General features: G+C 43.5%; 14 protein-coding genes, 1 long non-coding RNA gene and 1 other non-coding gene across 37 annotated transcripts; 12 read left to right on the top strand and 4 right to left on the bottom strand.

Moving 5' to 3' along the window:
* Positions 1-7,561: 7,561 nt before the first annotated feature.
* Positions 7,562-54,064, top strand: sulf2a (sulfatase 2a). Of its 9 annotated transcripts, XM_088309134.1 has the most exons (24): positions 7,562-7,722; positions 8,425-8,482; positions 26,356-26,406; positions 36,119-36,189; positions 43,520-43,794; positions 44,461-44,700; positions 44,782-44,933; positions 45,635-45,804; positions 47,563-47,713; positions 47,983-48,158; positions 48,253-48,381; positions 48,713-48,769; positions 48,899-49,028; positions 49,209-49,416; positions 49,725-49,983; positions 50,077-50,173; positions 50,249-50,343; positions 50,482-50,541; positions 50,613-50,776; positions 51,122-51,264; positions 51,349-51,457; positions 51,559-51,592; positions 51,961-52,014; positions 52,874-54,064. In XM_088309134.1, exons 5-24 carry the CDS (start codon positions 43,596-43,598, stop codon positions 52,902-52,904), a joined length of 2,658 nt encoding a protein of 885 aa, XP_088165260.1. In that variant the 5' UTR covers positions 7,562-7,722; positions 8,425-8,482; positions 26,356-26,406; positions 36,119-36,189; positions 43,520-43,595; the 3' UTR covers positions 52,905-54,064. The 9 variants fall into 9 exon arrangements, with proteins under 9 accessions (XP_088165260.1, XP_088165259.1, XP_088165258.1 ...); XM_088309133.1 differs by lacking the exon at positions 36,119-36,189; XM_088309132.1 differs by lacking the exons at positions 7,562-7,722; positions 8,425-8,482 and adding an exon at positions 17,988-18,150.
* A 922-nt stretch (positions 54,065-54,986) lies between these two features.
* arhgap46a (Rho GTPase activating protein 46a) lies at positions 54,987-84,607 on the top strand. 3 transcript variants are annotated; one of them, XM_088309709.1, is made up of 10 exons: positions 54,987-55,204; positions 66,515-66,991; positions 74,140-75,559; positions 77,633-78,293; positions 78,500-78,592; positions 81,390-81,463; positions 81,908-82,107; positions 82,570-82,661; positions 82,750-82,919; positions 83,296-84,607. In XM_088309709.1, exons 1-10 carry the CDS (start codon positions 55,188-55,190, stop codon positions 83,488-83,490), a joined length of 3,399 nt encoding a protein of 1,132 aa, XP_088165835.1. In that variant the 5' UTR covers positions 54,987-55,187; the 3' UTR covers positions 83,491-84,607. The 3 variants fall into 3 exon arrangements, with proteins under 3 accessions (XP_088165835.1, XP_088165836.1, XP_088165837.1); XM_088309710.1 differs by having other exon boundaries at positions 54,988-55,204; positions 77,633-78,269; XM_088309711.1 differs by lacking the exons at positions 54,987-55,204; positions 66,515-66,991 and adding an exon at positions 73,114-73,288.
* A 1,039-nt stretch (positions 84,608-85,646) lies between these two features.
* On the top strand, positions 85,647-96,596 carry LOC148326789 (PHD finger protein 20-like). 3 transcript variants are annotated; one of them, XM_088309428.1, is made up of 18 exons: positions 85,647-85,801; positions 87,285-87,391; positions 88,127-88,298; positions 88,592-88,676; positions 88,798-88,874; positions 88,954-89,503; positions 89,616-89,666; positions 89,748-90,017; positions 90,323-90,514; positions 90,743-90,838; positions 92,051-92,209; positions 92,563-92,741; positions 92,817-92,916; positions 93,288-93,483; positions 93,625-94,063; positions 94,183-94,363; positions 95,442-95,605; positions 95,677-96,596. In XM_088309428.1, exons 2-17 carry the CDS (start codon positions 87,309-87,311, stop codon positions 95,582-95,584), a joined length of 2,973 nt encoding a protein of 990 aa, XP_088165554.1. In that variant the 5' UTR covers positions 85,647-85,801; positions 87,285-87,308; the 3' UTR covers positions 95,585-95,605; positions 95,677-96,596. The 3 variants fall into 3 exon arrangements, with proteins under 3 accessions (XP_088165554.1, XP_088165553.1, XP_088165555.1); XM_088309427.1 differs by having other exon boundaries at positions 95,442-96,596; XM_088309429.1 differs by lacking the exon at positions 92,051-92,209 and having other exon boundaries at positions 95,442-96,596.
* Positions 96,597-97,465: 869 nt separating this feature from the next.
* ndrg3a (ndrg family member 3a) lies at positions 97,466-122,556 on the top strand. 3 transcript variants are annotated; one of them, XM_088308823.1, is made up of 17 exons: positions 97,466-97,614; positions 109,350-109,431; positions 110,990-111,022; positions 116,497-116,602; positions 116,688-116,808; positions 117,190-117,252; positions 117,340-117,400; positions 118,265-118,351; positions 118,631-118,687; positions 119,074-119,177; positions 119,252-119,317; positions 119,397-119,448; positions 119,537-119,584; positions 119,850-119,885; positions 119,969-120,020; positions 121,080-121,118; positions 121,950-122,556. In XM_088308823.1, the coding sequence occupies exons 2-17, from the start codon at positions 109,375-109,377 to the stop codon at positions 122,120-122,122; spliced, it is 1,155 nt and encodes a 384-aa protein (XP_088164949.1). In that variant the 5' UTR covers positions 97,466-97,614; positions 109,350-109,374; the 3' UTR covers positions 122,123-122,556. The 3 variants fall into 3 exon arrangements, with proteins under 3 accessions (XP_088164949.1, XP_088164950.1, XP_088164951.1); XM_088308824.1 differs by lacking the exon at positions 121,080-121,118; XM_088308825.1 differs by lacking the exons at positions 97,466-97,614; positions 109,350-109,431; positions 110,990-111,022 and adding an exon at positions 113,033-113,342.
* trnae-cuc (transfer RNA glutamic acid (anticodon CUC)) lies at positions 101,900-101,971 on the top strand. Its single transcript has one exon. It is a non-coding gene; the product is annotated as a tRNA-Glu (tRNA).
* Positions 122,557-123,976: 1,420 nt separating the features above from the next.
* sla2a (Src like adaptor 2a) lies at positions 123,977-126,626 on the top strand. The gene is made up of 8 exons (XM_088309553.1): positions 123,977-124,169; positions 124,359-124,452; positions 124,520-124,619; positions 124,701-124,787; positions 125,441-125,544; positions 125,632-125,784; positions 125,895-126,027; positions 126,134-126,626. Exons 2-8 carry the CDS (start codon positions 124,380-124,382, stop codon positions 126,255-126,257), a joined length of 774 nt encoding a protein of 257 aa, XP_088165679.1. The 5' UTR covers positions 123,977-124,169; positions 124,359-124,379; the 3' UTR covers positions 126,258-126,626.
* Positions 126,627-126,958: 332 nt separating this feature from the next.
* Positions 126,959-135,305, top strand: trpc4apa (transient receptor potential cation channel, subfamily C, member 4 associated protein a). Its single transcript, XM_088309869.1, has 18 exons — positions 126,959-127,104; positions 128,046-128,174; positions 128,497-128,613; positions 128,727-128,784; positions 128,875-128,930; positions 129,032-129,160; positions 129,344-129,545; positions 129,621-129,806; positions 129,893-130,035; positions 130,135-130,266; positions 130,359-130,417; positions 130,497-130,682; positions 130,777-130,867; positions 131,013-131,153; positions 131,226-131,337; positions 131,910-132,022; positions 132,113-132,319; positions 134,219-135,305. The coding sequence occupies exons 1-18, from the start codon at positions 126,979-126,981 to the stop codon at positions 134,354-134,356; spliced, it is 2,325 nt and encodes a 774-aa protein (XP_088165995.1). The 5' UTR covers positions 126,959-126,978; the 3' UTR covers positions 134,357-135,305.
* Positions 135,306-136,229: 924 nt separating this feature from the next.
* On the bottom strand, positions 136,230-153,101 carry myh7ba (myosin, heavy chain 7B, cardiac muscle, beta a). The gene is made up of 44 exons (XM_088308049.1): positions 153,047-153,101; positions 152,736-152,889; positions 151,683-151,786; positions 151,463-151,606; positions 151,221-151,377; positions 150,816-150,843; positions 150,525-150,621; positions 150,010-150,033; positions 149,834-149,926; positions 149,666-149,729; positions 148,781-148,879; positions 148,597-148,700; positions 148,402-148,540; positions 148,209-148,327; positions 147,604-147,753; positions 147,368-147,538; positions 147,117-147,296; positions 146,910-147,042; positions 146,570-146,640; positions 145,848-145,935; positions 145,638-145,755; positions 145,437-145,560; positions 145,214-145,350; positions 143,136-143,391; positions 142,802-143,044; positions 142,477-142,653; positions 142,264-142,409; positions 142,110-142,200; positions 141,641-142,030; positions 141,444-141,570; positions 140,767-140,885; positions 140,504-140,700; positions 140,242-140,425; positions 140,002-140,167; positions 139,796-139,920; positions 139,092-139,207; positions 138,526-138,718; positions 137,671-137,874; positions 137,408-137,533; positions 137,153-137,323; positions 136,931-137,035; positions 136,758-136,853; positions 136,429-136,563; positions 136,230-136,345 (listed from the first exon to the last, which is right to left on the bottom strand). The coding sequence occupies exons 2-44, from the start codon at positions 152,830-152,832 to the stop codon at positions 136,334-136,336; spliced, it is 5,820 nt and encodes a 1,939-aa protein (XP_088164175.1). The 5' UTR covers positions 152,833-152,889; positions 153,047-153,101; the 3' UTR covers positions 136,230-136,333.
* Positions 153,102-153,709: 608 nt separating this feature from the next.
* LOC148326783 (uncharacterized) lies at positions 153,710-160,019 on the bottom strand. 2 transcript variants are annotated; one of them, XR_015845864.1, is made up of 4 exons: positions 159,854-160,019; positions 159,014-159,341; positions 155,080-155,265; positions 153,710-154,324 (listed from the first exon to the last, which is right to left on the bottom strand). It is a non-coding gene; the product is annotated as an uncharacterized LOC148326783 (long non-coding RNA). The 2 variants fall into 2 exon arrangements; XR_015845863.1 differs by having other exon boundaries at positions 159,082-159,341.
* Positions 160,020-170,566: 10,547 nt separating this feature from the next.
* Positions 170,567-175,640, bottom strand: snai1a (snail family zinc finger 1a). 3 transcript variants are annotated; one of them, XM_088308727.1, is made up of 4 exons: positions 175,310-175,640; positions 174,525-174,594; positions 171,749-172,249; positions 170,567-171,200 (listed from the first exon to the last, which is right to left on the bottom strand). In XM_088308727.1, exons 2-4 carry the CDS (start codon positions 174,544-174,546, stop codon positions 171,016-171,018), a joined length of 708 nt encoding a protein of 235 aa, XP_088164853.1. In that variant the 5' UTR covers positions 174,547-174,594; positions 175,310-175,640; the 3' UTR covers positions 170,567-171,015. The 3 variants fall into 3 exon arrangements, with proteins under 3 accessions (XP_088164853.1, XP_088164851.1, XP_088164850.1); XM_088308725.1 differs by lacking the exon at positions 174,525-174,594; XM_088308724.1 differs by lacking the exons at positions 174,525-174,594; positions 175,310-175,640 and adding an exon at positions 172,734-173,090.
* On the top strand, positions 174,795-176,903 carry LOC148326781 (uncharacterized). The gene is made up of 4 exons (XM_088308728.1): positions 174,795-174,961; positions 175,504-175,645; positions 176,070-176,154; positions 176,284-176,903. The coding sequence occupies exons 2-4, from the start codon at positions 175,525-175,527 to the stop codon at positions 176,537-176,539; spliced, it is 462 nt and encodes a 153-aa protein (XP_088164854.1). The 5' UTR covers positions 174,795-174,961; positions 175,504-175,524; the 3' UTR covers positions 176,540-176,903.
* Positions 176,904-177,009: 106 nt separating this feature from the next.
* LOC148326780 (glutathione hydrolase 7-like) lies at positions 177,010-181,103 on the top strand. Of its 4 annotated transcripts, XM_088308723.1 has the most exons (16): positions 177,010-177,156; positions 177,361-177,554; positions 177,620-177,771; positions 177,863-177,980; positions 178,047-178,132; positions 178,681-178,754; positions 178,826-178,849; positions 178,940-179,007; positions 179,084-179,171; positions 179,270-179,403; positions 179,511-179,599; positions 180,106-180,210; positions 180,322-180,439; positions 180,519-180,653; positions 180,745-180,811; positions 180,903-181,103. In XM_088308723.1, exons 1-16 carry the CDS (start codon positions 177,057-177,059, stop codon positions 181,058-181,060), a joined length of 1,710 nt encoding a protein of 569 aa, XP_088164849.1. In that variant the 5' UTR covers positions 177,010-177,056; the 3' UTR covers positions 181,061-181,103. The 4 variants fall into 4 exon arrangements, with proteins under 4 accessions (XP_088164849.1, XP_088164848.1, XP_088164847.1 ...); XM_088308722.1 differs by having other exon boundaries at positions 178,065-178,132; positions 178,826-179,007; XM_088308721.1 differs by having other exon boundaries at positions 178,826-179,007; positions 180,745-180,805.
* Positions 181,104-181,939: 836 nt separating this feature from the next.
* Positions 181,940-187,398, top strand: cyld2 (cylindromatosis (turban tumor syndrome) 2). Its single transcript, XM_088308719.1, is given in 15 exon segments — positions 181,940-182,146; positions 182,224-182,686; positions 182,947-183,073; positions 183,339-183,583; positions 183,649-183,817; positions 184,365-184,497; positions 184,625-184,729; positions 184,974-185,053; positions 185,192-185,258; positions 185,337-185,469; positions 185,565-185,673; positions 185,768-185,886; positions 186,306-186,510; positions 186,755-186,916; positions 186,919-187,398. Coding segments are annotated over 14 exon segments (2,112 nt in total). The 5' UTR covers positions 181,940-182,146; positions 182,224-182,263; the 3' UTR covers positions 186,954-187,398.
* A 983-nt stretch (positions 187,399-188,381) lies between these two features.
* On the top strand, positions 188,382-197,760 carry top1a (DNA topoisomerase Ia). The gene is made up of 21 exons (XM_088309566.1): positions 188,382-188,545; positions 189,054-189,078; positions 190,401-190,485; positions 190,592-190,688; positions 190,922-190,974; positions 191,121-191,213; positions 191,302-191,371; positions 192,502-192,593; positions 192,666-192,781; positions 192,852-192,973; positions 193,072-193,194; positions 193,364-193,551; positions 193,760-193,904; positions 194,384-194,527; positions 194,589-194,774; positions 194,847-194,915; positions 195,287-195,401; positions 195,525-195,652; positions 195,935-196,029; positions 196,103-196,252; positions 196,416-197,760. Exons 1-21 carry the CDS (start codon positions 188,513-188,515, stop codon positions 196,516-196,518), a joined length of 2,232 nt encoding a protein of 743 aa, XP_088165692.1. The 5' UTR covers positions 188,382-188,512; the 3' UTR covers positions 196,519-197,760.
* A 502-nt stretch (positions 197,761-198,262) lies between these two features.
* zhx3a (zinc fingers and homeoboxes 3a) lies at positions 198,263-219,540 on the bottom strand. 2 transcript variants are annotated; one of them, XM_088309487.1, is made up of 3 exons: positions 219,068-219,540; positions 200,561-203,364; positions 198,263-199,810 (listed from the first exon to the last, which is right to left on the bottom strand). In XM_088309487.1, the coding sequence occupies exons 2-3, from the start codon at positions 203,203-203,205 to the stop codon at positions 199,777-199,779; spliced, it is 2,679 nt and encodes an 892-aa protein (XP_088165613.1). In that variant the 5' UTR covers positions 203,206-203,364; positions 219,068-219,540; the 3' UTR covers positions 198,263-199,776. The 2 variants fall into 2 exon arrangements, with proteins under 2 accessions (XP_088165613.1, XP_088165612.1); XM_088309486.1 differs by lacking the exon at positions 219,068-219,540 and adding an exon at positions 215,426-215,784.
* sack1d (scaffolding CK1 anchoring protein D) lies at positions 219,034-224,223 on the top strand. The gene is made up of 4 exons (XM_088309488.1): positions 219,034-219,628; positions 221,403-221,570; positions 221,697-221,821; positions 222,497-224,223. The coding sequence occupies exons 1-4, from the start codon at positions 219,140-219,142 to the stop codon at positions 223,305-223,307; spliced, it is 1,593 nt and encodes a 530-aa protein (XP_088165614.1). The 5' UTR covers positions 219,034-219,139; the 3' UTR covers positions 223,308-224,223.
* The last annotated feature ends 1,269 nt before the right edge of the window (positions 224,224-225,492 follow it).

Raw genomic sequence — 225,492 nt, 5'->3', positions numbered from 1 at the left:
GCTTGCTCACCTGTGCACACACACACACACACACACACACACTCATCATTATTCTGACCTCTGCATCTTTCCCCGTGCTCACCTGTTTGTTCAGAGGACGTCTACACCCCGATCAATTTAAACAGAGCGCCAATGTTTCCACGCTACCTGTTTGAACAGCTGAGTGAGGTGTCAACTCTCACGCGTCGCACAATAGCACAGAGCGGCTTTTTTTTTTTTTTTTTTTAAGTGAGACACACAGTCACATGCGTAGGCCTCGTTCTGCTCTGTTCCTTCATTTGGACTTGGATGTGTTAAATGCTGAGCCACTCCAAAACATTTTCCTCCTTCTTTAAAATAGCTCCCTGATGGACTACAATGAGAATTGTGGTTTTGTGTCGCGCATGCTTGTGGTCTGCATCGCTTGCTATATACGGTGCAAGGACTTGGTTCCAACATCTAATTATGTGTGCGCATTGATGGAAAAGGGATTGCGCACATATACTCGTGTCCAGCAGGAATCTGTAATTGTGTAAATGTGCTCGGTGGATTTTGGAGTTTGGGAAGCAGCGAGCTATTGAAGGAATGCTCTGGTGCCAGTGAGACTGGGGAGCACGGCGGCAGATGAGCTGCGGTGGAGCTAAATGAGGAGCTGCACCGAGCAGCACGACTCTCTCATGTGTAGGCAGCTGCACTCCACCATCAGCTGCATGTGGAGTGAATATGCTCGTGTGCAAATTAGAAACCACAGGCAAGTTGTATGGACAATAGCGTTGGTATTATCGGAATTGTTTAAATGAAAACTATCTCGTTTTTCCATTTATTTGTTTTGGAGGACAACAGAGCTTCAAAATGCACCAAGTTGACAGCATTGAAGAAATTGTAATTCAAATCCTGTTCCTCGAGGGCCGCTGTCCGCCCTGTTTTCCATCTCTCCTGTCCTGCGACACACCTGATTCAAATGATCAGGATCATTATCTAGCTTCAGCAGACGTTGCGGATTAACTCCTTATTTGAATCCGGGTGCGTTGCAGCGGGGAGACGTGGAAGAAAGGCAGGACAGCGGTCGTGGAGGAACAGGATTGAAGACTCTTTCCTGCATGCTGAGCGACAACATGACAACATGGTACGCCCATGCTAATGTTTGTGTTTATTTTTTTGTCATTGACATTTCTGACAAAGATGAATGCGGCAATGATGAACGAGCAACTTATGGTGTTTTATGTCACCCATTATGGCTAGGATGGGCCCACTAGGAATTGTGACTGACCAGGTACCAGATAGTACCTCATTTTGCCATTGTAAAATAAATAGTACCGGTATGTGGTTATTTTGGGATTGCTTGAAGATATTTTTGGAGTGATTTGAAATGGCATTTTTGGCTTATGAAGTATCTGGTTAAGAAGCACTAGTAAAAAATTGTGGCCCCCGACAACATTCAGATCAGGGGTGCCAAAGTCATTTTAGCTCAGGGGCCACACGTAGGAAAATGTATTATCAAATGGGCCGGACCAGTAAAATTATGATCTATAATTAAAAGCAATTGGTGTCAATATGTAACTATGCAGCTTGCATGTTGTCCGGGTCAACTGCAAATATATTGCAAGATATAAAATAAATCTATGAAAAAATTAATTAATTAATTAATTAAAAAAAATATATTAATTGTTTTCAAATTTTGATTAATTTTCAAATGTTCCTGCGGGCCAGATTAAACCCGTTTGTGGGCCTGACATGGCCCGCGTGCCATATGTTTGAGACCCCTGGTTTAGATTGTCCTTCCCTGGTGTCGCTGTCAAATTTGCTGTTGGTTTAGTAAATATGTTCAACTCTAAAAAAAAAAAAAAAGTGTTACGTGCAAGTTCTATGTCAGTCCACCATTGTTCTAAAATCCGAAATCACCGCCTCGCATAAATGGCTCCTTAAAAAAATTGGAGCCAGTTTGATCAAATAGGCAGTCAGAGAGACAATTATGGATCAAATTGAACACAGTGGGCTCGTTGGCGTCTTTCTGTCGCTGGCCGGCCAAGTTTGGGGGTCCGTGCGGAGGGGTTTTGAGGCTGCGGTGCAGCCTGAGGCCTAGCTGGACTGATTTACAGGCGGCGTGGGGACATGTGCTCGGGATACTCCCAAAGCAGCCTGGTGGGGGCCAATGCAGCCGCTCCGCTGCTGCATTGCACATCTGGAGTCTAGACTCAGTGGCTCTGCCTAGCGCCTCACTCCCCTCCCTTCTTTTTGCTCTCCACATCACATCACATCCCTCAGCCTCAGCTGCCGCGCCTTCATCCACTGTTTGCGTAGCTGCCCGTCTCTCTATTTCGCTCCCTCCATCCCACTTGCTTCGCCTCTCTTCACTTTCTCTCACTCTTCTCCCTAATTGTTGCCCAGCGCATGTGATGATGGACAAAAAAAAAAATAAAAATCCAGAAATGCATGTGGAAGGAATCACAGGGGGGGGGGGGGGGGGGAATTGTTATTGCTCCCTCCGAAAGCTGGAAAGTGGCAGCGAGACCCTCCAGTGATCTTTGGAGCAATCGAGGATCATACATCTGAGACAAAGTGCAGTCATTGAAGCATATTGCCTCGGACATATCTAAACAGAAGAGCGATAAACGTGATCGCTCACACACTTACTAGTGGCTCCTTATGGTTCGTGTCCAAAAAAAGAAAAAAAAAAAAGAAACATCTTTTTCAGTTCAATTTAGACAAGACTCAGATTGTCTTAGCATGCTTGTGCATTTTTTTTTTTTTGCTAGGTCTTGGTGCCCAAATCAAATTTCAAGTGACCGTTCGGATATCAATCTGAGTCAATCTGCTTGTCTACACGTTCAAAAGACGAAGGAATAAAAACTACACAACTTGGGAAAAAATGTTATGTATTTTTTTTTTTTTTTGCATATTATTGATAGTTTCTAATTATGGAAATATTAAGTTCAAATGACCAAATGCATGGCATGCCACTGCTTGAACCATGTAGTGTACAGAAAATGCATGCATGGACTTTTCCTGGCATGTACGTTACATAAGAGATGCATTGTCTTCAAAAATGAAGGACACACTCAGCTTCATAAGATAAGTACCTCGACTTGCAAGATATTTTAATGGATATTTATATTTCAAATCAACCAGCAAAGTCTTCTTGCTCACAACACAATTGATCACATTTGCACACAGGGGGAATGTCACAGAAGGAGCAAACTGACGGGAGTGTCGGGAATTTACTGCAGGCTTACAGAGGCCTCCCTTTTTTTTTTTCTCTCCATGTAGTCTGATTTCCTCTCCAAGTAACAAACATGCTTCTTTTTTTTCCTTTTTTTTTTAACGACAACGTTCACCCTATCTTATTCACACCGTGCCCTCCGCTGCAGGATAAATGGTGGCGTTCAGCTCGGAGGTGTTTAACAGGTCATAAAAGGCAGCTACGTGATACTCTTCAACAAGGCTGGAACCTGTGTGGCGGCTCGCCTGACTGTCGCCTGCCGGCCTCCCCCTTTTTCCTCCCCTCAAATGGAACAAATTATCCAGCTGCTTGGTGAAAACAAGGTAATATTCATTTTAGAACGAAAGCGAGCGGGCAAGAAAGGAAAACATCTGGATCGCAGCGCTTGGTGTTTGCCCTCTCTGGAAGCCATTAGAAAAGAAATCGAGTTCCTCGTTTCAATTCTGTCCGCTCACGTTTGCGTTTAACACCAGTTGAACTTTTGCACATCGTCGCGCCACCTGTATCAACTGTGCATGCCGTTCTGCTCTTTTGTTGTGATCGAGGTAGAGGCAGCGCAGATCGTCAGAGGGGGAAAAAAAAGAGCACCCTGAATGCAAAAGATGGGTGTGCAATGAAAAAAAAAATTAAAAAAAAGAGTTCCCAACACGTTAACATTGGCCAACTTCTCTCATTGGAAATGTTTCCGCCGATGCGAAACGTGACAAAACACAGAAAAGCTGACTCAGCAAAAACATTTTTTCCCCCCGTTTTCCAGAAAGAATAGTGTGGTTCAACGTGCGTATAGCCGACAACGGGTTTTTGTTGTGCCTTTCGTGAGGGCAGCATTGTCATTGTGACACGTACGTCAACACGTCCCACTTGGGATGACCCAACTTGACCCAAATGTACTGGACTCATCCGGCACCGTGTATATTTCCTTTTTCGTTGGCAGAGCTAAAACACAGACAAAGTCTACCTGCAAGAGCAAACCCTTTTTATCAGCTCATCGGCCCACCTTTGACCCCATCAATGGTTTGTATATGCATTTAAATGTCATTAAATTAATTATTTTTTAACTAATTAATCACAAAGAAATTCCATGATTAATGGCAATAAATCTCAATTTTTCAACAATTCTTCTTTTTGAAGCCTGTAACAGATATTTACTTGAATAATATCTTAAAATGAATGCAAAAATATTAAAATATATTTGATTCTTGAAAATGGAGTTATCTTTACAGGCATTTTTCAAAACTGCTCACATGCACCTCACTCCAGCAGTGTTGGTTTGCAAGGTCCAGTGGTAACTTCAGCAAAGTGTTATTTTTTTTCCCAATTTTTTATTTATTTATTTTTTTTATAAAATCATGTGCTGACAATGTACAACTAATATGCTACAATATTCGCAAAGTATGCAAATTACTTTTGAAGAAAATCAAACGGATTTCACTCAAGTTAATTCATCTCTAGAGTTAATTCTGGCAGCCCCAAATTAAAGACATTTTCTTCTTTACATACGAAGAATGACAATACGACGCGACAGGCCTACATTGAGTTCCCGATTGGGGAACAGCCACGGGAATTGGCAGCCATTCGTCTCATCAATTTCCGAATCATCTGGCGTTCACTTGCATGCGTCACACTTGCACCGAAACGCTCGCTTTAACGTCGTACAACAGCGAGTTCAACGTTACGCGCATAACGCTTTTCCACCCTCGGTGACGTCTTGAAATAGAAAATTCAAGGCTGTCTAGACAGAGTAATTATAATATTCACCTCAAAAATGACATTAAACCGGAACAATCGGCGTCTGACTGAAATAAGTAAGGTGTGTTGTGACGTGTGTGTCCTTTTATAATAAACCAATTGGAAAATTACAATTTAATTTTTTTTAATTTTATTTTTTTGCCAGGTTTGTATGTCACGCAAGGAAATCATGTTTTAACATGTTATCAGCAATCTCAGATTTCAGGTATGAAGAAATGCGACCCGGCTGCTGAAGTAGATGCTCGTGGATATGATTTGAATGCGGATAAAGAGGTGAAGAAAAACAGCGACGCAGCTGTGCTGTGTGGAAATGATCGTTTATGACCTTTAGTTTGATCAGTTAAGTGTTCCCTTTTTTCCAAGTTTTGTTTTCAAAATATGTTCAATGTTGAACATGATAGCGGTGGCATTGGTGGTGTGCAGCTGCACTGGGATCAATTCCCAGTCAATGCACAGGTCACCATCGTCCTGGGATTGTGAACGCTCAGGTGTTGTCGTGACCCTGATCTGAGTAAGCTGCACTGAAAATGGAAGAACAAAAAATAAAAAAATAAAAAAATTAAGGATTACAAAATATCCATCCGGTTATGGAAAAATCTGCCACATTTTATCTGGATTATTATCTGCCGACATCCCTGTGACGATCAGGTGCTCCAGACTCCCTTCCTCGAATGTGATTAAAATAGCCCGAAATAAAGGTCATTGTTAAACGTGCTTCATTGTGTCACGTGCAGGTGTGTGATCGTGAATGTGCATCATTGTCAAACCTGTCAGGCATGGACTTCGTAAAACACTTTTTAGTGTGTATCTGCGGCTGTAAACTCCTTCCAGTGTGTTCACTTGTATTGTAACAAAGTGACTTGAGAGCTTTTTTTATGGCCATGTTATGACGCCCTGAATGGTCCAACCATCTGCAGGTGGTCCTTAAAACTTTGACTTGAGCTTGTCGTGTCATATCCTTGATCTGTGGCAATTTTGCATGACAGAAAAAGTTTCCTGCTAGAGCCTGGAAATATTCAAGTTAGTTGATTTTTTAACTCATTTTACTTGCATCTATCTCTTTTTTGAATTGATTTTTTTAAGGTCAAAGGCCAGCTGTTGCATATTCCAGTTGACTTAAGGCAAGAAGTAGGGTACACAACATACAATTTATTTACCTCTAAGAAAATGAAGCCTCGCAAGGATATCTCCGTTCAGCAGCAGTGAAAATAGCTGCTCCGGTAAATAACATTTTCAAATAATATTTGAACAGATTATAAGATTCTCTGGTTGGACGTTCAGCACTGTTGTTTCATCTGCGAAGGCTGTGCAATACTTTGGGGAAACGATCAATATAAGCCTCGATGTTATTGTTTTGTCTCCTAAAATAGAAATGGTGTGGTCCGATAAATCCGACTCTCTAAAAAAAGAAAGCTCATGATGATGTTGATGCGACATCAGGAGGTTCTCAGTCTAGGCCAAGGAAATCGACTTGAGGAGAATGTGAGAGTTGGGGAAAAAAAACGCTTTTCCTAGTGCTAGACAGTCAGTCTAAAAGAGTTCTTAGAGTTTCCATTTTTATGTACAGTGTGTCCTTTGTTTGACCTCTGCAGCGCGGGGAAATAATGAAAACTAAACATGGCGCTTTGAAGTGGGCTCATGGAGATGGGATCTACAAGTTATTGCAATACTCCTCTCTCTATTGCTCTCCCATAACTCTGGGATGAATTTATGTAATCCGAGCGCATTCTTCCCACAGCATACCCACCCCAAAGAATCAATAGATGTTTGAACGAACAAGTCATCTTAGATGGGTTTCCTCTTTTAAGGTTAGCGCGACGCGGACATATAAAACACTTATATTATTGTGCCAAGTTATATTGAGTGTGAAACGCTCACTTTTTGAAGAAAACCTATATGATACGATTAATATTTTTAATACAGCCTAAAACGGTGATAACAACACGTCCTTAAAATGTCTTATATTTTTCCTCAAATGGGATTCAATTTGACCTGAGGCCAGCCACTTTGTAGTAAAGTATAAGGTGTACTAAGGGCGCCCCCTTGTGTCAGAAGAAAGAAACACTTGAAGAAATATTAATTGAAAGTAGACTCAATATATTTAGACAATATATACACTCACATTTGCATTTAAAGGGAATATATAAACATGATTGCAAATAGCCCAATACAATAATATTAATAATAAAATAAATATTAACAATATTAATATGCTAATAATACATGTGAATTTTTAAAATTCCCATTCATTCGATACTCAGCATGTTCAAAAAGTCAGTGATGCGTTTACGTGATGTGACGCGTTCATGTTGTAAAGAATTGAATAACCCCTCCCTTTTGAATAAACGCTACTCAACGCCACGTGATTAAAACCTTTTTTTTCTTTTAAACACGCGTTCTAGCCTCAGGGCTTTTTGACCGTCAATGTATCACAAATTAATGTCTAATCTAAACGAAAAATATGTACTGTATTAGTGTTGCAGTCGTTTTTGCAAGTCATGTGACAACTGTCCCGCGCGGTTTTGTAAATGAACAGCAGATGGCGCTGCGAGTCAACAATCCCCCAAAGCCGTTACAGACGCGCAGATATGACGTCGCAAGAGGTCCGTTATCTAAAATGTACTGTTGGAGCTAACAAAACAACAACAACAAACTTCCTAACTTAAGTCGTCGCCAGGATTCAAAGTAAAATTTCAAAATCTTTCAGATCGACTAGTATAAGGATCCTAGTGACACAACACTGGCGAAACTACACTCACAGGCATCAAACTTAGGTACAGCTACACGTCAAAATATATACGTGCTAGACACTATTCTATACTAACTCTGCTTTTACACAAAAAACACTCAATGTTTGATTAAGAAGTGTATGATTTGCAACGTTTTGATACGGAGTTTGGTACTATTATATGCGGAGCTTTGCGGTCGTGTTTCAAAAGTCTCGTTTCCTATATTGGCTACACAAGAGAGGCAAATTATAACGTCAGAATCACTCAGTATGATGCAATGTATTCGCCGTTGCAACCAACCACACTAATACAGAATTATCTTACATGTAGGGAATTAATTACGGACACATCCAAAAGAAGCAGCACAAGTGCTTAGATTGTCTGCCTCATAGTTGATGATGTTGAGGTTCGAATCTCCGCTACATCATTCCTGTGTGCTTGTTCCTCCCATGCTTATATGTGTTTTTCTTCAGTTTACTCAGATTACAGAAACATGCATTTTAGATTGATTAAAGACGACGTTATCTGACAGGTGTGATTGCGAACAGAAATAATTGGATGATTATGTGCTCTGTAAAACAACGTATAAAAACAACATTCTGTACATTCTGAATCCAAAAAGATTTCTGCTGCAGGTGGTATGTCTAGGTGTAATGTAGCGCAACATGTGGCTGCCACTGAAGGTCGTTCACTCATTGAGTTGCTCTTCTACCCATCCACCCCCCACCCTCCATCCCTTTGCTCCAGGCAACGACTTGACAAGAGGCCTCACTTCAGAGGGACTGAACTGGCATGCATAATCAAGGTAAGAAAGATGACTGTCCCCATAGTATGTCTCAAATATTCCCATCCATGTACATTTACAAAAAAAAAAAAAATGAGACTAATGCAACCTTCTGTTAATTCTAATTGGCACTTAGTTATTTCTTTTTCACCATGTTACCACAATGTCACACTTTCTTCCCGGTGGCAAAAGTCGTCGCTTTCTCAGATGGCTCCTCAAGTTGATAAATCCTTACATTTCATTTGGCCAAGGCTGAGTGATTGAGAAAACTGATGATTTTATCCTTGATTTCCATCGCGTGTGAAGTGCTAGTCAAAAAGATGTTACATGAGATTAATTTCTTCGAAGGGAAGAATGAATACTGTAATTTACATTTCAATAGCTAAATTGATTCAGAAATAGACGCGGTGGAAATTCAAATACAGTTAACGTGATCATTGATGAGTGGCTAATAGACTTCTGTGTTGCACGGTTTAATGGCACAGAGATGCTATTTTGACTGAGAAATGGAATGAATTCAGAATCAGTATCAGAAATCCCTTTATTGTCATTGTATTATTCAAAGACAGTCCAAGCAAACATGTTTTACATACTGTATCTGTGCAAAAATTCCTTCCACAAACTCATTGATGGAGGTTTGGTTTCAGTCAGTCTGTTCATTAGTGGCTACTCCACCACCAGGCAATTTATTTATTTATTTTGAAAGAAATTGACAATAAATCGAAACCTTTTGGTTTCACACATGCTTTGTCATCGTTTCACTTCAGGTAAGTGGCAGCCAGTCACTTTTCTTCCACCCGAGAGATATCCTGGCGCCTGTTGATTACACACACTATATTAAATCAAAATCTGAATGGTCTATAAGTGCTCTATTATATCATAACCAGTCTTTTCATTATCTAAAAATAGTCGGGAAAAAACTGACCGTGTTGTATGCTTAATTTGTGCAATTCTAGACAATATCATGCAGTAAATGAGATATAAATTAATATATAAGTGAGGTGCACTCTAGTTGCAGCTGATTTACTTCTATGCTCGTGGGTTTCTCTACTTCTCACAATTTGCAGACAAATTACTGTTTAAAATGAAGTACACACTGAAAGTAAAGGCTGTGCATTTTTAAGTATAAATAAAATCTGACAGCCTTAATGGGCTTACTATTCCTGAGGGAAATTACTTTCAGGTAATTCCCAACTGTGTCAGTAATGTGATGATTTCTATTTTTGTAGACAATACGAACAAAAGCTTGATGGAATCTACAATTCCCTCCAAAAGAATAAGAATAGTGAGCTCAGGTAATGCATTTCTGTTGTAGACGAAGAACATTTTCGCTTTGTCATCAAAAGAGGAATATCAGATAATTCAACACAATTACAACAACCAAAGCTTCAAAATAACCAACATTTTTAATATATATATTTATTTTTTAAATTTAAATTCTTTATTTTTATTTTTTTTTACGCTAACCTCAAAGGTGCAAGTAGAAAATTTCGGGACGTACACTGTAAATCAACCCTCTAAAGTCAATATTTACATTTCCACTAATTTCCATTATGTAATTGATAAGCGGGCTGAAATTGCGCAGCAGAAATTGCTAGCGTTGAAAAAATATTTTGGAAAAAAAAATGCTAGATTTTGTGTGCGTGTGTGTTTGTGTGTCGATGAAAATTTTACCTGCTGTCACATGTAGCAGTTACTGCTTTTAGTTTCAGCTATTAATAACTAGACTTGAAAAACCTCTTTTTTTAAATCCAAAATATTTAGCACGTTAAATGCATGCTCAAATGGGTTTAAGTCTGGAGATTGACTGAAAAATTCCTTCTTTCCCCATTTGTTATTTTGGCAGCGTGTTTTGGCGTCACTAACTTGCTGCATGAACAAAGATTGCGATACTTTCTTTGCCGCTCCTTGAAGATTCCGATTTCACTTGCACTTGTTTACAGTTTTTCTTTCCAGCTCTCAAAAATGTTTCTGTCATCAACCGTTGTTTTCTTCGGTCTAACCTTTTGACGTCGGTGACTCGCATTCCAAATGCTTATACGCCATTTCTTTGTGCAATGGCTTTGATTGATTTTCCGGCTTGTGTCAAGTTGCCAATTTTCATCCTTCGAACCACAGATCTCTCCTCTTACAATCGTGTACTGACGTCAAAACCAAATGTCTTCAGTTTACAAACGTAAAAGGATTTGGCCTCGCTGTTCTGACGCCTTTGGATTGGAGGGTAAATATTTATTTGTACAGCCTCTTCATACGTGTCAGAAAGTGAACTCTTAAATGGATTCCCGAGCGATGTACTGTACTTGAGAAGTACTCAGTGCATGTTTGAGGTGATGTTGCCTTTCTTCTGCTTGTCTGTCCCCCCCCCCTCCCACGCTGACTACCCTCCAGTGTCTCATATCCATCCATCTGTGCTCTTCTCCCTGACTTTGTCGTTCCTCCGAAGGGTTTCCAGCCGCTTTGTGTACTGTTTTGATGCCTTTTTTTTACTTCTAATGAGCCAATTGTTCCAGTGTTTCGCTCCCCTAAGGGAGAGCAACAGTAACAGTTGAAAACATAGTCACCGCACCGGAAAGAGATTGTGGCGGAAAAAACAAAATGCAGCCAAAAAAATGGCTCCGAGCGCGCACAAAGTGAAAAATGTGTTGATGACAGTTTATGACAGCGCATTCTTTTCCCGTCAATTAGACGGTGGTTATTCCGTAGCAATTTGCAACTCCCTGCAGTGGAAAAATGGACGCCATCTCCCGGGGCCTTGCTCTGTGATTGTGTAAGTGACGGATCCATTCCGTTTCTCGGTGTGGGTCCAAGCTGAAGAAGCAGAAATATTATTATCCGAGCCATAGCACTCCATCATCGGTTGTGCTCTTTCACAGACAGCGCTGAGGTGCGTGCGCATGCTGAAAGACAGCGTGTGAGGCCGCCGAGTATTGATACAGCCGGTGTTGGTGTTCCTGATTAATTGACGTGACATTTTGCTGGTCTTGCTAAATGTCACATCCCATGCTGCGTGCTCGCTTTGCCGACGTCTGCCCGTTGCAGGGCCTTCCTCCCTTTTTTGTCTCCTCCGCCGTCCACCTCGTCTTTATCCAAAGGTCAAACAATATGTGATTTATGAGCAAGAATAGATTCGCCAGCGTGATCTCTTTTGATATCCGTCCCTTTGACAGTTCGTCCGGCGTGCCGCGGGTTGGCAGTGTGGACGCTTCGGGTTCGTCCTCATCCTCACGGCATCGGTTCAAAAGGAGCTTAAGGTTGTGTCCTTCAGTTTAGTTCATGGTAAAAAGTGTGATGATGAGAGTTGAGGTTGGGGGGGGGCGGGGGGGGGGGGGGGGGGGGCTCTAGCTTCATGCTTGTCCCCGAAGACCCAATTTAGATTTGTCTCTATATCTCGGTGAGGGGCGAAAAAAAAAAAAGAAGGTATGGAGAATTATCTTTCATTCTGGAGTGAATGAGTTTGCTCTATCTTAATGAGGTTTGCCGTGTCAGAGGGAATAGTTCATAGCCTGCATGCTAAACAGGCAGAAATCGGACCAGAGTATTAGCCGCGATCCTACAAGAATTCATTCTTTCACTCCCGTTGTAATTCCAACTCTGCTACGCAATTACCGTCGTACACAACTTTATCTTGTCACTTCCAAATGAGAATAAAAGAGCGAGCGCACGAGCGGCCATCTTGTATTTTTTCCATCCTTTTGGGAAAACTAATTCCAGACTCTAATTAACTGGAGAAAACATGCCACCCCGTCTTGACGGGAGACATTGAACGCCGTTATGCAAATGAACCCGAGGATTGTCGGATGCCATTTGACAGAATCTCATTCTGGATGGTGCCAGACCCGATAGAGAGATTACCCGGCCGTATCTGAGCGCGGGCAAACAGGAAGCGATGAGCCTGGTAATTTATTGTGTTGCTATTTCTCTTGTTTGACTCCAGACAGCTCATTAAGGAGCGACTTGTCACATGGCTGGACAGCAAGACAGACTTTAATAAGCCGTCCTGCGCTCTGTCAGCATCAGCTCTTTTTTTTTTCTGCCCTTACGCTGTGACGTCTTTAAAATGCATCGCCAACTGAGGTTTTACACAATTCATCATCTTGCTCCCTCTCCCGGGAAGGAGTTATTTCATCCTCCCACTTGTCGTTAGTCTGCTTACAGGGCTGCTTCAGGGCAGCTATTCAGACATGGCCAGTGGGTAGAAATAAGGAGAGGCACTTTATAAAAGGCTGCGAGTTTTTTTTTTGGGAGTAGGCTTTAAGTGTCACTCTGCTGAGGCTGCTAAAACATCTGCATATGCTCACCGATTCCTCAACGGCTCATTAAATATCTTCATGTTTTGCTTTTGTCTTCCAAGGTATTTTACATCCAGGGGTACAAAAATAAACACAGTGCTTCCCTGCAGCTGTGATGTTTGTTCAATGGTGATGACATTTTTTTTTTTTTTGGGGAGGGGTGGGAGCTTAAATCCCGTCAAGCTTCTTGTCCTTGTTGCACGCCACCGAGCGTTGGCTTGCCGATGAGCGTAGCGACACTAAAAAGAAGAAAGGTCCACTCTGGTACAAACAAGCCATTAATTATTGAGAACAGCAAACACGGCTGCTTGCTAATTTACATATTTCTTTAAAGTCTTTTCTATTTACAATTCAGGCCCTTCAGTCTCGAAACTGACTTTCACGATTTGCAACGTTGCGTTCAAGCGCACTTGTAACGGCGATGGAATGTTTACGGCTTTGCAGGCGTACTTAGTGTACGTGTGAAAGCAGTACCACGAATGGACACGGTCCTTTTCTCCTGCTGTGCACACTTTATAATTCACATGGCGTATACCCACAGTGCATATACCCACCAAATAAATGCGTTACCAGTTATAATGCATTATAATCTATAATCTACGTACAATCGACAACTGTTATAATTTATCACAGTCAACAGTCGTCGACTGCACGTAGATTTGCACTGTTCACGAATAGGCTGCATCACTGTTATATCGAAGGCAATTCTTGATAAGCGACCATGTTATATCTGATCTAACTTGATGATCATTTAAAATTCCATGAATATCAGATTCAGCGCTTCCGTGGGGACTGAGGCCAAATAAGCGGAGCCCATTTTATTGAATTTTCGCCCTTCGTCCTGGAATGACCTTAAGATGAGTCGATTCCAACTCACCTCGTTGGTCTCTGTCGCGCAGCACTTTTCTTTAACACACGTTGCCTTTGTTGAGCTTGCTCACTGTGTTGTGTTATGCCAGACGGCTGTTGTTGTTGAGCTTGCAGTTTGTATGTTGGGTCAGTATTTGTCGTCTGATGCAAAAATGACCAGACTGAATAGGTGTACCTAATGAAGTGTCTGGTAAGTGCATGATGAACACAAAATATACAGAAACTAATTTCTAATTTAATTACTGGGGAAAATGTGGTCATGGAGTGATCAGTCCATGTGATAGCAGGCAAAAGAAATAATTGAGTCAGAAATCCTGAAAGAGAACGAGGAGCATGCTACGGCGTCCACGGTAGAACTTGGATGCACAAGCCAAACCAATTCTGACGAGCGTTCTTGTTGTACTGTGAAATTGTTGGTCCCAGCGGTTTTGCGCCTCTGCGTTGCCGCCCGCGCGGCGCTTTAAACTGATTACAAATGTATTTGTGCTGAAAACACTGGGGTGCCTTGTTAGACAAGCCCACAAGCGCTTCTTATTAATGTGTTTGGCAGACATTACACTGAGTGCTGTACATTACGAATGCAAATAGCACGCCGTCAAAAGCGGCTTTCAGTTAATTGTCTCGAGATATTCTGGCTCTTGGCCCCTAGCGCCTTGCGTTCCTTGAGATCACAGATCTCTTGAGGGGGCAAAGGCGGTTTGATTGAGAGTGGGTTGGGGGGAGCGCTCTTTGATCTGTGGATCCCACGGTCTGCGAGCGCTACTTCAATGTCTGCCAACCTGCTGTGGACTTGAACACTGTAAATCGGGAGGTGCGTGTGCCCCTCTGCACATTTTAATGGAAGTGAGTGATCGCCACACCGCTGATCGCTTGAAAGGGACCATTGTGTGGCCCCAACACTGACTGTCTCTTATGTAATAGGTCTGTTTGTCCAAATTATGTTAACGCTATAAATTCACCCGCCTGAAAAACTCAAATATTTTTTGTTTTTTTTGTTTTTTTGTGTCATCATTCAGTGCAATTTGTAACGCCTATTATTTATGGGCGGGGACTGTTTGTTTCATATCTCAGTCCGACTACATTATTGAAGGCAGGAAGCAATTGTCATATTATTTCTTGGATCGCTTTGTCAAGAACTTTTATCATGTATTGTCTGAAAACAGTGAACAATCATAACCTAAATCCAGTGGTGGCGGGTCAAGGCCTTCATAATCAAGAAATCATGATCATATTCTTCGCTATGATGTCATATATCCTAGTATTGTATTTTTAGGTGAGAGGTTTTTTATCCAATCAGAATTCTGCTAGCTCGTGTTGCCAGGCAGATTTCACAATACCGGTAGCACGCACTATATATATATATATATATAAATTCTTGCTTTTTTAAAACCACAATGGCCAAAGGAGGGAAAAGTGTGGATTTAATTGCAGAGAAAACTTGCAAGGCCATTTTCTAGACCTTTCAAGAGAAGCTAGGTCGTCCAACACTCACTCGCGGAAATATATAAGCGATCGTCACATTTTATTGGACGAGAAAGTGGAAAAGTGAAAACATTAGTGGGATAAAATCAAGTTCCATAGGGTCTGTGGCTGTGTTTTTGCCATTCCTCACACAATGTATTGGATCAAGTACAATTGGGAAAAGATGTTTGCAGGTGCTTAAGGTGATTTAAGTAGATTAAAACCTAAAGGTTGCGCCCGCAAAAAAAACAAACACATTTGTCGCTCACTATACAGTCCAGCAACTCCTGCTAACGCAATCGTTCTCAAATGCTGGTTGCTAAGATGCACCGTTATTTATGGTGGGATGTGTGTTTTATGTTTACAATATACCTGCTGTGTCCGTTTACCTTGGGGAGCTGTTGACTAGAAAACTGGGCTGCGGGGAAAGTAATGGGAGGCAATGAGATGTGCAACACAGACACACAAAATACACAAAAACCTAAAACAAATGAAAAAGAGCAATACAAGTCTGAACGTGGTAAAAAGTCACATCTTAATAAAGGCAGGGCGGTCACAAACAAATCTCTTAAAAATCGATTATTCCACCGATTACACGATTAACTGTCTTGTTTTGGATGAACGCTTTGGTCCATTATATTTCAATATTAGTTGTAATAGTTGTAATTGGAGTTATCAAACACACGTACACAAGGAATAGGTGCGTAGTGGTGGAGAGAACACTTGTGGCCGTGAAACGACACCCCAACAGAATAATTGGAGCAGGAAGCGAGACTGTGATGTGTACAAAACAGTACAATGAGGGGTCGCATCTGCACCCCTCCTCATGCAGCCAGCTGACAGAATATTTTATCAGCCTGCCACCGGAACAAGGAACAAAATCATTTGTAGCCACACACTCCCAGGCAAAGACTCAATCGCAGCAGGATGCAATTTTTTCAGTAATGCTTACGTAATATGGATGCACCTGCCTCTATATTTTCAGCAAATGGTTTTGTATAAGTTCTCTCTTGGTTTTTGTCCCGAGAAAGCTGAAAATCGAGGCGGCTGGTGGCGTTCTTGCCAAGCATGGCAGAAGAAACTATTTCTGTGTATTACCAGAGCTGGGCACTTGACCCTTTTTTGCCGGTCAGTCCCCCGCCCTACGGCTGCGAAATCTGTACCGTTTCGGCTTCGACCCTCCGGCTTTATTCCTAAAAATTGTTGAACCAAGCAGTTTTACTTAATTACTTAATTATACTTAATTCCTTTGTATATAATATTTTTCACCCTTTTAGAATTGACTCAGCTGGGCACTCTATCGCCCTCTAGTGACGAGCCGCCACTGCTCCCCAAGTTCTCCAATTGTCTCTCTAAAAAAAAAAAACCAACACAACACACTTTTGGTTGCTTTCCTTTCTTGTCGCTTCATTACTCTCTCGCTCTGCACCTGAGCTTTTTGTTCACGTCTTGCGGCTAGCTTTGGAATACATCATGTGATCTATGCTCAACCCCAATTAGAAGTCAGCTGAACAGCATGCAAGAGTGAACAAGAGAGTTGCGGCATGAATAATCCATGCGGCCGAGTATTGTCAATGGGCTGCTGTGTTGCTATGTCGGCACCACTCAGGAAAAACATGGCTGTCTCTTCGGCATTTTAGGGAAAGTTACAGCACTCCTTTATGTAAGCAGTCTCAGTGCCTCAAACATCATCTGATATGCAATACAGTTTACGTTTGGGTGGGCAGAATTTATTTATTTATTTATTTTTTAGTTTCGAGGTGCATGGTTTTAATCTCACCCACCGACGTCAAATTCAGTTTGGCCAAGCTGAAGGATGAATGATTCATTTTCGGCCTTGTAATTGAAAACACCCAGAGTGGGTGGACTATTAATCTTTCCCTGCCCCTGCTTCAAAATTCCCATGGAGAAATCCCTCAAAATTCAGATAATAGATTAGAGTGATGTTGCTTGGCCGGGGTGAGAAAGGAGAGGCGAGGAGTTCTCCATCACCAATCGCTCTTGCTGTGACTGCATCTAAATAACCTGCAGAAAGGGATAAACAGTTGCATCCATCATGGGATGGCCAGAGAGGACAGTGATTGATGTCTCTGCCCTCTGCTTTGCCTCTCCCTCCGTGGTCGGGGTTAAGGAGGTGAGGAGAAATACCTGGCATAAAAAAAAAAATAAATAAAAAAGGAGGAAAAGCTCCAAGCTCACCACATGTGGTACACTGCTCGTCCTTCTGTGTGGATTTGAAGTGGCCTCTCTTGTGGTCACTTCCACTTCAGAGGATTATCCGTCTTGTTAGACGCTGTTTTGTTTTGTCAAGAAGAAATTGCTTTTGCGGATTTGGTGCGTGAAGTCAACCGTGGATGGAGTTTGCATGCTTGCGGCTCGACGGAGGTTAACTCGATGTTTCGCTTCTATTTGCGTGCCGATGTGCGCAATCCCGAGTGCCGCCTGGAACGACTTTGTAGCTCGCTGGCCTCAGAGGTGCCAGTCTTGATGGATATTTTGTGTGTGCCAGGCTGTGTGAGCTTGCCCCCCCCCCCCCCCCCACATGAAGATTGATCCCTCATTCCCTCCCATTTCTTTCTCTCACTCCCCTATGTGCCTCTGCCTTTATCAGAGTGTGAATAGGTGAAGCTCTCTGGCTCCCGGCAGATGGCCACGGCTGCAGATGAGAAAGTGTTACCCAAAAAAGTAAGCGGCACACCACATAAAAAGGAAAAACTTCGAACAACTGGCAGAGCCGGTCAGGTGAAGGATGAAGACGTCAGGAGGATTAACAGTCACAACATGCTCTTTGATGAGGGAAGGAGGGAGAAATACTGGAGGGGGAGAGAAAAAAAAAATATTCTGTCAAAATTGAATTGTAAATAGAGAGAAACTCTCTCCTCCCTCCCTCCCTCCCTCTTGTATTTATCTGGTGTGAGACCACGCCTCTGTCCTTTCACTTGTCAGTGCGTCTATAACTGTGAGCTATCTGCACCGGGGGCTGCGCGGGGGGTGGGAAGCGATCCTCACTCAGGCGACGGGATCCGAACGCAGCGGACACAACTAGATGCTACCGACTTGCCGGCGCAGGTGTGTCTTTATTCTATTTGTGTGCATGTGCGATATAATTCCCCCCCCTCCAAAAAACAAGGTGGAGCATGTGTATGAGCCTGTAGGTGGTCGCTTGTTCCTCTGCAGGACTTGTCTCGTGTGTAGAATGCACGGCGCTGGAGCTTTGCCCTAGTTTACACATGAATACTCTCATCTGTTGTGTTCGGCAATGAGATTCGCCCGGGTAGCGGCGCTCGTTGGGCTAAAACAAGATTGGACTCCCGTCTATTATGCGGCTGGCTTGATCCGAGCCGTTTTGCGGCTTAAAATTCAAAGGCAGAAGTTGGGACTTGCCACTCTTTATGCTGCATTTGTCTCTTTTGTTTTTTCAAAAGTGTTTTCGCAACTCCTTTGGAGACTTAATTCGTCAAATGTGATGTTGAGCATCTGTTGGATGAAATGAAAATCACTTCAGCGTTCTCTCAGCGCTTAGGTGTGGACTCTTTGTCTCAGCGGGAGCTCTTTTTAATATACGGTCGTCGATTCATTGTGTCCGCCTCAGTTTACTCAGCCAAATATAATCCGTACAGTTGCTGAGTGAGTGGTTGTCTAAATTTAGAGACAACTTCAAAGCTGAAAAACTATGGGTTTCCCCTGTAGGACACTTTTGGGTTGTTTACCTCCTCGCCACCATTTTTTTTCTTTTTTTTTTAAAACCACTCACCATCCATCCATTGAAGTGTCGCCATTATCATCAGTCGCTGCCTTTCCCCTAGAACTCATATTCATGGCCAGCGATGTTTTGTCAATATTTTTCTGGGTCAAGAGCTCGTGTCACCACTTACCTCTAAGCTGTGGTGGTTATGATATCGGAGGGGGCTGCAAGAAGTGACCTCCAGGGTGAAATATTCATGGAGGAGCCGGCTCAATGGTCCATGCTGTTCGCTGCGATATGGGTGGATGGATGAACAAATGTGAGGATGGAGGGATGGAAAGGAAATCAGGAAGCTCAGGGAGATACATGTTCTTAAAGCATTCATTATTTATCACAACGCACTCTTCCATGGAAGCTCTAACCCCCACATCAACTGGCCTCTTTTTCTCACCGAGATGCCTGTGGACCCAAGTAGGAGAATGCTCCCGCTCAGTCCACCTGTCTCTTCGTCCCCACGGCAACGCACGCTCGGGCGCAAACGCCCATGCACACCCACAGATGTGCGTGGCCTTTTTTTTTTTTTTCTTTCTGCATTAATGGGAAGTGAGCACAAAATCACGGCCACTTGTGTGCGTCCATGTTCGTCCGGTATTTTTCACCCGCATTCATCTCTTTCGGAGGCAAACTAAAAGCGTTGACAATCTGCGAAGCGGCGACCTTGAGACCTGTTGATGCTGTTTGCGGCCGCCGTGCTGTGAATACTTAAGTGACCGCGTGGGATTTGTAAGGCGCTTTGACGTGCTGTTTTGTAGAGTGGCTGGGAAATGTGCAGAAGAGGTGGCGATGTAGCCAAGTTCCTCACATGAATATGGATTGTATGCTAATGCGGCGGCTGTTGACTCGAGCTGTTGATGAAGCAATGGACGTCGTCCTCATGGCACACCATCGATAAAGGCATTGTGGATGGATGCGTCCACATCTTTGAGTGCGGGGGTGACAGGTGGTGGATATCGGTGACAGCTGCCAAGGTGACACCAGACAATGGTCTCTGTGGGGATCACAAGAAACTAGAGATACATTGACTTCTGCCCAGCTTACTGGCACCATGACCCAAAGGGGTATCTTCTATTGACCTTCTCTCTTAGCCGTATATATATATATATATATATATATATATATATATATATATATATATATTATTTCATTTAAAATGTATTTATGTATATTAAGGAACAACAATTTGTCTCTTAAGTGTGTGTTCTGAATGGACCAGTATTCTAATACAATTATAAATTATTAATAAGTCATAGATTGATGGATTGATTTTTATTGTGATAATTTAAAGATATCTTAATAATTTGGTAATGTATGTAATTTAATATTAAAGGCTTCATTTTGACAGACTTTTCACCGCAACGTACACAACAAACAACAAAAAAAAATGCTAATAACTCGAACTGCTCGATGATGAAAAAAAATATTAAGCATGATTATTTTGGAAATAATTGAAATCACGGATATTCAAATGGTTCTTTTTGGGGCTACAAAACAAAAGGAAAATGCATAAATGCAAAGACAGATCATATTTAATTTATCTTAAAATAAAAAATGTGCAAATTGTATAAAGTATGTTTTCCTTGTATAAAGAAACATGCATGAAATTGCCATAGAACTGTTCTTATCTTTAAAAAAAAATCAATTGAATGCTCAAATTTTGAACTGAAATATACTCGCCATAGTATTATGCATTGTAAAATGAGTACTATTTTAACAGTTTTATAAAAATAATATATTTTTTTACAGTTATGCCATTTTGTAATCGTTTTGTGTAGTAATCGTAACCGTAATTGAATTTCGATTAATTGCACATCCCAACGAATAACTACTACTCCCTTCTGTATTTCATTTCACCAGATTTTACTACTGGGGTGGAAATCCCATTTTCTGCATTCTTCCTTTCACCTTTGCAGTGAGTAGCGTCCGCTTTTTCCGATGTGATCTGCAGTTCACCGACCATGCGCTGAAGCTGCATCGGGAGATCAGTGTGTAAATCTCAGCGCTGCAGCTCTAATGATAGCTTGGCGGAGGGGCTCTTTTGACGATGCCTCGCACATTCTCCCACCTCAACAAGCGCAAATACTGCACTGTGGGTGCGCGTGTGTGTGTGTGTGTGTGCTTTAATGCCAACGTAGGTGGGCCATGTGTTGGAAGAATCAAGATTCCCCTCATTTCCCTGTATGTGGCTGAGCTGCAGAGGCGCAGGTGCCTCGCAGGCTGCTGCAGTGAGACCCCTGCTAGCCTCCGAGAAGAGCTCCACTGCTCTTTCGTTCTCGTGAGACTCACCATCATTAAATAGCAAAGATGATACTAAACTCTTGGAATATTGCTACATTTTATACCGAGGCCGTGCTCCAATCAAATTTTAGCTCCCCGGGTCATCTGTGACCTTTTGCTGCAGTTTTGTCGCAGTTGTGAATAACTTACGAGAGTATTAACTTGCTAAAGGCAGCGAGTGGGAGGTTGGGAGTCCTCCATCTCCAGCGATCCTGTCGGATAAGACAAATCTCATTTCCATAATCGTAATTACTACCATAATTATTTTTATCTGCTCCATCCACAGTTTGAGTGTCATATATAGATTCAAAGTGGTTTTGCCAAGTATTTTAATCTTCTTGTCTCATCTAGCATCTAATGAGTGTGTGTCCTCCGGTGTGTGCAACGGGATGCTCAGGTGCGCGTGCTCATGTGCTTAGCGTTAATGCGGCAGACATCGGCCTACTCCACTCCTCCACGCAGGGATTTTGTCAAACGCTCATTGAGACCACTCAGACAATGACAGGCTGAGAAGCATGCACAATGTACTGAAGATGTGGTGGGATGTTTGAAAAGCGGATGGAAATTTTCTCAAATTCGCTTTGGTGAAAACATAACCCAGTGAGCTCCAAAAGTAAGCGGCAGATTCGATTGCCCAAGGCTGCAAGAAAAACACGCCATCTGGATGAAAGTGTTGTGAAACCTCGCATCTCTCAGTAACAACCAAGATTTATTTATCACTGAATTCATTCATCGGTTAAGGACTGAAATTAATTACCCCTAACATCGACAATGCTTGCTGATGTTCTTTAACACGAGTAATATAATATAGTATTACTATATACTCAGGATGAACGATTTGTTGTTTTTCGACCGAAATCGCGATCTCAGACAACGCGATCTCGAGATTGTCAAAGCCGCGTTGTATTTTTTTTTTTAAAGGACACTTTTTCCCCATGCTCAGTAAGAAGGTCACACTAACCAGCGCCGTCCCTATTTAAAAAAAAAAAGCCAGTTTATTGTCACTTTATTTGTACTCTATGTGCTGTGGAACAATGATTTTATTGAGATATAACCTGACTTTAGTACATGTAAAACATTTTGGGCTTTGAAAAAAAACAAACATTTTCATATACTCAATTACACATAAAAACAAAATTATCCCTGACAGCAAGTAGTTTTCAAAAACTTGAGAAAGAACCCCCCCCCTCACAAAACCCCCTTAGTGTCCTTGCATATTACAGTAATAGCTTTTATTGTTTTTAATGGCATAACGGCATTTTCTGTCATGTTTGTAAATGTCAACGTACATTGTGAAGAAAATTGCAAATGAAATCGAAATCGCAATATCTGTCAGAAAAATCGCCATACATTTTTTTCCTAAAATCGTTCAGCCCTACTATATACATAATTTCCACGAATATCCACACGCTGTTTTGAAATCACTGTTTTTTTTTTTGTTTTTTTAGATATTCCTCCGTAACAGATAAATAATCCCACTAACTACAATCACGTTTCATCCCTTGTTTTCTTCTCTTTTTTGCATGCCTTTTTGCGTTATCCTCTTGTTGTTGTTTTTTGACAACATGCCTGCTAAGTAGGGGGGCCCCATTAGGAAGATTGCCTCATCCCGACGTGTCACTGCAATCACGTCTACTTCCAGTTGTGTCATTGGCATGGGCCAATGTCAGCTGTCTCTCGGGGCTCTGTGCAATTGCCGGCGGGGTTGACTCCCCCCTGTTGTGGTGTCTCTGCCTCTGTGTACAGACTGCTAATGAATGGCGCTCGCGCAAAGCCATCACTGGCGGCCACTTGCTAATTTAACCAAAGGAGCTCGGCTGCCCACTCGTCGGCAGAGACACTAGCCATTAACATGACAATTAGCTACACTATTACTGTATGTCACAGTGGAAGTTTGGGACGACTTGCTCACAGGCACATTTTCAGAAATAGGAAGATAATGTCACTTAAAACACGTTTGTTTAATTTTATACTTGATGGCTAGGCAATTGACACGCCAGAGAATATTCGTTTTGAACAATTAAAAAAACAGCCTAAGATTTAGCGCTGAGGACCCATTACGTCCCGTCACCCAATTTGTCGATGAAAGTCGTAAAATAATTCAAACAGTCCTTCTTAAAGAGATCAGATCCCAAGACGCATTGCATTGCGATACTCCTCGTCTTATTACGAGTGTGCCTGACCGTGTTCTTGTGTTTTGCCTTTCCCTCATTTTTCAAACTCCAGCTGCCTCCATTTCCATTTCTGCGTCCGTCACCCTGCCCCATGTTGAGCCCGGTCACAACTCCAGCGCGCACAATCTCTCCCCTCCTTCGTGCCTCGAGGTGCAGCAGCCATTGTGTTGCCGTAATAAGGTTTATGGAATTACAGATCTCTGAAATTGGATTTTCTCACTCCGCCAAAGCGGCGTGACTACAGGTTTAAAACCTTGTGCATCAGGGCTACAAGTGACCTGCAACTGAACTGCTTTTCTCTGCGACTCAATCCTCAAGGTAGGCGTGGGTGTATATTTGTTGAAAGAATACATGTCAATTAAACCTTGTTTATTCTATTCCCAAGTAATCTCAACTCGTCAACAAAACAAAAACTTGCTTTCTTTTCCCGCGCAACTTTGACTGCGTATTTCATGTCATTCTTACCCAGTGCATAGTTTGATCTACTCACGCCGAAGGAGTTCAAATCGCTTTAATCCCTCAAATCTGGCTGCAGGTGACGAGATTCATTCCGAGTGTTGTTTGGGAAGTCTTCCCTGCTTATCTTTAATGAACAGTGAGAGTCCTTTGCTATCTCCAGTACCATCGACTACATCCTCACAAAATGCTGAGTGCATTCTTCAAAAGGTACTGAGCATTAAGTAGATTGGAAGAGTCGCAAGGAAGTGAGGTAAGGAATGGGGCAGGAGGTGAGACTGGCAGCCTAGCTAGAGTACGTAACAACAATAAAACTCATTCAGTGCCATTGACGGATATCGACGTCAAAATGTCCGTTCAATTTACCCGGCCGGGCTGGTCGTGAATGAGTTAAGGTGTTGGCCGGGACTTGGCATTCATTAGGAGTATTCTATAGTGGCGGCTTAGTGAGCTCTTAATTGGAAAAGAGAGAGCGTTCGGGATGGGGGATCAATAGGGGCAGTCCGGGGGTTCCAGCCCACTGGAATCAATCAGCCTCCTACCAGATGAGGAGAAGGCAGACAATCAAAGGGAAGGCGATCAGGGCGGCTGCGCATTTATCCTCACAGCCGAAATTCATCTGGATCAACCTGCACAGATGTGAACATCCAGTCCAGCCCGTCCCATACACGGGGGGCGGAGGGGGTGGGGCCGAATCAGGAGCTTTTCTCTCTTATAGAATACATTTGATTGCGCGACAATCCCCATGCAATAATAGTGTAACACTGTTAAAAGATTTTAGTCCTTGTGCTTGGTCGAAATTTTTTTTTCTCCCCTCTTTTCATTGTTGCATAACAACAAAGATGATTGTTCCTAATAAAATATAAATGGTTAACACACAGGGGTTTTACATTTAGGAAATATGAAATGAACCCCTTGCGTATTTTTACACTGTTGCTAAAAATAGTCACTATCTCCTCATTTTCTTCTCCCGGGTAATAGCCATCTCTCTTCCCTCTGACTTTTTGATGTATCATGCTCTTATTCACATCAAGGGCAAGGCCAGGTGTCGCATTTTCTCTCAGTTGTCATGCTTGTCACACGACGGTGTTGCCTGCAGCCCGTTTCAATCCATTCCTCAACCCCTCCCTTCTTATTTATATTCAATCTGTCATTCCTTTATTGTCACGAGACAAATGAAAAGTATATCTCCGTCGCAGACTGCCGCATTAGCTGGCGCGCACAAGGTAATGCGTCACGTCGGGCCAAATAATCCTGTCAAAATAAATGATGTCTGCTGTGTGTCCTCGTTCTCGTGTCCCCGATCCAGAAATAAGACCCGCGGAACAAAGCCTGCCTTGACAGAGGCCGGTGGTCTTAGTGGGTTTTACTGCTCCAGATGGACAAACGGACAGATTGACAGGTGCAGGTGTCCAGTCACCTCTCTCTTTGATGCCCATGAGTGGTTTGGCTAAACCATCTCGGAAAGAGAGCAGCTGGGATCAGAGACGTGCTTTGGCAGCAGCATATCTGTGAGCTTAGCCGCTTCTCGGGCGTATTCTTAGCCGTGCGACACATACCGCATGTCTTTGTGCATGAGTGTACATTGCGCAGAACGTTGTACAGGAAGAACACTCGAAATGGAGCAAATTCAAGTCAGGTGGCCTCGTATCTCCCCATATGCTTTTTCCAGGGTCGATACCAATACCGATTATTAGTAGTCATGGAGACCGAAAACCGGTGATTAGCACGCAACTCCCAGGCTCAGGTGCTTATCTTATAGTTCTATGAAAACAAACATCTCTTTAAAGTGTACTACGGCAAATAGTTTTCTATTTGTTGTGAGTTGTAGGAGACTGACTTTTATTAAAATTTTGGCAAAGTCTCTTGTAGTGCGTGTGACTTAAGGTGAAAAAGCAAACAGGCAGCTTACTGCTGGTTGGCTGCTACCGACTGCACAAGGAAACAATCAGATGGTGGTGTGGGCGGTCCAATCTGCTTCTGCAGGCAGGGCCACCAGCACAACAGAGAGAGAGAGAAGCGTGCTGCAGCAAACCAGCTTTTTATTTATCGGCCTTGAACATTATTAAAAAAGGCTGATGCCGATTATCGGCAAAATGCCAAATACCAGTGCCGATAATCGGCCCGGCCGATAATCACAGAGTCGTCCCACATGTTAGACACCAATCAGAACAGAGATCAGACCACTCCTGTCAACAAGTCTTCACTTGGAGCTTGCAAGTTCACAACCTGAGTCGGATCGAGATGTGGAAACAGTGACAGGCAGTGGCGGCGGAAAGAATTAAATGAAAACAGCCAAAAGTGGAGAAACGGTGCCCAAAAAGTACAAATTTGAGAAGCGGATGGACTGCTGTTTAGTGAGTTCTTCCAGATGTGTGGAGACTGTCAGTTGATACACCTTTAGAGTATCGTTTACAGTGTTTCATGAAACGCTTCACAGAGTTTAGTTTTTTTTTCCTGGCTTTTTTGAAGTAATATCTCAACTCACCTTTGGGCCTCAAGTGGGAGGTGATCCAGAAGGAGTCTCACACATTAAAACACATTTTGTTGACTGACTGACCATTTTAGATTTTTCACATGTGAAATACGTACTCATCCAGCCTGGACTTTATGTTTGCTTCACAGTGAGTGGCTTCTCAAGCTGAGGACGTCTGGCTCCACGTGTTCTACAAACAGGTAAGGTTATTTATACACCGATTAGAACAGAGTGTGATTAAAAAAAAAAAAGTGCAATTTTTCCATGCATTTCTTCTCAAGTTACAATTGTGCGATGATTTAACACTTTGGTTGTGATCAGTGTGAAGTAGTAATCACAGTGGTGGGCCTTCAAGGCCTTCTCTGCTGGCCTGACATAATCAAGAAATCACGATCGTATTCTTCACATTGATGTCATATTATATCCTAGTGTTGTATTTATATGTTGGAGTTTTGATCCAATCAGAATTGAGCTTGCGCATGTTGCCAGGCAGATTTCACAATACCAGTCGCACGCACTATTCGTCGGAGGCCTTCAGATACAATCGTGCGGGCGTCTGTTATGTGTGAGCGTTCGGGCTCCTCCAGTTTATAGGCAGTTGCGATAGCCAATCAGATCACGGGTTGATGACAGTAAGGCCTTTTCGCTGGCCTTGTGATGAACGCGACTTGTGATTGGATACTCACTAATGAGGGGGCAGCGCTATGCGGAATCAACACACCCGAAAGTCGTAACTGGCAACCGTTCGAAAATCTGAAATATATTCTTGATTTTTTTTTTAAACCACAATGGCTGAAGGAGGGAATTTAATTGCAGATACACTTGCGTGGCCACTGAGGAGTCGGAACCGGTCTTTGGGCTTTAGAGAGCTCCTTTGTTCACAAAAAACATGTACATTTATTAAGTCAGTGGCGTGAAAGTGAGTCTCCGTTCCTGCACAAATTTATTGATGACTTTGCTGTGCTATTGAACAAGCCACTAAACCTCTGCATTGCCTGCCTTCGATTCGGGTTAGATAACAATGACGATTTATTAGGGCGAGGCGCCAAATCATTTCTGCCGTTTTCTGCGTGCCTCCATGCAACTTATGTCTCTTTGTTGGTTTTGGGTGTTACACCAACTGTTTTTTACCTTTTCCATACTGGCGTTTATTTTGCATGACGCCGGTTTGTACAAGGCGGCGTTTGCATCACTGAAGCTTAATTGCAGTTAGCTGATCTGTACAAAGCGCAATCTGTCCGTTGTTTATTATGCGTCGAGCATAAGCAATCGTTCTAATAAGATTGTGATGCTCGGTTTAGATTTACACTGTCAGAGAGGTACAATATTTTTTTTTATTGCAGAGATATGACTTGTGAATGTGCAGGTGTACCAAATGAATTGTTTGCCGAATGTCTAAGGATGTTACACCTTCAAAGAGGAACACATTGAAGCTCAGATTATTGTTCCCGCTTTGGTCGATTTGTCATACCTTGGAAGAGACCAAGAATGCAGCAGACTTTTGTTAACCTCAACAATTTTTTTTGGCTTTTCTGTGAATTTGTCACATCCAGAGACAGCCCAGGCATCTTTGAGTCCTCGATTCGTCACCTCAATTTCTCTGTCTGACAGTGATTAGCACAAAGAAGAGAGGGTGCTTATTGTTGGATCCTTTGGATGAATCTGTGATGGTATAGCCCTGTAGTGGTCCCGGCACATTTCCTCGCTCTGGTTGTCAAGGCTGTATGCTAATTAGGGAGAGATGAGGATAGAGTGGAATGAAAAGATCTAGTGGAAAGAGAGCAATAAAAAAATAAAAATAGGAGCATTAATGAGCAAACCAAGAAGGGTCAGGATTATTAAACCAAGAGCTGGGAAAATAGCCTTCACTTCTCAAGGTTGTAAACCTCCTTCCATCTCCAAACAGACGAGGTTAGCTGCCCTGTTTAATGCTTCAAATTGGTATTTGAACTCTTTTTTTTTTTTTCAATGACACATCAATTTAGGACATCTCACTGACTGCAGCCATTCATCTCAAATCAAAGCACAGGAGTCATGTACAGTAGCGGAATTGCAATAATTTAAATAAGCGTCATGGTCAGCTATTTATTTAACACGAAATATAAAATACAGGCAGAAGCTGCAGTTTTTTTTTTTTCCTTCTGAATCTGTAAAATATAACACGCCCGGATTCTTTGCTTATCACCCGAGGGGGACAAACTTTGATTCTTCTTTTTTTGTCTCAGTCACACTATCAACAGAGTCGACAGGTGAATGATACGCCTTTGGTAAGTTATTCTGTTTGAGCTCTTCAATATCTCAGTGTGAGGACACAGCTCGCATTTTTTTTTTCCTTCTTCCTTTCCTCCTCCTCTCTGTGGCAGAGGCCTGCAGCAGTGCAATAAGAAAGCCAAAAGGATTCCAATCTGGAAAAAAAAACTTTCAAAGGCGCAGTTCATCCGGCATATGTAGACCTCATCAAGTCACTTTTCTATCACATCGACTTCAGCTCGTTTTTTTTTTTTGCCTCATTCCTCGCCGTCGGTTGCGCGTGTGCGATGTGACATACGTTCACATCATGTGAGGGACGAGAGGTAATTTTCTCTTTTCGATGAAACCGGCCTTTTTTTTTTTTTTTTTAAGGCCGTTTCTCACCTCCTCCCCCCCCGGTGTATACGCCTCACGTTTTCCGAGCACGTTGCGATCCCTTTCCTGACCCTCATTTTCTACATCAGCAAGACTAGAAGTGCCAGCTTGCTTCCATGCTCCACTGATTAGAAGTCAAATATTAAAGTGCTGTGTTGTGAGCTCAGCCTAATTGATTCCTTCCGCATGGTGCACACATAATGGCCTGACAGCAGGCGATACCAGGCTTTGTCAACATTGGGCATGCCGCCCAGGACTGCACCCCAGTGAAGACCCCCGGTGAGAGTGCCAACCTGTGGCCCCCACATGCAGAGAGGCTGCTTGGCAGACTCCTGAGGGCCAACACAGACTGAGGCGGCTCATTGTCGGTGCCATCAGTCGCCTCGTTACTGGCAAAGAAGCGCTTGGCAAGACGGGCTGTGAGCATTTTGTGCGTCGTGCAAAATGGATCACTTTTTAACAACTCAAATGTTACTTTCAGGCGGTGGCGGGCGGTCAAGGCCTTTTCTGCTGGCCTAACATAATCAAGAAATTATGATCTTCACATTGATGTCATTATATCCTAATTATTGAATTTTTAGGTTCGAGTTTTTATCCAATTAGAATTCAGATAGCTCGTGTTGCCAGGCAGATTTCATAATACCAGGAGTACGCACTATTCGTCGGAGGCCTTCAGATACAATTGTGCGGGCGTCTGTTTTGTGTGAGCGTTCGGGCTCCTACAGTTTATAGGCAGTTGCGATAGCCAATCAGATCACGGGTTGATGACAGTCAGGCCTTTTCGCTGGCCTTGTGATGAACGCGACTTGTGATTGGATAGCAGCGCTATGTGGAATCAACACACACGAAAGTCGTTACTAGCGACCGTTTGAAAATGTAATATATATTCTTGCTTTTTTTAAATCACAATGTCCAAAGGAGGGAAAAGTGTGGATTTAATTGCAGATACACTTGCAAGGCCATTTTCAAGACGGACCTTTCAAGAGAAGTTAGGTCTTCCAACACTCGCTCAGTCGCGCATAAGTGTCTTTCTGTTTTATCTCTCCAGCCGTGGTGTCATAAATGATGGGGCGATTTACTCAAGTAGGACAAAGTAGGACTTCACTGAAGGCCTACGTATGAAATGCACGGCCCACCACTGCTTTCAGGTAGCAGTTTTCGGATATTCTCACAACTCCCCGCTCTGCGTTCATTTTCTTAGAACACCATTAAGATAATTGCCTTAATAGCTTTTAATGGCGCACGTTTAACAAGAAACTAAACAAACAACGCGGATGATCGCTGCCCACTATTGTTGAAAAGCGCTGGCAAGGTATCCCCTTCCCCTCTCTTGTCTGCTTAACCCATGAATTTATTGGCCATTTTATGTGCATCCTGAATGGACTTGGATCCGTATTTATTTTTAATGTCTCCGATGGAGGCGAGTGCAACCAATGACCCCGCGTTATAAAGTGTTCATTGAGGACACACATTCGTCCACGGTCCTCTTCTCATGAATCTGATTGACCTTCTCGCTCACCGGTGACCTACAATAAACGCTGAAAGGTGCCTATTAATCTCCAGGTGATTGGAACGCTTGCTAAATCTCCTCTTCATTTTCCATAGGAGATCTAAGGTGCAGGGGGTTGATGTTGTAGAACTTGTCGACAGGTGTGCTAATCGCACTATTATGGAAACAGAGCCACGCTGACATTAATTACGACACAGGGGTGACAAACTCGATCAAGCCTCTGCTGTTTCCCGTTTAATGGGAAAAGATTGTGAGCGAGTGAACACGAATTTTAATGTGGTTGAGAGAGAGAAAGAGAGAGCGAGCTGGTTGCTTCAGGGTGAGCAGTGGTGAGTGTGTGCGCGTGTCTGTGTTGGATATTTGGACAAAATCTCAACATGTACCTTTTTCCATCCATGAAAATCCCCCCGAAATTCATTCTTGAACCGTTTCATTTCGGTGTAACCAATCAGCCGCACAGCTGTGAAACTCGCGCCGGCTTTGGCTCTAAAGGCCACAGAAAAGTAATCACAATGTCCTCTCCCCTGAGAACCGAAGAGGGCTTTCATTTCTACCTCCGTCCTGCTACTTCCCTGCCATAGATCCCGCGGGGAGGGGGTTGGCGGGGATGGGGTGGGTGTGCACAGTCTGACTGTGGGGTCATGATTGCAAGCACAGGAGGGGCGACAGTTGGCTTCCTCTGTGACAGCAGCCTAATGGACGGCTAATGGGAGTCCCAAAGACCTCTTCTGTTGTCCTGTTCCGAGCCTGTGCTGGGAAGCAGTTGGAACAGAGGGACAAAAAGGTGAGAGCAGAATCACAGGCTAATCAGCCTTGCTTCTTTCTGTCTTTCCTCCCGGGTCGTTTGATCTTTGCTGACTTGTGTAGCGCTCTAGCAGGGACACTCTTGGCAAGTATAATTATTATGTAGTGCTTTTTGGTCCATTATTTTTCCACACTGAAATGATCTTATTTCGAATGGCTTTTTAAGTTGTTTGTTTTCTGGTTTGGTTGGTATGTCTAAACCTGGACTGGGTATCGATTCCAATTTCCAAAATCGATTCAATTTTGATTCACAAGGGCCTGATTCGATTCAATTTTTGATTCACGATTCATAGATTTTACACAGTACCAATTTTACTTTCTTATGGAAGGCATTCTCAGAAGAACCAATGCTGCAGTTAGTACAAACTTATTGCTGTTACTAGGTGCACAATTAAAAATACAATACAATAAATTTTGATACGCTACAAGATTTTGCGTGAAGCGTAAAGTCATGTAAATTTATGGTTTTATGCATCGATATGTATGAAAAGGAAATTTAGCCCTAACTCTTCAGGCGCTGTTCTGAATAACATTTTAACATTACTGTCATACATTTATAAAGAAGCTAACAGCTGTTAAGAATATCGTGAGCCATAACAATGGAGAGTGTATTCACATTTATCTGGATGCGAATCAAGGCACACAAATAAGAGGCAAAGCACTGTACCCAATGTTATAAAAATCTGCTAATTCATTTGGGTTTAGTTTAGGTTTGCTAATTTGGGTTTTGGGTCTACTTGAGGATTGTTGTTTTGTTTAAATTAAATGAATATTTATTCATACATCTTTTAATTCAGGGTCCTCCAGTACGCATGCGAGAGTCGACAATCCATTGCAAACAACCAATAAGGAGCATCGGCAGTAAAGGGAGAAGGAATGATCGCCACCTGATCAATCTGAGTGCTCATTAAAAGGCTGCCAAGCTCTCTGCAACCCGATAGAACATCAATACTGTAACACCAAAGTCCTACGGGGATGTTTGGCAAGCAGCTGGCAGTCTCGCTGTCATTTCTAGGTGGGCGGCATGCCAGGTATCCCCTTCGTGGGCCACTTAGGCCGCCCCATGGTCCCCAAGCACGGATCAAGACAGACAGATGGGCCGTCTGGGCAGCTGTCCCATGGTGGACCAGAGCGAGATGGATCCTGACCTGTGGAGACGTACGCCATGCGCTCTCCCAGCAGTAGGCATGCTTTGCGATTTGACAGTAGTGGCACACAGATGCTGAACTTTTATCGAAGGCAGGGGTGGGCAAACTTTTTGATTGGCGGGCCACAATGGGTTCTAAAATTTGAGCAGATGGTATTTACACAATAAAACATTGACAAGGTTTATTTTTTTTCAGGTTCAGCGGGCCAGATAAAAATGTTTAACGGGCCGCATGTGGCCCCGGGGCCGTAGTTTGCCCGCACCTAATTTAAGGCCTTTTTGTTTTATTTCAAGGCTCGTCAACCTAAAAAGGTGTCTGGGCTTTGTAAAAATAACAGCAAAATCAAATCTCCGCGTTTCGATACAGCTCCCAAAATGCCTGCTGGGAAAGCCACACTGAATGAATCATTCTCCGCTGTGATTTTTGAGTCAAGCCCACAGAGGAAATATGCCGAAGCAGCCAATCAGCCTTCCCTCCGTGCTCCAATCTTAACCTCCTGTGTGGTTCCGACAGGGGAGGGAGAGATCAGTGTGTGCGTGTCTAAAACCCCATTAATCCCTTGACAAAAGGTCCCACAGAAAGCTAGCTAGCGAGGCAGGGGGTTCGAACAGCGAATGGGTGGAGAGCAAAAGTAAAGGAGTGCCCCCCCCCCGACCCCCAACTCCCAAAGGTATGCTTAACACATGAGATGACGCTCATTGCACCCTGTGACCGTCATCACCCCGTAAAATGGTCAAACACAATCTATGGCCTTGAAGTCGTCCAAGCTATTGTTTTCATCCAATTAATTCTTCCGGAGTCTCCAGCGATCACTTCTGCGGCTGTTGAACTGTAACTTGCAGGCATCGTGGTGATTTCCACTGTGAATAATTCAGCAGGATGGCAAGCATTGAATGAAAGCTGGGCGTAATTATGGCGACGCCAAAACCATTATGACAAGTCCCCGTTGCTGATTCTAATTAGATTGCGGTCATGATAAATAAAGCACATGTGAGGACGACGCCAAATCATCTAATATGTTCCCAGTTTTTAAACGAGGTGGTCTGATTTGGGCAAGAGAAAATGAATATCAAAGATTTATCACGTTGAAATCAACAAATCATAACATGTCAAATTTGTGGTTCAGCGGCGCAAAGTCAGGCTCACGTCCGTTCATGCTTCCGAGATTGCGCTCAATTGGTAGTTTCAGTGGAACAATTTGCGCCGACTTGATTTGTCAGTAATCCATTTGACCGAGATGTGATTCACTGTCGGGGGGCTTTGCCCGTTGTTAGTAAGTGCCAATACGGAACAGCCATCACTCAGCGGGCTGTCCTGTCCACCAGCTTGCTCACTTGTTTCAGCTGTCAACCCCCCCCCCCCCCTCGTCTCAAAGGAGCAGGCCACCGGGCCGCTCTGTCAGAGGTACCACAAACGACTCCTTATCGAAACCACAATAGGACAGGAAAGGCAGAGACGCGAGCAGACTGCAAAGCAGGCGAATATCCTATCAACGTGAGGGGAGGGAGAGAAAAAAAATGCTCTGATGTGAAAACAGTTACGTATTTACAAAACGCCATTGACTGGCTCTCTTTTTCTTCCCTTCTGAATCCGCGGGGGGTGGCGGTTGAGGCGAGGGGGTTAACCCCAAGTCAGGGACAATTGGGGGTCTGTTTGTGTTTTCTCTTACACCTCTGTGTTCTCTTTGGGCTCTCTTGGAGCATACCACCGAGTTGCACGGGTGGTGGGGGGGGGCTGTGATGTCACGACCTTGATGAGGAGCCTTCTTTTGGGACCACCACGCTAGCGCCGCATGCCACTTGGTTGCTGCTGACGACCACATGACCAATAACAGCGCAGACAAGTGTCAACGTCCGAAACGTGTCGCCAGATGCAAAGCATAAATTCGCTGAGCAAAAACAAAAGCATCCAGTAGTTCTATAGCAAATGGCTCCCATCCAAGAACAAATTGACTTTTTGTTAGATGAACGCACGTGTTCAGTGTGGAGGAGACACAAAAGGCAGTCAGCGGGTGTTTGATGGCCCTCCGCTGGGCCGAACAATCGACACTGTTCATATCCTGCACATTCGCAAGCAATTAGTCGGACTCTTGTCCTCGCCTTTTGTCGGAGTAAGATTTGACGTCCAGGGAGGGAAATCTGCCACAGCCGTAACATTACGGGGCTTTGTACTCGACACCACATCCGTTCCTCGAAGGCGGCTATCTTGCATGTTTCCCTCCTTCACCATACCACACTTTCACTTGTTGGCAATGCTAACCGCTAAGCCGCTAGCTAGCGGTAGCCGCTAGCGACGGAGACTCGTGTCGTGTCATTCGATGATGGCGTAATTAACTAGCGGTTTGCTAGTGTCTTAAATAAGCGACGGGATGGCGTTGTGTTGATTTTGATGGCAACTGGGTAATGTTAGCAAGCCGAAAGGTCAAAAAACGGAAGTCAAGGTAGCCGTTACGCCACCAGGAGGGCCAACTTCAAAGTAAAAGTCTACTAAGGCTATTGCATTGGCATCAATGACTCAATTATTTGTTGAATTTTATTTAGGAGTTAGCCATTGCGGAGGCGGCGCGTTTGTTGAGTTTGTTTGCAGCTTCCTTGACATGTCTTTCTGAAATGACGGCGTCGGGACAAGAGACAGAAATTTGAGGACTCGTTTCACTTCAAGTTGCCAAAACGCTCCCAAACATGCGACTGACCTGATCCATGTGGGCTTTCAACTTCTTCTGCCGCTATTGTTGTGATTGCCGACTAATCATCTGGCCTTAAAGTGATCACGCACAATTGTGCCCGGCCCAAAACGATCCGTACGGACCACGGATCAAATTTGATCCGTGGCACCACGAGTCCATCATGGATGGATCTAACGGAGAGAAACAATCGAAAATAATAAAAATAAACCAGAAGAAGAAGTTCTTTTTTCTTTCATCTCTGCGGCCCGGTGGTCGGGGAGCATTGTCTCACAATGTCACCATCCAGTCCCACCTTTCTCTGTCTTGATGTCTCTCTCACCTTCATCCGTGCCTTTTTTATTTGCCAGTAAACCCCCCCCCCCCCCCCCCCCCCCTGCATCCCATCTCACAGAGTCCAAACCATTTAAAAGATAATGGACCTTGTAGATCACAGCGTTGCGGAAATGGCACACAGGCATGATTAGGAGTTTTTTTCCATGTCTTGGGTGAAGTGCAACATCGGAAATTGTCGGGAATCCGTCCGAAATACAGCAAGACTCATCAGAAAAAAATGCAATTGATGTGTGTTAACAACGAGGCAATGACTTTTTAGGAGTTGGTCGAAAGAAACTACAATCTTGTTGATTGCAAACGATTCTTTCAAGGAATAGGAAAATACTTTTGTATTAAAAATAAGTGTAATTGCATCTTGTGGAATTTTCAACTATTTAGAATGTTGAATTTGGAATTTTTGTCCGGAGAATCACAACGGTCGGCTTAAACTACTGTTCACTTTCATCTCTGTCGGTCCGATTGTCCTGATTGCATCTTTTCTGCTCGCTGCGTATCTCAGTCCTTGCAACATTACGCAACCTTGATTTTGTCCTATGAGACGTTACGGGCCCGAGATAACCTGCGAAAAGGAAGAACTCATCGAGGCACTTCAAATTTCACCTTCCTTACTTTTGAAGGCACCGTGAAAGGTTCGAGGTCACGCCCGTTTGAAATGTGAGTCGAGCACCTTTTGCGTTCTCTACCTTTTCGACGTATAAGGCCTCGCGACTCGTCTTGTGGAATTGAATCGACTGTAAGAAAGTGGAGCTTCAACTCACTCTTATAAGCAGACGAGGATGTTGTGAATTTTCTCTTTCTATTTTTAGAAATCAATATCACGCTGGATGTGCAGTATCTACCGCAGCAGTCGGAGAGGCACTCAACGCCTACCTGCGAGGTCAGATTATTTCTTCTTCTGGGAAGTAGGAAGAAAACAAACTTGTCGATGCCGTTCGGAGAAGAGTGAGTCGAGTACTAAAAATGCACAATTTTCTGATCTGGAAATTTCTACCAGCTTGGGAAAAAAGCGGCGGCAAATTTTTTTGCTGTCCTGCAGGGTCAAGCTCACGATATTAAAAAAAACATTTTTTTTTTCTTTTCCTTCCAAACTTCTTCATTTGCTTTCATTACATGTTTCGGGTCATTTGAGAGAATTTTCCTCAAAGATCACGAAGTTATGTCGAACCCACAACGAATCTTGTTCGCATCATTAAACACCGGTGAGTGTGTTCCGTTTGACCCATGATGTGGTATGCTTTGGATCATGACATGCTCCTTTGCTTCACCGTACTTTTCTCTTTTCAACATTCGGATCCTGAGCGTCTTGGTGGCAGAGTTCAACACTGATACACCATAATATGCTTGATGACGGGAAGCGTTTTTATTTATTTATTTTTTTTCTATTCATGACAATTAAAGGCTGCAAGACCCGCAAGCAAGGAAATGCCCGACAAAACATCTCCAGTTTGGAAACTCAGAATGTGATGATGCACGGAGGCTCCATTTTTTTTTTTTTTAATTCGGCCTTCCTTATTACCTTCACACCCATTAGGGCTATATTTGAATAGAATTAATTTCATGAACTCTAAAATGTTCCCACTCAGTGTAATTTGAGCGCCCACACATGACTCTATCTTGCAATCTCCAAAACCTTCGGCACGCTAGTTTCCACTATTCTCGGAGAGTTTTTTTTTTTTCCTCTCGAGTGCTGCCCTTCATTCAATTCTGAACATTATTAAGGTTTCTGAGTATTTTGCAATAAGCACGACCTTGCAGTTCGCTCGAACCTCTTTTATTCACGCCGGTTCTTATGAATGTGCACACACTGTTTGATATTAATGTTAATTTTCGCTTTGCTGTTACGCAGCATATCCAACATACTGCTTTGAATTTGGAAGCTCCATCTCTCGGATCACATGCCAGCGTTGTTTCATAGATTTATTTATGTCTTCTTCCAGAACAAAATTCACCTGATTGATTGATAAAAGTTAGAGATGACTTTTTAACATTCCATTAAACTCTGTCAAGCACAGCATTTTACAGCTTCACTCTTTACTGTTGAGTCATCAGACTCACTGCAGGATTAACGATGTGTTAAGAACCTCATTTGCTCTCGTTCCTAAATGACTGCCCAAACAGCACGGTCCACACGCAGGAATGTTGAGGATTACGAAAAATATACCCGGTGAAACGAAAAAAAAAAGAAAAAGATCCCTGCTTTCACATAAATGCAGTACGACGTGAAACAACTCTGAACGAAATAGTTGACATACTGCACACGTCTGATTTCCACAATATTTGAATTTGAAATGCCGTATTTTCATGTCTGGATTTTCTAATGGAGACGTGACAAGCAGGTTCTGACATCTGAAAAAGTACGGCGCTTATCAGAACCTGAGGGAAATCTAAATTAAATCTTCCCGCAGAAGGGAGGGTTCAGCCTTTGCATTTATTTCTTGTCATTCTCAAACATTACAGTTACACATTAGGGAGTAAACGCACATCTAAAAAAAAAAACAAATCAGGCAAGCGCTGTTGAAGAGTTTTTGAATCAAATATCAATTAGAGCCTCTTAGATGAACCCTTTTTCTTTTTTAAATGTTTTTACATTAATAGGTTGTTGGTATATTATTACATAAAATTGATATTTTATTCTCAATATTGGCACAGTACATCAAATGTTCTAAACATTTAATTGATTAGAAGGTTTTCAAAGCTTTTTCACCAGACATGACACCATAATACTATTACAAAATTCCTGTTGCGTCGTAAACTGCCAAAAATGCAACAGAGATTTTATTCCTAACAAGTACTGTATACAGCGATATTTTTGAAAACCAATGAAACATTATGCACACTTTCAACATTCACTGAAATGCAATGTTGAAAGGAAACTTTGTAAAAGATTCAACGCGATGCTATTGTATTAAAAAGTTAAACACAGCTGAACTGCACTTAGGCAGCGATTCCCACACGTACCACTAGAGGGAGCTTTCATTTTAAATGTTGCAAACAAGATTGTGGTGTCACCTTTTTTTTTTTTTTTTTTTAAACAATGAAACTTCGCTCCACTTTCTTGTTTCATCTACCGCCAAGCAAATATTCACTGAACTTGAACTTCAGCTACGGTAGGATTCTTTCTTCTTCTTCTTCTTATTATTATTATTATTATATGATTATTAATAATAATAATAACAATAATAATAATAATAACAACTTAAAGTAGGTAGTGGAGCTAAACATGAGGACAAAGGATGGAAGCACTGTTTAATATTATATCCTGAAAAAAACATTAGATACTGTTTTGACAAGTACAAATCCCTTATTCCCAGTCCTCAGCGAGACATCGGCACTGGCTCACACGCACACACGCACGCACACACACACCAACTGACAGAAGTTTGCTTCACGTATGCCGTTGCTGAATTTCCATCTGAATGCCAACTTTTGTTGGTAAATTGAAGGGTCCTTGGGGATTTCTCGCATTCTGTTCGCAGCGAGGCATGCCAATGGGAACAAAGTCACACTTAAGCAAAGCCCTGCCAGCCTCAATTATGACCAAAGGAATTGGCTGCATAGCGTCGCGGCGCACAACCTTGTTCGTTAAACTTTACTTCCAATGTTGCTTATTCATTACAAGCAGCGGCATAGAAAAAAATTATAGAATGTTCCTAATGCAGACGAGAGTGCTTGGTTTTATTTTATGAATGCGTCAGCCTTGAATGTTAATGTTGGCGCAAACATGCGTCTTTGTTCCTTTCCTGACTATACGCCTTGAGCTTCATTGCTTTCCTCACGCCTTCTCCGCCTTTTTCTCTGCACCTCTTTTGCTCTCGAAATTCGTGTGCGGGAACATTTTGGAACCTGGCCTTCTCATCCTTGTCTCACGTACAATATCACCGATTAGATTGAAAAGCATACGTGTGCTCCGACTTATTTTCCTTCAGCACGTAGTAAACATCTATTTTTCTCCCATGGTTTTCTCATATTCTAAGTTTCAATCTATCCCAGGAGGTTGCAGGATGGATGAATCAGACTTTATGCCTCTCAACACCCCGCGTGTTTTATTTATAGGGGAACAGTACATTAACGCCTCGGCAAAGTCTTTGGAAGATTTATCAAGCACTCTCTGCCTCGCTTGAGTTGTGAAATTTAAGAGTGCAGATGTGCGTGTTATTGGGCAGCGTGACATCCGGAGATGGTGTGTGTGTACCCACCCTTGGCACAGTCTCACCATCATGTCCGTGCTGTGACACGGTCGGCACTGTTGTCACCACATTCATAATTCAGCTTTATCAATAAAAGATGCGCGGCGTTAAGTTTTTATCCGGCGATGCAGCGCTCCTGTCTTGCTGAGCCTCTTACAAGCGCAAGACCGAAGAGCACAACTTTCTTTGCCTGTGCCAACTTACAGGCATCACTTTGCATTAGCATTCCCTGACGTGATCTTTGTTCCCCACGCATGCTTTTAGTCGCTTATTCCCCATGATATCATATTCTGCTCCTTCTACCTTATTTCCCCCACAAGCACTAAGTCGTTAAGGGGTCTTACCGGGAGTTACTTATGTTATCTTCTGTCTGAATTGAAATTAAAAAAAAAGAAAAATTCCTTTGGACCGAATACGTCGCGTTTCAAAATAAAATGGCGGAAGCAGGGAAGTCAGCGCCAACAAGCATGAAGACATGTGTATTTATTGTTTTGATCAGGTCATTTTCAATAAAATGTGCATCGGCTTCAATTGGTAATGTAAATATAAATATTTTTACAAATGCACCGAGTTACAGTAAGAAGTTTAATTGCAGCATTGGTTCATCTGAGAATGCCTTCCAAAGGGCTTTACAAAAATAAAATTGGCACTGCGTTAAAATCCTTGATTGAAGTGAATCGTCAATCGAAAATCTAATTGAATCGGGCCCTTGCGTATCGAATCGAATCGATACGCTGTTAACCGAGTGCAAAGAGCTGCCATAGTACGCTATAAAAAAATGTGTTATTCATTTGAAAAATCCTAGTAATTTTTTTTTCCTCAGAACATTTTACAAGAAGAGTTTTTGAGTACATTTAATCAATAATCAATAAAAGCTAATATCATTTTTTTTTTTACGGTGTACCAGAAGAGAGTCGCTGAAATAGCGTGGCTTGGGTTGTTGACACTCAAGGCTTTGACGCTTTTTCTGTTTGGACATTTTCAATTTCATGCAGACAGATAATAAAGGGAGATAAAAGAGAGTGTGAGAAAGCAAACTGAATAGAAAGTAATATATGTGTCAGTTGGAGCTGATAAAAGCCTGAAAATCCAATTAGTCTTTTGGTATCAGGTGGTGAGAGTGGCTCTCTTGGGAGAAATGTCAGGAAATATCCACCGCCGCCGCATGTCAATAAGCCAATCATTTACATACTCTGCCGTGCAATGTGGAGTTTCATGTTTTCATGGTACTATATTAGGCACCCTTTTTTTTGGGGGGGGGGTAGGCTTTGTCCACAACATCTCTGAAAACTAGCCAAGGGAAGCAGTGTACATTCCACACCACAAATGATGAAAAGTGGACCCAATGGCAGTGGATCTTTTTAATTTGAGCACACTGAGTCCATTCTTTGTTGGCCATAGATGCCCTTGAATCCATTTTGGTCGCAGGGTATTCACTGCTGGTTGCAGTCAGAGCCCGTGAGGGGAGTCTCTTTCTCTTGCCAAGTCTTTTTTGCCGCGTGTTTTCATAGCTGCTGTTTCTTCCCATGCCAGAAAGTCGAAGGAATAAAGGCACGGGGAACGTATAACAAAGTAGTCATGCGGTCTTCTTTCTACTGATCGCTGGTCATTATGGTCGATTCAAATGAACCCAAGGTGGTTCAAGTAAATAGCATCCATCCATTTATTTTTCCATCCCGCATGTGGTCCTGAGGTCGCGAGTGAATTGGAGCCGATCCCGTCGGGCGTTCGGGCAAGAATAATACGTGTTTGTGGAATTGCCCGGAAAAAAAACAAAAAAAACATGTAAGCGCAGGGAGGTCACCCTGCTGCCTCGTAGTAATACAATACTGTATTATTCATTCGATGATAGCTGTTACCCAACCGTAAGAGCTTTTGAACCCGAGGCTCGCAGCAGGAAATTGCAACATGTTGTCGGAGCGCTGCTAGTTCTGGTTAACGTCACGATACCTTCCAGGAAGATAAACCCTGCAAAAACGTCTCTCAGTGTGGGCGTTTTTTTCTTTTGTTTTAGGCTGAAAGCAGCAAGGCTCCTAACTGTAAAATGTGTGCCTCACATTTATTCCTGAATCAAGGAACGCTGTTTGTGCTGCTGCGTGCATCTGTGGGTTGTTTAAAAAGTGTTTCGTCTCTAAGTGGGACATGGAAGCAAAAAAAAAAAGAATAATTTTATCAAATTATTTGTGTAAAACGGGCAGCACGGTGGGCGATTCGTTAGCACGATGGCCTCACAGTGCAGAGGTCGCGGGTTCGATTCCGGCACCGGCTTACCTGTGTGGAGTTTGCATGTTCTCCCCGTGCCTGCGTGGGTTTCCTCCGGGTACTTTGTTTTCCTCCCACTTTCCAAAAACATGCATGGCAGGTTGATCGGACGCGGTATGAGTGTGAGTGCGAATGGTTGTTCGTCTATGTGTGCCCTGCGATTGGCTGGCAACCAGTTCAGGGTGCCCCCCACCTACTGGACATGTTCTTATATTGCAGGATAAATTATGGCTTAAAACGGCAATGCGGAGTAAGACACACCTCATAATTATAATGAGGACTTGGTTCATCTTGCCAAGGCTTTGTTAATTGGATACATTTGAACTTTGTGATTGGAGGAGACCGTTTCTTTTCCATTAAAGGCCTGAATGAATGAGTTGGATGTAGAAGAACACAAATCCTGTCGTCAGCCTGGCTTTATTCCCATTTTCATTGCCGCACATGTCCCAATACTTTTGTCCGTATGATGCATCACGCATGTCAGGTGAGGTGAACGGCACGGCACGCCTTTCTCCCACCCATTGCAACCTCCACTCTATTCCAGTCGTCTTGCTGTAAAGGAAGCGCATGAGTCCCGCTGGACTCAAGTGTTGTTATTGTCTTCATCTGCCGACAAGAATTGTTCTGGCCACATCCTCCTTGTGGTTACACACACACACACACACGCCCAACGCAACGCCGCGCACACACCTTCCTCTTTCTGACAGCCGAGCGTCTCAGTGGACATGCTTCAGCTGCCTGCAAACTGTTTATGATTCTGGTCACTGGGGTGTCTGTCTGCTTTGATTTTGTCATTAGATAAACACATTATTGCGGCACTTTAGTTCTGCTCGGCAGCTCGATGGACGCGATTGGGTGTCGCATTTTATAATTTGCTTCATTTAGTCTGTGGGGTTTATTCATGCAATAATAGCAATCGCGTTATTTGAGGTCGATGTTTCCGGTGGAGTGTTTAAAAATAACTCACTGCGGAGTGATGCTTTTAATGGACACGTTTCGGCTAAAACGCTGAGGTGAGTAATTGCTGCACATCGTCATCACGTACGTTGTTAGCCTCTGGTGCACCTTTTATTCATCTGATGCTGTGTCGAGTTTAAATAAGGAGCATGTTTTTTTTTTGTACATTTATTTGTATTCTTTTGTTTTGTTTTAGTCATTGCATCTTAATTGCCTTCCCTAGATAAACAAATTTGTATTTTTCCAAATGCTAATATACTGTTGAAATTATTTCTTGGATTTCATCTAACGGTAATGCCGAAGTCCTGTTTGATCACATCGCTACTACGACAAAAACATGCCCTGTAACTAAAAGTTCTCACGCAGAAGTCAAAGTGGGACGAGTCGTTGAAGATTGATTCTTAAATTGATTTAATAAAACATTGGATTATTTTCCGATCCTTCCTTCTCATAATCGTGCCGCCAATTGACCTCTGTCCCCATTCCGATGCTGTCGTCCTTTTGCGTCCGTCGTTCACCTCTGTCGCTCCCTCCCACCTCCTCACCCTCTCTCCGGGCGCTGCGGGCCGAGCTGGCCCCCAGCCCGGGCCCATTAGCGGCCTCCTCGCCGCCATGTGTTCATCACCAGAGATCATTACACCGAGCCAATGACACCACTCTAATGCATCATTAATGATTGATTAATGAGCTGAGCTCAGCTCAAACGAGTGCAGCCTGTAATGGCTGCGCAACGCTCGCATCTGCTCCTCTATGTCTCGCGCGTCACGCGTATCCTTCTCAATCTGCGTTCTTTTCTCACAGGGAGCCGAGCACAGAGTGGCCGTGTGAAACGAGGGGCTGAGGCGGAAGCGAGCAGCGAGCGGCGTGGGGTAGCGCCATGGCCGAGCGGAGGCTTTCCACCCGTCTTCCGCTTTTTCTGCTCCTCCTCGTCCTCGGAGGAGTTCTTCCGATGGCACGGGGCTCCGGTTATCTGTCCGGATACCGCATGAGGTCTCGCCTCCAGCGCGACCGGCAAATCCGCAACATTCGGCCCAATATCATTCTCATCCTCACAGATGACCAGGATATAGAACTGGGTAAGACTATTCTTTGATTTCAGCGTCATCCATCTGTCCATGTCCATCTCCCGTGCACTTAATTATTCCGTCCAGATCGAGAAAGTTGGCCTCATTGCGGCCTCTTGGCGCTATGACAACTGGCTTCGTCAAAGTCATGTGCTCCCCTTGCCTCCCTCTCCATCGCTGGCATGAAATACAGGCCGCCTATGCCTACCATTGTTGAGGTGCCAAACGCTAGCCATCTCCCGAGCCACTTAAGTTCTTTAGTTGGGATTGGACTGGAGTGGCCGCATAATAGCCTTGGTGACATCCTTTGTCCTCGGCTGATGGCTAGTGAGAAGACTCTCATTGAAAAGCAGGAATTTATGGTCAAGCATCTGTTTCCCCAAACAATTACCATCAGCTTGAAAAGCCTCGACTACACACACCAGTCCAAATGAGTCACACTTAACCAAAATGATTTATTCCTTCATTCCCGCACACGCTTTTCATCTTTCCCGCCATTTGTCGTGATGACTTTAGCGCTCTCGTACTCTCTGTTTATATTTTTCACTTGGTCCTCTTTTACTCGCTTTTTAGTTCCTCAACTGTTATCTTGTGTTTCTTTCATCCCTTCCATTTGCCTCTGAATCCCCCCACCCCTACTCCCGCCCACCTTTGACCCTCTCCACTGTTTTCTCCCAGGCTCAATGCAGGCCATGAACAAAACTCGGCACATCATGGAGAAGGGCGGAACACATTTCTCCAACGCCTTCTCGACCACGCCCATGTGCTGCCCGTCCCGCTCCTCCCTCTTGACTGGGAAGTACGTCCACAATCACCACACCTACACCAACAACGAGAACTGCTCCTCACCCTCATGGCAGGCCCACCACGAACCGCACACCTTCGCCGTGCACCTCAACAACTCCGGCTACAGGACCGGTAAACGCTGCAATGCCCAAACCGATTCCAATAAATCGATGACTATTAATTTAATGTGTTCTTTCTGCTTTTCTTGATTAGCTTTTTTTGGGAAGTATCTCAACGAATATAACGGCTCTTATGTGCCCCCTGGCTGGAGGGAGTGGGTAGCGCTGGTGAAGAACTCGCGCTTCTACAACTACACTCTCTGCCGGAATGGAGTTCGAGAGAAACACAGCAGTGACTATTCGAAAGTATGAATACCATTCCGATTCCACCACACCTGTTTCTTTTATTTTTCTAAAAATAATTTCATCTTCACGTTTTTACACTGCCCAGACATGGTGAGATCACTTTTCAAATCAAATCTTAAGCGTCCTGCAGAAAGTCCACAAGGTTAATGAGTAAGTGTAGAAATTAAATGAATTCAATGAAATTAACCCTGGAGGGACGGTGGCGGACTGGTTAGCACGTCCGCCTCACAGTTCTGAGGTGCGGCGTTCGAGTCCAGCTCGGCATTTTCTGCGTGCATGTTCTCAGCGTGCCTGCGTGGCTTTTCTCCGGGTGCTCTGGTTTCCTCCCACAATCCAAAAATATCCATGAACACTTGATTGGACTCCCTGAATTGCCCTTGGGTGTGTTTGTGAGCGCGGGTGGGTTTTTTTTTTTTTGTAATTGAGTGCCCTCTGATTGGTTGGTGACCTTTCCAAGATTCCCGCGACCCTAAACAAAGTATGAATGGGCGTCAATTCAGGTTTATCATGATCATGTCATGCAAGTGCAGCATGGGGTCTTTGACAACTTTGTTAATAATTTGCTGACTCCCAATTTTTTTAATTATTTATTTTTTATTTTGCCAAGATGGCGGCGCGTATAGGCGCAGCGGCTAACGGCTCTCCCTCCCAGTGCTCTTCTGATTTCTGATTCTGATGATCAATGTGTGTTTTCACGGCAGGATTACCTGACGGACGTCATCACCAACGACAGCATCAATTACTTCCGACTGTCCAAGCGGATGTATCCTAACCGTCCTGTCATGATGGTCCTGAGCCATGTGGCCCCTCACGGCCCAGAGGACTCGGCCCCGCAGTACAGTTCTGCCTTTCCCAATGCGTCGCAGCACATGTGAGTACATCTCCCACATCAATTACACTCCTGAGTAACTTGAATTGCATATCACGCTTTTTTTTTTTTTTTTTTTTGCTCCGTGGACTTGCGGCTCTACGGACAAATAATGTACAAGCAACTACTTGTGCAACTATACCGTATCATCTAATAAATCTTCACTGACAAGCACAGGAATCCATTTTTATATTATGACAGGCACAGCCATAAAATTGCTCTTAACTCATCTTCATATTCAAGCTTCATTTCATTTCGCCAACAACTCAATAATCACATATGGATGTTATCTCCCCTCCACGTTGTCGGCGGCCGAGCCTCTTGCGAGCGCAGCCGGTACACGGCTCCAGTTCACGTTGGCTCACATGTTGTTCGCACTCATGGTGCCGGCTGTAATGAGCACTGCTGATTTGTTCCATTTTGTCAGCAACCATCCGAGAGAGACATGAATGTCGTCATATCTAATGATGACAGACGCGCACGGCGCCTTTTTGTCTTTTCAACGCTCCCGTGCTCCTGACTTGTCGACTCGTGCTACTGGCTAATCGAAGGTCTGCTATCGGCCTCGGGAGACAAATCCAGGACCAGTAATTAGACCGCACTTGGTACCCCCTCCCTCCGTCGCCCCATTCTCTTGATTAATCGAATCCCCGCAGCATCATTAACCTGTGCCATGCAGGCTTTACGCACGGAATATGTGTAAATTTGGCCCCGGTGCCTTCATGCAAACTTTTAATTGCTCTTTCTCCATACATTTGCATCCCTTGGGTCATTTTTCAGCGTGCCTCTTTTTCTCTCTGCGTCTCCCACCTGTTCTCGACGAACACATTCGGAGAGGGAGCGCCAATGATTTCCTGTTGTCCTTTGTTGATAAACCTTCGCACCTTTGCACCACCTTCCATTTACTACTGTGGATTTAAAGCGCAAGACATTAGCGTTTATTTAGTTTAATCATTGCCGTTTAAGAGTTTGAATTTATTTGTTTCTTCAACCGCCTTGATTTAGGATTGTTTGTTTCCAAATAATGAAGCGTCCGTGTGGTTTCTTAGAGGATATTGATCAAACTGTGCTCACAGTGTGCAAGGCCATTGATTGTGCCTGCTTTGCATTTTACATGTTTGGCAGAGCTTCCAGTTTAGCATTGCATTAACATCTTTCCCGCTACTTTCGAAAGAAAAAGGTCAGCAGAAATCCACAAAGGTCATGACGATGCGAATGCGGTCACAAATTTGCCATTCTGAGTGGAGTGGAACATGCTGTCCAACACTAACCATGCGCATTTCTCTCCATGGAAAATATTGGAATTTCTATCAATCTGAAACGGGCAACGACTTCACGTAACTTTGCTCACTGTCAAAAATCATGTTCAGAGATTCAAAGAAGCGGAGAGGGTGAGGTAGCGTCACATCATGCAACCAACTGTGATGATTTTGATACAAAGGTTCGGCGAGAGATACCCAATGTGGCCGGACATTGTAAGTTACTGTTGCCATGGTAACGTGGACATTCATCGATGACTGGATATATTTTTTTTTTTGCTGTATATTCACCCAATTTGCCACCACCCCTGCTTTAGATGCTCACCGGCTTGTTGCCTCATAAAATACTTGAAGAAAAAAAAAAAAATCAAAATTGTATAATTGAAGGAGAATTGAATTTAGAAAATTCAACTGTTCAAACATTTTCCTCTCACTTGCTATTTCCTGTCTCCAAAAATAAAATTTGTTTCCAGTGAAGCCTTCTTGTCTCTTTGCCTTCCAGAACTCCAAGCTACAATTACGCACCCAACCCGGACAAACACTGGATCCTCCGCTACACGGGGCCAATGAGACCCGTCCACATGCAGTTCACGAACATGCTGCAACGCAGGAGGATGCAGACCCTGCTGTCTGTGGATGACAGCATGGAGAAGGTAGGAGGGCAAGCGAGCGAGCAAGCACATACTGTAGCCGTTCCATGCCTCGGCAAAGAAACACACACGTCATCGCACACACTCACAGACACCGAAGGAAACCACGCATATCCCGGAGCCGCAAGTCCTCAGAGATCTGTGCTTGTTCTAACTGCGACTTTTTAATATATTCACTGACACACTTGTTATGTCTTTCAATTTCACTTTTTACACATTTCAAACTTGAACTGCGATGCTTTTTCCTCTGGTGGGTTTATCAACTGGCTTAGATGTACAACATGTTGGTGGAGACGGGAGAACTGGACAACACCTACATCATCTACACGTCAGATCACGGCTATCATATCGGCCAATTTGGGCTTGTGAAGGGCAAATCGATGCCTTACGAGTTTGATATCCGCGTTCCCTTCTTTGTACGAGGGCCCAATGTGGAGCAAGGTGCCATGTGAGCGACACTTTTGATTTGATTGAACGGCGTTTGATGTCGAGGTCTTTGTTGCGCCAAATCAAGTGAATGTTTTGCTTTTGTTGCTACGCAGTAAGCCCCATATGGTCTTGAATATTGACCTGGCGCCAACTATGCTGGACATTGCCGGTGTCGAGATCCCCGCGGAAATGGATGGAAAGTCTATCCTGAAGCTGCTCGACACTGACACGCCAGTGAACAGGTGAGAGCTTCTTTTTAATCTTTGCATTTAAAACACAATTTTAAGAATGGTACTTAACCATACTTTTATTTTATTTTATTTTATTTTATTTTATTTTATTTTATTTTATTCATTTTAAGAACATTCGACACAAAAAACTAAAACGACAGTCATCAGACTCAACTAATCTCCCAATACTTTGCCTTTTACTTCGCGGGAAAAAAATTAGAACTTAAATTTGAAAAGATCTGTTTTATAGTCTGCAGTCATTTATAAATTAACTTCAAGATCCTGTCCTAGTATAAAGGACAGTACAACATGTCTCACTCTATTTATTCTCCCTCTTTAACAGGTTCAATTTAAACAGAAAAGGCAAAACGTGGCGAGATTCCTTCCTTGTAGAGAGAGGGTATGTCTTACGGCGACTTGTGTCTTTTCCAACATTCTTTCATCGGAGGCATTGTCCTCTCCTGACAACAGACTCGTCATCCTTGGCTTCCTTTCAGTCTTTCCTATCTTTCGTTCCCCGTTCTTGCAGAAAGCCTCTCCACAAGAGGGCCGATGGCAAGGAAGTGGCTCAGGAGGAGAACTTCCTGCCCAAATACCAGCGAGTGAGGGAGCTGTGCCAGAAGGCAGAGTACCAGACTTCCTGTCAACAGCCGGGACAGGTATCCGCCGCACAGGATAAGAGTCATTGCGCTGATAGGATCGGAGGATGAAAGACTTCAAAAGCAATAGAACCCTTTAGTCTATTTGTTTGGATTTGAATATCATCTTAAACGTGAGTGATCGCCCACGTTATTTGCTCGTCCAGCACCAACGTTACGTTCCCCGCTGTTTGTATTCAGAAGTGGCAGTGTGTGGAGGACCCTTCTGGCAAGCTGAGGCTGTATAAGTGCAAGGGCATGGCGAGTCTCTCGGCCCCACGAACGCAGGCTCTGATGGCCAGCGGCGGTCCCCAGCTGTCGCTTTCGTCTACTGCGGACGGCTGCAACTGCGGCGACGCGGGCTTTAAAACGGCCGTCCTGAAGCGAAAGAAACTGCTCACTAAGAAAAGTAGGCTTGTCCATTTTTTTTTTTAAATGACAAGGTTTTGTAGAGTCATGAAAAAAGAAGGATGTGTCTATGCTGCCCTCTAGTGGTCTGAATGAGATATGTCGTTTGCCTAACAGCATAGCTGCCAATTCTCTGCCACGAGTTGCCCGAAGGTACAATTGAGACAATATCGTCATTATTTCATGATTTTATTTAAAATGTCTCCTGTCATACTTCAGCCTAAGAGTAACATAGCTGATTCATAGAAAATCTCCGTTTTTATTTTTCTCATTATCATCAAAGCTTTGTCCTCATCTTGTCCTTTGCAGAGATAAAATCCAGCAAGTCCGCTTCTAGGAAGCGTTGGGCCCGCTCGGTGTCCTTTGAGCTGGATGGCGATATGTACGCTGTGGACCTTGAAGAGTCCTACCATCCGGCGGCGCTCCAGAACAAGACTTGGACTTTGGACAGAAGCAGAGGAGTGGCGCACGAGGAGATTGACAACGAATTCAGTGGCATGGGAGTCACCGACACGCCCACCACGGACAACGGCGTGACTCCGTCTGCTGCTCTCAAGGTCACATACAGGTTTGTTTGCGCGTCTGCCGTCGTTGGTGCTTAATGTTAGAAAGTACGACATCATTCACATGAAGTGACGCCTTTCATGTTTGCTCTCGTCAGATGCTCGATTCTAATGAACGACACCGTAAAATGCGACGGTGGCCTCTATAAGTCCCTGCAAGCGTGGAAAGACCATAAAATGCACATTGAGCATGAGGTATGGCGCTCATATTTAATTGCATTCTTAAGACTTTTTACCTTATTTTAATTTTGTGTTGTGTGTGTGTGTTAGATTGAAACCTTGCAGACCAAAATAAAGAACCTGCGTGAGGTCAAAGGACATCTGAAACAAGTGCGACCAGAGGAATGTCAGTGTAACACCCCCAGGTGAGTTTTTTTTTTTTTTTTGTTTTTCCTAAAATGCTTCGTTTTCCTGAAAAGCCTCAACTTGATCCGCTTTTTCTTGATGTACTCCACTGTTTAATGTGAGTTTAGTGACATTTTTTTTTAACATTTTCCTTACAGCTATCTCCTCAAGAATAAAGAGAACTTTATGCTGGGCACTGGGCGGGTGCATTCAATCAGGTATAAATTGTTAGGTTTGACGACAGCATAATGAGCAGTGAGTATCGGCGTTTTTTTTCTCCTCTCATCAGGATGCCAAAGCAGAAGACGCAGTGGCTGCAGAAGGAGCAGAAGCGCAGGAAGAAACTCCGGAAATTCCTGAAAAGGCTCCAGAACAATGACACCTGCAGCATGCCGGGCCTCACTTGCTTCACTCATGACAATCATCATTGGCAGACTGCCCCCTTCTGGACAAGTAAGAAATTACACCCCCACTTTCTCCTGTTTCCATTTGTGCCCTAAAACATCAACATTTACTGCCGCACTTTTTATGGCCATTGTGTCAAAGAACCACATTAAAGTGAAAAGTTTCATTTCGGTAAAAATAAGGCTCTGCCGCCATCCCTACTCCCTAATCCCCAGACATTCCCTGCACTCGAAAACAAATGAATGCGTGGACTTGTCACTTCGGATCGGTGTTGTTTGGAAAGTCGGTCTATGTTTAGCGACTGCACATCCCAGGACAGCTATGACGAAAACAATAGTTTGGAACACTGTTGTGATTTCCGTTTTCCACCTCTCTACGCCCTCCCTGCCTCAGTGGGGCCATTCTGTGCATGCACCAGTGCCAACAACAATACCTACTGGTGCCTCAGGACCATCAATGACACACACAACTTCCTGTTCTGCGAGTTTGCCACCGGTTTCCTGGAGTATTTCGACCTCAACACCGACCCATACCAGGTATTAATTACTCCTCCGGTCGCACACGATGAAAATTTCCATATTTGTGTTACTGTGTGAGTTGTGCTTGGATTATCCGTGCAGTTGATGAATGCTGTCAGCACCCTGGACCGCAACGCTTTGAATTCGATGCATCAACAGCTCATGGAATTACGGGCTTGCAAGGGACACAAGCAGTGCAACCCTGAAAAGGGTGAGCGAACGAGGCCCTCAAGGCAAACGTGATGGATTGTTGCGTCTCCGCTCATGTCAGTGTGAGACTAATGTTACTTCCATTTCGGTTTTTTTTGTCAGGAGGCAAAGAGCGAAACTACTTTAGTGAATACAGGTATTTTTTTCCCTACTTTGCTTTCTTCTGATTACTTTTACAAACGCCGCAGATGGAATTCAGGTTACAATTGGAGCACGGCGAGGTTTCGTCTTCCCTAGTGTGTCTTTAGTTGTGTTCCTGCTCAAATTACTTCGCTGAAGTTCCAACTGACAAGATTCTTGAACAAAAGCCTTTTTAAATCCTGCACAAGCAGAAAATACAAGACTTACACTCTTTTCTTCTTTGAATGAAGTCTAATTTTGAATTTCTGCTGTTTGTGTGTGTGTCTGTGTGTGTTTGTGTGCATGCGTGTGTGTGCGTGTTTATACCTGTGTGTTTGTCGACATGCATTTGCTCTGCTCGTCACCGTGCTGTGCATGCTTCAGGCCAGTTTATCGTCGAAAGAGGCCAAAAGTGAAGAAACCGTCCTCCAAATCGCTGTGAGTTTGTCCGAAGCCATCTGTCCTCTTGTAACACGCCAAGCTCTTGCGGCAAGCCGTCTTGAGTGTTGATTCGATTTCCTGCGAGTGTCCTGAATAGTCCGTTTACGAATATGTTCTTTGTCCACACTACGACGACGATTCTGCACGCACACACGAGTTGAGCGAGTGTCTTACTAGTGACGTATGACATTTTTGAGCACTAGAACTGCACTAGTTGAAACTGCGCTACTAGCATTACTAGTGACGTTCTCAATTAAACTAGTTAACATCAAGGACACAAACAAAGAAGACTGCAGTCGTTCAGAGGATTAAAACATTTTTTCCCGTGAGTATTGTTGTTTGTCTACATGTGCTGATGCACCGTTTGTGTTCAAATATCAGTCGCTTACAGGATGATAACGCCTTGTGCGCAGAAATGGAAGGCACTCGTGGAAAAAAACATTCAACTAGTGCGCCATGGTTGTTCTATGAATGACCTGAATTGTTTTAGTAGTGAGGACGGAGCTTGTACTAGTATGCAGAAAACTTAGTACACTAGCATGACATCAATCAAATGCTCAAATTGCTCTGCATAAACCTCATCCCGCCGTTCACATTTTTCGTTCGGTCTTTTGACCGACAACAAGCTGTCTTGACGACATCTTTACCTGCGTCGCAAACATCCAAACCGCCGTTTTTTTTTTTCCCATTCCGTCAGACATTTGCAATGCAGATGTCATGTCGCGTACTTATCACGTGTCGGGATTGTCATTTTGTTCATTTCCTCACCTTCCTGGCAGGAACCGAGCACCACTGGAGCCCTGCCGTCTCGTAAATATCTCAAAGCACAGATTAATTTGCCGCGTTCTCTTGACAGGGGGCAGATTTGGGACGGATGGGTGGGCTAATCACCCGTTCGCCATTTCCAACCACAAGAGGCAGCCCTGCCACGCTCTGATGACATCCTTCGTTTGGGCTTTTTGATTTATTGCGGAGCAAGGAGGCGTGAAGAAACTGAGAGGATGCTCATAAACTCTGTAATTATCAGTTGTTCTTCATCACACATTTCATTCTGGCGTCAAGCGCCGTCCGCCTGAACGGGATGGCGTGATTCAAATGGAAAGAGTATGCGTATGCACAAGCCACGCCGTTTCACTGCTTTTAGATAAGTATTAGCTTTAATCAGCTTTTCGTCCGCGCGACACTGGACTGGAGTGGACCGAGCCGTCGACTCTGCTGCTACTCATTCAAGTTACGACTCATGTTTAGAAGCAAAATCACCTACCGGATTTGTTGTCACATCCCATTTCAATGCTTCTGCACGCCGTCGTGTCAATTTTTTAGTCCACGGAATACAAACTAACCTTTGGCCGTTATCTTTTGTATCATAGTTGAACTTACTTTACTATTAACGAATGTCCTCCATGACCTCCCCTTCCGCAACAGAGCAATGTGTGAGGAGGTCAATCAAACCCTCTCTCAGCACGTTAACTCTTTGAAAACGGTCCAAACAAGCCCATCCGTTGTCCCGCCGTCCTTCCAGTCCAAAAGATTTGATCACTGGCAGAATGTATATTATGAATGCCATTTATTTTCTCTCCTTTGTAATGTCAATACCACCCAGTAGATGTCTCCATCTAGCTTGCTTATAAATGGTGCTACAGGATAACCATACAGAAGTAAACTTGCTGTACAGTACAAGTTTGTAATTGAATGTATGTTGTGCAATTGATATAAATGTTTACAATATTTTTATAATACCGAAGAGGCGGACCTCATTGTGTGAGTTGAAACAAATGGACTACTATCAAGGCGAATGTAGATCGTCCTTTGCATCTTTACGTGAGAAAAGCACTTAAAAAGGATTCACTGTGAAGACATTAACCTAGAACGTTTATTATGTGCCAGAGGAACAACACAACAATGTGATGTACATGTTTGTGTGAATTAAGCAATCTGCTTTTTTTTCTTTTCTTTTTTTTTTTAATTTTCTTCAATATTGTTTTCTTAGCGGGGCATAGACCTGAGTGCTGACAGTAATTGTGAATAAAGTGTTGTTTGACCAAAACATGACGTCACTGCTATGTGTCCAGCAGGGGTCACTGTCCGTCCACGTGGTAACTTGACTGACCGAGGCGAAAAATTATACCATCGTTTATTTGATATTTTTTTTCTTTTTTTAGTCCTGAATAACACAACATTAAGTGGGGTATATATCGCATTATAATTGTGATCAAAATGACAATGCTAAATCGTTCTTGTTCGTCTGTTGCCTTGCACCCAGATATCGATTCGTCTGGGCAGCAGAAGGTAATCACTCTTCATTAAAAAAAAGACTGGCAGTAGCAGATGTTGGCCAATGAACAGTAAAAATCAAATTTCATTTGCTACTTTTTTACTCGAGTACATTCCAATACTGCTGTGTGATTCTCGCAAATGCTGTCGGTTCGATTCCCGGACCATGCTTCAAAACTGAAAAAAGATAAATGGTTTAGGACATGAACGAAATGCCCACCAAACGATTCGCCACAGAAACGCCTGAAGGATATTTCAGAGCCTCCACGTTTTTTTTTTTTTACTTTTACTGTTACAATTGGGTGTCATCATCAGTACTTTTGTCTTTCTTCCACTTAAGTACACACTGTGATTACTTTTACCTCATCGCTGTACAGGTATCCAAATGTATCTGCTTTCAAATATAACAAATTAAGAAAATTTAAGTCGAGCCATGAAAATTCTACTCAAGTCGAGGAACAACGCATTTAGTATTTTTTTTAGTACTCTATTACTTTACTCCCCGATACTGCAAATGAACTTGATATCTAATTGTAGCCAATTTAGTCGACAGTTTAAGTCATGTTCCTCCAAGAATTCGAAATCAAATTCCTGTTAACTGTGTGACTAGTATAACGGTGTTTGTTTTCCAGACATGTACCGTTGTAGTAGTTCACCGCAGGCTGGTAGTCCAGACGGCGTAATCAAGTCCAAAGTCCGCCCCCGCCCCCCGCCACTGACTCACGTGCGGGGGCGGAGACTCGTTTTTTTTCTGATTCTCCAGTTGGAGGTCGGACGGTCCCTTCCTACTTCCCACCACGACCGCTCAGCGTACTTCGTGGAATGACGTTCACCGGGACTCGTGCACAAACCGCATTTTAACCTGCGTTTGCGACACTTTTTACAATGTGAAGAAAATGGCCGGGACTACTAGGTAAGTTATGTGCATTTAAAAAAAAAAAAAATACTATAACAAAATGACTGCAAGTGAACCGGAGTAACTTTTCTTTGGTGCCTCGCGAGCAATTTGCCGCCCACAGCAAACCACAATGGATCCCAGCAAGTTGCGATGCTTCGCGATAATGTTCACTGTGTGTCGCTCGAATGACTTAAACCCCAAACTCGGTGATGTTGCTCATTTTTTTTGTTTATGACCACTTTAATTGTGACGTCGCTTGTGCTTTGAACGTATAGCACCGCATGCAGTGTTCTTTCTATTATTAGCGTTGGACACCAGAGACAAGCTTGTTTTTACCGCAGAACATTTCGAGACTTTTAGTGAGCCACTACGCCGTTTGGCCAAGTCACGCTTTGGTGTGGTTTTAAGAACCAAATCGGAAAGCAAATGTTTCCAAGGCATTTGCCACTTCCAAATGGTGCGTTGCAAGTGGGATTGGTTGGAGCTCCTGGTTTGAAGTTCTCCACATGGCACTTTCCTCTGCATCTACCATGGCTGCCTTCAAACTCAGGTTTTTTTTTTCTTCTCACGTTCTTGCGCTTTAATCCACACATTTTACTCAAACGATAATGCAATGTACACATTTGATAAGATGCTTTACTTGCATGCAATTTTTTTTTTGCCTTTTATATGTTATTTCTTTGCAATGTCCATCCATTTTGTGTCCTCAAAGAACATTCAAATCTATGGCAGGTTAGAGCGTTCTTTATGCCTGCCGAATTCAACATGGCCCACAAACAGCACTTAAAAAAAAAAAAACTACTACGAGAAACATTTAACAGACAGGTCTGACGTCACACTTTTGCCATAGGTAATATATAAACACAATATGTAATGGCTTGATAAAGTTTAACTCACTACCAACCGGGTAAAAAAAATAATAAAAAATGGAACTTTCACGTCTTCAGCCGTCAATGGCAGTAAATGTGTTTAAAAATAAGAAGTGCCCTGTGATACCAAGAGGTAAAAGTTCAGACCGCCGTGATTTAGTCTCGAGTGAACCTCACATACATGTTTTGGGTATGCGCAGGAAAACATGCAACTAACCCCCCACGGCCACACGACGGGCGAATCTGAAATTCAAGCCCATCAAGTCAGAACCGATGTGGCCACCATTAGTCCTCACTCACGTGTGCCGTCTTTTCCTCAATGTTTTGCTGCACGTATGACAAATGTGAATATGGCATTAATGTGGTCAGGCGTCATTTGTTTAGCCTCAAGCAATCTGGCACGTCAAAGCAAACCAACCGGTCTCCCAATTTGGTTCCCCGTCCCGTCACTGAGGTTGTTTCTGCTTGCACCTTGACTTCTTTATCGCTTCAACATTCTTCACGTCAAGTAAGAGGGCAATTTGCTACCATCTTAGTTTTTCTTACGACCTCGTGGCCTTGAGGGTGTGAGGAACGTCCTCTAAAATAGAACGTCGTCTCGCTCCTCATATGCTGAGCGAACAGAACAAAGTATTCCCCCTGCTCGATGAATCCCGCACATACACTAGCAGGATGTCCATCCTTGACAGGAAGTGATTCTCAAACTTGCATGACAATTTGCCTTTTTCTTTTCTACTTTGGCTCGCGCTGATCCCATCAATGTAGATTAGCAGGCCAACGCGTTTCATATGTCCGCAGGCTGCCATATTGGCGCTGTAATGAGGTTAAGGTGATTTGTCTGAACACGTTTATCTGTTCGTGTACCACTTCCTACTCGGTTCTGAACCTTTTCCATAGGCAGGATTAAGGCCTCGTACAACCGTATGCTCGTCATGTGCGAAGGCTAATGCTGAGAATGTTGCTCAACACTGACTTGGTTGGGACTCGAAACTGTGAGAGGAGTTGTTTTTTTTTAACATTTTGTGTCCCCAGAAAGCTGAATGTCCCTTTTTCTTTTGGCGCTTGTCAAATTTGATGCTAGCAACTACCACAAGGCTTAAAGGGGAGGTCAAGTCAGAATTTTTTGGGGGGAATAACACGAGAGACAGTCAAAAAGTAATGAGTCTTCAATTTACCGGACTTATTGTTCATATTTGTTTCTGTTAAATCTGCAATATGTAGTTAAAATACTCTCTCAAATGTAAATTATTAAAAAAAAAATTGAAAGTGTCCAATTCCTGTCAAACGTTTTGTAAAAGGATGTCCTCGTTGGATGTCCAAATGACCAATTTTTCCCCTGTTGTTTGTGGTAAGAAATGCTTATTTATTTAACAAATCAAAATATTGATATTTTATAATGTATATGAAATCAAATAATTTATAAATATGGAAATTTTATACAATAAAAATGGACTAATAACAAAACATGAATAAAAAAAAAAAAGAGCCAGTTTGTGATGTCACATGAAAAAAAACAAGTACGCCGTGATAGTCATTACCTGAGCCCTTAGGCACTGTGACGTCATTTTTCAATTAACAGCAAGTGGCAAAAACAGGAAGTGACAAATGCGGATAAACAATAAGTGATGGAAAACCTCGAGAATTTTGCCTTGACTGCCTTGCGTCGGGTCGGTTTATCTAGGCCATTAAAGAAACAGAAATCAGAGGACAGTGATGTCACGGCCTGCGTTCTAGAACCCGCTTCCATCGTGACCGCTCGGCCTAGAAAAAGTGTCAAGAAAAGCGACCACCTGGGGTGAAATGGAGCTTCTCGAGTAGAAAAGGAAACGTAGCGAGCGTTAACGTCCGCACGGGGCTCTCCTGCACTTTCCGATCATGGCTCGTCCCAAGTCTTCACCTTTCACTTCCTCTCGAGGACAATCACTACGTTTCTTTCCCGTGTGGATCTGTGGTCACCCGCTGACCCCCTACTCACCCCGTAACTCTACTCTGGGATTAGACGTGGCCTCGTTTGTCATGTCAGCAGGGCGGGGGGGGGGGTCGCCTCGCTCCAAATGAAGTTCCAGACTGCTACTGGTGCAAGACGTTTCGGTTTCACGTCGTGTACTCGGAGAATCGATGTTTGGTTTGCTTGAGTTTGTCAGCCGTCTTCGAAATGTGCTCGGGTCAGTTGATGAGATCTTTGTTGAAGTTGCTTGATAAGTACGGTTGCATCCCCAACGGGTTGAATTCTCGATCTTGTCTTGTTTGTTTGGACAAGCGACCCCATTGTTCTTGCTCTGACAGCTGCTGAACGGAACAGAAAGGCCTCCGTGTGTGTTGTGAACACACAGTTCCGAGGCGCTTCTTTCCACTCCGCAGCCTCCGCTGCATATGGTCGCTCGTTTCCAGTCTTTTCGGACTTCAAACAAGCACACGTGTTGCTTGAGTTGGGAAAACGGGACGATTTTAGGAATGAGACTTGATTTGTGTTTTGGTGAGAAATAGTTATAGATCGATATACTTTTATTTTATTTTTTTTAGGGCCGATGCAGATTATTCGTAGTCATGGAGACCGATGTTTGCAGCCGATATTAGTTTGTTAAAAAAAGGTTAAAATGGTGTCAAAATTCTGAGGAAAAAAAACGTCAAAACTTGACTTAGTTTAAATGCCTTTAAGCACATTTTTATGAACAACTTTAGTGATTTACACAAGTTTTTTTAGATGTTAGAAAATATATTTTTTAAACTCGAACAAAAAGTACACTTCTCCCGTAGTGCGTGTGATTCGAGGTGAAAAAGCAAACAGGCAGCTTACTGCTGATTGGATGCTGAGCCAAAAAAAAAAATGGATGCTGCTTGTGAAATCTGACAGAATGTTCGCCAAAAATTGGAGGTAAACTCGGCGCTGTTATCTTGGACTTCAGTTTTTTTATTTTTTATTTTTACTCGGCTGCTTGTGAATGAGTTAATGAATGTAATTAGTTTTGAATTGCTGATTGCAAAATAGAAAAGGAAGTAAAGTCTTTGTCTTAATGAGCCTTTCTAATTCAGTGCCATTGGTGAAGAGAAACTGTGCCGAGTTTGGAATTTGAGCAGCTGTTAAAGCGCGTCACTCCAAACTTGATGAAATCCCCTCCCCTTCGCGCCTCTGATTGGCTCATCCTTTCCATGTCGAGGCAACGCAGAGTCCGCGCTGAATGAAGTTGGCCTGTTGATCTGACAATAGTCCGCATTGTCCTGCAGCATTGCGGGCTTTCGTGGGCTTTGTCATGCAAACGACCGCGAGCCATCACAGGACATTCTTTCAACGTGGTCACCATTTTCAATCCAAACAAGACCACAGACTCAAATGTTGGTGGCCCAGATAGGAAGAGAAGCTTCATGCTTGGGGGTTGTTTATGCGGGGTCATTTTTAACTAGAAACATAATCTATAAACTGTCATTGGGTGGCAAGTGTTGGGTTTTGGAAAAAAAACAAATAAAAAAAAAACGGGTGATCGGAAAATGTGTGTACCGAAACGAAAATGTAAGCAATTCTGTATTGCAACAATTGTTAAATAACGAACAATTCAACCGCCAGTGCGACAAACAGCAGGCAATTAATGTGGCACTGGCTGGCTTTAAAAAAAAAAAAAAAATGATTGCGATTTTCCTTTTCATAGTCTGATATCGATTCATAAATCCAGATATCCTTACTTTTAATAACGTCTTTTTTCCCGCCATAAATTTACATGTCTTCACGTGAGATCTTGTCACTATGCGAATTTAGCGTCTCAAAACAAAATGGCCGACACAGCGAAGTCAGCGCCAACGAGCATGAAGGCAGATGGATTTATTATTTTGATCAGGTCATGTTTAATAAAAGGTAAATGGTTAATTTAACAGCTTTGGCTTCAATTCTCAACGTAAATATTCATATTTTTTACTAATACACCTACTAATTACTAATTTTCGCATTAGTCAGTAATGTTGTAATAACCACTATTTGCCCTAGAGAAGATCTGTTGGTAAATGTTAACGACTCCGAGCTAGTTGCTTTTCTTTTCGAGCCGGTGAATCATTTGAAAACGGACCGCAAGTTTCCATTTGTAAAGGTCGAGCATATTTCACTTGAACCCAAACCCGACCGTCCAGTTCTTTCCGTTTTAGGCGTGTGGGCTGACTCACACCTGCCAATCGTGCCGGTCTCAGGTAATACCAGATGCTTTGAAAAATGTATTTCAGTTAAGTCACGCGTGAGTGCGGGATTATTTTTGCGTGGCTTTGCATCATCCGTCTGTAAGACAACTGTTGGACTCAAGACTATTCAGGTATTTAACAGTCACACTTGACGCGACTTTCCTGTCTATACATTTACAAAAAAAAAAAAAAGAGTTCCACAATTTTCTTATTAGCGTTGTTTTCTATTTGGTGTTCTGCACTAAAAAGTGGAATTGACACTGGTAACTGCTGAGTGCTGGAAAGATGTCACATTGTTTCCTGACTGTTATTTAATTCCCTGCTAACATTTTCGATGCTCTTTTTAGTACGGCGTTGACATCCAATCATAATATCTTCTATATGTGTACAATGTTTTGGGGGGGATAATATTTAATCAAATCGTATATCTGACATCACAATATGTAATAAATGTATAATAAGCTCATATATATGAATAGAGATTTTAAATGCTTTTTTTTGTCTTTTTTTTTAGTCAGGTAATTTCAAAAGTCAATCCAAACCCATTGCCATTTAGAAAAAAAAACATTTTGGCGACATAATTGATTTCCTTGTGGCAAATGTGCCTTCATGGTTTGAACAATTGATTATTCGTTGCCGCCGTCATAATGTCATTGTGTCATGTCGCTGGCACGTGGCTTGCGTAGCTTGAAAATAGTGGAAAAAGTCAACGTGAAATTTGAGACACGTTGCAGAGAATTATGTCATCTCTCACAAGTTTTTATTACTTTATTATGGACTCTTCGGGCCTGGCGGGGTCACCTTGTAATTATATACAACTCACACGCCGAGCCATTACTCTGCGTGCTGAGCTTGAGTGACCTTTGAACCTGGCGATACAGCAGGAATTGGAGGTGTTCTACAGAAGGGACAAAGAATTTGCATTTGACAGGTGCAGTACTTTTTTTTTTTTTTCTGTTATCTGAACCATGTGCACCCTCCCCTCTCTGTCTTTCGCTGTTCTGGGTGCCTGAATGCCGAGCAGGGTTTGCTCGACCTTTAGTACACGTACAAAAAAGAAGCCGCGCACACGCACCATTCAGCCTTCCCTTAAAAAGGGAATTTTATTTGATTGGCTGCTTCATTGAAAGGAAACAAATGCAACTACTTGTCCTTTTCAACAAAGCTACTGGACCTGTTGCCAGGCGCACAGTTGCCACTTGTATCCGTTAGTTTGTTGTACAATATTTAGATAAGCGAGCTGCCATGCGTTCACATTCATTAGACTTTGTCCGAGGATGGCAAACAACATTTACACCAGGGAAAAGGTCAGCTTACTCTGTAAGAGCACCTTTTGATTCTTCACCGCTTCTCGAACGCCATCGTTCCATTTGGCAACCTGGCGCGGGTAAACACGTTCTATTTGAAGTTATTTATTTCAGGATCTATCGCTAAGCAGAAAGGACGTTCTTGCGTCTCGAAAGAGGAAAATCAGGTTCGGAAATAGATCAGGCGGGTTGGACTTTGGAACCCGTTGATGCGCTTTGGCGAACGGGCAGCTAAGGTTTCTTACATGAATGGCGAGCTCTGTGTGAGAACTCCACCGCGAGAGGCGGTCCGAGAATAGTGTGTTGTTGGAGAGGTTAAGGGTCACCAAACGGAACGGCGAAATAGTAATTGGACTTTTAACTGGTGGGCTGGTTTATGTCTCGGGCCTCACCTCAACACCGGCATGCGACAAGCTCAGTCGTTTGGCTTTTCATATTTCCAGGCAATTTCCAGCATTCTTCCTCTTAATCGGGCGAAAAGGAAACATTGTGGAATTTAAGTAGGAAAGAAGAAATGACAAAAGTATCGTCCAGATACTCCGTAATGTAAGGAGTTCATCCAAAAGACTTTTTTTTTTTTTAATGATCTATAATGTCCTTCTTAATTAGATCTGGGTATTACTTCATATTTCCAAAATGGATTTGATACTCAAGAAAAAAAATTTGAGTTAAAAAAATAATAAAAAACAAGAAAAGAAAAAAAAAGCAAGCTACGAAAATAAAACTAACTTTACTCAACACAGTCAGCACTTTTACTCACTCATCACCGTGACAACTGATGATCGTCTCCAACTGTGAAATCTTCGCTGCTGAGACTCTTGAGAATCTTTTCTTTTCTGCTCATCACTCCGATTCAATTCTGCAACGTGCAATGACGCGAGGCTTGACGTTGGCTCGTTCCAAGCGAATGTATTGTCCTGTCTGTCGTCCGTGTTTGCTTTCGGACAAGTGCCGGTTACATTTTCGTTTTTGGCATTGGTGTAGAACAATGGGGCAGATTCCATGAGCAATATGCTGTTGTTTCCTTTACACTGTCGGGGGGGACATGCTCTCATTTCTAGTTATTTTCGGAGCTGACTATCAGTTCCGGATGATAGATTTATTTCTCCTCTACAAGGACAATTCTGACCTATTAGACTTGGAAAGAGCAAGGTGGTTAAGAATCGACGTCTCCATGCTGGTTTTTATTTTTTTTTCCCCCCCCCCCCCCGTTTGTGCCTGCCGGACCCCAAGGCCGGCTTCTTTGTGCATTTGTCGAGCTATATTTTTAGTGCCGATCAAGTAAGTGAGCGCAGTCTGCACAAGCTTCTCCTTGACCGAGAAAGACAAAAGGCCCTGTGTACTCCACAAGTGCAAACTCCGCAACGGAGGCTGCATTTCTTACATTTTACAAATTGTTTCTCAACTTTTTCAATCATTCCGTTGAGTCGAGCAGATTTTGATATTTTCTTGAGTCGGGTCAAACTTGGTCCATACTTTAAAAAAAAAACAAAATACTTTTTAATATAAATAGTGATTAAGAAGTTGTGTCATTTCGCTGTCAGCAGACAAATGTGTGCGATGAAGTTCCATTTTCGATCAATCGCAAACATTTGAGTCTGAGATGGGCTGCGCTGGTGCGGAGACCGCATTCCAAACCATTTATGAACATTTTCAGGATAAGGCTGCCTGACACGGTACGTTGGATTTCTGCACTCTCGGCTTGCATGCGTTTTTTTTTTTTTTTTTTTTTTTTTTTTTTCCCCCATCCGAAATGATTCATTTTCGTGGTGGCACGAAAGCTTCTCATCAAGAATAAATAAAAGAATGAATGATGAGTTTTGCTCTGCTCAGCCTTTTTTTTTTTTTTTTGGGACATTCGGAACAATTAGATTTTAATTGCATATTTACTCGTCATTGCGCAACGCCAATGAGTTGACTTGTTTGACACAATCCACGCTAATGTCGAGTAGGTTGTTGTTGTTGTTTCGGGATTTTCTGGACCTGAACCGGACTGCCTTCCTGCATTTCTGGTCGTGTCGACAAAGCCGCAGCAGGTTTGACGCTGTGCTCCAAAATGCCGTTTATTTTTCTAGAGGGAACAGTCCTTATGCAACCGCAACACCACGTGTGAGGGAAACGGTCAGCCATGACCTCGATCGTTGACCCTAAAAGTCTGGCTTCCTGTTGGCTGTTTGGGACGGTCGGGGATGTTGAATTCTCGGCCGTTTCCTCACTGTCGTCGCAGCGAGGAATTTTAAGACGCGACAGAAGACGCAGAATGGAGCGCTAGGGGGGAACGATTTATCGTTTTGGGACCGATCTCAGACGACGCGATTTCCAGATCGTTTTTTTTTTTTTTTTTATGAATAATTTTTGCCTTATGCTCACAGGGTCACACTAACCAGCGCTGTATCGATTAAAAAAAAAAGTTAATAATAAATAAATAAATAAATAATAATCATAATAATAAGATAACATTCATAATTATAAAAAAATAATAATCATGAAAAATGCTAAAAAAAAAAAAGGAAGAAAATGTATTGTAATCCTTGCATGTTAGCGCTTCTTTTGGGAAGGCCGGATCAGGATGAAGTTTGTCACGTGTGCGGGGGGGGGGGGGTATTGACTTTTTGGCCTCTGCTTTTCAATGCCTCATTATTCACAAAGCTTCCTGTCCAAGTGTTGCACTTCTTGTCAGGCTTTCGTGCAGTTTACACAAGATCATTTGAAATGATGACGGCTATAAGAAGGCGTCATTCTCCAACCTACAAGTTCATAACTTCTGCGGCCCGGCAACCATTTGGGAAGGGTGGAGTTTAATTTAATTTATTTATTGTTGGGGGAGATGATTGGGTGCTTACCATGTTGTGCAGAGCGAGCTTCATACGTGGTCTGTTTTAGTTTTTTTTTGTTTTTAAACTCATTTTGCTAGCTTGTGTTCAATATTAGCGTAATGCGACCAAGACAATTAGCATCAAGAGTGCCACGTAACAGTAAAATAAAATATTTTTCAGTCTCAAATTATACTTTTTTTTTTTTCTTTCATCTGTGCGGCCCGGTCCAAAGTGGTCTCTGGTCCGCACATTTTTGTTTTCCTAATAAAACGAGTAACAGCTCCAATGGACAGTATTAACATCAAAAATATATTTTCAATTTTTTATAATCTGTCACTTTACACTGCAGTCAGCCTCATTGGCAGATTATTTATTTATTTAAATCCACATTTAGAAGACTCCTTCAGTCAGATAAAAGCATATCCGATAGCTTGCATTTTTATTTAAATTCCTCTTCACGGTACCATATCTGAATTAAAAAAAACTGCCTGGAAAATGTCGATCTTTGTGGACACGGTGTTTTCCCAAATTCCAGGGTTGAAAAGGCGAGCGTTTAAGAAGAACCGCGTGCACAGAAGGTCAGCCTTGCCTTCTTGTTGTGTGGGTTTGCACCAGATGGCCTCCCTGCGGAGCGAACACGGCGTGAGGGACACTCCTACATCCTCTCTTACGTTCGTTGGCAACACAAAAAGACGGATTGTCATTTGTTTACTTGGTTAACGGGTACAGCAAAGTCACTCCCGTGAAAATATAGAAACGGCATTTGCTTCCACACCGAGCCGCTGGCACACACACGATTGGCACCGTGCACGTCTTGTGTCCATTTGCGTGACCGGCGTGCACACAAGCGTGCGCGGAAGAGACAGCAGAGGGGGACGAATTGTCCAATTCTTCGAACGTTCTTGCGTACGTTCTTAGGGAAGAAATTCACAAGACTTGTACTTTCCGTTCCTCATATTGACAATGTGAGGAAGAGAGAAAGAAAAACATGGCCAAGGTTTGAGGTCACTTTCGACTAAAAAAAAAGGGCAAAAATAAGTTCTGTGTAATTACTGCAAAAGCAAAGCTGGGGGAGCTCGGAGAGAAAACGACCACACAGAAATTTGAAATAAATAAAAAAAAAAAAAAGGCACATTTGGGCGATTGGAATAATCGATTGATAAAAGTTTCTTAGTCATTCACACAAGAATCTTAGTGTTTTGATTTTATTTAATTTTTTGGGGGGGAGAACAAAATAGTCTTAATAATACCCTCAGACATTCCGTCCATTAAACACTCGGTCAGGGAGACTCTTTGATGCCATGCAACTAAATCAAAAGAAGCTGTAACAAAACACTGCAAATACTAACTACTCTTTTAAAAAAAAAATCATGTAATAAAAGGTATTATTTTGTGTTGGTCTCTGCAATACTTATTGCGGATCTCTGAGTTGTTTCAAAAAATGTTCAAAATGTAGTTTGATGGTCTGACTTGGCTTTTGTGTGCCCTGCGTACTCTTCTCGAAATTGCGTGGTCTATTTTGCGTATTTTAACTTTTAGTCCTCGCTCCTGTTTCATTTTTGTTGTGTACGTCTATTCCGCTGAGTTGGCTGTTTTTTTTACTCTGTGGTTGTAGCGAGGCGCAGTGCTTTTTGTGTTCGTGGCACTCGGCCGCGCGTGTTTGTCTTTGTGCCCCGTTGACTCGATGCCTGGTGGCTCGCTGGCTGCGTGTCCACCTGTCACCTTATTTGAGATAAACACACGAGCGCCGTCGCTGCGCCGTTGCCGAGCACCTGCCAAACAATTTACGTCATTTGAAGCATCCACACGTGAAGGTTGCGCTTACACTTATTTATTTGTTTTATCTGCCTTCAAGGACTTCAACTGCTTCCGCCATTTTGTTTTGATGCGCAACATGACGTTACGTGTGAAGTCATGTCAATTCATTTGGAAAATATGTTGTTAAAAATGTCCATATATGGTGTTATGAATCAATATTGGGTTATGAAAAGGAAAATCAATGTTGATTTTTTTTTTGTTGTAATTTTATTATTATTATTATTAACCCAACCATAAATTCTAGCCCTTTTGGGGTGACTTTTTTTTTTTTTCCACACTTATCAACTCTTGTAAGCTAACTATTCCCCCAGCTAAATATCATTTTTTTTTCCCATCATGTTTGTTTTCATCCAGCTCTGATTGGGTGGAGATCCTGGAGCCCCGCTCCCGTGAGCGCATGTACGTGAACTTGACCACCGGCGAATGCGGCTGGGATCCTCCTCTCGGCGCTCCCGTTCGCCAGGCAGATGGCAACCAGTGGTGGGAGCTCTTTGACCCCCAAAGTGGCCGCTTCTACTACTACAACTCTACGGGGCGCCGCACGGTCTGGCATCGACCGCAAGGAGCAGATATCGTGCCCCTCTCCCAGCTTCAAGCCATGAAGCGCTGCCGGGAGGCCAAGCGGGCGGGAGCGGCTGTGGAGCGGCCCCAGCACGGCACCACCGGGAGCATCAGCAGCGTGGGGAGCCAGGGCCTTTGCAACTCCCTGCCTGAGCAAGATGGAGACGATCCTGACGCCAGTGAAGTGGCGTCCAACCCAGAGCTGGACCCCGTTGCGGATGTCAGATCACAGGCAGACGGATGCAGCAACGAACACAAAGAAACATCGAGGTAAGCCCGGATAATACTGCAGGAAGCCAAGCGGGAATTGCGGTTTATCGTTCGCGGGTCACGTTACCCCGGGAAATTGTGACGTAATTGCTTTCAAATGTTTCTGAAATGAAAAGTCAAAGCATTATTTTGACTTTATCTCGCCCTTCCATATGTTCCACGCTTTCTTTTCCACCGCCTTTGAACTAAATTCATCTCTTCCAACAAATGGCTTCCAAATGCTGAGCTTGCTCAATTCCGCAGCGTTCGCCCCTCTTTGCTCGCTTCCTTGATGCCGAACGGCCCCAAACGGCAAGTCGTTCAAAGATCCCATCGTATGCTTGACGTCGCGGCCTCGTCTAAACCGCCACTACCCCCCTCCCGCCCCTTTTTAGATTCCGAGCATGCCACTTGTGTTTCGTCTGGCGCACGGCCACCGCAACTATCTTTGTGTCCTTCTGTGTGCTGACCGGCGCTCTGAGCCCCTCTGCTTCGCTGCTATTTTATTTTCCTAAAACAAATCGAGGCTCCGGGCCATCAAAGACTGTAAAGGCTTCTTAAGTGTGAGCGCCCGTGCGGTTACATGAGAGAGAGAGCGAGCGAGCGAGCGGGTTGCCTGTGATTAATAACAAGCCAAGCCGCTACATTCCAGCTGCATACAAACAAGTAACCGTGCGGAATTTTCAAAGGCTGTGCCTTGATGACTTCGTCTCTGTGGCCTTATCATTTGAAATTATCGTAGGAACTAATTGCTTAGTCATGCCTTTCAGAATGAAAGCGCTGCATGGCGGGCCTTGTTTTGTATCTTGCAGCGTGTGTGAAGTGGTGACAGACCGATTATCGGCCGGGTCGATATTTGGCATTTTACCCGATTATCAGCATCGGCCTTTCAAGGCTGATAAATTAAAAGCTGGTTTATTTTGGCTCGCTGCAGCCCACTTCTCTCTCTCTCTCTCTCTCTCTGTGGTGTGCTGGTGGCCCTGCCTGCAGAAGCAGATTGCTCCGCCCACTGCAACATCTGATTGGTTCCTTGTGCAGTGGCTAGCAGCCAATCAGCAGTAAGCTGCTTGTTTGCTTTTCCACCTCAGGTCACACGCACGACAGGAGGCAACAAACTTTGCCAGAATTTGAATAATGTCGGTCTACTACAACTCACAACAAATAGAAAACAATTTGGCGAGGTCAACTCGAAAGAGACGTTTGACATTGAGCTGAGCCTGCGAGCTCCGTGCACTTTTTGTTCGACGAAGAGTGTTTTGCCCACCAATGACGTATTTTGCCGTCTGGTCGCCTCAACACGCTCCGCAGTCAACATATCTTCGGAACCGTGTCAAAATTCGCACAAAATGTCACAGCTCAAAGCAAGAAAATTGAAATCGGATCAATATAATGTTGTCATTGTGGGTCCCGTTTTCTCTGATGTAGCCGTAAAACGCTTATCATTTTTCTTTATTGCCGAGATCTCAGTTGAGATTGAAAAACAAAGCAGTTTGCAGTTGTCTGCGCAGTTTGGACATGCTGCTTGTTCCACGACCAGTTTCCTTTTGTTGTTCCCGATCGTAACATCTGCTCAGAATAGATAAGCCCTTTTCATATGTTTCCAAACGGCACGCCAGTTTGTTCTTCGGAGGAACATTCGGTGTCTCTCCTTCTCTTTTTCTATTTGCCGTCAAGCATGCGAGGGGACGTGATCTGTTACTCATTGGCGACGGTTTATCACGTCTTGGGGGATTTCGGGGGCTACTTTGAGCCTGTGGAGCTCGTCAGTTGAAGCGATGTGGTTTACGCCGGTAAACATGTCCGTCACGTGTGGTTAGCGGCGCAGGAAAGGCGCAAAGTGAGCTCGTCCCCTCATGTCGGATTACAAAGTGTTGGACGTGATCGAGTTGGAAAACATCTGCAAGTGCGTGTGTGGGGGTGCGCGTGTGTGTTTGGGGGGGGCTTCACGCCACAGACCTTGAAGCTTTCGGAGAGCCGCATGAGCTGACTCACGGCATTTGGTTTAAGACGGCCTACGTGGTTCACGTGTGGGTCATGCTACTCTTTTGTCTGACGGGCAAGTCATGAGTGGAGAATGAAGCTTCTCGACCAAGAACAAAGCCGCCCGTTCCAATGTTGGGGTCAGCTGAAAGTTTTCTCGTTAGCCGGAAGACGTGGAATGTTGAAAGATGGAAATAAAATGTACTTGAATTTGAATCAGGAAATCGTTGGGACGTTCAACATGACTCCACGAGAAATATTGGATTTCTTTTACAATTTTTGAAACCGATTCACACTCTTGATTTTTACCAGGCGTATGTGTCAGAGCGAAAAGGTGTAAAAAAAAAACAAACAAAACAAAACTCGCCACTCTCCCTGTGCTTGTGATTGTCCGGCAATGAGTCACAAAGACGAATCAGCAAGTGACTCGTTTGGGAAACAAGATGGACTTTGATAAGTTCTTAATGACTCACATTTTGTCAACATGTACAGTTTACAGAGCGAGCGTGTGTGTGTGTGTGTGTGTGTGGTGCTTTTCATCCGTCGACACTCTAAGGGCATTACCACGGGAGTTTTATACGAAATACTTGTTTTATCTCTCAGCTTCTGGTTTGGCTGCTTTTTCCACATTCTCGTGAGTTAGTCTATAATAAAAAAAATAAGTTTTTCTTTTGTGACAAAGTTCAGTTTAACCTAACGACCCCCCCAAAAAATAATTTTTTTATGGGGTTAAAGAAAGAAAAAAGCGCCAGGAAATGTGGCGTCCTGTCATTTTATTTATTAAAATCCCCTTTTTCTATTTTCGGCTTCCTCTGCCATCGAGACTTTGTGGAACAATTTTTGAATGTAATCCGATCTGCCGTATCGGAAATCCACTTTGAAATAGCTGAGGTGGGTCTGCTGATTTTTTTTATTTTTTTATTTTTTTTTTGCATCCTCCTCGACCCTTCGATACGATCCCATGGCCCAGCTTGCCACTCATCTCGGCTGGCGCAGTCGAAGACGTGCACAGCTGGTAGACATTTTGGCTCAAATGGAGGTGTGTCACTTCAGCTGCTCGGCGACAGGTGCTTCTCTGGAGATTTTTCCGTGCAGGAAAAAGCTGCCTCCAAAATGTTACATGTTATAAAAGCGTTCCTTTTTTTCTTTTTTCTTTTCCACTTTCTTTCATGCACTTCGATATCCTTGATCCCATTGGCCACGACGCCGAGGCGTTCGCGAGTAGAAGAAGCTTGGCCTCTAAAAATTAATTTCCTCCTTCTTTTTAGCCAGTGTTAATAATAACTCCTGTTTTTCGAGACACTATTCCCAGCGTGGATATTTAAAGGTCCCCTTTTATCAGTATTGGGTTTGCAAGATAAAACAGAAATATTCAAAACTATTCAATATGTAAATATGCTTTGTGCTAAATATGTTTCTGTTCTCTTCAATTAGATGTAAAAAAAAGAAATACATCTTTGCTCTGGTTGGTCAGTTCTTTGGCGCTGTTAATATAAAGTGGACAGAACATTTCACCTTTCTGGGGACATGTCCCACGTAACTCAGGTCAAAGTCTCATTTTGACATTTTTTGACAGGTTAGATAAAATAGGATTATGATGGAAGACATCATTGACGTCTTTGGCCGTCAATGGCAGTAAATGAGTAAAGATAAAACGCCGTTGTGCAACATCACCGTCCAAGGCTACGCGTTGACTATCGCCTCCTGTGGCAAGGAGGGGTACTACTTCCCATATGCACAGTCGTCGTTGGCTTTTGCGGCGTGTTCTTCGGTCCTTTTCCGTTGTGACGCGCCGACTTCGATGGTGTGGCGAGGCCTTCAGACACCAGAGCTGCTGAGTCTAATTTACGTTTGCTGACCATTAAGTTGATTTGCTGCCTCTGAAGCCAATCAGATTACCATGCCGGTTTTCCAAAGGGCCTCTAACTTCATTTCATGCTACATTTCTGTGAGATGAAGCGCTCACATGCTCGCGGACGGCTCTGAATGAAGGTCTTTGACTGCGCTGATGCGGCATAGCGACAATTTTATTTATTTTTTGCTTGAGATGATTAAAAAAATGAAACAAAATGTGTGAAATCATTTTTCTTAGCTTGTGTCCTGAATTACCAACAACATTGTTAAGTCTCAACTCATTCGAGCATTTTGGACCATCTTGGAAGGTTCAGCTTCAGTCCTCTCTCCCCCCCCCCACCCCTCACCCTCGGAGTGGTTGTCATTCACAGAGGCGTCTCCGTGACGATGGCACAGCCGTGCATTGTGTGAGACTCCCCACACAGCCACAGAGTCCACTTGAAAGCGCTCTGTGGAATGCCAGCCTTCTCACTCATTCCCTTGCTGCACTCTCCCACGACTAATCCCCACCCCTTCTCATTTACGCATACCCCGAACGTCCTCTTCACTCTCGGGTCTCCCTCACCCGCACATTTGGCTCCAATTACCCGCTGGTTGCTTTTTCTCACAATTTGTTTTTATTTGTTTTTTGTATCGGCTTTTTTTATTTGACACTAAACTTGAATGTGTGTTCTTGATTCATGGTTGTGATTGAATATGCCAAACAGACTTCCTGTTGGGAGTTATTTATTGGCCGCCATGTAACTGATGAACATCAAACTAAACTATGCTGATATCCAGCAATGCATTTGAAAAAAAAACATTTTTCGCTTTATTTTTGCTAATTATGTAATTATGACTGAATAGGGCCCACACAGAACACTTATTTTTGTATGTACATTTTTTTTTAACTCATTTAGTGCCATTGACGGATAAATACGTCAAAGATCTTTTTTTTTTTTTTTTTTTTTTTTTACTTAATTGCTTGGCAATTTCGGAGTCTCCAGTTTTTTACTGCCTCGTTGATCTCATCCCAGAAAGTCGTTAGAATGTTTTCCAGCAGCTACCATTGTCAGTGTATTCTGTATGCACAACAACATCCAGTCGTCTTTTCAAAGCATGTCCATTATAATTTGCTGACCGACAGATTGTTTATGTTGTTTTGTTTGCCGATGCGGCTTGACGTTGGTACGTGTTTCATGCGCCTCAGATAAGTCAGCAAACATTACTATAAGCAGGACTTTTTCAAACAGGTTGTTTTATTACTCATCATAACCATGAATCAATACTTAAAGTCTTTTTCTCCATAAATTTACATTCACGTATCACGCGAGATCTTGTCACTACGCAAAAGTAGCGTAACAAAACAAAATGGCAGAAGCAGTGAAGTCAGCGCCGACACGCGTGAAGGAAGATGTATTTGTTTTCATCAGGTTAAATAAAATGTAACCCCATTGACTTCAATACTTAATGTGGATTTTAATATTTTTTACTTTTGCACCAAGTTACAAGTCAAATTGCTACTCTCATGAAATTCTTGATTGAATCAAAAAATCAATCAAAGTGAATCGAATCGAATCAAGCCCTTGTGAATCGAATTGAATCGATACCCTGCCTCGGCGCCTCCTGTGTTTCTAGCTTTAAAAAGTGGATTTGCTTCTTGTGGTCTCCCGTGTGACGACTGTTGGCCCACCAATAGTAGAACCTTGATGTTTCTTGGATGAGTTACTCTGGCAAACGGATGCAAAGTTGTTAGCTGAATGTTAACTACCCAAGGTGGCAAGAATTCTGCCATGTTTGTCTCACCTCACACAACTCGACATGACCGCAGCGATAAAACATAGCGCGCTTCAAAGAGGACAAACGGTGGCTTGTCAATGTCACGGCTGTCTCCCGTCAACCTCTCTTACGCACTTCGTTACAATACAATGTCGCACCTAGTTGTGACAAACAAACAACGCTGATTTGGAGTGACTCCCGTCAGAGCTTCTTGTTTTCACGCATGTCTGCGTCCTGTTGTGTGGCTTTGGTAGCTGTCTTGGTGAAATGCCAGATGGCGCGGACCCAGCTGTTTATCGGCATCACTTAAATCTGTGCGAGCGTTAGAAGACGAGAGCCAATCGAGCTGCCGAGGTGGTGTGACTCAAGCGGTGGGCCGAGAAAGAGAGAGAGGAGGTTGGTTTTAGCGAGGAGGGCTTAAAGGAAGTTTGCCGTTGGACTTTGGACCTCAAGGGAATTGTTTCAGCATTGTTCCAGAAATGTGGGAAGGAGCGGGGGTGGCGGAAGGGGGGGGGGTTCCCTTCGCCTTCTTCCCTCCTCCCGTTACGTCCTCTTCCTGCTGTTGCGACCCATTTCTCCAAAGTTTCTTAGGGCTCTTAGAAAAAGAGAAACCTTGGACTGAGTTAGCCGTGATTCCCTGACTGTATTTACGTATGGATGAAATCGACAGGAGGTGATCAACTTTGGTCTAATTAATCGGGTCAGTGTTGAGTACAGAGTATTAAGGTACGTGTGTGTTCCACTTATGACCTTTTGGATGCTTCTACTTCGTTTGCTGCGTCGTGTTCTCACAGCTTTTTTTCTCCCCGTTTGAACTGAATTGAGGGCTTGTTTTAAGAGGACAAGTGTGTTGAACGATAAATCGTAATTTTAGCGTGAGCGTATGATGATGAGAGTTGTGTGGCAAGATTGATGGTGGATTGTTTGGAGTTCGCTCAGCCACTCAACCAAAAGGAGAAGAATTAACCTTTGGATCGAAGCAAAGGTCTTTTCGGCTAACCCTTTTTATGTTTCATTTTCAAATGTTAATGAGGTTTTGTTCAACTGCAGTTATTCATGTGAAAATGAGATGAACTTCACAAATGAACCTTTAATTGCTGTCCTATAAAAAAAAAGAGAGAGAAAAAGAAAAATTATTTGTCATGCTTAACCAGGGGTGGGCAAACTTTTGGATTGGTGGGCCACAATGGGTTCTAAAATTTGACAGGGGGGCCGGACCAGGAGCAGATGGATGGAATGTTTTGGTCACCTCACCTTATCGGAGAAAATAAAAATACCTTTAATTTGAAATGAAAATGAACAAAAACTGTTTGACACACCACAGTATTTAGAAAATAAAACATTAACAAGGTTTATTCATTTAATTTTTTTTCAAGTTTGACGGGCCGGAATAAAACATTTAAGGGGCCGCATTTGGCCCCTGAGCCGTAGTTTGCCCACACCTGTCATTAATTGGCTACTCAATAAAAACAAGGCATCGTCCTTCTTTGTATGTGGTGCACTCTGACAATATTGATCACGAGTTCTCACGCGTCTTTGATAGCGTATCATTTACATATGATTCTGTTTTCCCTCAGGGATGCCCCTCAAAGATGGCAGCCTACACCCGGCTCTAAGGCCGCAATGTTGGTGAAGGTCAACAGCATGAGTCGGAACCAGCTAAGCGCGGTTTCACCGCAGCAACTTCTCCAGCAGAGTGCACTCAGCAAAGCCAACACGTTCACACAACACCCATCCAACGTTAAGTCCCAAGCCGGGTGTTTAAGCTCCACCCAAGGATATAAAACCGCACCGCCTGGCAAAACGGCGTCCGACCCGCGCCAGGCCCATCACCTGAGAAAAGCCAGTAATGGCAGCTTTTGTTTAGCGACGCCGGACGGCAGTCAACCGAGTCCACTCCTTCAGAGGTCGCAGACCAGCACACCACGGCCAGTCTCCCCCCAGTATGCTTCCAGTGCCCCGATCTATGATGAGCCAGTCACAGATTGTCCCATTTATGATGAGCCCCCGATAGACATGGAGGTGGAAGGAGCGCACCTTTTCAATGGACAACAGTTGTCTCGCCTGACTCCCTCGCATAGTCTCCAGAAGCCAAGACTTCTCCAACATCCTGGTCCTTCTCTTCCGGGTTCCAGGCACAGGAGGAGTCCTTCTGCCTCTGACTATAGCCCAGCGGGTCTGGAGTGCATCAAACATATGATCAACGTCGACCCCAAGCAGCTCCTATCCGGCTCCCCCGTGCCGACACGCAGCCCCTCTCCGACATCCCGGCAGGACCTCGTCCCGACCCAACCTCAGGCGCAGGCTCACTCTTTGCCCCAAGTTCGAGGCCAGTTGCGGGAGCGAGAAGCAGGTGCCCCGGTCCCGAGTACGCTGGATAAGAAGCAGAGTTGGCGAGTCCTGGAGGCCACGGTACAGCGCGCCATGGAGGCGCGGCACAGTCGGCAGAGCAGCCAAGCTTCGCAGGACTTCACCTCCTCGACGCCCCAGGCGACGGCGAACTATCAAGACTCGGGCTACTCCACGGGGCCCTCGCCGAGTTTGAGAAGGAAGAGCAGGAGGAGGATGGGAGCCGGCGGAGGTGCGGGAGGCAGGCCCGGCTCGGTCGGCAGCAGTGGAGAGCTGTGCGCCCTCAATGAGAGGCTGATGGCCGAGATGAGGGAAGTTGTGAGTCGCTCCAACACCATGAGGGAGGTGAGAGTGGGACTGGAAGAGGAAATCGGCGAGAGGGTGGCGGTATCCCGGACACGCTCCCCCGTAGACTCGCTCCGGTGGTATGGAGGAGGATGTGGGGGTGCGGCAGCCGGCAGGTGCTCGTCCCGAGAGGACATCGCCGGGGCTTCCCGCTCGCTCAGTAAGGCGGGAAATGCTACTTTGAGCCCTCTCGAGATACCGGGAAGACAGAAGAGGACATATGAGAAAGTCGATACTTTGGAGATGAGCATGACTAGCCAGGCCAGCCTGTCTTCCCCCGAGACGCCGGGACCACCCTCCCAGGTAAGCCTCACCGTCTCACAGTGGTGGGCGGTCAAGGCCATCAGGGCCTTCTCTGCTGGCCAGACATAATCAAGAAATCATCATCATATTCTTCACATTCATGTCATATTATATCCTAGTGGTAGTAGTAGTAGTTTCGTGTGGTTTTTCACACCTCCTGTCTCATCCCTGAAAGCCATGCCATTTTTGAGGTGTGTAGTCGAGAGCAAGTTTTAACGCTTGGTTCGACCACCAGGGTGAGATTCCTCTTAGTCAGGCCCCCAGAGTGCTAGCTGCACTCCAGGGAGCCGCTCAAGCCTCCACACGACGGCAACGTGGGAATCTCGGTCGTGGAGGATCCTAGTGGTGAATTTTTAGATTAGAGTTTTTATCCAATCAGAATTCAGCGAGCTCGTGTTGCCAGGCAGATTTCACAATACCAGTAGCACGCACTATTCTTTCCAAGGCCTTCCGATACAATTGTGCACAAATCTTTTAAGTGAACGCAATGAATGAAGTCACTTCTTGAACTGATTGCTTCCTTTTCCAGTTCAGTTGAGCTCAGTCTCATTTAATAAAAAAATAAATAAAAAAAAGTCTACAGTGATCGGTGCGGTGGCCTCAGGAAAGCAAAATGGCGCTGGTCCCAGCATTGCCTGCCTTCCTCCCATCTGTCCTGCTCGCTAGGTGCTTTCGACAAATATGCCAGCTCTGTGCTTGGGCATCTGCCGTCCATGCCAAAGCCGAGATTCAGGACATGGCCTCCCTTCTCCAGGAAGGAGGGACGCTGCGGTCCATATGGTCCGAGCTCGGCAGAGAAATTGTCCATGCGAAATGCTCGTATCGAGCCGTACTGGCCAAAGAGCACCTGGCCCGACTAAATCCGTCCTGGAATGTTCCTCAGACCTGCTGACAAATCACGCACTCACCTCGCCGACTTTTTGGTTTATGGCTCGCTCGTTTCAAGATTGATGAATGCCGTATTCCCCCCCCCCCCCACTCTGTGATTTTGCTGTCAGACGTTTGATTGAACTTGTTCACGGAAAACGTTTCAACTTCAGCCATTTCCTTCAAACCATAAATATTTATTTTGGTTCGATGTGTGTTTTTCCAAAAGTGTAATGTAAAAGTTCGACAGCTTTTGTACCTTTTCCCAGTTCAATTTACTCAGTCGGAATGTAAAATGTCAGAAGTGCTCCATTTGACCGAGACAAAAGTCCAGAAACATTTTTAACAAATTGGGCATGTTGCTGCTCTACATGACATCAGGAGACAAATTTGTAAAAAAAAAAAAAAAAAAAAGTCATCGTATTTCAGTCAATTCCAATTTTGATTCTGGCTTACTTTTCAAGTTGTTCTTGGCTGTTTCCAAAATGTGTCTGGATCACTGCTTTCTCCATTTTGGGAAGTGAGCACTCCGTCTTGTCATGAAACTCACCGCAGGGATCACTGGCAGGTCTTGAGTGGAGTTTAGCTTTTGCAAAACCATGTGCCCGTGAGCGTGAGGCCAGAAAAGGAATTGAATTTCACTTTTCTGTCAGGACACCTGCTCCTGAGCTCATGCACGATTTTTGGAGTAGTACGAATTCTCTAATGCTACGTTCACGTCAAATCCGTTTTGAGCGTTCCGCTTCACTTAATACGTTGCCGTTTCACCGCGGAGGTTTTCCTGGACGCAGCCTCTCATTCGCCCTTACGGGGGAGGGGCTTCACCTGGTTACATTTTTTTCTTTTTTTTTGGGGTCCCTATAGTGCAGTGCTTCTCAATTATTTTCTGTTACGCCCCCCTTGAAAGAAGATAACAATTCACGCCCCCCCTCCACCCACTCTCCGCTGCAATTATAAATAATCACATTTTCGTTGCAAAATAAACCTACATTGTAGAGTTAATTTTCGCTGCGCTCAACAGGCAAGGAGAGCGCCACTGCCACCTACTGGAGTGGATGTGCAATTACACTCTATTGTAGTACGATGGGAAAAAAATCATGTTCCCCAGGGTCACACACGCCCCCATCAGCATTGCACCGCCCTCCCCCGATATTCCCTTCTAACCTTCAGTCCGACTAATCCGGCCCTTCGGTTATTCCCCCGCAGGTGAGCACCCTTGAACTACAAGCTCAGCTGGAGAGCAGAAAGAAAGACCTAGTGGATGGACGCAGCGCTTCACTCGGCCCACACCGACCCGCCAACCATGACAACCGAGAGCGATCCGACGGAGCGAAAGCTGCAGAATCGTCCTACCCGTTGTCCTACGCCACCCTGCGACAGCCACCGCCTTCCGACGTTGGCATGGAGGACTGGGCCAGCAAGCACCTCAACATGCACACACAAGGCCTGTTCCGCCGCCGCGTCTCCATCGCCAACATGCTCTCTTGGAACCGAGGTTCCATCAAAAAGCCCATGCTGGTCACGAGCAACCGTGCTGTCCGGAAGGAGGCGTGCGAGATGTTCAAGCTGGTGCAGGCCTACATGGGCGACAGGCCGTCACGTCTGGATCGCCGTCACTGCGCGCTGCTCATTGTCACCAAGTGCTGGGACATGCAAGGCCTGCGGGACGAGTTGTACGTGCAGCTGGTGCGGCAGACCACCGGAAACGCGAGCCCCCGGAGCTTGGCGGCCGGTTGGGAAATGATGGCGGTCAGCTTGGCCTTCTTTGCGCCATCGCCCAAGTTCCGCTGTTACCTGGAGGGCTACATCCAGAGACACACGGAGCCCACCAGCGACAAGAAATGTGAGTCTCAGACTGAGCAGCAGGGTGGGTCACCGTTTTGATGCCTTCTAAAAAAAAAAATGAAATAAAAAATCAAATAAAATTTTATTGTCTGCTTTGTAGAACGTGAGCCAAAACACAATGCCTTTCATTTCCTTTCTTCTCCCTTTTTTTTTTCTAGCGATTATGATTCAAATGCGGTCAAGTCAGAAATGTGAACTTCATGGTTTTTTTTTTTTATTTTCTTACAGTGACTGATTTTATATTGGAACAGCAGGAGCTGAAATTAAAGAAGAATTCAAAGTCAAGGAAAAAGAGAAAACAAAACACAGATGATGAAGAAGGTAATCTTCATTTTATTTCCTCAAAAATGTTTTTCTGAGAGACATTATCAACATGAGTCCTGTGATCGTCTTTCTGCTACTGCTGTGCATTTCCCACCAAGCCTTCAGTGAAGTCCGACTTGAATAAAAAAAAAAAGAAGCCCAAACGGTTCATTTTGAAATCTGCCTGGCAACACAAGCTAGCCAAATTCTGATTGGATAAAAACTCTCACCTAAAAATACATCATTGGAATAGAATAATTAAACTTAAATAAACTTTTATCCTAAATAATTTCTTGATTTTTGGTTGTTAGGCTCGCAGACCAGGCCTTGACCGCCCACCACTGGTCAACTGTCCTGTAATGAACGCATGCGATCAGAAACCGAACCTAATGCTTCCTCTGCCGAGTGATCACACTGAGTGGGATGGAAAATTGAGCTAAATGCGGTTTGTCGGATGAGGCCATGACCATGTACTGTTACACGCAGACTTGATGAATGACTTTTACAGAACATTAGTTTGCGGGGTGAAAAGAAAACCAGCTAGGTGGATGACGATTTCCGAAGGCTCTGTTCGCGCTCAGTGTCGTACTCTGTGAATCATATCAGTGGTCTTGGCCGCCTCATCAGCACGTGGCCCCATTAGAGGAACCCACACGGCCAGCTGTGATGATGATGTCACCGTTAGGACCGCAGACATCACAGCAGCACCCGCTCACATTCGACTCGAGTGACTCACACACAGTGATTTGTCCTCGCTCGAAAAGTCATGAAGATACTCCAGAACACTTCTTCAGAGGTTCCCTTCACTAACCGCAAATCTCTTCATCTTAACAATGATATAATGAGCTCTATTGATAGAGGAGTTGTGGAAAACATTTTTTTTTTTTTTTTCCGGCCGGGAATTTATTAACAGGGTGCCTTATTGTTTTTCACTTGGTAGTCATACGCAGCCTTGTAAACAACTGGCAGACCAAACCAAAGCCACCTTGTGGCATTTTCTTCAAAGGTTCCCTATTTTGGTTCATTTTAGCTCGAGCCATCCGTCAACAGGTGTTGTGCTTTGCCTGGCACCGTAATTACACGACAAATCGGAATGACTTCACACCGTCTCTCTGTGGACTTTGGTTGCCTGGTTGCAGTTTTCATGCCGTTGATCTTAAATTTAGAACACCAATGCGGGTCCTTGCACGTTTGAGTTTCTGTATGAGTGATTCCCCTCGCCCAAGATGGCCCCAAGTTATCCCTGCAAACGAGTAGACGTAATTACAACCAAACGGATGAGTCAGATTGGCACCGCTGTCGGGAGTGCGGCATGGGAGTCACCTGTTTGCGATAAATCTGCAGAGGGATTTGACTAAAGGAACATGCTGGAACATGTTCGCTACTCTCGAAAACATCGCATCAGTAAGCATTGTTGCTGTTGTTGTGGACTGCAGGACAGCCAAAAGATAGATAGCGTCTCTTTCTGTGGCTACATCATGATGAGGGCTGGACGATTTCATTGCGATTTTTCTGACCGATATTGCAATTTCATTTGCAATTTTTTTCACAATGTATGTTGTGTAAATCTCAAAACTGTCCTCTGTGGTGCAAAATAGAGTAAATATTATTGATGAGATGATAAATATTTAATGTACGTTTGACATCAAACCTCTTTGTCGTGATGACGTCAGTCGTTTTCGTGTTACAGTCTGAGAGCGTCTGCTAAATCGCTAATGCAGCCCTCATCTTATTTTATGTCTCGATATGTCTTGATTGAAATAAAACATTTCTCTTCATAGCTGCTGGCACTCTTCCCTAAAGCAGTTCTAGCCAGGCTTCTGTTAAAAGTTGACTGTATACCTTTGCAATTATTTTGGGTCTTTCCCGACTCTGTATTTCATTTTAGCGATTAGCACGCTTAGCAACTCCTCGGTTAAAACGCTACTTGTTAGCGGGGTAGTTTAGTTTTCACCACGAAGGAGAGTATCCACATCACGCAGCTCGTTGTTGACGCTGTGCACGGACTTGCATATCGTACAAATCAAGTCCGTACTGCTGCGGCACAAGATAGCTTGGCGCCTAGCATTCAAACAGCGGTGAAATAAATGACTTCCGGGACTGCGGGTGACAGCGCAACACTTTTTTTTTTTTTTTTAATCAGTACGCCGTTGGCGCTTCGTGAGCATGGGACACAAGAGCCCTTTAAAAAAAAAAACGCAGCTTTGACGATCTCGAAATCACGTTGTCTGAGATCGCAATTTCGGTCCCAAAACAATAAATAGCTCAGCCCTAATCCTGACCCAAGGAAGTTGATTTTCATTTTTTTGGCAACAAGCATACAGAATTCAGCTCATTTTTCTCCCAAAGACAGATTGTGTGATAGTCCGTATTGCGTCCCATAAAAAACACAAGCGTTGTAAAATCAATCCTAGCCTTGCAGTAGCTGTTGGCCGCTCGTGTTTCCTATTCATCCCACGGGCCTTTACGTACATATACACTGATGAATCACCTGAACTTTGAGTTTGGAGGCGGGTCCTGCTTCTAAAGCTTTTGTTGGACAGCAGTAAATCTTCTCTCCACCTGACAGTTGAGCCAGGCCTCCTCTAATCCCCATATGCTAGAAACACATTGTCAACATGTCTCCAGTTACCACTTAGGTGTTTGTGGGGGAAATTATAAAATGTCTTACTTGTGGGAACAAGTTTGAAAGTTTTTTTTTTTACTAAATGTGTTAGTTAAACTTGGGCTAAGAGCCCAACACCCGAGCTTCTGGTGGTTGTGGTTGTATTTGTTTGTACTTCGGTGCTCAGTTCCTTCTTTTCTTCAACCACAGGCCTGCCTGTCAGCACATACGCCAAATTCTGCCATCGGAAACTTCAAAAGGTGGCCATCACGGGAGGGAAAAAGGTAAAAACGGCAGCACGCTGGCACCTCCCAGGTCTGGTTGACCTTACGTGTCTTCATGTTTCAAATATGTTTTTCCCATTGGAAATAACGATTACTTTGTTTCAGGAAGACATCACCTTCACAAAACTGCTAACTTTTGCAGTACAAACAATGTTTGAAAGAAAATATTTGACTTTTTTTTCTTATTTGAACAGTTCACAGGGACACTCTTGCTTTTTATTAGATTCTTTTTTTATTCAGTGTGTGATACTTAAATGGCCTTGGGCACTCGTATATTTATGTTACGCTTCAGGGCTATAAAAGTTTAGTCATAAAGAGCGAGGTAATTACAGGTGCACAAACAGACCTGGTGCAGTTGTAGACGGAGCCATTTTTTGGCTATAATGATTCCTGACATGGTCGGGTCGTAAATCTGCCATTCTTTTTTTGTTTGTGGCCTGCCAGGGACTACGTAAGCCCACCTTGGAGGAGGTCGACCACAGCAGACGAGCCATCATCACCCCCTCCCTCTTTGGGAGCTCCTTGGAGGAAGTCATGGAGCGGCAGAGTGAGCTTTTCCCAGACAGGAAATTACCCTGGGTGCAAGTTCAACTTTCCCAGTATGTTCTGGCTCTGGGCGGAGCTCAGACGGAGGGGATCTTTCGGTAAGAAGACAAATCAGCCAATGAGGTGCCTCAATTTGAGCAGTGGGAAGAGTTAAGGAAATTTGAAGGGGGTCTTGTTCGGTTTTTATGTACTCCATTGGATATTCACCGCGTATCAACAAATGTATGCGTGATCTTCTTTATACCCTCACATGAACGTAGGCGTGTTTCACTCATGAGAACTGTCCTGTTTCATATAATACGCCATAATGTTTGTTGACATCATTAGTCCAGCTTTCGAGCATGTGAGATTTGCTCGTTTGTTTGTTTGTTCAGGAGTTTATCCAAATCTGTAAACTGTTGCTGGTATTAATACATTACACAATCACTCTGGATGAAATCTTTACTCATTGTTGTGTTTCTTCCAAAGCGCAGTATGAAAAGACGAATCAGTACTGGTGGATGTACGGGTCCCTCTAGTGGCCACTTGATGTAACTGACGCGTTTTGTTTCTTACTCAAGAGTGCCTGGCGACATCGATGAAGTGAACGCATTGAAGCTGCAAGTCGACCAGTGGAGGATCCCTGAGAACCTGTCAGACCCAAATGTTCCTGGTGAGGAAGAATCTGGGTCGTATGAAAGCGTTTTTGTTTGCGTGTATGTTTTGTGGCTTGCGGACTCATGAGTAACGTGTCTCGTCAGCCTCTCTGATGAAGCTGTGGTATCGAGAGCTGGAGGAGCCGCTCATCCCCATGAACTTCTACAAACAGTGCGTCAACAACTGCGACGACCCGGTTGCAGCCATTGCCGTTGTTCAGTCTTTGCCTGAGCTCAGCAGGCTGGTGCTCTTCTACTTCATCCATTTCCTGCAGGTAAACAATAAACGCACAATTTTTGTGTGGACAGCATTCTTGTCATATTTATAACTGTTTCAGACTTCTGGTGTTTCAGTTTTTCCCTGACCACGTTTACAGTGTCAAATTTAGCCAGTTAACCCACTTGTAGCAGCTTTGTAGCACAGCGAAAAATTAGCCTCATCGTCCCTTAAGAGACGTGCCAAACTGCTTGCTCACAGACACATTTTCTGAAGTGGAATGATAAAAGAAAATTGGCTTGTTTCATTTGGCACAAAATCAGGGCGAGGGGGCAGTCACTTCTCAGTTTTCGCTAAAATGTCCCCATTGCGATATTGCGTTTCGGTCACAGGGACGGTGGTTTCATTGCTTCTTCCACCTTTGTACCCCCCAGGTGTTTGCTCAGCCCTCTAACGTTGCTATCACCAAGATGGATGTGAACAACCTGGCCATGGTGATGGCCCCCAACTGCCTGCGGTGCCAATCGGACGACCCGCGGGTTATTTTTGAGAACACGCGTAAAGAGATGTCCTTCCTGAGAATGCTCATAGTTCACCTGGACACCAGTTTTGTCGAAGGAGTGGTGTAGACTCACAGAATCTCTCTGCACAATACACTGGAAACTTGTGGCATGAGATATGACACCTCATTGAGAGCCAAAAACAAAATTACCGGTGGGCTGCTTTGGTCAAATTGATACTAAACTTCACGGCTATAAGTGCACTCCTTTTAATTTGTGTTAGGGCCGAGAAACTCACAACTGAGCCATCTTTTCTATTCTTAAGTGCACGTGATGACAACCTCACTTCTTTTCCTGACAGAAATAGTTGAGTGTACAACAACTTAAGTTCAACAAAGTACAAGACTTACACATAATGTACAACTACTCACAAAAGTTTCAGGCTCTGCTGATGTTGATGTTCCCTCGTATCGTTCAAGAGCGCTTGGATGATCGTCAGCGTGAGACATCTCACCAGGCTTACAGTACGTTGAAAATGCAAAGAAAATCTATGAGATGCTTTTGTTGTTCATCTGATCACTGGTTGATTATACAGGATTTCAAGTACACAGCGCAAACTGTTGTTAGTGAGTTTTGATGATTTTCCCCAAAAGACCTTTGCAAGTGCTTCGATTTTCTTCCCTTCGATGCCCATTTGAGGGCCAACGGGAGATGTGTATTTCCATCATGTCTTTGTGAAGTGGGAGATTACTTATTTAATAATTATAATTGATAAGAAATATTTCCTTTGGACCTCTGTTCTATATTCTTGTGATCTGTGTGTGTTGTGGCTCGGGTCTTACTGAGGAGAAAAAAAACGGGTGTGAACTGTGCTGTATACAGTCTCCCTACAAACCAAACATGTCATCATTGTCTCAAAGCCCTTCATTGAGAATGGACGGTTCCGTTCAACTGTCAAGCATCGTGAGAATGGAGAATAAGCTGAACGAGTCCTCTCTCTGACTTTTCTAATGTGTATATATCGCATGTAAATAGTATTAACAGTTTATTCGAATGATGAAGGATATGCTTGGGAGTTGCTGTAAAGAGCAATAAAGAAAAAGGTTTTGTTTAGTTTTTTTTTTCTTCTGCTGTAACCGCCTGCCTTTTGAACACGACTGACTCAAACCACTCAACGTGTGTAAGTGTACTTCCTTGTTTGACTATAGAACAATTGTCCATAAATAAAAGTGTGTTCAGTTGTGTATTTGTTTGCATCCTTTTTGCTTTTTTGGATTGAGGTGAAATGAGGGATGACGTCCAGTTGTGGATCCCTAACAGTCATGGCAGACACTTGGCTAAAAATCGCATATATAAAGTGACTGGCTACTATTTTTTGATGAATTACTCTTCCCCACAATATGAAACAATTTTGTTGGTTAAGTGCAGTACAATAAATTACCACCATGACGTTGTTAGAATTTATATAAGCAGTGGAAGCAAGTGTTTCATCAAAGAGCTGTCTTATAACTTTTTTTTATTTATGGTTTTCAAAACTAAGGATTCAATATTACAGCTGTGAAATTCTGGAGCACCTTTATTCATAAAATGTTAAGCGTTATTTGGTGCTACTGAATATTCTACGGTAGCGTGCTAAAATGCCCCCGGCGACAATTACCTTTTTGACCACTAGATGGTGCCAAATTTATTTTTCTCTGAACCATAGCGGTCATCGCCGCTTAGCATTGAAATAATTTTACTGGTCGGCAGGAATGCAAAGAACTGATTTTTTTTTTTAAAGATAAATAGATATATTATTTTAACGCAGCAAAATATGCCTTGTTTTTTAATATATATACGAATAATGTAATTGAATATTAAAATGAAAAGGTGGATAGTGATCGTTTAGTTTGGACAGAATATACCAACGTTTTTGCAATAAAAAGTAAATTTGCTGCCAAGCTGACTTCGTCACGATAATAGCACATAACACTATCAACTGTACGTGTGTCTTAGCACCCTCTAATTGTGTTAACGTGGGCATACTTAATGTGTATATCTATTAATATTCACAATAAATTGTGCATTGTTCACATCTTACCCCACTCTCCCCTACCCAGACTGCTAAAATAGTGTAAACAATGAATCGATGTAAATACATGCGTAGTAATCATGAATCAATTGGTTTAATTTAAAATTTCCAAATCATTTAAAACACTACAATGTAAACATTTTATTGTTTAAAAAAGAAAAAAGAAAAAAAAATCGGACGATGACGCGAGGGACCGTTGTACGCGCATGCGCAAATGCGCTCCTCGCAGCCCGCGCCGGTGGTGAATGCAAGTGAGAAATTCAACTGCGTGATCTGTAAGGCAGACAGGCGGAGGCGGCGGTACCTGTTCTTCAAAGAATTTCGCCTCATATTTGACACCCAACCGGACTAAAGGTGACTGGGGAACAGGTAAGAACCCCGAAGCGTGTTCCTTGCCCCACGCGTGGGTAGATAACTGGCGAAATAGACCCTGCTTTCGGTGGAGGCGTCAACATCGTAGCTGGCGTAGTGCCGCATGTCGGCTTTCTGAGTTCAAAACAAATGTGACCAAGTCGTCAACGCAATGTTGCTTAAAGCTGTTAGCGGCGTGATTCGTATCTTTGCTGATGTGTGTTATCGTGTCGCTCCCCGCTTGGAGCCTCGAGGCGGCCGTTTGGTGTCGCAGTTGGGGAAGTTAAAATGCTTTGTGTTCCCACGCCGCCGCGCTTCCACCGAGAAAAGTATGGAGAAGTCAAGGCCTAGCGCGAGGCCCCAGCGCGCTTGCTTGCTTGCGTGACTGACAGCTGCACGGCCAATCCGAATGCTCCTCCACGCCCACGTGAGACGCTTTCAACCAATCGGATTGGCGCTCATCTTGACGTTGGCTAAAGGGGGTTTTCGCGCTGCGCCTACTGGTTATAAAACACTAGTGTGCGATAAAGTCCCAAGTCCTGGCTGAGATGTTCAAAAAAAACATCGCTGCAAACAAGTGTATGAATTTCAAACATTTAATTTTGATTTTATTCGATGCTTGACGTTCTTCCGGATGTCTGCACGGTGGTGCATGCACATTTCAATCAGTTTTATATAAGCGCCCAGTGACATAATAACGGCTCATTTGTAATGGATTGCGACTCTTAATGAGTTTTTTTTAAACTGGTATCGTGTGTCTTTTGATGCTGGCGGCAACCCCCCCTCCCAAACAACTCCTTTCCTGTGTCTGCCTTGGTGCTGTTATGTCCTTGATCTGACCATAAAACGCACCCACTTCCATTGCTATGTTTGTGGTTGATCCCATTTCAAGCGTTAACGTCAATGTTCGATCGACGTCTTGCGCCAGACAGTGTCGATCATGTAGTGAAGCCGTTACCATTGTCTCCTTTTGTGTCTGAACGTGGGATCGGCTGATCACAAACCACGTGGGCCGAGAAGCGTGAACATATCCGGCTTGTAGGTTGCAGTGAAGCGTCGCCCTTTAAGCACGCCCAGTTGCCCCCCCCCCGATAGAATTAAATTTTTTATTCCATAGTATGTGATTTCAATTCGGATGTGAATGATGGAATATCATAATTGCACGATGGGCTGTACTTGCTGCTCTTGGACATGCTTGGATACTACAGTCAATTCTTTCATCAAGGTGAAGGGGATGCTGATCCGGATTTTTAACAGGAATGAATAGCTCATCTCATTACCATTTAAGGGGCCTGGCTCACCTTAGCTTATTTCCCCCTGCATCTTCTTCAAAGAGAGTGTGCTTTGTCACTGTCCCTATATTTCCCACACACACATGAGATGCTCAGTTGGGATGCAGTGGTAGATGCTAATAAATTCTAAATGGTGTCGATTAATGAGTAGTATAGTTTTTGATTAGTGCCTTCATGGGTGGATGTGTGTGTTTGTTGTGTGTGTCCAGGAAGAGAGCCTTGATGTGGGCAGTATGAGTAAGACGCCCCCTAACAGAAGAGGGATAACATTTGAGGTGGGAGCTCAGCTTGAGGCCAGAGATAGCCTCAAAAACTGGTGAGTCATGGCCTCATTCATGCCTTTCCATCCTTGAAACTTGTCACCACGTTCACGATTGCTTAATTTTCTTCTTGGGACAGTGTTTAGTTGCCAATTGTGCACAATATGCTTTGGAAGCTCAAAAGTTGAACACAATCCCTGATCCAGGTTGTTTCATATTTTTACATAAAAAAAAATATGATTCATTTTAGAATGAAACAATAGTTCGACTGTTCATGCAATGTTTCATTTAAAGGGGAAGTCGAGTCAAAATTGTTTGTTGCCAACTTGGTGATTTTGTTGCAATTTTTTTTGTGCTGTAACGCTGGCATCGAGCCAAAAATTTATTTCACAGTTTAATAAATTTAGTATTTTTTTTTTACTGATTTAAACTAATGGTCAGTCCACTTGTGTGGGTGTTTTTTTTTTCTTTTCCACTAATTTAATGTATTGGGGGGGGGGGGGTGGTTTGCTATCTTTGATGATGCATTGCTAATGTTTGAACAAACATGTTTTTGTGGTCTCCTGAAAAGTGATGATTTTGGAGGTAGGCCTGCGATATTTATCTTTTTTTCGTCACACCCTTGTTGTAAAAAAGAATTCCTTACCCCTTGTAGGATGAATGAGGTTATTATGCCTTGTTATTGATTTATTTATTTATTTTTTTGTTTTGCAACCTTTGGACTTGTACTTGACTCTTCAAAAATATCAACGTAAATACATATTTCCCCATTGACTTTTGTTGCTCTTTAGGTATGCTGCCAACATAGAGAAGATTGATTACGACGATGAGAAAGTACTAATTCATTACCGCCAGTGGAGTCATCGTTATGACGAGTGGTTTGAGTGGACAAGTCCGTACCTGAGACCCGTAGAGAGGGTCCAACTGAGGCGTCAAGGCTTGCAGGACGACGCTCCCGTGCCTGTAAGACAGTCACTTTGTGTTTGCTTTTTACATTTTTTTTTTTAATTCCTTTTAATAAACTGGTAAACCGGTTGACTCATAACAGCGGTATTATTTGTCTGTGCCTTAAGCCTTAAATAAAAGGGAGTGACTAAAGTGTCCCTTGAACAAGGATTATTTACACAGACTTTTCGATGCCTTCAAAATTCCGTCGATCGGAATGACCAGCAGCAAGGATCCAAGCGCTCTTCAATTTCAGCACTTCAGTGCTGTGTGTTTGCTAGGACTGAAATGTTTCTCTTGGGTCTCGCCAGGGTTTTCAAGTGAACGACAAGGTCCTGGCAAGCTGGTCTGATTGCCGTTTCTATCCTGCGAAAGTCATCTCGGTGAATAAAGATGGTAGGTAATTTTTTAAAAATGGGTATAACAGAATGAAATGTTTTCACGTCAGTTTTTGAATTACAATTAATAACCAATTCAAACCATCAAAACTCTTTTTATGTCCTTTATCCTCCCTCAGTGTCTTACACTGTGAAGTTCTTTGATGGCGTCATCCAGACGGTGAAAGGAATTCACGTGAAACCTTTTATTAAAGAGGTATGTGTTAAATGACTGTCGCCACTGTTGTCTCAGTTTTGTATCCAATGTCTCGTTGTCTTTACCTGCTCACAAACAGCGAGGTGCAGGAAAGTCTGGGAGTTCAGAGAGAAACATGGTGAGGAGAGTCCCAAACCGCAAAGAGCGGAGACCTCCGGTGAACGGCGAGCCGCGGAACAAGCGGGCTCGACGCAGCACCTCCGACCAGGAGAATGACAGTAACAGTGAAGAAGAGGAGCGGGAAGCGAGGATGGTGAACGGGAAAAGCAAGAGAGCAAACGGCAAAATGGAGGCCTCGCCTGCTCGGAAACAGGCGGAAGAGAAATCAGGGCAGTCGCAGCAGAAGAAGCCCAGTGATGCAGAAGATTGCAGCCAACTTACAAATGGCGCCAAAGACTGTCATGAGGAAAAATGTCATGAAAATGGAGATGTGAAAAAAGAGGAGGAGGAAGTAGAAATGGAGGCGAATGCAACACAGCCATACGGTGACTCAGCGAAGCCATACGCGGAGGTGCCCGATCGTCCGGAGCAGACGAGAAGCCGATCCAATGAAGATTTGGAGCAGAAACCAAACGTCAAATCCGAGAGCTTGCAGACTGACGTGACCCCGCCGCCTCAGTCTATCAAGCGTAAGTCTGTCAAGTAATGAAGAAAAAAGATGGTTTTATTTAAAGTTTTTGAGTGGCTATTTTGGTGAGAACAGGGAAAGTCGCTTCATGTTTTTCTTTCCATTTTTAACAGCTGTGAGGAAGCAAGGATTCCACAACCCGAACCGATTTAGCCGAGAACCACGTAAGTTATCCTCTTGAATTGTCAGTATTTTTCAAGACGCTCTCTTGACCCTTACCTGACTTGTGCCGTCCCACAATGCAGTTTACAGGGTGATCAAAAACCAACCTCCTCCTGTACTTTCCATCAACCTCGACCACAACCCATTCAAATGCAGCGCTGCCGGCTGCACAAAGTCCTTCCGGAAGGCCAAGCTGTTGCATTACCATATGAAATACTACCACGGCGAGGAGCAGCCTCTGGAGGACGAGTGCAGCCCCACGAGGAGCAGTCACGCCAGGTCGGCGGACAAACGGGCCACATGCACCGCTTTGGACGGCCCAAAGAGAAGACGAACCATTTCTGCTTCAATGCGTGAGTTTTACTTCATAAAGTGCATTTCTCATACATTGTTACAACTGTGCTAGTTTAATTTTCATTAAACGTATCACAGGCCTTTTGTAAATAGATGGAGATAGCACCATCATGGTGCAACTATTTTTTTTTACCATGGCTGTGTGTTAATAAGGTAAACTACTAAATATCGTAAAATCCCAAGTGAAATCGAATGACTGCCAAGGAATTGTTTGTAGGCTCAAAGTGGGCTGAAAACAAATGGTCCCAGCGCTTAGTACTACCAGTCTCATACTGGCTCAATGCCTTCCATTATTTTTATGCAGACACAGTCGCCACTGCGGCTGCGCGGGGCGAAGTCAAGTCTGCAGGCAGACGCACTTCGGCTCCCTCCGCAATCGGCACGCACGGCCATCAGCAGAGGGTGCTACTAAGGGAGAAAAGCAAGGAGAACCAGCTTGACAGGAATGGATGCCAGCAGCAGGATAAAGAGTCAGACAAGTGTGGCCTCGACATCGGTCAGTAACAATTCCCAAGCGAAACGAAAATGATTCGCTTTGTGCAAATTCACCTTGTTGCCATTTTTTTGTTGTTCTTATCGTCGTAGCTACGTTGAACTGAGTTGTGAAGCTTCATGTAGTGCATTGCTGCCATGCTGTGACATCAATTACTCGCAAATATTTGCTGTAGCAGGCGAACACCGTCATGATATTCAATTGTCAAATTAAAGCTTGCAACCTCTCTAGGTCCGGTCAAAGATAGACCAAAAGAAAAACCCAAACAGAAGGACTTCCTTCGCATTAAGCTTAAGAAGAGGAAGAAAAAGAAGAAGGCCCAGTCTGGTAAGCGGGGATTCTGTGTATCGAGCCCCATCGCATCGCATCGTGTCGTGTCGCTGCTGCTGCTTTGCATGTGCGCTCGCTGTGCAAGTGTGGAAGTGGCTTGGATGCAAAGTGTGAAGCCCTCCATTTTGTCCTGTCGGCGTGGTTGCTGAGCCTCACCGTGTGTGGGATAAGTGTTACATCTGCTACTGGACCCGCTCGGCCAAGCCAATAACTTTGTATCACGGCCTTAACCGCTTTCATTCCATGACGACTCCTCAATACTCGTGATGACAAAGGCCGATTGTATTGTGGCACCCATGATGACTAAGACAAACGCCAACATTGTTTGCTGGAATTGACAAGTCAGTGAATTACAATGACAGGATAGATTTTTTTAAAACGGAAATAAAATCACAAAATCAGAAAGCAATAGCAAATCCTTTTTGAAGACGCAAAAAAAAAAAAGCGTTTGCGACAGTCCCTTACAGAAGAATCAAAATGTTGTTTCTCGCTCTCTAGTAATAAATAATATACACCCTGAACTGGTTGCCAGCCAATCACGGGGCACAGGAAGACGAACAACCATCCGCGCTCACACTCACACCTAGGCACAATTTAGAGAGTCCAATCAACCTGCCATGCATGTTTTTGAAATGTGGGAGGAAACCGGAGTACCCGGAGAAAGCCCACACAGGCACGGGGAGAACATGCAAACTCCACACAGGAAGGCCAAAGCCGGAATCGAACCCACGACCTCTGCATTGTTAGGCCAAATAACAATATATAAACACAAAATATGTCAAATGAGAAGAAATTGTGCCGTACATAAAAGTTATTCCCGATTGTAAAGTTTGTTTAGATTCGGTACGTGAATTAGAATCATGTCTGTAGTTGAACACAGAATGTATATTTGAATGGCAGCTGAAGTCGAATCTGTTGTATTATGCATAGTGGCCATCTTTCAGCATCATATGATATCCAATTGAAATGTTCTACAGTAAAATGTGAAAAAAAGTTAATAGTTTAACAATCTTCAGCACTGTGATTTGTCATCGTTAGCTGTTCCGAAATATTTTTGACAATGTCGAAACAGCTTGTCCCTAATTGTTCGTTAAATGGATCCCATTTGTTACCAAAATGTTTGTCTCCCCCTAATGGACATTTGTCAAATGAAATTAATGTTCCAACTTGATCTACATCTGCTCCCCCCCTCCTTCCCTGTATTAACAGACTGCACAGATATTGAGGAGAATATTGACTTCTCAGTACTGTGCCCTCCACCCAAATTGAAAATGCCATTCAAATATCCCCCCTCGCACAATTACAAGCGTGAGGCCTACCGCTGCAGGCCTGCCGGACACAGCGACTCGGTGCAGATAAATGTGGATGGTGGGTATCTGACGGCGCGTGTGTACTTGTTTGTCCTGTGTGTGTGTGTGTGTGTGTGTGTGTGTGTGTGTGTGTGTGTGTGAGAGACTTCTCATGGCTTGCTCACCCGTCTTTTTTTGCTTGTTAAAAGCTTCACGCTTAGGTTTGATGTCCACATGTTGCTCACGTAGTGCACAACAAACCTGTTAACGTCATGCTTATATGTATTGTTGCTTGATTAACTGACGGGCAGTCGATTAATCGTCACGTTATAGAACAGAATAATGGGAGCCGAGCCGAGTTGAAATGGGTGACTTTTATAGTCTGTGATCATGGAGCAACGCCAATCGTTTGGTCTGTCCTGGTTTCTGTAGATGATGATAGCTTCAGCGACTGGTCCACTGACAGCTGCGGGTGGAGTGACGAGGACTACGGCGTGGACGTGGATGTGACGAGCCCGCCTTTGAGTCTGGACTGTGGCACAGAGAGCAACGACCAAGAGATCGTACGATGCATCTGTGAGGTGGAAGAGGAGAATGATTTCATGATCCAGGTCATTATTTGGCATTCTATGGTCTGTAGATTTTCAAGGATTTTATTTTATTTTTTAATTTGTTTTGTCTTTCAGTGTGAAGACTGCTTGTGCTGGCAGCATGGAACATGTATGGGCTTGCTGGAAGACAACGTTCCAGATCGATATGCTTGCTATATTTGCAGGGACCCTCCCGGTGAGCAGACATTTTGTTCCATAACGCTTTGTCATTCTTTTAGTCTAGCAGCGGTGGAGGGCCACAACTAGTGAATATTTTCTTATTCGGATATTCTACTGAAATTTTGAATTGAATATTTTTATTGGCATTAAAATAAAATTCTTGATTTCTCTGATGAGGTGTGGTTTATTTTATAGTTGGCCTTCGTACTGCATTGGAGGTGTGTTGCTCTATATTGTTTTTTTCCCCTCCAAATTTAAGTACTGTCGTAAAATAAGGATTTCAGGACATTGCCGATATCCCAATGTAGTTAAAAAAAAACAAAAGAGATGCTCAAGAATGTTTAGCTGTCCAGTTGTGATATAATGCAAACAAATGTTTGTTTCTAGGCCAGAGGCAAAGTCTGCGCTACTGGTATGACCGCGAATGGTTGAGCAACGGCCACATGTACGGCCTGTCCTTCTTGGAAGAAAACTACTCTCACCAAAACGCCAAGAAGATCACCACCACACACCAGCTGCTGGGAGATGTGCACCATGTGGTCGAGATTCTCAATGGCCTGCAGTTGAAAATGAACATTTTACAGTGAGTCAAGGAGCAGGCTGCATGAAGAAAAAAAAAACTAGAAACTGACATGGAGCGTGCTCCTCAAAACTGAGTAGACATCGCCCCCAAATAGTCTTCATGCTTTTCTCATCTTTGCTTTCTCACCCCGTAACTCCGCAGAAACAACACGCATCCTGACCTGAAGCTATGGCGCCAACCTTGGAAGAGAGTTGCGAGGCCGCCAACCTGCTCGGACTCTTATCGGGGCAGCAACGCAGCTCCTTCTCCTGTCACTCCTGATGAGGACATGAGTCGGGGTGAGATTCTAATGTCCAACGCCCTGGAGAAGTTGAGCCGGGCCGCGGCCGCCACCTCGTCCTCGTCCTGCTCCTCGTCCCCGTTCCCCTCGTTCCAGGACTCGTACATCACCAGCGAACACTGCTACCAAAAACCACGGACCTACTACCCTGCCGTGGAGCAGAGGCTGGTGGTGGAGACCCGGCAAGGCTCCGAGCTTGAGGACAGCATGAGAAGCACTGAAGAGCTACTGGAGCGCGAGCAGCGCTTCGGCAGTCTGCTGGAAACGATCAAGCCCAAATCCATCAGCATGAGCAACAAGGTTTGTTCTTTTGCAACTACTCGCTTAAAGAAATCATTGACAACTTTTTCAGCATATTACAGTTTAATTTGTATGACTCAAGTTTGGCATTTTATGGAGATGGCTTTTGATTATTAAAGGCTACGTCCGGAGGCGCTTGGCCTGACGTTGAGACGAAGAGAGAAGTTTGGAGTCATCCCGAAGAGGCTGCAGATAACTGCAAGCCGCAGCAGCAGTGGCAGCTCAACTTGCTGGATCACATCGACGCAGTTCAAGACGAAGTCTCGCACAGGATGGACTTCATTGAGCGAGAGTTGGATGGTAAGACATTTGCTGGCCTTAAGTTACTTCAACTGCGAGAACTTTAGAAAGTTGAATTTCACGTGCAGCGGGTATAAAAAGTCGATGGATGTCTGGTCAAATACAAACAAATAAATTTTAGTCGGACAGCTTGGAGATCATATTAAAGGTGGCAAATGTTTTGAGATTTTTAATGTAAAAAAATCTGGCTTTTTAACAGGGGTATGTAGCCTTTTTTTTTTTTTATCTCCATGAGTGTATGCTTCCCAGTTAAGCAGAAGTGTTGATGTTAGCTGGATGAATAGTTCTTCTGTGTCATCTTTTTGGATTAGAAAATGTCATGATAGCCAGTACGTAGACCGAGATTACATTTTTGTACCAAAATAAAGAAACTATGTGATAATATTGGTGTGTTTTAACCACAAGGAGTCAGCCTTCCCACAAAATATAATATCTTGCACAATATGTGACAAAACTGTCAAGATAGCGCTTAGTTCACAGCTTCAATCAGAAATAAAACCGCTGATGACAAGCAAGTTATGGAGGCATGCAAGATAAACAATTGGTACTACTCCCATATTACGCAGCAATTCGAAAGACTCCCGAATTACATTCTTTGTTCATGCACATATTTGTTTATTTAACATTGTTTGGCAAGGATATGATTGTCTTTTTATATTAAAATCTGCGGTTTGATGAAACAAAGGAGCTAGTTCCCCTTTCCTTCCTTCCTTCCTTTTTTTCCCTTTTTTATTTTAAGACATGTTAACATGATATATGAAGCAGGTGGTGAATAAAAATAGCGGCAGCGTTATTGTAGGAGGAATTAATGTAAACCAAATAAACGTAGTATTCTTGTAATAATATTGCTATTACTGCTCGCACTTTGTGGCCATACACACCCACACACACACACAAAATAATTTCTTACCAGCTCAACCAGTTCCACACAGTAGATTGTTCCGCTATGTGATGGCTTTATGTTTAACCAACATTTGCGTTTACTGTAGCTAACAAAGGGCCACTGTCAAAGCTGTTGACAAGAAAAATGTACTCTGGAGGCTGAAGATTTGTTTTCCCAAACCCTCATTTGTTGCAGTGCTGGAGAGCTGGTTGGACTACACGGGGGAGCTGGAGCCTCCCGAACCGCTGGCCCGCTTGCCTCAGCTCAAACACCGCATGAAGCGCCTGATGACACAGCTGGGAAAGGTGCATCAGCTCGCCCTGTTCAGCTCCACATGAGGGCGCCACAGAACAGCCGAGGTTGGAATCTCAACTGAGTGTGGCAATGCGAGACTGACCTGATGTCTGCAGCTGTTTCTCCTTCCTTTAAGGGTTGGACGTGGTCACTTCAAATGCTACAGCCACTGACACCCTTGTATGGAATGTCAGCATTATGAATCAGGATTAAACACAATAAGTAACCTCGGAAATGCAGGAGCAAGTCCTTTGGACCAGATGACGTAATGGTTCCCCATGCAACTTGATATGATGCCTTTCGTTTGCCTGTCCAGCTAAAGGTGGCTTGTAATTCTCTCAGTGCATAGTGCATTACACACAAGCTTTATATTCAGCTTGCAGTTAAGTTAAGTACACAAATCTGAACATATTTTTGAACATCTGCAAATATATACGTTTGTTCTCCATTCATGCATTTGAACTCTTCCTGTTGGGAGGGGGAAAAAAAGGCTTGATCCCTTGAAGACACCCAGTATGTTATGGCACTTTACTACCCTCTTGACAAACTGACTTCTTTATTTTCATCTACACTGTGAAGTTATTTTTGTCTTCGGTCATATGTATCTGTTTTTTTTTTTTTTTTTGCAGCTCTCAAATGGTGACAAGCGCAATTTGTCTTAAATGGTCGTGCTTCTCTCCGAACAGTGTGCCAGTTCTGTTTGTTCGTTTTTATTTGTGTATCAGTTTCAGTATTCCTCGCTACCACTGTCTCTGCATTATTGTTGCTGTGGCACTTAATGGCTCACTGAAGGCTTGTTCTGGACTGGATCTTGTGCTTTTGCCCATTACATATACTGTTTAGAAAAGATGGAATTGTCTTTTTGTTCCAGTTTTTCACTGTTTGTTTATAGTACTTTGTAAATATATCCATCTAAATGAGTTTTTTTTTTTCTTGACCCAAATATTCTCCAACACGGATGTCCTACGCTACTGTACTGTGTGGCTTAGAGCAGGGAAATGTTGAACAATGCAAACAAATCTGCTGGTACATGAATAAACCATTAACCATCTCAAATGTTGTCCTGTTACCAACACACACACACGCACACAACCGATCACGGTTATCCAGCTGGCGCAACTGTCACCAAATTGCAGTTGCATCATTCAGTTTGATGTAACTTTTTTTTTTGTCATTTTTTTTAGCCGATTTGGCCTCTTACACAATCGGATCAAAATTGAGGGGCAGCAGTTTGTGACTAAAGGCTTGCAGAATTGGAGAACATCAACAAGACTGATTCGTTTACTGACGAAGTGCCGCTGAGCAAGGCAATCGTGCTCACGCACAACCTTTAAACACCGGTAGCTGGGGAGAAAGACAAGCACACTGCAAGAGCCTGTGTGCATACTTGATATAATTTTCATAGCCAATTGGGGCGTTTATATAATCCGATTGGAAATGTACAATGACTTGTTTTAGTTAATCGGTCAATATTTAACAGGCAGAGCAGAAGTTGTCAAAGCAGAACCGGTTGTCGGAATATTCACAAAACTGCCCCTGTTAAAGCCAAAAGTACACATTTTCTGGAAATGTTTACGCTTTTAAAGCTCGGTTTTCCTCTATCAAAATTTTACGACGGCTCGCAGCAAGCGGAACAAATGTACAGAAACCACAGCAACAACGAAAGCGTACTTGTGAAAGTAATAAGCACTTTGCAGCTTCCCGTTCACAAGCACAAGTTCGTAATCTCCTTCCTTATTTTTTATTTTTTCAAATAATGTATTTCTTAGACGTCGTGTATTTTAACAAAGCAGAAATAATCAAAAAAGTTTACAAAAAGAAAAAAATGACCTCTATCTCTTCTTCCTGTCTCCTTCTTCGTAGCGTCTACTCTGATTGGCTGGCCGCCAGTCTTCGACGCAGCGCGTAGCTCCGCCCCCAATCCCGTCGTAATACTAGTTGGAGCAGAGGAAGCGGCAACGCGAGCGGAGTGCGGCGAATCTTCCATTTGACGATAAAATAGCAAAACGCTTTTTATATTCAACCCGCAAACCAACAGCGGATTTGACTCAAACGCTACTCTTGCATCGTCAAGGTAAGTCGAGCATTCGCCTTGGAGCGTTACCCCTTCGCCATGTAGTAGTTACAGATGTGCCAAGAGAGACAATCTTCTCTTCGCCGGATTTATTTTCCCCCCTTCCAACCTGTTCGTGTTGCTGTCATGGACGCGTCGTGACCGCCGTCGCTATGAAGCGTTTACATATTCATTCAAGCAAATGCGTTTCGGGTTAAGGAGAGTACACGAAGCGGTTCGCTGCAGTTGTAATGAAATGAGTTTCCAGTGCTGCTGCTATGTGGCTTGCCTTTTTCCTCACCGTATCGCCACTTTTCAACCTTACTTTTGTCTTCTGTCACCTTTTTCGATAGCTAATGGAAGCGCACGCTTGGCTGTTTCTATTCAAACGGCCACCATGACATCACATCGGAAGTGTGCACTTTCGCTATAAATAGTAACATTTATTTTATTTTATTTTTTTCGCTTCACACATAACACTGCATACACTCGCCTCAAAATGTTCATTGTAATATATTGAATACATATTCCGACATCACTTTTTCTTTTTAAATGTTAGTCATGTGGAGTGCGACAGAAGGGTGTGTTAGCATTTTAATGAAGTGTTCATTTTGGGTGTCATTCAAACTGATGTTACGTTGACCACGTATCTCTGAAAAACTAGGGCCAATAGTTTTCTTTAACACCCATATCTTTGACTGGGGTCACTCTAGATGTTACTTTTATTCCGAATGGCACCTGTTCCCCCAAACACTAATGGTCACATCCATCATTTTAAAGTACAATCAACTTGAAATTTTAGAAGTGGCTTGTCAGCACATTACAGTGGCCAATGTCACTGGTGGCACCTCGAAGGTCACACAGGTGAGAAGCAAAAGGTCAGGTGTTTGTCTGTTGTCTATTTGCTCTTTATTAAAGAGCATTTTCGGGTGGGATTGAACATTGTAAAACGATATTCCACGGCAGGATTTAAAAATGATTGACTTCAAATGATGTCCTGGCTGTATAGTATTTATGTCACTTAAATGTCTCCTAGTAATCTATAATGACATCACACTTTGAGCCGCAGTAAGTGAGAGTCTACCACTGCCAACTACTACAGCCGATTGGAATGAGAAAAGTATTTCGAAAGATTTCTGGTGAATTTTCCTGACAATTTGTAGGACAATTTGTTTCATCCAGTTTCCACCTAAGGCGAACAGCAAAGTTTGATGTGAAGGATACAAAGGTCTACAATTTTAAAATAATGGATTATGTAGTTTATGGATTGTCCGTTTTTGGGACAGTATTAATACTCGATAATGTAAAATGGCACTTTGTCAAAGCAACCTTGATAATATAATAATATCAAGGATGATGTATATCAGCCACCCCAAGTACAAACACTGAAGTATGGTTATTAGAATGCAGTACAGTGGTACTTATGACTAAAGTTTTGAAGTGTTCTCCATTGAAATAAATTGAAACGGCGTCTACCAGAAGGCATATTAAATCAAGGGCTGCTATTGGCCACAGCTCACACCCAGTCACCCGGCATACTGAATGCTTCACTGAAGCCAACCTTCAAGATTGTACTCCTGTCCTTTCATGTGAAATGTAACGTCCCTTTGTGCCTCTTTGATCCGCTGTTCACAGACGCACTTATAACAATGCACATAAAGATCAACGTTTGACTTAATGCAACTATATCCAACAATTTACATGCGTGCTGGCACTCGGCGGACCTGAGAGTATGATAGAGTAATGCACGTTGCTCCTGAGATTTTTATAATTGCTTGTATTAATAACTTAATCATACCACAAACCGATCCCTGTTGATTATAGTTTCAAACTCATCTTACAACAATAGCTCCGAAAATAATTGCTGCTTTTGACAGCGATAACTCCACAGGACGCCTCAGCTGTCTCCTCTGAGATTTTCCATCATGTTTTTATTCGCTGGTAAGGAGGCCAAATGGGGAATTGCAATTTGTTGCAGTTTTAATGTAACAAAAATCTCTTTTGGGGCTGTTCCTAACACAAAGTACTGTTTGTATGCCAAATTTTTACATTGAAGATGTTACGTCTTCATCTCACATGTTTCTGAGTTGAATTCCAGTTTCCATCTCCCATGATTCTTTGAGCAGTCACATGGCCAGGAAAGTTTGACCTGTGCTTTGACAATAAACAACCGGCAGACATGTGTTGCTACTCACAACACCGTCTTTGTTCAGCCTGCAAGAATACGTGGCTAACTATTGACAGAACGGCCCTCCTCCGCTAGTCTTTTGTGTACACAGAAAAAGCGGTTTATTGCCGTATCCAGGGAGGGGTTCTTCTCTTGGTTGATTATTATAGAAAACATATGGTGCAGTTGACATTTTTTTGGGGGGGAGCTCATTCAGTGTAAGATAAGAGCAGATTTTAATAGATTCGGCAACAAAGGTTTGTCAAACATTCACGTTCATATACAGTAGACCGCCGATAGTGGCCGAAGCCCGACTGCGAATATCAAATTTTTGACAATAATTAACAAATAATAACTGATTTTTGTGAAGGAATGAAGTTGCGGGGATTATTGATGGTTTTGTGTATCACATTTTTTTAATTTATAAATTGATTTCTATTTGCCTTAGGGAAGGGAAGCTGTTCAAACACGTACTTTGCGTATAATGACAATAAAAAATTGTCATTGCATAAATGGCTTAGTGAGCCGAATCATTGGTGACAAATTTAGATGCCATGGCAAATGAAAAGGGAGATTATTGTGTCCATGTGAAGTAATCAATTATTAAAATAATAATTATTTGCAGCCCTATTATAATGTAATAATTATTTTATTTTTTGCATTATGCAGTTTCAACAGCCATTTTAATGTTGCGCCCGTGTAAAGGCCTTAGAACGTGCTTTTGCTATTACTGATATTATTTTCACATTTGACAATAAATGGATTGGTGGAAGTACAACAAGTCACGGAATGTAGCAGTTGCAATCAAAGAAATTCGCTTGAGTCATTGGAAATGGATTTTCCCAAAATTGCCTTTTAAATGTCCTTTCTGTGCTGCCTATGCTCATTTTGAAGCACTTATTCCTCTCCTTTTTTTTTTTTAATGCATTAGGCGTTCAAAAGATGAAAGCGAAACCCGGCTCTCGTTCGATCAGAAAATATCTTTCTGTTGGCGTTATTGTCAAGGAAGTGAATGTCGCAAAGGTTAAATGAAAGCGTCGACAAATGCGACTGACGTTTTAGTAGGCATTACAAATTGCACATAATGGATTACTGGGATTAGAGCGTATTATAAAGTGAGAAGTCCTATTTGGGCAGGATTGGCGGGGAAGAATGTCAGGGAAGAATATTCACTGGAGATATGCTGGCAGTAATTAAGCCAATGTGCTGACTGCTCGTCGTTCTTGTGCGCCATCACTTACACCTTCAGTGTGTGTGCGTGCGTGCGTGTGTGAGACCAAACTTGGTTTAATGTCACTTGGAAATGAAAACCGCAGCTCTCGAGTGTGGATGCGCTTATTTGCTGTGTTTTTATTCGTGTCTTGTTGCACACAAGACAATCCTCAATCATATCTGTCCTCCCGGAGACGGCCTGTTTCTTTGTTATTTGAGTAAAAGATCTGCACCTGTAGTTACAGCTGTATTAGGTATGGAATTACATCTTTGCACAGCAGCTCCAAAATCGAAGAACAAAAACAGCTGAGGCCAACACGCCTCTGAATCCCCCTCGCCCCGAACCAAGCAAATCCGACGTCTATCCCTGGCGACCTATCTGAAGGAATATTTTGAGCTTGTGTGCAGCACTTCGTGTTTTCTTTTAGCAGGATGCAACAAAAAGAGGAAAGACATCGGTAGTTGTTGATACATGCTGTTGAATTTAGATTTGAGATGCAAAACCTTTTCGAACTACTGTTATAGTATTTCATGACTGTATTTTTCGGACTGTAAGTCACACTTTTTGTTCTTAGTTTGTCTGGTGCTATGACTGATAATCAGGTGCGACTTTTAGCTAAAATTAAAGCCCGGACTGGCACCTAAAAATCCCCGTTCCCGTAATTGTGTTGACGACAGCGAATGAGTTTGGGCTAGATTTGAGAGGTTTTTCTTTTTAGCTTAGAATACCTGAACTAGAATTCTGCGTTGCATTGTGGGGTTGGTTATTTTGGCCTCTGGTGCTGTAAATAGTCAATATTGATCAACTAGTGTCATACATTAGTTACTAATGACTAGTTTTTCTGTTGGTGGTTGGCAAATACCTTTTGGCGCATTAACACCACCTTCAAAATGCAAATGTGTTTTATGCGAGCTGTCAGCGTGTTGTCTCTGGTGGTCTAGTGGTTAGGATTCGGTGTTCTCACCGCCGCGGCCCGGGTTCGATTCCCGGTCAGGGAAGCGCATGCTTTTCTGCACATGGTGCGCCTACATTACAGGAACACTTTCTAGACTTATTTCAAGTCTTTGTTTATCGTAGTTGCAGACGAATTTCTGGTGTGTTTTGAAGACTTGGCCAATGAAGATGATTCTGATTCTGTTTCTGAGCGTGTGACACAGGAATTCTGCACATTTTTCTTTTTGAGATGCTTCCACTAAAGTTGAAATAATTAGTTATGGTTGTTGTTTCTGTGACTTCCCAAAAGACTGGAATGTCCTGAGCCCTCCGGCTGTATTCCTTGAAGCACTTCAAGCTGCTGGGTTCCTTTTCAGCACCTGTCAAATTGGTTCTAAATATTTTGGTTTTATTAGTTTAGGCTTAGTCTGAAAAAAGGGAAATGAACCATGAATAAATATGAAAGACTTTTTTTTTATCTACTTCAATTAAAATGTTATTTACTAAACACATTGTAGTCCTTTAAATCTTCCCAATGACAAAATCACAAAAGTTGGTGGCGTTAAAATTAGTCAGTAAATCATGTCAGATCGCACCAATAATGCAAACAAATATATGGCCTTATAACTTGCACTTTTTATGTTTCATGCTACAACTTTTTAAGACAGATAAAAATAGAGAAAAAAAATCAATTGAAAAGAAATTCTTTGAAAATTGTGATGTCGGCTGCATATTTTGATTCACAAGAAGAACAGATATGGACTATTTATTAATACGTTACGGTGCATTTTTTTCCCTGATTCCTTAAATCTTGTCAAAATGTTGAACAGAAGCATTATGTGAAGCATTCCATGTTGCAAAGATTGCTGTGATGAGAAGAAAGCGCCTTCATACCATGGTGAAAAAAGGTCATTCGATCTCAGCAGCACCGTGAGCTGACCTGAGCGTAGAAGAGGTGTTGCCAAGGACACCGTCGGCCTCCACACCCGATACCCGAGAGGGGCGCCGTCAAGAGGAGCCTCCCCCGTGTTTCTCAGGGAGATTGACTTGCCGGCATTCAGCCTTTCTGACAAGCACGCTGACCTCATGGATCGCTCCATTAGCTGAGCTTGTGTTCTTATGAGGCGGCAAGCCGCTCTGTGCCGATTGGCGCGCCGGCGTGCAGCGGCGACGTGCTGGGCATTCACAGTCCGAGGTCTTGCCACACGACCTATCATGTCTCGGGACTGTCTTCATGTTTTATGAATGCGGTTTTCTAATGTTTCCATCCAGTGGGCGAGGCTGAGCTGAAGTCACGGCTGCCCTTTGGCCCGTCTCGCCGAAGTAAAAAGAAAAAAAAACTCTCAAAAGCTTTTATCTCACATTCTGCGATAACTTTTGTGAGGCTTAAAAAAAATGTCCCGATAATTTTTCAATGCATCAATCAATCAGAGGATTGTAGCGATATTATAGATCATCTTTGTGTACTTGGTATAAGAGGGCAGGGGCCGGTGCACTCTTAGCAGCCCGTTTCGTAAATTGCCAGCTCAGCCCGACCATTCGGTCTTATTTATCGCCAACGAGCGAGACAGGGTCATTCAGTTGGCCTCACACCTCTTATTGACTTGTCACCGCATATTTATCAGGAAAGGCTCATTGGTGCCCTCTTAATAGTGATGATCTTTATCACATGATCCAAGTGTGCCTTCACTTGTAGTCTACATGGACGGTGGATGTGTTGTTGTAATTGACCGGATTTATTGCCCCGGTCTTGCTGGTCTATGTATCTTGCAGTCGCTTCAAAGCATCTGTGGTGACTTGAATGCATGTGAAATATCCCGATGTATTTTTTTTGCGCATATAAATGAATATACAAGATGCACTATTAGGGATGCACACTCCTATATGGAAAAAAAAAACATTGCAGTCATCCATGCTGCCTTATGAGAAGTGTTAAAAAATTGCTGCTACTCTCAGAGCTCCTTAAGGTCTTGACGATGTTTCAAATTTGAAACATTAATGTTAATCGTCTGAAATGGTATCACGCGTCCTGAATCTAGATGTGCATCAGTGCTGGTCTTTAAGCTCAAAAGCGACCTCTCAAAAGGATGATGTCATTATTCAGAAGGCTTGCGATAGCATTGTAGCGATGTTGATAGTTGGGAGGGATGACCCTCTTGATTGTTCGCATTTTGGCCCTTCAGGAATCATGACAGCACTTTTTTTTTTTAAAGAAAGAATCATTCCTGATAGTTTAAAGAATGGTTGAAGATTGTTTTTGGAACAAAATCTCACCCAACTCGGTGCTCTTGAGCAACCTGTGATTTTAAAATCGATTTGATTCTCGCTGATTTCTACTCGCTACAATTTGAATTGAGCGGGCATTCACTCGCCCGCACCGCTTTTATGTGCTTTCATCGCGCTTTACTGCGAATGGCGATATGCATGATTAATATATTACTGATCAATGATCCATAAAAAAGGTTGTATCATATTTTTTAGCGGCGAGTGTGTGTTTGCTGGGCACGATGTGCAGACACATCGGCGCTGCAGCTGCTGTCTGAATTTATACTTTAGTCTTTAATAAACCGCGCAGGTCCTCGAATACATTCATCATTTTATGGATGTAGAATCACTTTAGAATGTCCCCTATAAAAAGATGCAATTGCCCTTGTTCAAGAGATGTGAATCAATCTTACGCCACAAACTTGTGTGTTGTCTTGTATGTGTGCGCATGTTTGGATTTTGTGCGTTAGTGGAATGTGGATTTTCGCAAATTGCCAGTGTATGCAGTACGTATCGCGTTTGGTTTCAGGCGCAAAACATTCACGCCAGGGGTCCTCAATCCTGTTCCCCGAGTAAAAATCTATGACTATATACCAAGAAGTAACTACAGAAGTGACTTGGCAAGCTGGAGGAGAAAGACATTTTGAGTGAGTTTCGGGGCCACCTCAGCAATGCGCAGATAATTTGTGCCAGCACTGCACAAAGAAGAAAGGACATACCCGTTAGGCTGTATTGTTGGCTGGCAGCAGCAGCAGCATCTTTGGAATTTGTTCTGGCCTACTTTCTGTTGTGGTGTGAAGTTTGCGAGTTCCGAGTTAATACGGAGCCTCCGGTTGAGCACACGCACGCTTGTGTTCCTTTCATTGGGATTTGTCGTACAAGAATTCAGTCCATGGAAAAGGCAGACGGACGTGACACATGCCTTGTTCCCGACATGAATAACTGCTATCATTCGTCATTCACAAACTCACCTACTCGCATTAATTCTATGGAACCTTGCTAACAAATATTTGCTTTGTGCAATAAGCTGAGAGGCCGCCAAAATCTCCTGCCACTTTCAGGCGTCATGTTAGCGGAAGAGTGGCTTGCGTTGGCCACCAGCTGTCAGCCGGCTTGCTTGACGGCGGCATAAGATTTCATTAGAGGTCCCTGTCAGTTTGACGGCGGAGAAAGCAAGGGTGCAAACTTCTGCATCGCTAATAGCCCTGCTGGAAATTTAAAGCTGACGTGCTGGTAATGAAGATAAGAAAATAAAAACAAAAGATAAAGAACTGTTTTATTTAGAAAATGAGAGTATCTATGTGTCACTGAGTTAAAAATAGGAAATGACTAATGACTATTTTTGCATGTTGCTCGCCAGCATCGTCGCAATACAAAGAATGGTTTCTTTTTCAGCATTATGTTGTAACATGAGATTGAAATTATATTTAATTTAATTTTATATTAATTTTATTTAATTATTCAATCTTTTAATTAATTTAATTGATATATCTAATGGAATTATTTGTTATATTGCACCGACGAGGGGAGCTCTCCAATGACGGGAGTGGGAACAAAGCAGCGTGACTAAATGTTGATGCCGTATGTAAACAAGCACTCATGCAAATGACAATTTCTCCGGAAAACCTATCGTGCCCATTTTATTTATGAAACGATCGCTCAATATTGTTTTTATCGTGACAGGCCTATGTTAAACTGAAACCCTCCGACGGGACAGGAAGGTTATTTAATAACAGTCGCTTCCTGACAGCGTGCTCAGAGATTTGTGAATATAGGTCACTCCATTTTCTCTGTGATTAAAACAAATCCAGGCTACCAATGAGTCCAAACCGGGTTCATGCGTGTTCTGCTTTATTTCTATTATTAAAGAAGTCATTCCTCACAATACATTTGCCATAAATAGCCCTCTTCTGTGAATGCCGATGTCAAAAATGATTTATTTCATCCGATCATCATCATGGCGATACGCCAAAAGGAATGACTGCAGGGAGAAACTCCAGAGACGCAGAAGTAGGTAAATACAAGGTCACCACATTGCCATCAACCTTGATAAATCTGCAGACTAAAATGTTAGGCTAAAGCGCAAGCATGACATGCATGAAAATGACAGAAATAATATGTGCGCAACGATGAGGCTATTACATGGCCGGTGATGATCCAATAAAGTCGTCGTTGTATTTTCACTGATCCAGTGCTTTCACCTTGTCTGGAAGTGGTACAACTAACTAAAGTGAATGTTGGCGTCACACGACGTGTTTATGAGCGCGATTTGCCTCTCCAGACAGTGCCGTCGTCAAGGCCGCAGAGGCACGTTCGGCATCATTAGCTTTAAGATCAGCTTTAACGGCGGACAGTTAGGATGGGGCAACCGCAGCAAAACGGTGTCAATTGCCAAAAGGGATTTCCCTCCTGTTGCCCAAATCGACGTTTACTGCAGTTGCAGCGCGATTCGCTGTCATTTGGAGTGGCTGCGCATGACTCACTTGAGCCGCTGTGAGAGCAAAATGTCACCAAAGACGAATGCCCGAAGGAGCAATGCTTTATTCATTCCTAATTCCAACTACAATCTATCAATCTTCTTTCCTTGCTTCACATCTTTCCCTTGGGGATAGCCCGTCTTAGAATAAACATCAGCAACAAGCTTAGTCTCCATGACAACGGCTGCACACGCTCAACAGTCGAGCAGCCTTTCGTTGATTAGTGTCAGGTTTAATAGGTGGAGGGGCTCCATTCCGAAAGGGGCACTCGCCCCCTAATCAAATTGTTTTATTTTTTATTTTTTGCTGCTAAACTGTATAAACGCTTGTTTACTAATTCTGTCCAGTGTCTACATGTCCTGCTCATTATTTTGTAGGAATGTAATGATTAATCGAAAATCGATTTAAAATTGATTTGAACTGCTTAAAATATGCATCGATGTAAAAAAATAAAAGAATCGATATGGACATTTTTATCACAAAAGGCTTTGTAATTATGATAATCAAATCTGTTGTACATTTATTAATCTCCACACTGATAAGTCAAAAATTAGGTTAAGTTTTTTTGTAAAGTTTCAAAAAAGTTACTATTTGTAACAAGGACAAAATGCAGATGTTAAAATCACATATTTTAGTTGTAAAATTAGTCATTCATTTTTTTAAAGAAAAATAAAAAATCACACCGAATCGAATTCGTGAACATCGAATCGCGTCTTGAGTGAATCGTTACATCCCTGTTATTTTTTGCCATGTTTGTTGAAATCTTGTTTGGGGCCTGCGTGGAGCCATCTTCAGGTGAAACGTGGCACTGCATGTGAATTTGGCTTCTGTCTTCTGATTGGACTAGTGGGGAATCCTGACGTCACTTTCGGAATCTTGACAGAGTTTATAAGCGGTTCTGTCTCGTACACGCCTCTGCCGCGAGTCGGAGGTGGAATATTAACGTTTGTGAACATCTTTATCTCGATTTATTAGCATAACATTTGGTTCATTTATGTAGCATAGCTTGCCGTTGTATTGCAATGATTTAGGTGGTAGTTTGTCACTGTTGCTGTCAATCACAGCCTGACCACGCCCACTTTCTCCCCTTCTGTTGTTCATCTGAGCTTTCTATGGCCGCTAATTGCAACATTACTCGGCTGTCCATCTACAATTTTGAACTTCAGTGATACACTTGCACTTTCACAAGCGCAAGGAAGTGTTGGATTGATCAGGTCAATCTGCTCAAGCATTCAGAGTATTTCTTGTTCTTTATTCCTTGTTCACTTGTCTAAATATTATTTACTCCGCAGTTGAGCCGGATTTGTCAGCAAGGATTTTGCCGGTCTTGTTTTCCCTCACAGCCATGCAGTCTTTTTCGGCTGTTTTGTGTAATTATAGGATTGTGTCCCGCTGCTTTCTTAGTTTTTCTTTCAGGGCATTGACACGATCCCTTGCGAGAGCAGGATGACCTCTGACCACATTCATGCGTCATCGGCCTTCTCGTCCGTTCAGGGTGTTGGTGGATGAAACGGAGAGTAAAGCGACAATCTGACTCGCTTATTGCTGGAATGCCACAATTTTTGGGGCGGCTGCAGCAAACCAGTATTTCAAGGTCATTTAATGTCTGGTATCCAAGGTCTTCGCAAACATTTTATCACAACGGCAGGAAGCATCATGAAGTGTTGCGGCTGCCCATTTAGCTTTTAGTTATATTCATTTGCAGTTTATGTGATCACAGTGTTGGGTGAGTGTGTGTGTGTGTGTGTGTGTGTGTGTGCGGGGGTATCCCAGTCTGATTTGTCTTCCTAGAGGAAACACGAGGCACCATTTGTGGCAGGTGAGCCACTCTCCAAGGCATAGCTTTGGTAAATCAAGTATTTCTGTCCTCATCTTCCCGGCACAGGCAAATGATAATTCCCGGGGGGAGGCGTGTAGGTCAATATTTTGGTGTCTGTGTTCTTGTTCGCTAATTATGAACAGGAACAAAAGTCCAACATCCAAGGGTAAAACTAATGAGGGTTTGCAGCTTCTTGTGAAACCTGCCGTGATTTATTTTATTTTGCAAGTGTGTCTGCACAGTGCACACCACCTGTGACAACGAGATGTGTGACCTTTCTCGTGAGATTAATATTAAAAATGCCCTCAATAACTCCTCAAGTCTCTACAAAAAAAAAATTGTCACACTTGGACAGCTCACTGAAAATCAATTCTTCTCTTGTTGTCACCACACCAGAGCGGAGTTTAAAAAAAATCCATATATATCGATTTGAATCGATTTTCCTTTTCATAGCCCGATCGCAATTCATATATCGATACTTTTAATAATGCTCTTTTCCCCATAAATTTACAAGACGTCACGCAAGATCTTGTCACTACACGAAAGTAGCGTATCAAAACAAAATGGTGGATGCAGTGAGATCAGCGGCAACAAGCATGAAGGCAGATGTATTTATTGCTTTGATCAGGTTATGTTAAAAAAAAAAAAACATGATTAACTACATTGGCTTCAATTAATGTCAGTATTAATATTTTTACTAATGCACTTATGGAAATGTATTGCATCACATCATGTCAGTTCCGGGTCAAAAAGGTTTAACAAAAAAAAAAAAAAAAAAACTTGTCCAAACATTTCACTGTTATTATCTACAGAAATAAAGATGGTTGGCAGTTTGCAACAGTTCAAGATGATGATTTCTCTTTTTCTCTCTTTTGGCTGAAGCACTTCACGGTGACCAAAAAAGATAATGGATGAGCTCCAGGATGTAAAGCTGACTGAGATCAAGCCGCTCCTGACCAATAAGGTGCGTTGTTGAAAAAAAGCTGCTGGTAACCCCTGGCTAATCCAGCTAGCATGCCACTCTTCACTGAAATACGCACACACACGCACACGGGGTACGCAGTTTAAGCCACAAATAGTGCTCTCCTTCAAATGCATACACTAATAGACCACAAATTCATACTCTGCAGTACTGTTCATCAAAGTGAATTATTTATGTCCTCAACGGTGCGGAAGAAAAATATCAAAGGCAAAAGTGGGCCAAAAATATGTATTTTTTTTTTTTTTTTTTTTACTTTGAGCAAGAACAAATCATTGGTGTGCTGGGAAAAAGAACAAATTTTCCTCCATCTGATCCATATTTGTCCGCTTCCGAGATGATGAAAAAAGATTTGTCTCGGGACCGCCCACCCCAAACGGCGTGTTAGTCGTGCACTGCAGCCGATTGTCACAATCACCGCAGTTCCAGAAAGCACAGGAGGTTGATATATGAGCTCTTACCTCTTGCATGACTGCGCTGGGGACCGTTTTTTTCCTCCTCTCTCTCTCTCTCTCTCTATCTCTCTCTCGTTCTCTTTGAGAGGCTGCATGTGAATATTCTTTGAAAGGCAGGCTTGGAGGATGAAGAGACTGCCACTGTCCTCTCACGCCACCTAGTGGCTAGCTGATTATAAACACAACTAAAAAGTTGCTCATTTAATGCACAATGCAGTAGAGCAAAAAGGTACCGTGTTCTAAAAATAGATTGAATGTAGAGCACAAACACACTTTAGTGCAGTTAATTAGACCCGAGCAGCATCACAATCTGCCTGTGCAACACACGCTACGCTTCAGTGTGCAGCCCACCGAGTCCCACAGCTCCCTTCTTTGATGTTTGCTGCTTTTCTGATGCGGCCTCTATTGCGTCCATTGAGACGCAGATGATCATTTGCAACATTAAAAAGATAAGTGTTAATGTTTACCTGCATACTGGCCAAAATAGTGCAACAAGGCAGATTAAAATTCATTTTTTTCTTGACAGTATGTTCTATGTTGCCGCACTAGCCGAGTCAGAACACGACGTTTCACAATCTAACTTCCACGTTAACATATATTCTACATTATACCGTCCTTCCTCTTTGAACATTTTCAGATTCAGATTCAAACCATTCCAACTTCAAAGTAGTCAGTTTGTTCCCAATCCCCAAATTTTCAGATTTGTTAAACTAAAAGCCCCTCAGACATTTTTTAGATATTTACCTCCGATTCAAACCGGTCAACCTGCTCCCATGATTCCACGTGAGATTCCACAGTCTTTAACACCGGCGTCAACTTTCCTGCATTCTCATGCAATTGCATTTTCTAGGTGGAAATAAAAGTTTTCAATTTGCCCATGCAACCGTTTACATTGTGTTTATTAATGATTTCAATTTTAATCATTTGAAAAAATGATTACACAAGAACCAAACACATGTGAGTCTAATCAAGATTCTGATCTGAAATCAAAGCATACTATGATTTAATGGGCTGTACATAATATTAAATACTATACACCGTTTTTTATTCTGTGTGAACTTGTGGTTTATAATATTTTTTTTTTCCAGAATGCACGCAACTTTCAGGATTTTGACTGCCAGGTAAGTGTCTTGTCTTATTGTTATTATTATTATTATTATTATTTCAGGGAGCTCATGTTGATGTCCTCAGAACCTTATTATTCATATGCAGGAATTTATTTTCATTGGATGTGGTTTAGATCCAAATTAGTCAAATGCAATAATTAGTGTTTTTGCTTGGCCAAGTGCTTAGCTCCACTCAGTTACCTTCCCAAGTTTTTCCTTTTTCCACGCGTGCACTATACGTTTCTCTATGCTTTGATACTGCGTAATTGAAGAAAGATTTATGCTTTAGGTACGCATCTAGTGAATTTGCACTTCCGTCTATCATTTTAAGCCTGCAACTCAGGAGGGGAAGCTTGTCCTGCTTCTATTCATGTTTTTAGCTCTACAGATCCGTTGTCATTACGGTGTTCAGTGCCTGGAAAGACATAAAGGCAATCTGGCTGAGTGAGGGTGTGGCGCTGCAGTCTTGCGCTATTTCTGCCGTCCCCGCTGGACTGAGGGTGACGTGACTCAGCCTCCTCCGACTGCGGGGCTTTATTTAAGGACGCAAGGCCATTTCATCTAGACTAGAATGCTCGACTGTTCACTTAAATCTTAAAGGCATGCAGTGAATTTAAATTTGATATATTTGCCTGTGTTCTTGGTTTTATTATTTCAGTTTTCTATAATGTTTTTCTCAGTCTAATTTAGTTTGATTTATTTACGGTTTATTAACTTCATTCCCCCTTCTTTTGGCCGTTTTGCCACCACCTATACCGTATAAAAAAGATCACTGGCAGTTTCCAACTGTGACCAGCAGAGGGCACCATTTGCTACTTTGTGCTGTTAAAAGGTATTGAAATTGCTGTGTGCTTCTTGTTTTGATTGCCATGCATGCACATTAAGTAGATGTTTCATAAGTATAACCTTGAACCATTTGGGTAGAAAATAAAACACTTAAAACAAATCAACTTCTCCAAATTTGCAGAGCTCTCAATAAGCCTGAAATTCACATTCATGTGTGCAGAATGCAGGTCTTTGCCGAAAAACTGTCACCGACGTCTGTGTGTCCGGATGTAGCGGAGAAGGTTGTAGGTTGTTGTGATATAAGTTTTGAGTAGAACGCTTTCCACAAAGATCAAAAACTGTTAGAGCTGAAAACGCGAAACCACTCTGTTCTCAATTCTAGTCGGCGTTATGAAAACTGTCGTAATGCCTTTGCCCAAACAAGATACTCGGGTGAGTAGCGCCCTCTATTGGCTAGTTTAATGTCAACTCGAACTAGTGTACAACCTAGTTTGCTGACGCATCGAGTGACCAATGAGAGTCCAATGTTTTTGTCTTTGACCCGCCCACGCGGCTGGCTATTGGCTGCAGAAGGTTGCCAGTTTTGTTCTGCCACGTTTTCAACAAGCGTCCTCCACTCTTGTCAACTGTGCAGAGGACAAAGATGAGTTCAAAATCAGTCAACGGTGTTGAGCAAATCACTCCATGGTGGTTTCAAATGAGAATATCTCATATGTTATCGTCATTGTTTGATACCAAGAATTTTCAGTTTTTTGGGGCGTGGGGTTATTTCCTGGTAACCCTGTAAATCAGCAATGACACTGACAAACAAATGTAAACTTGAGTCGGGACTATTACACTAACATATTTGTTCCCATACATACACGGTGAATATACTCGAAGATGAAGTACACTTGACTACGTCCACACAGTTCATTTAGTTCCGGAGACCCGGTTTTGGTGATGCAAGTGTGAGTACAGATCGAGCAGTCAAAGTCCCTGTCTTCTCCTCTATTTTGGTTTCAACCAGCGTGACTGCTGCGGGATGTCAGCCGCTTTGCTATTTTCCTAGATGGCCTCTACATCCTTTGCACCCCCCATCACCACTCTCGCCCACCCCTATTTTTTTTCCCACCCCCATGGCTCCACCTTCCACCCACCTGACCCACCGCAATCCAATTAGACGCACTGTAGGTTGAATGTGCGGACGAACTGTGACTACTAAGCACAGTGTGCGTCCTCCCACTACACCCCCCCCCCCCCCCGTGTGTCTTTGCCTGTCTTTCTCCCACCCTGGATCGATCCGCATCCTCTGCTTTCATTCAGATCTGCCCATCCCTTCCTCACGTCCTGCGCTGTGTTTCTCCCCTCCCTCGTTGTGTCTTGTTGCCGTTACTGCTGCCACCGAACCTTATCCCGCTTTCCTTCCAGCCCCTCCTCCTCCATTCGGAGCTCTTCAAAGCTGCCTAGCACACACTCATACATAGCATAACACACCACTCTCCAGTGTGGGGGAACAATGTCAGCTATTCTGGATCTGGACCAGATTGCATGCTCTGGGAATGGAGTGGTGAGTGACAAATGCCTCTTGATACACCTGATTGGATGCTTGCATCTGAGCAGCTCGGGTTTTTGCTTGCGACCGGGTTGGGTTAATGTGTGATTTCCCCTTAGACTCAGCAATAGCAGCTGGGAAGGACAAAGCTCTTGGTGGTCCTTGTCACCACCTCAGTGAGACAGCAGAGACTTTGTTTTTTTTTTTTTTTCTAAGGCAGCTGCTAGTTTGGCTTGACCATTTGGCGTGTGTCTGTGTGTGCATGTCCATTCTTGGAATGTGCTCCGCCTGTAAAATGCGAAAGATGAAGTGTCGTGATGCGTATGTTGAATTTAGTACAACTAAAAGATGCGTGCGTACGTGCCTGCCGGCGAGAGTCTAAGAGCCGGGTCGTGTATGTTTGGGTTCATGTCTGAGGCTGCATGCGTGTTTGGTGTCAGGACCACATGTGTGTTTTTAAAATTGTGCTGTTTTTTTTTTTTCCACCCAAAAATGATCTCTGTCACACATCCTGACACACTGTTGCAACAACACACTCAAATCCACTGTAGCAGCTTCTTCCCTCACCTGCAGAGACCTTGAATCTGGACTTGCAAGCTTTGATGACACACGCTTATTGACTGTGCTGCAGGCTGGAAGATTGTGTCACTGACAAAGTATTATTATTATTCGCCGTAATGTCGTTTTTAAATCCAGCGGAGCATAAAAACGCTTGCTATCCACCAGGTGTGTGTGTGTGTGTGTGTGTGTGTGTATACATTTGGCAGTTGCTGACTGGTCAGGCTTTGTGCCCTGTAATGCTGCCCTCACGGGTGATTGATATAATTCCAGGCAGGGTGGGGGTGAACAGGCGAGGGTGGGGATTGATAAGAGGCCGAGGGACAGCATGACATACTGCTCGTATTTTCCTCCACCTCGCCCTTAACCTTCCAGTTGCCTGTAGCAACCTCCCGAATCGCAAAGCCTTTGTCGGGTGAGCTCGGCCATTCAAAACAGCCGCACAAACAAAAAAGCCATTGCCATCTTTTAGTCATTTTTCTCCTGAGCTGCAGTCAAAGAGCCCCACCCCGAGTGTGTTTTGCGCGTCATGATGCTGAACAGTTCATGTTTACGTGTTGGACGGGAAATGAGTCCAGACGCATCTGCCCGATCGATAGTGCTTCCAAAGCTAAACTTGGCCAACAGCGTCTCGTCCTTTGCCCTTCGACAACGCCTTTGCTCTCTTATTCCGCTCAAACGTAACTTTTTGGGGAAGGCGTGCTCTATTAAAATTGATGTCTCCCTTCCGTTTTCGTTAGTCACACCAGACTTGTCTTTGCTGTCAGTGTATCTCATCTTGCGTTCACGCTAGACTTCATCTCCTCTTTTTTTTTTTTCTGCCCTACCCACTTGTTCTCTCATTCTGCTGGTTCAACATGCGTTTTTTTTGGCTCGTATATTGTGGGCAACATGTGTCTTCTTGTGTCCTTGTTGACGTCATTGGCTAAAATGCTTAGCAAGTTTGTAGCGATGTTCCTCTTCGCAAGTTGTTCCGTCTCCATAAACACGATACGGAGTGGTTTGATTTGTTATATTTTATGTGGAAGTGCAACAATTCACCGATTAATCTATTATTGCTTTATTTGATATTTTTTTTCTTTTGCGACCTTGCTTCAATCCTTTCACCAATAATTCTTATCATCATTCTGTAGTCATCCAGGAAAGCCGACTTATTATCTTTGTGCTGAATCCAAATGAAGCTTGATTTACTACTTTGAAAATGATCAACATTTGTGCCTATTTTCTGACATTTTATTGATCAAATCAGTAACTGAATTGAAGTATATATTCGTGCACCGTCAATTTGAAATAATATCTCAACACTTGTTTTGTTTATGTTTCCAATTCATCGAAAACTGCGACAAACCCCGAGGCTCCACCAAAGGAGGAGAATTTCTCTTTTTCTTTTGATTCCATCTCTATCTGAGAGGTTATATTTAGTTCAGGAGCCGTTGATGATCATTTTCCAGCTGCTGGCATGGAGTGACGCTTCCCTCCATGTTGTTTTGTTCCACGTCATTTTAGCGACAGCCGCGCTAAAAATGCAGCGATCTCATTCACTTGAGCGGCGTCATTTTAAATGACTGCAGCCTTGTCCTTGAGGCCCTAGAAACTAACCTCGAGCACCCCTGTCGAGGTTGCGATCCGCGTTCATCATCGCAACGCATTGACGTTTACATTCCGGCGTCTTCAAACCACCAACTGTTTACGTGAACGTTATGTGACTCAAGCCGCTCTTCCTTGTGCTCAATTGAAAAGAAAAAATAATGAATAGAACGAAGCTGGTGTGAGCTCACCGAATTTGAATGCATCCCCTCTGCAAAGTCGCTCCGCAAAGCAGTTTTTTGCTGTGTCATAATGAATAGAAATCCCTTTATTGTCATTGTACTCAAGTGTGCAACGAGATTAGAGTGTGCCTCAGTTGATGCCAATAAGAGCAAGCAAACACTAATAAAAATAATGTGAAAGGGCCGCGATTTCCGGGCCTCACCTTTTTTTTTTTGTTATAAAAAAAAATATATATTTTTCTTGATGAAAACTCTTTGTCCAACGGCTCATTCAGTGTTTTGTTTGTCCAAGGGCACGGGGGGGCCGGAGGGAGGCGGGGTGGGGGGGCGGCTTGCTGGAAAGGAGGAGGTGCATGCTTTGCATCCTTAAAAAGAGACTCTTTAAATATGCAAATGCTTTGCTCGAATGGGACATTTTAAATCATTTATCCTGTGATACTCAGACTAAAATCACTCTTCTGTTAAAGTTTTATAATAATTGAAGGGGAATGTCTCGCAATGAAATCAGCCGACCCCGTAAAAATGTCTTGTCTTGTTAATATTTTCTTGTTGTTAGTTGAGTGCCTCATAAGAACCATGCAACTTGTTTACAGCAACCTCCTGAGTGCAGCAGTCATCAAAAAACTCTTCACTTATCCTCCTTTACACTTTTTTTTTTAGTTGTAGCGACGGGATACCGAGCAAAATACGCTACGTTGGCCTAAGACCTTAATTATGTTGTGTGTCTGGGATTGATTCAAGAAGCAGCGGAATAGGCGCAAAAACATAAATGCAACGTATTTATTTTTATTTAAAAGCAAGTTCAGTTCCTAACTCTGCCCGCCTCCCATTTGTCACTCCAGGAGCATGACATCGAGACTCCTCATGGCGTTCTTCATGTGACGATGAGGGGCGTTCCCAAGGGCAACCGACCCATCATCCTCACCTATCATGACATCGGCCTCAACCGTGAGTCAGCGCAACATTCCGCTTGACGCCCAAGCACGGATGCCGTCCAAACTATTTTCAAGCCTTAATTGCTTTGCGTTTCCAGACAAGTCGTGCTTCAACACCTTGTTCAACTACGAGGACATGCAGGAGATCACGCAGCACTTTGCGGTGGTCCACGTGGATGCACCTGGCCAGCAGGAGGGCGCGCCCCCCTTTCCCAGCGGGTACGACTCCTTTTGCAATAATTAAGCAATATTTACGTAGCTTCGTACAAATTGAGGAGCTGCACCCTTTCCGTTTATTTAAATTCTTAAGTGAGCCGTTCGTTCATTTTCTAATGAAATAGTTTTCTATTAGGTGTGAGTTGCAGTAGACTGACATTTATTAAAATTTCGGCAAAGTCTGTTGTAGTGCGTGTGACTCGAGGTGAAAAAGCAAACAGGCAGCTTCTGCAGGCAGGGCCACCAGCACAGCACAGCACAGCGAGAGAGAGAGAGAGATTCAAAGATCCAGAATAAACTTTTAATTTATGAGCCTTGAAAGTTATCTATCACTAGAACTGACCCAAAGAGGTTGTTGTGCTCAAGTGTGTCATCTCTCCCCAGCTATCGCTATCCAACTATGGATGAGTTGGCTGAAATGCTGCCGTCGGTGATGACTCAGCTTAAGTGAGTAGCTCCCGGATGACGGCTGATTTAGTAATTGTACGCACGCGTTGAGTCAAAGTCTTGCTGTAACTTGCGCTTTCCTCACAGGGTCAACAGCGTGATCGGCATCGGCGTGGGAGCAGGCGCATACGTCCTCACCCGCTTCGCCGTGAGTCTGAGCATCCATCCGCCTGGGCTCTCTGATTTATTTATTTATTTATTTATTCTCTTTTTCGACGCAGGCCTCCCAATTCTCTCGTTATCGCCTGCGTAAATAACGCTCTGCCAGGCCACGCGTCTTGATCTGCGGAATAGCCAGCAGCCTCCCGCCGTTCCCTCGGTTTCATCCTCAACGATCTGTCTAGCTGATAAATCACCCTGGCGGTTTTTTGCTTCTTTTCCCCACCTGAAGCATTAGAGCTCAAATGAGTGTAATTTGTGTTAATAACAACGAAAAGAACCGGAGCAGAGAAAAGCAGACGGAGGAGCTGATTTAGGAGAAGCCGCTGCTTCGGGTTTGAAACAATTCATGTGGGCTTCAGGAACATCGCAGCTGCTCTTGTCTTGTTAAGAATTAATGAGAAAAAAATTGATTCGGACATTCATGTGCTTTAGCCGACTCGGAGCAAAAGCTTTTCCCGCTGAAGAGTCACAGCATGTGTGGCGGCACGACATGTGTATTTTGTTAAGCCACTCCCCACGCAGACACACAAATATTTTACAGATCTTAGATTTCCCCTGGCATCTTCATCATCTTCAGGCAATCTCTGCACAGTTTCAGAGTTCAATGGTGTACAATTGCACTGTGATCATTTTAGCATTGCGACAGTTGCAGTCCAATCAGAAAGTATTAATTCCCTCAGAATGTGCAATTCATTTTTTTTTAATTCACACAGTTGCCGATTTGTGCAAATAATTTCCATATTCTGCGCCGCAACTGTACTCAGGGTGGTGCTCGCTGCACCCAAAAAGACGAGACCTTGTTTGCTCAAATCGCTTTCATGGGCTCTGATCAAAGTTGTTCCCCTCGCAGCTGAACAATCCCACGCTGGTGGAAGGCTTGGTGCTCATCAACATCGACCCATGTGCTGAAGGTTGGATCGACTGGGCGGCTTCAAAAGTCAGTATGACTGCGCTGCCCTTTGCAGCGTTTGAATTATTTACCAGCAATCCTCTGTGCTCGCCTGTCATATTATTGTTGCGTGCTCGTTTCTATTTTTGTCATCTACACTCTCGTGTGTCATATGTTTGAAGACGTAAATGCTTCTTTTCTCCGGAAAGTTTCACTCTAAATGCTTTGACTGTGCAATGTCAACGTTTTTGGATGTTTATTCATTTGAAATGGATGACAGCGTCACTGCAACAGCTCGCCTCTGACGCTTGTTGTTGTGCTCCACAGCTTTCCGGATGGACCAGTAACTTGGTTGATATTGTCATGGCTCATCATTTCAGCAGTGTGAGTTGATGCATCATTAATGACGGCGTTTTTTACGATTCTGAAGTTGGTTGGATAGACTCTGCTGTTTGCTTTTTTTTTTTTTTTAACTCAATTTTCTCAAAGCGAACACTCGGAGTAGTTCTGATTGACTTTGGCTGAGGTCGTTCTACGACTTACTTCTTTTCTTATCTTTTTTTCCTCTGCTGCGCATATGACCTACTTTACTAAATTTCCCAGGACAGTTTCACTTCATCTTGCGGATAGACATTTGCTACTTTGTAATTATTCTCTTTTTGTCCTCTCATTACTTGAACGTCAGCTGGAAAATTCTGTCTGCACACTATTATTCTTTTCTGACGCCATTTTACGCAGCGCTCAGCTTGAAAATGTTCTCTGTTCCCCAGGATGAGCTAACAGAGAACCAGGAGCTGATCCAAACTTACCGGTTACATATCGCCCAAGACATCAACCAGGACAACCTGGCGCTCTTCTGCGGCTCCTACCAATAGTATGCTGCGGCCATTTTTTTTATTTGAGAGCTCTCACGCAACCGACTAACCTTCTCTTATTTACGTTGCACAGTCGCCAGGACCTGGAAATCGAACGGCCCATCGTCGGTTTGAATGAGCACACCGTCAACACGCTAACGTAAGCGTTAACGGCTGCCGTTTGTCGTCATGCGATTGCAGACGCTGAAGATTGCGTCCGTCTTTTTTGTCCTTTCCAGGTGCCCCGCTTTGCTGGTGGTTGGTGACACGTCACCTGCTGTGGACGCTGTGGTAAATGAAACACGGCGTCATCTTTGTTACCAAGAAGTTCGATTTAAATGTTCGGAGTGGAGAAATAATCCCCAATTTGCTGTTTCAGGTGGAATGCAATTCCAGGTTAAATCCAACAAAGTCCACTCTGCTGAAGGTGAACACGTTTAGCATGCTTGTTGTTTTGTGCAGTTTTTACTTTTTCAACAAAATTTGTCGATGTTGCCACATCCAAACTTGAATTATGCTGTATAAGGTACGCTCTGTTAACAACGTACTTTTTTTTGTATTTAAATATCCACCGTGATTATGATTATGAGAGGAACTTTAGTTCATTAATGCTGATGAATTGTTTGTGAGAATGGCGTGGAAGCAGTTGTTGCGGTTGACTGGAACTGACGCCCGTTTGTCAATTCTCTCAGATGGCCGATTGCGGAGGCTTGCCCCAAGTTGTGCAGGTACGAGTTTTGCTCCTTGAGAAACATCCACGCCAGCTTTTCATTTTGGCTCGTAACGTTTTCGTATTGTCGTCTGCTGGCAGCCAGGAAAACTTGCTGAGGCCTTCAAGTACTTTGTTCAGGGAATGGGCTACAGTAAGTACCGCGAGCATCTTTTTCATCTTACGTTAACATCTTACGTCGTCAAGCGATTCAAAGCAAGTCCAGCTCGTCTGACGTATATGCGGTCACAGTGAGTGCACTTCCTGTTGACGCGAGTCTCACGTCTTATGTACCAAAGAGAAGGATTGTTGTCACGTACGTGTTTTGTAAACTGTTGCTCAACAGCCTTTTCACCCGTGGCCAACTTTCTTTTTTTTTCTCTGTCCGCTTGGTTACAAATGGCCAAGTTTTTCAGCCTGCACCCCCAACAGTTGTTGGGTCAAACTGCAAACTCACACTAGGTGAGGCGTCAACTCAAAGAACGCAATTCTCGCTAGGTTTTATCTTGTATGCTTTCATTTTTTTCCCGTCCGAACTGTCTGTTTTGTTGCAGTGTTAAGCAGGCCTCCAAGTGTAAAAATGAAACAACAAAAGCATTAGGAACCATCAATACAGCTATGTTTGCAACTTCAGAGGGGACAATCCTTTTTTTTTTCGACTTGCTCTGCACACATTCCTCCCATTTGATTGTTTTTTTTTTTTTGTTTGTTTTTTTACTTGGTCCAAACACGTGGAGGCATGTTAACGTCAGGTGTGAACTCGCGTTTGGTCCATTCAGTCGGCACAAATGTGAACTTCTCAATCCGATTCTTCTCTCGTGTTCCAAAATGCCCTCGACTGTGAGCGTTGGCACCCTTTTGGTGCTTTGCCTGAAATGCCATCGAGTCCTCCTGTTGCGCAAATGCCGCTGTGGGATTAGTTGAGATTAAAAAGAGTGTTTCCATCCTGAGAAAAGGGTGGAAAATAAATCTTTAACACCTCAGCATGCTTCTGAAAGCTACTTTTCCCTCATTAACACAATGCCACTGTGGGAAATGCTACAAGGTGGAATGTGGGCTGGGAAAAAATGAAATGTGCACTTATTTGGTGATTTTTCTTTTTTTGTGTCCAATACGCTGAGTCACAAACATGCTCAAAGGTGGAGTGAAACAAAAAAAAAATCTTTTCAACCTTTCTTCCTCTTTTCTGTCCTTCTTGAATCATCACCGACAGTTCCCTATGTCCTTCTCAGTCACCTGAGCAACGAATCAGGTACCAGGGTCTTAAAAAGCTGCCCGATTAGAAAGCTTTGAAGCCTCACAACACCCCACGGTGGATGAATGGCATGCAGAATATACGCAGAAATCCTGTACATGACTCCGTTTATTTACTCGTTGAGTCTGTGTTGTTGAGACGGGAGGATTTCTGGCATACTTTGGTGCACATTTATCCCCCTCGTAGAAGACTAGTTTAGATCCTTTAGCATGGATTTCCTTTTTCTTTTGGATTATGAGTTTTCTTTTTCTTGCATGACCTGATGGTGTTATTTGATTGCAAAGGCTTTATTTTGTTGTTGTGATACCTCAATATGTTTTACAGCAAAAACATGCTTTTTTTTTTTTTTTTTTTTTTTAGGGCCGGGTGTAAAAAAAATAAATAAATCGATATATCAATTTGAATCCATTTTCCTTTCGATTCATAAAATCATATCTGGATACTTTTAACAATGTCTTTCCCCCCCCCATGATTTCATGCGTCATGTGAGATTTTTGCCACTACGCAAAAGTAGCGCATGAAAACAAAATGGCGGAAGCAGTGAAGTCCACAGCAACAAGCATGAAAGTCAAAATGGTACTACGTGAAATCCTGGATTGAATCGAAAACTAATCGAGTATCGAATCGATTTTTGGAAATTTGAATCGATACCCAGCCCTGTTTGTTCTAGTTTTTTTCAATTTATTTTCCTCATATTTGCAAAATGTTTGCATGTTTGGCACAGCACTTTTTTTAGTGCTTTGACATCAGACAATGCAAGTGTTCCTGTGTCCTGCTCCTGATTGGCGGGAATTTTCACTTTTTTGTTTGTTTTTTTTCCCCCCTCAGTGCCGTCAGCAGGAATGACTCGCCTGGCTCGCTCACGTACCGCCTCCTCTTCCAGCACCACCTCCATGGACAGCAGTCGCAGCCGCCACAACTTGAACAGCCTGCTGGAGAACAACGCCCCCGCGGCGCTGGACCGCCAGGCCGGACCTCAGACCATGGAAGTGTCCTGCTAAACCCAGCGCTCATATCTGCTCGCTCCCTTTGTAACTTATGTCCCCACTCTCGTGCGCTTTCTCCCCGTCAATTCAATGCCCGCAGGTTCCGTAAGGAACCACGTGATTTAGAAAGAGGATATAATAACTATATAAACAGAAACCTATTAACTATATTGTTATTAAAAAAAAAAACACACATTCCTTAACCTTTACTACATTACATTCAGTTCAGATGTCTTGTATATTCATACGTGATCCACTCACCTTACTTGTATTTATTTTTTTGTTTTTCCCAAAATACGCCCATCAATGTTGTTAATATAGCATAACTTTGCTTTTGCCGTTGCTTTGCTATCACACTTACTGCTTTTTAATCCATTTCTTTAGTTTTAGATCTAAAGATGCTGCCTCCATGAATTGTGAGTCGCTGTTTTTTTTTTTTGGTGTATTTTTAAACTAAAGTCTGGACTGCAAATGGCTGCAATATGAAGCAGCGTGTGCGAAAACACAGAAATTGTTAGTCTAATAGCAAAACTGCCCAAGTTATTTTTGGAAAACATGAAATAGACAACAAATTCAATAAGCAAGAAGAATCGAGTTGCCTTGACTCAACTGACTCTTTGCGGATTCCAGCACCTGGAAGACTGTCACTCTACAAATGCATGAAAAAGAAAAAAAAATTTCAAAAATAAATAATTACAATAAAAAAATTAAAACAATAAAAAAAATATATATGTATGTTTGTTTGTTTGTTTTTAATTGATATTGTGACATGAAGTTAAACATGACTTGGGCAATTTTGTAGTCAGACTCATGAAACGTAGCTGCAGAAGGAAGTTGACTTTATGTTGTTAAAGTGAACGGAAGATGCCAGGTAAAAACATCTCGAAGTAACCTTTAGCGTTAAAGAAAATGTACTACTGTGTCTTTAACCTGTTTACACTGAATTTGTTTCCCATGGTTTTATTTGTGCATTGTGTTGATTTGAATGCAGTCTTTAAACAACCTTTGTCATGTGGCCCAGGGCTTCCTTTCAAATGTCTGCTGACTTTTACTTACTTACTCAATAAAAAGCTAGAAGATGACACGAGTGATTTGCTTCTCGCACTGCGAGTGGAAAAAAAAATAAGGTTGGCTGTGGTGAGTTGTTTTCAAGCCGCAGTTATTTCCGCAGCATGTTCACCTCTTTTGTCGCCGATGACGGCGACTATATTTAGCACCGCGTTTGGCTTTTCTGTGAAACAGATGAGAAACTTGACTCAGGTGTCACGTTGAGACGATCTCAATCCAATGTCTCGTTTTGAGCAGAACCAATTGCATACTGTACGTTGTTCCGACAGTCCCTTCGCAGATCGTTCACCACCTCACAAAACATTCAATCCAAAAATCTTTGTGGCCATAAAACAAATTTAAAGAAAAAGCCATGGGCTTAATAGCGACAATGACACAAAGCACCTTGTGTCACAATGCGGAGGCCTTTCAAACACACCTAGGGGCAATTAGAGTGTTCGATTGACCTACCATGCATGTTTCTGGAATGTGGGAGGAAACCGGAGTACCCGGAGAAAAGCCAAGCAGGCACGCAGAGAACATGCAAACTCCACACAAGAAGGCCGGAGCTGGAATCGAACCCTGAACCAGTTGTCGAAACCATCGCCCTTTCTTGATTTTTTTTTTTTTTTATGTAAAGCCTATTAAAAAAAATAAAAGATCTGGATCCAGATGATTTAATTACCTGCAACCACTTGACAAAATGCAACAGAGTAAATTAAAAAAAATAAATATGTAAAAAATCTGCAGGAAGCTACATGAACCAACAAAACCACCGCCGCCCTCCCACCTATTTGCAGCTGCAAGAAGATCGCAACCTTCCTGCTTGCACAGCAGTCATTCCGATTGACCTTCTGTGGGTCTGAGAGAGAACGCGAGCTTCCATTCGTATGCCAACGTCTGCAGGCAGATGAGCACATTTTTATCAAGAGAGCCCTTTGTTTTGCTTTCAGGATTGGGATTACATCTAAAAAAAAAAAGGGGAGGAATTATTCAACATTTTTCTTTAAGGGTGGTAAGTATGCTTTATCTTTTGAAATGATTTGCAATGAAGTCCGCATGTCGTTTATGTATCATGGCGGAGTTGAGCGATCACAGTTTGTCAATGCATGTTGTTGTGCTTTCGCTTCCTGCATTTTCAAACTTTATGACGATAATATAATGCTGGCTACAATGACAACTCATCTGATTTTTACTCCTTCAGACCGGCAGGTGATCAACCAACATGGAGATCTGCCCCTCCCGGTCCAGTTACAACCTGTCAATTGTAGAAAATCCAGCAGAACCTCTTCCTTCAGGTAGACTCTGTGCCCCCCGATCCGCTAGATTTTCTTTGTGAATGTCACTAATCCAAATTCCGCGCAGACTCCGAGGACACCTTGGTTGTAGCCCTCTATGATTTTGCATCATTTGGTCGCTCCCAGTTGGACATGAGCGTCGGGGAGAGACTTACCATCCTATCAGAGTATGCTCTCACAATTGCTAATTCAAACCGCAGTTTCATATCGAAAAAGGCTCACCATGATGTTTTTTTTTTTTTTTTTAGTGACGGTAATGTTTTGATGGTCAGGTCGACGACCACAAGCAGAGAGATCTACATTCCCACCAACTACACTGCGAAAGTCACGCAGAGGTAAAATATGCAATTGATGTCATCGCTGTTTTCAATTACGCTCCTGATCTATAAATAACGGAATGTTTTGGGTCAAGAAATGCTGATTGAATATAAAAGCCAGGAGGGTTGTGAGGTCTGCAGACTCGGGTCAGTTAGAGAAGTGCAAAGTAAACATGGTGAAGCTGCATTCAGCCGTTGTGCTGCACCCAAATGGAATAAGCGGCCGACAGGAATGAAGTCAGCACCGAGTGAAAATTTTTTTTTTTTACCCCTCACAACTTTAAGGTCATCTGAACTATTTTTTTTTTTCTTTTAAAAATTTTTGTAACCAACTTTTATTTCTTAACTTATTATTTTTTTTAATTTTTTTCTATTGTTTAAATTTCAGCAATTTTTGTAAGCTACTTTTGCTTTCTCTGCTTTGCTTTTGAATGTTGTTAACAGTTGTGGTTTGCGTCTTTGCTCGTGTGAAGCACATTGAGTTGCCTTGTGTATAAAATGTGCGCTATAAAGAAAACTGCCTTGTTTTGGCATCATTAAAACTTGGCAAATTTGTAAAAAAAAAAAAAAAGAAACTACCATTTTAAAAGAAATTTGTACACAGATGTTCAACGGTGTTTGTATTTGAGTTGTTACATTGTTCGTTAAATATCTCCTCTCGCTCTTTCTAGGTGGCTGTTCACAGGTATCAGCAGACACAAAGCAGAAGAGCTCCTCCTGCAACCCCAAAACCACATCGGAGGCTTCTTGATACGAGAGTCGGAGTCAAAACCAGGTTAGAGAGACACCGGGTTTCAAGTCTGAAATGAGTTTCATCGTCCCGGCCCGTTTTGTAACTCACTGCTGCTCTTTATCGCTTCAGATTGTTTTTCTCTGTCTATCCGGTGGCGAGTCAATGTTTTCTACTCGGATTGTGTCAAACACTACCTCATCTCTCGACTCCAAGATGGCCGAGTCTACATAACGCCGACGCGCTCCTTCTCCTCTCTAAAACACCTGGTGGAATACTATTCAGGTTTGTAGGCTGCTTGGGATTTGCACGGATATTAAATGTGGACTTTTTTTTCACCCAAAAAAATTGCTTCAAACCTAGCTGTAATGCAATAATAACCCATGATTTTCTAGATTGTGCCGATGGACTTTGCTGTCGGCTGAATGAGCCTTGCTTCATTCAAGGTTTCGGCGTCCCCAGAGAGGACAGGCTTGCCGTTCCCGCAGCCGACAGGACGCCCACCAACAACTGCAAGGACATCAGCAGGTGTTTAAAAGCCCACTTTTACTTTCGTATCAAGCTCACAAAATGTCACGTGAACAGTCAAATTGTTTTGAAGTACCATAATGCTCGGTTTCCAATTGTGTCTCAGATCCATGATTCTAACGAGAAGGAGGACCATGTCGAGCGGCTCAACGTTGAGCGAGGGCCTGAGGGAGGCCATCAGTTCTTACCTCCAAATGTCGGGGGGCAGCAATCACAGCTGGGACACTTGAGCTAAAAAGTTCAACAAAGACTGACAATCTCGCAAAGACCATCAACTGCACAAAGCGTCGAACATTTAATGTGTTTTATTTTATGACTGTTCAAAATTTATTTTTTACTCTGACTGAATGTAAAACATGTATATGTGATTTTCGAATGTTTATGAGAATAGAATGTTTGATCCTATGATAACCATGAGTAAAAATAACACAGTGTCATGGTCATAAAATTATACCTCTAAAATGTCCTTTACGGAAATATTGAGGGATATTAAAAACAGCATATTTCCCCCAATGAGAATAATTTTGTCTTTAAACAAAGTATAGAACATAAATGTGTCTTGGGTTAAAATAAGTAAATAAATGTCACTTTTTTTCTTATGATTTACTTCTTCAATCACAGTGTCCCATCAATGGCGAGTAAATTTTTAGAACTGACCCAAGGTGGCTACTCATATTGTTCTTAGGGCTAAAGAAAGGTGTCACAAAAAAATAAATTTCAAATGCTGCTAATAGTTTCCAAACACATTTTAAGTCTTTTTTTCCCTGGGTGCATTTTGTAAATATTTGCTAGTGTTGTCTGAAAAGTTGCTCAACAAGCTTGGAAAGTGCTCAAGTGGCGTTGTTGCGGTGTCCCGTCCTTGGCCAGCAGATGGCGCCTAATTGCCCTCCAGGTTGATGATAGCTTCCATCCACTTCCTGCCTGGACGGTTCACTTCAGGAAGAAGAAGTAATGGCGACGCTCAAGGGGTCCGAGACCCACTGCACGGGGCAAAAACAAAGAATTTGCAAAAGTAATATCGTGTTCAAGTTCACGGAGAGTAAAATCACGGGGCAGACTTTTAGTCGCGGGACACAGGTAAGCGACACGATATTGCGTTTGGACAAAAAAGACATCGGAAAGTTGCTCGCCTCAAACCAGGGATTTGCTTTCTGGAGCGCTGCCTGAAAAGCAAGACGCAATCGGGCAGACGTGATTGGCGTCGCACCGCCTCGTTTAGTTCAACATTTTTATTTTATTTTTTTTTTTTGCATTGGGTCGCGATATTTGGCCCGTTTGCCCAACAATTAATTAACACACGCAGCTCTCCTTTCCGTCTTGCTGATTGGGCATAAATGTTGGCGTAATCTTTTGTTGTTAGCACACATTAGCTTAGCATAAGCAACAAGGAGGGTTCGGCTGACGAGTATCAGTTTGGTTCGTGTTGCCGTTGTTTCGGCAATCCTGTTTAGGGGCCGTAAGATGACAACAAAAGCGTTTGCAGTTTCTGTTTCGCGCTGCTGTAAACGAAAGCAGGCAGGCAGCTAACTAGCTTAGCCAGCTGAACGGCTCAGGCGATTACGTAATGTCCACCGACCACTATAAGAATGGTTCCCATAAAAGGGCACGCTGACAACAGCTGTTTTGACAAATTGAACTTGAACAACTTTACAACTACTCGTATTAAACATGCTGAGCTGGATTTGTATCCTTTTATTGCGTTTGTGTGCTGTTCGGTCAAACAACAGTTCAGAAACACCTGTCATGACATGTCTACATTTACACATGGCAAGCACATTACTACCGACCACTTCATTAGGAACCTCTCAACAATTACAAATATTCAATTCAAGAGTCACATGCAAAGTAGTACGCTTGCATATTTCTTGTCGAAATGATGAGCGGGATGGCCCAAAAGTCCCAATTTACAGCATCTCGACATCAACCAGTCGCAAAACCAGTGATAATCTTGACTGCTTACATTGCTTGACTGCATGTGATGTAATCATGCTTGCTTAAATCCGGATTTTGCCGTGCAGCTTCCAGGGGGTCTCCTTCAGGAGAGAGACAAGCGGGCCAAGTGGCAAGGCATTCCTACTTTGCTCCAGAAGCTCTACCAGAGCAGTCATCCCAACAGTGACCTTTCGCATGCCCATGGCCTAATTAAGGTAAGTAACAACACGGCAGTTAACTATTCTGTGGAGAGGACTTTAAAGTGGAGTTGATGGGACTGGTCCATTCGCAATCCAACACGGGATGTAATTACAGTGCCAAGTAATTTATCGTACATGTGTAGAAAAGTTGTTTGCCGTTTGGATTTGTTTTATTGACTGATTAGAATTTATTTACAACCAGCTTTAGCATTTGAAAGTTATGTGGTTTCAGAAGGATTTTATTTTGCTCATAACTAGGACTGACCGATTTTGAAAAACAGTCAAATTGAAATTCCCCTCAACTGATTTGAGGACATACGACTTTATGTTCCCCAAGGTGTTATCGTCCCAGCTGTCCATGGAGGCCATGTCTTTTGTCACTGAGGACAGAAAGTCTGCTCAGGAATCCACCTTCCCCAACACGCACACCTTTGACCTCTTTGGTGGAGTCCATGTACGGTTCACGCGTCTCACCTCAGTGCAACGCATCGTGTGACGATGACGACTTTGCCGTACAACTTATCTGATAACGCAGATTGCTGACTGTCACTTTTTTTGTTCTTGTAGCTGCTTGTAGAGCTCTTGATGAGACCCACATTAACTATGCAGAAGAAAAAGCCCAAAAGTAAGAATGCATATCATAACGTCTACATACCGTGCTTGAGTTTATTAGTCTCCTTTAAAATTTCTCACGTCCATTATTCTGTTGCAACAGTGAATGATGATTTGGTGAAAGACTGCCTTAGTGTTCTCTACAATTGTTGCATCTGTGTAAGTATTCCCATTTGCCATTCACGTCAACGTCCTTGGTTTTGTGTACTGCTTCTGCGGTAACGTGAACTGACTTCCAATCTTGACATTGTTTTTGTCAGACGGAGTGGGTGACAAAGAGTCTGGCTGCGAGGGATGACTTTGTTCTGTTCCTTTTCACGCTGATGACAAACAAGAAGACCTTCCTTCAGACTGCAACGCTAATTGAAGACATACTTGGTGTTAAGAAGGTAAGTTTTTATTTACTGCCTTTGGCTCCAAAAAAAAATATGCCTTTTTTTTCATGCCGTCTAATGGCCTGATTTATGATCCCAAATAGCAGGATCTAAATTGCATGTTGTCAACAACAGACTGCACGCCGCTATCGTTCCATTTCTGCATGCATTCCTACGGCGTACTTTTTTTCTTCCTAGGAGATGATCCATTTAGAAAGCATCCCGAACCTGTCAGGCCTGGTTCAGAGCTTTGACCAGCAACAACTGGCCAACTTCTGCCGCATCCTCTCCGTCACCATCTCAGAACCTGACTTGGGCAACGACGACAAGCACACCCTGCTGGCCAAAAATGCCCAGCAGAAACGAAACTCAAGTCCCTCGCGCGCGGAGGTCAATCAAGGTCAGCTGTCGTCAGAGAGCGCTTACGTTTTGTCCCCGGTGACGACGAATAACGAACGGTCGCTTCCTGCCACAGTCACCTTGCTGAACATCCCCGGCTTTATCGAGCGTCTGTGCAAGCTGGCCACGAGGAAGGTGTCGGAGGCCACGGGCGCCAACTTCCTGCAGGAGCTGGAGGAGTGGTACACGTGGCTGGACAGCGCCCTGGTGCTGGACGCGCTCATGCAGATGGCGACGGAGGAGGCAGAACAAAGCAGCACAGGCAAGACGACGTCTTGACCTTGTTTTACGCTGTCGTCTGCGTGAGCCTTGAACGCACCTCACGCGTTTTGTCTTTTCGTTCTTCAGAGTCATCCGATGAAAGTTCGCTGGCCGCCAGCCCGCTGAGTCATCGTCTGCCCCCATCGATGAAAATCGTCCATGAGATCATGTACAAAGTGGAGGTGCTCTATGTGCTGTGTGTGCTTCTCATGGGGCGACAGAGGAACCAGGTGAGGCCGTCCGTCTTTGTGCAGTGTGGCGTTTACGGCCGACGGGCAAGAACACACGTTAATCCTTTTTTTCTTTTTTTTTTTTTTGTCGCTTTCCAGGTCCACAAGATGCTGGCTGAGTTTCGTCTCATCCCCGGTCTCAACAACCTGTTTGACAAGCTCATCTGGCGGAAATTGACCCTCTCAAACCACGTGGTGCACGGCCAGAATGAGAACTGCGACTGCAGCCCCGTACGGACTTTGAAAAGCACACCCTTTTTTGTTTCGGGAACTCTGAATTATTCTAACAATAAATCATCACGTCATCTTTTCTCATGCTGCAGGAAATATCGTTCAAAATCCAGTTTCTGCGTCTTCTTCAAAGTTTCAGTGACCACCATGAGTAAGTCATCGTTCACTCCAGATCGGTGCGGTTTGACATTTCTCTTGCGGCGTGTCAAAGTGTGACGGTTGTGTCTCAGGAACAAGTACCTCCTGTTGAATAGCCAGGAGCTGAACGAACTCAGTGCCATATCCATGAAGGCCAATATTCCCGAGGTGGAGGCGCTGGTCAACACTGACAGAAGTCTCGTATGTGACGGCAAGAAGGGCCTCCTCACGCGCCTCCTCACCGTTATGAAGAAGGAGCCTCCTGACTCGTCCTTCAGGTCAGCCGCAGGGACAACAAAGATGGTCGTTGTTTTTTTGTTTTGTTTTTTTAATTTCCTTTTCAATTGACATGCTCGTCGTCTTTGGCTATAGATTCTGGCAGGCAAGAGCAGTTGAAAGTTTTTTGAGAGGAGCCACTTCCTATGCAGACCAAATGTTTCTCCTGAAGAGAGGATTGCTGGAGGTAATTGAACTTGTCATGAAGACTTCAAATTCAATTTTTATATATTATGATTTCAGCGACTTTTCATTTCAATTGCTGGCTTTCCAAATCAATTTTTTTTTTTCTTCTGTCAAATGACTGAAACGCTTCTTCCCTCCCGTGCCAGCACATCCTGTTCTGCATCATCGACAGCGGCTGCACCTCCAGAGACGTTTTGCAAAGCTACTTCGATCTGCTCGGCGAGCTCATGAAGTTTAACATCGACGCATTTAAAAGGTTCAATAAATACGTCAACACGCCCGAGAAGGTACGTTTGCGCGTCTTCCTGGCTGGCTGTGTGACTTTGGCTTGACGACGTTGTTTTTTTTGTCGTGTGCAGTTTCAGACTTTCCTGACCCAGATCAACAGTTCTTTGGTGGACTCCAACATGTTGGTGCGCTGCATCGTGCTGTCCTTAGACCGATTTCAGAGTCAAACTGAGGATGTTAAAGGTAAATTAGAAGAGTGAAAAGGGCTCCTCGCTGATCGCTCTACTTAATGTTTTGTTTTGTATTTATGGCGTAAAAAGGGTTTTCATCCAAATATTTCTCATGATTAAAAATTGTTGGAAAGTCGTTTTACATCGCCTACGCGGGAATAAAAATCAGTCGTCAACCGATGACCGCCATTATTTGAACACAACGTGAGTTTTCGGACATATTCGGTCCATACTTAATATTGTCAGATGCTTCTAGATAAAATGACCGAATTTGTTTTGCGCAAATGGTTGCTTTTTGTCAAATGTTACTCATGCTACTTTTCCTTGATGAATAGAATTTTATTTCAGCTCTTGTTCAGGCTCAAATCAATTTCATAAATTAATCAACTCAACTCAACTGACCCCACGTTGCTCTCCGGTATAAAAAACGATCGAGAGAATTTGTAACAATTAATGACTCAGTTGCCGTGCCTGTTCCTGTTATTCATATTAACGTGAACGCTTCTAGTCTCCTGAATTCCTTAATTATTATTTTTTTTATCTTCTCTTGGACGATTGAAGCTATTTTTCCCGTCTCCCCAACAGTGGTGGGGGTGCTGTCCGAGTGCTGTCTGCTGTCCTACATGGCCCGAATGGAGAACAGACTCGCCTTCCTCTTCCGACTCGTGAACATCATCAATGTGCAGACCCTCACACAGGTGCACATTTTCACACATCGGACCCTTTGCCAGTTGATTTTGAGCCGCTCACTTGTGCACGTTTGCCCCCTTTGGGTTGCTCGCTCGCAGGAGAACGTGAGCTGTTTGAACACCAGTTTGGTCATCCTCATGTTGGCCCGCAGAAAAGCCAAATTGCCCTTCTACCTTAACGCCTTGCGTGAGAAGGAGTACGCCGAGAAGTACCCCGGCTGCCTGCTCAACAACTTCCGCAACCTGCTGCGCTTCTGGCAGTGTCACTACCTCAACAAGGACAAAGACAGCACCTGTCTGGAGAATGTGAGTGAAATGTCCTGAGCGATCGCGGACGTTCATGGACCCGAGCGCAACGTGCATCAAAAGAACATAAAAGTTTAGTGCGACTTGCAAAGGTGTAAATGTTTGCTTCATTGAAACCGTAGCGGTCGAGTTAAACTCGGGTTCGCCAACCTTTTTGAAAGTGAGAGCTACTCCTTGGCTAGTCATTTGACGCGACATGCTTCCGAAGCAACACGTTTGCTCAAATTACCTTTAACCTGGTGTCATTAATATTTGTCATCTGTGGGCTGGAGAAGCCCTTTGAGACGCTAGTGTGCCTTATTTTTACTGCATCGTTGATATTTATCTTTGTGAAGACACTCATCAGATCGTTCCTCACAATAATTAGAAAGAGTCTTCACGTTTTTAATTGATCACTTCTAAATAATTCCTAGAAAATGGCAATGTCCTATTACTGTTGCGCTATTTTTAGACAAGCCCCCCGCGGGCTATTCGTGGTCCTTGCGGCCGCCATGTTGGTGATCCTTGAGTTAAACCTTGTAAAATGGGCAGACATTTGAAATTTGTGTTAAAATATCTTCCAAATACGAGCGAGAATTGTTGGATTTGAAGACTCCATCTCCATTTCGACTCTCCGTCCGCTCTTTAAGCTACACGGAGTTGCTATTTTTATTCAAGCGAGTCCAGCGGTCAGTACAGAGACTTAACGGCACGGCCGACCGTGTCGGTGAACGAGCCTGGCATCGTCGCGAGCCAGATGTTGGCCGCAGCAGTTAGCGAAGACCAAAGCCGAGCTAAAAGGGGAGTGAATGTTGAACATTTGCCAGATGGAACGTAACACCAGTTCGCTTGAATGTTGCTGTCAGCTGCTCCGTCGCGGGACAACTGTTTGCTTTACAAGGTGGAGTCAAGGTTGCCTTTCGACGTTTGCCGTCGCCGCCTTCTCGTGGAGGCTTTCACGTTAACCACATTATGTTTTCACCGCTATTTATTTACACAATCCCAAACAAATCATCATTGCTCCTATTTTTTTTTTTCATTTTTTTTTTTTATTGATAGTTTATTGAACCAGTAGGTCTTTTTTTTGTGATTTGTGTGTGCTAGTGATGAAATATTAGATTCATGATATTGCTAAAATTATTATTAACGTAAAGATTATGAGTTCATTAATATTTTGAATGCAAAAAAAAAAAAAATCAGCGACCCCATTTCCATTTTGTGCTTCGAAATTGATGATTTATTATTATTGCAACTGTCATGACATCACTTTCAAAAATAAGATGAGGGTTAAAGGTCGCAATCCGAAACCGCATTTTGTAATTAAATGTTGAAATGTTAAGATTGATGCTTTGAGATGTTCTCATGGTTTCAACAGTTTCATCACCAGCGTGCGCCGCTTAAGTGAAATAGTTTTTATAGCAACACAAAACTGATGCCACAGTGGAACCTCTCAAGACCAAAATTCAACTTTTGAGTTGTGCAAGGCTTTTTTGTGACTCTTATTCCAAAACAAAGACAAAAAATGTGTTTTGAAAAGAACAGGAAGACAAGAATATTTACCAGAATTTAAGTAATGTAAAATATTTTTTTTTCTTTTGACACTTTCATAAAGCACAATTCAGAATGATAGTTGAAGATAAAATGTCCTTATTTCAGTGTTTCTTTTTAATATCAACACCTTTTATGGCAATGTGTGCTTTTATAATGCCAATAGCCTGAACCCGAAAAAGATTTTTTAATTTCCAAAGAAGTTTTTCCACATCTTTATCCGTGGAATGTATTATTTGCCTTTGGAGCTTCCACCGTGTCACAGATGAGACGTGTTAACTTGTCGAGCTACTCCAAGCTTGTTGCCCTCCTCCGCGGCTGCCAAGAAGAAACGGGATGACTTTTTTCTTGAACGCTATTTTGTCTCCGCAGAGCTCGTGTATCCCCTTCAGCTACTGGAAGGAGACGGTGTCGGTGTTACTGGGCTCAGACAGGACTTCTCTGTGCGCCATAGCCAGCTACATCGACGAGCCCTTTATGGATCTGGACCGAGATCTGCTGGAAGATTGACCACGGTGCGCTTGGCTTGGGAGAGGGGGCGGGGCCGCCGGTAACGCGGGCGCCTGTCGTCGCTATGGACTCCGCTGAGCTGAGCCGTCGAGACGCCCGTCCGGCTCACCCGTTGGCGCTGAATCGTGGCCGCCATCTTGTCTCTACAAAGGAAGCCGGCCTCGTGCCACGGCAGTTTATGGACCTTTGGAAATTACGCCTGCGTTGATTGTTTGCTTTAGCCGGAACAAAATAGAGCCTTTTTATATAATCTTTACAAAAAGTGTTGCAAGGAAACGGCTTTTCTCCATGGCTGCGTTGAATCGCCCCCCCCCCTTCCCCGCCCCGCCGCAACCGCTCGGTCCGGAAACGGCGAGTCTTCTCAGCGGACATCTTCATTGCCTCCGTCTCTCGTTGCGTCTCCGCTCATAGTTGACGACTGTTGATTGGTGCTTTCACATTTAGTTTTTCTCTTCATTTAAAATCTTCTATTGTGTAGAAGCTTCCGAAGCTTCTACAAGGGACTCTTTTTTTTCTTTTTTTTTGTCTTGTTTAAACGCATCGGCTTTTTAGCTCTGGATTAAATGTAGATTCCAATGTTGCACAGATCCACTTGTTTTTATTGGTATAACCCCCTTTTTTGTTGATTAAAGATTTTCTTTTTGTAACAAAATGTGTATGCTTGTTGTGAGAAATGCTTTGGGAAGAGAATAAACTATGCAGGCGAGTTCAGATAGCCTTTTCATTTGAGTTTTTGGAGTTTGTTGCGGCCAACCGATGTGGCGCGCGTGGTCCCGTTCTCGCCGAACCGCGAGCTGAAATGACAATCTGTCAGCGTGACGGCTCGTTTGCATGGTGCCACTTGATTATTTGGGCGCAAGAGAGAAGCGAATGTGCAGCTGTTTGGTCTCCAATCAATCACACAAACACAAAAGTACAAATGAATGAGCGATCTTCCTCATTGCGTCCTTCTAAAAAAAAAAAGAACAAATTGTGGACAATTTGCCTCCCAGCATGTCATAGCACAAATTGATGTGAATGTAAAATGGCATTTCTGCAGTTGTTGCCTTAGGATGCAAAACGGCCACAATCTGTTGCTGTTCCCGTTGCAATCACTTGGCATGTCTTGAAAATCAAATGTGATGCTTGTGCCGGTTCGGCAACTCTCTCGAGTTCAAGTTCTGCGCTTTGCGGTGAGCTTGTTTACTTCCTGTTAACCACGACAACAAGTGAAGTTTTCTGGGTATTTGAAATCCTCGATGACTGGTCACAAGATGTCTCTGGTTCCGTCGCTCCTTTGCTTTCAAAGTCAGCCACGAAGTCGCTTTCAGAACACGCGTGTTGGCGGCGGCTCAGTTGAGTTGTAAAATTAGATTCGGGGCTGGCAACTCTTCAGATTGGCTTTCTTTTATTGTCGCTGCTCATGTATGCTGGATAGATATTTAAATGTGTTATGCGATTCATGACTATTACGGTGGAGGCGGAGCTTAAAAAATAAAATTCGGAGTCACGTGAATGTTGCACCTTTTTTGTATTTTACACTTGGGTTGATTTAACGGATGGCAATTTAGATTTGTTTCATCCAGCACAACAATTCAAATTAGTTCTACTCACACTCAGGTATTTTTTTTTTAACTGACAAACAACTGAGGTGTTTGGCTCGAGTCCACATCATGAAACACAATCTCACGCACACTGGTGGTGATTTCTAGCACATGAATGAAGTGGTTGCGGTCTTTAATCGTCAAAATGAACAATCCTGTCTGCTTGATTTCTGTAACGCAACTTTCAATGTTTTGACCTTCATTTTTCTTCCTTATTGTTTGCCCAATAAAATAAGAGAATAAATTCTTCTTGAAGCATTTATTGTGAGGTGCTTATCCATCCACGCTGACATTTTTGAAAGTTTTCACCAAGTCTTTATTTGGTTTCAAGTACACGGTTTATTGGAGCTGTTGCAGCTGCTTGTCCGTGTGACGTCCTCGTGCCGTCTCAGCATCACTCAGGAAGCTGAAACGGAAAACGAGAGACTTCACTGAACACGTGTCCCTAAATACGTCATTCCATGAACTGCATTGAAGTGATTAGCGAACCTTTCCACCTTGGTCGCGTGTGCGGACGCGTAGCTTGTTGACTTGTGTTTCAGCGGTGTCAGCCCTTTCCTCGGCATCGTCTAGCTCGTGCTGCAGCTTCCTGTACTTGGACAAGTTGGTGTTGGCCTGCTCCTCCTGGAAACAGGAAAACACAACATGGAAATTAGAAAACATGTCCAAAATCATCTGTTAGGCGTTACTTTTATTGATTTTGAATTTTTTTTACTTTTTGGATTTGGAGTGGTTTAAAATGTGTTTTTAATTATGCGAATGTAATAAATGCGCTCAATGAATTTAGTGAGCGATCAAAGAGCATGTGATGAACTCACCGCTTCCTCAGCCACTCTCTTGTAACTCTTCACTTTGATCTGCAGTTTGTCAACGAGGTCCTGCAGGCGGACTAGACTTTTCTTGTCTTCCTCACCCTTCCCCCCCCCAAAAAAAACCATAGTGAACGCTCGATACTATGCTTGGAATGCAACCCTCCCCCCGTTTCGTTTACCTGATAGGAGAGCTCTTTGACTCTTCTCTCGTATTTGCGAACGGTCTTCTGCTGATCTTGGATCTTCTTTTGCTCCGAGTCCAGTTCACTTTCAAGTTCTTTCACCTATGAACAAATAGTCGTCCGCTTTGGAGTTCAACCAAAATGTTATGGGAAATATGCCTTGTCCTCAATTTTTGCCGTTCTACTAAACGGAAATTGTCAGCACATTGGAGCGCTCACCCTGGCCTCCAGCTTCTGGAGCTGCTTCTTGCCGCCCTTCAGGGCGATCTGCTCAGCCTCGTCCAGACGCATCTGGAGGTCTTTGATGGTCTGATCCATGTTCTTCTTCATCCTCTCCAGATGGGCGCTGGTGTCTTGCTCCTTCTTCAGCTCCTCTGCCATCATGGCTGCCTGCAAACACGCACACATGCGGGATGACCGTCAAAGGATCCGGACGGCCCGCTTTTCGATCCGCTTGTTCGGCGCACGGCTTACATCGGTGATGGCCTTCTTGGCCTTCTCCTCCGCATTGCGGCACTCCTGAATGGCATCATCCACCTCACCTGACAGCATGGAGAGATCACCCTCCAGCTTCTTCTTTTGGTTAATCAGCCCCGTGTTCTGGAGTCAAAGATTCAAGTTTCAAAAAGGGAAAAATATATACAGTGCTTGAGCAGGGGAGGGGTGGCCATTGGGAATTTCTGGAGATTCCCGAACGGCCGGTGCATTCCAGGCCGCAATTGGCACACAGCTGTTACCTGAGAGTGCAGCAGGTTGACTCTCTCACTGGCTTCAAGCAGCTCATTCTCAGCTAGCTTGCGGGCCCGGTCGTTCTGCTCCAGTAGAACTCTGAGCTCCTCCACCTCGGCGGCCAGCAAGTTGTTGCGCCGCTCGGTCATGGCCACCTGCTCCTTCAGCTCCTCGTTCTTGTGAACGGTGTCGTCCAGCTCTATTTGGACGTCCTGGCAGAAGTCGGCGGAAGTGACAAATGTGTAAGTCATACGAAAGTCTCTTAACGTTCACGTTTTAAGCAAGTTTTGAGCTGCTGTGGCAAGATTAAAGCAAGTCCAGTTGAGGCTAAGGTTATTCGAGTGAACGACAACTGAATGAAAAATTTAAAAAATATTTTCAGAAACAAAATAAAATAAAAATGGATTTAAAAAAAAATATATATATATAAAATTAACTGAAACCACTGTTACATATTTTACATTTATAAAACTAAAGCCGACTATAATATAGTGAAGATATCCTTGGTTTTAATTATTTTGGAATTTCAGCCATTTGAGAATTGAGGTTTTCTTTAGTGCACAATACTTCGTGAACTTTTTTTTTGTATCTTGCACACAAAAATACTATTCATTAAAAGAAAGAAAAACTAAAATACTAAAACTAATAAAAAGATAAATAGAAGCATTTTTTTAAAAATAAAAGCTAATAAAATTAAGACATTTTCTCAAAAAACTAATTCAAAGTTAATGAATTAAAGTCCTAAAATTGATGACTTAAGACTGACTTTAGCGAAGTCACGCAACTCGGGTGCAAGAAAGACACTGACTCCTCTCGGAAGGGCGAACATGAAGCAATGCGCGGCGATGTGCGTCTTTTATCACCTTCAGCTGAATCTGCACGGTTCTCAAGAGTTTTTGAGACTCGGCGGCCTGCCTGTTGGCGTGATTCAGCTGCACCTCCATCTCATTCAGGTCTCCCTCCATCTTTTTCCTCAGACGCACGGCTTCGCTGCGAGCCCGGGCCTCAGCATCCAAGGTGGCCTGCATGGACTCCAGCGCTCTCTGGTGGTTACGGCTGAAAAGAAAATGGCACAGGAGGACGAGCATTTCAGAATGTTTGGCGCCAGGATTACCGAGGTGGAAGAAAACTACGGATGACGTCAACTGAAACGATGACAAAAAAGATTTGTTTTCGGTTTCTTTATAAAAAAAAAAAAAAAAAGAAAATTAAATGAATGCATTGTAACCCACGAGTGAAGAGGATAAATTGCGTTCATGTAAATAGTCATGCAGAGAAGATCTAAAAAGATTCCCGGGAGGCAGAATCGCCAAACCAAACCTTCATCATCGCATAAATGTGAGAACTGAGTAAGAATAAATCCAAACAGCAATGATCATTGGTCTGAGCGCTCACGATGACCACAAGGACAGGCTGGAGCAGAACATACCGGAGGTTGTCAAGTTCTTCATCCTTTTCCGCTAACTTCCGGTCAATGTCAGCTTTGATCTGGTTCAGCTCCAGCTGGATCCTCAAGGTTTTGCTTTCTTCGTGCTCAAGTGCGCCCTGAGACACAAACACACACACACACACAAACGCTTCACTGTAACACACCTCCCGTCATTAGACTTCAGTGACGTCTGTGTACATGAATTTTTCCCAACTTGCATTTTTTTCCTAATCATAAAAAGTGTCGGATTTCAAAGTTTTCTGGAACACAGCTTAAAAAATACTGATTACCAATGGTGGACGGGCAAGGCCTTCAAGGCCTTCTCTGCTGGCCTAACATAAAGAAGAAATCATGATCGTATTCTTTACATTGATGTCATCATATATCCCAGTGTTGAATTTGCAGGTTAGAGTTTTTATCCAATCAGAATTCAGCAAGCTTGTGTTGCCGGGCAGATTTCATAATACCAGGAGCACGCACGAGTCGTCCAAGGCCTTCAGATAAAATCGTGTGGGCGTCTGTTTTGTGTCTCAAGGGGGCTTTTATGGTTGATAGACAGTTGCGATAGCCAATCAGATCACGAGTTGGTTCCAGTGAGCCTTCTCGCCGGCCTTGCGCTGAAGGTGATGAACGCGGCTTGTGATTGGATATAATACAATGTTGAAGTCCTTTTGACACTCCTCACAGTTGACACACAAAATTACCTCAGCTTCTTCCAGCGCAGCTTGAATCTCACTTTTCTCAATATCGAGCCCCTTCTTGATCTTCTCCAGCTCCTGGATGGTCTTGGCTCCCTGGCTGATTTGATCGGACAGGTCAGCGATCTCCTCTGATTGGCAGAGAAGAATCAAACGTGAGTTTCAAGATGTGTACAAAGTCCCCAAGCGTCGCCGTGGCGTGGCCCGCTCACCCTGCAGGTTCTTGTTCTCTCGCTTGATGGTCTCCAGATGATCCAAAGTCTCCTCGTAGGAGTTCTTCAGTTTGAAGAGCTCCGTGCTCAGGCTGCGCGACTCTTTCTGAGCAGCTTCCAGCTCAGTCTGGCACTCCTCATACTTCTGTTTCCAATCAGCTAGCACCTTGACAAGAAACGAGGTGGAAATTTTTCAGACGAAGCGGCGCTGGATTAAATTTCTGCCCGTTCAGTCGGTACTTTGTCAAAATTGCGTTGCTTCTTGTCCAGCGCGGCAGCTGCAGCGTTGGAACGCTCCAAGTCGATCATCAGGTCTTCAATCTCCGTCTGGAGTCGATGCTTGGTCTTCTCCAGAGAGGAGCACTTGGCATTCGAGGCCTCCATCGACTCTTCAGCCTCCTGCAGACGCGTCACCAGCTTCTTCCTGATTGCAAACAAGTCCGTCGAGCGCCGGTTCATTTGTCAAATTTATGTGTCGTCATCTTCGCGGTTGATCACTCACTTGGCTTCCTCCAGTTCTTCCGTCCTCTGGATGGCGTCCGTTTCATACTTGGTCCGCCACTGCGCCACCTCAGTATTGGCCTTGGACAACGCTCGCTGCATCTCAGCTTTGGCCTCCTGGTCCTCGTCGTACTGCTCCCGGAGGAGGTCGCAGTCGTGGCGAGATGACTGGAGGGCGTGCGCCAAGGCGTTCTTGGCCTGGCGAGAGAAGTCATGATGTTTCGGTGGAGCTCTGACGCATCGCGGCGGCGATCGGGAACTGACCTTGGTCTCCTCCTCCAGCTGCTTCTTGAGGTCCTCCACATTTTGACCGAAGGACATCTTGGCACGTTGGAGCTGGGAGACGGTGGAATCGCGTTCTTCCAGCTTCCTGCCCAGCTCGGCTGCGTACGTCCAGGTACAGGTGTTACAAATTTTTCGTCTGACACCAAATCATTTTCTGTCTCAGACTAAAAACTCGGATTTTTTTTTTAAAACCCAGCCCGAATAATTTTCTGTGTCGATGTGAGATGACAGTTTTCCAAACGGCTATTCCAAATCTTCAACATCTTCTGCTGTACACAAACACATTAAACCAGGTGTGGTCAAACTACGGCCCGGGGGTCACACGCGGCCCGTTAAATGTTTTACGCCGGCCCGCCGAACTTGAAAAAAATTAAATGAATAAACCTGGTTCATGTTTTATTTTCTAAATACTCCGTTTTTTTTAAATATATATTGTTGTCATGCGTTTGTTGACTTTCTTTTCAAATTGGCTCACCAATCAAAAAGTTTGACCACCCCTTCATTAAACGGTCACACATTTTTGCTTCATTGTGACATTTCCCCCCGAACTTTCTTTGAGTAACGATTGCACTTCAGTTTTTCAAATGAACGACTGAATCAAATGTTCATTTCCATGACATTGTGATTTACTGGGAAGCGGCAGTAACGTTCCTTACCGCTCTCAGCCTGAGCACGGGCCTTGTGGGAGGTGCTGTCGTTGAGCTGCCGCTGAAGCTCCTCCACTTTGGCTTTCGCCTCGCTCAGTTGATCTTCATAAAGACGACACGTCTTCTCTGCAGCCGCCTGCGGGCCCGAGAAGGTCGTCGGCGTTGCCATGGAAACGGGACCCTCCGCGCGCCGTCTTTCCACCTACCTTGCCTTTGGAGAGTTGCTCCACAGTGGAAGCCAGGTCGTCGGCCTCCATCTTGGCCTCGCTCCTTTCTTTCTCCAGCTTCTGCTTGACTCGCTGCAGGCTGTCGATCTGCTCGCTGAGCTCGGCCACCGTGTCGGCTTGCTTCTTCCTTAAGGTGGCCGACGTGGCCTCGTGGTGCAGCATGGCCTCCTCCAGGTCCCGCCGCAGCTTGAGGAAGTCGGCTTCTCTCTTTTTGTTGATCTCGATCTGGACCGACGTGGCCCCGCCGGCCTCCTCCAGGCGCTCGCTCAGCTCCTCCAGCTCGCGGGCCACGTCGCCTCGCTGCTTCTCCACTTTGGCCCGGCAGGCTCTGTCGGCCTCCAGCTCCTCCTCCAGCTCTTCGGTGCGAGCCTGGAAGCGAATGGCGTTTGCGGTTGGCGCTGTTTACGTCCCCCCAAAAAAAAAAAAAAAGAGATGTGCCGATGCTCACCAGTAACTCCTTGATTTTCTTCTGGAGCTGGATGACCAACACCTGCTCGTCTTCAATTTTTGAGCTCATCTCATTCATTTCAAAGTCTTTCCTGGTGGACGATGACATCATAGTAAGACACGTGAACCGCTGTGAATATTTCAGTCCGACTTACTTTTTGAGCCGCTCTTCCATCTGCTGCTTGTCGTTCTCAAGATCCATCACGGATTCCAAAGAAAGTTTCAGATCTCCTTCCAGTTTTCGTTTGCTCCGTTCCAGATCCAGACGCAGCTTCTTCTCTTGTTCCAGGGAGCCCTCCAGCTAGTTCACACACGGATGACCAAATATAAGACCGTCCTTTTTTAATTTTTTTCTACTTTGGACTTACATCATCGACTTGTTGCTCCAGCTTGGTTTTAGCTTTGGTCAAAGTGTTGACCTTGTCTTCTTCCGCCTGAAGGTCGTCCAGAGTCTGCTGATGGGCCTCTTGGAGAGCCTTTTTCTCCTTGGTCAGCTTGAGGATGGTTTCATCCAAAACTGCCATTTCCTCAACCAGGTTCTTCACCTGCAACAGGAAGCAGAACTTGCTTGTTTTTTTTATTTGAATCTCTGTGTGGACTTTTTTTTTTTTTTTGCCTCGTGACGCTTACGACGACCAGCGACACGGACGAAACAAATGGCCGGATATTTCCTGTGGCTTGTGTTCACTTCACCTTGTTCTCAAGGGCGTGTTTCTCCTTCTCCACTTTGGCCAAGGTCAGCTCCAGGTCGTCTATGTCCTTCTTCAGCTCGGTACACTCGTCCTCCAGCTTTCGCTTCTTGGCCAGCAGATTAGAGTTCGTCTCCTCCTCATCCTCCAGCCTCTCCAGGAGTTCTTTGACTCGGGCTTCCAGCTGGATCTTTGTTTTGATGAGCAGGTCGCAGCGGTCCTCGGCATCTGCAAGATTGTCTTGCTCCTGTTGGCGAAGGAGAAAAGGAGAGACGTGCTCCTTTGACATTGGCGGTCTAAAAGCGGAATGTGTCAATCGCTTGGGAATAAACACGTACCGCCTGCAGCTGTAGCGAGAGGTCATTCTTCTCTTGGATCAGGCTGACCTGCCGCTCCTCCAGCTCTTTGCGCTTGACGTCGGATTTGTCCAAGGCCTCCTTGAGCTGCACCATCTCCACCTTGAGATTGGCCAGCTCCTTCTCGGTGGCCGCGCTCTTCAGCAGGGGCTTAATCTTGAAGAAGAGTTTCATCCATGGCCAGTTCTTCACGATGTTGAAAGCCCGAATGTTCCACTGGATGATCATCAGGGCCTCCCTACCGCCAGAAAAATGCACAAAATGCAAATGGAGGTGAATTCAGAAGCATACGTTGTATGAGGTATACATTTAAAAACAAAAAAACAAACGAGTGGACTCGTCCTGATTGATAATAATGAGTTCATTATAGTTTACAAGATGTAAAGACAGTCTTACTTATTATTTATTTAATTAATTTCATATTTATTTTTATTTAATTGTTTAATCTTTAATTAATTTAATTGAGATATTTCATTCAATTATTCGTTATAGGCACTGAAGAGGCGAGCTCTCCAATGACAATAAAGTGCATTCTAATTCTGATTTATAAAAATGATTAGAGGATATGGAATTAAACTGCTTGTAATAATTTGCATATTTTATTGTGCACTATGGCAACAATTTATGAAAATAATTTTAAAAACTTTTGAATAATTGGTATTTCTATCTCTATGCTCCTTTTGCAATAATTAAAATATTTCCAACGATTGGGTTGAGCTGTTTTTACTTTGTCTTTAGCGGCTTAAAAAAAAAAAAAAAAAGAAAATTTCTGTTGTATGAATTGCCAATTTTTTTCTTTTCTAATCTACTTGTTATAACATTTGCCTCTCTTTTATACATGTTTCAAATAAACACACACACACCCCAAAAAGATATGTGAAATAGTTCAGTTCATAGAGAAATAGTACAAATAGACGGAATCAGAGCTCATTTTTAAAAAATTATTTTAGTTATGTTTAGTTAGAAATCAATCAAATTAAAACTAAATCAACTAAATACACTTCAATAATTCATTTTCACTTTCATTTTCTGACTAACGCAATGAATTTAATCAATGACCAAAATGTATGCAGCTCTACACATCAATCGCTGTTCGACACTCGAATCACGTTGCGCAATTAAAACGGATCCAAAAGTTTGCGAGTTAAACGAAGCTCGTTGCATTGAAACGTGACCGGCGATGTCACGCGTTCGGCTTCCACCGACTCGTCAAAGGAAGCCGGTCCCAACGTGTCATTCGAGAGTTGCGCATTTCTTTATTTAGTGACTTGCCCTTGATGCTTCGTCGCTCGAATCACACGCGGAGGGATGCGATGGCGTGAAACGATACGGCCGACGCCGCTTTTGATGTTTCATGACTGACCCAACTGGGTTAGCGGATTGATTTAGTCTCTGCAGGATGGCTTCTCACAGGCCTAAATATGGAGCCACAACCTGCCGCTCAAGGTCTCGCCGTCAGAGTGTAGAGGGTGAATTTTAGTGGGTGTGCGCACACGCCCCCCCCGGGTGACTGAATGAGGGCGGGGGGGTTGGGGGGGCTGATTGCATTTCTGTCATGACTCCGCGCTGGGTGCCCCCCTCAAAGGTGAGCGTCTGTGTTTTTTTAGCAACCGAAACCTTCCGTCCGGCGGCAGGCTTTAATCCTCCGTCACCCGCCACGCATCCCATCAATGCGCTCGCAGGCGCCGTGGACAAAAGGGGCCAGGGGCCATCGGGCATCCAAGAAGGGAGCCGCCGGTCGTATATTTTTAGGGAGGGCCCCGAGCAGCTGCCACTTGACACATGTCGCCATGTGGCTCTGAGGGCACCGTCAGCATTGTTCGCTTCGCCGAGAGCGAGTGGAGAGAACGGCGGCGCGACTGAGGGAGCGCGTGGAGGTCGTAATTAACAAAAGAGACACACACACATGCGGCTGGTCACCGTAAAAGGGCACGCACACGCCTCACACGCGGGCAACTGCGAGGGAGTGAACAGTGAAGCCATCACGAGATCAAGATGGAGTTGCTCTCGAAGCTGTCAGACAATCTGTGCAAATGCTCCGTCATTCATTTCCACGATACCTCCTTTGATTCATAAGCCTTCGGTGCATCCTCATGAGAGTTCCTCGAGCGACCGCCTGAAGCATCGTGAGAATTTTGGCCAATCGCTCATCCCTCATTTCCTCCAGCTGACCCAGCAGGCCCGCCTTGAAGAAAATCTGCCGACCAGAACGCCGTCAGAACCAAACAAACTTGACAACGAGGCGGCGCCATCCAAGAAGGAGGCGAGGAGGTCGCGATGTACCTTCGTGTGTCCGAATCGATATTGGCTAGGGTCGATTTCCAAAGAGGCCAGCAGCTTCTCGGCACCTTTCCTGCTATCCACAAACTTATCGTCTGGGATGGCTTGCGGGTTCAGGATTCGGTAGCTGGATGAACGCAAAAAAAAAAAAACCATGATGAGATCCACAAAACCAAAGCTGTCGTTGCGTTTGCTCTAACGTACCGTTGCTTGAACTCCGCATAGAGCGTACGGTTGGGAAAGCCCTTCCTGCAGATTCGGATGCCCTCCAGAACGCCGTTGCAGCGAAGCTGGTGCAGCACCAGAAACGGGTCCATGATGCCTGCACAGTATCCAAAAAAAGAAAACAAAAAAAAAAATGTCCAAAGCGCCACATTGGGTGCGTGTGCGCGATGTCGTCGAGTCGCACGTTACCGGGAGTCTTGGTCTCATTCGGGATGATGCAGCGCACAAAGTGAGGCTGCGTGCTGCGCAGGTTGGTCATCAGTTTGTTCAGATTTTCCTGGAGAGAAGAGAAAAGCCGCATTGAAAATTGCATTGGACGAGTATGGGAAATGATCAGACTCAAAATGAAAAAATAAAAGCCAGTGCTTTTTTTATGGGCACAGACTATTTAGTTTTGTTGAACACGTTGAGGCAGTCACTAAAATTAAACAGAAAATTCAATTCACAGCCAAAGTCAAATGAACGAACTTTTTGGCTTCCATAATCGTCAATGGCAGTGAATGAGTTGAGTGTGTAAAATATGTAGGTCTCGGTACAATAATCCAAATGTATAACAATAACTGTTTTTTATGCGGTTACATTAAAAAAAAAAAAAAAAAAGATTCACTACACAAAGTAAAATATTTTAAAAAAAATTTAAACTTACTCTTACACCATGTTAAGAAACTTGGAAGTTGACTACATTAAAAACATTAACAAAAAATCTTTTGTGTCATTTTTTTTTTCATCTCCATGCACTTACAAGGGACTTCCCTCATCAGCGACGAAATGAGGGAGGAGCCAGCACAGACTTAAAGTGATGTTCATGTGATCATTGCCCTAAACATCACTGCAAGTCTTAACGGGCTCCGTCCCAGAGCTCCCCTGCGGCCGACGCCTTCCCCGAATCGCGCGTTTGAAACGCGACTCACCTTGTGCAGCTGAGACACCGTCTGGAACGACGCCGCCTTCTTCCTCTTCTCTTTGGTCCCGGTCCTCACATCTGCAGTCAAGTGAAAATTAATCCACTGATCACTTCAAGCACCTGCGGGTAGTGATGGGCAAAATGAAGCTTCAAATCTGCTTCATGAACCAGTTGTAGTATTTTTGCACCCCTGTAGATGGCACTCTCGGTTCAACGTTGGGCCAAAACCAACAGTGCCATCTAGAGGACTCCAAAATACTGCAGCTGGTTGATGAAGCAAATTTGAAGCTTCATTTTCCTCATCACTACCTGGGGGCAATTTATGGAACGTGCACTGGAGTGTGTACCTGAGTCCGACTTGATGTAGTTCTCGTACAGAGAAGCGAGCAGCTTGTTGGAGGACTTTTGGAAAACACTCACCACCGTCTCGTTCAGTGGGTCTTTGTTTTTGTCCAGCCAGCCAATTATGTTGTAGGGCACCTGCGAAAGGAATCGCATTTGCATCAGCGACGTAACGAGAAGTAGAAAATGATGAGTGAGAAGGCAGCATTTACCACTCCAGCGTAATGCATGAGCTCAAAGTGGGCTTCAAACTTGCGCTTCTTGTCCGGACGTGGCTTTTGGAAATTTGGAGACTTGCCATGGTGATTGTCAAACATCTTGGCTTTAAAGCTGCTGTCGGTGGCTTTTGGGAACATGCACTCCTCTTCGAGGATGGACATGATGCCAAGAGGCTGCGGGACACCAACGGGTCACTCGGAATCAAATCCAAATAATAATGCCAATCTTTTTTTTTTTTTTTTACCTTCTCGATGAGATCGATGCACGCTTGAAGGTCCAGGCCGAAGTCGATGAAGGTCCATTCGATGCCCTCCCGTTTGTACTCCTCCTGCTCCAGGATGAACATGTGGTGGTTGAAAAACTGTTGCAGTTTCTCATTGGTGAAGTTGATGCACAGCTGCTCGAAGCTGTTGAGCTGCAATGAGACGTCATCGGGTTAGAAACGCCAACATGCGCATCGTGCACAACGAGGCAACTTACCTCAAAGATCTCAAAGCCAGCGATGTCCAGCACTCCTATGAAGAACTGGCGAGGCAGTGAGGTGTAGAGAGTCCGGTTGATCCGGCTCACCAGCCATTTGAACATGCGGTCGTACGTCGCTTTGGCCAGAGCGCCAACAGCATAGTTCACCTACAACACACGCACACATTTGGCAAACATCTACACCTTTTATTATTTATTTATTTATTTATATTTATTTTTTTAAATTTATTTTCCCAAAAAAGAGTTGCTGCGGCTTTTTTACAGGTTCACCTTATAGTCCGGAAGATATGGCACAATACAAATTAAAAAAAACATTTTTGCTAACGATATAAAATAAAAACAAATGTGCTTTAAAATACTTGTGAATTAACTGAAACCACATTTTAGATTTTGTTTTAAAGAAAAAAACTAAAAACTAAAACTAATAAAAAGCTAAACAAAACGGACTTTTTTTTTTTTTTCAAATCAATAAAAACTATTAAAATAACCCAAAAACCTAACTGAATTCTTATATGCAAGAGTCAAAAGAAAATAACCCAAACTAAATCCAAAAAGTATTCTTAACCCTGTTTTGAGTCCGTTTAGTGACGCTGTGTCCTTACCTGTTCAACATTCTGTCCCTTGACCACATACTCATTCCCCACTTTCACTCGTGGGTGGAGAAGACCTTTGATGAGGTCAGCTGAACTGACCCCCATCAGATACGAGGCCTTGTCCGCACCTTGAAGAAAAAACAAAACAAATCACAAACTTGTTTTTGTGTTTTTCTTTGGGCTCATTCTCGCGCATTCTTACTTTCAGTGCCATCCGCCTCTGCCTGCTCCTCGCGCTGCTTTTGCTTGAACTTCATATTGCCGAAGTGCATGATGGCGCCCACTATTTTATAGCAGCCGTACTTCTCTTCCGACAGGAAGCCGAGGATGTCCATGGCGCGCTGTGGAGGTGATCGGGTTATTTGATGTCGCCCAACAACAAGATAAAATGTCTTACATCGGTGGCCATCAGCTCCTGTCCGTCATCCAAGTTCTCCACAGTGGTCACCCCCTGAGAGCAGAAGTGATAGTCGTACGGGTTGGACGACACCAGCAGCATGTCTGCAACAAAAGAGTTTACCGTCACTCGTCATGTCATGGCAACGAAACCAGACGTCTAAAGTCAACCATGAAGTTCTCACCTAATAGTTCGGGTTTCTTCTGAGACATAATCTGGTAGTAAATGTGGTAGCTCCTTTCGCCCGGCTGCTGGAAAATCACTCTGGATTTTTCCAGAAGATCTGAGGAGCAAATAGAAAGAGGCGATGAGGTCATAAAACAAATCCGTGCTATTGAGTTACTGCGTAAATGTTTGGGGGGCAGACGGTTGACAGTCCACGACATACTGTCAACTAAAACGAGGATCGTGAATTTGATATTTTTTACTCTTGGACTCAGAAGCAACTCAGTTTTTGCAAGGATTTACTCTTACGGGCCCACCAATCGAAAAGACACAAAATAGATCGCCATCAAACACGTTGCCGAAACCAAAAGGAGGTAGCGTGACTTTCTATTAGTTTATGACAGTATGATAACTTTGAGCAAAAACATTTTTGAGGTATTACAGTATTAAAATCACAGCTGTGAATTTTTTTTATTTTTTTTTTAAATATTTCAGTAAATAAAAATTTTCCCCTGCACTGAAAACATTATTTTAAACCAAAATATATCATACGTGAGTCTAAATAAATAAATTATTTTATTTGAATTCTTCCTAGTAAATCACAGTCTCCCATCGCTGGTGAATTGTTTTTCGAACAGGCCTGTGGGCGACTCATATTCTCCTTGGGGCTAACTAGTACCTGCTGCTGCAACAGTTTATTTATTTATTCTTTTTTTATTTATTTATTTTTTTAGTATAATGTATACAACAGAGCCCAAAAGTCAATATCTCTTACGTCCTCTTCCAACCTTGACTTTTTAAAACAACATTAAACCGTCAAACGATTAATGCCTGGTGCTCTGCAAACAAACGGAGTGAAAATAAAAAACGGCACAATCTGCTGACGGCGAGGAGGCCAACTCACATATATCAATGTCCGCAGAAGCCAGTTTGCCAGTGGGACCAAAGTGGATCCTGATGAACTTTCCCTGTTTTCATGTAAAAGCAAAAGCACAAAAGTATCAAAAAAAAAAAACTTGATTCCAAAAACAGATCCGCAGGCCCAGGATCGGCTTATTTGTAAAATACTCACAAAACGGGATGAGTTGTCATTCCTCAACGTTTTGGCATTCCCAAACGCCTCCATGGCAGGGTTGGCCTCGATGATCTGATCCTCCAGAGTGCCCTGAGAGACAAAAGTCCAGTTGTGGTGAACGAAACATGGTGATGCAGCGTGCACTTTTTTGTTTTTATGCGGCTGTCACTCACCCCCGTCTTGGTGGCGGGGCCTTGCTGCAAGTAGAAAAAGTCGAGAGAAAAAAAAGTGTGTGAGAGGGACATTGTGTCAAGTGCGACTGCATGAGACTGTCACAGCGGGGAACACCAACAGAAGCTGGTTGTTAAAAGCAAAGACCTCCTCGTTTTTATAGGATGAAGAGTGGGAGGGAAATGAGGATCAAACAACATAGAAAAGTCAAAAATCCAAGAAAATATCTGAATCCAAACAAAAATGAGAGGGAAAGAAAAAAAAAAAGGGCAAAATTCAATAAGAGAGCATCGCAAAGGGGCTGCAAAGCACATGAGGGGGATGACGAGATTAATCGCTTTGGACATTCTGGGGAATGGAAATGTATGGGAATACAAAACGGGATTCCTGGCATGGAAAAAAAAAATCAAAAACAAAAAGGAAAAGGAAAATAAAACGCAGCCCAAAAATAAAAACAAAAAGGATTGAAAAAGGGAGGAGAAGAAAAAAAAAAGTACAGTTGCCATGTTTGCCTTACTGCTTTCTTAGCAGAGGTTTCCCCAAGAGCGGCCACAATAGCAAAATACTGAATGACACGTTTCGTGTTGACAGTTTTGCCAGCACCGGATTCTCCGCTACGAGTGTGAAAAATAACAGGTGAATAAAAGTACAAGAGCATGGAAAAAAAAAAAAAAGGAAAAAATCCTTTGAAGAAAAATATCTTTGTGTACATTTAGCGCTTTGAAAAAAAATGCTTGCCAATTTTCTTACAAAGTCACGTGACTTAGTTTGGACAATGAACAATCGAATGAACGACTGAGGAACTTACGTGATAAGCATGGACTGGTTCTCCCGATCTGAAAGAGATAGAAAACTTGCCACGTTAACATTCGGGTATCATCGATAGCACAGGTGTCAAACTCTGGCCCGCGGGCCAAATTTGGCCCGCAGTGTAATTATATTTGGCCCCCAAATGACTAATATACCATTTTACATTTTATATGATAAAAGTAACATTCACAATGATCATAGGAATTTTAAAAACTAAACATTTTATTGCATTAATAAAACCACTTATAATAACAATTTTCAATAAAAAAAAAAATCTGCATTTATATTGTTTTTAAAAATTAAATGCTGGCCCGCGGCTTTGTTCAAGTTTTACTTTTGGGCCAACGCAGTATTTGAGTTTGACATCCCTGATCAATATGCTGTGCGTGAGAGAGACTCTTACTTTGCAGCATAGCATTGTAGGCGCTGTCAGCGATGGAGTAGATGTGCGGGGGCGCCTCCGATCGCCGTTTGCCTTTGTAGGCGGCGACCACAGGTGCCGTGTACACTGGCAGCCATTTGTATGGATTCACCGTGACACAAAAGAGGCCCGAGTAGGTCTAAGTGGGACACCGTGACGTCATATATGATGGACTCAACCCAATCTCGTTGGCAAAAAAAAAAAAAAAGGTCAGCCGAACTCACGTAGATCATCCAGGCCGAGTAGCGTCGGCGCATGTTGTAGAGGACCGAGGCTTCGTTGAGATGAGTCAACATGGCCATGTCTTCGATCATGTCGTACTTGGGGGGGTTCATCTGCTGGATGTCGCTGTCCTTCACGGTCAGGGTCTGCGCACACACCAAGAGGGTGTTTGGGAGATGGATGCAACAAAGATTTTGGCCATTTTGGATGTTTGCACCTTACCTTTCCACTTTTGGTCTGAACAGTGACTTTGTCCCCACTGAGCTCCTTGATCTCGATCTCAATGTACGCCTCTTTGTCATCGGGGATCCATGCTCGCTTCTTACCTGAACAAAAAGGAGACAATGTTGATTAGTTTAATTTAAAAAACAAAACAAAAACAAAAGTGGAACAATTGTTCTAAAAATACAAACCAACAATGTACCATATTAAATATTTCATTTGCTTGTCGGTTATCATCTTTAATGATAAATAAAGTTGTATTGTATTGTATTGGAATTCCTCATATTTCTTCAGTGCTATTTGTTTGTATGGAAATTCTGTTACATCTATCAAAAAGTAATGCGGCTACGCTGTAAAAAAATAAAAATAAAAAAATAAATAAGAAACTTGGGTGAATTGAATATTTCAAGGCAACCAGCTTCGATAACATTTTTTATTTTGCTGTTGTAAAAATTTACTTTCCTGCATTTCACAGTAAAGAAAAAAATCATTTGCAGAACAGTTGTCCCTTTTATTGTAAGTAAAATAAATAAATTAATTAATAAATAAAACTTGCTTGCTTGCTCTTATGTTTGAAAGATTTGAACTGTTTTAGGCCCAAAAACATAAGTTTTTTTTTTCTTTTTTACAATGTACTAAAATATAGTTGGAGGCTAGTTAAAATAAGACAATTAAAGGGAAGAATAATATTAATATCATAGCCTATGTCCATCTTTATGATTCGATATTTGCTACTTCTTAATCTTAGGTGTGGTTTTCTTGAATTTAGACTTTTGTCAGATATACATATTTGCTTCTACGATGTCACAAACACGTCACGTGTTTCTTGTCTCGTATATAAACAAAGTTGCATTTCTAATATTTTATTTCCTTTTGGCCCACTAATGTATTTAAAAAAATAAACAACAACAACATTGAATTGAATTTTGCTTAACAATTGCTCATTATCTTTCCACATGGACTGAATCAGTTGTATTTTTTGTCCCCAAGAACCCAAACAAGTATCACGGAAGCATTTGTCTTCACTTTTCTGTATCGTGCGAGGAGGCCTACCGTCAAAAGCGACAGTTTGCGCCGTCAGTTGCTCCAAATCCGATTTTCGTAAAAAGCTCGCCGCTTCCCCGAACTCTTTCATGTCAAAACGAGACATGATTGCACCTCGATCCCCGACGGACAGGCCAAGTCAACCAGATGACGTCTGCGCTTCCTTAACCGCAAAATACAACAAAAGAAATGATCTTACAATATTATCAGCTCATCTTCTTTTTAGGGGAGAAAACAAAACAAAAAAAAAAAAAGCAAAAGTTGGCGCACAAACCAAAGCGTAAAAGTGGACGCGTCCAAAAAAAAAAACTGCGACCCACCTAGGAAATGCAAAGAGCTGCCCGGTGACTTGCCGAGACGCACACGAGGAAATAACGGCAGGGTGAGAAGTGGCCTGCTTTATAGTGTGTTGTCAAGGTCACGGTCAGTGGACATTTGTCCCTCATTAGTTTATGCCACCTCCTCCAGCGCTCATTGGTGCCGAGCGCCAGTCTCAATTGTCACAAAAGGAAAGCAACGTTTTTGTCATTGCGCTAAACCCAAGCGGGCTATTTTTGGAGCGGACTTATTTCGTGCACTCCAGAACGCCAGAATGCCTCATTTCTTACATTTGGCACAAGTTGCCGTTTTGCTCCTGTGCCACTCTTTAAAAAAAAAAAAAAAGAAAAGAAAAAAATGAAGGCATGCAGCCAAACATTATTGACATCGATATAAAGAATGTAAGAACGGCAATTTGTATTTTCATCAATTTGAGGCAATCAACATTCAAAAAACGCCTTTGGGTCGTTGGTGTTGTGAGAAGTGGACTGGGATGTTTGCTATTGTATCTGAGGATGCAACCCAAGAGGATTATTTCGGGAGCTGCGGGGCATTAAACAAGTTACTATAAATACAAAAAGTTTTTTTATTAATAGACAGAATGATGCTGTGGCGCCTCCGCAACAAAGTGTGCCGCTGCAAAGTTCAAAGTGACCAAAAGGGAATCCATCAATTGACAGGATTGAGATGATTCTTTAGAATTCAAACCACCACATTGAGCGTCGCTTTCCATCTTCTGTTTTATGGGGTCATTTTTGTCCCAAGCGCACTCTGGCTCGGCCTAATCTGACCTTGAAAGCAAGGGGAAAGGTTGGAGCGTGGTATGGGGGGAAGGGGCGGGACACTGGAGCACGGGTTCTCAGAATAGACAAAGCCAGAGTCCAGAATTCCTCATCGACGGGTTACTGTGGCCTACGTTGGGCACTTGCAAAAAAAAAACAAAAAAAAAAACACGTTAAGATCAAGTCAGAAAATTCTTTTTAAAAAGTCACTCTCTTGGCATTCTCATATATTGTCATGGATCGGCGGCCATCTTTGTGGAGGGCGTTATCTGCTGCGGTGGCAGACTATGAGGTGTCGCCGTGATGGCTCCAACGTTGTCGGGCATCAGTGAGATAGAGCTGGCCAGAGCTATTCTGGGAGAAGGGGGCTCTTCAGAGCGGCCGAGGCTGCTTTATGTACTATGTCACCCGCTGCACCGTTTGAAAAGCTGGCATGCTGATAACACACAAGGAGGAGATGAATCCCAAAGTCCCTCGAGCTGCTGGCTTGAAATAAGTCTGTAAACACACACACACGCACACACACACATAGACACGTATATTAGTGCTGCCAACGATACATTTTCTTCAAACTAATTAATCGCAAAAAATTCTGGAATTAATTGCGATTAATCGCAATTTTTCTATTACTCCATTACTATATTTTGTGAAGCTTTTAAAAGGTATTTTCTTGAATAATATATTGTCATTCATGTAAAAATCACCAAATATTAAGCATATTTTAGAGCAAAAACGGTTCTAATAGCTTTCTTTAATCCTTGAATACGATTGAAATGGATTCATCTTTCCAGGAACTTTTCTTTGAAAAAGTTCTCAAAAGTTCTACAGTACATTTAGTTGTAAGCGCCACACTCCAGCATTTTTGGTTTGCAAGGCCCAGTGGTCACTTAAGCAGGGTGTTTTGTTCTGAGATGACGTGCTGAATAAAAATGAAAAATTAATCATTATTAATTAAGAATTAACTTAATGATTTAATTTTGACAGCCATAACATATATATATATATATATATATGTGTGTGTGTGTGTGTGCGTGTGTGTATAAAAATACACGAACACATAGTGGAGTGTTTTCAGCGTCAGTGAAGCACATCTCTCTGCACCGCTCGACTGCAACCTTCGGCAACAGCTGACTTTGTCCGGGTCACAGCTCTCCTTACATCCCCAGTGTTCTTCAAAACCATTTCGACTAATGTGGCCCGGCTCGTCAATGTTCCTGTTTTCATGATTGGACATTTGCGCAGGTTTCAATTACCTTCTCGTATAAAAGAACTCAACCGGAGTCCAGCCGAAGGCCTCTGGTCCAAAATGCCAGGTCCGAGCTGCGCCACGGGCCCGGCTGTCATGTTGGTGATGTGTGAGCGAGGAGCCAACATTTTGGGCATCAAGACTTGCTCTGCGGGTCGCTGACAGTTGTTTTAGATCATCATGCGCCGAATGCCTGCGGGATTAGGCGGCGAGATGGAGAGAGATTGGGAATTATGAGCGCAGTCGTTTTCATCAGCGCTTAATCGGACTTGACGCAGCCCAACCCGATCTCCGCGTTGGACCTCTGCACAGGTGCCGTCGTTAATCAACGGGTGAAATACCAAAATGTAAAATTGAAAGCAACTGCTGTTGCCTTTTCAAAATATCTTGTATACATTTGACGGCTATCAAATTTTGGTGCGGCCTGAAGACCGCTAGGCCACGAGTCGGCTTGTTTGCAACTGCAACGCAAATATTTGTGGAATAAATACTATGATATGATAATCTTAGATTATTCTGAGGAGTTGGACAATTATAAATTAAAAAGTCAAAGATGAATCGATTACCCCCAAATAATAATCTGTTCATTTGATAATCACATTTTTATCAATTAATTTCTTAACACCATTGGACTTAGTCCTCCTTTTTAAAAAAAGTTGTGTCTGATATTTTACCTGCGACTGAATCATAAATAATTGTCACTTTGAAATAATGTCCTCTTTTTCAATAAAGGCAACACAATTAAAATATATTTGTTGATCTGAGTCATCAACAAACAAAGGACAGAAGAACCGATTATTAAGATAAATATTAATCAGCGTCCTATAATTCATTTTTTCGAATTGCCTGGTGAAAATAATTAAAAAGAAGACATGATCGGAAATTTTATCATTTTTTTGAGGGCACAATAATTTTATTAAAATACAATTCATACTTTTTTTGTTTTTATTTTAGTAACTCATACAAAGCAATCTACAAATTTATTGTAGTTTTGTCATTACAAATGACGGACATTTTTTTTTTAATCTGTTTTGAATTGTCAGGTGATCATTTTGACTAAACAACCAAATAGGTCGCCATTTAACCTGCTATTTATTTTATTACATATTATTTATCATAATTTCTTGTACACATTTGCTCTGTCCAATGAAACGCATGTACGATTTTTTTTTTTTAATTCTCCTTACCCCCTCTTAAAGAAAAAAATTAGCACAAAGAAAAGAAACATCACAAAATTTGGAAAACTTTCATGCGACCGATGACTTCATCATCGTCGATCATATTTCACCCTGTTCTTGCTTTAAATAAAGCTTTGCTCGTGATGACAAAGTTCCCAACAATAAAAAAGTCGGCGAGGCAGCGTTTGGATCAAAGCATTCGTCGGCGGCGGATATTTCTGTAAACGCCGTGCGCCCGACCACAATGCATTGCAGCGCCGCTGTGGGCTCAACGGGTCATCACATTGGAGACGGGCTGGCGCGTGGCACAAACACAACCTAAAGCCCCAATTATTCTTCCACGCCGACTGTGGCCCCCCCTGACATCAACTCACATAGCCCCCCCCCTCCCCCCTCCCCCCTCCACATGAGGAGCTAATCAGACTTGTAGCCATTAGCCCGTGGCTCCAGACAATAGCCACGCCCCTCATTGTCGTGGCGAGCGCCACCCTCAGCTCTCAGCTGTCTTTCTATTTCAAGACGAAGCAAGCATACCTCGACCCAGCTGGGTCATCAGAGACAATGGACATGCGGCCTTATCCAAACATAGGCCCGCAGACAATCTGACGCACCCCAGGATCCCGGTGAGAGCCCCGCAGCCTCATTGGCCCAATAAAACTAAGTGAAAGGGTTAACAAGACGACACGCGCGCTATGCGTTATGATTGATGGGTCGACGCTCGCGAGAGCCGCTCGACGCGATTGCCTCAAGTTGAAAATGAAATATTGTTGACGTCAACATGTCAATGCAAATACATCACCGAGACGTTTGCAGCCACATGCATGACTCGCTAAAATCTGCTTGCGGCTTGAATTTGTGCACCTAAAAACAGAGGAAGGCAGATCATTTGAACACTTGACACAGCTCTTGATTTTTTTTTACGGCTGCACATTTTTTGATGGACGATCACATAAAAGAGATTTGAAATGAAAACATAAACGATCCATTGGGCTGAATCTGGCCCCTGGGCCTTAAGTTTGACACCTGTGCCCCCCCAAAAAATGATGGTATCTTGTGAGCGATCGAAACAAAATGACCGTATTTTCCGGACTATAAACATGCGGCTAATACAATGGAACAGCTTTTCTGTGAATTTTTCTTTCACCAGTAGGGGCGCTCTAGAGTTCAGTAAATACGCTCAATAAATTTTACTTATAGCCTGGAGCGGCTTGTATTTCTTTTTTTTCCCTAAACCGAGTTGCTGCGGCTTATATGCCGATGCGCCTTATAATCCGGAAAATGCGCTAAACTCTCACGTGTGCTCCAGCAAAAATGTGCACTCCTGACACTAACTCCCTGTATGTCATTTCCACCAGCACATATTTTCTTCTGACTTTCTGAATGAATCTTTGCCATCAAATAATCTATGCCCCTTTACAAGAAAAAAACATGGCGTTCTGATTGACAATGCGTTTGTGGAATATGAGGAGCAGCAAAATTCACCCATTTTTTGCCAGCTCACTTGGCGGCCATTTTGTCATTTCTGGTGACTGAAAATTACCTCACGGTTGCTCAGGGATCAGGTAACGACCAATCACGATTTGTATGTTTTCCGAAGCGGAGCGATAATTGGCCTGAGCCACTGTGATATCATTTGGCGAAATGCTCGACCCTCAGAGATGGACAAAAAAAAAAAAAAAACGGGTGGATTTTACTGCGGCATGTTTCGACTAGTGGACCCGCATAGGACGAATAAATTCTTGTAAAGAAAATTTTGGGGTTGACTGCCCCTTTAAGATATTTGCAATGCTACATGTTGCTTGGTTTCCTCAGGCGTCAAGGTCTCATACATGTCCTCCAAACACACATATCGCCACCTGCTATGCTTGGCAACTGCTCCGACACAAAGAGGAAGAAATGACATGCAGCAAATGTGTTGGGTCGCTCGAATAGTGTGAACAAATGCGGCAAATGTGGCATTAAAATAAAAATTGTTACCTCAATAACATTTAATGGAGAACAACACTGATTTGCTGGACGTTTTTGTTTAACCGATCAATCCAGAACAATATATAAACCGAGGTGAGAATGCTTCATTGTTGCTATTTTTTTTGGTCATTGGGATTAGATTCATTTATTTGAACCAGAATAAAGTGATTCAGATTCAAAATGCAAGAATTGGTTACCAATTTTTTTACTGCCTACTGATCAGGTTTAAGGCAACAGAGGAATCCATTTAATCAGATATTTATTATTTATTATATTGAGGATGTAAGAGGGACAAAATATTGGCAACCTCACACTTTAAACTACAGCAACATAATTAATATATTTTTATAATTTGCAGCGTTGTCATTTGACCGTGCAGCGCAATTGAAAAAGGTTTAGAGGCTATTCACTGCACAAAATAATAATTTTTTCCATTTTCGACCTCTTGTTCTTTTCTGGGTCACGAGTATATGGCGCACTGGTCGCTAGTCAACCACAGGGTATATCCATACAAACATTCATTCACACTCACGTTCACACCTACGGGCCATTTATAGTCTTCAATTAACTTAACAAGTGTGTTCTTGGAATGTGGGAGGAAGCCGCAAGCATGTGGATCTTTTTTTTTTTTTAAACTCCACCCAGCAAAGTCTGATTAAGATTCAAACCAACAACTTCTGATTGTGAGGCGGGCGTGCTGTGAACATGTCTAGCACTGTCATTTTTTTTCTTCATGGCAAATAAAAAACATTATGGCAGTAAAACTGCACTTGAGTTCGGATTCCTTATTCCCACCTGGCTCTGTCCTGCGGCCCCCGAGACAGCCTGACAACATTTAACAGCAAGCTGAAGCTATGTCTGACCCCGGGATGCTGAGCAGGACGTGGGGCCAAAAGCCTGGCAGGTGAAGCCGGTCCTGGGGGATGCTTTCTTCTCTGAGACGTCCCAGAAGGATCAGCTTGGAATTCAGCAGTGCTGCTTCATGGCAACGGGCCAGATACTCGAACAGCTGCTTTACGAGCGCCTCAACTCTTGCTCCTCACACCTCCCGCCACACCACAGTGTGTCAGCGGCCTGTTGTCATTTGCTGGTTGGCAGGCTGAGATAGTGTGAACAGAAGCAGCTGGATCGCAGATACGTTTTATTGCATGTGGGAAGAGTCAAAACAGAGATTAAACGAATTGGAATATGTCACAGTGACTGTTATGCATCTAAACAATGAACTCATTTCCTCATGAAAGTTAATAAAACAAACTGTACTTGAGAGGGTAAAGTTAACAAATGCTGCCCCCTACTGGCTAAAAGTGTTAAGTACACGTTGATTTCTTACGGTCATGTGGCGACCTCTGACAGAACGTTGAAAGTCTCAACCAGACTGATTTTGTTACTTTGTTCTTTTGTTTCATAAGTAGTGTCGCTGCTTGCTAACAGAAGAGTTAGCGCCAGCTAATTTTACTTTTGCATTAGCTTTACTCGAAGACATGAGATGGGGACAAGGATCGTTTTACCCTTGTGTCTAAAATGTGCACAAGTATGACGAAGTGAAATTCAAAGAAAAATAGTGTATGCTATTGCTCTCCGTTTTTAGGCTATGCTAGCACTTGTGACTGACGTGCCCACCGCTCGTCCACCTACCATCCTGTCTTTGTTATGATCCATCTCAAATGTTTGAGTCAGTCTTACGCTACAAATGCATCCAACCAGGTCCTCACAGGCCTTGCATTCCCACTTGGAAATACTCATGCAGGTACAGAGAAGCTCACCAAATAGCCCAAACATTCTTTATTTGTTTTTTGGGTCACTGTCGCTCTTTAACCAGCAGAGGGCGACATACTCACTTCTTTTTGCAGTCTGCTTTGTGTTCGCAAAACTCCAAAGGAGAACTATCAGGGCACTGTGGTAATACATGACTGGATTAACAGGGGGCGCGTTTGTCTTTCCTTCCACTGACTCATAAATCAGGAAAAAAATGTCCCACACTCATATTTTGTGGTCAGTGTGCATTCTGAAGGTGGAGTCATGGGTGGAGTTGAGCAGCAATGAAATTCTTAAAGGGCCTGCTGCAAATCTGAAAGCAAACCAACTAAGAAGTTGGAACTGTAATATGTCAAGATAAACATACGCTCTGAAAAATACACTGATTAAAAACATCAATATATTAAAACTGTAGTTTAGCAGTGAAACTACAACTAACTTGGTTTATCACTAGGATGCTAGTTGATATAGTTGTTTGGTCTCAAGTGTCATTTCAGCGAGTCAATAATCCTGGACTCTGATTTGATTGAGAGAAACACCAACAACACAGTAAGTGCCTCTGAATGGGAGGAGGTTTAGTCACAGTTACTCAGAATTTAGTTTGACCAGCGGGAGGCCCAGGAAGCGTTGTGAGAGTTACGTAGTTAGACAACTTCAACTTTGGATGTACAATTTTGCACTTACATACAGCATGCACTTTGTCATTTCTTGCTTTGCTGCCCATTGAGGCGTACCCGATCAATAGAAGTATTTTAACTTCATTAATAACTGCAATTGCTGTATTGTTGTCCAATTTTGACATTTACAAACATTTCGTTTGCAGGCTTCTGCTCCTTCGGAGACGAAGCTTTGTATTTTTGCTTTTAGGCTCATGTTTGTCAACGTCCCCAATGACTTTGCCTTCTGCATGTCATTGTTGTGGACTGGACACCACAAACGTTGGCAAACAGCACCTTCTACCGTTGGCTGAAAATACACCAAAGCCTCGCTGCATGCCCCCCACCCCCTGCTCACATGTGGTCCAGAAGTACTTTATGAGTGCACAAACCGCAGCAAAGAACTGCTTTGAAGATTGAAATCCATAAAAAGATGAGTTTTGCATGTACAATGACAATATGCGCCAAGGAGTCCATGCCAGCCTCGAATAAAAGCCCGCCTGGTGATATTCAATATTGCTCATTTGAACAAAGAGCGATTGAAATAGTTGTGTTTCTCAATGACAGGAAGGGGCTATCGCATAGGAAGTGGAAGTAGGAGCGTCCCTCTCACAGTCACAAAAGCCCCCACGGTCGGCCACTTGCCTGCCTGCCTGCCCATCCTGTAGCTGAGAGCCGTGTGAGCCAGGAACACCCCCTCCCCGCAGGCCGATGGCTGCCTGCTAGTATTTTGGTAATCGTCATCCTCCCTGACCTGCTGGCCCGATCCTGGCGCCAGGAGTCTCCACAGCTCCCCTCCGCCTCCTCTTGCCGAACCCCCCCCCCCACCCCCACAAACCCCACGGATAATTCAAACCAGCTGTTGCAAGGTGCCTGCTTCCAGTGATGGAAGGACCCCCCTTTTTGCCAAAGTCAAAGTACCGCAGCAGCAATGTAAACGCGCATCACCGAGAGTTCTCCAGAACTGTAAAAGAAAATAAGTTGGAGTAGCGGTGAAAGAATGAGATTGAGGAATCAAATCAGTGGAGCTGCTGCAGGTGGAACCACTTTCAGTTGCGGGTCATGTTGAGTTGTCTTGAGAAGACAGAAAAAGAGCTTGATGCATGATTTACATTTTTTGGGGGGACTTTTTCCACTCGCGTGTGACGTTCCCTCTCAGCGAACAACCTAATCGTGGATGCTGTCCGTCTGACCTTATATGTGACCTTTGATTGACTGGTGGCCTGTCCTGGGGGGACTCCGCCCTTCGCCGAAAGTCAGCTATGATTGGCACTGGTCCACTTTTGAAAAGGGACGAATGGCCAAGAGCCACAACAAAATGTCTGCTTTCACAAAGATAATAATTAGCCATCTTTCTAATTAAAGACATTCGATTCAGTAGGTTCCTTTAAAAGTGGCATTTGCCTCCAAAGACACGGTATTTATTCAATAAAAAAATAAAACCCTTAAAACTGATGAGTTCAAAATCTGGAGCGACCTACTTACTTGGATTAATTTGACCCAATTTTAGTGTTAAAAAAAAAAGATAAAGGGTTGTTTTGTACAAAACAACTCACTAACTTGGAGCAAATTGACCCAAGTTAGTGGGTTGGACCAATTTTGATTTTGACCTAATAATTTCAAGAGTGAAGGCGATTCAATACGTATCTCGATATATTTGGGAATGTAGCAGTTCGATTCGGTTCAAAACTGATTTTTTGATTTCAAATTTTTTTTTTTGCATTAAGTCTCTTTGCAACATAATTCAGTCGAATTGAACTGTGCGCTATTCCTTTCTAATTTCCGGAGTAAATGAATTAGCGTGCTTCTTAGGATTGCTGCCGGCAATTTAGGAGGCCCGTCTTTCTTTTCTTGGGGTCCCAACGGGTCCGATCGTGGCCAAGCTTCCCGGTTCCTGCCTCGGCAACAATTCTGCACGGATATAATGCGTAAATATGCAAGCGCACATTCGCTGGGATCATCACTGTCGATGTTTGCCCGTTCTGGCTCTCTGACCTGAATGTTTTTGTCATTCCTCGAAGCGTCTCGTCTTAACGAGAAGGAATGTGTGTCACGGTGAAAGAGAGAGGCGTACAGAATTCAGCCCTTCATTGGAATCACATGAAGAGCATGCGCATCCTCAGTGATCAAGTGATACAGACGAGATTTAGGCTAATTGCCGAAGAATGTTCGTATAATGGCGCAGAGAGACAAAAGACAGAGCGATTCTGTTTTGAGCTTCAATTTTAGCCAAAGGACTGAAAAGACTTTCAGCGGATGTGCTCATTTCTCCCACCCAAGCCCCCATTTCAGTATTTTTCCCATTTAGGGAGGGGGGGGGGAGAGTTGTGTGAAAAAAGGTGCCTCTCTGTCTATGTTCTGACCACATCGGGACATTGTGTTGCGATTGCGGGGAACCCCAAACGTTTGATTCGCCATCCACGACCCCCCCCCCCCCAGCACTCCTGAGTAATGGCCCACAAGTGAACTGACTACATATGTGTGTGACAGAGCTTTGGATTGTTTTTCACAAGGCGGTAGTGGTGCGGTCGCCTTCTAGAACAGCAGAGGATGGTTATCAGAGACAGAGGCCCGACCGAGGGGGGCGGGGGCGGGTGAACGGTACAAAGAGCTGTTCTGGTGGAACGCTGGGGAAAAATAGTTCATGCTGCACTGGGATTTCCTGCCTTTGCCCCGACGAGCCCCCCCCCCCCCCCCCCCTCCCCCCTTTCTGTTGTCTGTCAGCTCCTTTCCCCATGCTTAACGGGCTCGGGAGCCTTTTTCAAGCTCAAGGTGGGTGAATCAACTAATTTAATAAAAAAAAAGGGGAGGGGGGTGGGGTGGCGTTGATCTGGCCAGTGAATGCAGTCCGGTTTTTATAAAGCTCCATTTCCTCCTCGAGAGCGTCCACCCACAGGTTGGGGGGGGGGAAGGAACTGACTCAGTAAGTTTTCACACTCTTGGCTCTCACAGTGACGCGCAACATATTTGGATGGTGTTATCTGATCTCACATCGTCCGCAGCTGGAATACACATTGGCTGCCATGATACGGGAGCCTGTGAATGGCGAGGCACAGGACAGCCTCATTCCCGCTGGGTCAGGACAGGTGCCTGCATGGCCATTTGGCTGCACTCAGACATGTCGCGTGGGTGTCAAAGAGGAGGTGGACGGGGTTGGGGCGGGGGGGGCTCCGAATCAGTCCCCAAGTCTTCCAGGGCTTTGATCTTAGGTGCGAGCGATGCATGTGTCACCCATTAGCGGTGTGGCGAGAGAGTGGCTGCTCGCAGGTTCGCCTCGCGGGGAGCAGATTGGGAAGGATGTTGTGAAAGTGGCTGCTAATAAACTCTGAAGTTAGTGGCAAGGCTGGAGGATGATGGGTGGCCTCCCCCCCCGCCCCCCCCCAAAAAAAAAAAACAATGAAAGAGGAAAGTGTTCTCAATAATACTTCATTCTGCTTTGTGGAGGACACGCTGATGCTAAACTGATCACACAGGAAGTGAGGTAGACGATTTCATTGAGAGGCATCGCCGCCAGCAATCACTGTCTTGGGAAAGGGGGGGAAGAAGTGGGGAGGGGGGGTGAATGGAAACCAGATGTCTGAGATCCACCATGAATATGTCAAAGCTCCTGGACTATGTCAAATCCCTTAAGTCCCTTTGGAGTACAGAAATGTTTCTGCAGCGTCATCGGTAACAAACGTGGAGAAAGATTCCTCCCAGTGGACGTCTTGGCGCGATCGACCGCGCATACGGAGAGACGCTTTGGTTGTGCCACCGGAGGATTTTTGGATTTTTTTTTTCCCCCTCTTCCTAAAGTTCCTGGTCTCAACGCATTGTTTCACATTTCAGGGTAACTTCCTATATCCTCCGACTGCATCGGGTGGCAAATCTCTCAGCACTCCTTTGCGGACAGAGTGCTTTCTCTCGCTTGAGAAAATAACAAGCTATGGAGTAATGACTTAACAAGCAACAGGATAATGGCTTCAACATGTGCTCGGTTGGGAGAATTCAGGCCGGTGCCAGCACTTGCTTACTCGCATGCGTCTATTGTTTAGAGGGAGATGTTTGAAAAGTTGGGACACCAATGAACACATGGCTCTGGACTTGAGTTGAGCCTTGAAGGCTTTGTTTAGGAGGGAGGGGGGCCGTCCACGGGTTGGGGAGGGGCTCTGATGGCAGCCGTGTGTCACAATGGCAGCCCGAGGCTTTTCTGTGGGAGAAACGGGTGTTTTCCATCAGAACCAGCTGTTAAATGGGCCTCCCACACAGACGTACACTGACGTGTGATAACCTACATCTGCGCGTGCGTGTGTGTGTGTGTGTGTGTGTGTGTGTCCCAGGAGGTCAGACAACAGTGCGAACATCTCCAGTCATAATCCACACATCCATTATCTGAGCCGCTTCTACTTACGAGGGTCGACGGCGTTCTGGTGCCTATCCCCGCTATCTTCGGGCAGTGGGCGGGGCACACCCTGAACTGGTTGCCAGCCAATCACAGGGCACACAAAGACAAGCACTCACAATCACACCGATGGACAATTTCGAGTGTTCAATCAACTTACCATGCATTTTTTGGGATTGTGGGAGGAAACTGGAGTACCCGGAGAAAAGCCACACAGGCACGGGGAGAACATGCAAACTCCACACAGAATCGGAATCTGAAATGCGTATTGCGCAAGCTTATATAGGTCAAACTGAAAAGGGAAGTCAAGTTAAAGATGTCCTCTACAAAATGTTCTATGTTCCCCCACTCATCTGAACATGGCACTCTGGTTCAAATTTCATTTGTGGAATATGAATTAAGCAGCAGAATTCGCCCAGCTCAGGTAACGCCCAATCATGGCTATTTGAGTTTTTTCATGTGACGTTTGCAAGATGAGCCGTGATTGGACGATACCTGAGCAACTGTGATGTCATTTTCAGTGGCCAGCCAGTGGCAAAATGGTCGGCGTCTCCGATGGATAAAAACTAGAGTAGATTTTTTTTTTCTTAATTCATATTCCACAAACGTAACTTGAATCACAAAAAATGTGTTTACATTAGTGGGGGCCGGATAGAACATAATGAATTTTTGGACTTGACTCCCTCGCAAAAAAAACCAAAATAAAAACATTTTTAGTTTTTTTAGATTCATATTTTAAGATGGTTTAGTTTTTTCAAATCCCCGGTTCAGCTGCTCCACAAATGAGCCTCCACAATTTTAATCCAGTCGCACCATTCTAATGCCTTTCGGCAATTGGTGTTTCTTTTATTCGTCAGGAAATGTAAAATGATTGACACGCGATTAACAACCCTCTTCCTGTGCGCACCGAGCTCTGGCAGGACTCGGCTTGCCGCGCTTCACCCCGGTGGCATCAAATCTCAATTTGACAGAGACAGGAAGTGAGACAATGTGTTTCTCCGCATACTCTCTGATGATGTTTACATGCTGTTATGCGCCGACGTGTCGTGGCAGGTGCGCAGAAGTGAGCGGCACCTCTTTCCCAATCCTCATGTTAAGGCCTGCGGCGACGACGCAACGTCCTCTTGCACCTTGTCTGGGAAAAAAATTCTCAGCTACATTCCAGCGTGACATTGATGATATTTCCTAAAATGCTACAAGGAGTGTGAACGACCATAACGACAATATTTGAGCGTCGATTGAGCCGCGTTTCAGTTCATGACTTGTCGAGCTAATCTTCGGGGTTAAGCTAGGGCTAGCCATTTGATATTCCAGTGTGGTGATGAAGAAATGACTTTGTCAGACTTGTTTTTTTTTTTAATTTTCTTGGCCAACTCCGTTGCTGACATACTGCACAAGAATTGGGGAGTTTTGACAGTTAAGAGCGCTCGGTCAAGACATTCTGACACTTGTCTTGTTTCCTGTCCCGGCGACGTAAAAAGTTGCTTTTTATTTTCTTCTTCTCCTCACTCCCCCCCCCTCTCAAGAGCAATGTGAGGCAATGTCCCGAAGGACACAGGAAAAGCAAAGAGCCCAGACGCCATGCATCCCTCCAGCTCTCCCCTCCTTCCTTTTCCAACGCTCCGCTTCTCGCTGGCAACGACTCCGCAGCAACACATGTCTCTGATCAAGTAGGGCCTGCGTCATCATTTAGTAAACTCCAGGCTCCAGGAAAACCAACAGAGAGCACATTCATAGCCGACGACCCTGTGACTGAGTGTGTGATTCATTACTCTTTAATATGTGCTCCTACCCCCCCCCCTTATCCTTAAAGCCACCCGACCGCTTCTCCGATGCAGCCCTGAGGCAACCTCACGGCCAGATCAAGACCATCATTAAACATATTTATATCATCGCTTTTGGCTCTCTCTTTTTTTTTTTTAAATACTAGAAGCAGACGTTTTGTTTTCCTGCTTGCAGTACTGATGAGCTGAATCAGTTCTCCCTGACATTTAAATTAGTACTCGGAACTTTAAAAAAACATTAATAAGATCGCAATCCATTAGAAGATTTTCCTGGAAGAGGGAAGAATTTTTTTTTTTTTTGCCGACGCCTAATGAAGTCCCTTCAAGCAAGGCGATAATCTTCAATGGAGACGAGCACGATCGGAATATATCGAGGTGCGGGTTGAGCTGAGGATGGCGCCAGCAGCAATTTGACTTTGCAGAACGGTGGCTCTCTTTTCGAACCGATCTGACAGTTTGAGATTTGATTCGCAACTTCTTGATTGGCCGCTGCAAACAATCCGCCAACTGTCTTTGAGTGTAGCACGGCAATCAAGTGAGCGGTGACGCTCAGGTGATGGTCACAAGTGTGAAGAGACACATATCACGGATGTTGCTTTCTGGTCCTCGTGAGCAGACCACTGCGACTTGAGTTTTATTTTATTTGATTTTTTTTCCGAGTAGAGCGCTCTCAAACTCTTGTGTGTCGTTCGTTTCTGAAACGCTGACAGCAACATCCTTTCCTTCCCAGTCGTAACTACTGCCACAACGAAGGGCGCACTTTAATTTGGAACCCCAAAAATTTGGGCCATTTGAGCAGTGGCGAGTGGGACAGCTGATGGGGGGCGGCCGTGTTGCACGAGAAACGGCGCTTGATCTCTGCAGCTCCTCGGCCGGCACTGCTTTTTTTTGGGGAGGGGGGAGTGAGCCAACGTAAACTCCCAACTTCCTGTCGGCCTTGTCTCAGAGGGGGAGAGATGATCCTTCTGCGAAGAGACACACACACACACATAAATAGAAATAGTGCTGTAGCGTCAGGCAGAGAGTGACTGGGAGAGAGAGCGGGCGAGCGAGGAATATACAAACATGACGGGGTTCAGGAATGTTAAACACAAGGTTTATGGCATAAATAGCAGCCACTTTTGGTAAATTACAGTGAGTGTTCTGGCACCGTGGAGCACACAGCAGGAAAACGCTCTCAGATTTCACATTTAGGGCCTCTGCTCTCCTCAAGGAACAAGACGGCGAGCGTGTTGTGTTTTCTTTTCTCTATAAAAAGGCAGAAATAAGCACAGCGAAGGGTTTAGTCCAGCAAAGCAGCACAACATTCGTGGCAAAAAAGTGGGACGAGAAGACACAGAGACATGCCGGGATTTCAAATGGACAAAAGATTGCGTCATCGGTTAGATGCGTGCGAGGTTTTCTTAAAAAAAAATGGCGGAGAAGTGTTTATCATTCACTACACTCGCAAACAAAGACGAGCGTCGGCAGAAGAAGTCAAACAACAAGTAAAGATCCTGACCCCGGGATATGTTGCCAGCTGACATTTTGAAAATAGTCCTGAACTAACTGGCAACAGCTGAGAGTTTAATAGGCTCATCCCGGATGAGACACAAGATCATCACGGTCAAAGGGGAGCGCTCTCATCGACTTTGAATCGAGCGGGCCCGTCGCTGACGTTTGACGAGCGAGGTTATACGATTGTTCTCGTGGTCGGGGGCTGCTCACATATATCCCTGAGTCAGGAGGAAATAAGAAACTGCCGTGGAACAGTTGACCTCATTCTGGGCTGGCTCGGCTGGGCCCGAGCCCACGCGGCCCGACGGCCTGAGTAATCGCACTTACTGACGGAGAGCGAGGGGAGCCATGGGAAGGTGAGAAGACACCGACTCGCCGTCTAGGAGGACGACAGGTTCGACTGTCCCTGATGACAAAAGAGGAGGAAAACACAACACACATGCGAGCAACCATGAAGATCAATTCGCGGATTTTGGTGAGCATTCAATCTGGAAGTGATTAAAAACATACGGCAGTTTCTTCTGAGGTTCCCTTCCAAAGTTCAGAGCAAAGTTACTTGACATATTTGGTACTTCTGCACAATCTACGCAAGTTTTACCCCCAAAAGTGTCTTTGTTTGTTCGGTGTGTCAAATTGAGTCATGTTTTATAAGTAGTTGTTGTTAGAATTTGGAATTCATGAAATACGATGTACATAATCGTAATAAAAAAAAAAACATGTCAAATTTTATCCAAGGTACTCTTGATAAGCGCAGAACAAGTCTTACACAAATCCAAACACCACTGTAAAAACTCAACTTGCACTTTTTGGGCTAAAACAATCAATTAAGATGGAAAAAATGTAAAAAAATATATATATATATATTTTTTTTAAATAAAATAAATATATTGTTTTTTAAATAAAGAAAAAAAATATATATATATATTTTTTTTTTAAATAAAATAAATATATTGTTTTTTAAATAAAGAAAAAAAAAAATATATATATATATATATATTTAAATAAATAAATAAATAAAATAAAATAAAAAAAATATATATATATATATATAAATTAAATTAGAACTTAAACCCAAAACTCACCCAACTTCGTATATTATCGAATTTTGTTGCCTTGGAATTTTTTACCTCACACAACATTTGTTCTACAGCGTGCTGCATTAAAACTTCCGCCTTTCAAAGTTCACGTTGGGTTGCGAGTCGTCAAATGAATTGCTACTTTACCCAATCATGTGGCCGGCGAGCGTACGCTGCTGTGTTTGCACAGCGACAACAGCGAGAAGTAGAAGGCAGGTGGAAACTGACAACAGGTGCATTCATCGACTCCCCCCCCCCACCCGTCCATCATGCAACATGTTCACCTGCACATCTGCAAAATTGCTTTTGCACAATGGTCACTTCACTCCGCACGTTCAATATCAAGATGCTGAAGTGGCGGTTAATGATTGCACAGACCTTGTTGAACCGTAACGTATCAACCGCTTTCATTTCCCACATCACGGCAGGTGGAGCGCACACCTCGCCCTTTTGCAGAAGTGCTCAACCCCCAAAACAGCTTTTAATAAACATAAATTACTTTATTGGATTGAAAATCTGAATGATTTTTTTTTTTAGGCATACACAAAAACACAAGCAGGGTACAAAATTGAAAGAACACATCATCTGCACATTGCACTATAAAACATGGCCATACACGTTCAAGAAACTTTACAATCCATCTTTATACTGTCCACGTACACGCTTCTCATCACATATTAGGCAACCATGGTGTAAACTTTTTTTTTTTTTTTTAATTTGATTTGGTCCCAGCCTTTTTTTTTTTTTTTTTTTGCTTTGAATCTCTTTGGTTACCAATTTGAATACTGCAAACATGAATTAAAGCCACAAATAGTAATGAGGTAAATAAGACAAAGATAAACAAAAAAAAACAACAACAACAACATTTCTCGGCACAAATTCATTTCACGTATGGCTTTGACTGGTATTATTAACACTGTGGTAACATGGAGTGCACGGCTTCTGACGTTCCTATCGCCGGAACTCATCAACGAAGGATTGGGCTGTCGTCGAAATAGAGGCTTAAGATGAGTTCTTTCTCCTTCCTTAAGAAAGATAATGTCCTTTTGCGGCAACGTGCGGCTTCTTTTCCAAAGCAAGGGCAGTGGACGTCACCTGCTATCCGCCGGCGAAGGTCACTTGCCCGAGCACCTGTTAGCACCTCGTCTCTCGACGCCACAGTACCAGGGACAGCTGTGTGTGCGCGATGGCTTTTGTGTGTGTGTGCGCGATGGCTTTTGTGTGTGTGTGTGTGTGTGTGTGTGTTTGGCGGCACACTGAGAGGTTTGTCCCACCCACGCACCCCTACCTCTCAGCAGCTGCGTCTGAGCAGTGACTCCTGAGCTTGTCCGGCACCGGGACGGAGACAGGAAAGAACACCTCTTACCCCCAATGAGTTCAGGACATATTTGGTCTTCGGAATGCACACAATGGCAGCAAAAAAGTGGGGACTGATCTCAAGTAAACATCAGCCCGGGTTCAGATTTGGTCCCAACAGCCTCAAGACTTCGAAATTGTATGGAAAAGATCTGCAGGGCTAAGAGGCTTGTAAAATTCAGATCCACCATGACGACCGATTCCTTCCATTTTTCTTAAAGCTGAAATTTCATTGTCCTTGTCACGGGTCCGCCACCATCCCCATCTCGGAGCTTCGCCCGGGCCCGAGGTTTCACACGGCGGCGGAGCAACACCCTGAGGAGCTGTGTTTCTGCAGCAGTGACATGCGGCTGAAGGTGCGAGAGCAGACGCCGCACTGGTACTTCTTCACCTCGGCGTGGGTCTGCAGATGAGCTCGCAAATTGGAGCGGTCGGCGAACGCTCGGTTGCAGTGGGGGCAGGAGAACGGTCGCTCGCCTGCATCGGGAGGAACAAAAAGACGCAAAGGTGTTCACATTTTGATTGACTCGCAACCGTCTTTGGTCTTTGAAGTCACGAGAGTTTCTTCTGAGTGCCTCGCTTACACAAACACACGTATTGTGCGGATAATGAAGAAATGGTGGTGCGGTTGAAGACTGAGTGAATTAGCATGATTAAATCACGGCCAAATGAGATTAGCATGCTAACAAGTTGCGGCAAGCGCGCCATGATAAGACCCCTCGATAAGACCCTTTTGTTGTCATTGTGTCGTCCTCCCCAAAAAAGCAACGATAAGACAATTAGAAAGGGAGGCATTGTTGTCGACACATTAAACACAATGAGTGATCAATGAGCGCAGAGTCGACAGAATGCGTCGCCATGTGACTGCCTCTGTTGATCCAGCGTGGAAGACATCACATTGATTGTCATGGAGGTCCTGCTCCTTCAGGTCACGCCGCAAACGACACGCTGACTCATGACTTCAAATGTCGACTTTAACCTCGGTGTTCTATCGATGGAACCGTATGTGGAGACGTGGATCTCACCTGTGTGTGTGCGGATGTGGCCGCGCAGCAGCCACGGCCTGGAGAAAGCCTTTCCACATGTGGTACACACGCAGGGAAGGGTGTGTGAGCGGATGTGCATCTTGAGAGCCCCCAGGCTGGTGTATTCTTTCGGGCAGTGTTTGCAGAGGAAAGCAGGCCTGCTTGCGGTCACGGGGGCCTCCCTCTCCTCCTCCTCCGGAGGGCTGACATGGGCCATCACGCCGGTGCATTTCATCCGCTGGCGAGGAGCGTACGTGTGCACGGGTTCTGGGCTGGGGGGGTCTGAAGTACGCCCTTCGTCTTCCTCGCCGCTACTGCTGGCACTGCTGCTGAGGCTGGACGGGGAGCTGAGGTCCAAAGGGCCCGGGATGGTCGAGGGCTCGGTTTGGGAGGTGGGCAGGTAGAGAGCCGGCAGGATGCTGAGGTCCCACACCAGACCTGCTGTCAAGCAGGTGGCGGCGGATGAGAGCTCAGCGAGAGGATATTTGTCCAGTGACGTATCTGAGAAAGAGATGGGGGGCACAGCTCAGACTACAGGAACAAAAATGGGCTGCAAAATAAATTGAGATTCAACAAAACAGATCAAACTCATTGGATGCATGTGTCTGCTTTAACCACTTGATCTTCCCCGGATTTTCTTTTTTTAGGGCGTGAAGTTGCAGTCATTGGAGGGTTTCATTGGCCGTTTCCTCCCACGTATTCACGAGGGCTTGTAACATGAATGGCGCTCTGTCTGCCGCCACGAAGGGGGAAAGTGCATCTAACGGGCCACAACTTTATCGGGGAGTTACAGGATGTGGAGTTAAACCACGTGAAAATGAAAGGAAGAAAAAAAAAAAGACCAACATTTGTAGCCCCCACCGCCGCCATGCACGCACAGTTCCCGCATCTACTTTGGAAGAGGGGGGCTTTCTCACCAACGTGCGCAATTACGTAAGGCGGTTTTCTCAACTCAACCACTAAAATAGAAGGCTTCATCACTCACCATTCTGACATTCCAGTTCACTGTAGTTTGGCTTTTGTTTGGCGAAGTACTTTTTAACCAAGAAAGATCGAGGCATTGTCCTTTTGTGTGTTCAGCAACTGTGCGTAAAAGTATCCAGCGACGGTTAGGACGCACAGTCTGACGCGAACGGGATTAATAAAAAAAATGTCCTCTGCCAAGTGAAAAATAGTGAAACATTTATATATATAAAAAAAACAATGTTTGCCCCAATAGTCCAAAAGTTGGAGTGAAATTTGTCGGACCAGCGTGTTGCAGCTTTCATGTAGAATGACTAAATGCTGGCCTCTGTTCTGAAATACTGACACAGGCGGTAGGGGTGTGCTCGCCCCGAGGGCCCTCCCCTCCACCACCACCAACACCACCAGCACCACCAGTTCTCTCCTCCTCCTCCTCCTCCTCCTGCTGTTCTGAGCAGGAAAGGGGCTTCATGACCTCTTTCCGCAACCCAAACACGGAGCTCACAACGTTAGCAGATGAAGGTGAAGTACCTGAGATGAATGTAAATTATTGCCTGAGACTCAAAAAATATGTTAGATCACCATCTATGTACAGCAATGCCCGGAATCAGCAATTAAAGGCTCAAAATCCTCAGTTTGGGCCTAATTTGTACTTTAAAGTTCCTGGCCATACTTTTGGTACTTGAGCCTTCAGTGACAAAAACTAAATTAAAAATGTATCATACTCACCAGTGATGAACTATCAAATGAATCAACGCATGCTGATAATTGCAGATGTAGGTCAAATTTGTTTATAATAAGTTGGTCTTTGACCAAACGGTTAGTGGAATAAATATTATAATTTATAATTTAGGTTATAAATGAAGGTAAATGCTTCTACCCATAGTTCACAGCATAAACACTGGTTAGACATTCAAGTCAAATGGAAACGCTGAATAAATGAGCAAGAATGCTTAATTCTCACACAGAACAGAAGACTCATTCAAGGGTTTAATTAGAATGAAAATGGTGCAAATCATATGCTGTCACACTCAGTCACCGGATCACATTAGTTGAACCACTTAAGAAGCCTTTAGGACAGGCAAAACAACAAGATATTTGCACAGTTGATAGATATCCAATACAAGAGCTGCATCACAAAATCTGCATTTAAAAATACAGGAATGCTCACTTTAACAATTAATTAATTAAATAAAGACTTGTTTGTAATGTTTTGGTTGGTTACTTTGTTTACCTACATTTGGGGCAGGATAGATGAAAGTCCCACGCAATGCAGTACTATTCATGCTTATTACTCCTCAGGGTCATTCGAAGCGCGCTTCGGGCATTAAAAAGTTTTTGTGAAGTGCATATCACGAGCACAAATGTAGTGGATGCATAGTTTACTTGATGTCAGCCATTTGTCACACTTTATTACTGTAAACAAAGAAACCACTTGACCCTGATGTGAAGCACATGTTGTCAAAATGGGAGCGACGCAAATGGAATTATTTCACGTGGAGCAAAACCGCCACCTGACGGACAAAAGCAGTAGTGATATATGACGTCATCAGACAACGACAGCACTTGGAATTCCCCATAATTATGACATTCAATGAATAGGCAGTAGATGAACGCCACTGAAAAAAAACTTTCAGCGAATTGATTCGCTTGTGCAAGGCTTTTGTCTTCCTGTGTGTATATAATACACACATAATTCACGTACAATAATACACTTTAAAATATTGAATGCAAAGTCAGTGAAAAACTAATAACAAAAACTTGTAATATTAATACAATATCATCACGCTAATAACATAACTGCCTAACTCACCTTTTGCCTTTGAGATGGTCATTTGTGCAACATCTGCATTGGACTGGGGAGAGTCATTTCCTGAAAAAGGCTGACAGGCAAAAAAAATAAATAAATAAATTAAAAAAAGGACTTCAGGCAGTTACGTTATTCACGTGACGATATAGGAGATTATCTTGTCTCCAAAGTGCACTCTTTGATCCATTCTCGGTTCAAGCAGTTAAAGTTCGGGGCGTATCTGTGAACTCTGATTGGTGGTTTCTTGTCATAGGCGGAGTCATGAGCGTATACATTGGTTTCTCATTGGTCGAGCATTTGAAATACAAACGTCAACGACAGTACTGCTGTGCTGTCTTTTAAAACAGTTGAAGTCGTGAACGTTATTTAAAAAACAAAAACAAAACAAACAATCTCCTGTATTTACTGTGTGATAGTAAATTGAGAAACTTTAACCAGAGGTAAGAATCATGTTTGAATTTATCGATATATTGTCAAAGAAGAAGTAAATATATGTACTGCATATTGATATAATGTAGCCTTTTGTTGGACTTGGTATAATATATATTTTTACTGCTTCTCGCAGTTTAATTTATTCGGTTTATGTCTGACAAAATATTTGTTTGTGTATATGTGACGCGTGTGTTGCTACCATGCATCGATGTCAAACTCTTTATTTTTAAATGTAATTTTTCAACAAAATGTTTTTCTCGTAAAGCTGTTAAAACCAGGAGCGTGCACTGTGCAACTGCAATCTTGTTTTTTTATCGCTGTATTAAAAGGTTGTAATGTTTGATTAAAGTACTCACCCTTTGTCGAGCGACAGATGGGCCCTAACAATGCATTTCTCATGGGGTGGCCATCATTATTCAAATCACTTAGCATTCGATCTTTAATTGGCCATCCCAGTCAGATGACCATTTGCTGGACAAACTTTCAAATTGTAAAAGAGGATTAATCCGTATGAACAATTGCGATCATCTACACGTATTTTTATTGTCAGATAAATCAGAGCGAAGCAGCGATGCTCAGAAAACTCGCTCGTCTGTTTTTCGGGGGAGAGGACTCAGAGGAGGGCGCCCCAGCCCCTGAGGAAGTCCGGTCCGAAGAAGTGCTGGAAGAATGGCTTGTGGTTAGTCGTCAAGGTTGGTTTTGCATCCACTGTAAAGTTTCATTGAACACATTGAAGCATGTTTACAATATATGCATGCAAGTATATTATGTGGGGGAAAAAGACCAATGCATCTCACCATTGTTACCCACTCTGGCTTTTTCGGGTTGACTCTGAACCTTTTCACAAGTCGGTAACACTATGGTCATTTGATATAGCTACTTTAGTTTTCAACTAAATGGTGTAATGAGCAAGGGAATACACCAACATCGTGTGTTTAAGCCAAAACAAATACACATCTTGTTTGCAATACTCTTAATGTTAAAAAAAAAAAAAAAAGAAGTGATGCATGCATACATTGAATGCACATTTCCTCAACTTCACTTTCCCTTCCTGATTCTACTCTCCGAACATATTGTTCAGCGACATAAACCCACAATCTTCACTTGTATCGACAGAAGCCAGTTCTGCAGAGATCCCGACTGTGGACGCCCCCACTATACCGGACTCTGCCATGGCTATTACACACCTAGAAACTGCAAGGTAAAACATTATTAAATGTAAACAAGCTGCATGCTGCCTTTGAACATTGAATTGTAGAAATAGTCCATCTTCACATTAAACCTTATTTTGAAACCTCACATTTTATGTGTGCTTTTTTTTATTTTTTAGTATACCCGAGCCAGCGAGTGAGCAGTCGACCGTTCAAAGCAAAGAAACAGCCAGCAACATTCGAGCCATCTCAGCATTACTTTCTCCTCCTAAAGCCCTGCAAGAGGTCACAAAATTAAGCTGCATGCAAAAATCCTGCGCGTCTCACCACCCCAAGTCCCGAAACGCTATTCAGCGACATAATCGTGTTCGGCAAGGATTCCAGCACCATTCCTTCCCACTCCAACAGCCGGCACATCGCACCTTCAGTCACTAAAGTGTTGCCAGGGCAACCAGTAACGCATCTGTAGAGCCGATACCACTTTAAGTTTTTAAATGTCTTTTGTTTTACACACAACAATTCTTCTACAAATTGACAAATCTTGTGCTAATCTTGCTACAATTAATGACACTCTTTTTTTTTTTTTTTTTTAAATCAAACTGGCAGCTAGCTACTGGTATATAAGAAGCATTTAAATATGATTATTTTTTTTTAATTTAATGACTGAATTTTTAACATGCATTGTTTTCATGAATGCAAATGTTGATACAAATTGTGTCTGTAAAATGTGTTGCGCGATTTTTTTACTTGCATGTATTTGTGTCCACACATTAATAAAATACACCCAAAAAAAAGTATATTTCCCATGCGTGTTCTTTAATTATTACCTCGTTGGTTGAAAGGTAATTATACCAGCTGTATTTTTCCACACATTAAGCAGTGGGAGGAGTGTAATTCATATAATGGCGAGACACAACACTTGCAGCTGAAACCAACTTAGCATTTGCTAGACATGACCATGAAAGTCTCCCCTGGTGCAGAACTTAACCGTCAATCAACAATTAATTACAAAAGTTTTGAATTGTCTCAGTTGAACGATGCTTCCAAGCCAGGTGAGTTCTCCTGTGATTCAAATAAAGAGTTGCATTAATCTACTTTGGTTGAGCTACACGCGGTATTATGGATAACCAGTGCAAGTACCATTTTGACTCGATGCAGCTACAATTCCCACAGCAAATATATCTGGTATATTTCAATATTTTTTGTAAATTCTCATGTCCAGCTGCATGTAATTTAAAATGTCTTCCGTTCACCAGATGTCAGCAAAGCCCCCGACAACATCCCCTTGCACCAAGTGGCCTCCGGTCGGCCTCCGAATGATATCAACTTTAACAAAGCAAAGATAAGCCCCAGTCAGAAAACGCTCGTACATTTTTACTTTGCCTCTGTCACCTGTGCCATCGGGGTGACTGTTGCGTTAACGCTGCAGCTTTACCTCAGTCAAAGTCTGGTATGTCATCTTGTATTTAAATTGACTATTTGCAGTGTACTGCATGTCCAGCTGTGGTTTGTCAGCTCTTTGTAGAGGGAGCGCTGCTGACCGACCATGAACGCTGCACAGCACTTGGCCAGGGAGTCCTTGATGATCGCGGCTCCAGCGTGGATGCCGCCATCTCTGCGACTCTGTGTTTGGGTGTGATGCATCCGCATGTGCTAGGTATCGGTGGGTGAGCTTAATTTTTTTTTCTGTACTCACACATGTGAATTTCAGCGCTTGCGTCCAATCGTACATCTTTAACTTGCTCTTCTTTTATACAGAGGAGGAGTGATGCTGGTTCATGACATTCGTAAGAATGAAACAAAAGTGATCCATTTTCAGGGAACGGCACCAAAACTGCTTAGAGAGGAGATGCTGCAAAATGGCTTTGAAGAAAATGTAAGACATGACTGAAAAGTACGGCAGAGTTAAACCTTTTGACTATTTTTGAATGATGAGCTACAGTCCGATGGCTGTATGAAGGCAGGTTTGCTGGTGGGAGTGCCTGGCATGCTCAGAGGATTGTACCAAGCTCACAGAATGTACGGCAGGTAAAAAGCAAAACATTGTATATACCGTATTTTCCGGACTATAAGCCGTTACTTTTTTCCCTAGATTTGGAACCAGGCGGCTAATACAACGATGCGGCTTTGCTGTGGATTTTTTTCTCACCAGTAGGGGCGCTCTATAGTTCAGAAAATATGCTAAATAAATCTAAAATTTTTTTTTCTTTTTATATTTGTTTTATATTTTTAATATTTTATTTTTATTTAAATTTCTCTTGGGTCTGTTCTGTTTTAATTCGCAAAGTTGTTGCCGTGTTAAAAGGCGCTGTTTTTACAATCTGTTGATGTACCTTTATGTGCATTCACAGTACAAAATCCTTCTGTACATGCAGTAAACAACTCATTTTTTCAACAACTGCACCTTATAGGCTGGTGTGACTTTTATATCAGGTTTTTAGTCCCCCCCCCCCAAAAAAAAGAGTTGCTGTGGCATTTATACAGGCGTGCCTTATAGTCCGGAAAATATGGTGAATATATGATTTGATGTCCAGTTTCAACATTTTAACCGTCGTATGTTTTAAACTTTATCACAGTTTACCTTGGAACAATGTGGTCGCCAGAGCTGCTAATGTGGCAAAAAGCGGGTTTATTGTATCCAAGAGTCTCTGTAAGTCGCACTTTTATCAGTTCGTCTTCATCATGAGGATCAAACTTAATTAATCTTGTGGTGTTTTCCAGCTGACGCAATATCACAAGTAAAAGGTAAGCGGCTAATGGCCCGTTTTACGAATTTGTTCTTGCCACATGGCAGAGCTCTGCTTCCGGGTTCAAGTCTGAGGATGCCCAATTTAGCCAAAGTCCTTCAAGGTGACCTGTCAAACTTCTACAGTGGAAATTTATCACGCGAGATGGAGGAAGAGGTGGAGTAGGTCAACTAGCTTTGAATTATCTATAAACATTTCAGGGCTTTATTCATGACATTTTTTTTTGTCCCAGGTGCAAGGCCAAGGAGGAGTTCTAAGTAGCGAGGACGTAAGCAACTACACTGTGGAAGTTGGGCAGTCATTGGAAGGAATTTATAAAAGTACAAACCATGCAGTAATGACTTCCAGATAAGTTTTTTTTTATATTCTATTGACAAACCACACCAAAATATAATTTGTTACGTTTTCTTCTTCTAAGAGTTTAGAATTCTGGTTCCTGCTCCACCGTCTGCGGGTGCCGCTTTGCTATTGACTCTCAAGCTTATAGAGGGCTTCCATCTCCATGAAAACGACACCTCTGAAAATCAAACGGCGCTCCGCTGGACCAGTGAGGTAGTGAACCCGCAGAGCATACTGTATATAATGAAAGGTTTGTCTATTTTGGTGGCGTGGAATTCTGTTCATCGCCGTCTGAAATGGTCTTTGTTCAATTTGCACAGGCTCTGATGGCAGCTGTCAAAATGGCAAGCGGTCTGGATGGCCCTAAATATAACTCGTCTGGGACTGAATTGCTCGCAGACATACTAAGGTAAAATGTACTAAGCCATCATTAAGCACTTTGACAAAACGCTTTGACAGCAATTCAGATTAGCATACGTTGCGACGGTTCTTTTTATATACTGTATTTTTCGGACCACAAGGCGCACCCGTATAAAAGCCACAAAAAATAAAAATAAAAAAAAAGATATACAAGCCGCACCGGGCTATACGCCGCAGTTTTCTATGTTGAAAAAAAAAATGTCGTTTACTGCATGCACAGAACGATTTTATACTGTGAATGCACATAACGGTTCATGAACAAATTGTTAAAACAGTGCCTTTTAACACGCCAACAACTTTGCTAATGAAAACAGAACAAACCCAAGAGAAAAAAAAATCGATTTATTTAAGAGTATTTTCTGAAATATATCTCGCCCCCTACAGGTGAAAGAGCATATCCCAGCTGACTTTGTTTTATCATAATTTTAGGAGTCCATATTCTATCCTAAATTTACAGAAACAACTTTATAATCATAAATTAATGCTCCTCTAAAGCACACTTGGATCTCCACCAGACGACCACACGCTCCAGAAGTCAGAGCTGACGGTCGGACAAGTCGCTGTCATGGGAGCCGATGACCTCATCGTGTCAGTGGCGGGGTGAGCAGCCATTTTGTCATCCGTGATCATGACAGAATGCGTGTTTGGTCTCCGCTTCAGGGAACACTCACTTTCTTCCTCGTCATGTCCCGCCAAACGAATCGCCCGCAGTTCTTTGGGCCGACCATTTGGGAGCAGAATCGTAACTCGCTCGGGCATCATTCTTAACTGCGAGATGCTTGATTTCTCCTGGCCAAACGACACTCGAGGACAACTGAAAACAAAGCAAGTGAGTGTCGTTACGTATGATGAAAAGCCGTCAGGGGATCAATTTTAAAACGCTTTTTTTCTTTTTGTCATTTCAATAGAGAAACCGAATCCAACCTTTTAAAAGGCCGGTGTCAGCTTTGATACCCACAATAGTGGTACCAGCTTGGCATGTATGTGGGACGTATTCAGTACTGGTTGTATCTGGCGGATACAATTTGACTTCCATTACACAGGTAGCATTAAAAATCCAGTTGAATGTTTGGTCATTCAAAAGCTAGTACGTTTTTATAATGCAAAATATTCCTCCCACCTCGTGTGCCTTAGGTGTTGCTACGTTCCCTAGTTTATGAAAATCATATCTTGCTGTTGGCACCTGACGCGCAGTGTAAGGGTGCGAAATGTGATTTTTTTTTTTTATTCCCCCAAAGTTCACCGTTGAGATTCATTTGATACATTCCATTCTTGTCCAATATAATCGACAGCCGCTCATTTTCCCGAAGAGAGCGTGCAGCGTGTGAATGCAACAGGCCACAGAGTGGAAAAGCTGAAAACGTTTGTCAACGGAGTGCTGAGGAACAAAGATGTGATCAAGAAATGGACCGTTTCTCTCGTTCTCAAATCAAGTCTCATGTTCACATGAGCTTCCACTTCCAATAAAAACGCTGAACTGTGAAGAATTTTAATATGCTGTCAATTTTGTGGTCTCTTATTTGTATGTGGCTGTCCTTGGAAATGTGTGGGAAAAAATTAAATAAAATAAAGAAAAAAAAAGGGAATTTTGCCCAAAAAAAGAATTTTGCCATTCACATTTTTTTGCAGAACAGCAAAGCTGCACAAGAAGTATTCAAACCTTCCACAATTGGATGTTCATTCCCACTGACTTTAAGTTCCTGTCTATACAACATTTTTAGGCAATTTTTTTTTGTCTTTTTTTTCCACGAAAAAGGGAACAGGTGATGCCTGCGTGCACGTGTTCAGTGAGGAGCGTCAAGCCTGCTATGTAAAGCTGATGTACAGTTAAGATACTGTCAAACTTGCATGCCAGCTGCATCACACGTTGGGACGCGTCACATGCGTGGAGTCTGGGGACAAACATGTCACTCAAAGCGTGTACATGTGTTGGTTACAGTAAAAGGTTCTGCCTGATGTCTGATGTTTCATGGCCACCTGTTTAATGAATATGATGCATCTTGTTCATTTAAAAAAAAAATGTCATGGCATTTGATATATAGAGATTCTGAACTTCTCGATATTCCGCATTTTTTACAGTATTGATGATTTCTATAATAGCATAGTAATTGAAATCCACTGATTTCTGGCGTAATCATGTTTTCCCTCCTTTCTTTCTATTCGTGCAATATTTTGTAATAAAATGCTGTGTCATGGCTCCCCTAAAACCGACAAAGTCAGGCAAGTGTTCATTGGCCGTTATCTTATCATAGCTGCAGTCACGCACTGTCATTGAAACGTGTCCCAGTGAGTGCACGCACTTTGTGGCGTTAAGGGCGGAGATGAAGTGCAAGTGGCAAGTGGGCGTGACCGGTCGCACTCAGGTCAATATTAGAACAAGACAAAAAGAATATCGCTCACTCACCCACCTCGCGAGGACACAAAGTGTCATAGAACGCCTGGGGGGATTTTCTTATGAAACATAACGACTAATTGTCTCTAACTTGGAGTTGAGTTGCTAGCAAGGGCGGCGTGTGACCCGAAGGCAACCATCGAGGTGAGTGTTTATTTTGACAACACTTTGGCGAAACAAAAGAGCACGTTCACATGTTCTCACGCGTCGCATTTCAACAGATTTACAGCGTAAAACACCTGCTTGCCTTATTCGGATCCGATGGAGCCCATCCCGGTGTTAAAAGAAACGTTTTTCATCGTCACACGTGGGAAGTCGCGGAAAGGCTTCTGCCGAGGATGCATCGGTCGGGTGGAGGCAGAGACACCACGAGGGGAGCTGACGGGGATTCTCTACTCCGCGGGGGGGCCCAAGAAGGGGGGCGTCGTGCGGAGGGAGGACACGTACCCACTGAGCAGGCGCCAAGCTCAGCTCCTGCTCTTCATCCCCTCCGGAAGCAAAAGGCTGGACTTGCTGTGCAACCCGCAGCTGTTCTCGGCCATTTGTGAGCTGACTGTGGATGATGTGGTGGTGGTGAAGCACAAGAAGGGCCATCTACCCGGACTGGTGAAGAACCTGATGGAGGTTGGGAGGAAGGAAAATAAAGATGATCTGCAGACGTTGGCGTTTGAAGTGGAATTTATGGTAAGTCCCTTTTTTTCTTACCACGAGAGAATTTTAACCACGATGGAAGGAGAACCACTTATGTAACCGCAAGAGATGCACTTGTGATGGTAATCCTCAAGTGCGCGGCGCCTCTGGCTAATAATTGCATAAGTGTTGTTATACATCTTGATCACAAGTCTATGTTACCAGTCATATAAATGGCTTGACAAATAAGAGAGCATTTGGACAAACTGTGTGCTTTGACTTTCACAATCAGCTTTTCTCCGTCTGCCCACCAGGAACAAGATCTGACTTTATCGTCTAAAAAGCCCACCCCTTCGCACCTGTTCGGTGCTGCAGACATCATCCAGGTGGTCCCATCTTACTCCATCTCGCAAGGTCTAAGCTGGAACACGGGCCAACATGGTATGCAAGTGGTCAATGCTGTATCATCATAAAACGTAAAAACAAATTTGCTGTAGACGCAAAACTGGTCCGGTTACTTTGGAATGCAGAAAAGTGGAGCCATCACTTCACATCACATGGCATGGCTTTGGCGTGCTTTCAGAGTTGTCTGCATATTTTGAACATGCTGTCTCCCTGTGTTGTGTTAGCTAAAAGCATATCACAAGATTTAAGATACCGCCCAGCGTATGACTTTTTAACCTGTAACCTTCCGAAATTCCTGCAGGTCCTAACAAAAAGGTGACGCGCATCAACTCCATGCCAATTATTAGATCTTATGGACAAATGAGGGAAAGGCATACAGAACAGAGAAACATCGATCCGATCGCAGAGCACGACGCATCAAGTGTACCTTTGGAAGTGGGGTCCTTGGTGGAGGTTCTGTCCACCACAGGGGTCACAGTTTATGGCGTCGTGAGGTGGCTGGGTGTCCCTGGAGGAAAAACATCAAAATGGGCTGGGATCGAGTTGGTGAGTCTCAAGATGATCATGTAACTTGAAAATTTGCAATTGACTATATCGGTCTCGTGCATCAGGACTACGATGTGAACAGTTGTTCCGATGGGACCTACGGAGGCCAGCGGTTGTTTACCTGCAAAAAGGGCAGGGCTTTGTTTGTCCCCATCACCAAATGCAACCCCGATAGCAGGTTTGTCTGCTCCTCCACAGAAAGTGACACAAACAGCCTGGCGGAAATACCTCCAGGTGAGTTTCTTCATGCAATTGAATGTCAACTCATTTAGCAATTAAACAGCGTGCACAAATAATCATTTGTTGTGTTTCTCTCCTACGTAATGACTTAATGAAATGAACTCATTCACTGCCCGTCCACTTAAAAATTGGATTTTTGACTTAAATAGCCGTCAATGGCAGTGAATGATATTTTTATTTTTTGGGGGGGGAATAGAAGATAGCAATATGCTGGTAATCATATATTTAGTAAGTTTTAGCACCTTACTTGCTTGTTCTGTTATCTAAAAAATGAGAGAGAGCCCAATTTAGCCTCTGGCATGATGAGAAAATGGTTCTCTCAACTTGAATAGTTGCAGTCATTACTGTCACTGTAAGTGGTGCACGTTAGCCCCGTGGGAACACTCTTGAAATTATCATCTTTGCCGAATGCCGATGAAATTAGAATGTTTGTCTGCGCAAGATTAAAACTTTTATTGTAATCACCAAATTGGAGGTGTATTGAAAACAAATTATATTTGATGTCACTGAAAAAAAAAATCTCCGTGTGTGTGTGATGAAGTTCCTCCATATGTAGACTCTGAGGAGTATGTGGCGCCCATTGTCGATTCAGAGGCCATGTCTTTGTTAGTGGGAAGAATGAAAGGGATTCAGGGTCACATCAACTCCTGTTATCTGGATGCCACACTTTTCAGGTAAAACCAGTTCACCACCCATCACAACACCTGACTATTAAGTGGTGCTGTGATGTCACGGCACATGTCAAGAAGTGACAACGTGGTTAAGTGCACCTGGATGAAAGTTGTTGTTTTCTTTCTGCAGTTTGTTCAGCTCCTCCGTGACCCTGGATAGGATCTGCCGTTGGCCTGCGGACACTGAGCAGCCTGTTGCTTTCACGCTGAAAAAAATAGTCAATCGTTTACGCAGGTATGGCTTTCCACTCAGCTGGCCTGCGTAGTTTTTTTTTTTTTTTTTAATTTTTCATATTCTCACATTTAGCCTGCAAAACAAAAACACTGATATTTCAAATAAGCAAAAGTAGTGAAGTTTTTTTTCATTTCTTAATGCTTGGGTGGGTCCTCGCTCATTAATATGCCTAACGTGCTTTTCTTCATTGCTCTCAATTATTTTGCCTTTCGTCACTCACTGGCTGCAAATGCGCTTCTCGTAGACAAGGGTTCGTGCCTGCTGCAAGTGTTATGAATTTCCGCAATCAACTTGGATGTGACACCTTTCGAACGGAGGAAAAAGGTCCATATTCTTCAAAGTCCTTTTTCCATATATGCCATTCTTGCTAAAAAAAAAAAAATCGATCTTTGACGTCTTTAGCTGTCAATGGCACTAAATGAGTTAAGCGTCTTATGTTTTTTTTTTTTTTTTTCCCTGCAGACCCTGAGGAATTCATCACACTTCTCTTTCAGAAGGTTCTTGGCATTGAGCCGCTGCTCAAACTCAGGTCTGACTTTGGGCAATCCAGTTTGAAACTTTTAGTCTCAAAAGCCCATTCAAGTTATTAAATACAAATTTCCACCAGGTCGAGAAGTGGAAGTTCTCAAGGGGCCTACACACTCCAGATCTTTCTAGAAAAGGAGCAGATGACACAGATACCCACAGTACAACAACTGCTGGACACTTCCTGCCTGTCGTGTGACGTCAAATTTGAGGAGGTACGGTAAAGTGAAGTCCTTCGGGGAGGACAAACAAAAAATCTGTCACTATTTAACCCTTGGTTCCTAATATTATATTTGACCTATTTCCTTAGATGCCGTCCTGCCTGATAGTTCAGATGCCAAGGTTTGGAAACAAGTATAAAATGTTTTCTCACATCATTCCGTCCATGGAGCTGGACATCGCTGACCTCCTTCACAACTGTAAGGAACAAACCATATTGTACAAATCAGAACAACAAATATTCACGCTAAACATTTGGCATCTTTTTAAAACGACCACTGTGTGTTCCGACAGCTCCGAGGCTATGTTTCATCTGCGAGCAAATGGCTGAGTATGAGTGCCTCCAGTGTTTGCCAGATCACAAACTGCATCCTGGGAGAATTAAACAATACTGCGCAACCTGCAACACGCAGGCAAGGCAATTTTGGAACATTGCAAATAAAGTTACTACGGCAAATATTTTTCTATTAGTTGTGCGTTGTAGTAGACTGACATTGATTACAATTTTGGCAAAGTCTGTTGAAGTGCGAGTGACTCGAGGTGAAAAAGCAAACAGGCAGCTAACTGCTGATTGGCTGCTACCCATTGCACCAGGAAACAATCAGATGGTGCTGTGGGCGGGCCGATCTGCTTCTGCAGGCAGGGTCACGAGCACACCAGAGAGAAAGAGAAACCAGCTTTTAATTTATCGGCCTTGAAAGTTATTAAAAAGGCCGATGCCGATTATCGGCAAAATGACAAATATCGGCCCTGATAATCAGCCCCGCCAATAATCGGTCTGTCACTAATTTACACGACTTCATATTTATTTGACTACTTCTTTGTTTTGAAGGTGCACAGACATTCATCGCGACAGCTGCATTCCCCAAAAGCTCTGTTGGTTCCAGATGGGGTAGCCACAGCTTCCCCTGCACCCCGGCACACAATGCAGCTGTTTGCTGTGCTTTGCATTCACACCAGTCACTATGTGTCCTTTGTCAAATCGGGCTCCGACGCACACTCCTGGCTCTTCTTTGACAGCATGGCAGATAGATGCGGTGAGGATCTCAAAGATTATCTGCCTACTTTTTTTTTTTTTTTAAACCAATGACCTAGCTCGCCGAAAAATGTTCGTGCAAACACTGGCATGTTTTGGTTTTCAAATGAAACGGTCGCTCGTGACTGTTTTTGTTCTGATAAAGCAGGCTCAACAAATGTAGATAAGGATGCACTCTGACTTCTTTTGTCTCCACAATCGCTTCTCAATCTGATATCTAATCTCAACGCCGCTCTTCCTTGCAGGTGACGATCAAAGGGGCTTCAACATCCCAGAGATCCAAGCTTGTCCAGAGCTGGGTGACTTTTTGTCCCTGTCTGAGGAGGAGCAGGCACGGGCAAACCCGTCGTGTGCTCCGGAACTTGTGCGCAGGCTGCTGTGTGACTCCTACATGTTTTTATACCAGCAATGACACTTTCCAGTTCAAATCATCAGGGGCCTTAAATGTATGACAACAAGGACACAATGTTCTAGCAACAGTGCCTTAAAAATAACTTTGCACTTTATCAACCAGATTTTGATTATTGCATCCAAACAGCAGAGTGGATTTTTTTTGGGGGGGGGGACATGTCACAAAATGCATTAATGTTCAGAAGGAAATTCTATTTCCATATTCGGACAATCTAGGAGTAAAATGATTCTATTTAAATTTGAGATTTTATTGCATAATTTTATTTTTGTCCTTTTGTCGTGAATTGTGGCTATTTATGGTAAGGTTTAGAATGCCACTTGTAAATGTTTTTATGCTATTTTTTCTTTCTATTTCATGTGATAAATAAACTATTCCAGCACATGATTTAAAAGGGTAATTGGACCCACCTTGACCTCCTTTCCAATATTTTGTTGCTGGACAAGTGGACTGGAAAAAGAACAAATATGATCAAATTGGGCTTACTGTAAACAATTGCACTGCACGTCATTTTATTGTACAAAGTCTGAAAACATTGCAGTGTCTCTTTACTGAATCCGTTTACATGGCTATTTTATTGCTAATCCGTTAAGAAGTTGGAAGTGAGTTAGGGAAAATTCAAAACGTTTATATTTATTTGTTTATAACCAATTACTATGGTGCCTAATGCAAAGTGTCACTTGACTAGCAGTCTTACGTATTTGACTGTGTTTTTTAACAGTTTGGGTTTCAATTTCAAATCACATGGGGCTCTGGGAGGTTAGAGAATTTATAGTGCAACGCCCTCTTTTGGATGGAAAAGGGTTTGCCAACTCGGCATGACTTCAGCAAACTGAGGAACCATCGTTTCACGTCCTCTGTTATTTTGCTTGCTCACAGGTTTACCAAAACACGCATCAGACAAAAAAAAGTCATTCCCGTTCAACCGAGAGCATGCATGTAAGTTACTTTGATGAGCGCATTTAAATCGGTTGCAGTTGTACAAAATTCCACGTGCGGCAATCCTGGGCCGACACATTTCTGTCACTTACTATCGTGCAACACATGGCCGGTAACCTTTACGTTCTCAGCACATCAAGTCTGAAACTCTCGAGTTGTTATGTGATAGCTCGTGCTGTTGGTTCTCAAGGTTACTGAGGGCAGGTCGGCCAGCCTTGCATTCTCTGGCCCACATTCTGGTCACCTCCAAATTTGAAGTCATAGCACAACAACACGATTCCAAAGGACCAGCGGATATCATTCAAACAAGACATTATCGGACAATGTTTTGCGATAGTGGTGGTGAGCATTTTTAAGAACAATCTGTTCAGCGAGTTGCCGTCATGCATCTAGTCCGTACATCGGACGCCTAAAAAAAAAGCAGGGAGACAGGGAAGATTGAACTACCGCTGCTAGAAAGCAACACGTTTCTCAATAAGGAGGAGCTACACTACTGCCAACCATTTAAATGCAGCGCATGCGCACTCCGGCTGAATTGGCACTTAGGTCTTGGCCAAGCCAGTCCTTTCTTCATTCTGCCTGCTGCTGCTCGCCGGTGTGTGGTTGCCCCTCACGTTTGTCATTTTTAATTTTTTTAACAATCGGCGCTTAGGAAATGAGTGGGGACCATTCCCACAACGAGAACCAGGTAACGGCGAACCCATTTCGTGATGCCAAAATCCGTGTTCAGCGCGTACATGCTTGCTAGCATTCAATTTGTTTGGCTTGACAGGGTAACTTGGCTAACTGTGAACAGTGGCTGCTAATGCGCGTTGGCCGAGTGTCTTCTTTAAGTCTCCTCGTTTTGTTAATAATAATAATAATGTGTTGACAACTTACACTCAGTACTTGGTATTGATGACACAACAGTGTGCTGACGAGTTATCACATAGTCTTATGTGGTTCGACGCATACTTGAATAGAGTGACTAGAGTGTCGTAAGGCTGCATTTAATGTGGCGTTAGCATTTCGCTCTAGCAGTCTAAGGTATTAGCCGCTAAGTCACATCACCAGCCAGTGTACGTAGCACGTTAGCTCACGTAGCTAAGAAGCTAAGATACTGTCGATTTGCCATCCAGCAAGTTCAAAGTTAGTTAGCCGCCGGCTGGTTAGCTTCCACGAAATGTAACCCTTATCTGTCTTCTAATACATTTCAGATCGACTGTGGCTCTCGGGTGAACGGTAAGCGTGTAGCATTTCTAATATACATCACGATTAAAATGTTTTTTTCCCTAATTTACACATACCTTCGATGATAAATTACAACATGGGATTAGTTTTAGAGCAGAGCACAGAAATGGCGTCCAGAGACTAAGTCCTCTCTTTCACTCACAAGCGTCTATTGTTCAAAAGGGAGGTCTTGCTACAGCTGTTAGGAAAATAATATCGCCACTTGGAATGCGTATTTGGACAGAGCTAGAGGTGTTTTATCGATTTCTTGTGTTGGATGTAGCCGTCGGTCCCGTTAAGCGGGCCAATTTTCCACCTGAAAGTGAAGGTTTGGGGGTTGAGGACTTAGTCTCTGCGCCATTTTCTTTTTCAGCGCAGCGGCCTGACTGCTGCAAGCTGAACCCAAGCTCGCCGCCTCGGAGGTGTACAACTAACTGCACATGCCTAGCCTTCTCGCCTCCACGACGGGAACACGATGTGATAAATAAGCGCTAGCAACGGCCTCGTTTACGACACCATCATTAGTGTTTCGATCACTGGTGGCGTGAATTTTTCATTGCACGGGAGAAAGTAACTTTTGACAGCCCAAGGCTTTGGTCAGCATTTAAGTTGATTTAAAGTCGCAACGAAAGGGTTTAAATAGACACTATTTCAGACCGTCTGGTTAGTTCGGTTGAAAGGTCCAAGATACTATAAAAATGAAGAATGACAAGGTGATTTTCTAGATTAGTTTTACAAAATTGGCACTCGTCTGATATGGACTAATATTTTTGGGGGACACACATGGCTTGAGTGTCTCCTGCGATTCAATCAAAATCTTTTTTTTGTATTCTTTTATCAGAAAATAAAAACCTGTTAAGAATGAGGTCTTAACGGCGATCAGGCCCAAGAAGAACATGATTCACCTAATTCAATGTGTACATAAAATAACACACTGTACATAAAAGAATACATGAAAGAACGCGGCACAATTACCACTGGAAAACTGTCAATAGACAACCCTCCACCCTAAATTGAGGAGTGCCGTAAATACTGATTAAATGTACAGAATGCAAGCGCAACAAAAGAATAGCTACATGTCCGAGCAGCGGCAACTGGTATGATGAAATTCTGCAACGTTTAGTTTAAAGCTATACAAAGAAAACGACAACGACCGTTCTGGTTGACTCGAAATGTTTTTTAGTCATCTTCAAAGATTACTGAACTAATTGGTTGTATCTTTTGAATTTTCTAGTTTTTTTTTTCTTTACAGAATACTTGCTGAAATGAAGCTTGAGACCAACTTTTGATTGCAACTGTCCTCACATAACTACCTCCGTTTTTTTTTCTTGTAGACTCCCACAGGCATAAATATAAAGAACACAAACACAAGGACCACAAGAAGGATAAGGAACGGGAGAAACTCAAGCATGGCAACGGGTATAACATTCATTTGCACAAAAATGCACACCTCCATCACTTGCCCAGGAAATGTTCCACTAAGTCTGATCTCTGGTTTTGTGTTTTTCATCTATTGATTCATCAGTGACCACTCATCTGACAAAAAACATCGAGATAAGGATAAGATGAAGCACAAAGATGGAAGCACAGACAAAATTAAGGACAAGCACAAGGCGAAAAAGGTGACTTGCAATGCCGTCTCTGCATTTATATTTAGCCCGAAGGAGCCTCCTGCTTTTGTCACTTTGTATTTTAATCGCACCTAGTCTGTCCTGTAACGTCTCTGAATATGTTTAATAATGTCTGCGTCTTGCCCATTTATTTATTTATTTTTTTAATCTTACACATAAAGTGGTAATGCAATATGGTTTAGAAGGCATTGTCGGCTGATTAACAAGCATGTTTACCTTTCTAGATGAAAGTCCTTGACGGTAAAATCAAAAAGGAGAAAGAGAATGGATTTGCCAGGTATGTATGCTCGGGGTTCTGTTTTAAGGGATACACAGTTTGGGCCATACATATGCTTTGTATGGAAACTTCTGGCCCACCCTGTTTAAAACAAAAAAAAAAAAAAAAAAAGACAAATGGGCTCATGACCGTGTTCGTCTTTTCAGCCCCCCACATGTGAAGTGCGAGCCTGAAGATAACTTTTACCACTCCCCCAAACACGAGAAGTCTCTAAAGAGAGAGCGGGATGATGATGGAGAGTGAGTAACCAATAAACATTTGACATGCCAATATATATAATTTTGGTAGTCTCTTTGGTTACTGATCATATTTATGTTCATGTTTCAGTTGTGATTTTAAGCCCAAAAAAGTAAAGACAGAAAATGACAAGAAGGACAAGAAAAGGAAACAAACTGAGGTATGTTAAGTATATAAGCTTAGGCAAAAATATTTGATTCATGTTTTTTTTTTTTTAATCAGGACTGTGGAGACATTATTTAGATTTTGCCGAATATATAAAGTTTCATTTCCCTCCAGTTATGGAGTTAGTATGACACTCACAGACGCGTCTCCGCTTTGCACAGTTCTCCGGCAGGCGGAGACAGAACCGTGGGTTTGTCTTCATAGCTTGTTTGGAGGGAGTGGCATGCCGAAAGATGCTGTTAAATATGAACGGTTTGCCCGACATAAAGGAGCCTTCTCGTTAAACGGCATCGTGAAAGCGTTGAGAGCGCGATGGTCAGGTTAGCAATTGCGACGCGTACAACCAACAACATAAATTCAAATACAAGTTTACTGAGCAAGTTTGTTCCCCTCTTGTTGCATTTAACAAGGTCATAATTCAAAAGTGTCGTTTGTAGATGAGAGAAGTCATGCACGTTAGCATAGCTGCCATATACACGTTGACATATGTATAGTTCTCAATTAATTCGAAATAATCCGATACACGCTTTTTTTTTTTCTCCCTCTCTGCTTAATTTATTATACCAAAAATCCCGACTCGCGTGCCCAAAAAAGCATGATCGGGACATCCCTACTCCCGTTAAAAGTGAACATTTTATTCACTGTAAGGATTTGTAACAGTGCTGTCGTTTTTTTTAAATAACAATTAACCTGGGAGCAACGTGGAATTTTTTTTTCCCATTTCTCTGGGTCACATCACACCCGCGACTTGCGATTTTATTTATTTTTTGGCTTCTAAATGCATTTATTGAACGATTCTGGCAAATAAGATAAGCCTGCCCATGCCCAGCTTCCGTGTTAACGGCATTATTGTTTTTACTACACAGTCATAAAGCTTATCATTGGGATGTTTCCAGTGACAAGATTACATATTGCACATTTAGTTTCAAATTCCCTGATTTGCTTTTTGAAATATTTGTAACTTAAGTTCTTTTGTTTTAGTGTTGCTGTTTTTCCATCACGTGATCTTTTTAAGTGAGTTTAATTTAGCGTGGCGTGTATGTGAGGCTTTCTGACTAGATGTGAATTGCAGCTTGGGTTGGGCCCGCTCACTTGATTCTTTTTATTTTTCTCTCCCCTTTTTAGGACATCAAGCCTAAAAAGACAAAAGATAAAAAAGGAGAAACTGCCGATGGAAAAAAGAAAGCAAAAAAGGAACCAGAAGAGAAATGGAAATGGTGAGTGAGTTGTTGCATGATTTGGTGCAATTCTTTCATGCGTCAATATATATATTTTGCAACGGACTCCAGGTGGGAAGAGGAGCGATACACAGATGGTGTCAAGTGGAAATTTCTGGAGCACAAAGGACCTGTGTTTGCCCCACCATATGTGCCCCTCCCTAGCAAAGTCAACTTTTACTATGATGGTAAGAAACCTATGTTTACTTAACAAGACCACTTGTACCCGGCTCCTCACGGCATCTTTTTATCTCGAAGGTAAGCCAATGAAGCTCAGCCCAGAGGCAGAAGAGGTGGCCACGTTCTTTGCCAAAATGCTGGATCATGAATACACCACAAAGGACATCTTTCGAAAAAACTTTTTAAAAGATTGGCGGAAAGTAGGTGCAAAATAAGTACAGCTGTCTTTTTATAGTTTCTCCAAACCCTTTATTTTTTTTTTTTTTTTTAATTTACTTGGATATTTTTCCAAATCCAGGAAATGACATCTGAGGAAAAGGCGAAGATTACAGACTTGAAGAAGTGCAATTTCGCTGAGATGTCTGACTACTTCAAGGCTCAGTCTGAAGCTAGAAAGGCCATGTCCAAGGAAGAGAAACTGGTAAACTTCGGTCACTTTTAATAAAGTACACGCATTTATTTCATGATGAAACAACAGCTGCAGAACTGATCTTACCAAGCTTCTTGGTGTACCCAGCGTACAAGTGCGCAAGCAAATTCTTGGTTCGTCAGTACTCGTGACATGAATTCATTTCTTTGTAACTTTGTAGAAACTAAAAGCGGAGAACGAACGCCTCTTGCAGGAGTACGGCTTCTGCATCATGGACAACCATAGGGAACGGATTGCTAACTTCCGCATTGAGCCCCCTGGCCTGTTCCGTGGTCGCGGGGACCATCCCAAGATGGGCATGCTTAAACGTCGGATCGGACCGAAAGACATCATCATCAACTGCAGCAAGTGAGTCATTTATATTTTGTTTATTCATTCTGCGCTACCAAGCCTTTTGTCAGCAGCACGGTTAAGAATGGCCACTTTGGAAACTTACTGTGTGCTTGTCGTTTAGTTTTTTTATAGTTGGTGCATATATAGCGTATATTGAAAGGTATCGGGTGATTCAAAACACAAGTGCACAGTAACACCCTGTATTAATCTAATATGCAAACAGGGACTCCAAGCACCCGCAGCCTCCTCAGGGCACAAAGTGGAAAGAAGTTCGCCATGACAACAAGGTGACATGGCTGGTGTCGTGGACTGAGAACATCCAAGGCGCCATCAAGTACATGATGTTGAATTCCAGCTCAAGGATTAAGGTAGGCTGACACCTGAGTTTGACGGCTGTGCATCGTGGCTCCCTTCTTTTGTACAGTGCGGCGTTTCAGTGTGCCACAGTATCAGAAGTATTATTTTTTTATTTTATTTTTTTTATCATAAGGTGACGCAAGCTGAACAAAGTGTGTGTGTGTGTACGGGCGGGATTGTCTGCTAAGTTACACGATGCCTTCTGATTGTTCCCCATGCTGCAATTCTGTAACTTTAGGAATAAAAGTCAAAGCAGAGCAGAGCGTTCTTACACACCAAACAATTCAATCAAAACGATGCGTCTTCAAAAGCAGCGGTTATAGTGCGGGAACCCGCGAATGAATGTTATGTTATTAGAAAGCTGCGAGTAGACCTCAGCTAAGAGCAAAGAGGTCGTAAGTGAGCCGGAACGTTACTGTAATGTGGTCAAAACGCTTTGACTCAATCGTATCCTATGGAACAACTGTCGTCCCTTTTTGTTTGTGCTCAGGGGGAGAAGGACTGGCAAAAGTATGAAACGGCGCGTAGACTAAAGAAATGCGTGGACCGCATCAGGACGCAATATCGCGAGGACTGGAAGTCCAAGGAGATGAGGATCCGGCAGAGGGCCGTGGCGCTTTACTTCATCGACAAGGTGAGCTGCACGTCGGCCGTGACAAAAGTCTTGAAGGCCAACTGGTTCTCGTGTGCCGCAGCTGGCTCTGAGAGCAGGTAACGAGAAGGAGGAAGGAGAGACCGCCGACACGGTGGGCTGCTGCTCCCTCAGAGTGGAGCACCTCAAACTCTATCCAGAAAACGACGGTCAAGAATATGTGGTGGAGTTTGACTTCCTGGGTAAAGATTCCATCCGATATTACAACAAAGTCCCTGTGGAAAAAAGGGTGAGAAATTTGAAGGAAGAAAAAAAACGGCCTCGCAGCAAACTTTCTTCACGGCTGTTGTTTTTCTTTTAGGTTTTTAAAAACCTTCAGTTGTTCATGGAAAACAAAGAGCCAGATGACGACCTGTTTGATCGCCTGAACGTAAGCGCCGAAATATGTATTTGTACCTTGTCGTTCAACCGCAATCCGTTTCCAGATGCCTAACAACATTTTAGCAAGCAAAAAGTTAACCAGCCAGTACTTGGAACAATGAACGTGGCAAAAGGTGGAGCTGGCAGTGGCTCACAACAGTCAAATACAGAACCTGATTTGCACTGACTACATTTGAACCTTGAACATTTCAACTTCCCCCAAAAAAATCATTTTGATTTCGTGGTCAGTTTGGCTTGGTACAATGGCATCGAATGTGGCTCGGACGGAAACGGAACAACTTTTTGTTGTTTTTAGAAGAAGCACCGGTGTATTTGGAATGTTGTCATCTTATTCACGTTGTTCCAATTTTGTTTTGGCAGACTTCGATTCTCAACAAGCACCTTCAGGAGCTGATGGACGGTCTGACAGCCAAAGTTTTCCGTACATACAACGCATCAATCACCTTGCAACAGCAGCTCAAAGAGCTCACAAATGGTACGCTGCCGTTGGCCACTCTCGGCTGAACAATCCAAAGCAGATCAATGACAAGAACGTTCCTTAAGTTGATCCTTTTCCTAATTGATTAGCGTCTATTTTGTCGCCGTCACTATTTTACAGTGGATGAGAACGTTCCGGCCAAGATTCTGTCCTATAACAGGGCCAACCGAGCTGTGGCCATCCTGTGCAACCACCAGAGGGCTCCACCTAAGACGTTTGAGAAGTCCATGCAAAACCTGCAGACTAAGGTGAGCATGGGACAAGAGGTGCTTTTGTTCCATACAGAGCGGCACCTTGGAACCAGAATGGATCATCATCATCATCACACAACTGTCACGTTGTTTTTAGAAAGATCACATTTGCACTTTTAGTCATGGGTGCTATATTCAACTACCTTTGACGGCACAGTTGCCCCTGCTAACATGGCCACCACATTGACGCGCTTTTCATCCTGCTCTAGTTTATCGCGAGTATGTCTGTGATGGCAACACGTCGGCGTTTACAGAGTTCTCCTCTTTCATTTGTCTCAGATTGAAGCCAAAAGGGACCAGCTATCGGACGCTAAAAGAGAGCTGAAGAGCGCCAAGGCTGACGCTAAAGTACAGAGGGATGAAAAATCCAGAAAGTGAGTGGACTTGAGATGTGCTGCACGTTTGGTTGTTTCGGCCTCGTTTTAACGACGGCCCTTGACCGCGCAGGGCCGTGGAGACGAAGAAGAAGGCCGTCCAGAGGATAGAAGAGCAACTGATGAAGCTGGAAGTGCAGGCCACCGATCGCGAAGAAAACAAGCAAATTGCGCTCGGCACGTCAAAGCTCAACTATCTTGACCCTCGCATCTCTGTGGCGTGGTGAGTGCCTTTTTTTTTTTTGAAAAATCTTTTTAAAGATAAAGATAAAGATAAAGATGTCCTTTATTAGTCCCACAATGGGGAAATTTGAAGTGTTACAGCAGCAAAGATATAGAATTAAGAATTAAGTGTCCAGGCCTCTAAATTTGGTTTCCCTTACAAGGTCTAAGAAGTGGGGCATTCCCGTTGAGAAGATCTACAACAAAACCCAGCGCGAGAAGTTTGCCTGGGCCATCGACATGGCAGACGAAGACTTTGAATTTTAAATTCCAGTTTTGAATTTTAAATTCCAGCTTGTGGTTTTAACTCTACTTTTTAATCGGATACTTGTTTTTACTATAACATTTTTTTTTGATGGACTGACCCGATAAGGTTTTGGCGGGGGAAAAAAAGATGAGAAGAGGCCACATTCGAGCGTGGTAGTTGAAACATCTGATCTGCGATCAGGCATCAAGCTGAACTGAGCATCAAGGCATATTAGTGCCAGTAGTTGGATGGCACCCCCCACCCCTCGCCCCCCTCACCTTTTTTCTCCCTGTGACGATGCCTGAAATTTGAACTCTGTGGTCCTATTGCTTGTGTATTAAGCAAAAAAAAAAAAGAAAAGAAAATGCTTTGTATCATTGTATCATCATGCACCGTTTTGATTTTTAGCCCCCTTCATGTATTATGAATGCATCTATATTTTGATAGTCAAATCAAATGAATTCCTTAATACCACCCACAGGCCTTTTGAGGACAAGGACAAATGTGAGCTTGGTGTGTGTGCGCGTGTGTGTGTGTGTGTGTGTGTGTGTGTGTGTGTGTGTTATGCGTGTATGTATTAGGGGCCCCGACCTAAAATGCTGTCTGTTTAGGGTGATTATTTTAAACTGGACTATTTAAAATGGCGTTTAGCATGCAAATGTGTGGGAAGTGGGCAAGCTTTTGGGGGTTGGAGGAACACTGCAACCATGTTAACTTTTACTTAAGCAAGCAGAATGTGAATATATGTTTTACAGCCTTTCAATCAGGGACTTTTTTTTCTTCTTTTCCTTCAGTGTAAATGTGAATCAATCATTTTGATCGTATCATTTGCGAGCCCCCATCCCCTGAAGCTGCTATTCAGCCCCCCCACCCCCCAAAAAAAAGTCTACATCTGGGTTGATCTTAATTTGTTTCAAGAAAAAGAATTCCCCCCCCTGTTACTTGAGCGCATCGTATTTAAGTCTATAAAAGGAAAAATGTTTCTCATTGGAGAAAAGAGCGTGTGTGAGGGATATCAACTTTGCCAAAAATAATCACCAATCTGTTACGATTTTAGGTAGTTAATTGTGTAAAGAATGAGGTTAAAGCAATGTAACATTTTAATGTGAATTCATTTTATTCCACTCATGATAGGAAAGTTGATGTAAGTAGTTGTAAAGTCAACATCCTATTCCTTTTTTGTCCTAGCATTTGATCATGTTAAGTTGTATGCTCATTGTAGGTTAAGACTATAAATAAAAAAAAAAACCCACACGTCAAAACATGTTTTTTGTGTTTGTGTATATTTTTCACTTGAGAGTTTCTCGTCTGTCCTTGGCTGCTTACAACTGTCGATCTGTGTTGCTCAAAACTCCCCATCAACATCAATTTATTCATAAGGAAAACAAAACGTATTTTTGTTGGTCCCAGTTTCAGGCCTGATTCATCTCAATTCGGATCTGGCATCGCTACCTTTCTCAAGTTTGCACCATACCCGCAACAGTTTTTACTCTATGATGAGGGAGGCATTGTCTACCAAATACATATTTGAGGCCAATCTCAACTCCCATCTTGCCTCGTAAAAAGGAGAAAAAAAAACAGATGGTACCAAGCCAAGTTGCCCTGTTCTTTGCCAGTTTTTAAAATATTGCCAGCGATTCGCCAGCAGGTGTCGCGCTACGCAATTGAGACTCATTTCAAAAGTATCCCACAGCTTTATTTTTGGGCATCAATTTCACTCCCGCTGCAAGGTGGGCTTTGCTACAAATAATACAACACTGCCGATTGGTGAGTATTCAATTTATTCTGTAAAGATTCAGAGAAAGTGTAGAAAGGATGATACAACAGTGCTTTATGATCAAGCTATTTCATAAAAGTTTTTTTTTTGTAAGCGATCATTACACCGTAAGTCCAGATTCCATTTATCTCAAACCAAAATAAATTTGTAACATTCGACACAAGTGCATACACTGCTGGTAGGAGATGAACCTCCAATTTCACTTTGGATGGTATAGCACCGTTCTTAGCTATTAGCAGCTTGACAAGGATGCAGCTTAATAGGATATCCATGTAGTGACTGTATGTTTATATAAACAAGAAAATTCAGAGGAGAATTTCTCCCCATTTGGCTCTCTAGCTAGCTCGAGATCTCACTCTGTCAGTGTCAAAGTATCCAAATTGGTAATTTAGCTTTCAACAACAATTGGCCAGTCACAATAGTTGATACATTATTACAGTTACAGCTCATATTAAAACATCTCCAAAGTGTACAGAAAAGCAGCACACAATTTTTTTTTTCACAGATAGAGACCAACAGCGATCCTTGATGCACTGGCTTGTTTTTTTTTTGTTGTTTTTTTTTTTTCTCTTCGCTTTATTTATTTTTTTTCTCTTTAACTTTACAGAAAGCGCAGTAGCTGGAAAGCGAGCTGATGGACAAACAGGCCATAAACACATGGACAGAGCTGAGTAAGGCAACGTTAGCGTGACAGGCTTGTCTCTGTTCAGCTTGCAGGGCTTTGTAGGTTATTGATCTGGGCAAAAGCTGTCAATACCTTTGCAGTGGGGCAGTGGGAGTTTGAGCATTGCTGTCTTCATTAGTGCATTGTTATAGTCTCTTGCGTGTAGCTGAACCACAAAGTGATCACCAACATTGATACAGGTCTAAATAAAACATGTTTGATTGCATCTGGACTTACAGTGACTAGAAAAGTAAATAGAATTGGGAAAAAAAAACAAAAAGCAAAAAGTAAAAGTCAAGGCAGTGCTGAAGTACTGGTTGCTAAAAAAGTAAAAAATATCACAAAGCCAACAATAACATTTCTTTGACACATCTTTTGTCCATTCAGTCAGTACAACCCCCCCTTTTATAGTGCAGTTTCGATCATATACTGTATATAGATTTCTCGCGCTGACCCCAAAACATTATCTCCCGGCCTCTACCCATCCTAGTTTTGTTCATTCAAGTCAGTTTTCCAGTCAGTGTGCGTCTTCTCGTTCTTTTCTTTGATCCCTCATACTGACCTCATTGTGCACCCTCCCCACACGACCACAAAGAAGCATGAAAGGCTGAAACATCACAGGACTGAAGAAGGTGAGAAGTTCTTTCTTCTGACACGGGAGGAAGTGATGGCAGATGGAGGAGGAAGAGGAAGAGGGACGGGGGTGGGGGGTATTCACAGTTACAGTCAGAGTCTTACGGTCCAGCTACAATCACATTTGCTGTCATTACAAACACTCGTTACGGGAGCCCGGCCTGGGAGCGAACCGGCCTTGCACGCGTGTTCCCAGCGACTTCATCACACCTCCAGCAGCTCCATCCTCAGGCGATCCCTAAACGTGTGCAAAACAAACACAAACAGGTGAGGATCTGATCGCAAGGTTACCGTGTGCTGTATGGAAGGAGCGGCGCCACCTCACCGCACACAATTGTCATGATTTATTCACATGTATTAGCATGCGCTCTCAAATCTATAATTCAATGAGCGAGACTGCTACTTAACCTAAAAATAGCCTTTTTTTAAATTTTTTTTTTTTTAAACGCAGACGACCCTTGATTGGCGGAATGTGGCATGACTGAATGTCTGTCAACATCCACACCTAGAGATGCTCGATTATGAAAAAAAAATATTAATCACAATTATTCTCGTGATAATTAAATCACAATTATTCAAATTACTATTTTTTGGGGGTAAAAAAAAAAATTAAAACGTAAACAAATCAAATTTATTTCATCTAAAAATAATTTTTAAAAAAAAGGCGCAAATGTATAAAATCGAGTTTCCTTGTGTAAAAAAAAAGCAGTGAATTGAAGTTTATTTACTATACTTTTAGAAAAAAAGTTTGAGTGATGAGTGCTATTTTAATATAATAGAATTTTGATAAATTGCACAGCCCGATCCACACGCCTCACAAACAAGCTGCCACGCCTAATCTCTTCACCTGGTGTGTTTAATTGACTTGGAAAAAATAATAATCACAGTTATTTTGACTGATATTGAAATCATCATGAATACGATTATTAGTATTAATCCAACGACCAAAACTCAACTACTAACTCCATGCGGGTCTCGTTGCGATTACCTGCTTTGATTGGCATCGTTGGGTTGTTCAATAAGAGGCTGACTGGCAGCGAGCTGCTGATGGTCTCTCGGCGGCCAGGCGTCCTTCAAGACTCCCGGCTGTGTGGGGGTCTCAGCTTTGATTAGCTCGCTGCTTCCCTCCGTCCCCATCAGCGCGTGCAGCGGCGAGTTGAAATCCTGCCATTGAAGCCGCTGCTCAGTGCTTATTTGTCCTCCGTCCCCTTGGAGGGATTTGTTCACGTTTCGTCGGATAATATGTTTTTGTTGGGCGGCCGGCTGGTCCTTGTGCGATTTGGCTTCAACATCCGCTCGGCCGCTGGCTTCCTCCGCATCTGCAGCTGGTCGCAGATAGCTCTCCAGCCACTTCAGCTGTCCGTTTTTGTGACTGTAGCGGCTGTCACTGAACCAGCGCACCACCTCGGACTTGGGCAGGCCCGTCTGTATGCTTAATTCTTCGTACTGCTGACTGTTGGGCCAGCGAGCGCCGGAGAAAGCCTGGCGAAGGATGCGCAGCTGCTGGGCGTTCTTGTTGGCCCACGGGGGCGAGAAAGACCCCTCGGCTATGTCGGACTTGTGTTCTTGATGCGCACTGTCAGAGGCGCTCTCGCTTTCATTCATCTTCAGCCGCTTGAAGTTGATCTTGATGGGTTCCATTTTCTGCTCCGAGCAACTTCTGTCCCCGGTAAAAAGATCGTCGTCCTTGATGAGTTGCTGCAAGATTGACATGCCTTTTATGCTGAACTCCTTGTTGCGTTTGCCCTCCTCCGTCACGGACGAGCCGCTTTTTGTGATGACGGTGGTGCTGGTGCTGCTTTGAGTCGAGGACGCGCTCGCGTGGTTCAGGTGGGGAGCGCCGTCTCTCGGGGCGGGGTGTTCATTGGTAATACTGCTGTCCTTGCCGTGAACGCCGCGCTGCTCGTCGGCCTGCTCTTGAGGACTGATCCTGGCGCTGTTGTGATTGTTATGGTTTATGTTGCTGGTGTTTTCCACGGCGCCGTGACTGTTTAAACCTTCCAGTCCTGTCAGTAAACTGTTGCGTGTCTTGCCATTGGGGGTCGCAACGTAGTGCAAATCGTTATTGCTAAAATTGGCGGAGCAGGCGGCAAAGCTGTGGATGCCATTGGCGGGGCCGCTGTTGTTGACGTTTTTCCGGGAAACATTCTCACCGCTAATCCCGCTGCTGGAATAGCTGGTGATGCTGCTGCTACTGCTGCAAGTGCTGCTGCTACTGCTGCTGCGACTGCCGCCGCCGCCGCCGCCGCATCCGGCCGCCGCCTCGGCCCCGAGCCCGTCGCCGCTCTTCTCCGGCTCGGCGGCGGCTTGAATATTCTTGGTCAGTATCGGCGTCGTCCTGACGAGAGACGGGACCTTCTGAGCGAGAAGAGGAGTGGAGTACGAGACCCTCGTCACGTGGGGGTTCGTCGACATGCTGGCCTGCTTGGCGATGACGCCGACGGGCCTGGTTCTCACGCTGCCGAAGGGGACGTCCGCCATGGGGAAGTTTGGTCCCTTTGAACCTGAAGGGGCTGTGACGGTGCGGTGAGTAACGACGTGATTGACGTGACGCTGCGGGGCGGGTTGCTTTTGGGGCGCTCCGCCTTGGAACACGGTGTTGAACATCTTCCTCCTGGCCTCTTCGATTTCCTCGGGAGACCAGCTTATGCCCTGCTTGAGTCTTTGGGCAGTAAACCACAGTTTGATCTGCTCTTCGGGGAACTCCGACACCACGGTCAGGTAGCAGAGCTCAGCTTTGGTCGGGTAGGGGAACTTGCCAAAGGATGTCTTCAAAAAGCTGCTGGTGTCCATGGCGGCATCGTAGGTGGGGATGCTGCTGAGAGGGATCATCACCTTGGGAAGGTCTTTACTGGAATCGGAGGGAGCGGGGGAGTACAGGGAGGGAGTGTGCTGGTGAAAGACTTGGTTGGACACTGTTGTCGCAATCACGTGACTAACAGCTGTCCTCGGCATAGCTTGGGCGCCAGAAACACCGAGAGCCCCGTTTTGGAGTTCAGGCACATTTGTCAGCATGCTGGGGTCGCCATCTTTCCCGCTGACTTTCTTCAAGACTTCCACGGTGTGAGATACTACAATCTTTTTATGCTCTCCCTTGGCTCGCATCATCTTTGCAATGGGGGTCTTGCTCAGGGAGATTCCAGATTCTCGGTAGTGGTCTCCGTTGTCCGTGAAGAGGCTTTGCTCCACCGCGGTGACGCCGTCCCGCTTGTTGACACTCAGGGAGGCGGTCATCAAGCCCTCCGTGATCTTCGGATGACTGTTGGCGTTATGCAGGGCCAGAGCCTCGAAGCGAACAACCGAGACGCCGCAGTTCAGGCAGTAGAACGTAGGCTGGGCCCGGAAGTCCAAGTGGCAGTTGTGCATGTGATCCAAAAAGTAGTTCAAATCTCGGGACTCGAAAGAGCACGGCGGACAACCGTACGCGCCTCCTTTCTGCACCTCGCTGCCGCATTCGGACTTGGATGAGTCGTGTGAGATGTGGCCAGACTCTTCTCCGGAGATGCTGAGTATGCCGTCTTCCGGGATTGTCGGGAGGAGTTCTGGCAGCGAGCCCAGTATGATTTCCTCGCGCACATGTTTGGATTTGGATGGTATCATGCAAGGGACGCTGGATTTCCTCTTGCTGGCCATTGTGGAGCTTTGTGGCGATGGCGACGTGAGTGATTGATTGTCCGGTTTGATGAGAGCGGAGGGCGAGCGGAGTTTCGTGTCATGGATCAGCCACAATGTTGCTTCATGCCTTCTGCTGCCGCGGGACCCTCGTCCAACTTTTAAAAGCTCCCAGGGAACCTGTGAGGCGCACAAACAAATGCAAAATGAGATCAAATGACGCCACCGGGCAAACTTGCGGGAATTGTGGAAAAACACGAATAGTAGGTGAGCAACCCTGAGGACCGGCCTCGGCACGGCGCACACAATAGTTTTCACAACAGCCGCGTGAATGTGGGGAAGCGAAAGAGCGCTACGCACAGGAAGAAGTGTAGGTGGAAATACAGTGTGACAATGTAGGTGGTGTTGCTCCACAATCACAGCACTCAAGTCTAAAAGGGATGATTTCTTTTGCTCAAAAATAAAAGCAGCTTATATAAGGTAAAGGATCTGCTATTACAGACACATGTAAAGCGAATATATATTTTTTTTGAGAAGCTATTGATAGCATCAAAGCGCTTATTGACGAGTCAAAATAGCCTTGTGTCAGGCTTGTCTTTAAAAAAAAAAAAAAAAAGGAGTTTTTGAAATGCAAGCGACGATACAAAGTCAACGGCAATTAAACATGAAGGTGTCTGAGAGCAAGACGCACACGCAGACAATGACTCTCACCTGTCACTCTTCTGTTTATTCAGTTCGATTTTTAGAATACTGTCTGGCTGTCACTTTTCATCAAGTCAATAAGAGAGCGCGCAAATCAACGCAGCCGCCGATGACAATGTCTCACGTTTGCCATAGTTGCTGTTTTCCTTGACTGCTGCCTTAGGTTTAACGCCGCTAATTATTAATGGCATGCGTCCATGGAATTATTTTTAGCCGCGCTTGATGATCCAGACAAAGAAAAGAGTAATTAAAGTGTAGGCTCTATAGCCGAGGTGCATGGCGAGTAATGTGATTTGCAGGAAGGGTTTGAATGCGAGCGAGCGGGGATATTTGTTGCCAGATGCCACCTGGCTCCCTCAAGGAAGGAGTTATTATCAGTGAATAAATATTAGCCGCACACTTCCTCGGGGGGTTTCTGCCATTTATTGAGTGCCGTGTTTTTTGCCCATTCCCTTGATTGATAGTGCCGCATGTATCCCACCTTCCCAGCTGTTTTACATTGTCTGCAGGCAAAAATATACAAAAATATGCACGCGGCTGTTTTTTTTATTTTTTTTTACAAGGATGTTGGCACGGAAAAATATATACACGGTATGTCAAACCTGCACACACACGTGGAATAATTCAACTACATTTTTCAGCTTCCAGCATTCAAATGGGTGTAATCCGAAAAGAAAAGCTGAAGAGTTAAATGCGTATTTGGGCATTGGGGAAAAAAAATGTATTACGATTTTTCTGACAGATATTGCGATTTTGATTTCATTCGCAATTTTGTTCTCAATGTACAGTATTCACAATATTCACAACCAGAATTGGTGTGTACAGAATAACCTTTTTTTTTTTGTGCGGGTTGTACATTCATGTGGTTGTGGTAACAAAATGTACAGTATTTTCCGGACTATAAGGGGCGCACCCGTATATAAGCCGCAAAAAAAAAAAAAAAAAAAAAAAAAAACGTATACAAGCCGCTCCAGGCCATAAGCCACAGTTTTCTGAAAAAAAAAAGAGTTGTTCAAGTTAAGAACGATTTTGTACTGTGAATGCACATCAAGGTCCATAAATAGATTGTTAAAACAGTGCCTTTTAACATGGCAACAACTTTGCTAATTAAAACAGAACAGACCCAAGAGGAAAAAAAAAATTGATTTATTTAGCCGATTTTCTGAACGATAGAGCGCCCCTAGTGGTGAAAGAAAAGTCCACAGAAAGGCCTCACCGTTGTATTCGCCGCATGGTTCAAAATCGAGGAAAAAAATCACAGCTTATAGTCCGGAAAATACGGAAAACAAGGCAAGATGTATCAAGTGGAAATATAGAGTATCGTGCAAATGTGTCGTTTTGCTCTATCCAGTGTCCGTACCTTACAAAGGTAAGAAATTAAATCATAAATATTTTTTGGTTACTTTGCGAAATGAAGGGCAAAATCTTTTACACCATCAAAATACAGCTCACAGAGACAGTTTCGGGATTGTGCAGATAAATACATTTCAGAATAATTCTGCTGGATCAAACTAGCGTGTTGTGTATTTGCTAAAAAAGCATACATGGAGCCAACGCACACACATGAGCGAAGACACAATTCACCCGTTTGCAAAACCTCATCCCACCGTCTTCCAACACTTCAAGTCACGCGCCACAAAATTTCTCTCCTTTCTTCACTGTATGATTAGGAGGTGAAAAATATGCCCCTCACCAAGTCATACATATTCTAATTTGTGAGCCAAAAAGTGTGGATACTCTCTCCTGGTTAGTGTCACATCAGCAACACAGCTGGCTTTAATCGCTGTGTAGGAATGGAAAGTAAAAGGCGCAAAAAAAAAAAAGGAGAGAAAAAGTGAAGTCAATTCTTCACCCTCTGCCCCCGGAGTGAACTTGTGACACGCACAGAACCTCCGATCATATTTCTCTTGTCTTCTTTTCTGGGACTGGGAGAATTGTTGACGTGTGGCGCGCCCGGGCGGGAGACTCAATCGTCCGCACTCTATCACTCTAACCTCATCTCGCAAGTCGATCATGCCTGAGAGAAACATCAACCGCACAGAATCAACATTCAGAGGCGACAACAAATTGCTAAAATGCAGTTTCGCTAACACTAACTATCACATTAGATGTTTTTTTTCATCACATGGCACTTGGTCACGGTTGAAAAGGGCCTGCCACACGTTTTCATTTTACAGAAGCCACCCTCGTGGCTGGTCAATAAAAAAAAAATGAACCTGCTCCGGAATTAAGACCCTCAAATGACTGCCCAACAGCACTCGATGAACCCGGATGGTGACGAGCTCCTTGTGACTACTTTTTTTTTTTTTTTTCCCCTTAATTTTTTTATTTTTTTATTTTACGACTGACAGCTGCTGCGTTCGGACGGGAATTAAAAAAAAAAAAAAAAAGAACCAAACAAAACAAACACTAAAAAAAAACACAAAAAAAGTAGGTCACGAGCATCTTATGCAGTAATCCTGGTTCACCGCATCCAGACGCAGGCATGTGCTGTACGTTTCGGTGCCAGACAGGTCATGATGCCCTCTGATGGAACACTCAATTAACCCCTGCTAAGGACACCGAACAAAACCATTTACAAGGGTGTTCGCGCAACAGGAGGACGCAGGCATGCACATTTCAAACATCTGTATGAAAGATGCGATGATGCTTTTGGAGCGTTGACACAAATCGACCTTGACTCCATTTAATGCGGCCGCGCAGATTCTTTTTGTTTAACGGGTGACGGCGTTTTGGCATATCTCGGGATCGCAAACAACAAAGTTCCGGGTTTGAATCTCCATTTCCATTTCTTTTCCATTCTCTCGGGGCCGACTGGCTTTGCCCAGTCCAAAAACGTGTACGATCGGTTACTGACGTCGACGACTCAGAATTGCCTCTCGGTATGAATGTGAACGGTTGTTGGACTCGGCGTCAGTAGACAAAGTGCGATTGACTAGTAATCAGCCTAAGGCTTTATTCCGTTTTTAACAGAAAACAGAACAACACTGTGTGAAAAACAATGGTCTCAAAGTCTACGATTTTTCACACTGAAAACAGTAGTTCCTATAATCGGAGCTGTGTGCGGACAAAAAGTGTGTTTGGTTTGTTGCAATGTCAATTGGAACGCACCGAAGTCGATCACTAAGCAACGCTACTGCACGAGTCAAGCGCTAATTACAGTACGGAAAGTGTTTGCGTGTATTTAAATCAGGCGTGGGCAAACCACGGTCTGGGGGCCACATGCGGCCCGTTAAATGTTTTAATCCGGCCTGCCGAACATGAAAAAAATTAAATGAATAAACCTTGTTAATGTTAAAAAATGTTTTTTTTTCATTCAAAACATGGACCACAAAATAATTCTCATTATCAGATTCATTCATTTTAATGGGGAAAATTTAGCCATTAGCACTCAGCCTCATTTATCAAATTTGAAATAACTCGGGATGTAACGATTCACTCTCAAGCTCCAATTGATCGGATTGGATTTTGGATTTTCAGTTCCCGATTTCAATTTGGATAGATTTTTTTTGCCTTTTTTTTTTTTATTAGGAATAACTCATTTCAAAATTAAAATGTATTTATTTTCACATCTGCATATTGTCCTTGTTGTAAAGAGTAACTTTTTTGTAACTTCAGCAAAAAAAAACTTGAAAATGAACAAATCATTCTGACTGTTTAACTACATGTTTTGTCTTATCAGTGTTTTGTTAGTGCCAGAACAAAACATGAAAATAAATAAATGTACAATAGATTTGACTGTTAGCCAGTAAAAATAATTTTGCAATCATCTTTATTTTTTATTTATCCATGCATATTTAAAGCCGTTTAAAAGATGGATTTGGACAACCCATGAGGACAAAAAGTTGGTGTGAATCTACGTCGTGGATCTTTACAAATTGCCCCTGCATGCTCGAGCATGCTCATTACCGTTTTAAAAAAATTTTTTTTTTTTATTGTGATCCATGTGACCGGAGATCAGTTTGACAACTTTATTGTCTGTATGTGAAAATTAAAAACAGAAGGGCAAAACAATTTTATTTGGTCGTTGTCATTTAATTGGACCCTAAGGCTAAATGTACTAGTTAGAGTTAGCCCCGCCCCCTTGTCCCCCCCACCCCACCCCACTAATCATAACCCCCTGGATCAAGTGGTTTTTTTTTTGTTGTTGTTGTTTTTGATAAATGATTGAAGGGGGGGGAAAAAAATCACAAAATTGGCAAGGCTTCTACCAAATGTTGATCCAAACCCAAAAATGATTCGATATCTGACAACATAACTGAGGCGTAAATTGACAGATGGCATATAGGCACTAAATTGGAATTAAACAATTAGGCCTGCTGCGCAAATCAAATCAAAGCATGTTCGTTTGTCCCTTTTTGGACATTGCCGCGTTCACACGGCAGTTGTGGCTCGCCCTTATTAATGGACTCATATGTGCCGTCATTTGAGCGGCAATTATGTTCAACATAAACGGCCGTGGATGACGAGTCTCAGGTCGCGAGTGACGACGTTCTACCTTTCATGCTATTTCTGAAGCTAGAAAATTCTTGAGTCGACTTCCCTCAAGGGGGGCATTCAACAACAAAAAATGTCGGCTGACGGTTACGAAACAGGTTGTGCTTAGCTGTGATTGGCTGGGGCTATGACAGCATCTGAACCACTGCTATAGCTTGTTTTTAATCTAAATAAATAAAAACATTAAATTTAAATTAATTTAGAAAAAAAATGTTTGACCAAAAAAAAAAATGACTGTGAGGTCATTCCTTGACCTAGCTCTTGGCGTACGACTTTTGACGTGTCTTCCTTTTTCAATTACTGTATATTGAAGGCCTTGGATGATGAGTAGCTGGGACATCTGTGCCGCCGCCATGAAACTAAACTACGCCAGGGCCATCTTCTTGCTAGAAAACAGACTCAGGGTTCATATTAACGGCGCTTCAATATTTATTTTTGTGTCTTTTAACCAAGTGAAATGTCTTTTACTTGGTTTTATATATTCACCATAAGAGCGTTATTAGATTACAAAGATGTCTGGAGCTCTGTCACTGTATTTCTTCCGTTGGCCAGACGTTTGATAAATACTAACCAGCCATTGTGGGGGAGAAAAAAAAAAAGATATAAAACGCTGCTCGAGCAAATGCACGTCTGAATGAATGGCTGGAGAAGGTAATTTTGTAACAATGCTGAAGTGTTCCAAGAGCAGCTGCGTCAAAACGGGACAAGAGTCAGCGACAAGGCAGATGGGGTCGAGTACAGAGGCGGCTGCTCCCTGGTAAGTTCAGCTCCGTCCCTCAAGACGGGCGAACAGTTTGCATAAAGAATCAAGTCACCTATCCAAAGAGCGGCCCACTTTATCTGGAAGAGCGTGACTTGAGACACAAAACCAGGGCTTAGCCAAACAGTGGGCCATTGAACGTTGCCCGTGAAAAGGCAGGATTTGTGTTTGGGTGGCAAGGTGGACAAAGCGTTGAGCCGTTCTGTCCCCGCAGGGTGTCACATTGCCACGCTGGTGCAAACTCTCAGATGCACCTTTCGCTCACAAAAAGCGCCGCTGCTTTGTTGCGAAATTGTTGCGAAACTGAAAAACAAGCGTTTAGCATCCAAATGGGATTAGGCCTCATTCTGCTGTTTTTTTTTTTTTTTACATTTAATGTGATTTAAAAGCAGCATTAGGATTTGAAGGCGGACCTGCTTTTATACTGTCATTTCCATCGCCGTATTATATTTACATGTCATTAATGTATGATTATAATCTCCACTTTTTATACGGCTGAGAGCTTCGACGTCCTTTCATCACTTCATAAACTGCGGCAGCAATTAGAATATTACAACGTGAAAAATCGACAGCGCGCTGCCACCGGAAAGAGAGGCGAGGCTGCAAAGTGGTTGCTAGACATTAAAATTTAATTCAAAACAGCCCCCTGATGCAGACACTCCCAGATTGTTGGGTCAGCTACAGTTGACACGAACAAACGCACATTTGTGTTGCGCGCCGCGCCGCCTGTCACATGAAGGCGAACGTGGAGGCAGGAGGAAGACGAAGCAGGACAAAGGGAAGACAAAACTCAGACGTCTGGGAGTAAAGCGAGAGGATGACTGATGATGATGACAGCCGGCGCTCTTTCAATATTCCTCCCCGCTGACACCTCCTCGTCGGGCGTCGACACACTCTCACACACTCCCTCCTCACCTCGGCAACATTTAGCGCCTGCGACGCTCTCAAATCTTTCTCTTTGAACCAAATAAGTGGCAAGGAGTCTCTTGATGCGACGGTTGCGGAAGAGTTCGGCACCAAAGAAAAAAAAAAAAAAGGAGAGAAAACAATCTCTCGCTCTCAAAACATTTGTTTTGTGGTTCATTTGCGCCCGACAGTGATCCACGCCGGTATTTAATTTTTTTTTTAATCAGTCTATAAATGGGCCAAAGTGGGAGGAGCCCTGACAGATCCATTTGAAAGACCAAAAAAATAAAAAAAATAAATCTATCCAGAGGGAATATTCTGCCTGGTGTCCAATACAGACTTGGATGTCATGTGAGGGGATCAGCTGGACACCTAAATATAAGCTCAAGATAAAACAGAGACAGAATCTCACTGTCTTGCAAAGATTACGAACAATGGTGGCTCATTTAGGAGGCAAATGTGATCCGGCGCTTTGGGCTTTTGCGACGTCTCGCTGTGGACATGCCATAGTTGCGTTTGTCTCCCTTCTTGTCCATCGCGATGCATGCCGGGAAACGAGGTGATTTTCTTTCACAGAACCGGAGTGGACAGGTTTCACATCATGTGTGCCACTGTACGCCGTGCCGTGGCGGCATGAATAAGTGTGTGGCTGGAGTGAGACGTGTGCGGAAACACAAGTGGGAGATGTCAGGGTGATTAGCACGGCGTTAATAGAGTGGCGTCCACGCTGGCTGTCCGGCTCAAGAGACAAAATGTGACGACCTCCAAGCGTCTTCGTCTCGTCCGCGCCCTCTCTCTCTTTTTTTTTTTAATGTCTACGGCCGACGTATTTGTGTGTGTTTGTGTCTGAACGTCTGCGACGCAGGTGTTGTCAGCCATCTCGCTTTCTTCTTCCTCCCTCTTCTCTCTCTCTCTCTCACACACACACACACACACACCCACACCCACACACACACACACACACCCACATGCCCCCCCCGCACACCCCTCCTTTACCTCCATGACTGTAGCCCCGTCCACTGGGAGACCGGTCGGTCGTGCCACTCATGTGTTAACATTGCCATGGCAACCCTTCTCCTCCCCTTGCCCACTATGCCACACACACACACACACACACTGCCGAGACATTCGCACACGCCCACCAACCTCAAGACTCATACACACTGAATTCCTCGGACTACATCTGGCGCAGGACAAACTTTAATCCACACGGGCCTGTGAGCCACTCGGTTGAAAAGTCCATTCAGCCTTCACATCCCTTTCAGACAACTTCGGGTGAGGTCTGAGCCATTTTCTTCCTCGGCAACCCAAAGCCGCCTCTCGCCTCCTCAAACGCTTCTCAGCGGGCTGAGTTAAGGAAAAAGCACGAGTGAGCATGCTGCAAATGACCTCCTGTCACCATGTTTCTCAATCAGACGCGGCTGTGGCATACTTAGTGTCTCCTCGCACGTGTTTGCTGTTATGCGTTAGGGCGCAGCTCGCTGCGGAAAGCGTACATTGTTTTACAAAGCCTTCTATCTGCGGCCCAGATGAATGACGGACAAATAAACCATGGCGCGCCGAGAAAAAAAATAAATAAAAAATTGTGAGTCACGCATCCTTTTACATCACTTTTCATGAATAACTTCTTCAGTTCTGTAGCCAAGACTACAGGCATTCATTTGGCAACTTAAGAAAAGGAAGAAAGATGGCGGCGTACCACACATTGTACTGTCCATCCTAAAATGGCTGACATCACAGCCGCCACCGAGCCGGGCGACTGCCAGCTCCTGCATGGGACAGAGAAAGTGGCAGGGGTTCTTTCTACACTCGTCCCGCGTCACCCCCCCAGCCGGAGCACAAGTGTTTCTTTTGCTCGGAACTGTGCAAACATGCTGTTTTAGTGGGGCCGAGGTTGCATATAGCGAAGAGCGACGACAAAAGCGCCACTAAATAAAAGCTGAAAACCCTGACTAAATTGCACCTGCATCGAACACCGCCGCTCTCGGACGAAATAACCCGAGCCTGCATTGTGATTCCGAGAGTTTACTGCATGAAAAACAGCAGGAAATTTGATTGGTTTTGGCGTTAAGACAGTTGATTCTCTTCTTTGAGCTTGAGGAATGTTGAACACTCCAAGTCGGCTAAATCTGCAAACCATGACCATATGACCTTCCTTGGTATTCTCAGGCAGGGGTTTGGTTTGGAGCAGTGGGAGTCACACACACACACACACACACACACATGAGCACAATACCTCCAAAGTGCTGTCAGAACACCACACAAGTGAAGTGCAAGTACACAGAGGCGTGATGTGCCTTCGTTGTGTCGCACATTCTCATTGTATACAAGCATGCTGAGATGAAAATAATGAAAAGAAAAAAATGTTTTTTTGTGTGTGTGTGTATATTATATATATATATATATATATTTCAGTAGTAAACGAGGTTCAAATTTATGTTGATTAACTACACGCAAAGTGAAATATACGACAAAATATAAACGGACGGAATATATTCAGGAAAGTGAGCTTGATTTAGTCTTAATGTGAAGTGACTCACCTCCCAGGTAGACTAGCTACTTCGTCAAGAATTATTTTTTTTTTTTATGGCATATTACTTTCTTTGTAAGAAAAAAATCAGTTCATCTCATTTTACACTTGGCTGACAGTTAAAAATGTTGCTTAAATCACAGCCCGGAAAGCTACAGATAGTTATAGTGGATATCAATATTTATCTCTATGGGGTACTTCCAGTCGATTGCAAATTGAGGGACAAAAGCGGACGCAACCGCAGTCCTATTTCTGACTGGATGAAAGGGAGACTGGCTGGCCTCATTAGAGCAGAGTTCCGAAACACGGGAGCCGGTTCCCAGTGTACATGCGGCTGGAGTGAAAACCTCCACGCACACAGAACTCACCGGGCCAAGAGCTCATTTAGAGCGTCTTACTGGTCAAACACGCACACGCCCACGAATCAAGTATGAAGCACGTCCACAGGAGAGCGGACGACCATACTTGTTCTGGAACGGCCCTGTGGAAAACCTCAGTCCTTTCCTTGACCTACATTATATGTAACGCCCTCACATGGTGAAATAATTAAAGCCCATTCCCAAAATTTGCCAGTGAATCACGCCTGCCGAGCGCGCCGGGCTGCCACGATTCATCTGGCCTCTTGTTTCGTGAAAGCCACAATGCAGTCCATAGTGGCAACAAACAGTCGGTGAGGAGAGGTTCCTCCCCTAAAGGGAGAGGGGAGACATGCTCAGGCTGTTCCTACTCTCTCAGCATTACACGGGGAATGGAATATATATTTGATTTAAAAGTCCCACTAAAAAATCTTTACGGAGTGATTAGGGAGAAGGGAATGAGGAATGATTCAGAACAAAAAGGGATTCTCATATAGCAGAGTGTGTAGTTAACTCATCGGTTGCAGCTACTGTCGCATTATTACAACATACTGGAATAGTGTCAGCTGGTGGACCTTCCGTAAGAAATATTGAATTAATAAAGAAATGACAAGAACAAATTCTCCAAAGAGTTGTATATTTCACAAACGAATGGAAACAACGCACTTTAGCGCCTATTACGGTGCCCAAAGCAAGTCTCGTGCAATGTGCAATCAAATTCCGGAGTTTGGTTTTTTTTTTCTCTTTTTTTGGCATTTTCATAGACAGGCGAAATTAGAAATGGCCGTTTGCGCCGTTGAGGGACTGAACACAGCCGACTTGATTCTCAGCCATTCGAAGCGGCTCCCCTCATCAGCCCCCGCAAACCTAACAGATATGTGTGACAGCCCCGACACCCCCCCCCACACACACACACACGCACACACACACACAAACACACACTGGCTGTACCGCAGTATGAGCATAACTTAAAATATATATAAAAGATCAGAATAAAAATAATGCATTCAATGAATTCATTTATAAAATGTTTCAGAGGGTTCAATGCACGGTGAATAATATTTATGAATGAAATATGACAGCCACCAAACATAGCAGCACACAGAATCTTTGCTCATATCCACCAAACTCACGTTACACCACCTGCACCACAACTTAGACCTGGTTTCACCTGGTCTAAAGTCTACTGTACTTCCTGTCACCAAATTGTCACGTGCACTGGGTAATAGATAACAGGCGCCGGAGCGCCAGCAAGGCGCAACGTGGTCTGCCAAATTCCCAACCATGGTAAAACTAAAAATTTTCCCCAGGCACAACAATTATGACATTTTTTATGCTGAGTGCATGTGCGCCTGTCTAAGAAAAAAAATATCCATGTTGGGTTGCTATTCTAATATTCAAAATATTTTCACATCACATCTCACAAATTTGTCTCTTGCCGTAAATCAACAACCAGGAAACAGAAACTCTTTTTTCCTGGATTGCTGCAGTGCATCATGGGACACATCAGATTTTCTAGTGACGACAGTTGCTCACTACTTTTCAAGGTGCATTGTGGGACACTTGATGGCAGAACATAGACAGATACTAGATCCCCAACACTGCCACATGCTTCCTAAAGCTGGCTCAATATTTTATAAAAACAAATAAAATAAAAAAATGTTCCTTGCCGGAAGTGATCCATTCAATACCCCAATGGCAAACCACACTCTGGAAAAATATGTCGGAATGAACAAGCCTTGTGTATTTGTGTTGACGTGTGTGTGCGTGCGTGTGTTCGTGCGCGCGCGTGTGAGTGAGTGAGTGGGTGTGTGAGGAGGGCAGAAGCACATGTTGGTGGGAGGACGAGGAGGAAATGAAAGAAAGAGTCCTGTGCATTTGGGCCTACCATAGCAGGACGTGCATAAAGTAGAGGATTTGTGACACTTGTGCGTGCGTGTGCGAGTCGGCCGTCTTGTGTTCTGAGTGAGCCCACACAGCTCCGTGTGTGTGCGCGCGAGCGATATAGCGTGTGTTGCTGGCTTGGCGAGTCTCTCCCAAACTCAAAGCGCTTCGGAGAGGAAATGGCGTGTTGTGCAATAATAATCCAAAAAAAATAATAAGCAGATCCGCCACATTGGAGGCTATAGCAAGCGAGCGGGAGCGCGCACGCAAAGCGGCTCGGCGGGATCCAAGTGTGACAAAGTGACGCGTAAAGCCATTTCAAGTCCATTCACAAGGATCGGGAAGCCTCACACGACCTCCCCAGACACTTGCCAACGGTCAGCTGGCACTCTATATAAACCTTCGGAGCAGTCAACCCCTCTCCCCCCCCAAAAAAAAATACCCTCCACCCCCCTCCACCTAGTGTCGCCATTTTATACATAGGCGACTTCATATAAACTACAGCAGCGGATCAACATCCACAATTCAAGAGCGAGAGACGTCATTTCGGTAAACAAGTTCGTCGCTTGCACTGCTCCACCTCAGAAAGAGTAGATGTGTCCTTACCTCAACAGTCGGCACGGCAAAATGGAATCCGACATGAATATATAAATGAATAATATTGGATTAGCTCCGATCGCCGCGCTTTGAGGAGGAGAAGAGGCGAGCAGGGGGTGGGGGCTCTCCTCAAGTGAACCCGGCGAACTGGCGTGAACCCGTCAGTGACCACGGCAAGGTACATTACATGACAGGAGCTGCCCGGCCCGCTGCAAAAACAACTATGGTCGGCGATGCAGGACGAGGCAGCTCCAAAAAATATAGCCAGTGTATTTCCTACGAGCACGTGATTGGGAGCGTCATCCAAAATCCAGAAGCCCTTTCATCTCAAATTTTGGAGAGGGGCGGGGATAGATGAGCGCGTGTAATAAAAAAAAAAAAAAAGAAGAGGAGGAGGAGGAGGGGGGATGTATAGACTGGTTCTGTGCAACGTCACCACCCCCGAGACACACTGGATGGCACACGAGAAAGGAGGCACCAGTGCACTTGAACGCAGCCAAATGCAACAGAGATGAATGAAAACAGACCCAATATCCCAGGAAGTGTTTTTGCCAACAATGGGATATTATTTGGACTCAGGGCTAGTCGCGCAAAGTGTGTGAGTTGCCCAATACTGTACATGCAAAGACGACTTGGTGTTCCGCTCCATCGCTCTTTTTCTCTTTCTCTCTCTCTAAAGCCAGCATTATATGGATGTGAGGCTTAAACATATTTTATGCTGTATTCCAAAACAAATATCTGTTGCCTGGATACTTGGACATCCAAAATCCATACATGGACTGGAATCCTGTTGGCTTTTCTACTTTCTTGGTTTCTTCTATTTATATTTTGTGTGGATTGGGCCGAGAGTCCTGCGTCAAAAATGTCAGTTAGTAAAGCATGCAATGGCATGTGACAGCGTTGCTATTTCTCAACTGATTCAAACTCGATAAAAGAACAAAATGTACTGCTTATGCGGGCGGGAGATTTATTACTTTTATAAGTCCAAACACTCCCTGTTGACAAAATATCACCGTTTTTTTTCTCTTTTTTTTCACGATGCTGTTCAAAAGGCAAAAAGCACATAGGCAGGACGGTGGCCTAGTCGTAAGCACGTCTGCCTCACAATTGAGAGGTTGCGGGTTTAAATCCCTGCTCAAGAGGTTCTGGGTGGCCGGTATGGTAACCATCTTCGTGTGTACCTAACTCAGCTATGGGATCGTCTCCTTGTTAACGATGACCCTAATGAAGCTAAGCACAGTATAGAAGTTCACCGTTCCAGCACTCAATGCCTTTTTTGACTTGGCATGGCAGTTCGACAGCTGCATCTCTCAACATTCGTGAATAATTACATTTTAAATGATATAATTCATCATTTTGAAACGGGCAGTGAGGTCGAAACTCGGGTCGGGCCAACCTGTGTAGAGTCTGCATTACAAATGTAAATGAAAAAAATAAACGTTGTAAACATTGGCTAGAAATCAGAAGGAACTGTAGGAGGTTTTAGCATATTCTAAATTATTTTTGCCGTAATCAAATATATATTTTTTTGGCTGACCAGTTTGTCCAGGAATGAGTTAAGACGTTGCCTGTAAGTAACATTCAGGAACAACAAGATTATCAATGCCTAAACCAGCGCATAGAAAGAAAAATGTGGGTGTGGCGTGAGCAGTGAGCTGCTGCAACTTTCACGATATGACAGCTCCTCTCATCGGCATGATCCTCAACTTTATGTGCCAGGAATGAAGTTACCAATGGAATCACACGACAACGTCATTTTCCCAGTGAATTAAAGAGTTTGCGAAGAAATCGGTTCTGGCCTCCAATCATCTCCTCCGTGTGTTTCTGCTAAAGAAAGCGGCGAATATTACTCACTCCCCGGATTTGATTGAGCTTGTAACATGTAAAATTGCTCGGTGACTGACTGGCAACCAGTCAAAAAAGGTGCTAAGCCAAAAGCCCAACAACAGTTGGGATAGGTTCCAGGGCAAACATGATAGAACAAAAATGGAAAATTTGAATATTTTCATGATTTCGCTATACATTATGACAAACAGAATTTACTGGTGCTGTCAAGTGATTACAATTAATTGGTTACGAATTTCCCGTAATTGCGATTACTCAAATTTTTCTACTTCTGCTATTTTCTGTGAAGCTTCCAACTGACATGATAATGAGTAAAATCTTGGAATTCACCAAAGAGTCATCATATTTCGATTCAAAGACTGTTCTAATAGCACTCTTTGATCCTTCTAATGATCCTGAAGAACGGACTCATCTTAACAGGCATCTTTCTTATCTTCTCCTCATAGAAGCTATTCTGAAAACGTCCTGCTTTCAGGTTTACAATTTTTTTTCTGCCCACGAGCACAACACTCCAGCAGCGTTGATTTGTGAAGCCCGGTGGAGGCGACTCCAGCAGGGTATTTTGCTCTGCGATGATAGGCCAAAGACGATCAATTGATATGGTATTTCAATTTGGCTTTGCAAAGTGACCAGAAAATGCTGTGAATTCCATGCACGTGTGTATCATCATACTGACAAATCTGCTTTTTCTTTGTACTTGTGTATAATCCTGTACCCCAATTTACTGGTAATCTATACTATAAGAGTGAAAAAATATAAACGAATAAAGATTCATGCCTTTTTTATGTTGGGCTTTTAATTGCATTAAGTGAAGCGAATTGAACGTTGCGTATGAGTTGCACTATAAATCAGTGATTAATTATTTTTTACAACACATGGGTACCTGTAAATGTCTAAACAACATAAGACCTCCTTTCTTATTAAGCAGTGTATAATAATAACCCTGATTTGGGATCAATAGTGTTATTCACGGGATTTCACAGTACTTTAGATTTCTCCAGCATGCATCAAGCAAGTAAAAGTTAAATTAAAACCACCTATAGTTTGTTTTTCACTTTCACGCCAGTGACCCTTCTAAATTTGACTGTTCGCATGAGCAGAGGTTATAGGTCGCCACAGGAAGTAGATTAAAAAAAAATCAACTGAGTTAAAAAAAACACTAAATGATTTAAATTCATGTCCAAAGTTTACACTTTAACTTTGACAGTCTTAGTATTTAAAATAAAAGTGAACTTTACTGTATACTGTATCAGGAAGTGTTTTCCAGTCTAGTCAGCAGGTAAGTATAATGGAGCAGCATGGATAGACGAGGTGCATAATGTAAGATAAAAGGCTTGAGTGGAAAAAGCATCTCCTTAAGATTTAAAAATGTAAAAGTGCAGCGTACTTCGATTTGATCCCGATTGCACTGACAAATGGAAGGCTGATGTAACAAGGCGAGGGGCACAATTACAGGATAACAACATCAAGGTTACTCTCATCTAACAAATGAGCAATGTCTTTGAAAGTTCAACTTGAAGTTGTAGTTGAAAGCGCGAGCGGTTTCAACAAAGAAATAAATTAGGATTTCATGATCGACCAAAAAAAAAAAAACGTCATAGCGGGCGGGTCTCAGAAAAGCAACAGCAACAGAGCAGAAGTTATGTTTGCATCCAAACCAACCAATCACATTGTGTTTACATTAAAATGACAGCTCTGATGGACCAATCAGGAGTCGCCATTCCCGTGCAAGAATTCCCCGGCAACCAATAGCGAACCGGGACAAAGTGAACACAAGGAAACTACAAAATACGAAAGTGTGTCTACCTGTAGGTCGAACAACCGCCACCCGTGGGACGGTTAACGCTCAGGTAGTAAAAGCGAAGACACAAAGAAGCAATGGCCTTGTCTCAGTGCCTGGACGACTCGCTCCTCAGGGTCAAGTCAACGCTCACCGGAGCCGTGCAGTGTAACCTGCAGGAGGTGTACAATGAGAGACACCGGCTCGCCTTGGAGGAGCTGCTGTCCGGGGGGGTTGGCAACTTTCTCAGTTTTCTCAGAAAGGAGTCCATCGCCAACTTCCTGTCGGACGAAGAGATCCAGTGGATCCGGGGCGCCGCCATGCCCCCGCGGCGCGTGTCGGTCCTCGGCGAGGACCAGGCGCCGCCCGAGCAGTCTCTCAGCGGCTCGGTTGACTGTTTGTCGGTCACTTATTTCCCCGAGGTTTCGGACGTGGAGCCGCCGCCGCTGGAGATCGGCTGGCCCGCCTTCACTGCGGGCTCTTACCGGGGAGTCACCAGGGCAGTAGCTCACTTCCAACCGAGCTATGGCGATAACATCTACGCTTGCAAAGAAGCTGCAAGGAAAATGATCAGCAGTGCCAGAGAGGTACGCTGCAAAACTACAGGCCTGCATCATTGTTTTGTGTGGCATCTCTTGCATACAATCACTTATCACTAAAGTTTCCACTGTTTCATACACACATGTGTCAAACTCCAGTCCTCGAGGGCCACTATCCTGCATGTCTTAGATGTTTCCTTCCTCCAACACACCCAATTCGCATGATCAGGATCGTTAACAGGCACCTGCCAGGTTGCTGATGAGTTGATCATTTGAATTAAAGAGGAGGGAAACATTTAACACATGCAGAATTGCTGTCAATGTCAAATTATTCGGAGAAGTAAGATATTTTATTTGAGAGTTTGCACGATTTAGCAGCGGAACAGGGCAGATAAAAAAAAAATCTCTGTCTAAAAATAAAACATTCTTATTTTTTGTTAGTTATTTCCCAACATTACATAAGATAGCTCTTGTCACATGCATACTGTGATTTTATGTTTCTTCTCAGTGGGAGCCGTAATTAAAAGAAGGAAACCATTTTGTGATCAGTTTTTTTTTGTTGTGCCAAGTTATCCAAATGGGTTTTGTATATAATTGACGGTAACAATTTATTTTGGCTTTTGTGTTTAAGTCCATTTTATTGTCTGTAGTTCTTGTTACTTTTACTTAAGTGCAGGAGTTGAATCAAAACGCTATTTTTTTTTTATGCAAGTATCTTAACTTCGGTTGAAGTACAGAGTCTGAGCATTTTGCCACTTCTGTTTATTAGATCCTTAGACAGGATGACTGGTTTTTGCTGACATGTAGGTACACCACAATCTCATATTTACTGTAACTTTTCCAGGAATAAAAGAACTAAAACAAAATGTCATCCTAAAATCACGCTGGATAGTCCCAATGGAATTTAGTTTGATCCGCCTGTTTTCTTTCGTCTGGCTTTTTAATGAGATGAAATGACCAAAAGAAAGAACAATCAAAAGTAAAAGCAGAATGAATATTCATTGTGGTGTCATGTGCCTTATTTGAGCTGTCAGCCCTGTCTGCTGTTCAAAGAAGGAATCGTTGCATGGCTTCAGCGGGACCTCGGGCATTTGCAAACACTGCAGCAGATGTGTCTCAACTCGCTTTGCTAAGTTGTCTATTAAAGAGCAGTACTTGCCTCTGTGGAGCCAAACAATGGCTTTTTTTTGTTGGAAAGTGCACAAGCAACCAGATCAATCTGGAAATGCGACATTATCATGGCCTTTTGTAGGCGCAAGACCCTCGTAGCCCACAGTCTTTGCTGCACAAAAGACTGTAACTGTGCATAATTGTCATTGGGCAGACATTTTGGCACATCCTCCTTAAAATAATCCACGCATTTTCATTCAAATAAGGCAGATTTAGATTGTATGTGTCTATGACCAGATTGAAGTCTTAAATCTGAGATTACGTTAACATCCGTGTCTAATCCTCGACACACAACAACGGCTTGTGAAATTCCTCTCGTCTTGGTGAATGTGGAAGATCCGTGAAAAACAAATCTCTCATAAAAGGTACTTGTCTCGTTCTTTTTTTTTTTTTTTTTTTTTTGGGGGGGTGGTGGAAAGTAATTTGTTTGCTGACCAAGTGTTACTGCCGATTGCCATGGTAACAGACGACTGTCGAGAGGGGGCACATCGGTTCACATATTGCAAGGCGGTGCGTCTGACAGAGACTCGGAGTTGTGTTTCAATAAGGCCTTGCATTTGATACAAATGAAAACACAATCATGTGCCGCATCCCAGAAAACACTGCAGCAGCCCTGAAAGTAAATCATGTTCTCTGTAATTTTCCACTGCAGGTGATTGCCATAGTTACGGATTCCCTGACAGACCTGGATATCTTTAAGGATCTTCAGGAGGCGTGTTCTGTCCGCAAAGTCCCCGTTTACATTCTGCTGGACCAGTCGAGCTGTACCGCTTTCCTCAAGATGTGCACAAACATTGGCGTCATCTTGGATGACCTTCAGGTACACCGCTGCTTCCAATATCTACTGGCACACAATTCAAATATTTCCTTGAAGATTTCATATGACTGGGCAGGTCTGCTCACTGCTGCTCTCTCTCTCTTTTTTTTTTTTTTCTCCTACTTAAAGCAAATGAGAGTGCGAACCATAACTGGCACGACTTATTACACAAGATCAGGAGCAAGAATCACGGGGAGAGTTCATGAGCGCTTTTTGTTGATTGATGGCAACCGTGCAGCTACAGGTTCATACAGGTATCTGTCCGTCTGTCTGTAAATAGATTACATGATATTATTAAAGTGTAATAATAAACTTTGCAGTCTAGTGATATATATAACGCATAACTACATATATGAATGAATATGGTTCGTGGATATTAAGTAAGTAAGTGTACGTGTAATAAATGGAACATTGTATATATTTGTTCATATATTGATATTGAAATGGCAATTGGATAAGCCGATACTGCCCCCCTCCCTTTGTTTTAATGCAAGGTGATCCAAAAATAGATGGAAAATATATATTTATTGAACTATCCGCTCACAAAATATCGTATTTTTTTTATATTAATGTGCAATTTCATTCACTTCATCGCCTGCATGTGTGCTTAATAACCGATTACAGGGGTTGCATATTAAAGAACAAAGGTTTAAGTCACAAGTTCTGGGAACAGAAAAATATACTCTTACACTTTAAAATTCAACCGACCAGTCAAGATTATTTTCCCTCGATGGTCATTATAGAAAGTGATTATAGAAGTCTTTTTGGAGTTGATGATTAGTTATTACATTGGTCAAGCGCATTTAACAAAACTGAGGACCAATCAAAGCATCACAAGCCCACCTCAGCGGCACCTCCTCGCGGACGAATAAACGAAGAATAAAAATAATGCCCCGGTGGAGCATGTTAATCTGTCTTTTTGTGTGCAGGTTCAACTGGACTGATGGCAAATTGAACACCAGCAACTTGATTGAGCTTTCTGGTCAGATAACAGAAAAGTTTGACGAGGAGTTCCGGATTCTTTATGCGCAATCTCTTCCCGTGAATACCCGAGTTTCTGCAAGCGTCCAAAACAGTGAGATGTTTGAGCGCATTCCCAGCAAGCATCTGCTCACCTCCTCCCCATACCTGAGCAGGGAGAGGCCCTTGGAGCAAGTGTGTCTGACCAGCACACCAGGCCAGAAAATCAGCACTTTATCGCTGCAGCTTCCCCGCGAGGGCGCCGCCGCAGAAGCGGGTCAAAACGGCAGCGGCGCATCAAACACGTCGACAATTGGTGATGATTGGTTGGATCAAGAACACATGCAAGAAGAAATCCTGGCCGCTGGTCCGAATCCCCCGGCAGAGAAGTCTGAAGCGAGCAAGCCGGCCCCCCCGAGTTTAACGTCCTGCCACGTTGCCACTCAGACCAGTTTTTCAGTGGCGGACACTCGGCACCCCGATCTCGGCCGCTCCATCTCCGCACTTGGCCAGAACAAGGCCGCCTCTCTCACGATGACCACCCCCACCCAGACAGCTCCAGCTGGCAACCTGAAGGACTGCCTCAACAGTCTGACTGAAGAGCGCCAGCACCACTACTCGGCTATCCGCTCCAAGCTGGAACACATGATGGCCTCTCTGTCCCAACGGCGGGAGCTAGCAGACATTGCCGTAATGACTCAGAGTAGGCGGGGGCTACACAAAGCCACGCCGGGGCCAGGCCCTCCACTACTTTCCGAAAGTGCAGCCATTGTGACATGATGACAGATGTTAACGCTTGCTCTACTCCCGCTCCTGCTCCATGCCAAATTGTTGCCTTTCTGCTGTATTTTTTTTATGTCCTGTCCATATAATGTTGGGTGTAATGGTCGCAGAGGAATCGTTGATCACGCAATTGTGCAATACTACTGAATTTAAGTGTAATTAATAAATTCCAGATGTAGATAATTAGGGATGTTTGATGCCACTTTTTTTCAGACAGATACCAACATGAGTATTCTCTCTTTGAGTATCGACCGATACCAAATTCTGATACGTATTCTACTTTTGATATATGAAATTCATTCAACACACTGAGGGAAAAAATGAGCAAACACCTTTCCTTCTGACGCAGATGATCGTTTGCCGATGTTTCAAACGGCCTCAGTTGTAAGTGTAAGTATAAGTGGGCCCGCGAACCTCATGAGGATAATCAGTTCAGATAATGGATGGAAGTATTAGTGGCTTGGTATCGACAGCCTCTATGAGGACCCGATACATTAAAATAAGGTAAAATATCAGCTCGATACCTGGTATCGATACTCGCCCATCTCTATAGATAATGCACAGCGGTCACTGACATGGTGCTAGCGGACACGAGGTAGCTCCCAAGGATCCCATGAAGTTAAATGATTTGCAACTAACGTTTTTATATATATTTTTTTAATACATCTACAAAAATTGAAGTCAATTTGTTATTTTAGAGACTGGCCTTACTCCGAATGAATGAGTAGCCAAGTGGAAGCTGTCAGTTTCTATGTGGTCGCTGACCCCTGTGATAGAGCACGAATGCTTGAATGATTGAAAAAGCCTTTGCGGTGTTGGGAGTGTTTAAATCAAACATGGCTGTGCTAAATGCATCTAAATATACTTGCTCGTTGTGCCTTGCTAATAATAAAGTGGCCTTTTTGCTTCTTGATTGTGTTCACTTTTAGTCCAATTGTATTTTGAATTGCAAACAAGTTGTCATTAACAGCGGCTCAGAAGCTTCGGAATACGCGAGGAAACAAAGTGCCAGCGTGACGAGAGAGAACAAGCGCTAGTGTTATTTTTTTATTTATTATTTTAGTGTTTTTTTTGTTTTTTTTAACTGGTGTCTAGACGAAATTAGTCAAGATGGCAGCTGAGACACTGGCACCTGTTTAGCGAAGCTCTGTCATTGATTTTGGGCCTAGACAAGAAGCACTGTTTACACACACTAATTTGACTTAAATAGCTAATTTCTTTCACTTTGAAAAATAGTTTCCCATAATGATTGTTCACAGAACACAATCCCAAGCAGTCAGAAAACAGCATTTTTACGGACAGAGGAGAAGCAGGGGGTAGGAATTTGTTCCGAGCTCCATATTAGCGATGCTCTACTGAACGTCCTTCAGAATCACAACCAAAAAAAAAAAAAAGTGGCTTTGCACGGCCGCAAATGCTGCTGAGCCTGGCATGAACAGTGTTTTCAACTTCCTATCGTGCACCCAAGGCCCTGCTGTGAAGGATCAAAACACATCAGAGTCTTGGCTCTCGTAGTGAGAAGTGTGTTCAGTTTTCATCCCGCTGAGCTTGATGTGTTGAATGTTTCGCTGCCTGAGGTGCGACTATTCCGTATCAATGTATACAGATTTATGAATCCACAAAGGAGGAAGCCTGTTGGGATTTTTGGCAATACAAGAGTCGGGGCCTACAGATCCAAAACAAAGTGTCAATTAGTCAAAGAAAATTTGGTTATATGTGTTTCTTTTGTTAATTTCCCTTTAGGCAAAAGTCTAGTTTAATGTTTACAATATGATTAGATTAGAATATATATATATATACACACACACACAGTCATGAACTTGACTGATTCTCCTCCACAAATTTGACTTTTTATTTTACTGAATCCAACCCACCCGACATGTTTGCGCATGTTCATTATTACATGGATACTAATTGCCAGTTGACTGCTTAATGGCGAAAATGTTATCCAGTGCTCAGGCTCGATTTTGGAATGTACAAAATAATTAAGCATCACAGCACCTAACTAACATCAGTGAACCAGAAGGAGCAAATTAGAAAATAAGCGCGCGTTTCATATAATGCCACATTACGCCTGTTCAGACTTAATTCAGCAGACACTTTCAGGCATTTTAAAGGAAGACGGTAAGAACAGCAGGCCCTCGGGCGGCTCCTCCTGTGGAGTGCGCGTCTCCTACCAGGC

The sequence above is a fragment of the Idiotropiscis lumnitzeri genome, chromosome 11, assembly GCF_059441095.1.
Source record: "Idiotropiscis lumnitzeri isolate Australia: NSW breed Sydney's pygmy pipehorse chromosome 11, RoL_Ilum_1.0, whole genome shotgun sequence".
Lineage (NCBI taxonomy): Eukaryota > Metazoa > Chordata > Actinopteri > Syngnathiformes > Syngnathidae > Idiotropiscis > Idiotropiscis lumnitzeri.
This window is presented reverse-complemented; position numbering and strand designations above follow the sequence as displayed.

Coding starts and splice junctions, on each gene's coding strand:
- sulf2a (XM_088309133.1), top strand. CDS start 43,596: ATGGCCGAGCGGAGGCTTTCCACCCGTCTTCCGCTTTTTCTGCTCCTC. Junction 49,029..49,208: donor CCTGTCAACAGCCGGGACAG/GTATCCGCCGCA, acceptor GTTTGTATTCAG/AAGTGGCAGTGTGTGGAGGA. Junction 50,174..50,248: donor AAATGCACATTGAGCATGAG/GTATGGCGCTCA, acceptor TGTGTGTGTTAG/ATTGAAACCTTGCAGACCAA.
- ndrg3a (XM_088308823.1), top strand. CDS start 109,375: ATGGATGAGCTCCAGGATGTAAAGCTGACTGAGATCAAGCCGCTCCTG. Junction 111,023..116,496: donor TTCAGGATTTTGACTGCCAG/GTAAGTGTCTTG, acceptor TTGTCACTCCAG/GAGCATGACATCGAGACTCC. Junction 116,603..116,687: donor TCATGACATCGGCCTCAACC/GTGAGTCAGCGC, acceptor TTGCGTTTCCAG/ACAAGTCGTGCTTCAACACC.
- top1a (XM_088309566.1), top strand. CDS start 188,513: ATGAGTGGGGACCATTCCCACAACGAGAACCAG. Junction 190,689..190,921: donor ACAAGCACAAGGCGAAAAAG/GTGACTTGCAAT, acceptor TTACCTTTCTAG/ATGAAAGTCCTTGACGGTAA. Junction 194,916..195,286: donor ACCTGTTTGATCGCCTGAAC/GTAAGCGCCGAA, acceptor TTGTTTTGGCAG/ACTTCGATTCTCAACAAGCA.
- LOC148326789 (XM_088309428.1), top strand. CDS start 87,309: ATGAGTAAGACGCCCCCTAACAGAAGAGGGATAACATTTGAGGTGGGA. Junction 88,677..88,797: donor CATCTCGGTGAATAAAGATG/GTAGGTAATTTT, acceptor ATCCTCCCTCAG/TGTCTTACACTGTGAAGTTC. Junction 93,484..93,624: donor TTGAAAATGAACATTTTACA/GTGAGTCAAGGA, acceptor GTAACTCCGCAG/AAACAACACGCATCCTGACC.
- LOC148326780 (XM_088308720.1), top strand. CDS start 177,057: ATGACCATGAAAGTCTCCCCTGGTGCAGAACTTAACCGTCAATCAACA. Junction 177,157..177,360: donor GAACGATGCTTCCAAGCCAG/GTGAGTTCTCCT, acceptor TCCGTTCACCAG/ATGTCAGCAAAGCCCCCGAC. Junction 180,211..180,321: donor CTCATCGTGTCAGTGGCGGG/GTGAGCAGCCAT, acceptor AATCGCCCGCAG/TTCTTTGGGCCGACCATTTG.
- myh7ba (XM_088308049.1), bottom strand. CDS start 152,832: ATGTCTCGTTTTGACATGAAAGAGTTCGGGGAAGCGGCGAGCTTTTTA. Junction 147,043..147,116: donor TCATGCATTACGCTGGAGTG/GTAAATGCTGCC, acceptor TTCCTTTCGCAG/GTGCCCTACAACATAATTGG. Junction 143,045..143,135: donor TCTCGCTACAGCTGCAGGCG/GTACGTGTTTAT, acceptor CTTCGCCAACAG/GAGCAAGACAATCTTGCAGA.
- LOC148326781 (XM_088308728.1), top strand. CDS start 175,525: ATGCTCAGAAAACTCGCTCGTCTGTTTTTCGGGGGAGAGGACTCAGAG. Junction 175,646..176,069: donor GCTTGTGGTTAGTCGTCAAG/GTTGGTTTTGCA, acceptor TTGTATCGACAG/AAGCCAGTTCTGCAGAGATC. Junction 176,155..176,283: donor ACACACCTAGAAACTGCAAG/GTAAAACATTAT, acceptor TTTATTTTTTAG/TATACCCGAGCCAGCGAGTG.
- arhgap46a (XM_088309709.1), top strand. Junction 66,992..74,139: donor GAACACAAAGAAACATCGAG/GTAAGCCCGGAT, acceptor GTTTTCCCTCAG/GGATGCCCCTCAAAGATGGC. Junction 78,593..81,389: donor AAACACAGATGATGAAGAAG/GTAATCTTCATT, acceptor CTTCAACCACAG/GCCTGCCTGTCAGCACATAC.
- sla2a (XM_088309553.1), top strand. CDS start 124,380: ATGGAGATCTGCCCCTCCCGGTCCAGTTACAACCTGTCAATTGTAGAA. Junction 125,785..125,894: donor CCTGGTGGAATACTATTCAG/GTTTGTAGGCTG, acceptor ATGATTTTCTAG/ATTGTGCCGATGGACTTTGC. Junction 126,028..126,133: donor AACTGCAAGGACATCAGCAG/GTGTTTAAAAGC, acceptor ATTGTGTCTCAG/ATCCATGATTCTAACGAGAA.
- snai1a (XM_088308725.1), bottom strand. CDS start 175,385: ATGCTAAGTGATTTGAATAATGATGGCCACCCCATGAGAAATGCATTG. Junction 172,250..175,309: donor CATCTGTCGCTCGACAAAGG/GTGAGTACTTTA, acceptor TCTCTTTCTCAG/ATACGTCACTGGACAAATAT. Junction 171,201..171,748: donor CCACATCCGCACACACACAG/GTGAGATCCACG, acceptor CTCCCGATGCAG/GCGAGCGACCGTTCTCCTGC.
- trpc4apa (XM_088309869.1), top strand. CDS start 126,979: ATGGCGACGCTCAAGGGGTCCGAGACCCACTGCACGGGGCAAAAACAA. Junction 128,175..128,496: donor ATGCCCATGGCCTAATTAAG/GTAAGTAACAAC, acceptor ATGTTCCCCAAG/GTGTTATCGTCCCAGCTGTC. Junction 128,785..128,874: donor GCAGAAGAAAAAGCCCAAAA/GTAAGAATGCAT, acceptor CTGTTGCAACAG/TGAATGATGATTTGGTGAAA.
- zhx3a (XM_088309487.1), bottom strand. CDS start 203,205: ATGGCCAGCAAGAGGAAATCCAGCGTCCCTTGCATGATACCATCCAAA. Junction 199,811..200,560: donor AACGATGCCAATCAAAGCAG/GTAATCGCAACG, acceptor GCACACGTTTAG/GGATCGCCTGAGGATGGAGC.
- sack1d (XM_088309488.1), top strand. CDS start 219,140: ATGGCCTTGTCTCAGTGCCTGGACGACTCGCTCCTCAGGGTCAAGTCA. Junction 221,571..221,696: donor TCATCTTGGATGACCTTCAG/GTACACCGCTGC, acceptor TCCTACTTAAAG/CAAATGAGAGTGCGAACCAT. Junction 221,822..222,496: donor GCAGCTACAGGTTCATACAG/GTATCTGTCCGT, acceptor TTTTGTGTGCAG/GTTCAACTGGACTGATGGCA.